This window comes from Capra hircus, chromosome 15 (genome assembly GCF_001704415.2).
Source record: "Capra hircus breed San Clemente chromosome 15, ASM170441v1, whole genome shotgun sequence".
Classification (NCBI taxonomy): Eukaryota; Metazoa; Chordata; class Mammalia; order Artiodactyla; family Bovidae; genus Capra; species Capra hircus.
The window spans coordinates 67,809,890-68,053,682 of NC_030822.1; the positions used below are offsets into that span (position 1 = coordinate 67,809,890).

General features: G+C 38.4%; 4 protein-coding genes across 9 annotated transcripts; 2 read left to right on the forward strand and 2 right to left on the reverse strand.

Annotated features, from left to right (window-relative positions):
- FAM76B (family with sequence similarity 76 member B) lies at window positions 30,194–51,721 on the reverse strand. Of its 2 annotated transcripts, none has more exons than XM_018059868.1 (10): window positions 51,424–51,721; window positions 50,512–50,576; window positions 49,444–49,498; window positions 48,263–48,418; window positions 45,620–45,819; window positions 41,774–41,821; window positions 41,505–41,585; window positions 40,726–40,858; window positions 37,488–37,589; window positions 30,194–32,825 (listed from the first exon to the last, which is right to left on the reverse strand). In XM_018059868.1, the coding sequence occupies exons 1-10, from the start codon at window positions 51,508–51,510 to the stop codon at window positions 32,736–32,738; spliced, it is 1,017 nt and encodes a 338-aa protein (XP_017915357.1). In that variant the 5' UTR covers window positions 51,511–51,721; the 3' UTR covers window positions 30,194–32,735. The 2 variants fall into 2 exon arrangements, with proteins under 2 accessions (XP_017915357.1, XP_013824878.1); XM_013969424.2 differs by having other exon boundaries at window positions 40,726–40,861.
- CEP57 (centrosomal protein 57) lies at window positions 52,537–95,376 on the forward strand. Its single transcript, XM_005689391.3, has 11 exons — window positions 52,537–52,795; window positions 71,126–71,282; window positions 81,140–81,319; window positions 81,678–81,799; window positions 83,809–83,925; window positions 84,518–84,595; window positions 85,860–85,967; window positions 86,521–86,598; window positions 91,742–91,980; window positions 92,566–92,710; window positions 94,172–95,376. The coding sequence occupies exons 1-11, from the start codon at window positions 52,751–52,753 to the stop codon at window positions 94,400–94,402; spliced, it is 1,500 nt and encodes a 499-aa protein (XP_005689448.1). The 5' UTR covers window positions 52,537–52,750; the 3' UTR covers window positions 94,403–95,376.
- On the reverse strand, window positions 103,515–214,646 carry MTMR2 (myotubularin related protein 2). Of its 5 annotated transcripts, XM_018059869.1 has the most exons (16): window positions 214,411–214,646; window positions 205,418–205,488; window positions 171,369–171,474; window positions 148,080–148,155; window positions 141,100–141,194; window positions 140,828–140,938; window positions 136,791–136,892; window positions 135,635–135,718; window positions 125,911–126,060; window positions 124,975–125,163; window positions 116,779–116,964; window positions 113,708–113,914; window positions 110,554–110,646; window positions 107,602–107,715; window positions 105,608–105,784; window positions 103,515–104,911 (listed from the first exon to the last, which is right to left on the reverse strand). In XM_018059869.1, exons 4-16 carry the CDS (start codon window positions 148,123–148,125, stop codon window positions 104,750–104,752), a joined length of 1,716 nt encoding a protein of 571 aa, XP_017915358.1. In that variant the 5' UTR covers window positions 148,126–148,155; window positions 171,369–171,474; window positions 205,418–205,488; window positions 214,411–214,646; the 3' UTR covers window positions 103,515–104,749. The 5 variants fall into 5 exon arrangements, with proteins under 5 accessions (XP_017915358.1, XP_005689443.1, XP_017915359.1 ...); XM_005689386.3 differs by lacking the exon at window positions 205,418–205,488; XM_018059870.1 differs by lacking the exon at window positions 148,080–148,155.
- LOC102185015 (FUN14 domain-containing protein 2) lies at window positions 214,876–236,871 on the forward strand. Its single transcript, XM_013969426.2, has 2 exons — window positions 214,876–214,947; window positions 235,930–236,871. Exons 1-2 carry the CDS (start codon window positions 214,876–214,878, stop codon window positions 236,455–236,457), a joined length of 600 nt encoding a protein of 199 aa, XP_013824880.2. The 3' UTR covers window positions 236,458–236,871.

Below are 243,793 nucleotides of genomic sequence, written 5' to 3' on the forward strand. Positions count from 1 at the left end.
GGAGCTATACTCATCCTGCCTTGGACAGTGAGTCAGTGTAACGTGAATTCATACAGCTAGCAGGATGACGGTTGCTGGCTGACTAGTGATCATCTCAGGGACTCACGCTTCGTAATGGCTTTCCTCTTTCGCAATGAAAAGTGCTTTTTTAAAAATTAACTTTAGGCACTTCCCTGGTCATCCAGTGCTGAAGATTTCATGCTCCCAAAACAGAGGGCCTGGGTTCATTCTGGTCAAGGGAACTAGAGCCCACATGGGACAACAAAGACCCAGTACAGTCACACACACAAAAAAAGAAAAAACCAACTTAATTGAAGTATAAATTATATGTAGTAAAATACTCCCATTTTAAACGCTCAGTACAATCAGTATAATAAGATTTGACAGATATATACACCTGGGTAACTACTACCATCATGAATACATTTCCATTCCTCCAAAGTTTCCCGTGTGCCCCTTGGTAGTAAATTATTCCCACACCAGTCCCTGAGCAATCACTCATTTCCCACTACAGATGAGTTTTGCCTTTGCTAGAATTTCATATAAATTCACTTTTGTGTGTTCTCTTTTATTCAACATGTTTCTGAGAGTTACTCATGTTTTTACATATTGCAGTAGTTTGCTTCTTTCTGTTGCGAAGTAGTAGTCCTGTGAATAGATATAATTTGTTTTATTCAACTGTTGATGGACATTTGAATTATTTGCAGCTTTTGGCTCTGATGAATAAAGTTTTTGTGAATGTTCATGTACAATTTTTGGTGTGACATATGCTTTGGATTTCTCTTGGATAGATTCCTAGGCATGAATCCTGGTCCTGTGGTAAATCTGTGTTTAACTTTATAAAAATTGGCCAGATTGGTTTCCAAAGTGTCTTACCATTTTATGTTCCTATAAGTAATGTACAAGAGTTCCAGTTACTCCACATTATTGTCAGTTCTTGATATTATCAATTTTTTTTTAATTTTAGTAATTCCAGTAGATGGAGAAGGCAATGGCACCCCACTCCAGTACTCTTGCCTGGAAAATCCCTTGGATGGAGGAGCCTGGTAGGTTGCAGTCCATGGGGTTGCAAAGAGTCAGACAGGACTGAGTGACTTCACTTTCACTTTTCACTTTCATGCACTGGAGAAGGAAATGGCAACGCGCTCCAGTGTTCTTGCCTGGAGAATCCCAGGGACGGCGGAGCCTGGTGGGCTGCCGTCTATGGGGTCGCACAGAGTCGGACACGACTTAAGCGACTTAGCAGTAGCAGCAGCAATTCAGTAGATATGTGATTATATCTTATTGTGTCTTAACTTTCATTCTCTGATAGTTAGTGATGGTCAGCACCTTTTCATGGGCTACTGGCCATTTGTATGTCTTTGGTAGAGTTATCTGTTAACTCTTTTGCCCATTTTCTACTTTGGTTTCTTTTGTCTCCTTATTATTGAATTCTAAGAGTTCTTTATACATTAAAGATACAAGTTTTTGCCATATATATACATATATATATGCATGTGCATGTATATATATATATAAACATTTTTTTTAATTGGAGGATAATTGCTTTACAATTGTGTTGTGTTGGTTTCTGCTGTACAACAATGCAAATCAGCCTATATCCCCTCCCTTTTGAGCCTCCCTTCCACCATCCCCATATCCCACCCCTCTAGGTTGTCACAGAGTGCCAGGCTGGGCTCCCGGTGTTATTATATAGCAGCTTTCCGCTAGTTATCTGTTTTACACATGATAGTGTATATATGTCAATGCCACTTTCTCCATTTGTCCCACCCTCTCCTTCCCCTACTGTGTCCTTGGGTCCATTCTCTACATCTGCACCTCTATTCCTGCCCTGCAAATTGGCTCATCGGTACCATTTTTCTAGATTCCATATATACGTGTTAATATGCAATAACTGTTTTCCTCTTTCTGACTTACTTCACCCTGTATAACAGGCTCTAGGTTCATCCACCTCAGTTCAACTGATTCATATTTGTTCCTTTTTATTCCATTACATATACATATATATGCATATATATTGAAATATATATTTTGAAAATATGTTGAAAATACTTTTTCCTATGCTTGCCTTTTCATTTCTTAATGGTATCTTAGGAAGATCAGAAAATTTTCATTATGATAAAGTTAAATTCTTCAACTTTTTCTTCACATTTCATGTTTTTTGTGTTCCTAATAAATCTATGCCAATACGTGTTCACAAAGATTTTCTTATATTTTTCCTTTAAAAAGCTCATAGTTTAGGCATTCACATTTTTGTCTGTTCAACATTTCAAAGTACTATGTGAGAATGATGTGAAGTACAATGTTCATTTTTTTCTAAGTGGACACCCAGTTGTTCCAGCATCATTTGTGAAAAACACTTTCTTCAAAGCCAATTCAATACACACACACACATATACACACACTATCTTCTGTTCTAGCCTTACATCAGTACCATGCTATCTTAATTACCGTAGCTTTTAGAAATCTTGAAAGCAGGTAGTGAAAGTTCTCTACTCTTGTTCTTCTTCAAAATTGTTCTGACCTTGTAGGTCCTTTGTATTTCCATATAAATTGTAGAATCAACTTGATAATTTCTCCCCTGCCCCCCCCCCACAAAATTATGCTATGATTGAGGTAAAATTCTATGTCCTTGAGAATTGATATCTTAATACGGAGTCTTCCAATTCATGAACACATATCTTACCATTTATTTAAGTGTCCTTTCATTTCTCTCAGCAACATTTTGTAGTTTTAAAGTTTCATAGTGTTACAGTCTTAATACCTAGTGTTAAGTTCATCCTTGATTACCTCATGCATTTTATCCTACTCTTTGGAATCACTATTTTTTCTTGGGATCCTCCAGTAATTCATGGCTAATATATAAAAATACATTTTTTTTTGCATACTAACTTTTATCCTATGAACTTTCAGTTAATTCTAATAGATTTCTTATAGATTCCTTAGGGTTTTTCTACATATATGATCATGTCATACTTGAATAAAGGCAGTTTTGCTTCTTCCATTGTAATTTGTATGCTCTTTTATTTGTCTGCCTTTATTGCACAGACGTTGACCATGTACTAGGACCAATGAGGTGCTGAATAGAATTGACAAAACAGACCTCCTTGTTTTGTTCCCAATCTTACGTTGAGTGCATCACCATTACGTCTGATCTTAGACATGATTTCTTTTTTTTGTATATGCCCTTCATCAGGTTGGAAATTTTCCTTTTATTCTTAGTTCGCTGAGATATTTTACTATGAATATATGGTGAATTTTGTTCAATGCTTTTTCTGTAGGTAATGAGGCTTATATTGTTTTTCTTCTTTATTCTGTTGACATGGTGATTGACATTGATTTTTTAATATACACCAGCTTTGCATTCCTAGGATAAATCTTATTTGTTCATTCTGTATTATTTCTTTCATGTATGGCTGGATTCCATTTTCTGATCATTTGTAATTTTGTTTCAATGTTTATGAGGAACACGTGTCCACAGTTTTCTTGTAATGCCTCAGTCTGTTTTTGTGTGTGTGTGTGTGTAAGGCTGGCCTTACAAAACAAGTAAGAAGTACTTATATTTCTGCTGTTTTCCAAAAATGTTTGTATAAAACATGTGGTTTCTTTGATAAATATTTGATGGAATTCACTAATGAAGGAACCTAGTAAATTGGCAGCAGTCTTTATAGGAAATCTTTTAATTTTGAATGCTATATCTTCTATAGATATAGGACTATATAGACATTATTTTACCTGAGTTGGTTTTGATAATTTGTGCTTTTCAAGAAATGCTTTTTTCATCTAAGTTGTCAATTTTTTGGCATAAAGTGGTTCACAATACTTCCTCATTTTCCTTTTAATGCAGCAGGATCTATAGTGATAAATTCTTTTATTCTTTTTTATTGTTTATTGATTGATTGACTTGGCTGCCGCTAATCTTGGTTGCAGCATGCAGACTCTTTCCACATGGCGGGTGGGTTCTCTAGTTGTGGTGCTTGGGCTCAGTATTTGTGCTTGTGCGTAGTTGCCATAATGCACGTGGGACCTTCGTTCCCCCAACCAGAGATCAGACTCCAGTCCCTGCATCGCAGGTCGGATTCTCAACCACTGGACACCAGGGAAGTCCCAATCCTTTTATTCCTGATATTTGGTAAGGTGTATCTTTTTTTCTTTTTTGTCCTGATCAGCCTGCCTAAAGGCTTGTCTATTTTATTGCTTTTATTTTTTTCAAAGAATCAGCTTTTGGTTTTATTTTCTGGTTTCATTTTCTCTCACTTTGTATTTAATAACTTTTGTCCTTATCTTTATTATTTTTTTTCTTCTGCTTATTTTGGGTTTCATTTCCTCTGTAGTGTACAACATACAGATCATAATACCCTTTTTTATCCTGGTAATATTCCTTGCTCTGAGTCTACTTTATCTAATATTAATACAGTCACTCTCCTTTGATTAGATTTTTCTTGGTATTTTTTCCCATTCTTTTAACTTTAACCTGGTTTTTGGTACTTAAAATTAGGTTTCTTACAGGTAGGTTTCTTTCTCTTACAGAGTTGAATATTGCTTTTTTTAATCCAGTTTGGCAATCTTGGTCTTTTATTTAGGATCCTTAGTTCATTTACATTTCATAAATTATTGATATCAGTTCAGTTCAGTTCAGTTCAGTCGCTCAGTTGTGTCTGACTCTTTGCAACCCCATGAATCACAGCATGCCAGGCCTCCCTGTCCATCACCAACTCCCGGAGTTCACTCAAACTCACGTCCATCAAGTCGGTGATGCCATCTGGCCATCTCATCTCATCCTCTGTTGTCCCCTTCTCCTCCTTCCCCTAATCCCTCCCAGCATCAGAGTCTTTTCCAAGGAGTCAACTCTTTGCATGAGGTGGCCAAAGTACTGGAGTTTCAGCTTTAGCATCATTCCTTCCAAAGAAATCCCAGGGTTGATCTCCTTTAGAATAGACTGGTTATATCTCCTTGCAGTCCAAGGGACTCTCAAGAGTCTTCTCCAATACCACAGTTCAAGAGCATCAATTCTTTGGCGCTCAGCCTTCTTCACAGTCCAACTCTCACATCCATACATGACCACTGGAAAAACCATAGCCTTGACTAGATATGATGCTGCTGCTGCTGCTGCTGCTAAGTCGCTTCAGTAGTCTGACTCTGTGCGACCCCATAGACAGCAGCCCACCAGGCTTCCCCGTCCCTGGGATTCTCCAGGCAAGAACACTGGAGTGGGTTGCCATTTCCTTCTCCAATTGAAGTCGCTCAGTCATAGTTGGGTTTCAATCCATAATCTTGTCATGTGCTGTTTGTATTTGTCTGAATAAGTTTCTTCTCATCTTTATTTTCTGAAGGATGTTTTTGCTTAATATAGAATTCTAGGTTAGCAAGTTTGCTTTTTTTTTTTTGTACTTTTATCAGCATTTTAAATGTTTTTCCATTATGTATTAGAGCTCACACTCTTTCTAATAAGTCTGATATCATTCTTATCTGTTCTCTTATATAATATGATATTCTCTGTTTTAAAATCATCTCTTTATCATTTATTTTTAGCAATTTGATTAAGATAAGCCTTGGTGGGTTTGGGGGGTTTTGCTTGTTTATATGATTGTTCATTTTGGTTGGGGTTTGTTGAGTTTCTTGACTATATTATTTTATGGTTTATATCAAACTTTGAATTTTTTCTTTATTTCACCAAATACTTTTTCTATCCTTTCCTTTCTTATTGGATTCCAGTTACACATATGTAGAGTACTTGAAATTCTTGGAAAGATCACTGAGGAGCTGTTCATTTACTTTTTCTTTGTGTGCTTCCATTTGGGTAGCTTCTATTCCTGCATCAACTTAACTGATCTGTTCTTCTACACAATCTAATATTCTGTATTTTCATTCTGTAATATGTTTATGTTAGATATTGATTTTTTCATTCCTGGAAGTTCCATTTTCTTCTTTTTAAATTTTTTATTTCTTTCTTCACTAACTTCAGTAAAGAATCTGTGTGCAAGACCCAGGTTCAATCCCTGGGTCTGGAAGATCTCTTGGAGAAGGAAATCGCAACCCACTCCAGTATTCTTGCCTGGAGAGTTCCATGGACAGACCATGGTTTTGCAGAGTCAGACATGACTGAATGACTAACACACACATAGACATACACACTAACTTCATGTTTCTCTGAGCATGTTTTTTTATAGCATTTATATACCTGAGCATATTTTTATAGCAATTATAAAGCTGTTACATGTTAATTTTCTCTTGTCATTTCTAGGTTTACTGATTGACTTTTTCCTGGTTATGGGTCACATTGTCCTGCTTTTTACACATGTAATAACTTGTATTGGATGCTGGGGATTGTGACTGTTACACTTTGAATGCCTAGATTTTATTGGTTTTTATTAAAGTGTGTTTGTTTGTTTTTCCAGTAGTGATGTATGGATGTGAAAGTTGGACTATAAAGCAAGCTGAGTGCCAAATAATTGATGCTTTTGAGCTGTGGTGTTGGAAAAGACTCTTGAGAGTCCCTTGGACTGCAAGGAGATCAAACCAGTCAATCCAAAAGGAAATCAGTCCTGAATATTCCTTGGAAGGACTGAAGCTGAAGCTGAAGCTCCAGTACTTTGGCCACCTGATATGAAGAACTGATTCTTTGGAAAAGTCAGAGAAAGATTGAGGGCAGGAGGAGAAGGGGATGACAGAGGATGAGATGGTTAGATGGCATCACCAACTCAATAGACATGAGTGTGAGCAAGCTTCAGGAGCTGGTGATGGACAAGGAGGCCTGGTGTGCTGCAGTCCATGAGGTGGCAAATAGTCAGACACAACTGGGCAACTGAACTGAACTGAACTGAAAGTTTGTTTTGGCAGGAGATTAATTTCTCTGTGGATCAGCTTGATCTTTTTGAGGTTTTCTTTCAAGTTTTTAGGAATGTCAAGAGTAGCCTTTACTCTAGGGTTAGTCTAGATTTAGCACTAAAGTGTGAGCTTTCTGGAGTCCCCATTTAATATTCAGTGTCTTACTACTTTGGCTACTTGGAACTCAAATAGATTCTAGTCAAGTGTGATCTCTGAGAATTGCTTGTTTTACACCTCCCTAGTGGTTCCTTAATTGGCTTTGAGGGGTTTTCATCCTCTGCATGCAAAGCTTACAATTCATTTATAGACTCCAGTGGACCTCTGGGCAAGTGTCGGGTGCTCTTTCTCTGCACGGTGCCCTACGGTCCACTTCCCTGACCTAGAGGCTGCAGCTGTCTGAGCTTTCCCAGCCACTGGTTTCTGTGTCCTCAATGCAAAAGGGTCACTGCACTCTGCCTAGACTCTCCCTCTATGAGCTGAGGTCATCGAAAGGGTGACTCCACATTGCTTTCTTACTTTTATTGTGATCTCTTAAAGATAACAGTGTTGCACTGCCTATTACCCAAAATTTGTAGTTGCTGATGTTTAGTTTTTAAGTCATGTCTGACTCTCATGCAATCCCATGGCCCTTAGCCCACCTGGGTCCTCTGTCCATGGGATTTCCCAGGCAAGAACACCAGAGTTGGTTGCCATTTCCTTCTCCAGGGCGTTTTCTTGACCCAAGGATCAAACCCACATCTCCTTCATCGAGCCACCTGGGAAGCCCAGAGTCTGAAGACAGTTGTTTAATGTGTTTTTGTCTAATTTTCTAGTGTTTCTGGTGGGAGAACAAGTCCAATCTCAGTTACATCATCATATTTGGAACTGAAAGTCAATTGCTGTTTTTTCTGTTATACTTTAAGCAAAATGACTTTCTGATTTAAGTAAAATTAACATTAAACTACAAAAGACTTAACCTTCCCCTTCAAGGATCACAGTAATCCCTTTTCATCATTGAAAAAATTTGGGAAAGAGAAAAGAACAAATGGTCAAAGAAATCCTAAATGGTTACTTTGTCAGGATTTCCATTAAATGAATGTATGCACCTCTTCACTTAGCAACAACTCTCTGCCTCACTGCTTTTGTTAATTTGGATTCTTGGTTCTGGATTCCTCCATGTAGTACACCATGTCCCCCATTTCATCCAAAATGTCTCTCAGCAGAATTTCTTGCCTAATTATCCATCTCTTCAGAGTCCAACTCCCCATGCAGGGACCATCTATGTGGGCCACACTTCAGTGGTGGTGGGAGACCAACTCAGGGTTTATTGCCTTTGACCAACGTAACATCTATTATTATCAGCAGACACCTTCTGAAGAAACACTTCTGCCTTTATTGTTTAACCCAAAAGGGAACATCTAATGAATCCAGGAATAACAAAGGCCTCTTGGCCAGTCATTGGAAGTGAACATTTTAATTAAATAAGGTCTTTAAATGTCTCCAGGTGGGTAGCTAATAAAACAAGAGAACTTTCAATGACATTTAACCAAAATTTATTTCTCTCCCTCCAGTCTCCAGAAGAGCAATAGAAGGAAGCATTCAAAACAATTCCTTCTTAATTGACTTCCAAGGGATGATACAGTTACCCGCCAGGCAGTTACAGGCTAGATGTTTATTTTATTTTGTTTTTACTATTTTAATTAATTTGTTAAATTGCATTTTCATTTATTTATTAATTCAGAAATACTGAATTATTTATTTCACTCTTATTACATGTCATGCCTCATCCTAGTCGTTCCCTATTGGTGGCTGGAGTTGGTGGCTGTTCCCAAGATTCTCACAGTCTCCTAAAGGAGCAGGATGTGTAAGTGGATCATTATAATATAATGAAGTCATTTTAGGGAGATGTGCTCTGAGCTACAGCAGTACAGAAGGAGACATTCTCTATGCCTGGCAATGACTCCCAAGGGGTTACCATTTCAGCAATGATTATGGTCAATATATCTGAACCTCTCAGAATTGAGCCAGTCTTGAACTGGATACATGGTAAGAAATATAACGGGAAGTAACACAAAAGGAGAGAAAATAGTATAATAGACCCCCATGTACTATTCATAGTTTCCATATTATCAACATATAGCCCATCTTGTTTCACCTATACCCCATCTTCTCACTGGATTAAGGTAAATATATCATATCATTTTATCTATATACACATTGGCATGTTTCTTTAAAAAAAAAAAAGGACTCTTTATAAAAACAAAAGGTATTGCCATTTTTAACATAACAAGTGTCATTATTTTACCTCTCAAACTGAAGTAAATCTTCAGTATCATCACTGCACAAATTTCCCTGCATAAGAGCCCAAAGTCCGCTTTGGGTTGAGAGGTCTCCCGAAGTTCACTCCATGGTGACCTGTCCAAAGCCTCCCCGCCAGGGCTCTCAATACCCTTCCCCTGCAGCTCCTGAGTCCAAGCTGATCTGGCCAGGATTGTAGCAGTGTTAACAATCAGCAGGGAGATCTGAAAACTATTTTCCTTGCCATACCTCTTATCAGCTAGAGCTGAGTCTGAGTTTCCTTTGTGCTCCTGCTTACTTCCCTGGTAAGTTTCCAACCATCTGACTACTGCACACGTGACTATCTGTGGTGGCTCTAAACCTGGCTACAAATTCTTCAACACGTCTTCTGTTGAGAAATGATGTCAGTGCCCCAGTTGAATCAGGATGAGTTTGGACTGCTGATCAATACAGTCGAAGTGATACAATGTGACTTACAAGGCTGGGTCGTAAATGGCCAGGGAGCTCCAGACATTGTGGCTGCACCCGTCCACCATACGCGAGGCATGGAGAAGTCACAGGCCACATGGAGACGTCACATGTGGACATTCCAGTTGAGAATTCCAGTCGAACCCAGTCTTTATATCACCTCAGCAGGCACCACACCTGCGGTTGAAGAAGTTTCCAGCTAATTCCAGTCCGTTACCAGTTGAGTCATTCCAGAAATCTGAGTCTTCTCAGCTGAGACTTGAGGTATTACAAAGCAGAGACGAATCATCTCCACTTAATTTTTATTAGAGACTGTCCCACCTGAAATCCTTACCCATAGAATAATGGATTCAGAATAATTAAATGGTGAATGCTTTTGTCACTAAATTTTGTGGTAATTTGTTACATACAACATTAATAACCACCCTAGCTCTCTAGTTCTTGCACGCCTGTTTCCTTAGAGCATTGAAAGTGAGAGTGGTTGTCGCTCAGTTGTGTACCACTCTTTGCGATTCCATTTTCTGTCCATTTCCCAGGCAGGAATACTGGAGTTGGGTAGCCATTCCCTTCTCCAGGGGATCTTCCCGCCCTAGGGACTGGAGGTGGGTCTCCTTCATTGCAGGTAGATTATTTACCGTCTGAGCCACCAGGGAAGCCCAAAGGAGTGAGATGCTATGTGCACATCACATGCGTGTGTGCGTGCTAAGTAGCTTCAGTCGTGTCCAGCTCTTTGCGACTGAATGGACAGTAGCCCTCCAGGCTCCTCTGTCCATGGTATCCTCCAGGCAAGAATGCTGGAGTGGGTTGCCATTGCCTCCTCCAGGGGATCTTCCCACCCTAGGGACTGGAGGTGGGTCTCCTTCATTGCAGGTAGATTCTTTACCGTCTGAGCCACCAGGGAAGCCCAAAAGAGTGAGATGCTATGTGCACATCACATGCGTGTGTGCGTGCTAAGTAGCTTCAGTCATGTCCAGCTCTTTGCGACTGAATGGACAGTAGCCCTCCAGGCTCCTCTGTCCATGGTATCCTCCAGGCAAGAATGCTGGAGTGGGTTGCCATTCCCTCCTCCAAGGGATCTTCCTGGACCAAGGATCAAACCCAGGTCTCCTGCATGCCAGGCAGATTCTTTACAGTCTGAGCCACAGGGAAACTTTTGCCACAAGGAAGAGGTTATTTGTTTGCACTGGTCTCTCCTTACCTGTTGTTCTTGTTGCTGGTGCAGCTCGTTCTGCTCCAGGTCCCCTACCCCTCAGAGACCATGCCTACTTGAAACAGAGTAGGACCCTACGGGGCCATCTCCCTACCCAGGATAGACCCCTGCCTCATGTCCTCCACCTGACTTTTGTCTGTAGAAAATCTTTACCCAAATAATAAGTTTAATCAGAGAAGTGAGAAAATGCAAGAGCAGCAATCAAACATGACCAAATAATTGTTTAGGCATTTGTTGTTGTTGTTGTTTTTTGGTTGTGTCTAACTCTTTGTGACCCCATGGACTGCTGCACACCAGGCTTTCCTGTCCGTCACCATCTCCCAGAGCTTGCTCAAACTCATGTCCATTGAGTCATTGATGACATCCAACCATCTCATCCTCTGTCATCCCCTTCTTCTCCTGCCCTCATTCTCTGACTTTTCCAAAGAGTTAGTTCCTCATATCAGGTGGCCAAAGTATTGGAGCTTCAGCTTCAGCTTCAGTCCTTCCAAGGAATATTCAGGGTTGATTTTCTTAAGGATTGACTGGTTGGATCTCCTTGCAGTCCAAGGGACTCTCAAGAGTCTTCTCCAGCACCACAGTTCAAAAGCATCAATTCTTCAGCGCTCAACCTTCCTTACAGTCCAACTCTCACATCCATTAGGCATTAAACAAAATCAAAGATCTTTAGTTCTCCCTCAAGGGCTATAAATAATATTCTGAGCCATATCTTTTGAGCTATTTTGTATATACTGAAACCCTCACCAGGTAAAAGAAGTTAACCACATGATGACAAGACTGTAGTCATGATATAAGCTTGCCACAATTCCAAGAACTGGCCTCAAGGAAACGGGAGCAATAAAGGTGATGCAGATTAGACCACCTCATGATCAGTTTCAAGATACTGTCAGAACTGACGGTGCTGCTTTGCATGGAGCCTCCCCTCCCTCTGTCTATGCATCCTTGAAAGTTCCCCTTAAAAGCTCTTGCTCATTGATTGTCAGTGGGGAATCGGCCTTTGATTGCTGGTCTCCAAAATTAAGCAAACTTTCCACTAGCCTTGCCTCTTGACTATTGGCTTTGGAGCAGGCAAGCAGCTGGACCTCACTTTCAGTAACAAACTGACACAGAGCCCCAGAAAGGAATCAAAAGCCTCCCTCCCCCGGAACATGGTCCTCACTTATCTCAGTGAAGTTATGACAGTGGGAATATCTATTGCCTTCAGGGGAAAGCCTTTCCCCATGGCAGGGTGTTATATGGTTCCTGGCCTCAACAAAATAATTTGGTACATACTGGATCATCCTAACGGCGACTTTCATTCATATTCCTGATTATCTTGGCTCAAGGTCCCATTTATCGAATTGGACCTATTGGCTGGTTGTTAGGATACTAAAATTGCAAGAAGCACTTTATTCGGTCTCTGTTGGCCAGGAAAGTCAGGCAACTCACTAGCGCACCAAAATTAAAACAAAGCCACAGTAAACACACAAAAAAAACAAAATAAAAATTACTAGGGAGAAAGAGAGGAGGGAGAAAGACTAGAGAAGAGTCAGGGTGGCAAATGCTGGCAGTCAAAGAAAACAGCTGTCTCTGGAGCTCACTGAGAACTTGTGGTCCAGGGGGACAGTCACTGAAAGGGCATCTGACTTGTTACTTGTGGCAGTCCATAGAACACAGCAGAATTCAGAGTGTGTCAAGTTCAAGATACTCTGATGGGTTTAGCTCAGCTGCCAAGGGAGCATATATTACTTGGTCTTTAATAACAATAACATTCGGGCTTCCCTGGTGGCTCAGTGGTAAAGAACCCACCTGCCAGGGCAGGAGACATGGGTTCAATCCCTGGTCTGGGAAGATTCCACATGCCGAAATGCAACTAAGCCCACGGGCCACAACTATTGAGCCTGTGCCCTGCAGCCTGAGAATGGCAACTATTGAGGCCACGTGCAGCAACTACTGAAACCCACACTCCAGAGCCTGTACCATGCTAAGCTGCTTCAGCTGTGTCTGACTCTGTGAGATCCCATGGACCATAGCCCTCCAGGCTCCTCTGTCCATGGGATTCTCCAGGGTAGAATATTGGAGTGGATTGCCGTTCTCTTCCCCAGGGGATCTTCCCAACTCAAGGATAGAACCGGTGTCTCTTACATCTAACCTGCATTGGCTAGCGGGTTCTTTACCACCGGTGCCACCCGGGACGCCCTACTCCACAAGAGAAACCACCACAGTGAGAAGCCGGCACCCTGCACTGGAGAGCGGCCCCGCTTTCCACCACTAGACGAAGCCCATGCAGCAGTGAAGACCCAGCACAGTCAAAAAAATAAAATTTAAAGAACAAGAACATTTATGGCAGCTTATGAAATGTATAGGAATTTTCATAATCACAATCTTACTTGATCCTCACAGCCCCAGGCACTGATAGTTACAGCAGTATTACTGCATTTAAAACTGAGCAAAGTAAGATGAAAACAAGAAAAAGTTATCTTCTCAAAGACTCCCCATTTCACATTTCTTTCAAAACATCACAACGGACTTTGGTTGACTGGAAACTCAGCTCTGGAAGTTATGCAGTGACAGAGATATCACTCTTCTTTATTCAGAAGAGACAAATAATTAACAAGAAAGTGGCTATCAAGGATTTTCCAAGTGAGCAAGTTCCAGTGTCCTATCTTATTCACTCCTCCATTTACCTTCATAAGGAATAATCATAGCCCATTTATCGAGCATTTAATGGGATCAGCATCTTAGATGCTTTATACAAACCTGACAACAAATGTGACTGACCTTCATTTTAATAACAAAACTGAGGCTCAGAGAGGCGAAGTAACTCACCCAGCCTTGCACAGTCAGATAATAACAGAGTCTGAATTTGAGTGAGTGCCTGAGTCTAAAAGTCTTGGTTCTTTGTTTTTTATTAAGTATTAATAGCTGACTTACAATTTTATGCAAATTTCCTCTGTACAGTGAAGTAACTCAGATATATATACATATTTTTTCATAGTCTTTTCCATTAAGTTTTGTCATGGAATATTAAATATAGTTTCTCATGCTATACAGTATGATCTTTTTCTTTATCCATTCTATATATATATTAGTTTACTGCCACTAATCCCAAACTCCCAATTCTTCCCTCTCCTACACCCTCTCCCCCTTGGCAACCACAAGTCTCTTCTCTATATCTTTGAGTCTGTTTTCATTTCACAGAAATATTGAATTGTATCATATTTTAGCTTCCACACATAAGTTATATCATATGGTGTTTGTCATTCTCTTTCTGACTCACTTTGCTTAGTATGATAATCTCTAGCTCCAACCATGTTACTGCAGATGGCTTTGTTTCATCATTTTTGATGGCTGAGTAATATTCCAGTGTATATATACCACAGTTTCTTCACCCATTCATCTGCATATGGATATTTAAGTTGTTCCCATATCTTGGCTATTGTAAATATTTAAAGCCTTGGTTCTTAAAGACCACATCTTATTGCCTTGGTAAGCAACAATGTGCTAAGCCACATGTGATGTGTCTTATCTTTGAGTTAAGGGAAAGTTAAATTCTTTCCAGCAATCACCATCAAAGAATGTCAGGAAGTGTCATATATAAAAATATTGGCCATGGTGGTGGGGAGGGAAGAGGAGCATCATCAGAATCTAGTCTAAATGTTTTGACTTAGTTAAACTTTAGTGATCTGGAGGGATTACTTTTCCAAATTACATTTTTCCTTGCAGTTCACTGCACATGACTTGTTATTCCACATTTACTTTGTATATATGCTCATGTTCAATTGTGTCCAACTCTTTGTGGCTTTTTGGACTGTAGCCCACCAGGCTCCTCATGTTCAATTGTGTCCAACTCTTTGTGGCTTTGGACTGTAGCCCGCCAGGCTCCTCTGTATGTGATTTTCTAGGCAAGAATATTGGAGTGGGTTGCCATTTCCATCTCCAGGGGATCTTCCAAACCCTTATCTATATTATTAGTATTTTGATTACACTATTATCTTTATTTACATAAAGCAAAAGGATTTTCTTCTACAAATAAAAAAGAATCTTGATAAGTAGTTAAAAAAATTTACAAGTACATACCCACATAATTTTTTGCATATGAATAAGTGAATAAATGTGATATATTCATACTGGATTCTTACGGCACATTTCTTTTCTTTGCGACTTCCTCTTCTTTGAACCATTTCACATTTCTGTCATTTCTACCTTCCTGTGGTTATGTTTTGAATAAGGTTTCCCTCTTGCCTTTTCATCATTTTTGCTGGTGTGATCAAGCTGCTTTCAGTCCAGTTTTTCCCCTGTTATTTTGCAGGTTTCAGCCCTGCTTCATTTCACTGATGGCTGCAGTCCCTTTCCTGTGCTCTCAATCATGCTCGGGCTTTTCTCTTTTATTTGGAGAAGAGATACCATTGGTTTCTCCTCTACCCTAGGTGTTCTATTTTTTTCCGTTTTCTCCTGATCCTAATGATACCAAGTTTTTAAATATACTCATTCCCCTTTCACTTCCTGTCCTTGACAGCCTGCCTTCCTCACCATGAAACTTCAGGAATGGAATCATTTAGTCCTTCTTCCTATCTCCAACTTTTAGACTTTGCTGAGGATCGTTAAAATCTTTGGTTTGTCTTTTCAAGAGACAAATATTGATCATTTCCTATTATTAAAATGGGCTTCCCTAATGGCTCAGATGGTAAAGAATCTGCCTACCATGCAGGAGACTCTGGTTTGATCCCTGGGTCCGGAAGATCCCTTGGAGAAGGCAATGGCAACCCACTCCAGTACTCTTGCCTGGAGAATCCCGTGGAGAGGAGCCTGTACAGTCCATGAGGTCACAAAGAGTTGGCTACAAGTGAGAAACTAACATTTTCATTTTCATATTAAACATATTAAAACCTCCCAGGCTAATATTATCTATTAGATTTAAAATAAATACATCTTGCAAGCCTGGTTTCTCACCACTGTTTCCTCCCCTTGACATTTCCATACTGATTGTGTTTTTCCATTCCTTTGTTTGGTGTCATTTCTAGAATCATTTCTTCATATGGAGAAGATAGATGCTAGAGTCTCTGATTACTAGCACGCCACAATTTCATCTTGACAGGAGAATGATCATTGGTTAGTGTAGGGTTCCTAGATTGCAGGCTTTTTTTTTTAAGTAGTTTTTTGGGATGTTAGTTTGCTGTTGCTTTTACTATTATGGATAAGAAGGCTGATTCCTCATCCTGTGTAGGAAATCTTTTTTTTTTTTTTTTCTTCCTGGAAAGTCTTTTTGTCTGGAAGTTTGAGATTTTTCTCCCCGCCCTTAGAATTACCAAGACATGTCTTTAAAAAAAAAAAAATCAATACTACCAGAAACTCATTGATTCCTTTCAATATGCAGACTCAATGCTTTCATAATTCTGAGACGTTTTCTACTATAATATAATAAATTCTCTCCTCCTGTTTCTTATTGATTTCTTTCTTCTAGGACTTCTTTTAAAATTACTGCTACTACTACTTTTCATGTCAGGACTCCTAAATATATCCTAGGAAAAAAATATATTTTCTCATCATTTCTACTTTGCATTTTGGATTTATTTCGTGCTATAATTCTTCCAGACCCACTAGTCCCAATCAGCAAATGTTTGGTTAGGAAATCATCTTTTTGGGGTCAAGAAAGTCTCTTCCCTCTCCACATGCTGGCTGTTCTTCAAGTGTATTTTATGATCCTTCTGTTCGAATGTTCCTCTCCCCCCATCAGCAGCCCTACTTCATTGTGCGGTGTTATTTGTTCTGGCTGATCTTCCTTCTTTAAATTCTGGGCCTTGTTCACTGGGAGCATGTCCTTCATGAGCTCCCAGGAGCTCAGGTGGTTTGTTGGGGACCCTAAGCAGTGGCTGGATCACTGAAAATCTCGGAATCCTCTGCTTTAAGATTCTCACTGGGGCTTCTCTAATGGCTCACAGATAATGAATCTGCCTGCAATGCAAGAGACCTGGGTTTGATTCCTGGGCTGGGAATATCCTCTGGAAAAGGAAATGCAACCCACTCCAGTATTCTTGCCTGAAGAAGTCCATGAACAGAGGAGCCTGGTGGGCTACAGTCCATGGGGTCAGAGAGGCAGACACGACCGACTGACTATCACTTCCTGTGTTGATTAAAATAAAGATTGTAACATTAAGAGACTTCCTTGATGGTCCAATGGTTGAGATTTTGCCTTTCAATGAAGGGGATGTGGGTTCAATCTTTTGTCAAGGAGTTAAGGTCCCACAGGCCTCATGGCCAAAAAACCAAAACACAAAACAGAAGCAGTATTGTAACAAATTCAACAAAGGCTTTACAAGATGGTCCACATCAAAAAAAGTCTTTAACATAAAAAAAAATAATAACAATAAAACTGTAATGTTGAGACGCATTCTCCTCTCCAGCTGAGGACCGCTGTGGACTAGCCACTGTGGTGGGGAGAGAGGTCCCAGCCTTCTCTTCCCTCACTTCCCTTTTGTCCTCTTCTGCCAGCTTGCTAGTGTCCCTGACCCAGCGGCACCAAAGCAGGGAGATGAAGAGCAGTGAACAGAGTGGGAGTGTTTAACGACAATGGAAGGACTGATGTTGAAGCTGAAACTCCAATGTTTTCGCCACCTGATGTGAAGAGCTGGCTCATTTGAAAAGACCCTGATGCTGGGAAAGATTGAGGGCAGGAGGAGAAGGGGACGACAGAGGATGAGATGGTTGGATGGCATCACCAACTCGATGGACAAGGGATTGGGTGGACTCCGGGAGTTGGTGATGGACAGGGCAGCCTGGAGTACAGCAGTTCATGAGGTCACAAAGAGTCGGACACAACTGAGTGACTGAACTGAACTGGACTGCACTGATGTTTTTCCGAGATGGCTTTGCTCTTTGAATTTGGCAAGTGTTACAACTGGCATTTTCTCTTGTGCCAGGACTTGGTGCTCTCCTGAGCGCTTCTGCCATCTCTAGCCAGGCCATGGGCATCGTCATGATGTATGTCCCACAACACGAACAAGAGAGTTTCCTGAGGCTTACTGGACGCCTTAACATTCAGGTTTGTCTTCTGTCTCTTCACTGAAGACCCTTCGCTGGGATCCCCTCTTTGCTCATCTCCTACTCATCCAAAGCAGTCTTCTCGGACAAGATTCAGACCAGCTCCTCGTTGGTCCTAAGTCACATTCCCACAATTGGAAACACTACCCAAGGACACGACGCAACAATCTCTGAAAATGGAAACCAATCTCAAAGCAGTACCATGTTCTTAATTGGTACCATCAGAAAAACTAGCCAAGCCAGTCAACTCTCTGATTTAATTTCCTAGGGAGAAGCCTTATCTCCCCAGGGGCAGGGAACAAATCAAGCTCTTCAAGTAAATTCACTGAAGATCCTCTCTTTTCATGGGGTTCACACCCCAACTACCTCCTTGAGTGGAGAGAAGGGTTTACAGCTTTGCTCTGTCCAAACAAATCTTCTCCTAGGTACAACTCAACCTTTTAGACCCTCAGTGTAGGTAGAGGTTTAAAATTTGCGTCCTGTATAGGGAACAGACTTGTGATTGCCAACAGGGCAGAAGGTGAGACAGGGATGGATTGGGAGTTTGGGATTAGCTGATGCACAGTATTATCTGTAAAAAGATAAACAGTAGGTCCTATTGCATAGCACAGGCAACTATACGCAATATCCTGTGACAATCCATGATGGAATGAATATGAAAAAGAATGTGTATGTATACAACTGAATCACTTTGCTGTACAGCATAAATTAACAGAACATTGTAAATCAACTATACTTCAATTTAGAAAAAAAAAAAGATTTGTGTCTTGAGTTTTCAGTTACCTCCTTTTCCAAGTCCCCAAGGGTGGCTCATCTCACTTTGGAATCTACTAGCTATTGTATCTTGGCATCTCAAACATGACTTTTAATCCCATATCCTAATACAAATGACGTTTGCACTTGCCGAATTCATAGCCTGATTTCTAATTCAAATGTTTGTTTTGCACTTCCTTTCAAATGCTTTTGAAAGATTTTCTTCCTTCAATATTTAGTACCTTGACACAAGTGGATTAGGAACAGTTGTTTAGAGTAAAATTCCCCAGCTTCCAGGATCTAATGCCTGATGATCTGAAGTGGAGCTGATATTAATATAATCATAATAGAAATAAAGTACACCCAACCCATACCACCCCCTATCCCAATCCATGAGAAAAATCATCCTCTACGAAACTGGTCCCTGGTGCCAAAAAGGTTGGGGATTGCTGAGAAATCACTGAGAATGTGGAGTGCTTTATAATTCAAAAATATTTATATCACAACATCCTCAAATTGATTAACCCAAAGGAGAGATTAAATACTAACAAACGCCCTTTTCTCCTTCTGGTTTGTACAGCTACACAGATATTCACAGCCTGGAGCCAGGCCACTCCACCGACACAGATGATCCAGAATCAGGGTCCATCTTGATAACCACAGGAGCAGGCAGCCAGTGACATCAGAAGCCAGCACTGTGACTTCTGTTTGCCTAGTGCTGCTGTGTTGAGGAAATCACAAGGTGGTGTAAGGAAAACATTAGACAAAAAGCCTTTCATTCCTGTTGAGAGGTGCTTGGGAATGGCTTTTAAAGGAAGTTTCTGAATCCCTGCAGCCATTTTTAAACCTTCAACTTGCATTAATAAAAGGTATAGTAGAAAAGAACTTGACAATTTGAAAGTGATGTAAAGCAATGAGAATGCAGATTCAAATAGATCTACTTTCTATTTTTCATTATATTATATATATATATATATATACACACACACACACATACACACATATGTATGTATATATGTATATATAGGCTTCCAAGGTGGCTCAGTGGCAAAGAACCCGCCTGCCAATGCAGGAGACCTAAGAGACATGTGTTCAATCCCTGCGTTGGGAAGATCCCTGGAGGAGGAAATGGCAACCCACTCCAGTCTTCTTGCCTGTAAAATCCCATGGACAGAGGAGCCTGGAGGGCTACAGTCCATGGGGTCACTAAGAGTCGGACGTGACAAGCGTCTCAGCACCAGCACATACATTCTCTTTAAACCAATTGTTAGTTTTGGCTTTTAGTTTGACTATAAAGGCACCCAGCTGTAGGGTGGTTATGCCATCACCCCAGACTCAGTGAGACTTGTATAAAGTCATTTTCATATAAACACAAGTTGGATGCAGTAATTAGGCTGGCCTATGGTGTTTATTGATTTCTGCTTGAACTGTGCTTTTCCTAATGCTCCACTTTCCTTCCAGCTACACTCTAGGCTCTCATATTACCTCCTCACACCTGTTCTGCTCCATCATGCCTTCCAGCTTCACTCATTACTTTTCAGGGCATCTCTAAAACTGTACCCTGAAATAACATGCCACACCAGATTTATTATTCAGAATGCTCATGCATGTAATATATTTGGCCTAGAGCCTCAAAAAAATAAGTTGGAGATTTATCCTACTAAGAAAATTCACAAGCCCCATCGTGGTTATAATAATTAGCACTTGGTTAGTTGTTCTCTGGGCAAGAGAGAAACAATTTTCTGGCTGTACTGACTATTAAGATTATTAAAAAGAGGGGCTTTCAGGAGAAGCTGAAGGGATGTTCCTGGCGATGCAGTGGTTAAGACTTCACACTTCTACAGCAGGGCACATAGGAAACTAAGATTCCACATGCCTCACCATGTGGCCAAGAAAAAACAAAACAAAACAAAAATAATAGTTAAAAGAAACAGAAGTTGAATGGCCCAGTCTATATAAGTTCCTGATATCTTGGCAGATCATTACTAATGATTAAGGGAGGCCTAACAACCGTCTCAAAGAAAAATCCATGTCACATGAGATGTGCAAAAATGAGAAAAATTCTACAAAGAAATGTCATCTAGCAGCCGTCCAACACATTCATAGCCTGACTCAAAGGACAGCACTCCAGCCCTGAGATCTGCCCGGTTGCAAGCCACTGCTGATGGCTACACAGGCCATGTGACACGACCCAGGACTCCAGGCTATGCTGACGAACCTGCTCAGTGACGTAGTGGCCGTGTCACGCCTCTCTGGAGACACAGCTTAGCTGGAGATGCAGGACTTCTGACTTAGGACTGCCGACTCCCTGATCCATTAGGTCGCCCCTAAGTAAGTGTCTTGTCTCTAAGGAGTCCCTCCCAGGTGGAGGAGGAAGGCCCAAACAGATGACCCTAGTGCTTTAGCAGGACTGGCTTTAGAGAAAGACATATACACAAAACATCAAGACAAATCTTTAGAGTAACTCTTTTTAAAATAGTGTTTCTGAGTTCAAAAATAACTCATCCAAAGACAAACATTTTAAAACTCATTTCTTGTGAGCTAATCAGCCAAGTGAACTGAAAAGTTGTGGGACTTGTACAAAACCAATTGTTTCTGCAAATGGGTTATCTGACTTAAATCTGACTCTGCGATCCGGTGGACTGAAGCCTGCCCGTCTCCTCTGTCCATGAGATTTCCCAGGCGAGAATACTGGAGAAGGTTGACATTTCCCTCTCCAGGGGATCCTCCGGACCCAGGGATCAAACCCAGGCCTCCTGCCTGCATTGCAAGTGGGTTCTTTACTGACAGAGCCACAAGGGTGTGCTCATACATGCCAAAACTTGTTTTTACAAAGAGCAGCTATGAGGATGCTTGCTTGCTCTTACCAGGGTGACTCCTCTGCACAGCAAAATTGTGTAGTGTTATTTAGCAGTGAAGCGCACCCCCTGGTGGACATAAGTAGGAATTTAAGATCCGTAAAACCTTTACATAAATTTCATTCCTATTTAATGTTTAAATCACAGAATTAAAAATAAAAAGGGAATAGCTGCTTCATTTGGTGGGCCATAAGTGCTGTAGGATTGTAGAAAGCTTTATGTTAATGTCAAGGCTTTTTAGGTCTTTGTAAGGGTTGAGATGAAAAGCCATTTTAGGGTTTGGAATGGGACGGGGGTCTCTCAATCTTGGCACTATGGACATTTTGAGCTTGACAATTCTTTGTCTGTTCTGGGCACTGTAGGATGTTCAGCAGATCCATGGCCTCTATCAAGCCGATGTTAGTAGTAGTAGTAGTAGTACTAGTACTACTACTACTACACACACACACACACACACACACACACACACACACACACACACACTGCTAACACTACAAATCACCCCCAGTTGAGAACCACTGGAGTAGGAGTAGAGGGATGACATGATATGATATGATATCATTTAATAAGATCACTCTCTGCTTCTCTGTTGAGGCAGGCAACAGCTAGGCATGGAGATGGTAAAAAGCGGTCAGATTCTGGATTTATTCTAAAGTTACAGCTGACGGAAATTTTGAAGGACAGATATGGAGTGAGAGGGAGAAAGAATCAAGGCTGACCCCCAAGATTTTAGCCTGAACAACTAGAATTACGTTGCCATTAACTGAGGTGGGAAAACAGCAGGAAGACCTGGCTCTGGAGCTGTTTGGACTTGAGGACCCAGATCAGGAGCACACAACTGTGGATGTTAGCTTTGAGAGGCGTTATAGACACCCAAACAGAGATGATATTATTAGACAGTCTAGAAATCAGGAGTGAGGTCCAGACTGTTGCTGTAAGTTTGGGAGTTAGTACCTTACAGATAATATTATAGATAATGTTTAATGAACTTAAGAAATAAAAAAAATTATATATATTTATGAAAAAGGGTGATGTTCTGGAAGTCATGTGTCTGTATGCAGATATTTTTCTTTTTAAAAAATGGTTTTATCTTAGTAGCCCCTTTCTTAATGTTATCTTTAGCAAATATTTATAATTTATCATACTTTCTGCAATAACTTAATTACCTGGTTGTTTCTAGATTATGAGCTCCTGAGAAAGAAGATCTATCTTGCGTCTTTGTAGCAAGTGGCACAGTGCCTGGCATCTAGTACATAAAAGATGTTTATAATTTAATAGGAAATTCACTCTTCTGAAACAAAATCACCTGTACAATAAGATGACAGTCATTGAGATTCTCCATTAATTCAAAATTAGCAATAACTCAGACATTATTCTAGTCACTAAGATCTTTAGATTATGTGGCATTATCAAGGACTCTTAGCCACCAACATGTGCTGTGGTGAATCCTACAACGAAAGGGATATCATTCTTGCCTTGACTGCAACCAAAGAGTCTCAGCTTTTATTTGTTTCACATATTGGGACTCCTGATAAGATTTCACTTGATAAAAGCAAATTAGTTCTATGGTTAAAAACTATGAAGTCATGAATCAATCCCAGTAGTCTGTTGTCATCTGATTCATCAAAAGATGTGCTTGAAAACTGAAAAGCACAGTCTTCATGTTATCTTTAAAAAGTTTTAGTTGATTAAGTAAAAATTGAGTTAGTACATGTTGGCAGCTAAGAGTCCTTGATAATGCCACATAATCTAAAGATCTTAGTAACTAGCATTATGTCTGAGTTATTGCTAATTTTGAATTAATTGAGACTCTCCATGACTGTCATCTTATTGTGTAGGTATTTTCCCTTCAGAGGAGTGAATTTCCTATTAAATTATAAACATCTTTTATGTACTAGATGCCAGGCACTGTGCCAGTTGCTACAAAGATGCAAGATAGATCTTCATTCTCAGGAGCTCACAACCTAGAAGAAACAACCAGATAATTAAGTTATTGCAGAAAGTATGATAAATTACAGGTATTCACTAATGATAACATTAAGAAGGGAGCTACTAAGATACTTAGCTACTAAGATTTTTTAAAGAAAAACATCTACATACAAAGACACATGACTTCCAGAACATCACCCTTGCTTGTTTATCTTTAGTTAGGTAGTTGGGGATTGAAATGTACACACTGCCATATTTAAAATGGATAACCAACAAGGACCTACCTTGTAGCACAGGGAACTCTGCTCAGTATTAGGTAACAATCTAATAAGGAAAAGAATTTGAAAAAGAACAGATACATGCGCTATAGTGAATCCTACAATGAAAGGGATATCATTCTTGCCTTGACTGCACCAAAGTGTCTCAGCTTTTATTTGTTTTACATAATGGGACTCCTGGTAAGATTTTACTTGATAAAAGAAAATTAGTTCTATGGCTAAAAACTATAAAGTTATGAATCAATCCCAGTAGTCTGTTGTCATCTGACTCATCAAAAGATGTGCTTGAAAACTGAACAGGCACAGTTAGTCTTCATCTTATCTTTTAAAAGTTTTAGTTGATTAAGTAAAAATTTGCCTAATCATGTGATATGTCTACTATGTGCCAGAGAATATGTAAAGGGCTTTGTATATTAATACTTTATCTTATTTAAATGTAACAATGCTATAAATTCTTAGTGATACAGATGAGGAAACCGAGACTCAGGGATAGTAATAAATATACTCCCAAGATATCTAGTTAATAAATGGCAGAGTTGGCTTTGAAACCAGATTTGATTCCAAAAATAGTGGGCTCTACTGCCATACATATACACCTATGAAATGACTACAAATGGTTTTAGAATGTAGGAATTGCTTTTGTGATGAAGGTGAGGGGAGAAAGGAAGAATGAAAATAAGAAATTAAAATTATATTGTAACATGATCATAGCCCTTACAGATAATGCTAGAAGAATATGTGTGCAACAGAAACATGAATGTCCCAGCGGTGGAAATGTGGGTGGTTTTTTTCCTTATATCTAATTTCAGATGTTCAAGTTGGTTTTTTTAGAAAAGGCAGAGGAACCAGAGATCAAATTGCCAACATCCGCTGGATCATGGAAAAAGCAAGAGAGTTCCAGACAAACATCTATTTCTGCTTTATTGACTATGCCAAAGCCTTTGACTGTGTGGATCACAAGAAACTGTGGAAAATTCTTCAAGAGATGGGAATACCAGACCACCTGACCTGCCTCTTGAGAAACCTGTATGCAGGTCAGGAAGCAACAGTAGAACTGGACACGGAACAACAGACTGGTTCCAAATAGGAAAAGGAGTACATCAAGGCTGTATATTGTCACCCTGCTTATTTAACTTATATGCAGAGTACATCATGAGACATGCTGGGCTAGAAGAAACACAAGCTGGAATCAAGATTGCCGGGAGAAATATCAATAACCTCAGATATGCAGATGACACCACCCTTATGGCAGAGAGTGAAGAGGAACCTCTTGATGAAAGGAAGCCTCTTGATGAAAGTGAAAGAGGAAAGTGAAAAGTTTGGCTTAAAGCTCAACATTCAGAAAACAAAGATCATGGCATCTGGTCCCATCACTTCATGGGAAATAGAAACAGTGGAAACAGCGTCAGACTTGATTTTGGGGGGCTCCAAAATCACTGCAGATGGTAATTGCAGCCATGAAATTAAAAGACGCTTACTTCTTGGAAGGAAAGTTATGACCAACCTAGATAGCATACTGAAAAGCAGAGACATTACTTTGCCAACAAAGGTCCGTCTAGTCAAGGCTATGGTTTTTCCAGTGGTCATGTATAGATGTGAGAGTTGGACTGTGAAGAAAGCTGAGCACTGAAGAATTGATGCTTTTGAACTGTGGTGTTGGAGAAGACTTTTGAGAGTCCTTCGGACCGCAAGGAGATCCAACCAGTCCATTCTAAAGGATATCAGTCCTGGGTGTTCATTGGAAGGACTGATGCTAAAGCTGAAACTCCAATACCTTGACCACCTCATACAAAGAGTTGACGCATTGGAAAAGACTCTGATGCTGGGAGGGATTGGGGGCAGGAGAAGGGGACGACAAAGGATGAGATGGCTGGATGGCATCACCGACTCGATGGACGAGTTTGGGTGAATTCCGGGAGTTGGTGATGGACAGGGAGGCCTGGCATGCTACAATTCATGGGGTCACAAAGAGTTGGACATGATTGAGCGACTGAACTGAACTGAACCCTTTTTTTTGGTATTGTCCCTGATTTCTTCAATAAAGGTGTATTGTTTAAGGTAAGCCATAATTCAGCAGATTTGATAGTGGTGGTAGTCATGGTGGTATTTTTTATTATATAAAAATAACATACAAAAATTGAACTGAAGAGTATAATAAATTGCCATACACCAATTGCTCATTTCTGATAATTACCAAATACAGTCAATCCTGTTTCATTTTTATTGCCATCCATCTCCCTCCCTCTATTGTTCTGAATCAAATACCAAACATGTCATTTCACTGTATTTTAGTAGGTATCTTAAACATAGCTGCAATAAAGTCTAACAAGTAAACATAATTCCTTACTGTTATTAAATAACCAGTCAGTATTCAAATTTCCAATTGTGTCATAAATGTTAGAAACTTTTTTCTTTTTTTGTTTAAGAACTAAAGATCAGGTCCACCCATTGTGATTGGTTGATGCCCTCTTAGTGCCTCTCACCTTGTATGTTTCCCCTTCAACTTCCCCCCATCAGTTTTTTTCTCCTTAAAAGTTACTGAAGAAACAATTGTGCCAGTACCACCCCTTTGGTGTCATTCAACAATATATGTCGTTCTCTTCCCTGTAAATTGGTAGATGCTCCATCAGATTTAAGTTTGATTCTTTTTGGCAAAATAACTCTATGGGCAGTAGTATGCGCCTCCCTCAGAAAGCATGTGATGCAAAGAAAGCATCTCTGTGTATTTTAAGCAGTTCATCAATAGCATGACCAATGTTTATTATCTTCATTAATTCTTTGGAAGGTGCAAAATGATGTTGCAATTCCATCATTCCCTTTTCACTCATTAAGTGGAACTTGTTTTTTGGGTTTGTTTTTTGTTTTAAGAAAAAGGGTCCCTCATTTACTGTTTGCATACCCAGAGGTATGGGAGTTTGTATGGGAACTGTAGGAAATACTGAATTACTGTTTAGTTACAACTTTTCAAAATGATGAGCTAGCTTGCTAGCATCCTCCAATGGTGAGCAATTGGTGCTTCAGTTATTGTACGGTGTGTTTGTCTCTTCATTTAGTCTCATTTGGATTTTTGTGTTTTAAACATACTCAGTGTTTCCACCCACTACAGATATTATTTCCTATATCAATGTTCAAATTGTGCTACCTTCTGCCTGGCTCATGAGTCTTTTGAGAGTCCACTAAATTGTCCTTGATAGTTTCCTTGCTATCTGACCTGACAAGATTTGTAGGCTCATTTTACACTTTCCCTACTGAATACATCTATTTCTTCTTAAAGTAACTTGAGTTTATGCTGATAATTCTAATTAAAAACAGGATTATATTAAACTTCCATTTATATTTCCTTTCTCTTTAGCCAGGAATCCTAGTCCTAAACAATGAAGAATAACGGAATTGGAGAATCACATATTCTCTTGACTTATTCCACAATGTTTTAATCCCACACAATAATCTCAGAATGCTGACGCTGTCACCAACAATAGGACTGTCAAGAGCCTAAGATTATTCTGGAGTTCTTTTTTCACTTTAGGATATGCCTACTAGGGAGGTACAAAGTACTGCATTTATAGCAATTATTATAGTTATCTGCTGGCAGCAACTGGCTATACATTTGGGTACATTTGTTTCATTTATGTTTTATTGTTTTATAACTTTGTAAAAATACTTAAATGACTCCAAAGTCAAATCAACAAAACATGGTATAATCAAAGAATTCCAGCTTCCGACATTGTATTGTCCCTTCCAGCCTATTCCTACACCTGTCCCTTATTGACAACCATTTTTTAAATATCATGGTTAAACCTTTGGTTTTAAAAACATATAAGCAGATATTTGTATGTGTATAAGAGTGTGTGTGTGCGCATGTGTAGAGCCTTATCCTTCTTAAATAGTAACCTGCTTTTAACATACTTTCCTCTAGTTTGCTTCTCTCAATTAACAATTGAGAGAAATTGCTTCTAGAGATATAGCTATTTTTATAGCTACATCATATATATGTATATATATAATGTATATAGTATGTTCATTACATGGACATACTATAGTTTTTAAGCAATCTCTTGAACGTATATATATAATTATATATTATATATTCAAAAACATATGTGTGTTTGAGATAGATTTTTAGAAATTGGATCGCCAAGTCAAAGCACAATTGCAAATGTAATTTTGATAGTTATTGAAGTATACTTCCATAGTGACTGTTTTACAATGACAAATAGGAATGCAGGAGAGTACTTCCCCAAAACTTTTTCAACAAATATTTTGTTAGATTTGGAATATTGCAAACCTATTCCCAGGTGGCAAAATGGCTAAGAAGCTGCCTGCCAATGCAGGAGATGCAAGAGATGCAGGTTTGATCCCTGGGTGGAGAAGATCCCTTGCAGAAGGAAATGGCAACCTACTCCAGTATTCTTGCCTGCAGAATCCCATGGACAAAGGAGTCTGGTGGGCTACAGTCCATGGGGTCGCTAAAATCAGATATGACTGAGGGACTGAACAGACACACACAGACAAACCTACAGGTAAGAAATGGTGACTCCATAAACTTCTAACCAGCTATCAAACCCAGGCCCCCTGCATTGGGAACATGGAGTCTTGGCCACTGGCCACCAAGGAAGTCCCTGCATGTACTTTTTTCATTTTTCCTACTATAAGTGAGGTTGAGTATCTTTTCACAAGGTTAAGAACCCTGTGCATTTTTCCTATGAACTATTCATTTCTCTAGCCTCATTTTCGATAGGGTTGTGGGTCTCATCTCTATGTTGGAAACAAGTCAATCATTTTAGTCAAAATCATTTTCATACTATGTGTTTCTTGAAAAGTGGTGACTAGCACTACATATTCCAAATACAACCCTATTACATTAAACATGAGAGAAGAAACACTGGGCTTGAATCATCTACCATTTCCTTGTCGGTTAAAAAAACAGTCTGTGCCTTATATGTCAAGTCATTGCTGAGAATGGAGATTTTCTCTGCCCATAAGCTTGTTGCATCCAATTGACTTTCCTCCCTATCCTCAACTTAACTCTGATATGACTACACATTTCTCCCTAAAACTGATTTTTAACTGTTGCAAACTGGCTAGTTACAAATCACTTAAACCAAGCGACCTCAAATGCTTTTTGGAAAATGTCAGGACACTAATAAAAGTCAATACTTAAGTCATTTGCCCTTGCCTGCTCCGTTTCTTTGGCTATATAATAAAGCAGTTGGAAAAAAATGATTCTGGTCTCGTATCTCTTCCTTCTATGGAGACTCTACCCAAACTGTTTTTAAAATGCATCTCCAAAACCTTTTCCAAATTTATTCTCCAATTCTCAACATGGCTTCCACTCAATGTCCCTGAAACCTTCTTTTTTTTTAAACTGCTCATTCTTAAGGTGTGGGCTCTGCATCAGAGGAATCAGGCTCACCTGAGTCTGAAATGTCTGTCTGGGGCCCCATCCCAGAGGTATGGACTCAAGAATTGGGCTGAGCCCCACCACCCCATCCCTGACTGACACATGCTCAGGATCGAGAAAACAATGATATAGACTAACCTTGCCCAGGGTTCTGGGAATGCTCGTGCTGAAAGCTGTTAGCTTCTATTGCCTTTTTTAATACTGAAGTTCTAGGTATTTTTTCATGTATATTATCTCCCCAACTAGGCTATAAATTCTGGAGAAGTGAATGGTTACCCACTTCAGTATTCTTGACTGGAGAATCAGACAAAGGAGCCTGGGGGGCTATAGCCCATAGGGTCGCAGTCGGACACGACTGAGCGACTCACACACACACACAGGCTATAAATTAAGAAGTCATAATCTTCAACTCTTATTCTATCATAACTCTCATTCTATCACCTAGCATGGTTCTAGTCAAGTTCCAGCACTTGCAAAGGCTTTATTACATATAGCTTAATGCATCTATTGTTGCTTTGAAATAGCACAATAAAAACTGACAGAATTTTTTCAGAAAAGTATTTCACAAAAGCAGTCTTAACAGGTAGGAAAATTACATTTGGCCTGCATCAATGCTCTCAAATCTATTGTTTTAGAGCCTTGTACTGGGAAAACTGTGGAAGTTTATGGCAGCCTCAATAATGTTGCCTCGAGTAGTCCAAGTCCTAAACCCTAGAACATATAAACAACTATGTTCCCTTACATGATAAAAGGGAGTTATGGATGTAGTTAAAGACTTGAGACAGGGAGACTGTCCTGATCATCCATGAGCTCCCGACAACGTCCTCATCCTTGTAAGGTCCTAAGAAGCAGGAGGAGACACTATGACCAACAGATCTATGACCACAGAGGCAGAGACTTAAAGATGCTATAATTTGAGTGTGAAGATGGAGCAAGTGGCAAAGAACCACAGAATGTAAGGAATGCATCCCAGAAGTTGGAAGAGGCAAGGAGACAGTTACTCCCTAGAGCCTCATGAAGGAAGCAGTTCTGCCCACACCTTGACTTCACCCCCATCAGACTGATTTGGGGCTTCTGACCTCCAGAACTGTAAGAGAACTGATTTGTGCTGTTTTAAGCCCACTAAATCTATGGCAAGATGTTACTGCAGCAACAAGAAACCAATACAAAGTTTTTGATGAGTTTTTATTGTGAAATATTGGATTTAGAAAAAAGTACAAAATGTCAACGGTCAGATGTGTACAGGTACAGTATTTCAATAGTCTATACATGTGAACAGCTTAACAGGTTCACTGCAGAATGCATATTTAGACCAATACAATCTAAAAAGGACTGCAATATTCACAGGCTATTAATACATAAATAACTGGAGCCAAAATGACCCTCACTGGTAAATGCTAATCAACAGCTGAAAGCAGCCTAAAAAAGCACAATATACGGCACACCATAGTATCTCCTTACAGGTCCACACTGAGAGGATATTAGGTCATTAGGTCAATACACTACAGATCCAGGTACTGGGACTCATTACTAATTTATACAATTGCAAAATAATTAAGTTATAAAACCAGCTCATGGAATAAAGAGAGGCATTTAATTAGGACTAAATACTGTGAAGCCCCTAAAATGTTTTAGCCTCTGAATTTACAAAGCTTAATTATTTAGACTGATTTCAATTTTTAATCGCTTACCTACAAAAAAGGGTAAGGGGCACCTTTCTTTTGTAGCAGCTCCAACAAGGTGTAAGAACTATTACACAGTTTATTTTAAAACCACAATGACCACCGTGGATTGACAAATGGCTATGAATCCAGAATACAAACAGTATAAATTTTAAAGAAAGGTAATGACTGTATTACGAATTTAGCAAATCCTGAAAACATTAAATCTGTGTTAGGAAGGCATTAGCTATCATTGTTGAGAGTATTAAATTTAGGAAATTTATTGCATGAGATCTCATAAAAACAAACTGGTTTAATTTTTCCAAGTCTGAATGATTCAATATTTTACTATCACTTGAAAATTACCCTAGATTATATGTTTTCAAACTGGATAAAAAATTATTTGAAATCAGTTTAAAATGAAACTTTAGGAACAATCTACTGAAACATGAATTATGTTAAAAACAATTAATACAATCATCCTGTGTTCTGAGGAAAGAGGATATGACATTCTTAGAAACCAATCTTCAAAACTGATAAATTTAATAACAATTTACTAAAAACATATCCTTGCCCATAAATTCCTAAGAGGAGACTTTCTACTCTGTACAGTATACCTGGCAACGTTTGATACTTTAAAAATGAACTGAAAAGTCTGAATTGGCATTTACTAAGTAGGAGATCAATTTTATTACAGGCTGAAAACCACTGGATCAGAATGCAATTAGTCAGTAATTTCTCCTAACCTATCCCACCCTACCCTTAACCTTTTATAGACAATTTTAAAGACTCTGATATAATTTTCTTATAAATAGTGCCTGAATCTTACAGTAGATTCCAATTTATTCAAAGATAATCACAGAATGATTTAAAAGATATTTAATTTTTCCAGATTTGCTTTAAACTTACAATTTAAGTATGGTATACATAAATATTAACTTAGATAACCACATATTATAGAGAAAGCAGATATATGGACCATTGAAGAAAAAATTTTTTTAATTTTAATAAAAGAAAATAAAACATGTAACTCACAAAATATGAACATGAAGCCATATGACACAAAAAATAAAATTATTCTACCCATACTGATTTAAAATTAAATCTTTTGGGAACTATTTTAACATAATTCAATGAATTCAATGACCAACAGTTTCCCATACCACACAAAAACAAACCACGAAGTCATCTCAAGTCTAATGCATTGTCAGTTCTTAATGCAATCTCAAACATTTTACTAGCAACTTTTCCTTCTGAAATAGGCTTCTGTACATATGCATTTATATACAAACATTTATTAAACATGATTTTAAAACAAACAGTATGTACAAAAGATCAGCATTCCTATAAATAAAAACATTAGGTGGCAAAAAGGCACTTGTAAGTAAAAATCTACAGTAGTTTTTACAAAACAAACACATTTTACCTTGGATACTGTACAATAAACATTAATTCCTATACCAATAATGAAAATACTAGTTTACTAACTAATGTTAACAATGTAACTTTTAAAAACATATTTACATATACTCTGAAGTTCATTTAATAAAAGCACCATGATTCTCTATTTCATGTTGATGAAAAGTATAAACACAATTACCAAAAAACCAGTGTTCACAATTTTTCTTGTTCAAAAGTTTTTGTATTTCTGAATTGAAAACTATTTATATGAAATTAGCATAGTGTAAAACAAAAAACAAACCAAAAGCCCTGCTGTTCTGTCTTCTGAAAACCATACCTACTCTATTATTGCATGTTGCATTTTATAAAGGGCACTAGTCATGCACTCCTTTACAACTGTTTAATACTATTGCTGGCAAAAAAGTTCCTGGATATCAAATAATTAAAAAGTTACTTCAAACCAGTTGAAGTTTCATTTGAATGTTTTACAACTTAAAAAATGCTGTATATCAATTACAAAAGTGAATAGGAAACACGCCAATTCATTTGGTGTGCAAAAATATTTTTTCACTACACAGAATTTAAGGGCTTCACAGAATTTTTTTCAAATTTTACATTTGCAGCAGAAACACTTAACAAATAAGCATTTTCTCAAGGGGATGTTAATATACTTCCACTTTTGTCAAACTTTTTACCCTTTGACAATGCTGCAACCTGTTTGAGTAGCTCTCTGTTTTTGGCCTGTGGGAGACAAAAACATTTACCATTAAAAATATTTCAAATATTAAGTCAAGCTGAAGAATACACACTATCAGAATGAAAGAGGTGATATATTTAGGCTCATCTCTTTGATATGTAGAAGGAAATCTTTAGATTGGTTTGTCAGACCCCTTTATAAATGTTTATATTAATGTGACTGTTGTCCAAAGATTCGACCGGTTACAAAAAGCAACTTAAAGTAAATCCATTTAAAAGAGGGTCAAGTTTTTAAATACGGGGAAAATATTTCAGCTTTACTGTAAAAAACATGAAGCAAAAGCTATGAATATAAGTATTATTTTATAATGAATGAGATCAAATAATTCAAGTGGTAATTTGAGAGGACCATTTCCAGAACAACTACAAAGACCTTCATTTTGATGTGTATACCTGTTTATAAAACATGCACAAGAGGTCCTTTTTGCAAAAATATACAGACTTTATTGCTTTGCCAGACTGCTCTGTGAACGATACTTAAATAAATTTTTTTGAAGCACCCATCAGAACCACATCTTTCTGGTCTTTTTTTGGTTGTTCCTTTTAATTGCCATACAGTTAATCTGGTATTGGCTTTGATATAATTTGAGCAGTTATACATCATCACTGTGGCTTATGTTTGAAAATCATTTTCCTTTACAAGTCTCAAGATTTTTTTACTATCTAGACTTTTTTAACCTCAGTGTTTTATCTTAATTTTAGCCTTTGTATGGCAAGGTAACACTGCCTTCTCAGTTTACAATCTTACAATACAAACCTGTCTCAGGCTTTGTACTTAGCATCTCCCTCACCCTTCTCCAATCAATTCTCCCTAATTAATACCCATGACAACCCCCAAAATGCAAATAACCTAGCTATCTTACATTTGCAAGTCAAATCATTTTTTAATGTTCGACTGCATGATTAACAGCATTTCTCTATTCCATGATTATTAAATAATTAAGGTTATAATTAGGAGTTTCGGTTTCAAATTCAATTTCAGAAAACCATAAAGGATCTAAAAGGATTTTTATTTTCCCTTTAGAACCAGTTTGAGAAACTCAGAGGACAAATCAATGAGAATGCCTCGCAGTTAGTGAAAGTCAAATACACACACTCATTATCAATTGGTGTAACACTCAGTTGACCATCCTAGTAAATACGGTAGTCATAAATTGTTTTCTTTTCATTGTTATACATATATTACTTAATTTATAATAGACTCACTGGCTAAAACAAGGAATCTTAAGTAACAAATTTTAAAATACAAATTAATGAAGGGCATAAAAAAAAGAAATGTTTGCCAAGTTGCTCCAAAGATATCTCTGTCAGATCTATAAGCTACATTATGTAGAAGTGTTTACAATGACATAACAAATCATTAAAAAGTTAACTTTTAAACTACCTTTTCTCATTCATGATTAAAAAATAAAATATCAATGAGTTTATAATTGTCATATTCTAAGTATGAAATACAAGAACTCAAATGTTAGATACTACAAGGGTGGGGGAGAAAAGGGAGAGGATGAGATAAATGGAAAGCAGCATGGAGGCACATACACTAACATATGTAAACACGCAGTCAGTGGGAATTTGCTGTTATGACTCGGGGAACTCAACCTGGGGCCCTGTGATAATCTAGAGGGGTGGGGATGGCGGCAGGTGGAAGGGAGTTCAAGAGGGCAGGGACATATGTACACCTGTGGTTAATTTATGTTGATGACAGACATCAAACCAATATTAGAAAGCAATAATCAATCAGTTAAAAATAAATATTAAAAAAAACATTAGGTATTGAAAGAAGTTTTTCCTTTTAATTCTTTAGAAGCGAATTTTCAATCTGCATGTATTATTTAGTATCCTAATCACATCATTAAATTTGCTGATAAAACTATGTAAGAAAAAAGCCTTTAAGAAAAATCAACGGTCAGTTGCTAAAAGGAGACAAGTCTAAATCTTATTCTGATACAATTAAAATATATTTTATAATAATATTTAATTATTATTTATATTTTAATGCATTAAAAATGTTTTATCCTAGTATTTATTACTTCTTTGTTACGCACCATGCAAAAATCAATTATTTAAGAACTCTTAAGCAAGTTGAAAATGTTTAGAAATGCTGGCCTGAAGGAAAGAATATGTGGATTAAGAATCACAGATCCTTCTCTGATTCCTGGTTCTGCCATTTATCTGCTATGTAATTGGAAATTTATTTTCTCATATGTAAAACAGAACTCAAACCATCTACCTCAACAGGGTTGAAAGAACTAATGAAATATACAAAACACAGCCTAACACAGTGGCTGGTATACAGCAGGCATTCAAATGTTATTTCTCTTTTCCTTTTTATCACCTTATCCCCTAAATGAAGGCGTATTTTTTATTAGGTATTCCTGATATTTCAGACAATCTGGTTATAATTTGGTTGGTTGGGTTTTGTTAAGGGGTTTGTTCTTTCTGGACAGTTTCTTTCTTGTGTTACTCAGTGACTTTTCAGGTTTGATAATTTCAAATGTTTTGAGAGCTATTAGAACAAGATAAACTTTCTGCTTCAGTGTTCAGTTTCTTATCACAAACAGATGAGAAAAACAGTTCACTGTATTTACTCAGGTAGAGAACCTTACTAGTACATGGCTGCTAAGGGGAACGGGGTTAAAAGAGGATACTTAACTGTGACAGAAGGTCACCAATAATAACACAAATAGGGAAGTGGTCTAACAGCAAGAATGAACACAAAATCTGAGTAACCTGAGGTGGGAGGCAGTGCAGAACAGGAGAAAGTACCGTTAAATCTGAGTTAGAAGATGTAGGTTTCTATGCCACTTCTGACTATGTTTCCAGTTTCATGTGTAAAATGAGGACACCACATAACTCAAAGTTACAATAAGGTGCAAATAAGACAGCCTATGTAAAATTATGTTGAAAATGTACACTTCCATGTAATTATTAGTTATTATTCTATTATATGAAATTTCAGCTATCAACCAAGAAGAGGTGGGCTAAGGATACTAAACAGACTAAAATGTCAAAGAGAAGTCTCCTGTGCTCACAACTACAAAATGAAACAATGAACTGCTCTTCTGAACAGTGAGACATACTAAGGTTTATCAAATTTAAGTACTGCTCACAGGTTTTTTGCTGTATCATTCTGAATTTATTCATGTTTTGGCTACATCAAACTGGAGATCACCATGCAGAAGATTTTATTTCTAGTAATCACTCAGCACTAATAACCGAATGAGTAAAAATAGAACTACTATTTGCTGGTGGATGAGAAATGATAATGTATAAGAAGCCTAGTATATAAAAAGGGCAAATCTCTCAGAAAAGAGGGCTGATGGGTATTTCCATAAATCACCACTCACTCGGCAAACTATCCGAATGTCTACTATGTGTCAGGTTCTACTCAAGTTTCTCTTCACAATTCTTTGTAACAGTAAGATCAGCATTAGGACTAGACAACCTCTACCTTGAATTTCAGCAAGTTCCTAAATCCACTTTACAATCTTACTCAAGATTGTAAGCTATGTTTAAAGAATGAAGAACACAAAACCAAAAGATAGGAAGAGCAAATATCCCCTGGTGTTATAATGTCAAAAAAAAAGAAGGTAGGGCAGTATTAATTCCTTCCTTCCCAAGCTGCACTCTCCCAACTAATGGACCAAAGTCTGTGTGCTGCCATCTTCTATGCTTTTAAGACAACAAATGTCAGAATGTATAAATTGACAGAACATGCAATTAACTTAGTGCGTCTGATTTCTAAATTCATGAGACCGCGGTGAAAAAAGGCTTGAAGAAGGGGTAACCTGTGTCTTTGTTGGATGCTCTCCATCTCTGTGTGCAGACCTCAGACACCACCCTCTTTGTCACTACGGTGACTCCTGACATCACCATTCAGTTGTTCTATATACAGAAACCCTACTGAGTACACCGTGCAGTACTTGGAGGCTGGCTTGTACAGGATCCCTCCTGTGGATACTGAGAGCCCTATTTGCTGCTGCTGCTGAGTTGTTTCAGTCGTGTCCAACTCTTTGCAACCCCATCAACTGTAGCCCGCCAGGCTCCTCTGTCCATGGGGATTCTCTAGGCAAGAAGACTGGAGTGGAATACCATTCCCTGCTCTAGGGGATCTTCCCAACACAGGGATCAAACCCAGGTCTCCCACTTTGGAGGCGGATTCTTTACCGTCTGAGCCACCAGGGAAGCCCAGAGCTCTACTTGGCACTTTGGAAATCATAGTCCAAAGGTTAAGGTACACTCTTGGGCCTTGCATCTCTGCATGCAGCATGAATTTCCTTCACTTGAGGTCCCTGAAAATTGGTGTGTACCTCTACTTCTCCTCCCACTATCTGGGAGGAAACAGAAGAATAGCTACACAGTGTACTAAACTTAATTTTCACCTTAGTTTCATGAATCTGAAAACTCCATCTAAATTTCAGGCAAAAGTTTTCAGATTTAATCTACTGAATCCCCTCTATCAAGTGATTTCAAGCAACTACTTTTAATGGGAGCAGGATTAAAAACTATTATAAACTCAAAATCAAAGATGAAAGTGCTCTGGATATGCATAAAGTAGGGATACCAATATGACTCTTAAGAGAAAGAATATTATTAACCAAGTTTAGCTATCCTTGCCTAACAGTTTACATGAATTATCTCATTTACCTGGAGTTGTTCCACTGTTTCTTTGTGAGCTTTTTCCATACTGTTCATCTTTGTTCTCAAGTTTGACTCTTGGTACTGAAAATCCGCCTTAAGCTCAGTTAACTGAAAGGTTAAAAAATATATAGATATATAAATATCCATATATATGCATATATACAACCTGATGAACACACATCATTTTAAATATTTTTCACAGTAAACTCACAATTCATTATAAAATGGAGAATGTTAACAGATTCCTGCATTTTGTAATTTATCTAGAATTTCTGTTTTGTGAAATGAATTCTATCTAATTTACTAGTTTAACACTAATATTAAGATAATATTGAAACATCAGTAAAATTTTGAGAAGTTGCTATTTTTGTTTCTTTTTAAGGTAGTTTCACTGGACACAGAATTTGGCAACTGGTATGCCAACAGGAAAGCTCAGTGGTTAATGTTCTGGAAAACGCTTTGGTTAAAACATACTTTGCATATAAAAACAAAGTAAACTGTACAACTGGTTTCAGGTTAAAATAATCTTTCAATGATAGAAGAAAAAAGGTTCACATTAGGGGAGGGAGGTGGGGGGTTCATGTTTGGAAACGCATGTAAGAATTAAAGATTTTAAAATTAAAAAAATAAAAAACTAAAAAATAAAAAAAAATAAAAAAGGTTCACATTGGACAAGTATGAAAAACAGAGAAACAGTTGTATCAACTGAAAGCTATATTGCTTTTCCTTTAAACTTTATGTCCAGAACTCCGTATCTGATACCTCCTAAGTTCTGAGGTAAAGATGGAGAACAAAACACAGAAATACAACTAACATGGAATGAGAAAGGAAAGAGGGTTACTTTAAAATTTGCACTTAGACAACTTAAAAAAGCTAAGTGATTTGAGAAAGACAGCTACTACATGACAATTTTTCTTCATAAATATAGATGGCCTAAAGATAAAAAATTTCATGACTTCACACTAAAAAATAAATTGGTATTACCTAATTTCAATAAAAGAACCAGGTAGAAGAAAGCTTTTGGTCATTTTTATTTATTGATTGATTTTTATTATTTTTTTAAATTGGAATATAGTTGCTTTTCACTGCTCTGTCAGCTTCTGCTGTACGACAAAGTAAATCAGCCTTACATATATGTATATCCCCTCTTTTTTGGACTTCCTTCCCATTTAGGGCACCACAAAGCACCAAGTAGACATCTCTGTGCTACAGGTTCTCGTTAGTTATCTACTTTATAGATGGCAGTACAGTATAGTAACGTCAATCCCACTCCGACCTTTCCCCTTTGTATCCATGTTTGTTCTTTACGTCTGCATACCTACTTCTGCTTTGCAAATAAGATCATCTTTACCACTTTTGTAGATTCTACATGCTTCTGGTTATTTTTAAGTGGTTTTCATTATGTAAGTTTTAAAGGTTTGCAGGTTCTTTTCTGTAACTACCTACCCAGTAATCACTAAACAAAGAAGTACACCAAAAAGAGAAAAAGGAAGTCACGGTGTCTTATATTTTGATTTTCTGAATAAAAGCTCTCGCTTTTGTCAAATTCAAAGAATAACTGAATTCTGTTTTCTATATTACAGAGGAATTCCTGTGCTGAAACACCAGTTCACTACAGATAAACTATGATATTCTCATCTCTATTAAGTTGCCTCCATATTATTAAATTTCTGAAAAATAAGAACATGTCTCTTTTCTTATTATTCTGTCTTTTTATCCTTCTGATCTAGTATGTGGCTAGCTGCAGAAGTCACTGAATGAAGTGAACTAAATTCAAGCAAATAACATGACTATCTTATATTGTAAGAAAAAGGTGTAAATATGTAGCTATTTTAGGCTTATAATTATTTTCCTCAAAATACTGCGAATTTCCATGCCCATCAGTGTTTAAGAAAAAAGGAACACTAACAAAAACAGAAAACTTTTACCTAAATGCACTAATAGACTAGTCATGCTAGAAAAAGAAAACAAAATCTAAGGAAGCCAAAATTCCACAATTCATTACTACTTGGTTTTGGAATCACTGCTATTTTATAGTAAACTTACCATTTTACTCAACTTTTATCTAGGTTAGTACAGATAGACCTGTCTTTGTGTAACAGAAATTTCTCTAAAATTTTGAGTGTAAAACAACTTTTCATTAAAACTAACCGAAAATGTTCTATTATGAAGCAAAAAGAACCATAAGACACTCATAATTTTGCTATTTTTATGTCAATTCTAAATTTCATATATTGAATTTGCTTAAAGTAAGGTACAAATGTATTAAAATGAATTTAAATCTGTTAACTGTCAAGGTGAGGGAAAATGTAATGTAAAAGTTACATTTTTTTCACATGAATGTCAGAAGTACAAGCCAACTTAGATTCAAGCATTACCGTGGATACTCAGAGACAGCTATATTCATAATTATGTCTCATTTGTAATTTTAAGAAGAGAATTTTTAATGTTTTCCTATTGCAATAATGTTTGAAGTAGGTCAAACTAGATAGTCCAGGACCATAAAACAAGTACAGATATATAGGTTCTACCCTCAAAAATGACCAGACCCCAGAAATAGCAGCTATGAGCACTTATACAAGGACTTTACATTTTCATTTCATTACAATCATCCCATGAGACGGTGTTAATACTCTCACTTTTAAGATGGGAAAATTGAGGCCCAAAGAGGTAAAATTCAGCTCAAGTGCACAGAGAAATATTACAACTTTTTACTAAACAGACTATGTATTTGATTATTCCTCTTGATCTAACGTATAAAGTTCTAATAAGCAGACTTACTTTCCACCGTATATATAGCTAATCACTATCACATAGGAAATTCCCAGAGCATTAATTTTCAGTTATTTGATCCTGATTGAAATAGACAATTGGTATATAAAAGACTGCATTCAATTCAATTCCTTTCTTTTATCAAAAGAATTGACACAATATTCATTTATATCTCATTTTTAAATTAAGACATTAGACCTAACTTTAGATTTCTGGCTTAGTGAAACTAATATCCAGAAATTATTAGAATTTTATAGCCCTCAACTAATTCTGAGAACTAAAATTCTGAAATACTGTTTTTATGCATCATCATTAGATGGCTTAGGTTCCAATTTGCACCTCTGTGTCTTGTAAGAATCATGCACAACACACAACATTACCAAGTTATTAGAGAAAGTCTAGTAAAATTTGCAGTTATCAAGCAACAGTCAAGATGTAAATCTTACCAGGCTTCAGTGAACCATGTACTTACCTTTTTATCTTTTTCTAAAATGGTCTGGTCTCTCTGCTGTAAGAGACGTTTAAGTGACATCACTTCTTCTTTCAGTTGACTTATAAGGACAAAATTGTCTGTTCCCCCACTATCTGCTGACTGATTTATAGAGCTACTAAAAAGAAAAAAGTAAAACACAGTTAAATGAAGTAGAAGGAAAATTAGCAGGTGTTCAAATTGCATAAATTAGACAATTCCACAAACATCCTTAAGGCTAATGCAAAAAAATATGTACCTGACAGAAATGGATGCAACTGGCAAATTACCTTACTAATGGCACACATTACATACACCTGCAGAAATATAATTCAGTATTAGCTTTTAGGGGGTCAATACTTCTAGTGTAAAGCAATAGGCAGCCAATTTGTACAGTAACATCAGCAAACTTTTGGCTAATGAACTAAAACAAAGTCACTCTCATAATACTTTAAATCTAAAAACATTTTCCAAGCAGGTCAATCTCAAATACCACAATTAGTTTTGTGTTTCACTGAAGAAAAATTAAGATACAGAGAATTCAGACTTTTTTTCAAAACCCAAATTTATGCCCCAAATAGAATAACATAGTTCAGTGCCACTTTCTTATTACTAAAATCAAGTTAAAAATTTTAACTGATTATGTTTACTCTTCGAGGTGACTCAAAGAAGTCAATGTAGAAGATACCTGTTTCTATTCTTTTACCTAGTAATAACTGGCAACCAGCCATAATTGTTCGACTAAGTTGAATTTTCACAGCACTAAAGGAATTAATTTTTACCTATCTCCATTAGATGGCTTAGATTCCAATTTGGGCTTTTTCTTTGGAGTTTCATTCTGAATTGCTGCAGAGGATTTATGGCTGAAACCAAACATTAACAAAAATAATTAGAGTAAAAAGGGAAGAGGCACCAAAGGAAATTTATTTTTCTTCCCCTAAAACATTACTGAACATCAATTTTTTTAAAGCCTAAGTAACAAAGTTAAAGAAATGTCACATTTTTAAAAATACATGTCAAAGTATTTCAGGAAATATATTAACATATTTACCTCTGTTTCCACAGTCCCTGTTCTTGTTCTGGACTCAGATTGCTGATTCTGAAAAAGACACAAATGACATCTAATAACAACATTTAAAACATCAACATTTTAACAGCATTCTTCCCAATGGAATCAAATGATATGTTTATACTCTTGATCAATGAAAGGCACATTCAACTAAGTTTTCAGACTAAGCTAATACATACTGAATAAACCACATTTTAATAAAATAAATTCTAATCAAATGACTACTGGCCATCTTGTTTAAGAAAAGTACAATGACAGGGACTGAATTTTCTTTTTAATTAGGATTTTTATAATTCAATATCATATTAAGGGTTAGGGTATATGAGCATGAAAATTAACGTAACAGGGTTCTATAATGATAAAGTCTGAAAATCATCCTACTTAGGCTACCCTTACTATTTTAGACAGAAGATATTGTATCTTAAAGTCAAGGCCTTCCTAATAATCCTACATGGAGATGAACTGGAGTAACTCAGGTAGCTCAGAATAGTGTGTCAGGCTAAACCAGGAAATATCTGAATTTCTTTCTTTCTTTCCTAGTTTTCCTAAGAATCCTCTCCTCCAAAGTCTCCAGTCTTGCATTAGGCTGTACTCTAGAGCAGTCAAGCTGCAAATATTGGGAAATCGCATAGCAGCAAGTGATTTTACTTTTCCTTATAATTACTGCTGCTGTTTAGTCACTAAGTTATGTCCGACTTTTACGATTCCATGGACTAACCTGCCATGCTCCTCTGTCCATGGGATTTCTCAGGCAAGAATACTGGAATGTGTTGCCATTTCCTTCTCCAGGGGATCTTCCTAACTCAGGGATCGAACTTGCAGTCTCCTGCTTGGCAGGCGGATGGATTCTTTACCATTTAGCCACCTGGAAGCCCCTTATAATTACTACTACAGTACTACTTCTTTTGCATTATGCCGCAATGCTAATAACCACTTAATAATTCACTATGAAATGTCCATACCTTTCTCCTGTATTTTCACATTAGCCAATCCTTCACTAACCTCTAGTTTATTCATTCAACACGTGCAAAGCATCTCCTATGTATGTATCAGACACCACGTAAAATGCTGCCTCTTGAACAATGTGGGGCTTTGGGGGCACTGATCCTCCAAGCAGTTGAAAATCTTTGCAGTCAGTCCTCCATTTAGGAGGTTCTGCATCTAGACTCCATCACCCACAGATCATGAACTATAGTAAATGTTTAGTAAAACAAAACAAAATCTGAGTAGTAAGTGGACCTAAGCAGTTTAAACTTGTTGTTCAAGGGTCCACTTGAACCTTATACAATGTAAGAGGTGTTAGATGACCTGGGCTGTGCGACCTTTTGCAACTTACTGAAAATCCCTGAGCCTCAGTTACCTCATCTGCAAAATGGATATAATGCACAGCTTATAGGGAATATGAGGGTTAAATGAGTTATGTATGTAAAATACTTAGTACAGTGCTACATACACAACAGAAATATGTACATGTGTTTGTGTGTGTGTCTATGAAATTTATTGCTGTTGTAGGTGTAGAAGTTTTTTAACGATGTTCTTAAGTGAAAGTGAAATCGCTCAGTCGTGTCCGACTCTTTGCGACCCCATGGACTGTAGCCTACCAGGCTCCTCTGTCCATGGGATTTTCCAGACAATAGTACTGGGTTGAACTGCCATTTCCTTCTCCAGGGGATCTTCCCAAGCCAGGGATGGAAGCCAGGTCTCCCACATTGTAGACAGACGCTTTACCGTCTGAGCCACCAGGGAAGTCCTGTTCTTAAGAATCAGCTATAAATAAATAAGCCGGGGAATCAACAGCTGAAATTCTATCAACCTGAGCTATTTTCTACTTGTGGTGGGAAACAGCAACCCTACTGAGGAATTCAGTTGCCATTTTCTCAAATTTCATTAAAAGCACTGGCAAGTCATATGCACTGGCAAAGTCCAGACCTTGAAATGAGAAAAATCACAATAGTGACTTAATAGAAACACTTGGAATCTCAGCTTTCTGAGGTGGGCTTTTCTTGTATCCGTATCAACCGGAGTTTCTTTCTTCCTTCAACCCCCATCAATTTATATCACAATATGTAAACTGTCTGTAATCATCCCCATCCACTGAATTTCAAATATGACTCCACCGACTGGTTGCCTACTCATCACATACAAAATATTTACATTTCTTAAATAATCAAAAGGAAAATTAAAAAATCAATCCATTCTTTTTCCCTTTACTTTTGAAACCTGTCATTCTTTCAAAAGATTAAGTTACTGTGACAATGTGAGATCTCAATAAACACAATGTGCGTGTGTCCTTTCACCTCATGCTAGAACAAATTCATCCGTAAAGGACAAGAAAAAGATATATTTCAGCTGAGTCTGAGAAATAGGTCTGCCAGTTACCATCACGGTAGTTATTTTTTCATATTTTTCCCTAAACCAAGAAGTGAAAATAAGGAAGATTTATGTTCCTTTACTCCTTGTAATTCTCCGATACAGAGATCAGAACATTTCCTCAAAGTAGCCAGGTTAGAAAGCACTATGTAATCTACCACTGTTATGTTCAGAAAGCACTACAGCACAGTGACAAATGAAAAATGGCTAGAGAAGCAAACAGTATCAGTGCCTCAATGAACCCCCATAATCTAATACATGTGCTTGCCTAAAGTTTAGAGTCAAATGTTGTCTATTAGACAGACCTATAAAATACTACAAATATATCATCCGTGTTCCTAAATATGGCAGACATCAGTTTTCTGTACATGAAGCCATGTTTTAACTACCCAGAACTTGAAAAACATTCAGAGAAATTTGAGAAATATAATAAATTCTCCTGAGTGTATATCATGTCCCTTTTTTCTCCATTTTAATTTTTGTGTTTAATTTCCATTTTAATAGTCTTGATTTTCCCTGAAGACTAAAGCCACACTTAAAAAAAACCAAACCTTTACACACATTAAGGGTTACTATATTACTACTATTTAACTTTTCTTCCCAAGACAATTTAAAAGTCAAGTAGCTGATATTTGAATACAGTTCCTGTTTTTAAAAACAGCAAAGTACCACCAGTCAGATTTCTGTCTCACATTTTGGGAATCTTCAATGTTTAGAATGCTTCTATCACAGTCACAAATGATAGTGTTACAATCTGTTCTCCAAAAATACAAAATACACTTTCCAGTCACTGGTTAAAATTTATTTTAACTAAAACAAGTCAATAGTAACTGCTGCTGCTGCTAAGTCGCTTCAGTCATGTCCAACTTTGTGCAACCCCATAGACGGCAGCCCACCAGGCTCCCCTGTCCCTGGGATTCTCCAAGCAAAAACACTGGAGAGGGTTGCCATTTCCTTCTCCAATGCATGAAAGTGAAAGTGAAGTCACTCAGTCGTATCCGACTCTTCACAACCCCATGGACTGTAGCCTACCAGGCCCCTCCGTCCATGGGATTTTCCAGGCAAGAGTGCTGGAGTGGGTTGCCATGTTCTTCTCCAAATAGTAACTGAGGCAAATGTAATTTTTACAAGTAAATTCCTAACAATTCTTTGAATATTGAGGTTTTTGATATCATGAATCAATGAAGTATTAACTGTGTACTTGTATTTTGACTTCATTACATGATAACTTTATTCTGTAATTCCCGAAATATCTGATCTTCACATTTATGGTAAACAACTTAACACACTACGTGTAATTCTGCATGCTGAATAAAGTGAGGAAATAGCCCTAGACACTCAAGAGGCTTACCACATACTAAACTAGTACACAGCTAGCATTTACAAAAAGTTAAACACCAAAATCAGGTATTAAAATGCCACAGAGGACTTTGGAAAACATGCTTTCTAAGTACTTACTTATGATGGCTACTGCTGTGACGATGGTGGTGGTGATGGTGGTGGTGGTGGTGTTTTGCATGATGCTGGTCTTTCTCAGTAAGAGATGAAGATGATGAATTTGAATGTGAAGATCCAAGGCTCTTCCTTTGTTCTTTTGTCTTCTGTAAAACTCTCTTGTATGATAAAGTACAAAGCCAGCATAATAACTTCCCATCAACCTTTTAAAAGACAATACTTACATATTAGATTAAATGTACCTGTAACTGGCTCTAAGTGAAACCAGGTGAAGATAAGCTGTTAAACTTCTGACTCTCTCTTGCGCACACAGAGTTTTGCAAAATGGAAGTAAAATTAGACTTTTTCAATCTTGGGAAAACACTTGTTTAGAGGCTCACAAAATGGCAAAGGATGATATAGGGACATCCATTAGTTTGATGAATTTGAATTTATAGAGAGAAATTTGTTTTCTTATTACTGGCAAATAAACATAAATTGATGACAGATATATTTCAAAGAAACCTTATCTAAGCACTAACCTGAATTCTTAAATCACTGTTATTACTAAAAAGACAAAGTATCTATCATGACAGCAAAACTGTTAACGTACAGAAAAAAAGGAGATTGAATGACACACAGAACCAATTTTCATTTGCAAATTCACCACCTACAAGCTAAACACTGTTACCCCTAAATCAACTTGCAGCACCTTTGTGATCATTCACCCACATGCATCTCTCTTTAGTCACTAAGTCGTGTCCAACTCTCGTGACCCCATGGACTGTACAGCCTGCCAGGCTCCTCTGTCCATGGGACTCTCCAGGCAAGAATACTGGAGTGGAAACCCACATGCACAGAGCAGCTCAAAATTTGTGTAGCTGGACTGCAAATGTTCCCAGATGAGGTTGAACAAGGTCATGTTCTGCTGCCTTTTTTCAGTTCTCACATTATAAACAAGTATCCTTTTCACAGTCTACTTAGTATTTTTTATTGTTTTATTTTTATTCTACTTTTTTATTGTTTTTTTACTGTTTTTATTGGTGATTTTACTGTTAACATTGTCCCCAAGTGTAATGCTAAAGTAATGTAGTGTTCCTAAGCACAAGGTGGCTGTGTACCTTACGTGGAAAACTGTTGTTCAGTTGCTAAGTCGTGTCCGACACTTTTGTGACCCGTGAACTGTAGCCCACCAGGCTCCTCTGTCTGTGGGATTTCCTAGGCAAGAATACTGGAGTGCGTTGCAATTTTCTCCTCCAGGGGATCTTCCCAACCCAGGGATCGAACCCATGTCTCCTGCATTGGTATGTAGATTCTTTTATCACTGAGCCACTCGGGAAGCCCTTACATGGAAAACACCTATGTTAGGTAAGATTCAATCAGGCAGTTATAGTGCTGTTTGCTATTGAGTTCAATGTAACCAATCAACAATGTATATTAAATAAGGTGTCTTCAAACAGAGACATATACAAAACAGGATTAGATATTGATTGATTCTACCAGATTGTGACCAGATGCAGGAACCTAATCCTGTATTGCCCTAAGAGTCACAATTCAGTATTCACTAACTCAGTATTCACAGCAAGTTTACAGAACAAAACTATGACAAACAATGGAAGTCCACTGTATGCGTATCAACGGGGAGGAAAGGAGATTTCTTTCCAAAAAAGACTAAATCTATAAAAATTAGGTTTCTATCTTCTATTTGTTCACACAAGAATGCTGAAGGGACATGTTTTCCCACTAGGGTACATAGTTGCTGTAGAGGGACCTAGGAGAGCCCCTCAAAATGACAGTCATCCTCCAAATCAATTGACACTGACAGACATCAGGAAGCCTGTGTGAATGCTCAGCAGCGTAACGTCACACACATACACATACTTTTACTACAGATAGAGGGAAAAGAAACAATGATATAAAATATGAGCCTCAAATCTAAAGGCACATGACTAACTTAGAAACACATGTATGTTGAAGCATCATCAGGTTTTTTTTCCACACTAGCAACATCAAGTAACCAGCAAAAGGTTAAGTAGCTGAAAGGATTTAAAAGCAGTCAGCGGTTTTTTCCACACAAAATGTTGGATAGCCAAATAGTACAGAATAGCCATCACAGAATACTTTTTAAAGTACGTGTGCTGTGCTTAGTCACTCAGTTATGTTCGACTCTTTGCGACCCCATGGACTGTAGCCCGCCAGGCTCCTCTGTCCATGGGGATTCTCTAGGCAAGAACACTGGAGTGAGCTGACATGCCCTCCTCCAGGGGATCTTCCCAACAAGGTCTCCCGCATTGCAGGCGGATTCTTTATTGTCTGAGCCACCAGGGAAGCCCAAGAATACTGGAGTGGGTAGCTTATCCCTTCTCCAGGGGATCTTCCTGACCCAGGAAGCAAACCGGGGTCTCCTGCAATGCAGGTGGATTCTTTACCAGCTGAGCTACCAGGGAAGCCCCTTTTTAAAATAGAGTAACCTTGACTGATCAAGATGAATCTACATACGATGCCAACAAGGAGAAAATGTACTGTTTGTGCACTATCATCTAACCACCTGCTTTCAGGGACTCAAAGAATACATCAAGCTTCAGTAATGTATTAATCATAAAAACTTCCAACTTGTTTGTGATGTATTTGATTTCCAGAAGACGTCATAACATAAATAAAACATACCTTTCTTCTTCCTTCCTCCTTCCGATCAAAAGCACATTGTTGTTTGCACTGCTCACAAGTCTGAGGTGGTCCATATTTTTTTTCTGAATTTGTGCAACGCTGACACTTTGTACCAATAAATGCCGCAATTATGTTACAATACTGACAGGGCTTAGGCTGAAAAAAACAGGTATGTATTTTCTTTAACTGAGACATTTAAAAATACTAAAATTCTGGTGTATAACCTAATCTCAGTGCACAGGACATATTCCAGGAGTTAATTAAGGAAATGTCATAATGGGTGAAAAAATTTGTTAATTATGTTGCCCTATTATAGTCAAAGACATTTACTTTATTCATTTACTAACACTTATTTCTACACTCATGAAACGTTTTACTCTTATTAAATAAATAACACCATGAGAAATGTATTTATGAGTCGCACAGTATGTTATACAATACAAAAGCTACATGTAAAATAGTTCCAATCAAAGGAACACACTTATAGAAAAGTTTCATATATCCATATTTGAGGGAAAGAATTTCTACTAATGTCCTGTTAATTATGTTATCATTTATTCAGCATACATTTAACAGTTTTCATCATATAAGTACAGATGATGCAAGGAACAGATGAGTTTTCAACTAAAGAATTTGGCACAAGCAAATTCAACTCAACTATAACAAACATACCTTGATTTTCTTTGATATTCAAGACAACCCAGATTTTAGAAAGCCTTAAGGCGAGCAATTTTACTAATCATGACTTTAATATACCAATAATGAGTGCAATATACATAAAAGAAAAGAATTATACTAGGATAACTTCTTGACTTTTGAGACTAAATTCCTGAACACTGTGCCATATACAAAAACTGTCAGAGATTCTAAGGAAGGGGGAAAATATAATTATGCAAATTATGACATGTAGGTTTTCTAAAATCAGGAGTTTGTTATATTTGACTCTTTAAAGAATAAGATCATAAACATCACATTGAAATTCAATATATATAAACATGCACATAATATGACTGTTTTAAAATAGTCTTCCCAGTTGACCCTCCACAGAAAGTTTCTTTCCTGAAATATTTCGCTACTTTGAAACATTTAAGAACACAGCAATACATTCTTTTAAAAGGTGAATCTTTGTGAAAACATTAACAGATCTGTGCCAATAAGATAAAAATATAAGACATACTTACAGTGCCAAATTGCTTCACATTTTGAGCACACTTCTTACAAATTGTATTAGTTTTGCTGAAAAAGAAATTGTACATAGATGATGAAACTTATGCAGCACAATGTTGAACTAAAGCAAGTAGTCAAAGTGTACTATCAGCAAAAGTGTACTATTTGCTTTAGTAGTACTTAAAAACTTATTCTAACACAGAGCAAGAATTTTTCAAAAATACCAACATAAGATCTTTTCAGGGCTGTATATTATCTAAGTTTACTCCTCTTAATTAAGATAAATGTTTTTACATGTTTTTATTGCATATTTTAAATGGAAACAAAACTCAAATTCTATCATTTCCTATTTAGTTCCAAATCTTCACTTGCCACTATGTATGCATAGCATCAGTGCCTACATAACCTTCCACTGTTTGTTCTTCACTATTATGATACTTATACCTACTTGTGAAGAAATTATTATTCTTCATTATTCTTTTCATAAGCTCTTCTATGGGTACTGAGGCTCTAACAGGAATCACTCCATTAAAAGATAGGTGTTTTTCTTCCACTGGTGACAAGTTACTAGACTTTGCTATAGACCTTTCCTCAAGTCCATGTCAGTACTAATGTTCTACCTTTTTAAGTTTTTTTGATGTCGGCTATTTTTAAAGTCCTTACTTGGATTTTAAACAAACAAGGCATGTTGGATCTTAGCTCCTTCACTGGGGATGGAACTTGTACCCCTGCACTGAAAGGCACTTAACTACCGAACTACAAAAGATGATCCTGTCATTTTTTTTTCACATCTTAACAATAACAATTGATATTTGCACTTTTCATTAGCAAGGCTGTATATTTTTCTTGCAATATTATTTATTTCCTCAGGTATAAAGTATAGCTGTAAAATACTAATTTTTGGTGAACATTCTCTCTCCTACTAAGTAGAAACATGTATTAAGCACTTACAACTAAAATTTGTAGAAACTAAATCATTTTATTTCAAAAAGCTTTAATATATATATGGGGTTACAAGCCTCAAGTATTCCTTACAGACAATACTTTGCCTTTAACAATCAAAAACTGTTCAATATACAAACCTCTCTTGTTGAAATTCTGATCTGCAGTAAGTACATTTTACAATAGGATGTGCAATCCGACATTCCTGTAATAAGACAATATATTAGTCAGTATCTATCTCGAAGTCCCAAATTTCACTTTTCTGGTGGAAAATTATTACTCAACCTAGTCAAATGCCTGAAATGTCAATAAAATCTGTCCCCCAACGAAGACAATTGAGTGATTTTATCAAATAAGTGGCCAATTACAGCATAATTCCTTAGGGAAGGCTTAGGTGTCTTTGTCTTTATTAGATGTGGGGGGTACTCAACAGATGAAAATTACAGAAAGCTGTCAGGGCCGACCCCAAGGACTGGTTAATGTAAAACTACTTGTTATTTTGCACCGTCGCTCACAGACAGCATCCCGGCTTTAATGGGATGGGAGGAGCTCCAAATCTTAGAGCATTCTGTTCCCAAGCCAGACGCTTCGCTTTCCCGGACAGGGAAGGAGGATGCCATCAGCTCTGCGGCTTCGGGTTCCTAGCAAGAAAGTGCAAACACCGTCCTCTGCCTCCCGGTGGAAGGAGAGGACAGACCAGACAGAAAACCGAGAGGAAAACGTCTCCACCCCGGGGTCTCTGCGGCATAGACAGGTGGCTGCCTCACGCAGCCCCACCCCGAGACCCCCTCAACGTTGCTGGGGCCCGGACCCTTCTCGGGCCACCTGGAAGAGGGCAGGGCTCTGTCCTCCTCTCAGGGGCTTTCCCAGCGGATGCCCAGGTCCTCGGAGAACCGGGTCTCTGGGTGAGGAGGCGAGAACTCCAAACCCCCAAGACGCCAGCGAGGAGAGACAGAGAGGGGGTGGGGGGGCTGCAGTGCCACACGGGCACCCAGCTCCCTCGGGCCACGGCCGAGGAAACCCCGCCCGCCCGCCACCCAGCGCCCACGGACCTTGCAGAGCTGCTGGCCCTGGGAGAGCTCCTCGAAGGGATAGCGCTGGGTGCACTTGGTGCAGGCGTACAGGGCCGAGGCCGCCATCCTGCTCCTCAGCCTCCTCCTCTACCGCCGCCCGCTCCGAGGCGGGGCCCCACGGGGAACTCGGGCGCCGCCGCCGCCGCCGCCGCCGCCGCCCGGGCCGCGCGGGCTCCTCCTCCTCCCCCGCCCTCGGCCTCGCGCCCACCAGACCCTCGCCGCCAGAGCCCGAGGCCCCGCGGCCGCAGCCGTCTCCCTCCGCCTCCACTTCCGCCCCAGCCCACCCAGTGACGCCGTCCCAGCCGCTCCCGCTTAGGCCCCGAGAGCGGCGGAGGGAGACGAAGCGGGGAGTTTCGCTGCGGTTTAGCTGCGCGGCGGCAGATCCGCTTCCTCCTCGGCCTCCCCTTCCCCACCCCTGATTGGCTGAGGCGGCGACTGCGTCACTCGGCCGCCCCGCCTAGCTTTTGACCCCCGCTACGCCGGGCGCGCCCACAAAGGGAGGACGTCGCCGGCCAATAACAGCCAGACGCCCTCAGCGCGCGAAAGCAGCTTTAAACTCGCCCCGCCCCGAGGCCCCGGTCGCGGCTATTTCCAGCAGCCAGTCCCAGGTTTGCGTGGGAGCTCCCAATCTAATTGGGCAGTTGTTCGTGGAGGTTTACTCTCTGCCCCGACTCTTTTTTTTTCTCCCCTTGACTTCCATTGGACCAAATCTCTAGGCCCCTCCTTATCCTATTTGTTATTGGCCGAAAGGGAAGTACCTCACCTGGAGAGGCGTCCCCGGGTCAAACTCAAGCTCTCTCCGGCGTTTAGCCCGAGGGAAGTGATGGAGGGCTTTGAGCTTCGAATTCGGCTTTATTTTATCCCATTCGACTCACTCGCCACTGGAGGAACCAAAACCCCTGGCCCAGGTTTCCCCCTCGAGAAGGCCCGCCTCTGTGGAGGAGCCCCTCAGGAGCGCCGCCCGGTCGCCCGCCGCGTCCCGGCGGGGCTCCGTCGGCGACGAGCTACCTTGTGACGTCACCGAGGGAAGAGGCGGGTTCTCCCGCCACCGGAAGACGCCTGCTCTTTTGATTGGCTGCTCAGGACGTCCGTTAGGGCGTGTGGTCCTTCCGTGTGTGCTCCGAGCGTGGGCGTCCCGCTGGGGGTGTGTGGCAGGGGTTTCCAGACCCGGCACCAGCACCCTAGCCCCTTCCATCAGGGGTTCGGCTCAGGGTCGCCCCTGGCGGGCGGCTCGCGAATCTTGAAGAACAGCCACGCGAACCCAGAGCGTACCGGGGCTGCGGAGCTCCCCTGGGCGGGCTGGAAGATGGCGGCAGCATCGGTCTCTGAGACTTCGGCTTCTCAGTTCTCGGTAAGAAGCCGTTGACCTCCAAAGAGACCCTGAGTCGGTCCCGGCGCACCCTGTGCATTATCTCACTTTTCAGAGCGCTCTCGGTCCCGCCTCTCCCCCCAGTCCTGGGAAGCCGCGGGGTACGCCTAGGTGGCCCGGTTGCTGCCTTGGCGCCCACTGCTTCGTTTGAGGCTGCACCCTGCAACTGAGACGGCCCAGGTCTGTCTCTCCCCGCCACCTTTCGGCGTAGCGGCTCTGGTTTGCAGAACGTTGCCTGGACTCGCAGGGATGGCTACCTACACCTTGGCCCGCGAAAACCGCGTTCCCGGGTCACGTGGGTGTAACGGCCCCTCTTGAAAACTCTCCGAGACCAGGTGGGCGCTCTAGTTAGTCGGCTTGATTGGCAGATGTTGAATTGCACTCAGTCGAGTGCTTCTGCGGATTTCTTTGCCTTCAGTGCCTCCTCCTTTCCTCCCAGTAACTTCGATTTGTGCTTAGCCTACCCCGAGCGCGCGGGCGCTCTTCCCGCTTCCACTATATTACGGTGACCCCAGGTTGCAAATAAGCAGGAAGAGCTGATGTTAAGTACTGTATTGACCTCTAGAAGAATCGCTAGCCTGTTAAGGTATTAGTATTTTGTTGGAGCGGGACCCTTCGTATTGGGAGTAGATAGGCAGTAAATGAATGTGAAGAAGCTCAAGTTGGAGCCATTAGCTCTTCGTCTAGCAAACCTGAGTGGCATACAGACAGGCTCTAGGATTACACAGATGAGTAGGGGAGAATCCTTGCTACTAAGGAAGAAAGCATTGAAGAGAAGCTACACGTAATTAGGTTGTTACACAGTACAGTTTGATAAATAACCACCCTGCTAGAAGAACCTACGTGAAAGTGATTAGCAGTTCTTGGGGTAGGGAAGATGAAACTGGCTGAGTGGTGAAGGAATAGGAAATGCTTGTCCCAGGAGACGAAAAGGAAGGAAAAAAAGGCACCGCAGGCAATTTGGAATATGTGCCAAGACAAGTGCTTTCAGAAAGCTTGAAATAATTTGAAATAGGCAGAGGTAGTGTGAAGGTAGAGTTCGGCTAGGTGAATTGTTAAAATATGAGAAAAGAGGAAGAATATTAGGGTAAGATTGTCATAGAAGTTAATGGGGGAAAATTTAGGGAAACAGCAGAATCACCTTGGCGAAAATACACCTTTTCCCAGTTTTACCTTTTGGTGACTGTTGCTAAAATTTGTTTTGCTGAGGCTAGAAGTAATACTCAGGGTTTCAGCACAATGAAGGTAGCAAAGTGTGTGGAGAGGTCAGAGAATATTAACAGGAAAAAAGGAAGGTAACAACTGGAGTTATCCAGGAACTAAGTCAGTGAAAGGGAAGATAAAAGACAAGCTTAGCCTATTAAGTGTAAGTAGATGGATGAGATTATTTCAGGCAGTTCAGTTCAGTCACTCAGTAGTGTCCAACTGTTTGCGACCCCATGGGCTGCAGCACACCAGAACTCCCTGTCCATCACCAGCTCCTGGAGTTTACCCAAACTCATGTCCATTGAGTTGGTAATGCCATCCAACCATCTTATCTACTGTTGTCCCTTTTTCTCCCACATTCAGTCTTTCCCAGCATCAGGGTCTTTGCAAACGAGTCAGCTCTTCTCATCACATGGCCAAAGTACTAGAATTTCAACTTCAACATCAGTCCTTCCAGTAAACATTCAGGACTGATTGTAGGATGGACTGGTTGGATCTCTTTGCAGTCCAAGGGACTCTCAAGTGTCTTCTCCAACACCACAGTTCAACAGCATCAGTTCTTTGGTGCTCGGATTTCTTTATAGTCCAACTCTCACATCCATACATGACTATTGGAAAAACCATAGCCTTGACTAGATGGACCTTTGGTGGCAAAGTAATGTCTCTGCTTCTTAATATGCTGTCTGGGTTGGTCATAACTTTCCTGCCAAGGAGTAAGCATCTTTTAATTACATGGCTGCAGAGACCAGCTGCAGTGATTTTGGAGCCCCCCAAAATAAAGTCTGTCACTATTTTCCCATCTATTTGCCATGAAGAGATGGGACCAGATGCCATGATGTTAGTTTTCTGAATGTTGAGCTTTAAGCCAACTTTTTCACTCTCCTCTTTGGCTTTCATCAAGAGGCTTCCTTTCATCAAGAGGTTCCTCTTCACTTTCTGCCATAAGGGTGGTGTCATCTGCATATCTGAGGTTATTGATATTTCTCCCGGCAATCTTGATTCCAGCTTGTGTTTCTTCCAGCCCAGCGTCTCTCATGATGCAGTTTGCACATAAGTTAAATAAGCAAGGTGACAATATACAGCCTTGAGTACTCCTTTACCTATTTGGAACCAGTCTGTTGTTCCAAGTCTGGTTCTAACTGTTGCTTCCTGACCTGCATACAGATTTCTGAGAGGCAGGTCAGGTGGTATTCCCATCTCTTTCAGAATTTTCCACAGTTTATTGTAATCTACACAGTCAAAGGCTTTGGCATAGTCAATAAAGCAGAAATAGATGTTTTTCTGGAACTTCCTTGCTTTTTCAATGATCCAGCAGATGTTGGCAATTTGATCTCTGATTCTTCTGCCTTTTCTAAAATCCAGCTTGAACATCTGGAAGTTCATGGTTCACGTATTGTTGAAGCCTAGCTTGGAGAATTTTGAGTATTATTTTGCTAGCATGTGAGATGAGTGCAATTGTGCGGTAGTTTGAGCATTCTTTGGCATTGCCTTTCTTTGGGATTGGAATGAAAATTGACCTTTCCATACCTGTGGCCACTGCTGAGTTTTCCAAATTTGCTGGCATATTGAGTGCAACACTTTGACAGCATCATCTTTTAGGATTTGAAATAGCTCAGCTGGAATTCCATCACCTCCACAGGCCCCCTTGACTTCACATTCCAGGATGTCTGGCTCTAGGTGAGTGATCACACCATCGTGATTATCTGGGTCATGAAGATCTTTTTTGTACAGTTTTTCTATGTATTCTTGCCACTTCTTAATATCTTCTGCTTCTGTTAGGTTCATACTATTTCTGTCCTTTATTGAGCCCATCTTTGCATGAAATGTTCCCTTGGCATCTCTAATTTTCTTGAAGAGAACTCTAGTCTTTCCCATTCTTTTGTGTTCATCTATTTCTTTGCACTGATCGCTGAGGAAGGCTTTCTTATCTCGCCTTGCTATTCCTTGGAACTCTGCATTCAAATGGATGTATCTTTCCTTTTCTCCTTTGCTTTTCGCTTCTCTATCAGATCTAGTCCCTTAAATATAATTCTCACTTCCAGTGTATAATCATAAGGGATTTAAGTCATACCTGAAAGGTCTGGTGGTTTTCCCTACTTTTTTCAATTTAAGTGTGAATTTGGCATTAAGGAGTGCATGATCTGAGCCACAGTCAGCTCCTGGTCTTGTTTTTGCCAACTGTATAGAGCTTCTCCATCTTCAGCTGCAAAGAATATAATCAATCTGATTTCTGGTGATGTCCATGTGTAGAGTCTTCTCTTGTGTTGTTGGAAGAGGGTGTTTGCTATGACCAGTGCGTTCTCTTGGCAAAACTCTATTAGCCGTTGCCCTACTTCATTCTGTACTCCAAGGCCAAATTTGCCTGTTATTGCAGGTATTTCTTGACTTCCTACTTTTGCATTCCAGTCACCTGTAATGAAAAGGACGTCTTTTTTGGGTGTTAGTTAAGTCTGTTCATCTTCAACTGCTTCAGCATTACTGGTTGGGGCATAGACTTGGATTACTGTGATACTGAATGGTTTTCCTTGGAAACAAACAGAGATCATTCTGTCGTTTTTGAGATTGCATCCAGGTACTACTGCATGTCAGACTCTTGTTGACTATGATGGCTACTCGGTTTCTTGTAAGGGATTCTTGCCCACAGTAGTAGATACAACGGTCATCTGAGTTAAATTCACCCATTCCAGTCCATTTTAGTTTGCTGATTCCTGAAATGTCGACGTTCACTCTTGCCATCTCCTGTTTGACCACTTCCAATTTGCCTTGATTCATGGACCTAACATTCCAGGACCCTATGCTATAGTGGTCTTTACAACATCGAACCTTGCTTCCATCACCAGTCACATCCACAACTGAGTGTTGTTTTTGCTTTGGTTCCATCTCTTCATTGCTTTGGCTCTCGTCTTCCTGGAGTTATTTCTCCACTGATCTCCACCCAGTAGCATATTGGGCATCTACTGCCTGGGGAGTTCATCTTTCAGTGTCCTGTCTTTTTGCCTTTTCATATTGTTCGTGGGGTTCTCAAGATAAGAATACTGAAGTGGTTTGCCATTCTCTTCTCCAGTGGACCACATTTTGTCAGAACTCTCCACTGTGACCTATCTCGGATGGCCCTACACGGCATGGCTCATAGTTTCATTGAGTTAGACAAGGCTGTGGTCCTTGTGATTAGATTGGTTAGTTTTCTCTGATAGTGGTTTTGAGATTATATAGGAGTTGTGATTAAATTTTATTGGGAGAAAAAATAAATAATATTAGGAGAGAAGTGTTTTTCACCACTCTCAAAACATCATTTGGAGACTGAGAAAGGAAAATGCCTATAAATATTGACTTGAACTGAAGTCTGCCAAGGCCATCTAGTCAAAGTAGTTACTGGTGTGGTCAAGCCTTAGTATTTTAAGGTAACCTGGACAGAAATCCTGAAAGTGATAGTGAAGTGGCTCAGTTGTGTCCGACTTTTTGCGACCCTGTGGACTGTAGCCTGCCGGGCTCCTCCACCCATGGGATTCTCCAGGCAAGAATACTGGAGTGGGTTGCCATTTCTTTCTCCAAGGGACAGTTGTATAGAGTTTTTAATAGGAAACATATTTTTATATCTAAGCTCAGCTTTAAGTGGATTCTCAGCTTCCAGAGTACTCTTAAGAATATCTAGAATGCTTTACACATCAGAGTGTAACTCTTTTAACTTGATGTTTTAAATCAAAATGTCTAATTTGGAAGTCTATGTCTCAAAACAAAAATGACAATTTATTGATGTATAATGGCCATGCTTTGATACTTTTAACTGTCTTATCAAAAATAAGCCTGGCATTTATAACAGAATTTATAAAGCACTTTAGCTAAACAGACAACTGCTCATAAAATAAGACAACAAAAGACCTTTTAAACCTACAACATGAACTCAGCAGGCTACTCATAATGAGATTTCAGAGTTGTGAATATTAACAGTTTTTGTGTATTTAACATTGATAAACCCAGCATGGGTGCTCAGTTGCTTTAGTTGTGTCCCACTCTTTGCAACCCTATGGACTGTAGCCCACCGGGCTCCTCTGTCCATGGGATTCTCCAATCAAGAATACTGGAGTGCGTTGCCATGCCGTCTTCAGGGGATCTTCCTGACCCAAGGTTTGAACTTAGGGCTCCTGCGTTGCAGGCAGATTCTTTACCGCAGAACCAAGGGGGAAGCCCCAGACCCAGTTTAGGTGTAATATAAGTGGAGATGTTTTTAGCAGGCAAGGATTTTTCTTAGGTATATTCACAAATAACACAATCTGTAAGTAGCAGTTGAGGTGTAAATCTCAAATGTGAACCATGTGGAAGTAGGTGATACATTTGAATTGTTCTTATAAGCCTTTCACTGCAACAACAGCAGGAAGAGTGACAGCTAGCAGTTAACATTTATTGAATGACTGCTGTGTATCAACTCACTAGTGGAGAGTCTCAGGGAAATATTAGTATGATCAGGCATAATGATACAAAGTATATAGTCAGCATAGTGTTGTAACAATATCTTTCCTGTGTTTTTTTTTTTTATTTGTTTTACATTTTCCCATTAATAATGGTCAGTCTTTCCTTTTGGCTCAGCTGGTAAAGAATCTGCCTGCAGTGCCGGAGACCTGATTTCCATCCCTGGGTTGGGAAGATCTCCTGGAGCAGGAAAAGGCGACCCACTCCAGTATTCTGGCCTGAGAATTCATGGACTGAATAGCCTGGTCAACACACTCTTACATCACTTTGGACTTAACAAGCTAGTCTCCTAATTGGTCTCTCTGGCTTTTTATCCAGGCCCCTTAACAAACTTGCTCTTTATTTTTCTGAGAAGAGTTTTATGATTGTTTCATAGATTTCTTATGAGATTTTTTGGGGGGAATCATAAAATGAATACATTCATGCCCCTTTGTGCATCTTCCTGCTTTTGTCTTTTACCCTCACTCTCACACACACATTTTGAGGTTATAATAATGTGTAATACTTGTGTAGCACTCATTTTCTGGCATGCATTTTAAATACTTTTTATATATTAACATATCTAATCCTTACAGTAATTTTATGAGATTGGCTTTAGTATCTGCATTTTCAAATGAGCAAAATAAGGTACAGAAAGGTTAATTCAGAATTATACAACTAGCAAATGTCGTCCTTTTATATTTCTGTGTAGTATAGTATCTTGATGGGCTTTGGAGTTTTTAGGGTTTGTTCATGTTTGCCAGCTATAATGAACAGTCCTATTGTGATCATCTCTGATGTTCCATATGTGCAAAATTTTCTCTAAAATGGTAGTTTTCAGAATGGTCTGAAGACCTTTGAGGAGATCTTCAGTATCCTTCCTTACCCAGCCACTTTGTGGGAAACCAGATTCTCTATATACATCAACCAAAACAGGGTGAATACAGAAGCAAATAAAATCTAGCAGCCTTCTTTTAAGGCAAGAGTTAAAGAGATTTGCAGAAATGTAAAACAGTGCCACTTAATTTTTTGGGTGATATAGTTAATTTTTATTCAAAAATTATATTTATGCTAACATGGACTTATTATTTTTAAGGTAGTAAATATCTTTAAATTTTCTCAGTTTTAATTTTTTCATGTGATAAATAGCAACTGATGTAACCCACTTATAAGAAAAAGCTTGTTGGGGGTCTTAAGCAATTTTTGAGTATAAGGGCTGCCTGACACCAAAAGGTCTGAGAAGCAGTGATTTTACAAGTGATGGTTGGGCTGTGAATTGCAGCTCAGTAATGGGTTGTAGTATATGTTCAGAAACTTAGAACACTTTTCTTTAAGAGAATACAGAGAAAATAGTTCAGTTAATAATTTAATGAAATACTGGGTCATAGAGTAGGTGCATCTTTGACTTTATTTGGAATTGCTGAATTGCTTGCCAAAGTGATTGTTACACTTTACATTCCCATCAACAATCTCCTTTAGTCGATTTTAATAGGTCTGTCCTATTTTAACAGGTGATGTTGTGTCTTTTTGTTGTTGTTGTTGTTGAGAGGTTCTGTGAAGTGATATCCTGTTTTTTGTGCTCCCTCTTCATTGATGAAGATGATTTTTTTCTCTTCATAATTTTCCTAGTCTTGTGGGTTTTGTTATTCTATGAAATGCCCATTGGTAATTTTTGCCTGCTTTCGATTGGTTTTTCTTTTTTTAAACTGATTTATAGTCATTCTTTATGTATTCTAGGTGTTTATTATCTATCAGGAGTATTCTAGTACTCTTTAGTTTGTCTTTTTATGATATGTTTTGATTAATAAGAGTTCATTGTTTTAATGTAATAAAACTTATTTTTTCTTTCAGGATTATTATTTTTTGGTTAAATTCTTCCTTGGTTAAGTTCTTCCAAAGCCTTAATGATATTCTTCCATATTTTTCTCTACATATTTTAAAGTTGGGGCCTATTGTCTTTTATTTGCTTGAAATTAGTGTGCTGTGAGGTAGGGATCCAATTTCATGTTTTATTTAAGATGCACAATTATTTCAGCATTACTTGTTGAAACTCATTCTTTCCCTAGTGGTTTACAGTTCCAGCTGTCAGTATATTAATTTCCATATGTGTGTGGCTGTGTTATTGGGCTCTTTGTCCCATTGTTGTATTCGTCTCTGCCTATGTCTCTACTCACTTTCCTAATGATTTTGATTTTGTTTTTTAATCTGAGTGCAACTATCTGCCTTGTTCTTCAAGAGAAATGCAGCTATTCTTGGTCTTCTGCTGTTCTTCGGTGGAAATTCTAGAACTTTATTGAACAGGATAATTCAGTATTATAAACATTATGAAGTTTTTGTATTTTGAAGAATATTTATATAATTCATTGAACAGATTAAGCATTTACTATCTGTCTGGAACTTAAACTCTTAATAGGATGACTGTGTTTTTTCAACATCCAATTTTTCTGTGCCAACTGGGTGTCCCATCAGTCAGTTCTGACACTAGCTGGAGATAGTGCAGTGCAAACATGCAGGTTAGGACACTAAGTTTCACAAGACTGGCCCCATTTCAGTTGCCACCTGCAAGTTCCAGATGTCCCTAAGGAATCTATTTCTTCCTAGCCAACTGCAGGTTAAGGAGTTCTGCTAACTCTCCCCCATCACATTCAGTAATTTGCTAGAATGACTCACAGAATTCAGGAAAACACTACACTTAAAACTTTTTTCATTTTAAATAAAGGATACAACTCCAGAACAGCCAAATGGAGAGATACACAGGGTAAGATGTAAACGAGCTTCTGTGACCAGTCTGGGCACTCCTGGGGCCTCATTGTTCAGGAGTTTTTTTTATGGAGGTTTCATTATGTGGATATGATTAACTAAATCATCAGCCATTGGTGATTGAACTCAATCTCTATCCCCTTCTCTTGAGGGCTAATTGCCTGGTAGGTTTTTTTTTTTCTTTTTTTTTTTTAACTATCTGCCAGAGGCCCCACTATAACAAAGACAGTCCATTACTTAAAAATTCTAAGAGTTTTAAAAATCTGTCAGGAACATAAACTAAATATGTAGTTTTTATTTTTCCACAGGACATAGAGATAATAAATATATCGTGTAGAAATAAGTGTTTTTAAAAGGGTAAGAAGATAGAATGACAAAGAGTGCAACTTTAGATAGGTAGGCAGGGAAAACTTACTGACAGACTTCTCTGGGGCTTTAGCTCGCTCCTTCTTCTGGGACAGAATCTTCTGCCTTTTAAGTTTTTTAAATGTATTTTTGATATGGAGCATAATTGCTTTATAATGTTAGTTTCTGCCATACATTAGCGTGAATTAGCCATAGGTATACATATGTCTTTTCCCTCTTGAACCTCCTTCCCACATCCCACTTATCTAGGTTGTCATAGAACACCAGGTTTGAGCTTGCGTCATACAGCCAATTCATACGATCTGATTTACATATGGTAATGTATGTTTCAGTGCTATTCTCTCAATTTGTCCCAACCTCTACTGACTAAATGTAAGACCAATAACTAAAAAAGTCTTAGAGGAAAACATAGGCAGAACATTCTGACGTAAATCACAGCAAGATCCTCTACGACCCACCTCCTAAGGTATTGGAAAGAGAAACAGGAATAACCAAGTGAGACCTAAATTAAACTTTAAAGCTTTTGCATAGCAAAGGAAACTAAACAAGGTGAAAAAAACTTGAAAAATTATCCAAAAGACAACCCTAAGAGTTGGAGAAAATATTTTAAATGAAATAACTAACAAAGGATTAATCTCCAAAATATACAGGCAGCTCAAGAAGACATACAGGTCTATTATATATTAATAAATCTACTAATAAACACATGAAAAGATGCTCAACATGGTTCAGTTGAGTCCAGTCGCTCAGTCGTGTTCGACTCTTTGCGACCCCATGAATCGCAGCACGCCACGCTTCCCTGTCCATCACCACCTCCCAGAGTTCATCCAGCCATCTCATCCTCTGTCGTCCCCTTCTTATCCTGCCTCCAGTCCCTCCCAGCATCAGTCTTTTCCAGTGAGTCAACTCTTCGCATGAGGTGGCCAACGTACTGGAGTTTCAACTTTAGCATCATTCCTTCCAAAGAAATCCCAGGGTTGATCTCCTTCAGAATGAACTGGTTGGATCTCCTTGCAGTCCAAAGGACTCTCAAGAGTCTTCTCCAGCACCACAGTTGAAAAGCATCAATTCTTCAGCGCTCAGCCTTCTTCACAGTCCAACTCTCACATCCATACATGACCACAGGAAAAACCATAGCCTTGACTAGACGGACATTAGTCAGTCTCTGCTTTTGAATATACTATCTAGGTTGGTCATAACTTTTCTTCCAAGGAGTAAGCGTCTTTTAATTTCATGGCTGCAGTCACCATCTGCAGTGATTTTGGAGCCCCAAAAATAAAGTTTGACACTGTTTACACTGTTTCCACATCTGTTTCCCATGAAGTGATGGGACCAGATGCCGTGATCTTCGTTTTCTGAATGTTGAGCTTTAAGCCAACTTTTTCACTCTCCTCTTTCACTTTCATCAAGAGGCTTTTGAGTTCCTCTTCACTTTCTGCCATAAGGGTGGTGTCATCTGCATATCTGAGGTTATTAATATTTCTCCCGGCAATCTTGATTCCAGCTTGTGTTTCCTCCAGTCCAGCGTTTCTTATGATGTACTCTGCATATAAGTTAAATAAGCAGGGTGACAATATACAGCCTTGATATACTCCTTTTCCTATTTGGAACCAGTCTGTTGTTCCATGTCCAGTTCTAACTGTTGCTTCCTGACCTGCCTACAGATTTCTAAGAGGCAGGTCAGGTGGTCTGGTATTCCCATCTCTTTCAGAATTTTCCACAGTTCATTGTGATCCACACAGTCAAAGGCTTTGGCATAGTCAATAAAGCAGAAATTGATGTTTTTCTGGAACTCTCTTGCTTTTTCCATGATCCAGTGGATGTTGGCAATTTGATATCTGGTTCCTCTGCCTTTTCTAAAACCAGCTTGAACATCAGGAAGTTCACGGTTCACATATTGCTGAAGCCTGGCTTGGAGAATTTTGAGCATTACTTTACTAGCGTGTGAGATGAGTGCAGTTGTGTGGTAGTTTGAGTGTTCTTTGGAATTGCCTTTCTTTGGGATTGGAATGAAAAGAGAAATGCAAATCAAAACTACAGTGAGATATCACCTCATTGGAGAAAATGGACTCATTGACAGATGATGGACAGAATGGCCATCATCAAAAAATCTACAAAGAGTAAATGCTAGAGAGGGTGTGGAGAAAAGAAAACCCTCCTACACTGTTGGTGGGAATGTAAATTAATACAGCCACTATGGAGGACAGTGTTGAGATTTCTTAAAACAAGCAAACAAACCTAGGAGTAAAACTACCTTATGACCCAGCAATCCCACTGCTGGGCATATACCCTGAGAAAACCATAATTGGAAAAGACACAGGTACTGCAGTATTCATTGCAGCACTATTTACAGTAGCCAGGACCTGGAAGCAACCTAGATGTCCGCTGACAGATGAATGGATAAAGAAGTTGTGGTATATATACAACGGATATTACTCAGCCATAAAAAAGGAATGAGTTTGAGTGAGGTCTGATAAGGTGGATGAATCTAGAGCCTGTTATACAGAGTGAAGTAAGTCAGAAAGAGAAAAATAAGTGTAATATATTAATGCATATGTATGGAATCCAGAAAAAATGCCTTTTCATTTTGATTTTCTTGCTGTGATTGTGGTTTTCATTCTGGAAGCTGTGGGAAGGTAGTTCTTCTAGCTGCTTCTGTCTGCTGTCTGGTAGATGAGGCCAAGAGACTTGGGCAAGCTTCCTTATGGAGCAGACTGGTGGTGGGAAAGACTGGATCTGACTCTGGTGGGCAGGCCAAACGTTCCATAAAACTTGAATCCAAGTGTCTGCTGGTGGGTGGCACGCTGCTGCACCCCTGTCAGTCCTTTTGCTTGAGGGACCCAGCCCTGGAGTCTACAGACTTTAGGTAGGACTAACCTCCAAGATTGTGTGGATCACAATAAACTGTGGAAAATTCTGAGAGAGATGGGAATACTAGACCACCTGACCTGCCTCTTGAGAAATCTGTATGCAGGTCAGGAAGCAACAGTTAGAACTGCACATGGAACAACAGACTGGTTCCAAAGAGGAAAAGGAGTACGTCAAGGCTGTATATTGTCACCCTGCTTATTTAACTTATATGCAGAGTACATCATGAGAAACGCTGGACTGGAAGAAACACAAGCTGGAATCAAGATTGCCAGGAGAAATATCAATAACCTCAGATATGCAGATGACACCACCTTATGGCAGAAAGTGAAGAGGAACTAAAAAGCCTCCTGATGAAGGTAAAAGAGGAGAGTGAAAAAGTTGGCTTAAAGCTCAACATTCAGAAAACGAAGATCATGGCATCCGGTCCCATCACTTCATGGGAAATAGATGTGGAAACAGTGTCAGACTTTATTTTTGGGGGCTCCAAAATCACTGCAGATGGTGAGTGCAGCCATGAAATTAAAAGACGCTTACTCCTTGGAAGAAAAGTTATGACCAACCTAGATAGCATATTGGAAAGCAGAGACATTTTGCCGACTAAGGTCCGTCTAGTCAAGGCTATGGTTTTTCCAGTAGTCATGTGTGGATATGAGAGTTGGACTGTGAAGAAGGCTGAGCGACGAAGAATTGATGCTTTTGAACTGTGGTGTTGGAGAAGACTCTTGAGATTCCCTTGGACTCCAAGGAGATCCAACCAGTTCATTCTGAAGGAAATCAGCCGTGGGATTTCTTTGGAAGGAATGATGCTAAAGCTGAAACTCTAGTACTTTGGCCACCTCATGCGAAGAGTTGATTCATTGGAAAAGACTCTGATGCTGGGAGGGATTGGGGGCAGGAGGAGAAGGGGAAGGGATGACAGAGGATGAGATGGCTGGATGGCATCACTGACTCAATGGACGTGAGTCTGAGTGAACTCTGGGAGTTGGTGATGAACAGAGAGGCCTGGCGTGCTGTGGTTCATGGGGTCGCAAAGCGTCGGACACGCCTGAGCGACTGAACTCAACTGAACCTCCAAGACCTATATGCAGGTCAGGAAACAACAGTTAGAACTGGACATGGAACAACAGACTGGTTCCAAAGAGGAAAAGGAGTACGTCAAGGCTGTATATTGTCACCCTGCTTATTTAACTTATATGCAGAGTACATCATGAGAAACGCTGGACTGGAAGAAACACAAGCTGGAATCAAGATTGCCGGGAGAAATATCAATAACCTCAGATATGCAGATGACACCACCCTTATGGCAGAAAGCGAAGAGGAACTTAAAAGCCTCTTGATGAAAGTGAAAAAGTAGGTTTAAAGCTGAACATTCAGGAAACTAAGACCATTGCATCTGGTCCCATCATTTCATGGCAAATAGATGGGGAAACAGTGTCAGACTTTATTTATTTGGGCTCCAGAATCACTGCAGATGGTGATTGCAGCCATGGAATTCAAAGATGCTTACTCCTTGGAAGGAAAGTTCTGACCAACCTAGATAGCATATTGAAAAGCAGAGACATTACTTTGCCAGCAAAGGTCCGTCTAGTAAAGGCTATGTTTTTTCCAGTGGTCATGTATGGATGTGATAGTTGAACTGTGAAGAAGGCTGAGCACCGAAGAATTGATGCTTTTGAACTGTGGTGTTGGAGAAGACTCTTGAGAGTCCCTTGGACTGCAAGGAGATCCAGCCAGTCCATTGTAAAGGAGATCAGTCCTGGGTGTTCTTTGGAAGGACTGATGCTAAAGCTGAAACTCTAGTACTTTGGCCACCTCATGTGAAGAGTTGACTCATTGGAAAAGACTCTGATGCTGGGAGGGATTGGAGGCAGGAGGAGAAGGGGACAACCGAGGATGAGATGGCTGGATGGCATCACCAACTCGATGGACATGAGTTTGGTGACTCCAGGAGTTGGTGATAGATAGGGAGGCCTGGCATGCTGGCATTCATGGGGTCGCAAAGAGTTGGACACGACTGAGCGACTGAACTGAACCTCCAAGAGGGCTTATGCCAAGGGGGCCACCTCCCAGGCCTGCTACAGCCAGTGTCCCGTCCCCTCTGTCACCCCTGCCAGCCCACGCCTCCCCAGGAGACCCTCCAACGCTAGCAGGGAGGTCTGGTTCCGTCTCCTGTGGGAAGGATGTCTGCTCCTTTCCCTGGGCCCTGGTGTTCACAAGATTTTGTTTGTGTCCTCCAAGAGTGGAGTCTGTTTCCTCCAGTCCTGTGGAAGTTCTGCAGTCAAATCCCACTGGCCTTCAAAGTCAGATTCCCTGGGGACTGATCTTTGTCAGATCCCTTTGTGAGATTCCCCAGGTTGGGAAGCCTGATGTGGGGCTTGGAATCTTCACAACAGGATAACCTCTGTGGTGTAATTGTTCTCCAGTTCGTGTGTTGCCCACCTGGTGGGTATGTTTCATCATGGTTGAATCCCTCCTTCCATCTGTGGCTTCTCCCTTGCCTTTGGTATCTTTTTGGTGGGTTTCCACATCCTCCTGTCCATGATGGTTCAACAGCTAGTTTCAGTTCAGTGCTTTCACAGGAAGAGATGAACTCACAACCATCTATTCCACCATCTTGAACCAATCTCCCCTTAGCTCACTGACATACTTTTAAGTAGATAACTGATTGGTGTGTGGAAGGGAGCTTTCCGAGCAGAGTAAATGTAGCAAATGAAAATGGAGTGTACTATGCATTGTAGAAATCCAAAAGTTGGTCAGTGTGGCTGGAAAATCTGGCTGGCAGGGGAGTGGCGGGGTTGGGGGCGTTGGCGGGTAGGTAGTTTAGAGAGAGACTAGTGAGGAATGAGGTCGGTGTCAGCCTGTTGTCAGATAATGTGGAGCCATAGTAAGAATTTTGGATTTTATTTTGTGACGGAAAGCAATTGGGAGGGCTTTGATTAAGGACATTACTGAAATTATTTTCTTAATCATAACAACTACTATCTGAAAAATGGAGTTGGGGGGACTGTGGCAAGAATGGTTCAGGGGGCGGGGGGCTGTTACGGTAGTCCAAACAGAAAGATCACAGAGAATTAGTAGTGGAATTGATGAGAAGTTGCAGAGTTTCTGGCTATATTGTGAAGACAGAGACCCAACAAGAAAGACTGGATGTGGAATATATAGGAGAAATGACTCATCCACGGGTTTTGGCCAGATCAGCTAGGTAGGTGGTGGTACCAGTTATTGTGCTGTGCTTATGAGAGGAGTTGGTTTGAGAAGTAGATTCAATAATATGGTTATAGACACATTGTTTGGGATACTCATATTGACATCCAAGTGGAGGAAGCACGTAGGAAGGTTGATTTCAATATGGAGTTTCAAGAGGGGAAAGTGTGTATTCCAAAACTTGAAAGTTATCAGCAAACAGAGGCTTTTTGAAAGCCCTGAGAGTTGATGATACCATCACAGGTATCCATGTAAATGGAAACAAGAGGAGGAAAGACTAAGCTTTAGAGAACTCCAGCATTAAAGTTAGAAAGGGGAAGGTGAGAGAGAGCCAGAGATTCTGATGGAGACACTGGCGTGTTAGAAGGAAAACCAGATTGTGGTGTTCCTTCCACTGAAGAAAGTGTTTGGATGAAGTGATCTGGTGTATCACATGCTTCTGGGAGATCAGTGAGTTCAGCACTGTGAAAGTATGGGTGAGCTTGAAAAAGTGTGTCTCTGAATTAGTGAGGACTTGGGTCTGATTGTTGTTGAGTTGCTAAGTCATGTCTGACTCTGCAACCCCATGGACTGCAGCATGCCAGGCTTCCCTGTCCTTCACTATCTCCTGGAGTTTGCTCAAACTCATGTCCACTGAGTCAGTGATGCCATCCAACCATCTTGTTCTCTGTCACCCCCTTCTCCTCCTGCCCTCAAGCTTTCCCAGCATCAGGCAATGAGCCGATGAGTCAAATCCTCGCATCAGGTGGCCAAAGTATTATTATCTTAGGTGTTTATATACTACCTTACCATCTTTGTAATTGAGTAACTCAGTCCTGTCTGACTCTGCGACGCCATGGACTGTAACCCACTAGGCTCCTCTGTCCATGGGAGTCTCCAGGCAAGAATACTAGAGTGGGTTGCCATTTCCTTCTCCAACCTTACCATCTTAATCATTTGTAAAATACAGTTCAGTAATATTAAATATATTCACACTGTTGTGAAACAGATCTTCAGAACTTTTTCATCTTGCAAAACGGAAACTCTGTAATCCATGAAACAACTCCCCTTTGCAACCTTCCTTAGTCTTACTAATAACCATTTCTACTTTGTTGCTATGAATTACTTTAAATAGCTCATGTAAATAGAATCATAAAATATTTGTCTTTTTGTAACAGGTTTATTTCAGTAAGCATAAATCCTCAAGGTTCATCATTATGTAGCATGTGATGGGATTTCACTTCCTAAAACTGAAGTACCACATTTTATCCTTTACAATTTTTAATAGACACTTTGTGTATGTAATTGTTATCAGTTTCTTGGTTTAATTTTATTTCAGAATAGTTCTTATAATTAATTTTTATCCCTGGTAGCTCACACGGTAAAGCATCTGCCTACAATGTGAGAGACCTGGGTTCGATCCCTGGGTCGGGAAGATCCCCTGGAGAAAGAAATGGCAACCCAGTATTCATGCCTGGAAAATCCCATGGACCAAAGAGCCTGCTGGGCTGCAGTCCATCGAGTTGCAAAGAGTCGGGCACGACTGAGCGACTTCACTTCACTTCACTTCATAAAGCTGTTTTATTTTCTGTCTTCCTTTTGTTTTGGGGTGACTTCCGATTCTTTGCTTCAGACTTCTGGCAGCAAATGAAGACAGTGATCCAAAGCGTTCATAGTAACACTGACTTTCATTGCTTAAACCCTGATGTTCAAAATGAGGTGACAGACTTAGAAAATGGAATATATTTAGAATTACTAGTCAAAACAATTTCATTATAACTTGCCTTTTTATGTTAAAAGACTTTTCATAATTTTTGTCAATTGACTCAACCCAAGCAGTATTTTAATGATATATATGTAACAGATTTTTTCTGAGGTTGGAATTACTTTTATTGGAGCGAGAAATACAAATTTTGAACTGTTCACTTTACAAGGTCTAGTAGGCAATGAATTTAGGAAAGATGGTTCTCTTTTTCTGATTTGGGTGTTTACTTTTTGTTTGGTTTTTTGGTAATTATACACAATCCTTTTGTTAATATCTGTACCGTGTTTGGTAGTACTAATAAAATTTGTTTTGAAAATCATAAGTTTATTTGCTCATGGTTTATATGTTCATTAAAGTGCTAGGATTCCTAATCATTGTTCTTTGAATAGTAGTTAAATGATAGGATTCTCATAGGTTGTATGGAGATAAAAGGCTCTCTGTGAAGAATAATACTTAAAGTTATGTGAATATTTGTGGTGTTTTGTGAGAGCTTTGGTGGTATTATATATTTTAAGAATTGAAAGACACCCTATTTTCCAGCCACCTCCAAAACTTGATGTCAGTTTGCCCAAAAGTTTGGAAAATGCATGGAAACAGACTTTCACAGCAGAGTAGCATTGATTTGAGAACTTCTTAAGATTTATCTCCTACCCTTTCCAAGCCCTTTTCCCTCGCTTTTAGTTTTCACAGCCGTAGTGTGTGTTTTGTATTTGCTTTCTTAAATCAGCTGCAAAATTGCATGGCTTTTATTGTAGAAATACAGTCCACCATTTTTAATAAGAATAAAATAAAATATGGTTATTTTGATGGCCTCTGTTTATCCCAGAAGGCATTGTACTGTATTGTAAATATTCTTTGTTCCTTTTTACTTTTCTGGACTCAGGTTGTTACAAGTATACTTTATAATCATAGTTCCCCAAAGGTAAGAATTGAGAACCTAGTTTACTGTGGCTATTCGAATAAGAAAAAGGAATGTCAGAGTTTTGAGCAGCTAGGAGTCATATCTTCCACTTTAGCTTTTCCCACTCTGGGTCTTTCTACCAACACTTCACCTACAACAAGCAAAAAAGTATCGTGCACTGAAAAGTCATCATGTAAAACATAATCTCAAATTGAACAACATGAGAAATAACAAAACGATGTACATGTGGAAATAGTAAAGTTTTATAGTTAGGTGTTTGATAAGACTTCGTGTTTTCTAGTAGCTCCTCTCTTTTTCCCCCTAACTGAATGTGAAATTGTTGAGATAAGGACTGTACCTTATTTTCTTTCTGTATACCCCCAGAATTTTGCATTTTGATAGATACTTAGGAAGTGTGTAGTTGACTGGGAATAGACTAATTTAGTCACTTTGTAGCAGTTCCTGATACTGTAAGAAGATAGTATTTACTTTTCTGAATATATATCTTACAGTAGGTACTTTTAAAAGAAAGTAGTAAATTCATTGTGAGTACCACATTTAAGTATTTCTGTGGAGCAGTTGTATTCAAGTTATGTGAACATTATTTCCTTTTTATAGTATTTGGCATATGGCTACATTTAGACATGTGAAGCACTTTAAAAATTTTATTATTTTTGAGTAATGATTGAATTCTGTTGTGTATGATCATTGACTTTTATTTCTTCTTTTGTCACTATCAGTGGAACATAGGTATATATACATAATATATGTGATTTAAAATTTTGAAAGGTAATTTCGCATTTTTATTTTTCAGAACATCTTAGCAGAACCATCAAAGTCTGATGGAAGTATGGTTCGCCATTCCTCATCTCCATATGTAGTATATCCACCCGATAAGCCTTTCCTTAACAGTGATCTGCGACGCTCCCCAAATAAGCCTACATTTGCCTATCCGGAAAGCAACAGCAGAGGTAATAGAGCCTAACAAAATAGGTGCTGCCTTTGTGTGTTTGTTGTTGTTTAGTTGCTCAGTCGTGTCTGACTCTTGCGACCCCATGGGCTGTAGCCCACCAGGCTTCTTTGTCCATGAGATTTCCCAGGCCAGAATACTGGAGCGGTTTGCCTTTCCTTCGCCAGGGGATCTTCCAAACCCAGGGATCAAACCCAGGTCTCCTGCTTTGGCAGACAAATTCTTTACCACAGAGCCACCAGGGAAGCCCTTTGTGTGTTTACTCAGTGCTTAAAACTCTTAATTTATGTTTTCCATTTATTTTAAAATTAAGTAAAGTCCCTCTTCCTGTTTTGTGTTTTTTTATCTATTTAGTTGCAGTAGGTCTCAGTTGCGGCATGTGGGATCGTTGGGGCATACAAACTCTTTGTTAGGGCTTGTGGGATCTAGTTCCGTGTCAGAGAGAGAGAGAGAGAGAGTGTGTGTGTGTGTGTGTAAGAGTGTGCGCGCGCACGCGCATGCTTAGTCTCTCCGTTGTGTCTGACTCTTTGTGACCCCATGCACTGCAGCCCTGACCAGCGATCAGACCTAGGCTTCTACACTGGGGGTGTGGAGTCTTCGCTGCTGTACCGCCAGGGAAGCCCTACCCATTCCTGTTTTTAACCTCCTCAAAATACTTTGTTTTTTCTTTTGTTCCCTGAGTAAACATCATCATCCACCTAATCATCAGGACTAAGTGATGAATTATCTAGGACTGCTTTTTTCATTTCCAGCACCACTCAGGAACCAAGCCTTGTGTTTTGCTTCTGAAATGCCCCCCAAACTTACTGGCTGTGTCTCTTCATTCTCATTGGTTGGTTCAGGTTTTCATCATGTGTTGCACTGATAATTGTTATACAACCTTTACTCATACCCACTGAACAGTATTGCTGCCACTTGCTGTTATTTATCATCTCTCCCACTTTAAAAGTTTCAGCATCTCTCCATGCCTTAAATAACACTTGTAGATTTCTTATAACCTGGACCGTACCTGCTTTACCAGTTTCATCCCTGTCAGCTCCTCCGTTCTTCCTTATCCACACATCCTTTGCTCTACTTTGAAATATATTTTTGCCCTGAAACTTACCATCTGTAATAGTTTTCTTGCTGCCTTAACAAATTGCCACAAATTTAGCAGCTTTAAATAAACAAAATGTACTGTCTCACAGTTTCTGTAGGTCAGAAACTTGAATGACCTCAGCAGGGTTCTCTATTTAGGGTCCTGCAAGGCTGAAATCATGGTGTTGACTGGCCTGCATTCCTTACTGGAGAGTCTAGGCAGCACCTTCTGCTAGCTCATTCATGTTCTTGGCCAGTTCAGTTCCTTGTTGTTGAGGTTCACTGTCTTGCTGACTTTCAGTCAGGGCCAGTCCGTGTTCCTAGCAACTGTCCGCATTCTTGCGCTTTTCTTAAGGTCCCCGTAGGAATGGTGGGTCAAGGCGCTCTCATACTTCAGAGCTCTGATATCTCCTGTCCGCTTTTAAGGGTTCATGTGTTTAGTTACGTTGAGCCCACTCAAATCATCAGAGATAATTTCGTTATCTGAAAGGTCCATAGTTTTAATTACATCTCCCAAAGTCTTTTTTTGCCATATAACAGGTATTCAAGGCTTCTTGGATTAGGACATAGGCCTCCTTGGGTGTCCTTTGTGCCTACCATGCCAGCCACATTGTTGACAAGCACTTCTCATGCTGTACCCTCTAGTGAAATTTTCTGTGGTAGAATTACACTCTTTCTCTGAAACCGAGGTTATATATTTCTTCTGAGAAGTCTTCTCTACCAACTCCCTCAACACATGCCTCTCTCTGTCTCCTCAGATGTCTCTTCTGAACCCGCTGGGCCTTTGTTCATGTCTCATAGCCCCACACTTTGTTTGGGGGCTGATGGTTTCTGTCTCTAATCATCCTGTGTTAAAAGTCGTTATCACTGGATTGGTACCGAAAACCACAGTAAAACTATAATGGAGCTTACTGATTATCCTGGGGCATTGCTAAGTAGTTCATAACACTACATTCTGAACGAATAAAAGAAACTTACTGCCTTCCACATTCTTTTTTCTCTTGTTTACTTTCTTCTTCTTTCCTTTTCTCTGCCCTCTCTCTTTCCTGAAAGCCACTAATTACTCACAAGAAGAATTTAGCTTTATTATGAACACACTAGATAAAACCCTTGCCAACTCTTCACTCTAAGTAAATTTGCCCTGTTTAATTTTTCTTATTCTTTAGTAATTTGCTTTTCTCTGAACTTTAGAAAAAAAAGTTGCTTTCTTTTTAATATGAATGTAAAGATCAGAATTAGATATAATATCATGATAGGTTTGATATCTTATTCTTAGACTTTGTGTTCCTGCTAGAACTCTGGCATGTTTTTGTGTGTGCTTAATTTTTTAAAGAAAGTATTGCTAAAATTTAATTGAATTTTGCTCCACTGTTGATTTCAGCTGTTTGTGTTTTGCTTTTTTGGATGTTTGAAAGTTATACAACTTTTGTTATTTTTCTAAATTGCCAGTCTTTAACTGCTGTATTCTAATGAGTAGCACTTTATCAGTTGTTTTATCAACCATTAAATTAGCAATTTCTTTATCATCATCTTTGAGATACAATGTCTTATCAGATGTTTCTTGGTAGAAATCCTTAAAAAACACTTAAATTTTTAAAATTCTTAAAAGACCTCAGATTAAATTTATTTCAGCAAACAGTTTCAAGGCCCCATTACAGGCTAGAATTTACATTCATAACCATACTTGGATACTGTTATCTACCTCGTACTCCATTATACAGTCAGTGCATAGTTTACAAAATAATGTTACTGTGAGATTAATTTTTAAGATATTTGCAGTGCATTTCTCAGTTGAAACAAAAGGGTGCCTAAACTAATTTGCAAACACCTGTTTAACCCATATGTGAATAAAATATAACACTTCTTTTATCTAGAAATTCATTAGTAAGTATAATTGCCACAGTACGAATGATTAAACACAATTTTAAAACATGAAAAGAAGAAAATGCGGTAACATTTCAGACAAAGCAAGTATGTTTCATGTAAACCTCTCAGAAAAACTGTATAAGGTGGTTATATTGAAAATGACTGATGAAGAAACATCTCAAAGATGGTCACTTTCACATAGGCAGTATCAAAACCATTTTCTCTTCCCACTTTTCCCCAGTTTGTTGAACGAACCTTCAGATATTTACTGAATGAGTGAAGGCTTATTTGGAATAGATACTCACTATGATAACTTTTTCTTTTCTACTTAGTCAACGTTTTTTTCTCACTAATGCTTGAGAGGCGGGAAACTAAACCTTTTTTTGTTTAGTTATGGTTTAGCATTTTCATTAATAAATGACAATTTCACTTTGCTATCTGAAAATCACTTTGAAAGTATAATTTGACTAATGCCATGGAAAGAGATAATTAAACTGTTCTTGTTGTATTCTAACATTAATTTTAAACTTTAGAAAGAAATGAACAAATTTGGAATTATTACTGACATCAAAAAATGTACTATGACAACATCATTCCAAAGACTTTCAGTATAACTTATAGCTCATGTTATTCAGTACGTTTCAAATGACAGTAATGTGACAAATGGCTTAGATGTTTAAAGCTAGATAAGTAGCTGTAAGGCAGTTCTTCCAGGCCAGTGCCTTCTAACCTTTAATCATATACCATAGTACCTATGGACGATAAAATGGTAATATATTACAGCAGGCTGAGATAAACTGATGGGGCTGATGGCAGGTAATCTGAGGTCTTTTCTTGTCCCAAAACAAAAGATCTTTTTGTTGTTATTCCCCATAAAAACAGAGAAAAAACATCTTGATGTATCTTTTACAAATTCAGTGATACTGGGACCAATAAAGGAGTCAAATTATAGCTATTCTCTTAGATATTAATAACAATTTACAGTGCATCTGATCTCCTTTAAAGTGTTGGTTCTTAGATTTTTATTTATTTATTTTTAGTCTAGGAAACCCATTACTTGTATATATAAGATTTTCAGTGAAGACTATTTTCCCAAATTTAAAAAACGTACTACGAAGAGTAACATTCTTTTATTTTACACTGTGTAAATCTCTTATTTCTGGCTTAATAGAAGACAGCTTAACTTGCATATCTACTTTTGCATTCCACTTATGATGATAAATCATTTTGATTAAAATGTGTGGGAAAGAAAATCTGGCCTTGCACAGGCATGCAGTTGGGAAAAGAGTAAAATTTTAATACCTTTTTAACAATTTGTGGCCATTCTTCCTTGATACTTCATCGCAACTTGGCAAATAATAGTTTCTTAAAATTTTGTTGCAATGTGGATTATGAAAACAAAGGTTTTTATATTCTGGGACCTTGGGACCATCTACACTGTTGCAGATTAAATTTAAGATTCAGAAGCAGTTGTAATTACAACTGTTATTTATTACAGTGGCATCTGGAGAAATCCACATTCAGACTTCGGAAGTTTTTTCTCCTGGTCACGCAAAACACACTTCTTCCTCCAGCAGTAAACTGCACAACTAGGCTTAGAGACAAGGGCTCTTATCTGGAGTCAGTTGCACAAACACTTTGTGCCTGCTCGACCAATCATGATATTTACCATAAAGCACATTGTTTATACAGCCTAGGCAGACTGGTACAGCAGGATTCAGTGCCCTAGTCATACAAAGCTACCTTATCAGTTAGTAACCTAGAGAACATTCCAGAAGTCAGTTCCTAGAAGTTAAATGTTCAAGCCTGTAAACTTTTTTTTTTTTAGTGCCTTTCCACTGAAATCCATTGGTTTTGTTTTGAACGTTGCGTTGCTCTTTAGCCATGCATGATCTTTTTAATTGTATTCACTTGTCCACACTTTCAAAATCTGATGTTTCATTATACAATATCAAAAAATTAATTTGCTAATATCACTGATCTCAGTAGAAGAAAAAACACACGACTTTGTTTTTGTTATTGGGAGCAGTGGTGAAGAGTACAATGCCAAAACTATATAGGGCCAGGACCTTGATTTGTGCTCAAATTAACAATTTTACCCAGCATTGCTTTCGCATCATCTTTACAAATATCAACACAGTGAAAAGAGTAAATATTAAAATCTCAGTATTAATAGTATAATGGGAATACTAGTGATCTCACAGATCTCACAAATACAGTGATCTCACAGACCTGGTAATAAGCACTGCCCACCGCCCATATGGCCATATGCTGTGCTTTGAGAACCAACATAATAAAGACTATGAGTACATGCGGAGCAATGTTTGTTTCTATAAGTATTTTTCACCAGATGTAGGAAGAGTAGATAATAGCTTCCCTTTCCAGAAATTAGATAGTAGCTCCTTGAAAGCAAGGGCTTGTAATTTTCTCCTTTATCTTACAGAGTGCTCTGTAAATGTTTGTTGGACTGAAATTTTGATCGGAAATTAAACTGAAGCAATGCCTGTTGGGACGGAGAATGGAGACTGGGGGATTTATCCATATTTTTGATGTGGGCAGTGAAGAAGGAGCAATCTTTGAATCCAAGATTTTCTGTTGTGGATGGTGTGATTAAGACAGATTACAGGAAAACTGGGATCTTTCCAAGAAAGATAATTTAATTTTGGCTATATCAAATTTGAGATGCCTGTGAGTTAAGTGGAGGTGACTAGTAAGCACAGGAGAATGAAAGTGAAGTGTAAGAGAACTCTGCACTGGTGAACTCAGACGTGAACAGGTATACAGTAGTGAATGATGCCATGTGTATGGAAGGATTTCTCTGGAGAGTAGAGGGGGAAAAGGGTACTGGAAAATAGCGCTGTTTAAATGGTGAACTAAAAAGTGGAAATAGCCAAAAGGGTAGAGAGATACCATGAGAGAAAAATACTAGGGAAATTGAAAAATGAGTACTAGTGATTTGAGTCTCCCCCTCCCCCTACTTAATCTATAGCAAACGTGCTGATACATTAGTGATAGAAAAAAATATTCTAGATAACAAATAGACCCAACTTTGTTGTTAATGAGGTGATGCTGAGATCTGCTCGGCTTAATCCACCCCAAGTTATGAATGAGTGACAATCTGGGATTGTAAAGAGGAGAAAGTCTTTGTTTTTTTTAGTGCTCCTAGATGTTACTAGAGAGTTTTCAAACTTTTGCATGTTAGAATCACCTGAGGATCTTCTTGGATCTATAGCTTTCATTCCAAATGTTCTTTGATATTTTTAGTTTACTTGTTTTTATATGTTATGTTCTGGGCATTAGGATTTTTTAAAGTTCACCAAATAGTACAGGAGAAAATGCAATAAAGGAAGGGAATCACTGACTGTCTTAGGCAAATGGAATGAATTATAAATTAGTAATAGGAGGTTTAATCCTGTTAGGTAAAGAATTCAAGAGGTTGCTGCCATTTGTTTCTAATTTTAAATTAATCATGGAGGCTTTCCTGAATATGTTTACTGAACATTATCTGCGTACCACCTATGTACCATACAGAGTATGTAGCATTGGAGTTTCAATTATGAATAATAAGTTCTCTCTTTCCAATATGGAGTTCACATTTCAGAGATGATTAAGTAAAGTTTAAAGAGAACTCAGTATCTGTCTTTAATGCTAAAGTTTCCAGTTTTCTCTCATACTCAGCTATCCAAAATGTATTTAATATTTCAGATGTGTGTTCAAGGTTACTGAGGGTGAAGAGGATAAAAAATTTAAATCTAGTGTTTGCTGTGAAAGGTCTGTTTGTGAAAATAAAGCAAATATGTATGACATTATATTTAGTATGTCACTCTTCCATCTTTCAGTATTTGAATATCCTTCTTGTTCTAGAAATGTATTTCCCACTATATCCCTTCCCAGTAAATATATGAAGTTAAAAATCTCTGAATTTTTCATTATTCATTTCTACATAAAATATTTTTCACTCAAGGGTCTTTCTAGGTAATGTAGTCATTTGAACATAAAACGCAGTGGTACCAGAGCTCACTCACATACTTTACTACGAGAAAAGAAAAACAAGAGCAATCATTTCATCACCTAGAATGTTTTTCTTTTAACTCTTAAAGTGAAGATATAATGTAAGTTATTTAGTCATCTGGATCAGAAAATAAATGGATGGAATAAGAGTTTGTCATGTTTCTTACATGAACTCTTTTTGTGTAAAATTTCATTTTTGACATTGAAAATGTTTTCAGGGATGTGTGTGCATATAAACTTAGGTTTTTATGTATTTTTAAATATAGGTCATTGGTAGAATAAAGTCATTTTTGTCTCACAGTACTAGATTTATTTAATAAAACTTAGAATGGAAAAAGCAGCCAATAAAAACTTAGTTATAAGAAATTCCCAGTATGAAATTAGCTTTGGCAAAGAGGAATCTTTTTGGTTTACAAACATGCAAGGAAGGATTGAACAACCAAGAAAAGAATGGCAGATACACAGATGGGCTTTAAGAGCATTGGAAACCAGGTACTCAGACATGGCCGATACTTTCTCTCCATCTGTTTGTTTGTTTGTTTGTTTAATTCTTCTAGCTAACTTCACTCTCTAGCCACAGACTCACTTTTTCCACATATCGGTAAACATGGCTACTAATACTTGTGTTTTAAGTTGACTTCACCTTTTTGGACCAGAGTCCAAAAATCCCAAGAAGAGAGCCGTTGTCTGGGCTTCGTTTGAGTGCCCTTGTAGGTCAGTCAGCAGTGGCCAGGTTTGTGAGAGGATACTAAACGGACACATCAGTTATAGTTGTAGCCATGTTGATGTAAGAGGAAATTGCTGAGAAAAGAGGTGAATAAGACAAACAAACAGTTCGCTATACTTATACTAAAATAAAGTAATGAGAAAACCAAGGAAACAAAATTAGAAAATATAAAATACAGTGAAAAAATAGGGCAACCTTTATTACATATGATGACAAGTGTGACTGTGTTTGAAAAAAACAACTCAAAAATCAATTTATGCTCAAACAAAATGACACAGATTAAAAGTGAATAGTTGGCAGAGACAAGTAAGGAACATAGCAAATAAAAAGGATGATGACAGCATTACTGTCAGAATAGTGTCATAGACAAATAGCAGTTTTGTATAACAAAAGAAGTAAATAAGACCCAGCTTTAAAGCAAGAAAGGAAATACCTAAGTGCCAGAAATACAGTGAATTTAAGGCTGAAAGCCTCAGAGACACTAATAGTCTTGATATCATATAAAAGCCTTAGGTATTAGGGTACAGCAGGGGAGAACGGCATCACCGACTCGATGGACATGGAGTTTGAGTGAACTCCGGGAGATGGTGATGGACAGGGAGGCCTGGCGTGCTGCGATTCATGGGGTCACAAAGAGTCGGACGCAACTGAGCTGAACTGAGGGGAGAAGTTGGGATTTTAAATCCAGGTAACCACTGTAGATAAAAACTTTAGGCCCAGATGAAGTGACTTCCTTTGGAAGTCTAATTGGAGAAAAGGAACTGGAATAGCCCAGCCCCCTGGCCTGGGAAGGAGGCTGTGGTAGAAAAGTCCCATGTGGTATATCAGCCTAGGCTTGTTCTCTGTGCTCTAAGAGAATACTTGAAGACCTTAATAGAGCTGTGCAGTGTTCCTCAGTGGAAACTTTAATACTATGAATATCACTTAAAAGAATAATGTGTGAGAAGTGCACCTTTTAATAGAAGGCTTCACTCAGATAAAGGATGGCCTCACCATATCAACTAATAATAGATTGTAGAGCTATAAAAATAGGAAGTGTGGAACTGGTACAGAAATAGACATTAGTGGAATAGAAAGTTCATAGCCAAGTATGTACAAAGATGGAGTTCTAGAAATGTACCTATAGATTGACACGGAGAAGTACTAAACTTATGGATTGTAGTAGTTGGAAGGAAATTCATATAATCTTAAATACTTTTAATTATCAAACAAGAAAAGAATGAAAATAATTGAATATTGTTAACACTGCTGCATGATATATAGGAACTTACAGTTATATGAAATTCATATATCAAAATATTTAAATTTTTAATAGAAATGTAAAATAAAATAACTGGAATACCCTGGATTTCTTAATCAGAATGGCAGTGACATTGTAATTAATAATGGTCTGTATTGGCAAAGACAGGTACTTCTGATAAAAGTGTAAATTGATACAGACTTTTTATAAGGTATTTTGCTCTATTCAGGAACCTTTAAATATGAATATTCTTTGATCTAATAACTTTGTTTTTCAACTCCTAACTGATCACAGGGAAATAATCTCTTAAGTAATGACCAAAACTGATAGTCATTATCTCTTGGTAGTAGTTCTTCTTTGTTGTATTTGCCTTCTACAGTGAATATGCATTATAATTAGAAGCTTTTTGAGGGGCAGAGTGCTTAGGGTTTTTTGGGGATCAAAAAAATTGTCCTTTTTGTGCTTTTATGTGTGTGCTCAGTCACATCTGACTCTCTGCAACCCCATGGACTAGCCCGCCAGGCTCCTCTATCCACGGGATTTTCCAGGCAAGAATACTGGAGTGGTTTGCCATTTCCTTCTCTAGTTTTTGTGCTTAACTGCTTTTTACTCTATAATTGGATTCTGCTTGTGATCTTACTAGTAAAACAAAAGATTGGTAGTTAATAATATGCCTTAGCACAGTTCATGGCTTTTGTATGATTAGCTAAATATTTTTACCATTTTATAAAATCCTTGAAATGTTTTTGCTGTGGCAGAATTTCAGAGATTCACAAGATGTCTTTAAATAGATTTTTTGAAGCAACTATCATGATCCTAATTAATTCCCAAAGAGTTATCCTCCATCAATTTTATTTTTTATTTAGATGAATTTATTCTTTTTCAGTAAGCTTTTCCATGGATAGTATCTTATAGTATCCATATTTGTATTTGACAGCTATATTTTCTGCTCTGAAGAATCTTCAAGATAAAATTCGACGTTTAGAACTTGAAAGGATTCAGGCAGAAGAAAGTGTGAAAACCTTGTCTAAAGAAACAATTGAATATAAGAAAGTATTGGATGAACAGATACAAGAAAGGGAGAATTCAAAGAATGAGGAATCAAAGCACAATCAAGGTTTGTTTAGTTATGAGGGAAATAAAACACCATCAAAATAAGTATTATGAAATTACTCTTTAAAAAATTACCCTAAAAGAAATTCCACATTAGTGTTTTCTAGTGCTTAGTGTCTTCTAGCACTACAAAACTGCATTATATTTGAGTGCATTTTGAGGAACAAGTGCCGATGTCCTGCATTAAAATTATTATCTGAATGCAAGGCCGATTAGACTAACATACAGAAAGTGAATGACTTAGGTCCTCTGAAAACGCTTCTAGAGGTACTGGAAAATGTTTATTATATATACTGTAGATTCATGTTAAACAGATTGTTAAACTGTCCTATGAGTGAGCTAATTTCTGTTTTTCTTTTTAGAACTGACATCTCAGTTGTTAGCTGCAGAAAATAAATGTAATCTTTTAGAAAAACAATTGGAATACATGCGGAACATGATAAAGCATGCAGAAATGGAGAGGACATCTGTATTAGAGAAACAGGTTTGTTACTTCACAGAGTCATTCTCAAGAAAAGTTAGCTATGGAGAAAATCAGGTAGATATAAAGACCTTTTTACTCAGTGAGGACTAATGGTGCTGTTACAAATAATCAGTTCTCTCTCTATCTTAAAAGGTAATAGTACCTGTCATTTTGAAGAACTGTTGGTGGAAGCGTTGGGAGAAAAGTAGTTTTTTTTTTTTCTTTCAGTAAAGCTGTAGAGAAGAGTTTGCTTTTTGGATGACCCTCATACACACTGACATATCCTCTGTACCTTCTGCTTTGGGATAGTACAATAGCCCAGGACTGAAATTACTTGGGGTCAGTTATGGTGTCTGAAGATTTGATTGTTCTCCTTCATTGTTGTTGATGTATTTGATAGAGGTTTACTTATATTGGAAAAATACTGTCACTTGAGTTTTCAAGTCATGTTAACTTCTTTGTACATTATAAAAAGCATAAATAAGCATATTATGTACCTCTCTGCTTCTTGTATTTTGTTTAAAAGACTCAAGTCAGGAAGCGTGTTTCAAAGTTCTTTATACTCTGAAAAGCTCTTCACAGTTGTTACTTTAGCAAAAATATTTTGTTCTGTCATATCAGAGGTATTTTTATTTAAGTAACTTATACATTTGTGAGAGAACATCTTCAACATCAGCCTAAATGTATTTTTTAAAACATGCCTCATTTTCCTATTGTAAATCTAGAATTTGAATTAATCATGAATACTTTTTTAGCATCTTAATTTTGTTATACAGAAATTGAATATTTTGTTGAACACTCTGCAGTGTGAAAGAAATTGAATGCTTTCCACCTCACTTAGCCTTTAGTCATAGTTGGAGATATTAGACCTAAAAGAAATATTTGATTGCATGACAGTTAAAATTCTCTTAAATAGAGAATGTTTCAGCAGTTCTTTGGTGTGAATTATAGTTCTCTTTACTGTGCCATTGAGTTTATTGTGACCTTATATTCTTGTTTCCAGTTGGGTCTAACATTTTTATGTGATAGTTGGAGTGGGGAAGGAGGTGATCTGCCACATGATTGGAAATAGCCAAGCATGTTCAGTAAGCAGTATAGTAATTCTCTTTATTAGGATATTTCAGTTCACAGGTTAGAAAGCACCTATAAAATGGTAGTGAGATGTCTTGACTAATACAGCTATTATACATAAATATGTCTTTGAATTAAGCTCTATTTTCATCAGTAAACTTTGACTAGTTCATTTAATAAGAATGGTTCCAAAATAAATAAATAAATAAGAATGGTTCCAGTACTGAAAAAATGTGATTTGTGGCAATTTTTAGCTTAACGTATTCTTTTAAGGACAGTTACTATCCACTAAGGTGGGTAGGAGGCAATTGGTAGCTCATGCAAATTCCTGAGAAATGTATTGCTTTGTATTACTTTGTCATATTCAAATTTCTGTTAGTATGATGCCTATTGCTGACTTGTATATGAAGATAAACTGTTTACAAGTTCAAATGCTTAGTGTTTTGACTTTTTATGTGTATACTTCAATTTAGCATATTTCCACTTCTTATTCTAGTTTATCCTGTGACTGATAGTCATTAAATCTGATAGGTGGTAGTCTTCAAATCTTTAACTATAAACCTCAGAAAAGAAAAAAATGATGGATGCTTTGCATAGAATTCAGAGGAAGTGTTAAATGGTAGATACCAATACCATGACTGTTGCCTTAATTAAAACTGTTTAAGAAAACCAGACAAATTACAAGTATTTGTGTGCAGCCTGTATGTCGTGTGATACTGTCAAGAGTATTATCAGTGTATAGAACCACATGTTATGATGGTATATGATAAGAAGATTTCACTTGTATTTGTTAACATTTCTATGGTTTCATCTTAATACTGTTTTCCTAGAATTTCTCTGCAGTATCTAAGTAGTTCTGTGAAAAGACAAGTAGACTATTATACTCTGTAATAGTTTTTTCAGTTTTTTGTCAGATTATCATGCTGTGTTTTCATGCTGTATTTAATATTGTTTCCCAGGTCTCCCTGGAAAGAGAACGACAACATGATCAAACGCATGTTCAAAACCAACTTGAAAAATTGGACCTTCTTGAACAGGAGTATAACAAGCTTACCACAATGCAGGCCCTTGCAGAAGTCAGTGAAAATTTCTTCCTCACCAGTGCATAATATTGGTTCTTTTGTAAAATTGGTCATTTTATAATACTAGATATTTTATAGGAAAAAAGTGACCTTATAGCAAGGAAACATATAGGAATTTTCTTTTTAGGAGGAAACATAAATTTAGAGAGAAAGTTCACATTTGCAATAGTAGTGTACCTAAGGAAGGAGTTCATTTTGAAAATATTGACAGATGAAATGTTTTTCAGTATCCGTAAGTCTTGTATCACTTGAAGTTTTTCTCTGAGCTGATTTTACTTTTAATTGATTCATTTGGGAAGTACTTAATACCACTGAGACTGTGAGGTTCCAGACCTAGCAGCCGTGCAGCCTACAGGCCTTCACACGGAGGCTGTGCTCTTGGCCATGGATGTTGCTCATAATTCTGTGAAGTCTTCAGGCAGAGTCATGGATGCTGGCAAGCCCAGAGCCATCACTAGGGTGAACTCACAGGCTTATGTTTACCATGCTAAAAGTTTACACTTACCTATGTTGCTTATATTAAAGTTTTGCAAATACACATTGAAAGTCTTTTCACTATTACCACTTTTAATATTTTTATCACTAGAAAAAAATGCAAGAGTTGGAAGCAAAACTCCGTCAGGAAGAACAAGAAAGGAAACGAATGCAAGCTAAGGCAGCCCAGGTAAGTTGAAATGTCAGCAGGTAAGCTCCTCACATTTCCTGCTATTCTTTATATATAAATAGATGTAGATGTGGACTGCTTTGATTATTTATATTTCAGAATGGTCCGGTATATAAATTTGCAGACTTAGCTTCATGTGAAAAATATAAATGTTTTTATAGGCAGAAAGTAAAAGCTGAGCAATTCTTTAGGGTTTTTCCAGTTGTGGACTTTCAGCCAGCTTTTTTTTTAATCAATAGACTAAAAAATATCAGAATCTATACACATAATCATATAAAATTTTACAGTCATATAGAACTTCACATCAGTCACCACTGGAAATGTTTGAAATCCTCATTCAGTATCCCGTCTTGTAAGAGCTTCTCTTTTTTGGTGGCCTCCAGACAGCAGGTCAGTAGTGAAGGTAGTGGGCTGCCCAAGAGTTGGTGACCTGTACTAATTCACTAAAGTCACCATATGAGGAAAATGAACGCTGCTCATTCCTAGCCCTGGATTTTTATCCCATGCAGTGGTCACCAGGTAGGATAGGTGAAGCAGTGTGATGATTGGAATTTTTCTCAAAAACTCAGACAATTTTGTTTCATAGGCAAGTTTGAAAACCACTGTTCAAGACAACACAGACATGTACATACGTATGTAATTATATATTTTAAGGAAAAGTTGAAAACAGCAGCCCTTTTTGAAATCCTTAGTAGTTGCTTATGGAATTTCTACTGTATTAAATTAATGTAGTTACTAAACTTCTAGAGAAAAGGGCTTGATTATATTCTCTTGACATACCTTCCAGTTCCTTTGGACATAGAGTTCCAGTTCCTTTAGGTGTATGAGCTTTTAAAAGAGGAAGATTGTACTTGTTGTCCAGCTGCTTTGTGTCTAGCACTGTTGTACATGCGGTGTGTGAAAAGAAGAAAATACTGAAACTTTGGTTGAGTTAGAAATATTGGCTTTAACTTGTTAGATAAAATTTAAAGACCAACCTCAAATAAGGAACTAAAAGGAGCCAGGTTAAGTGAAAGGACAAATTATAGGACAGTACTTCAAGATAAAATGAGAGAGTGGTATTGATTTAAAATATTGGACAAATGTTCACAGATTGACTCAAGACATAGTTACATAGCTATGAGAAGACATAGTTACACAGCTGTGATGTGTTTTTTAATCTGTACTATATGATACTGCTGTAGGTTTTGTATAGATGTTTATATGGCATTGAATCATAACTTTTTTCTTCAGTATTGACTTTAGGCTCTCATGTTTTTCCTAGTTGCAGACTGGTCTAGAAGTAAATAGACTTATCTTTGAAGATAAGGCAACTTCATGTGTTCCCAATACAAAAAGAATTAAAAAAAAGAAGTCAAAACCACCAGAAAAGGTATGAAAAAAGAACCATGAGGTACTGTTTATTGCTTGATATAGTTTATGTGAAAGTACTCATAAGCCATGTGGTCCTTCAATCTTGGATGAGTAAATCTGTTTCATTCTAAGTTTCTTCATTGGGAAAATGGAGATAAGTAATACCTACTTCTACATTTTAACCCTAACAGTGAGATAATGAATATGAAAACATTTTAGAACTACAAAGCACTGCACAAATATTAGTTATTATTCAGTATTGCATTAATTACCCTTTGCTCTTGAAAGTTTGTGTGTCTGTATATACATATGTACATGCATATAGACACACAGAGAATTTCTCTACTGAGACTGTAACTGCTATTTCGTCAGGTACTATTTTTTTCTTTCTTAGCCTTTCCTTAGGGTAAGATGTGTGTTGACAAGTATTACGAGGAGCACTGGCCGTAATGCCAGTAGAGATAAAACAAGCAGGAGCCCAGCAGATACATGAAGTTTCAGATTAGTCTTATATAGGCAGCTCTTATCGTCATGTGAGTAAAATTGCTTTCTTTTTCTTCTCTTCCACGCAGAAGGCTTCTAGGAACTATTTTGCTGTACAGCCACATTATCGATTATGCTTGGGTGATATGCCATTTGTTGCTGGAAAGGTGAGTTGGTTGAACTTTGAATTTTTTTGTACAACTTAGATCTTTGAATTAAATCCACTCATTTGCCTGTATACCTATAAATGGTGAAAACTTATTCTGCTTTTTTACCAAGGGATCCTAGTGTTGTAAGAAAGAGATGGAAGAAAGTTTTATAGGACTGGGGTGCAGGGGGAAGCCTCGGTGGGACACTTGAAAGCAGGTGAAGTGTATGTGGAAGGAAGTAATGAACAAAAGCAGAGACCCTGGTTTGGTGAAGGTATGGTTATAGATAGGAAAGGAAATGGGAAACTGTATTTCTAGCACTGGAATTTTCATATCAGCCCTGTTGATTTGTATTTAGGTATTTAAGTGAAAAGAAGTCACGTCCTCTTTGTCTTCACATGCTTATTAAGGATTGATTCTCCAAGAAGCCGCCACAAATAGACTTGGATCTTAAGTTCCTTTAGTGCTTAAAAATGTGGAGATGGTAATTTTGTCAAATATCAACAAGTACTGGGTGATTTCTAAGAAGTGCTTAACATTGTGTTAGTTTATACCACTTTTTTCATTAATGTTTGTGTTTCTGGTTGTTTTAATACCTTGAATACCCAACTCTAGATAGTGAGTTTGAGAGGCTTGAGGAATAAATTTTATTTATTTATTTTAACCCACAGTAAATTCTCAGTGAAAGCTTGGGGAAGGAGCAATTTCCTAGCTTTTACACTTGTCCTTTATAGATGTGCCTGGCACAAATTGCCATTGGCTGTCCTTTACCCGAAATTTAACCTCGTCTTGGATTCCAGGTATCTTTTGACCTACGTTTTTCCTTGTATCTGTTGCTCCTAATCATGGTTCTGCTTTGCCATAGAATCTGTGAGTTGGGTTGGAAACAGTTTCTTAAAGGACGACCAGCTGTATCAGAATCATTGACTATGTATTTGAAAAAGCAGATTATGAAGCCTTGACACAATTCTACTAAATCAGAATTGTTTAGGTATGGGGCCTAGAGAGTATATTTAATTGGTGCCCAGTCTCAGTCTGAGTTCAGTTATATTTGGAACCCATTTAATAACAATTCCCCGTCCAGTGTTTTCATTATGTAAACATTCAGCATAATGGTCCTAGACTCTGTCCAAACACACTACTGATGTAACCTCATTATACCTCAGACAGCCCTTCACGTTTTTATAAGGGTTTACTTGGAAATGCTTAAGTGACATGAAATATGTCATCGTAAATTCTACTCAGTGGGGTTTTCTCTGCTCTCAGGGATACACATGGATGATGATGAACTTTTGAAGATAGCTTTATTTTTATTCTTACCTTCTTCTAGGTTACTAAATCTTTTTCTTCAGCAATTCATAAGATGTGCTTTGTGAGTTTCTTAACCACTTCATCACTCCATTCCTTCCTAAATCGATTATAGGCCTCTCAATTTGTGACTAGCACAGAATAGAGTGTCATGTTCTGGAGGTCTGGGAATTCAGCCTTGTATCGAATTCATGTTACAGCGAAGCCATAGCATCCCTTTCACTCGTTAGTTCCAGAGTCAACTAAAGTTAACTTTTACTCAGGTCTTTTACTTAGTCTTAGGATCAGCCTTTCTAGGTCCTATATTTGTGGAATTGACTTTTTTACACAGAATTTTTAATTAAATGAAGCACTATAGGAATTGATTCACCCTTTGCCAACAAAGGTCCGACTAGTCAAGGCTATGATTCCTCCACTGGTCATGTATGGATGTGAGAGTTGGACTGTGAAGAAGGCTGAGTGCTGAAGAATTGATGCTTCTGAACTGTGGTGTTGGAGAAGACTCTTGAGAGTCCCTTGGACTGCAAGGAGATCCAGCCAGTCCATTCTAAAGGAGATCAGTCCTGGGTGTTCATTGGAAGGACTGATGCTAAAGCTGAAGCTCCAATACTTTGGCCACCTCATGCGAAGAGTTGACTCCTTAGAAAAGACCCTGATGCTGGGAGGGATTTTGGGCAGGAGGAGGGAGGGGACAACAGAGGATGAGATGGCTGGATTGCATCACTGACTCGATGGACGTGAGTCCGAGTGAACTCCGGGAGTTGGTAATGGACAGGGAGGCCTGGCGTGCTGCGATTCACGGGGTCACAAAGAGTCAGATACGACTGAGCAACTGAACTGAACTGAACCCATGTTAGATTAGAATCTAATTCAGTTTTCTGTTGTATTTGTATTATCCCCAAATTTAATTTGCTTATCTTTGCTAATTCCCTTTGAAGTCATTAATACAGAGATTGAACAGGGCAGGTTCAAAGATAGGGTTTTTCAACCCAAGGTCATCTTGTCTTTTTTCAACTTTAAAAATTTTAATTGGAGGCTAATTACTTTCCAGTATTGTAGTGGTTTTTGCCATACATTGCCATGAATCAGCCATGGGCGTACATGTGTCCCCTCATCCCAAACCCCCTTCCCTCCCCATCCCATCCCTCTGGGTTGTCCCAGTGCACCGGCTTTGCATGCCCTGTTTCCTGCATTGAACTTGGACTGGCGATCTCTTTCACAGATGGTAATACACACGTTTCAGTGATAGTCTCTGAAATCAGCCCACCCTTGGCTTCTCCCACAGAGCCAGTATAACAGTGTTGTGGTAGTTTCAGGTGCTCTGAGGTCTCTAGAAGTTATAATTTGTACTTTTTGTGAAATATTATTCAAACAGCTAAGAATGTGCTGTCAATTTGAGTATATCCCAAACTGTCTAGTGTGAAGGCCAGTTATTTTTATTTATACATTGTCATAAACTAATATACTTGTAAAATGCAATAGAAGTTAATGGCTAGAAAAAAATGAAATTTAAGACAGAATACAAGTTCCAGTTTTTTCATTTCTAAATTCAGTAGACATAAAATTATCTTAAGGAGAGTCAGAAAAGTAACAGAAGAAAGAATTTCAAAATTCTTTCAGCTTTTCTACTTCCTTTGTTTTTCCATGTGAATTTTAGAATAAACTTCTCTACCAAAAATATGTATTGCTGGGATTTTGATAGAAACTGTATTAGTTCAGGAGAATTGACATCCTTGTTGATAGCCATGAGAATGGTGTCTCTCTTATTTATTTAGATCATTGATTTCTTTCATTAGGCCTTTCAACATATTAGTCCCATACCAGTTTTGTTATATTTGTATTCAATTTTTTTTTAGCAGTTGTGAATTGTGTTGAGTTTCAACTTGTTTTTACATGATCATTAGTAGTATATTTGGACTTTGTATGTTAATCTTACATTCTGTGACTTTGAACTTACTTATTAGTCCTAGGAATTTTTTTTTTATTATTTACTTAAGCTTTTCTATGGCCTCACTGACTCCATGGACATGAGTTTGCGAGAACTCCGGGAGTTGGTGATGGGCAGGGAGCCTGGCGTGCTGCGATTCATGGGGTCGCAAAGAGTTGGACACCACTGAGCGACTGAAGTGAACTGAATTAACTGAAGCTTTTCTATGTAAAAAATGATGTCATATGTAAATAAGGATAGCTTATTTCTTCCTTTCTAATTTGTGTACCTTTTTACTTCTCTTGCATTACTGCACTGGCTAGGATTTCCTGTATCATGTTGTAACAATGATGAGAGTGGACATCCTTGCCTTTTTCTGTTCTTCAGGGGAAAGCATTCAGTCTTTCACCAATAAGTATGATATTAGGTTTAGGCTCTTTGTCTGTGCTCTTCATCAACTTGAGGAAATTTCTCTCTGTTCCTTGTTTGCTGAAAGTTTATACCCTTAATGGGTATTAGAGTTTTTCACATGCTTTTTTTCAAGTGATACTGATTATGTGGTTTTTCTTTCTTACGTTATTGATATGCTGGATTCATTTTCAAATACTGAACTATCCTTGCATCCCTAGAATAAACCCCACTTGGATGGTGTATATGAATCTTTGTATATTGTATACAAAGTCAATCATGTCCAACTCTTTGTGATCCCATCGACAGTAGCCTGCCAGGCTTCTCTGTCCATGGAATTCTCTTGGCAATAATACTGGAGTGGGTAGCCATGTCCTCCTCCAGAGAATCTTCCCAACCCAGGGATTGAACCCAGGTCTCCTGCATTGCAGGGAGATTGTTTACCACCTGAGCCACCGGGAAAGCACTATATATATATATAAAACTAAATTTGATTTGCTACCTAACCATAAAAACTAGGGTAAACAAAACATCTGTTTTAACTTAGCAGAGTGGTTTGCAAACCTGGCTGATCAGAATCAATTGGCAAATGTTAAATGTACATTTCTAAGTCTTGACCCTGAACTGATTGAGTAGGGAGTGCTGCCCAGGAATCTGCATTTTAAACAGTCCGTCTAGCTGATGCTTATGGAGCCAAGTTGGCGCAACTGTCTGTTTATGCACTGAAATTGCACGTTGAGACAGTTGTTCAGTATTCAAAAACGTTTTGAGAGGGCTGCCAGGTTTTTCCTGTTATTTATATGACAGACATGAAGTTAATGCTTCCTACTAGAGGATAGCAAAATGAATATGGTAACAGTCTCTAAAACCTGGAAGTACTTACACTATTTCACAGGTGAAATAGACATGCAAATACACTTAACAATCTACTGTAATAAATGCTGTGATGGAGATAAATGCCATAGGTCATCCGAGACTAGACCAAATAATTAACTGGAGGTTTTAAGAAAGTCTTTACAAATCATATAATGAACTGTGCATTTTTCTTTTTAATGGTATAAAAATTGGCACATGAAAGAAATGGCATGTGCAAGTACAGTTTATTAAAAGAGTGGAGAGCAGGTAGGACAGTGGAACATAAGGCTGAGGTATAGAAGTTGTAGCTCAGTGTCCACAGGGGCTTGATTTAGAGTCAGCGGGCCTAACGTCAGAATGTGTTAAATAGGAGAAGAACATGACCAGAATAATAGGAGGAGAACTGTTAGCACTACGGAGTTAAGAGACGGGGAACAGGGGGAGAGACAGTTGGGATGTTCTTCCATAACTGACAGAGGTGGGCATGTAAGCCACGTGCATGACAGTAGGGTGGAGAGTAAGAGGCAGACTGGAAATGCACTTGTAATGTTGGAAGTTTGTATCATAGGGTTTTTTGTGGGGAAGGACAGTGTTTTTACCCAGGTTAGGGGATGAAAACATTTTTCCAGAAGATGTGGCTTCAATTACTTCTCTTTCCTTCAGTCCACCAGCCCCAGCCATGCGGTGGTAGCCAACGTTCAGCATGTCTTGCATCTAATGAAGCAACACAGTAAAGTCTTGTGCAACGATCGAGTAGTCAGCAGTATTCCTTTGGCAAAACAAGTGTCTTCACGAAATGGGAAGAGCAAGAAGTCAGCAACGCCTCCCTCCTCTAGCAGCGTTAATGAAGAGCTGTCTGAAGTCCTACAGACTTTACAAGATGAATTTGGGCAAATGAGCTTGTGAGTTTCACTGTTTCAGTTTGGTTTTTTTTTAATTTCATTTAATTGTAAAACCTCATTTTAACTTCTTGGTGACTTTAATAATTCTATCATATTTAAATACTTCAAGAAATATTTACTGAACACAATCATTTTACCAACCACTCAACAAGTTGCTAGGACTTTAACAAATAACAGCTCTTCTGGGCAAAGTGTCTCCTTTTTCTATTACTGTTAAGTGTTTTGAAGACCAAGGTTTATATTCAAGTTGTTTTTCCTTGTTTGGGAGCTTGTTATACATTGAGTTATCTAAACATAACTGATAAGTTAGGAAGTGAGTGAGTGAAGGACAAGAATCCTCTGCACTTTCCTTTTCTACATTATGTAATGCTCTGTGGGGGAGATAGATGATTAGTGCTCTAACTTTTTCCTTTGCATCTGGTACCTTTTTTGGACTTCTTTACTATCACTAATAATAGGGAAATTTGTTCTATTTTAAAAAATTGAGTCACTTTTTAATGGGCAAAGCAGGGATCCCATGGTGAGGGAGATGTAGTGGACAGCCATGTAACATGGGAAACTAAGACCTCTCTGTGTTTTATATAGTGATCACCAGCAGCTTGCAAAACTTATCCAAGAATCACCGACTGTTGACCTGAAAGACAACCTAGAGTGTGAACTGGAGGCATTAGTGGGAAGGATGGAGGCAAAAGCCAATCAAATAACTAAAGTTCGAAAATATCAAGCCCAGGTAACTGTTTTCCTTTACTCATTTCTAATGATTAAAAAACAAGAGTGAAACAGAACAAAAAAACCCTTTCCTTCAAATATATTGATGATATTGTATCATAGTTATAAGAAATATTTCCTTTTTTTTTTTTTTACAGTGATATTTTATTTTTTTTATTTATTTATTTTTTTTATTGCAACCAGTTTATTTTTTTTTTTTTTTTTTTTTTTTTTTTTTTTTAAATTTTAAAATCTTAAATTCTTACATGCGTTCCCAAACATGAACCCCCCTCCCACCTCCCTCCCCACAACATCTCTCTGGGTCATCCCCATGCACCTGCCCCAAGCAAGCTGCACCCTACGTCAGACATGGACTGGCGATTCAATTCTTACATGACAGTATACATGTTAGAATTCCCAAATATTTCCTTATTGTAGATACTAATTCAGTTCATTAGTTATTAAGAATTGGTGTTAAGCAGGCTAGGAAGACACTGTCTTGTAGTCTCTTTGAGTAGATTTTATCTCTGAGATACATCTTCCAAGTACTGAATTTTTTTTTTTTTTTTTCATTTTATTTTTTTACTTTACAATACTGTCTTGGTTTTGCCATAATATTCTTACATGAGTGAGATTTATCCATCTGTTCGGCTGCACTGGCTCTTCACTGCCTTTGGCGGGTTGGTGCGTGGGCTTCTCGTGGTGGTGGCTTCTTTGGCGGAGCACAGGCTCTACTGTGGGCTTCAGTGGTCGCAGTGCGTGAGCTCAGTGACTACGGCGTGCAGGCTCAGGAGCTGTGGCACACGGGCTTAGTTGCCCCGAGACGTGGAATGTTCCAGGAACCAGGGATTGAACCCTGTGTTCCCTGCACTGCCAGGCAGATTCCTAACCACTGGGCCACCAGGGAAGTCCGTTTTCCGTACGTTAAATTTACCTTTTTCTAATTGAACAGCAGCAGCAGTTTATTTTAGCCAACAGATAAAGTGAAAATAAAGCTCCCCCTTTGAAATTATTCTAAAAGAGTGATAATAAAATTTAAGAATCCTTTTCATAGTACTAATACATAACCATTACATTCCATCTATCCAGAACATGCTTCTCTCTGCTCAGACTAGTTTCAAGAATGCCTTTCTCCTACTCATTTATTTAAAATTCTTGTCTTCCATTACCCGTATGGGAGTTTTTTGCCTCCTTCTTGACTTCCCCTGAAACCTTCTTGCTTCTTACATACCCCGTTCTGCATTTGGCAGCATTATCTTAACTTCTGGTATAGCACCAGAATTGATGTTTTTCCTCTTGTTTACATGTTTTTATGTCCCAATACACTAGTACAATAAGTTTTTGAAGGTTTAAAAAAAAAACAGGGGGAAAAATATATAAATATGCATTTTCGTTAGTATGAGAGTTAAAAATACCAGTTTTTCCAAGCATATGTTTTTATTAATTTTTCCTTTTTCTTCCTTGCCTTGGTTTTTTGGCATAGCTGGAGAAACAAAAGTTAGAGAAGCAGAAGAAGGAATTAAAAGCCACCAAAAAGACTCTTGATGAGGAAGGAAACAGCAGCAGCCGTTCTACAACCACAGGGACCACAAATAAGAAGGACTTTGCCAAACCGAGACCTGGAGAAAAAAGCAGGAAAAATCTTCAGTTATTGAAAGATATGCAATCCATACAGAATTCATTACAAAGCAATAGTTTGTGTTGGGATTACTGACTGGTACCAGGTCATAAATTTTATTCACATAATCTGTACCTCATCAATCAGATATTGACTTTCCAGGTCTCATGTTGGAATTAATTAATAGCAAGCATTTAGGGACCCAAGCTTCATTACACAGGCTTCTTGTGCTACATATCACAACTAAATGTTTAGCCATCTAAACAGAAACTGGGGGTAGTTTTAAAGGCCAAGAAGCCACATATACTCTGTTTCTTTGTTTGAGATGAATTTGCTGTACTGAGATATTGCACTTTGTAAACAAATTACCAATTTTTTACTTGTGGGTGTGATTTTTTTTAATAGTTCTATTATATAAGTAAAATTAGGTTTAAATTATCAAAGTATGAGGCTATCCCATAGGCAGTGTTTGTTTGAAAAGTCTCATTTTTAAATCTTCCCTGGCATGAATCGCCTGCTTTTGCTTTTCAATACAACCATTAAATATGCTCCATTTCGACTACTGATGGAGGTTTTCTATATTTAAATATTTATACATATTTAAGAAGATAGCTTTATTTTCCTTTTTGACATTACAGACATTGGTCAGTATTAAATATACTTGCATTGATGTTAACTCACCATTAAAAATTTTAAAGATGCATTCATTTTAAATCAGTTAAATGTGAAGATCACAAAAGCATTTTTTAAACTATAAACAAATTGTTAATGATGTAAATGAGGTTTTGGAATGAAGAGAGAAAGGGAGGTGTTGTAAAGTATATACATATGTATTTTTAGGTAATACCTGTTTGTAATCATGCTATTCATTTCAAGGCATTATGGTTTTTAATCTTAAACTCAAAATCCCTTGATTATTTAACTTTATTTGTGTACAGTATGAGTGCAGTATTAACTGTACACATGTAATTGTCATTGTTAATAATGTGAATCATAGTTTTGAATAGTTCAAGACTTGTTAACTTTATAAATTTGACACTGAAATCAATAAAGCAGCTTTTTTAAGGAAACACTGAAATTTTCCTTAGCAGCCTGTTAATAAAGGCTTTATTTGTTGTAATCTCTCAAAAAAATATATTTTTAAATAGAACCTCTTACGAGAAACAATAAGAATATATGGTATTTAATACATAATTTGCCTTTTTCATGCTTACATAGAAACCAGATCCAACAAAACTGAACTGTCTCACAGTATATAAGATACTCTTTGTTGTTGTTAAGTCTCTCAGTCACATCTGACTCTTTGCAACCCCATGAACTGCAGCACGCCACGCTTCCCTGTCCTTCACTATCTCCCGAGTTTCCTCAAACTCATGTCCATCAAGTCGGTGATGCCATCCAACATCTCATCGTCTGTTGTCCCCTTCTCCTCCCGCTTTCAGTCTTCCCCAGCATCAGGGTCTTTTCTAATGAGTCTGCTCTTCACATCAGGTGGCCAAAGTGTTGGAGTTTCAGCTTTAGTATCAGTCCTTCCAATGAATATTCAGGACTGCTTTCCTTTAGGATGGACTGGTTGGATCTCCTTGCAGTCCAAGGGACTCTCAAGAGTCTCCTCCAGTCCCACAGTTCAAAAGCATCAATTCTTTGGCACTCAGCTTTCTTTATAATTCAACTCTCACATCCATACATGACTACTGGAGAAACCATAGCTTTGACTAGACAGAGAGCTTTGTTAGCTAATGTCTCTGCTTTTTAATATGCTGTCTAGGTTGGTCATAACTTTATTTCCAAGGAGCAAGCGTCTTAATTTCATGGTTGCAGATTTTGGAGCCCAAGAAAATAAAGTCTGTCACTGCTTCCATTGTTTCCCCATCTATTTGCTATGAAGAGATGGGACCGGATGCCTTGATTTTCATTTTTTGAATGTTGAGTTTGTAGCCAGCTTTTTCACTCTCCTCTTTCACTTTCATCAAGAGGCTTTTTAGTTCCTCTTCACTTTCTGCCATAAGGGTGGTGTCATTTGCATATCTGAGGTGATTGATATTTCTCCCGGCAATCTTGATTCCATCTTGTGCTTCCTCCAGCCCAGCGTTTCTCATGATGTACTTTGCATATAAGTTAAATAAGCAGGGTGACAACCTACAGCCTTGATGTACTCCTTTCCCAATTTTGTGCTAGTGAACACATTGACTAGACATTAAAGAGATTCCTTTTTGCCTGGGGTTGAAATGGAGTTCTAGGATTTTATCTAGACAAGCAGCATGAAATGCAGTGGCTCTGTGGTCACTAACCGTGTTAGGCCTTTTACTGCGTTGATTATGCGTTTCGGGAAAGTGGTGGGTGGCATGTGTACAGTGCTGTGGTGGTGCAGAGGGAGGCGGGGCGCGGCAGAGAAGGGAGTGAGGAAACAAGGATCATTTCCTGGAGAAGGCAATGACTCCTTGCCTTGAGGACATCTACACGATAACTAAACTGAAGCAAGGATGCAGGAATCTGCGCGTACATGGAGAATTGGGACCAGTTGAGTAGTACTTGTACATAAAAGTTGAGTTTATGACAGTGAGAATAGAAAGGTAAGCAGACAAATCAGGAGACTCAGGAGCTTTGACTTAACCACACAAGTTTGTAAATCTCATATCCCTAATCACAAAGGAAAAAAGACCTGTGCAACCAATGGTCAGATAAAGTTAGAAAACATAGTATAACTGTAGATATAAAAAGTGCTAAGACTGCTCTCCCCAGCTTCCAAACACACCCCAATGGATTATCCTTTAGTTCTGTTAGGAACACCTTTATTACAAGTGTGTGTTTGTTTGAACACATGCATTACATGCATTACAGAATGCGTATCACTTGCATGCACTGAAATAACACTGCTGAAAACAGCATCAAGTAGCTTTGTTGGGAACAATATTATGTCTTCCTAAATACTTAACTACATGCATTTCAAAATGGTATCACTTCCAGTCCCTGAAATGACACTGCTGGAACACAGCTTGTAAGTAGCTTGTTAGAAACATCTTTATTGTAAGGAGGTTTTCAAATTAAACAAATTTGACTGTAACATTGTACAAATTCAAGGTGTATAGTGTGTTACTTTGCTATGTATTGTAATATGATTGCCACTGTAGTGCCATGTATCACATTATATAACTATAGTTCAATACTGACTGCATTCATTACATTGTGCATTATCTCTATGGGTTATTTACTACTTGTTGCAAGTTTGTACCCTTAACACCGATCTTGTCCCTCTAAACTCCATCTCCTGCTAACCACTATTTTACTGATTTTTATAAGTTTGATGTTTTTAGATTCAACGTATGAGACCATACAGTGTCTTTCTCTGACTTAGCATAATGTGCTCAGGGCTCCTCCATGTTGTTGCAAATGACTGGAATCCTTTCTCAAGGCTGAATAATATTCTGTGTGTATATGTCCATTATTTGTATCCATTCATTCACTGATGGATTTAGGTTGCTTCCATATCTTGGCTGCTGTGAATAATGCTGCAGTAAACATGGGAATAATGCATTATTTTCTTTGAAATCCTATTTTCATTTACTTTAGTTCTTTACCTGGAAGTATGAGATCTATTTTTAATTTTTTGATGAACCTCTGTTTTACATAATAGTTGGGCCAGTTTACATTCCCTTCAACAGTGTACAGTTAACCCTTGAACAGCATGTCTGCACCCACAGATCCAACCTCAGATCATGTCGTACTGTAGTACCTAACTTGAAAATCATCCAAGTGGGCCTGCACAGTTCAAACCTCTTCACTGGCAACTGTGTAAGGGTTCCCTTTTCTCCACATCCTCACCAGCCAGCACCGGTTATGTATCTTGATGATACCCATTCCAACAGCGGTACCTCGTTTTATTTTTATTTCCCTGCAGATTAGGCATGCTGAACATCTTATCATGTACCCATGGACCACTCTGATGTCCTCTTTGGAAAAATGTCCCTTTAGTTTTGTCCATTTTTCATTTGGATTTTTTTCATTGTTACCAAGTTGTATTTTTGTTTAAATATATTTTGGATATTAACCTCTTATTTAATACAGATCATCCCCTAGTATGATCCAGTTCCATTCCAAGAGCACATTCGTAAGTCCAATTTGTAAGCACAGCAAAATTAGCCTAGGTACCCAACTTACACAATTGGTTATACCCCACTGCTTTTATGCTTGCTTCTGTACATCCTGGGCTTGAACTAAAGTACTGTACACTGTATGGTAATATACAGCAAAGTACACAAACGCACCACCACTTGTAGAGGATGCAGGCACGTGATGATGTATGCCAGACACATGAACTTATGTGATTGACCTGTGAAGGCCTGTTTGCATCTTTGAGAGTTCCCAGCTTGAAGGTTTGTTATAGTGGGGACTTACTCTATGTGGTGTGTAAAAATTTTCTTCCTTTCACTAGGCTCTTTTTTCATCCTTTGTCTCTTTTTGCTGTGCAGAAGCTTCTGAGTTTGATGTAGTCTCCTCTGTTTTCTGCTTCTGTTGTTTGTGCTTTTGGCATCATGTCCCAAAAAATCATTGCCAAGACCAATGCTGAGTATATTCTCCCCTTCTAGAAGTTTTATGGCATCAGGTCTTATGTTTAAGGCTTTGACCCATTTCAAGTTAATTATTTTAATGCATGATTTACGTTAATATATTCAAAGCAGGCCTTCTTTGATTACATTTCAAAAATTGCCCCTCATTGCCTTATTAATATCACATTAGGCTGTTTTATTCACAACACTTACCACTATTTAAGTTTTGTGAATGGTGTTAGATAGGCATCCGATTTGGGATTCCCTGCTAGTGCAGCTGGTAACGAATCCAGCTGCAATGCAGAAGACCCTGGTTTAATCCCTGGGTCAGAAAGTTCCCTTGGAGAACAGATAGGTTATCCACTTCAGTATTCTTGGGCTTCCCTGGTGGCTCAGACGGTAAAGAATCTTCCTGCCATGCAGGAGACCTGGCTTCGATCCCTGGGTTGGGAAGAGCCCCAGGAGGAGGGCATGGCAATCCACTGCAGTATTCTTGCCTGGAGAATCCCCATAGACAGCAGAGCCTGGTGGGCTACAGTCCATAGGGTGGCAAAAAGTCAGACACGACTAAGCACAGTACAGGCATCCAATCTGGTTTGTTCTGCATGTGTTTCTCCAGTATCCCAGGACTTTATTGAAGAGACTTCCTTTCCCCATTGGGTGTTCCTGGATCCCTCATCAAATGTTCGTTGACCGGTGGGCCTCCCTGGTGACTCAGATGGTAAAGAATCTGCCTGCAATGCAGGAGACCAGAGTTCGATCTCTGGGTCAGGAAGATCCCTGGGGAAGGGAATGGCAACCTACTCCAATAACACTGCCTGGAGAGTTCCATGGACACGAGCCTGGCAGGCGACAGCCCATGGGGTCACAGAGTTGGACACGACTAAGCTGCCAACACTTTCACTTTTCTCTCAGTGGGATTTAATTCTGGTCTCTCTATTCCAGTGGTCAGTGTGTCTATTTCTTGTGCCAGTAACATACTGTTTTTATTACTGTGGTTTTGTATTAATAGTATAGTTTAAAATCTGAAAGCATGATTCCCACAGCTTAGTTCTTTTTACCCAGGATTGTTTTGGCTATTAGGGGTTTTGTTTTGTGGTTCCACAAAAATTTTTGGATTGTTTCTTCTGTGTCTGTAAAGAATGCCTTTGGTATTTTCATGGGAACTGCATTCAATCTATAGATAGCTTTGAGCAGTAACAGTCATCTTGACAATGATGACTGTTAATTCTTCCACTCTGGGCATAGGATGTGTTTCCATTTGTGTCCTCTTTGATTTCCTTCAACAAAGTCTTTCTTGTAGTCTTCATTGTACAGATCTTTCACTTCCTAAGTTAAACTTTTCCTCAATAGTTTATTGCTTTTAATGCTATTTTGAGTGGGATAGTTTTCAGGTACTTCTTCATTATTGTAAAGGAATACAACTGACTTCTGCATAACTTTATTGAAATTGTTGATTAGTTCCAATAGTTTTTTGGTTGACACCATGATTATATCCATATAAAATCAAATCATCAGCAAATAGAGAAGTTTACTCTTTCCTTCCTGATTTGCATGCCTTTTCTGTGTCTTGCCTAGCTGCTCTAACTAGGAATTCCAATACTATAATGAACAAGAGTGGTGAGAGTAGGCCTCACTGTCTTCTTGATTTTAGAAGGAAAACCTTCAGCATTTCTCCATTGATAGCTGTTGGTTTGGGGCATACAGCCTTTATTGAGGTATATTCTTTTTTTTACCCAATCTGTTAAAGGTTCTTATCATGAAAGGATGTTGTATTTTGTCATGAAAGATGTTTATCTTTTTTTGCATCTACTGAAATGGTCATGTAGCTTTTCTCTCACTTTACTGACATATTACATTTATTGATTTGCGTATGTTAAACCATCCGTACATACTAGGGATCAGTCCCATTTGGTCATGGTATATAATCCTTTTTATGTGTTCTTGAATTTGGTTTGCTAATGTTTGGTTCAGAATTTCTGTATCTATATTTAGCAGAGATATGAGTCTAGTTTTCTTTTATCATCATCTGGTTTTGGTATCAATGTACTGCTGGCTTTGTAGATGAGTTTGCAGTTGTTCCCTCCTCCTCAGTATTTGCAAGTGTTTAGAGGAAGATTGTGTTGATTCTTTATATGACTGCTAGAATTCACCATGGAAACCATCTGGCTCTGCAGCTTTCTGTGTTGTGGCATTTTTGATTTTTTGATTACTGATTCAATCTCTTTACTAGCTACTGGTCTGTCATGGAGATTCTCCTCAGAAACCCAGGGTGTTGCTGAAGAGCAGTAGGACCGTCTGACTGCAGCCTCAGGGCTGGGCAGACCTGTACTCGCCCCTTTCATGTTCCCCCTCCTCTGCTGGGCAGGTCGGCGCTCCTGCTGCAGCCGGTGTCGCCACAAACCTCCGGCTCCCAGGCCTCCTCTGGGGGTTCATCCACCCAGTTTCAGATACGCAGACGGAGAAATCTCAGGTGTCCTGGTGTGGTGTGCAGAGGCACTTCTGTCCAGTTATGCATGTCTGATTCGCTACAAGTAAAAGGGAGAGAAAAGGAAGCACTTGTGCCATCATGATGCTGACGTCTTCACTACAGGGTTATCTTGAAGGCACTCCATTTTGGAGACTCCCGCACAAAGTAAGTGAAAAAAATCGCAAAATGGATAGAGAACAGATTTAGAAAAGAAAACGTAGCTTTAATATTGATGGACTGGTCATGTAAATAGTGTTATAAATTTTCTTATAAAAAATTTCAGGCAATGACCAAACCATTATGGTACCACTTTTGCTAATGCTGTTGTTGTTCAGTTGCTCAGTTGTGTCCAACTCTTTGCAACTCTACGGACTACAGCACGCCAGACCTCCCTGTCCTTTACCATCTCCTGGAGTTTCCTCAAACTCATGTCCACTGAGTCGGTGATGCCATCCAATCATCTCATCCTCGTCACCCCCTTCAATCTTTCCCAGCATCAGGGTCTTTTCCAGTGAGTCAGTTCTTTGAATCAGGTGGCCAACGTATTGGAGCTTCAGCTTTAGCATCAGTCCTTCCAATGAATATCCAGGGTTGATATCCTTTAGGATTGACTGGTTTGATCTCCTTGCAGTCCATGGGACTCTCAAGTCTTCTCCAGCACCATAGTTCAAAAGCATCAGTTCTTTGGTGCTCAGCCTTTATGGTTCAACTCTCAAATTCACACATAACTACTGGAAAAACCTTAGCTCTGACTATACAAACCTTCATTGGAAAAGTGATGTCTCTGCTTTTTAGTATGTTGTCTAGGTTTGCCATAGCTTCTTACAAGGAGCAAGCATCTTTTAATTTCATGGCTGCAGTCACCATCTGCAGTGATTCTGGAGCCCAAGAAAATGAAGTCTGTCACTGTTGGTACGTCTATTTGCCATGAAGTGATGGGACCAGATGCCATGATCTTAGTTTTCTGAATGTTGAGTTTTAAGCCAGCTTTTTCGCTCTCCTCTTTCACTTTCATCAAGAGGCTCTTTAGTTCCTCTTCACTTTCTGCCATTAGGGTGGTGTCATCTGCACATCTGAGGTTATTGATATTTCTCCCAGAAATCTTGATAGAACTTGAGCTTCATCCAGCCTGGCATTTCACATGATGTACTCTGCATGTGAGTTAAATAAGCAGGGTGACAATACACAGCCTTGACATACTCCTTTCCTAATTTGGAACCAGTGTGTGGTTCCATGTCCAGTTATAACTGTTGCTTCTTGACCGGCATACAGGTTTCTCAGGAGGCAGGTAAGGTGGTCTGGTATGCCCACCTCTTGAAGAATTTTCCAGTTTGTTGTCATCCACCCAGTCACAGGCTTTACTGTAGTCAATAAAGCAGATGTTTTTTTTGGAATTTGTTTTCTATGATCCAATGGATGTTGGCAATTTGATCTCTGGTTCCTCTGCCTTTTCTAAATCCAGCTTGTACATCTGGAGTTCTCGGGTCACGTACTACTGAAGCCTATCTTAAAGAACTTTGAGCAGTACCTCACTAGCCTGTGAAATGAGTGCACTTGGGCAGTAGTCTGAACATTCTTTGGCACTGCCCTTCTTTGGGATGGAATGAAAACTGACCTTTTCCAGTCCTGTGGCCACTGCTCAATTTTCCAGATTTGCTCATAGATTGAGTGCAGAACTTTCACAGCATCATCTTTTAGGATTTTAAAGAGCTCAACTAGAATTCCCTCTCCTCCACTATCTTTGTTTGTAGTAATGCTTCCTAAGGTCCACTTGACTTTGCACTCCAGGGTGTCTGGCTCTAGTTGAGTGATGACAACATTGTGGTTATCCCAGTCATTAAGACCTTTTTTGTATAGTTTTCTGTGTATTTTCGCTATCTGTCTTTAAAATTTTCTGCTTCTGTTATCATTTCTGTCCTTCATTGCTAATACTGGATATATTAATAACAGAAATTATACTTACTGCAAAATCAAGAGAAGGGCATAGGTTCAGCCTACTGAGTTAATGAGTAAAAAAAATGCTATTTTTGATTATTATTTATCAGTTCAAATTGTACATATCTTTTTTTTGGCTGCAGCATGTAGGATCTTAGTTCCCTGATCAGGGATGGAACCTATGCCCCCTGCAGTGGAACAATTCAAATAACATTTCTGCAAATGCAACTTAAGACAACTTAGAACAAGGACAAAGTTTAAAAGTCAGTTGAAATTGTCTTTTAATTAAAGACCCAAGGGACAAGAAGCTCCTTTGTGTTACAGTACATAACATATGGCTCTTATACAGATTAAAACAGACACCAGGGAGTCGAGTGTTTATACCAGCGCTAGACTCTTCCTGTAGCAGGCAAAAAGTGAGGCAGGATTCCCTTTACTGGCATGGAGACTGTAATACATCTTTACATGCAATAAGTTCTTTGGTAGACTTAATCATTTGGTGGAATTACAGAATTTGCAAAGAAAAGCAGCAGTGAAATATTCCATGTAAAATTTGAGCACAGTACTTCTCACCATATGCTCTTTATGCAGACTTCATAAAAACGGCAATCCTACTAAACTTTTAAATAGAGCCTCAAAACTCACCAATTTACTTCTGTCTTCAGAGACATACAAAAAGTAAATAAGATACAATAGGGCAGATAATGAGTTTTTAAAGTACGTTTCATGATGTTTCCAATAACTGATCTGAAGGATGTGGAACTCTGAAATCCTGGACAGCTGCCACTCTCTCCCTTGCAGTCTCCTCCCAAGCACATCTGTAAGGCATCGTTTTGGAATAGCTACCTAATATATCTTAAATTAAGCACATAAATAATGACAGCAATAATTTTCAACTACTACTACATCATAATATCCTCAATATCATAGACCCGATTACATATGAAGAGCATGGGTTTTGAATGGTAAAAGTAAATTATTACAAAAAAGACAAACCCATGAAGTTAAGAAAGGAGCATCAACCCATCTTGATTTATCTACACAGGGCCCAGTATGTCCAAGTCCACGGAATGTCAGGATTGGCTGGAAGACTGATGCTCCACCTTCTGTGCAATGAGTGCTCTTCTGCCAAGAAGTGTTGTTCTCAAGTGGTTTGTGTTTTGATTTTAGCAAACACCAAAACTTCTGAGACAGTATTTTCCTCTGAAAATCAGAAACTTGTTCCCACTGTGGAGCCAGGATTCAAGCATTTTAATATTCTTTGGGCGACTTAGAAGATTAGTGTTGTAATCATGTAATTACATGTGAGGTTATTTCCCTTAAACCACCTGCACTGCTACAGTTCTGAACTCATCCTAGAGAGATCTGAAATAAATAAAGTGACTGAAGTTCTCTCACAGACGAGTTCTATGTTCAGAAGCCCTCCTCCTCCTCATGAAGCTGCCACTGTCATCAGAGTTCACGGCGACCGCGCCCCATCAGGCGGCGCTCTCACACGACCGTCTGCACAGGCGTGACGCACTGTGCCGGGGAGCCGGCTCTCTCTGACGATGAGGTTGATCGGTTGGAAATCTCTCTCTGTAGCTCCTCTACTTTCTTCTGAAGCTCTGCCCGTTTAGCAAGAAGCTCTTTATATCTGTTGTGAATGGGTTCCTACGAGAACAATACACCATGAAGTTACTTAACTAGGCAATCTGGAACAAACCCGAAGTCAAATCATTCTGGTATTTAGCTTCTTCCCTGAATGTTCAGTGTGTGCTTTCAGCTATGGGACCATGCCCACCTTTCCCGAACAGCAGTGAGAATTAACTTCAACAACTCCACTGACCCGCGGCTCTTTCACTGACCTCCCTGGTCTCCCCAGGTGTTTCCACAGAACACCCTGAAACTGGTGCTTGGCCAAATACAACAAATAATTAAGTAACAACATAATCTAAAAGCCAATACTTAAAGATTTCCTGTCATTTAGTTGCAGACTTTCAGTCCTTTAAACAGTTCTAGGCAGCAAATATTCTATAACATTTTAAAAAATGGCTTTTAACTCCCCTAAAGCCATTTTCCCCAACCTCTAGAAGTTATCCAGCCCAGCACCCTCATCTAACGGAGGACAGAAGACGAGAACGAGCAGAAGTGATCTGTGCAAGGCCAAAACGCCAGTCACGACAAGAGCCAGGGCACTACGCATCCCCACCACAGTGCTGCTTCTACTGTCCCACCGTGACTGTAAACAGGAAAAAATGGAAATTTTAAATATGCACAGATAACTTTTCTAGCCACTTTAAAGGGGACAAAAGTAATTCATACAACTGCCTGGATAAAACCTCTCACTGGATATTGCAGGGCATATACCTGGGGCTTCATCCGGGGGTTCCACCTTACGTAATATCCCACCCAGAGCTCTAGGTGGCGCATGCTGGCTACTGGGTAAAGGACATGATTGGAATAGCTCCCGTAGAGGGGATTAGTGAAGTCCTCCAGCTGGCTATTTATGTAAGACCACAGCGACACGGTCCTCCTGGGAAGATTCTATAAGAAGGAAAAATAGGTTAAGGTTTTCCACTACACAAGCTAATTGTACTTTAGATGAAATTTGTCAAAAGGCATTTGTGATCATTTAAACTGTTTTAGAGGGACAGAACTCAGATACTTTGGCAACAGCACCGCTTTGATTAAAATTAGAGTGGAAAACAGTGCAGTTCCCCAAAAAGGCAAACAGAGTTACCATGCCAGCAATTCCACTCTTTATATACATCCAAGACAAGTGAAAAGACATGCACAAGCAACCTTGTGCACAACGGTGAAAGTAGCCATCGGTCACAATGACCAAAGAGTAGACACAACCCAAGTCCATCATCCGACAGATGGATGAAATGTAACATAATGATACAGCGGAATACCATTACATAATAAAAAGGAACCGAAGTAATGATACGTGCTACAAGTTGAACCTTGAAAACATTATGCTAATTGAAAGAAGCCAGACACAAAGGCCACACCCCAAGTGATTCCATTTATATGAACTGTCCGGAAGAGGCAAACCAACAGAGATTACAGTGTCTGCTAGGGTCTGAGAGGAGACGGGAATGGGTAGGTAGTAACTACTAATAGGCATGGGGTTTCTTTCCAGTGTTCTGAAATTAACGGTGGTGATGACTATACAACTCTAGATATGCTGAAAATTACTAAATTATATGCTTTGAAAGTGAATGTTATGGAATGCAAATTATAGCTCAGTTTTTAAAACTTTTTTTTTTAAGATATAGTAAATCCTACTTGAGTCTCTCAAAAACTGAAAGTCTCTTTGAAAGTTATCCACTGATCATCCAACATTCAATAAATTCTTGATTGGCTTGTGTGCATAGAAATATTTACCGAAGATGTAAGGGTGATTTTAAAAATTTAACATCTATCTTCAAGGAATTTCTAGTCTAGGAAGCACTTACCACATGGCCATTATCACAGTGTTTTGTATGGTTTATTTCATTTAATCCTCACAATAGTAAGCACTATTAAGTATGTAAGTTAAGTACTATTATCCCTACTTTACAGAAGCTGAAATTAACTTGCTCAACTTCACACAGTAAGTGAAAGATCTTAGATTTGAACCCAGGCAGCCTGGCTCCAGAGCAAGCATTCTTTGCCACTAGGCTTTACAGAACAGCATGAAGAAACTGTTTGAGAGTCACATTTTTTAGAATGGAAACTGAAGCAGAGGGAGACACTAATCAAGATAATTTAGAACTTCATACATAAGGCAGATGTGTTCTGAGGAACACAGAAGTAAAACTTGAAACATAATCATTACACATTTCTTATAAATATCAACCACGGAAAAGTGATATCTCTAGCAAGTGGGGTAAGAAATTTAACTTTCTCCTTAATATCTTCTCAGTGTTTGAATGTTTTATGCTATTATTTTACAATTAAAAAAAACTAAACTGGTTCATATGTATGAGAATGTATCTGGGAATTGAGCTGTGCATTCATTCAAATGTGTCTTTTCTGCTAATTATATCTTGCTGCACCTGCTTTTGATGGACTTCCATCCTGCAGGGAGTGTGGTAACAGGTACACGAGCGCTCCTGAGACACCACATACTTCAGTTCCCTTCAGCAGATGCTGCCTCCTACCCGTCCTCATGACGGAGGTACTTTAAGACAGATCAAGCTCAGACGTGTGGAAAGAAGTGAGCCTATTACAGTATATAAAAGAACACATGGCCAAAGGCATCATGCAAAAGAACAACTGTTCAGCTGAAAGCCATCCCAGGCTGCACTCAGCAGCTCAGCAGAGAAAGCGTGTATATATAGACAGAGGCGGGATGGGCAGGGATCGTGTATTACCTCTTTGCCTCTCTGCTGTTCACTGTTACAGAGGAATGTTCCGAATAAACAGCTATATAGGTGGTCCAAAATGGTAACGAGAAAATATTCATTGAATTCAAATGCTGTAGGAAACTGCAAATCAAACATCAAAACACACGAAATAATTAGGACAGCTTCCCAAGCATGTTCACCCCTGTACATTGATGGGTGCTTTGTAAAACTGCTTAAAATTAGGCTAAACAGTATTCAAAAACTATATATTTCTAAGCTATTATGGTATTATTAATATTTGCTTGGTTTTCTGTTCAAAAAATATCACTTTGCTGAGATAATTTCTCCTAATATCTCCTGTTCTTGTACAGTAAGAATCTGAATGCTCTGATCTTGCTGTTCTTCTGTCCATTTATCAGTTAACTCTCAACTTGAGGCTGATGTGACTTGTCTTTCTCTGCCAAGAATGACCATAAGCAACATAGTAAGATTTTTCTTTAAATTTTCAATGGCATAGTTTTTAGGAATTACACAAAAAATATCAATGTCTCGAGAAAAGGAGATGTGCAGCTCATTTAAAAGCCAACCTTACTCATCTTTTCAAGGAACATGCACTCAAACCATGATATCTTATAATCCAGTACTTTGGCAGCCTTTCTTAAAAGAGGAAATTCACTCTTTAACTAGGACAGGTGTTTGACTGGATGTCTTACACAACATAATTTGGGGGTAATTTATCAAGGACCAATTACAGATCCCAGGAAGGTAAGGGATTTAGTATAATCCATCCTAACCATTTACTGTTTCAAGAATTATTTGAAAGCTTCTATGTAAGACCGTACCATTTACAGGACTGTGAAAAGGAATTCCATGAATATTTGGATTGTGGGTTTAGTAAATAAATACTGGTGCCAAGTTTTTCTTACAATGATCCCTACCCAATAGTGGATGAAAACAGCATAAACTGCACATAGAAGGGACAAGAGTGAAAACAACTTTGTCTTCAAATTTCCTAAATTCATTAGCAGGATAACAAGGCAAATTTATCTTCTTAAACAATTTACTCTTGAATAATAATTTTTGTGGTTCTGAAGCAAATGAAGCAGGTGATAAAGCACATGCCAACATAAAGCCAATTAATCATAAAAAACTTTGTCAAATTCCATCCATTCATTTACAGAATAAATCCCATCTCCTGTACTGTTACTCTTAAACAGCTTATTTATTAGCCAACCATGAATGCACCCTACATCATTACATACCAATTCGAAGGAGTTAAGCCTATGATTAGCCTTTTATCTTCTTGGCAAAACTATTAGCTCAGTTATGAGAAAAGAGCTTAATTAGTGGAATTTCCTCACAAACACTACTAAAATAGCATTATTTAAATAGAACATTGTCCCTGCTATTGTTTTTAAAATCCTGAGCAAAGAAGGAATATTTTGTTCTCCTTATATGTTTAAAATCTAAAGGGCCCCTTCATCCTGCTTCCTGATCCCAGCAGTGAGAGATGATGATGAGGGCAGGAGGAGACATAGAATCTGGCTAACTGTAACACAATTGGTCCTTTTGATAAATTTGCTATTTAAGTCTCTGCATAAACATTCAATTATTTATAAAACTGGTGACTGCCAACAAATATTATTACTATTTCACATGGTGAGGAGGAAAATACCAAAGAAAAATATAAGCAGACATGTATAATAAAGTAGATTTATTATATACACTTATATAATGAAATATATATTTTTTTATTTATACATATATAGTGTATTTTAAGTTCTTCAGTGAAATAAGAGTTAATATTACTTAGCAACTTAAGCTCAAAATCAAGAGTTAAACTGCTTTTAGATGTATGGCATACAAAAAGTTAACACAATTACTAAGAAAGAAGTATATTTGTCATGTATTCTCCTATGCAATCAGTAAATGTGATCTATTTTGGTTTTTTTAACAAATATACCAGAAGCAAGAGTTGCTCCTTTCAAGACACTCTCCCTGGAGAGCAGTACACTTAACCATCAGCGACACCTTTTGTAGTCCCCTGATAAGGCATATGTGATTTTTCCCAACACTGTCAAATACTATCTTAAAATAGAATACGGTAATAGTTTAAAGTGGGTCCAGACTTCCCTGGCAGTCCAGTGGGTAAGACTCCACACTGCCAATACAGAGGTACAGCCAAAAGATTAAAAAAAAAAAAAAAAAAAAAAACAAGTCTTATTTCGTTTTTCTCTTAATGAAGTAAAGAATATTTCATTGAAGCTGAAACAGAATGCTAACGCCAAGCAGAGCCAGGAAGTGCCCGACTGTACATTCCCATGGCAGTCCAACAAAAAACCAATCAGGCTCCCAGTGGTTTGAGGTCTAATAGAACTCCTGGATAAATATCTGATATACCACTGAGCTGTACCTAACTTTTGGGTTTTCAGATCATTTATCAGAGTTAAACATTTTTAAGACATGAACTCTTTACCTCATTAGTAAAGTTATCCCATAATAAATCAGGTACTTTTCAATCTCCTCTTGTATCTTTCCAAAGCACTAAACCTATTCACAGTAATATTTCAAATCATTTTCTAGAATGTTGATAGCTCTAAAGCACATATCTCTTGCTCCATACCTAAAAACAAAAAAACTGAATCTATTTTATATATATGTTGCCATGACTTCCATCTAAACACATTTTTTCATCAAAACTGCCTAAAATAGGATTTCATTTTGAGTTACCTTGCCTATTTCATTTCTTTACCTCCTTTAGCAATATATAAATGAATTTTTGAGTGACTATATTATCATTATCTAACAAATTTAAAATATTAAATAAAATAATTTAATGTGATAAAAATACTTCTAGTATCTAGGAAACTTATAAGAACTTCCACTTTACATGAAATGTAAGACAGTCAGTGACTAAACCCAACTCTGACTGGATAGCTTATAAGAGAGCTCTAAGAAAGGATACTCCAGATAAATTACCTGTCTTGTCATCTGCCAGACACAGTCAATAAACTGAAGAAAGACAGGTGATCTGTCTGCATCTGCATGGTTCTTATCTCCATGGCCAACTCTCTGAAGCAAAGAGTGAAATATTATATGAGCTTTTGATGAAAGTAATTTTATTTTTCAAGAAAAGTAACATTTTCTCAATATTTTATAAATTCAGAAAATCTTTTTAAAAGAGCACTGCAAGAAAAAACAAAAATCACTAAATTCCACCAAGGAGAAATGTCTATTAGCATTTCAATCTGCAACCTGTCCAATTATTTCCTGGCAGGAGACACTTGTAACAGGAATTACAAGTCTGTTTAACAAATGAAGCTTAGATCCTAAAAAGCTGACAATGGGAGACAGGAACAGTCAGACCTCAGAGCCCAGATCTTTGTCCCGAAGATTTACTATGCCCTGAACATTAACAGTCCCCTGCACACTAGCCCCAGGAAGCACAGATCTCCTTTAACACCTTGGCCAGGGCATGAGGGGGACCTACTGCATTGGAGCTCCAGGCGGTCCTTCAGAAAGAATCACATCAGCACAAACCTTGGAAAACTTTTAAAAAATGCTTGACATCTTCCCTCAAGCATCTGCACTCACCTACTTTCTTATCTTTGTTCTCCTCTGAGGACCTCTGCTCCAGATGACTGAGATAAACACCTACCCTATACCCCGAGGCAGTGATTCTAAAAGAGTGATCCAGACTTCCAGCAGTGGGAGAGATCTGTGCGTTCAAAACTATTTTCATAATATTACTAAGACATGCTCCGCCTTTTTCAGTGGGTTGACATTTGCACTGTGCCGTGCTTAGTTGCTCAGTTGTGTCCGACTCTCTGCAACCCCATGGACTACAGCCCACTAGGCTCCTATATCTATGGGGATTCTCCAGGCAAGAATACTGGAGTGGGTTGCCATGCGCTCCTCCAGAATGGTGTAAAGGGGATGAAGGAAGAAAACTTTTGGTACCTTAGGAGAAAATCAGGAAACAAGGCACTGGAATCGAGCTATACTGTAATTATTACGTTTGCCCTGCCAAACACTTGCAGTTAAATCAAAGAAAAAAAGCTAATCTCTCTTAAGCCAATGTCCTTGATGAAGCAGTAAAAATTATTATTAACTTTAATAAATCTCCACATTGGAGTATAATTTTTTAAGTATCCTATGTAACAAAATGGGAAATACACATAACATGCTTCTGTTGCAGGCTTAAATAGAACGTAGGAAACACAGCTTTTGCGTGGACCATCATTTTAACTTGAAAGAACAATTGATATATGAATTATGGTTATTAAGATCTTAATATCTTGTAGATATCTTTTTTGAAAATATACAAAACTGAATGTGTCACTCACTTCAAGGAAGACAATGGACAGTATTTGTTACCAATGATGAAATTCAAGCTGTTGAATGAAAGTTAAATTTGAGGGAAAATTTTACCTGCCACAATGAGTTTGATAATACTTAAAAGATTTTTCTGATAAAATTAGTAGTAGTATTAATATCTGTGATTTTATTATATATAATGAAATGCATTAAGACTGGAGCTGTATAAATCAATAAGCCAGTATTTTCCCAATTACCAACACATGATAATACAAAATCATGCACAGGTAAAAGATCTACTTATTCAAAGTGCAAGACGTACCAAAGGAATTTAATAGAACAAACACCAAAAAACCCATTGAGCTAGTTTTAGATTCCACATTACAAATAACCACTAAGAAACTACCATTTGTCAAGTTTTGGCACAGTAGCAAAGAAAACTATCCACAATTCCCTGGAGAAAATTAAAATACCTTTTTCAACCTATATATCTGCATATGGTCAAATTTTCCTCATATCTTCAATCAACAGAACATATTGCAACAAACTGAACGCAGAAGTAGGTAAGAAATTTATCTTCTATTAAGCCAGATATTAAAGAAACTTGTAAAAAATGCAGAATAACGCCACTCTTCTCATAAAACTTCATGCTTGCCTAACATATTATGCTAGTTACTTTTCTTTAAAATGTTATTCATGCTAACATATAACAGGACTGTGGGTTGAATGTTTGTGTCCCCCAAAATTTACATGTTGAAAATCAAATGCCCAATTTGATAGTTTTAGGAGCTACCAAGGTCATGAGGGTGGAAACCTCATGAATGAGGCTAGTGCTCTTATCAAAACAGACAGGCCCCAAAGAGCTCCCCAACCCTCTTTCACCATTAAAGGTAACAGTGAAAGGTTGGCAGTCTGCAATCTGGAAGAGGGCCTTCACCAGAGCCCTACATGCTGGCACTCTGAGCTTGGACTTCCAGCTGTCAAAACTGAGAAGGACTAAGAAAATAGATTATTTCCTTAAACAATACATATATTTTAAAAATTTAATTTCTAATATGGAAAATACCGATATAAACAAAGTTCTTTGGGGTCATCAATAATGGTTAAAAATGGAAAGAGGTCCAAAAATCAAAAAGTTTGAGAATTATTACCCTATATTAAACATGTGCACATACCCTCTGAATCAGATGTGCTTTGTCAAATCCTGCTTTCAGATAACAATCAGGAGGGGGGAAATGGAGTAGGTAGTCAGAGTCAGCAATTTAGGAATCCACTGCAGCTTCAAACAGTCTGAAATGTTTCTGATTTTGGTGACACTTATATGAACATGTGCAGCACTGGATGACTGAAACGTCACTCTTTTAACGGTCTTATCATAGTAAGTACATTTTATAGAGAGCTGAAAAATATAAGCCATCTGAATGGATATGCCATTTTATTTAATAGTTCAAGTTTAAAGCAGCAGACTAGCTTTAAATGTCCATTTCTTGCAAGGTTTTTTTAAATAAACACTGCTAGTGGATACTAACAGCTAACATTAGAGACAGCATCTGGGCAAACATATTTCAGAAAGTCCTTCAGCTAACCTAGGAAAATGCTGCCAAAAATCACACTCTCAGGAGCTTCAAGGCCTCTGAGAATCTTACCTCTCGTCTCCAGGATCCTCTAAATAATCTGACAAGTTTCTGTTGAGCAGTTTACCCCATTAGAACAAAGGGTCAGTCTTATGTGAATATCAAGTGAATAAAAGACATGATCTTCACACGCCTTGTGTGAGATGCACATGTGATACCCTGAGTCAAGGTTCTTCACTCACAAGCTGAAATCGATGTCCAAAGCTCAGCCACTCTTTTTCCACAAGGACTTCAAACCCTCGGATGGTGCGGTAGTATCCGTCCAGCATGAGCATGGCCAGGGAGGTCAGCTGGGCCGTGCGGTCCCAGCCATCACTGCAGTGCACCACCACAGACGTCTTTCCTGACTCCACCCTGTCAGCAATCCTGAGAGCCCCTGCAAGAATAAGCTGAAAAAAGGATTTTTTAAATGAATTTTTTTTAATTAAAGGCTTTATTCCTCAAAATTTGTTAATAGTTTTGTTCAGAGATAACTATCTGAAAAACAAGTGGAGAAAAGAACATCAGTCCTTTCCTAAAAGGAATTTTTGTGAATGGTGGAAGATACTGACGCTTTGCTTTTAAAACTGAAGAATCTCAAAAATGCAGACTCCTATTAATCCACACAATGAAATATCGAAACAAAAGGTACCTTCGGGTTCTAAACAAATCAAGAATATGACTAATAAGAAAGAAGGATTAAGTTCCAAAGAGATCTATTTCTAATATTCTTCAAATATTCCAACATCATCCATTTAAGCAAAAATAATATACCAATTAAATTCTTACCTGTTACTTAAAACAGTGATACTTGACCAAATCAGAATAAATATGAAAGCAGTAAAGTTGGATATTATAAAATATTCTACAGTTTTATAGCATTTATTGTACTGTTTTTATACCACACAGCAAGCAAAGCATAAAATTTTAGAGAAAGCTGACTTTTACATATTGGTATGAATGAAAAATTCTCATTGGACCAATATATTATCATGTCAATTTAACTGGTATCTAAAATAACTTCAGGTATTTTGTTTAAATATGCAGGCTCTCTCTGCAAAATAATTTACCTTCTCTAAAGTTGATCTTGAGTTAAAACTAGACAGAATTAGATGTAACCTAAAGAGAAACACAGTGTAATATGCTTTAAACTGAACAATAGAGCCCTCCTCTTCTCTGCAATGGCCCAATCATACTTTAAGAACAGCATGATTACACAAACATAGGTAAGAGTGAAAGAAAAGATATGCTATACTAGGCTTGGAGAATCTCATGATGATCTCCTTTTAATCATAATCGTAGGCATATTTTGGAAGTGGGATACTCCAAAGCAATCTCAATCTTGTCTATGCATCAGAGTTATCTGTGAGCACTAAAAAAAAAAAAAATGAAGAAAAAAAAAGCCTGGTCTCCATTAATCCTAACTCACTCTTTTAAATAACTTCCATCTGTAATTCAAATCTGGGGCTTCCCAGGTGGCGCAGTGGTAAAGAATCCATCTGCCAATGCAGGAGACACCAGAGACACAGGTCTGATCTCTGGGTTAGGAAGATCCCTTGGAGAAGGAAATGGTAACCCATTCCAGTATCCTTGTCTGGGAAATCCCATGGACAGAGGAGCCTGGTCAGCTGCAGTCCGTGGGATCACAGACTCGGACATGACTGAGGGAATGAGCACACACAGGGCACATAAGTCAAATATATATGCAAAATTACACGTCACTGACCTAAAGGGTTAGAACAGTTGGAAAGCTAAGACAACAAGGAAGAGTTCTCCAAAGTGGTCATCTTCATCCATTCATTCACTTAGAAGATAAACATTTATGGAGTCCCCTAACATGTGGTAGGCACTGCTCATGGTGCTGGAACTACAGAGCAGCAAACGGAACAAAGCGCTGGCCTAATGAAGTATATATTGTACTTAGGTGAGATGCAAAGAAAGAAAAAAACAGTGTGTCAGACGGCAACAAGTGAAAAAGTACCATCCAGGACTAGGGAGTGCAGGCAGAACTGTCACTGTGTGTGGAGTGGTCAGGAAAGGCTTCTTTGAGAAGCTGATGTCTGAGCAGAGATCTAAAGAGAGCGAGCGGGTAAGCCTTGCAGCTGTGAAGGACTGAAGCAGGAGAAGGCGGTCCAGGCACAACCGTGCCTCTTCCAAGGAAATGTGTTTCTGTTATAGCCAGTTTTTTGGAGACAATGTTGTACCTACTAAAAAATGATCTGTAATTTACAGAATGCTGCAGTGAATGTCAGTTCCAAATCAAGCCTTATGGTTTTCTATTTACATATCATACAATGGAATAGACGGTCCCCTTGACCATGCTCTCTAACAGAAGAATGTTCATGTACTTTGCTACATTCAAGCTTCTATGTTTCTAGAAGAGAAACAATAATCCAAATAGTTTATAATTCTCAAGAGGTCAATTTAGCCTTCAATTTTTCTTAATTTTAGAGCACTTAATGTGAGTATAATCTACTCTTTCTTAACAGGAAAAATCCTATTTCCATTTATTTCCTAATATTAATAAATGTCCTCATATATTATATAGAGATCTATATATAATATAGAGAGATCTATATTTTGGTAAGCTATGTTACTGAAATTCAGACCTATCTGAAAATATTTATAACTATATTAACTGAAATAATGTTTGGTGCTTCAAACGTTATGTTTAGGCAAGCTGAGGTTCATATAGTCTCCTTCATTTAACTACTTCACCTCATGTGCCTGACCAGAGTGGTTTTCAAAAGCTATGTAACGATTATTTACTGGGTGATTTATTTACATCATATAGTGCTACCCTGGCTCCTGTAGGGACAAAGAAGAAATATGATTTATCCTGTCCAACTCTCCATGAATCAGCTATCCACATTAATTGAGACATAAAAGTAATTAAATCAAGTACATGGGAGCATCTGATTAGCTGGAAAGAAAAGTAAAATGAAAAGCTCAGAGAAAATGGAAATGAATTCCATCTGGGAAGACTTTATCAAAGAAGTGACCCGGGAACTGAAGGATGGGCAGATTCAGACAGGATAGGAAAGAGAGGGGAAAAAAAGTACAACAGAACCAAATGCATAATACAGAAACCTAATTCATTCAAGCACCAAAACTTAAAAGCAGTTCTAATTATCAAAGTAGTTATCAATTTTTCACTGTTTAAAAAGGTACTTTCATCTTGATTTCAATTGTAAGAGCCAATAACACAAGAGGGCAGAGAAAGTCCTCGTGTGATAGTCTCTAACAGTTTAAAGAAAGAGTAACATATACCCACCTTAATATGTTCCAGCCAGTGAGTAGATTCCAAGTTAGACAACCAGTGGGTCTCCTCAATGTTGGGGTACACAATCTCCTTAAGTTTTCGTAAAGATTCTCTCATAACATGGATATTATGGATATCTAGAAAAACTAGTTCTGCATTTTGATAGGCATCTTCACTTTCATAACCTCCACCTTTTGCCTGGAAAAATAACATCACAGGAAATAAAAAATGAATGCATATCCATTGTATGATGACATCCTTGCAAGAGTGCCATAAAATACCCAAAAGCATCAAAGCTGATACATGTCACTGACGGACAGGAAACTCCATGGGAAAATGTGGCTGGCTTAGGGCAACTTAACACAACCATGCTGTCCCACATGTTCTTCATAAAACAAGAATATACATGCTCACCCTGACTTCCTCTTGTTGCTGTTGCTAAAATTATATACGATAACATATAGGAAGATACTTAAAGCACTATAATTTCACTCTCCAAATCTCAAGTCCTACCCAAACATAATTTCATACAGAAGACTGAAGCTCCATGTGCAGGGACATCTGTCTAGGTTACACCTGACCCACGCTTTTCTTCATTTCATCTTAATATTTGCAAAGTGCTTTGCAATCATGGTGACTGACTTCTAGGGTAACTGCACAATTATTATTAAATAAAAAGACAAAACAAATATAAAAGCACAGAATACTATAGAATAATAATATCACTATTTTCAAAGAGGTAAATCTACATCTACAGAAGAGAATGAGAAATATTTGGTGTTCACAGTAAGATACATCTGGAAAGAACCGAATTTTTCTGGGTTGAATCTTTCTCTGTTTTATGAATAAAATATTCTTTTGCCTTTTGGATAAAATATACCTCTTATCTCAGGTATAAAATCATGCCTCTTTGAGCACTAATGGAAAAAAAATTAGGAAGATACTGGAACAGTCACGATAGTTATATAAAATTAAGAGATCACATTTTTGAAAACAATAAAACTTAGCTCTTAACCAACAACAAATTAGTGAAGACTAGACATTCAAGTTTCCTTTCTGACACTGATAGTGTGGGAAATGGTTTAGAGTCAAGATGGACACAAGTACAAAATTAACAGCATTTCATTAGGTCCCTGTTAACAAGGATTATTCTGGAGAGTCAGGACAGGTCACATCAGGGGCAGAGAGACATTCAAATGTTTTGCAACAAATCCTAGAAACAAGGCAGTATTGCAGCTACACAGAGCCTGTCACGAAAACACACAGGACGAAAATGCTCTGGAATCAAGAATCATACAACTTGATGAGTATGCCAAAGGTTGTCATGTAACATTGAAAATACACTAAAAACATTGATAAGAATCCATTTTATGTAAATCATATTTCAATACAACTGGTACTATTTAAAAACAGAGCAACTAGATAGTAAAACCGAAGATACACAAAAAATCACTGAAGACAGAACTAGAGGACAGAGCATTCCATCAAAACCCAAAACCACCAACAGTCACAAGATCTCGATGCTACTGGTGAATGTGTAAGCAAATGCAGAAGGAAGCAATGCATAAAAGATGGACTAGAGAACCAGGGAATCACAAGAGAGTCTTACAGTTTTTATTGTTCTGCTTCCTGGTTTTAGCTCTCTTCCTCCAGAACTACAGGAAAGAATAGGTCAATCTAAGAAGTGCAGCTGAAACCGAGAAGGGTTCTGTCCATTCTAACAGATGAGTTATTAGAGAAACCCACAGATTAAGTGAAAGAACTTGGAAACAAATAGAAATAAAAGGGAAAAAAATTAGAAATAAAGACCAAATTAGAAGAAACTCAAGAGTGACTGAATACAGTGGATGTTAAATTAAAACAAGCAGACAGTGAAAAGTAAAATGTAAAACCAAAGTGGAATTAGAAAGACATAAAAAAGATTCAAGAGAAAGCGACAAATGATGAAGAGAGGCAAAGAAGAGACAACCCAGGAGTAATAGCAGTCCTGAAGAAGAAAGCCAAAACAAAGAAATGAAATAAATACTAAGAACTATGATTAAAGAAAACAGTCATGATGCTTTTAAATTGAAATTACTAATGAAAACAGCACACATGCATACCTGATAATATAAACCCAAAATACACAGCATTAAGACATATTCTGGCAAAATAACCGGACTTCAAAGAAAAACAAAAGAGAAAATTCTTTGCACACAGAAGTAAAAAGAGTGACTCAGAAAGAAAAGAAATTTAGTTTATGATCAGACTTTGAAACTTTATGACAAAAAAAAAAGGCAATATATTTAAGACATTCAAGAAAATCAAATGCAAATCAAGAATTTTATGAACAGGAAAACCAATATAAATATAAGGAACAAAAACTGGTCCCCACAACCCATGTCCATGCTCAGTCGTGACCAACTCTTTGGGACCCCATTGACTGTAGCCCACCAGACTTCTCTTTCCACAGAATTTCCAGGCAAGAACACTGGAGTGGGTTGCCATTTCCTGCTCCAGGTGATCTTCCCAACCCAGGCATCAAGCCCATATCTCTTGTGCTTCCTGTACTGACAGGCAGATTCTTTCTGCTGCTCCACTTGGGAAGTCCCTCATAAGCTGCTATCAGCAGGTGAATAACTCAGAATATTGTTTCTATCAGCTCTGCTCAAAGAAGCACAAGCTGGAATCAAGATTGCTGGGAGAAAGATCAATAACCTCAGATATGCAGATGACACCACCCTTATGGCAGAAAGTGAAGAGGAACTCAAAAGCCTCTTGATGAAAGTGAAAGAGAAGAGTGAAAAAGTTGGCTTAAAGCTCAACATTCAGAAAATGAAGATCATGGCATCTGGTCTCATCACTTTATGAGAAATAGATGGGAAAACAGTGGATACAGTGTCAGACTTTATTTTGGGGGGCTCCAAAATCACTGCAGATGGTGACTGCAGCCATGAAATTAAAAGATGCTTACTCCTTGGAAGGAAAGTTATGACCAACCTAGACAGCATTTTCAAAAGCAGAGACATTACTTTGCCAACAAAAGTCCATCTAGTCAAGGCTATGGTTTTTCCTGTGGTCATGTATGGATGTGAGAGCTGGACTGTGAAAAAAGCTGAGTGCCAAAGAATTGATGCTTTTGAACTGTGGTGTTGGAGAAGACTCTTGAGAGTCCCTTGGACTGCAAGGAGATCCAACCAGTCCATTCTAAAGGAGATCAGTCCTGGGTGTTCATTGGAAAGAGTGACGCTAAAGGTGAAACTCCAGTACTTTGGCTACCTCATGAGAAGAGTTGACTCATTGGAAAAGACTGATGCTGGGAGGGATTGGGGGCAGGAGGAGAAGGGCCGACAGGATGAGATGGCTGGATGGCATCACCAATTCTATGGATATGAGTTTGGGTGAACTCCGGGAGTTGGTGACGGACAGGGAGGCCTGGTGTGCTGCAATTCATGGGGTCACAAAGAGTTGGACACGACTGAGCAATTGAACTGAACTGAACTTCAGACAAAAGAAAAAGACTAGAAAGACTTCCACATAAGAACTGGTTATGTGCACAAAATACAGCTACTTGTCGAAGTCAGAGGTAAAAGGGAGAGTAAGAGTACAGAAGGGAGTATAAAGACTACCTACTCTGACAATGTAAATACAACACATGTATTTTACAATGGGAGCAAGTCCAAAAAAATTTTTCCCTAAATGTACTGGGGATACTAGTCACACTGTTATTCTAGCACCATGGTAGGATAAAGCAAGTAATTATGTAACATAACAAATCTTATCATTCCCTCTGACTTTGAGGATCAGCATTCCTGGTGGGTTAGGAGTTACACATGTAATTTTGAAGAAGTTATGTTAGAACCTGCCTGCCAATGTAGGTGACATAAGAGATGGGGTGTCAGGAAGATCCCCTGAAGGAGGGCATGGCAATCCACTCCAGAATTCTTACCTAGAGATTCCCATGGACAAAGAGCCGCCTGGCCGGCCACAGTCCATAGGGTCGTAAAGAGCCAGACATACATATGCATACACACATGTAAAAACTCTTAACACTGAATTCAAACTGAAAGCACCAGTATGAACTCATGAAGTACTTTATCTTTAAAAATATATTAACATTTCCTGGCTCTATCCATTACCTAGTCTACTCAGAAATTGGACCAGTCCAGTAGCAAATAAGTATCCTTAGCACCAAATTATGGTTTCAAATACCATCTCCTACTAACAGAAACCAGAACTTCTTAGGGAAATGGCTATTCCAAGTCTGGGGCAGGAAACATACAAGATTTCCTGATGACTCTGCTGTATCTTATCATACCAGATAGCAAAGATTACGATGTGTATGGCTCAGACACTTCAGTTGTGTCCAACTCTTTGCGAAGCCAAGCACTGTACCCCGTTAGGCTCCTCTGTTCATGGGATTCTCCAGGCAAGAATACTGGAGTGGGTTGCCACACCCTCCTCCAGGGTATCTTCCCGACCTGGGGATCAAATCCACATCTCCTGCATTGAAGGCAGATTCTTTATTGATGAGCCACTAGGGAAGTCTAAAGATTACTTACTATGGTCATGCCAAACACACTCGGGAGGTAACTTGAAAAGTCTCCTTTTGATCAAAGGTGGAAAAAAATTTTTAATACTATCTGCAATGAATTAGAAATTGCTGACTACATACAAACACAATATGTGCTTAGTTGTGTCCAATTCTTTGTGACCCCATGGACTACAGCCCACCAAACTACTCTGTCCGTGGAATTTTCCAGGCAAGAATACTGGGGTGGGTTGCCATTTCTGACTCTAGGAGATCTTCCTGACCCAGATATTGAACCTGTGTCTCTTGTGCCTCCTGCACTAGCAGGCCAATTCTTTACCACTGTCCCACCTGGGAAGCCCCACTGCATTCATAATGACACTTTAAAAAATTAGTCATACTCCTGGGATGGGAGGGAGTAAATTTATTATTGAGAAAACTGGTAAATAAGGAAAAGGAATCAAGTATTTACCCTGATTTCTTATATGAACTGAACTGCTGATTAAACACAATTTAGATAAGAGAAAGTGCTTCTTTTTAGAAAGAGTTCAACTAATAGCTGAAAAGAAAATTATGAACTTAAGAGTATCACCATTTTGCAACCCCACTGAAGTAACAGATCTCAGCACTGAGCTTGATCAGTTGCTAATATCCAAAAAGAAGAATCAGGCACAAATTGTGTGCCTCCTGATGTATCCCCTACAGCTTTGCCAAAGGAACTGAACCTAAATCTGAATAAACCTCTGAATTCATGTGAAGGAAATTCAGAGGACAGAACGTACCATAGCACAATCAGCAAAGTCTGGACTGTGGGAAACTCCACAGTAAAATATACTGGAGAGAAGGGGGGAATCAGGCAGGGAAGTGCAAGGGGAAGACTGTAGATGAAGAGAAACTTAAATACAAACACAATCTTAACAAGGCGAGGCTAAACTACAGAGACTAGTGATGTGTATACTTCAGTAACAACAGATTAAGTAATGTAAGCAGATGACTACTATAAAAGTTAGGATACTGGTTACCTTTAGCAGGGGTAGAAGGCAAATCTGATTGGGGTAAGGCACACATGGAAGGCTCAGTGGCTAGTAAAGCCTTAATTCTTGATATGGCTCATGACTGCAAAAGAAGTTGCCTCAGTCACACAGTTCCACACATTTCACACACTGTTTCACACACTGCTGTATCACACAGATTCACACTATTCACACATATTTACACTGCTAAAAAAAAATACTCTTACCATGAAGATAAAAAATATTTGTTGCAAAAAATATGTATGCTTTTGCAAATTTTAAAAGGGAGATAGAGCAGGTAGATATTGGGTGAAGGCGGTCGAAAGGTACAAACTTCCAGTTAAAAGATAAATAAGTTGTGGGGATATAATGTACAATGTGATGACTATGGTCAACAATACTATACCATATATTTGTGAGTTGCTAACAGAGTAAATTTAAAAAATTCTCATCACAAGGAAAAAGACACCGTAACTATGTGAAGTGATGGATGTTAACTAAGCTTACTGTGGTGATCATTTCACAATACATATATATTTCAAATCAATATGCTGTATACCTCAAACATATAATTTTCTAAGTCAATTATATCTCAATAAAACATCAAGAAAAAAGATATCTATCTAGCTGGTAAACTAACTTTCCTGAAGAATGACGGCAATATGTGCAAAACTTTTAAAAATATGAATATTTTAAATTAGGATACAGTAATGGTATAGCTAGGGAACAAAAATGTCAACAAAAGGTACTTGTTTTAGTTATATTTAAAATACTAAATATTAAACATCTAAATTAGAAGAATGATTAAGTAAACAATGACACAGCTCTATGATGAGTACTCTAAAGTATTTCTCAAGAACAGTAATTGGAAAGAAATATTTTTTATAAAAATGAAAAACAATGAAACAAAACAATCAATATTTAATGTATAGAAAAAACAGTGGGAGAAAATATACCAAAGATCAGTAATTATAGGTGCTTTTTATTCCTTCACTTTGCCTATCCCTTCCTGGATTTTTGTTGTTTATTACATATTTTATGATCAGAAAAATGTCCCAATACATAAAATACACCAGTCTTCATTAAGAAAGAGATTTCCATAGTGAAATACATATGGGAATCATTTTATAAGGAATATAACATTTTGCCTACTCCCTTTTCTGCCTTTATACGCTTCTCATCCTAGAAAACATCTTTTTAAAAGAATATATTTTATTTATTTATTCAGCCATACCAGGTCTTAGTTGCGGCATGTGGGATCTTGTTCCCTGACCAGGCACAGAACAGCATTCCCTGCATTAGAAGCATGGAGTCTTACCCACTGGACCACCAGGGGAGTCCCTCATCCTAGACAATGAGTCTCATTCCTGCTAACTCATGGTAATAAGTAATTACTGGGAAAATACACACCAGTCCCTGGGGAACCAGTTTCATATGTACAGTGTCCTGTTTCGCCTTTAAGGGGAAATATTTACAGTTTAACAGGGAATGCCTGGAATTCAAAGTGTCCTCAAAACACTAAACAGGATAGAAATAATTAAGTACATGCTCCATAATTTAATTAAAGGATGATCACCCCAGCAATGTTTATAATAGCAAAAAAAGAAAAAAAAATAACCTAAATAACCAAAACAATTGTGTCTCTTATTTAGTTATAGAATTTGGGGTGTTTCAGTTTTGGAGGGAAGCCGTGTGGGTTTTTTTCTTTGTCTTATCTGTGAGGTAATTTTTTAAAGCTAAACTCTCTCTCTCCTCTTTCCTTCTCCAGTAGTAGATTTTTCCAAATGGACCAGAATTTCTGTTTCCACAATGCTAATATTTATTCCATAGCAGAAATCAGGACCACTGCTTCAACTGCCGTCTTCAGCGTGACTAGCTTGTACAGGCAGAGGCTTGCCAGAAGAGAGCGGCACTGGTCACTGAGAACTCTGCATGATTCCTACAAGGGTGCTGGGCAGAGTTCAGTCTCACAAACTCAGTTTGGTGCCCAGTTTGGAGAACGGAGAGTCTTGCTCTTAAAACAACAGTTTATCAGGTGAGTTTTGCCCCCAAAACAACTCTGTTAGTTTTTATGATTCTCATTTTACAAAAAAGCCAATTAAAGTTACTAGAACAATCAAAATTAAATGGGATTGACATGTACACACTGCTATTTTGAAAACAGAAAACCAATAAGGACCAATAAGCACAGGTAATTCTGATCAATATTCTGTAATAACCTATATAGGAATAAGAATTTGAAAAAGAAAAGATACATGTATAATTGAGTCACTCTGCTGTACACCTGAAACACAACATTGTTAATCAACCATACTTCAATATAAAATTAAGAATAAAAATTTCTGAAGCTATACTACCAGGTAGAAGGGCCAGGATCAGAATCCGTATCTTTAGCACATGCAAAGCCTAGGCTCATCCTACCGCACTGTGGACATGTGCGCTCGCTCAGTCACATCCAGCTCACTGTGAGCTCATGGACTGTAGCCCTCCAGGCTCCTCCGTCCATGGGATTCTCCAGGCAAGAATGCTGGAGCAGGTTGCCACTCCCTACTCCAGGGCATCTTCCCGACCCAGGGATCAAACCAGGGTCTCCTGCATTGCAGGTGGATTCTTTACCACTGAACTACCTCCTGACAAACTCATGAAACTGTAACTATAATCTTAATTACTGAAAGAGGATCTCACCTTATTGGCAACTGCATTAACACTTGGCCGGGCGTCGAATATAAAGATTTTATGAGATTGGGCATTGGAGTCCATAATAGCTTGAAGGTATTTTTCATCTTCTTTGCTTCGCTTCCCACTCACCCCCACCATGGGCTGGCTACACCGAGTGATTGTGGCTTGACTTTCAGGATGAATCCATGACAAAACCTTAATGGGAGGAAAAGTGGCAACACACCCTTTGACATGCTTGTCTATTTATAGTTCTTCCCCAAAACATCACTCAGTAAAACTCTGTTTTCTAACTGGATTCAAAGCTGAGCCATGAAAGGAAATATGAAGCTGCTATAAAAAATCATCATTTTTCTTTCAAGTCAACTCTGGCATGTGGAAAACTTGGTCTTATTAGTTAATCAGATATTGATTTTGAAGAGTCATTAATTAAAAGTATTGTCTCTAGGAAAAAATACATTAAAAGGGGGCTTAAGTAAACTCCATTTTTAAAGTTCAGCAAAAATGCCCAATTATAGCGTTCAGAGTCCACACATTTTTGTACCTAAAATTATTAGAGCTTATCTTTCCAGAATACAGAAATTCATCACAAATTTGTACGGTTTTCTTCATTCCAGGATTTAAAGGAAGAGAGCATTTATCACTATGACCAACTGTATAAGATAAAGAAATAGTGAATAATACCAGAGCCAACTCTGACTTCAAGTTAAGAGCCATGCAATTCTGAGCAGCTCTTTTATACCCATTTCAAACTCTCCAGAAACCTCTTTAGTCTAAGTCTTTCCTCCGGTTTTAATTTTACTCAATAACTCATTCCCTAATAGCCCCACAGAGGACCTGCTGCTGTAGCTATATTTATCCCGCACCCAATCCCCCATTCATTATCCTCTGTACTATGTGGAGCACAAAAACAATGAGGAAGCTTCAGCACAGCTTCACACTTACTGGGATACGGCCCCGTGATCTGAAGGAAGCCACTCTCTTCAACTCTTCATCAGGGATATTTGCCGGAACAACCAAGAGGGCAGGGTAGGTATCACAGAGCTCATATCGTTCATTTATCTTTGTTATTCTCCAGCTTTCATTTGGAATTCCCTACATGTTAAATAAACATAAGACAAATCACTGCCTAAGAGAAATATCTGAAAACATTACAACAGAAGGCTCCTACTCAACTTCTCTTAAACTCCACTATCCACCTCTTAAGTTGTTGGAATAGTTATTGTCTGCCTATGGTGATCAGGCTTTTAGGATGAGACCTTATAACAGAAAATCTGTATTCATTCTGGCACTCAGTTTTATGTTAACAGATTTATTATGTTATTAAATACTGACTGAGTGCTGGGTCTGTCCTAAACATATCAAACAAAGGAAACAGTAAGACTAAAAAATGTTCTTGTCTTTAAAAAGAACAGTCTCATATAGTTTGACTGGATGACTGACTTTGCTGCCATTCATCTGTACAAAGAAATGTCTGAAGGCAGGCACTAAGCATCCACTAGAATGCTATGCACATATTTATCACATATACATAAAGTGAATTTTACAGTATTGATGTCGCTAATGTAAAACATATGAGAAAAACAAGAAAGTAACAGAAGGCAAAACCACCCCCCCCCCAAAAAAAGAAGCAAAAGAAACATTTTTTTTTAATACACATCAATTGTTAAACTTTGGTCCTTACAGGTTTGTTATATTTATAACTGGTATACCACTTCACATATACAATTACTTAATAAGACACTTTAAAATTCCTATCCTCCATTAGTATAGAAAATAAAGCCATCACAGTAAATGGTTAGAATTAATAAAATACATTTATTTTTAATTTTATTACCTCTGACAACTCATAATAAAAAAAGAATTGAAAGAAACCAAATTACAGTAAAAATATGTATATACATTTATTGAGCATTTACTATCTGCAGGTGCTATGCCTACACATGCATGCGCGTGCACACACACACTTTACTGTACTCAGGTTTCATTAACATCACTGCAGAGTTGAAGAAACTGTGGCACAGCTTATAACTTGACTAAAGGTAGTAAAAAATTCCACGTAAATTCTAAACCTATCCTTTTTATAACAAAATACATTGTGCCTCAAGAAAAATTTCACTATCCTGATTCACAAAATTGTTATAAAAACCTGAAATCAAAATGCAGGAGATACTTCTCCTCCAAAGGGGTATTTCTCAAGCTGTTGCCAAACACCCAAAAAGATATTAAAATTAAGAAAGAAGGGAGGACTTCCCTGTACTAGAGTGGATGGGAATATACCTGCCAACGCAGGAGACAGGGGTTCTATCCCTGGTCCAGGAAGATCACAAATGGCACAGGGCAACTAAGCCATGCACCACAACTCCTGAGCCTGTGCTGGAACCTGCGTGTTCCAGGACCCGCGTGCCACAGCTCTGAGGCCCGCACCTGGGGCCCCTGCTCCACAGGAAGAGAAGCGACAGCGATGAAAAGCCTGTGCACTGCAGAGAAAGCAGCCCGAGTCCAGTGACAAAGATACATCGCAGGCAAAAGTAAAAATAAATTTACTAAATTTTAATCAGAAAGAAGATGAAATTCGTTCCCAGTAATCATGTGATAAATATCATCAACAGAGTTTCCATTTACACTAGCCATTTTATCATCAGTGCCTTACATACTATTTACCCCAGTTATTTAGCCTGGCCCTAACTTGCTACCTATGATCTACATATCTCCTTTCCTCTTGCCTTCCTCAACTATACACTCAGGTAAAATCCAAACTTATTTTCAGTAATAAAAGAAAGGTTTAATTAAAGATGTTTAAAACGTTTTTACATGTAATAATAAAAACAATAATGTACAATGAACTGGTGAGTTTGTAGAGGAAGTGCTCAATTAAGAAACTTCAGTCCAGTTCAGTCGCTCAGTCGTGTCCGACTCTTTGTGACCCCATGGACTGCAGCACACCAAGCCTCCCTGTCCATCACCAATTCCAGGAGTTTACTCAAACTCATCTCCATCGAGTCAGTGATGCCATCTAACCATCTCATCCTGTCTTCCCCTTCTCTTCCCGCCTTCAATCTTTCCCAGCATCGGGGTCTTTTCCAATGAGTCAGTTCTTCGCATGAAATGGCCAAAGTATTGGAGTTTCAGCTTCAGCATCAGTTCTTCCAGTGAATATTCAGGACTGATTTCCTTTTGGATAGACTGGATGGATCTCCTTGTAGTCCAAGGGACTCTCAATAGTCTTCTCCAACACCACAGTTCGAAAGCATCAATTCTTTGGCGCTCAGCTTTCTTTATAGTCCGACTCTCACATCCATACATGACTACTGGAAAAACCATAGCTTTGACTAGACGGACATATCTTGGCAAAGTAATGTCTTTTCTTTTTAATATGCTGTCTACGACTGAGCGACTTCACTTTCATTTTTCACTTTCATGCATGGAGAAGGAAATGGCAACCCACTCCAGTATTCTTGCCTGGAGAATCCCAGGGACAGAGGAGACTAGTGGGGTGCCGTCCATGGGGTTGCACAGAGTCAGACATGACTGAAGTGACTTAGCTAGGTTGGTCAGCTTTTCTTCCAATGAGTAAGTGCCTTTTAATGTCATGGCTGCAGTCACCATCTGCAGTGATTTTGGAGCACCCCCAAAAAAAGTCTGGCACTGTTTCCACATCTATTTGCCATGAGGTGATGAGACCAGAGGCCATGATTTTTATTTTCTAAATGTTGAGTTTTAAGCCAACTTTTTCGCTCTGCTCTTTCACTTTCATCAAGAGGCTCTGTAGTTCTTCTTCACTTTCTGCTTACATAAGGGTGGTGGTATCTGCTTATCTGAGGTTATTGATATTTCTCCCGGCAATCTTGATTCCAGCTTGCACTTCATCCAGCCCAGCATTTCTCATGATGTACTCTGCATATAAGTTAAATAAGCAGGGTGACAATATACAGCCTTGACGTACTCCTTTTCCTCTTTGGAACCAGTCTGTTGTTCCATGTCCAGTTCTAACTGTTGCTTCCTGACCTGCATACAGATTTCTCAAGAGTCAGCTCAGGTGGTCTGGTATTCCCATCTCTTTCAGAATTTTACACACTTTGTGGTGACCCACACAGTTAAAGGCTTTGGCATAGTCAATAAAGCAGAAATAGATTGTTTTTCCGGAATTCTCATGCTTTTTCAATGATCCAACGGATGTTGGCAATTTGATCTCTGGTTCCTCTGCCTTTTCTAAAACCAGCTTGAACATCAGGGAGTTCACAGTTCACGTACTGTTGAAGTCTGGCTTAAAGAATTTTGAGCATTACTTTACTAGTGTCTGAGATGAGTGCAACTGTGTGGTAGTTTGAGCATTCTTTGGCATTGCTTTTCTGAGGGATTGGAATGAAAACTGACCTTTTCCAGTCCTGTGGCCACTGCTGAGTTTTCCAAAGTTGCTGGCATATTGAGTGCAGCACTTTCACAGCATCATCTTTTAGCATTTGAAACAGCTCAACTGGAATTCCATCACCTCCACTAGCTTTGTTCGCAGTGACGCTTTCTAAGGCCCACTTGACTTCACATTCCAGGATGTCTGGCTCTAGGTGAGTGATCACACCATCATGATTATCTGGGTCGTGAAGATCTTTTCTTGTATAGTTCTTCTGTGTATTCTTGCCACCTCTTCTTAATATCTTCTGCTTCCATTAGGTCCATACCATTTCTGTCCTTTATTTTGCCTATAATTGCATGAAATGGTCCCTTGGTATCTCTAATTTTCTTGAAGAGATCTCTAGTCTTTCCCATTCTGTTGTTTTCCTCTATTTCTTTGCATTGATTGCTGAGGAAGGCTTTCTTATTTCGCCTTGCTACTCCTTGGAACTCTGCATTCAGATGCTTGTATCTTTCCTTTTCCCTTCTCTTCTTTTCACAGGTGTTTATAAGGCCTCCTCAGGCAGCCATTTTGCTTTTTTGCATTTCTTTTTCTTGGGGATGGTCCTGATCCGTCTCCTGTACAATGTCATGAATCTCCATCCACAGTTCATCAGGCACTCTGTCTATCAGATCTAGTCCCTTAAATCTATTTCTATTTTCCACTGTATAATCATCAGGGATTTGATTTACATCATACCTAAATGGTCCAGAACCAAGAAACTTGACTGCCATCTTTAACTCATCCAATCAACAATCAATTTTTAGGATTTTTTTTCTTCCAAAAGCACCAGAAAACTTTGCTCACTCTTCTCAAGCCTCACTTCTCTTCTGTACCTCTGCAATCCATTCTCCACACTGCCTCAAAATTCTTTTAAGATGCAAAAGCTATCATGTCATTCTTCTGCCTAAAACTATCAATGGCTACCTATTTCTTTTCAGATATATTTAGAACTCTAGACAGGACTTGACAAAGATCCTCACACCCTTGCTTTTCCCCACTGATCTCTGGCCACTCTGCAGCACTCTCTGGTGCTTGCTGTAGTCCAGCCTAAACCAAACACCTTCTGTTTCCAGATGGCATCATGTTCTCTCACCAGAGTACTTGCTCCATTAATCACAGGATTCATGACCATATATTTTGATTATTAGTTTATTTCTTTGAATCTGCCATTAAACATGTATCCTTTGGGAGTCAGGATTGTGTCTTTCTGTTTTAGCCACTAACACACACTAGGTGATACATGAATCTGATTAACGAATGAAGAAATCAATGAACCATAAGGAAGCTTCTATAAGAAGAAAAACTGGCTTTTGAAGTTTTTTTAGAAAATACAGAGTCGAAGCTGAAAGGGTCAGATCTCTTGAGATCCTAGTGTACCACCTTGAACCCAGGTACTTAACTCCTCTATCTCTCTCACCGTCTTCCCATATCCTTCAAAAATCACTGCCAGGGAGAACTGCTGTAACCACTGAGATTGTGTCATCTTCTTCAGAAAAAAACAAAAATGGGCTCTCCCAGTGGCTCAGCAATTCAAGAGCCACAGGAGATGAAGGTTCAATCCCTGGGTTGGGAAGAGACCTTGGAGGAGGGCTTGGCAACACACTCCAGTATACTTGCCTTGAGAATCCCGTGGACAAAGGAGACTGGTGGGCTACAGTTCATAGGGTCACAAAAGAATCATTCGGACACAATCCAAGTGACTGAGCATACAGCACACTTCAGAAAAATGGCTAGGTTGGAGAAGAACCATTGAGGTAAGCCATTACCTTAATAAGGGCTCTCGTTCTCCTCATTCTTAGAGAAATCGACATAACTATCTCCACTAAAGGAACTGCCTTCCAAGCAGCAAACTGGAGTTGGCTAGTCAGCACATACTTTCTTTGTAGACACTGTTCAAAGACATACTGACAACTATTGATCTCTGACATACATCTTTCTGCTCTCCACAAAATCACTGCCCTTCAGTTAATGTATCCATTTGTCAGAGTCAATTTACAACCAAATTAACTGGATTATAGCTTTCCTTGTTAGTTACATCTCAGCTCTGAGAATAAAATTCTATTTTCCTTGGCTGTACTTGAGTGCTCTCAGACTTGTTAACCAAGATATCTACCATATGATTATTTGTGCAGAAGACCATACTTATTTTTTATTTACTGATTTTTACCATTTTAGCAACCTGATGATTTCTCTTTACCTTACCCACAAATTTCAGAGTCCTCTGTAAATCACTATACGTCAAGAGACAATTAAATGAATATTCACCCACACAGAAAACTTAAATGGTTATTCATAGTTTTGTCCATTTTAAAAATATATGACCTAATTTCTTTAGGCATGCATTTAATGTGACTTTCCTTTTGTGTTTCAGCAACAGCACACAAAAAAGCCAACCAATCATGATTTATTTTTAGAGCTTTACAGTGTAATAAATACAATAATAATCATTTAGATAGATTTCTATGGTTTACAATGCACCTTCCTGCATATCACACTAACTCCTCAAAAAATCCACAAAGGTAAGTGAAAAATACCTCACACCTCTAAGTGTGAGAGCTAAGCAAGAGCTAGAGCTAGCATTCAGAAGTGGAGTCTCGCAAATGCTCTGGCAGCAGACTGTGGTGACAGCTGCACAACTTCATATGTTAAACAACAGTGGGTTGTACACTTTAAAGTAGAAAATCTTATGGTATGTGAATGATACCTCACTTTCAAAGAAAAAAAGAATAGAGTGGCCCGTGATTCTGAGATGGTATAATCTCCAAAATGTATTAAATGAAAAAGATATATATACAGTGTGCAGAGAATGCTATTATCTGCTTTAAAAATAATAATAATGTACATCATGGCATCCGGTCCCATCACTTCATGGGAAATAGATGGGGAAACAGTGGAAACAGTGTCAAACTTTATTTTGGGGGGCTCCAAAATCACTGCAGATGGTGATTCCAGCCATGAAATTAAAAGATGCTTACACCTTGGAAGAAAAGTTATGACTAACCTAGATAGGATGTTGAAAAGCAGAGACATTACTTTGCCAACAAAGGTCCGTCTAGTCAAGGCTATGGTTTTTCCAGTGGTCATGTATGGATGCGAGAGTTGGACTGTGAAGAAAGCTGAGTGCCAAAGAATTGATGCTTTTGAACTATGGTGTTGGAGAAGACTCTTGGGAGTCCCTTGGACTGCAAGGAGATCCAACCAGTCCATTTTAAAGGAGATCAGCCCTGGGTGTTCTTTGGAAGGAATGATGCTAAAGCTGAAACTCCAGTACTTTGGCCACCTGATGTGAAGAGTTGACTCATTGGAAAAGACTCTCATGCTGGGGGGATTGGGGGCAGGAGTAGAAGGGAACGAACGAGGATGAGATGGCTGGATGGTATCACCCACTCTATGGACTTGAGTTTGAGTGAACTCCGGGAACTGGTGATGGACAGGGAGGCCTGGCATGCTGCAATTCATGGGGTCGCAAAGAGTCGGACACGACTGAGCAACTGAACTGAACTGAACACACATATACAGGCTATGTAGCATAAAATCTCTGAAAGGATATACAAGTGGTGAGTAAAGTTATTTCCTAAAGGGAGAAGAGCTGGGACAGCTGGGAAAAATGCTGGCCCAGAAGGAAAACCTTCAAGTATATCCTTTCATATCTTTTGAATTTTATACAGTAAATTACTGAATTCAACTTTTAATTTAAAAGACAGCCAAAGGAATATTCTGATGCTCTATCTTTAGTCTCAACATTTATGTTAAAGTTCAAGTTCTTTATATATTTTGGATATTAACACCCTTATCAGATACATGGTTTGCAAATATTTTCTCCAGTTCCATAGAGTGCCATGTATAAGGCTATTAATATTCAAAATATATAAAGAACTTAAAAATGACAAAAAATCCGATTAAAAATGAGAAAAGGATTTGAATAAACATTTTTCCAAAGACATACAAAGGGCCAGAAGACACATGAAACAACGCTCAACATCACTAATGGGGAAATGCAAATCAAAACTACAACGAGATACTGCCTCAAACCTGTTAGAATCGTAATCATAAAAGAAAAAAATAAAAAACAAATCACAAGTGTTGGCAAGGATGTGCAGAAAAAGGAACCCTTGTGCACTGTTGCTGGGAATGCAAATGGTGCAGCCACTATGGGAAACAGTATGGCAGGTCTTCAAAAAATTGAAAATAGAACTGCTATATGATCCAGCAATTCCATTTTGAAAACATTAACTCAAAAAGATATATGCTTCCCCTGTCACCGTGGCATTATTTACAATAGCCAACATAAGGACACAATGTTAAGTTCCCACTGATGAATGAATGAATGAATGAATGAATGAATGAATGAACATGTAATATACATACATAATAATATACGGGGGCTTCCCAGGCAGCTCAGTGGTAAAGAATCCACCTACCAATGCAGGAGACACAGCTTTGCCCCTGGGTCGGGAAGGTCCCCTGGAGGAGGAAATGGCAACCCACTCCTATATTCCTATCTGAAAAATCCCATGGACAGAGGAGCCTGGTAGGCTACAGTCCATGGGGTTTCAAGGAGTAGTGCACATCTGAGCAACTGAGCACACATCAAGCTAAGTGCCGAAGAATTGATGCTTTTGAACTGTGGTGCTGGAGAAGACTCTTGAGAGTCCCTTGGACAGCAAGGAGATCCAACCAGTCCCTTCTGAAGGCGATCAGCCCTAGAATTTCTTTGGAAGGAATGATGCTAAAGCTGAATCTCCAGTACTTTGGCCACCTCATGCGAAGAGTTGACTCATTGGAAAAGACTCTGATGCTGGCGGGGATTGAGGGCAGGAGGAGAAGGGGACGACAGAGGATGAGATGGCTGGATAGCATCACTGACTTGATGGACGTGAGTCTGAGTGAACTCCGGGAGTTGGTGACCGACAGGGAGGCGTGGCGTGCTGTGATTCATGGGGTCACAAAGAGTCAGACGGCTGAGCGACTGAACTGACACACAAACATATATATACATACATATAGTAAGATAGAGAAATCACTCCCACTCTAAATGGAATTATATTGCTGTTCAGTCACTAAGTCATGGCCAGCTGTTTGAGACCCCATGGACTAAAGCACAGCAGGCTCCTCTGTCCTCCACTACCTCCTGGAGTTAGGTCAAATTCATGTCCTTTGTGTTAGTGATACTATCTAACCATCTCATCCTCTGCTGCCCCTCTCCTTTGCCTTCAGTCTTCTCAGCATCAGGGTCTTTTTCAATGAGTTGGCTCTTGAATGGAATTTTATTCAGCCATGAAAAAGAGCTTGTCACTCTGTGACAACATGGATGGAACTTGAGGATATAAGTTAAATAAAACAGAGAAAGCAAGTATTGTACGATGATCTCACTTACATGTGGAATTAAAAAACAACAATGACCAAAAAAAACCAAACTCATATATAAAGGGAACCGACTCATGGTTGATTACTGGAAGTAGGGAATCAGGAGTGGGCAGAAATGGTAAAGGAAGTCGTAAGGTACAAACTTCCAGTTAAAAAGTAATGAAGTTACAGAGATAATGTAAGGCATGGTAACCATAATTAATACTGTAGTGCATATTTGAAAGTTGCAAAGAGAATAATCTTGAAAGATCGCATCACAAGAAAATAAATTCTGTAACTGTGTATGGTGACACAGGTGAGCTGTTAACAAGTACTGTGGTAATCATTTCACAATACATATAAATATTAAATCATCATCTGATATACCTGAAACTAATATAATGTTGTATGTCAATTATATTTCAATGAAAACAAGGAAAGAAACAGAAAAAAGAGATTATCTTCATTTTTTTGGTAATAAACTACACCTAGTGTCCTCTCCAATAGACTTTAACGTAGTTGACCCAGAGACAAAGTGCCTAACTCTCCAGCAAAAAGTTAATAAATTAATGGATTAATTTTTAATCTTTTAAAGTCAAAGACCATAAAGCACCTGTATAGAGTCCAATGCTCTATTCTGACTACTGTATTTCCTAATCTCATAATTCTCTTTTCTGAATGTGTGTATCTGTTTATTTACTCTTTTTTAAACTGAAGTACAGCTGATTTACAATACTGAATTAGTTTCAGATGTACCACAAAGTGATTCAGCTATGTATATTTTTAAATTTTTTTCCATTATGGGTTATTACTTACAACAACAAAAAACCACATAACTATATAAAGCTGTTTGTTCACTTCTATTCATGAAAGTTTCGTTGTATTAAAGAATATAGAATATCAAAAAAAATTTTTTTAAGTACTTACCTGCCTTCTATACTCCGAAAGAGAGTCATATAGCTTCCACCCATTTTCAGGGAATACTTCTTTATACTCAAAAGCAAAAAGAGACTACAAAAGGTAAACAGAGTTAATAGCTAAAAAAGACCTTTAAGAAGGTAATGAATCAGAAATGTACCTTTATCATACCCCAAGTTTTCACTGACTTATCTGAAAGGATATTTTGTACTGGTATCCTTTTTTTTCAATTGTTGTTTTAAGCGTTTGTTTTGTAATTTTGAAAGTTTATTGCTTTTTTTGTATTTTTCAAACACAGAAAAGCACAAAGGCCTGCCACCAAGATTTATCAAATGCTAACATATTACCATAATTCCTTCAGATATCTTTAGTAGCTGTTTTAGGTTTACTTCTAAATAATGAAAGACATTACATATAAAAGACAACTTCTGATATAATTAATTAATTAGACACCACAGATGTCAGCAATTAAGCAGCTTTACAGATAATGCAACATATTCTAAAACATACTGAAAAAACTTTTTATTTGGGAGCATGCAATCTGCGTATCAAAAATGAAAATTTATCATTAATATGGACAGAATGGCAGGAACAACTATGATGAAAACCATTTAAACTTGAGTCAGAAAACCAAAACCGGTTCTAAATTTTACTCTTTACTAACTGTGCCACTGAGTTAACTGCTTACCTGCTTCTGGTTTCAACTTTAAAATCTGGATAAATAATATTTACCACCATAGGGCTACTTTGGACATTAGATTATATAAAATAAATGAGTAAACCTAACACTGTTAATAGCACACAGAAGAAACTCAGTTCTAAGTATTGATCCACCTTTCCTCCAATATTGCTAGACTTAACTCTCAGCTCTCAATTAAAAAGGAGATTTCACATACAGATTTTCATCATGGAAACATCCTGGATATAAAGATCACATAATTAAACAATGTCAATCTGCAGGAATGAACCTCAGAAATCAGTCCAGTTTCCTCATTTTATATCTTAAAAAGACTGGTCCTATAGATTGAATTAAACCTAAACTACACATCTGGTTAAAAGGCAAAGTGAGATTGCAAACACCAAGATTCTAGATAGCCTATACAAGTTTCTTTACACTACACCAATAATTATAATAGATTTTCCAAAGACAGAAGAAATCTCTTACCAGGTTATTAGAGACAGGAAATGCATATTTCATTAGATTTTCAAATATTGATCTTCTTGTTCGCCCCTCAGGTTTATGAGCAAATCGTAAATTCCGAATATCCTAGAAAAGAGTCAGGATTCAAGTCACCTATCACTGTTTGCTAACTTTTTATTTAATGAATAAATAAGGCAACTTGGAACTATCTTGTAAAACGTTAAGATCTGTGAATGAGGGATACAAAAATAGATCAGACAACAGCCCCTGGAGGAAGGGAAGTTACAATGCCTTATTAAGAGAAATAAAATAAACACAGGATACAAGGTGGGATTCAGAGAAAAGAAAACTCTCCTCTGTTTATGAATTCAAGTTGGGCCACTGAAGGAGGCAGCACCTGATGTAGGCACAGGAGTTTAGAGATGTTACGTCTGAAATCACAGTATTACACGAGTCACACACACACTGTCAACAGTATGTCCTTCCCCGTTAAAGGCCACTTTCTGTTATGAATTTCCCCACCAAAAACCTGATTAGCTATTGTTATATATTTCATAAAGTCTTCACTCCAATTAAGCTTGGTGATCATTTTCCTATTCATAATTCCTTCCCAGGACTCATTTCCATTGATCTTTAATTCATAAGTCTCTGGCTAATAGATTGATAAAACCAAAACTCTGCCTAAAGGTCTTCCTCCATTCCAGGTCCCAGGTTCTTCAATCATCTACTAGCAAAAATTCTGAATTGTTTGGTTGATATCATCCAGGCTCTACATTCAGATATAAAACCAAAGTTCCCTTCCCTTATTTGTTTTCAAGCAGGTTTCTATATTCAGACTGAATGTAGATACCCACATTCCAGTTTAGTGAGATTTTAGCAGCACGAAAAAAAAAATTGGGATTAAGAATAATTTCAAGACTATTCATTTTGTTTTCATCTAGTTCAGGTCAGTTCAGTTCAGTTCAGTCGCTCAGTCGTGTCCGACTCTTTGCGACCCCATGAATCGCAGCACGCCAGGCCTCCCTGTTCATCACCATCTCCTGGAGTTCACTCAGACTCATCTAGAAAGAATTCCAAATAGCTTCATTAAACTGCACCCCGTAAAAATGAGCACAGGAACTACAATGCACTTACAGAACATGAACAAGTAGAACATTACAAATCTGATCCAAAATTAGAAAGCTACCTTCTTAAACAAATGTGTCAGAACCTAAGCTTTCTGTTTTTCCTTAGTGAATACTTTTACAGCAAATAGATATTCATAATCATTCTGTTAAACACAGAGTTTTCCAAAAGTACTGTAGCAGTGGCCCTACAAACGTTTGAGTTTACTGATAATGGTCTTGCTTTATGGGAAAAGTTATATTTAAACTGATCAAAATTTCCCAATCACCCTCTTCCATGCTCTCTTATATCCATTCTATGCTGTATTTATTCCTACACCACAGAAGAGTAATCAGGAGACAATGTGCCTGTCACTTGGTTGACAGCTCAGTTCGGTTCAGTCGCTCAGTCATGTCCAACTCTTTGTGACCCCATGAAACGCAGCACACCAGGCCTCCCTGTCCATCACCAACTCCTGGAGGTCACACAGACTCACGTCCATCGAGTCAGTGATGCCATCCAGCCATCTCATCCTCTGTTGTCCCCTTCTCCTCCTGTCCCCAATCCCTCCCGATATCAGAGCCTTTTAGAGTCAACTCTTCGCATGAGGTGGCCAAAACTGGAGTTGGCTTTAGCATCATTCCTTCCAAAGAAACCCCAGGGCAGATATCCTTCAGAATGGACTGGTTGGATCTCCTTGCAGTCCAAGGGAATCTCAAGAGTCTTCTCCAACACCACAGTTCAAAAGCATCAATTCTTCGGCGCTCAGCTTTCTTCACAGTCCAACTCTCACATCCATACATGACCACAGGAAAAACCATAGCCTTAACTAGACGGACCTTAGTCAGCAAAGTAATGTCTCTGCTTTTGAATATGCTATCTAGGTTGGTCATAACTTTCCTTCCAAGGAGTAAGCGTCTTTCAATTTCATGGCTGCAGTCACCATCTGCAGTGATTTTGGAGCCCAAATAAATAAAGTCTGACACTGTTTCCATTGTTTCCCCATCTACTTCCCATGAAGTGATGGAACCAGATGCCATGATCTTCGTTTTCTGAATGTTGAGCTTTAAGCCAACTTTTTCACTCTCCACTTTCACTTTCATCAAGAGGCTTTTTAGTTCCTCTTCACTTTCTGCCATAAGGGTGGTGTCATCTGCATATCTGAGGTTATTGATATTTCTCCCGGTAATCTTGATTCCAGCTTGTGCTTCTTCCAGTCCAGCGTTTCTCATGATGTACTCCGCATAGGAGTCAAATAAGCAGGGTGACAATATACAGCCTTGACATACTCCTTTTCCTCTTTGGAACCAGTCTGTTGTTCCATGTCCAGTTCTAACTGTTGCTTCCTGACCTGCATACAGATTTCTCAAGAGGCAGGTCAAGTGGGCTGGTATTCCCATCTCTTTCAGAATTTTCCACAGTTTATTGTGATCCACACAGTCAAAGGCTTTGGCTTAGTCAATAAAGCAGAAATAGATGTTTTTCTGGAACTCTCTTGCTTTTTCAATGATCCAGCAGATGCTGGCAATTTGATCTCTGGTTCCTCTGCCTTTTCTAAAACCAGCTTGAACATCAGGGAGTTCACGGTTCATGTATTGCTGAAGCCTGGCTTGGAGAATTTTGAGTATTAATTTACTAGCATGTGAGATGAGTGCAATTGTGTGGTAGTTTGAGCATTCTTTGGCATTGTCTTTCTTTGGGATTGGAATGAAAACTGACCTTTTCCAGTCCTGTGGCCACTGGTGAGTTTTCCAAATTTGCTGGCATATTGAGTGCAGCACTTTCACAGCATCATCTTTCAGGATTTGAAATAGCTCCACTGGAATTCCATCACCTCCACTAGCTTTGTTCGTAGTGATGCTTTCTAAGGACACTTGACTTCACATTCCAGGATGTCTGGCTCTAGATGAGTGATCACACCATCGTGATTATCCAGGTCATGAAAATCTTTTTTGTACAGTTCTTCTGTGTATTCTTGCCACCTCTTCTTAATATCTTCTGCTTCTATTAGGTCCATACCATTTCTGTATTACACTCTTAAAGGCCTTCCAATGATAATGGAAAAGCATACAAGTAATTACTAAGGCATTAGTTTCAATACTAGATTGATAAAACTTCTAAGATTGTCATTAGAAAGGATCTTTAAAGTTATGAATGTGGTGTTGTATTCTGCTTGAAGACATGTTTCTCCTTCTTGAGAACCTTCTGACTAATCTTGTTATTTGAAAATGTACATTATGGGAGGGGGTCTGGTAAGATCTTTCTATTGTTAGTTCTAATTCCATTATCTTAAAATGTAAACCAAGGGAGTGGGTCTGATAAGACCTTTACAACCTTGAGACATTCTTCTGATTTACTGTAACAGCCAACTGAAAAGGTATATAGCTCCCTTTCCTAAGACTAGCAAGGGGGCACTCTCTCTATCCCTCTTCTGATGTCTATGTCAGAAGCTTTCCCTGTCCCTTTTTATACTTTAAAAAAACTCTGCTACACAGAAGCTCTTCAGTGATCAAGCCTGGTCCCAAAGAAAAATCTTCAGAGATCACAAATCTAACATTGTTCACTGTAAGTGATAAGTATCAATGCATTTATAGAATGAGTTAGATAATAAAATACAGGTCTACCAAACGAAGTCTTCCCCACTACTGTTTCAGAAGCAGAAAAATTATGAAAACTAAAAATAGGAAAGAGGTAAATACATCATAATCAGTTCTGTCACTACGAAGTACTACGAGTCTTAACTGCTCAGAGCCTTATGTTTCTAATTTTAAAATTAAATTCACAACAGATCACCTTTTTATTACTGCTAAATGTTGTTTTATCCTACTAGAATGATGCTTCTAGCATGAAATCCATTTGATATTTTGGAAACCAATTTCTAAACACTGGCTCTATTTAATAGAAAGCTTTCCAAACCAAAAAAAAAGAAAAAACTGCATACATATTACAACATTTACCTTGCACACAGTTTCCAGTCCATAAGAATTTTCACCACGACTAGAAGCACCACCAATTTTTTCTACTCTGCTTATAACACCAAGAGAAGCATCTAAAACAAATGGGGGATCCTAAAAGAAGGGGAAAAAAAAACATTAAAACCGAGCAATTAATACTGTATAATTATAGCTGAGAAAAATACTTAATTATTTCACTAAAAATGATTAAAGATGAGCAAACAACACACAGATGTACATACACACACAAAAAAATCTAATCCAGCAAGTCTTACCCGTTCCATGCTTTTGAAATATAACCTGTAATTCGTAACAGTCAGAGTTCCTCGTACAGCACCAGTGAATGGACATATATAAGTTACATCTTTGGCTGAAAAGAAAAAGAGCCCACAATTTACTCTCTATTGTACACTATTAAAAACTGCACTCTGATCTTTCACATATAACATTTAACAGCATTCTGACCACTAGTTTAAATTATGCTTGAAAATCACGGAATCAGTGATTCCAAGAGACCTCAGGAACTAAATCCAAGCTTCCAACCACGCACTACAATCTGGGGAGGGAAAGCAGAATAAGTGGGAAGGACTAAAGAAACAGGGACATCCTTTACTCTGGACAGACACAGGGAAACAAAGGCAGACACCCTCCCTGATGGACAGAACAGGCATGGCAGTTGGAGCAGTGAGTGGAGGAGGGGCGGTGATGGTGGGAACAGCCATCAGCGTTTCAAGTCACTATCCCCCCATCATCTAATCACAGCTCCTAGATCTTCTTCCCCAGTCTACTGGTTTTCTTCTGACCGTAGTCTAGTTTGTCAACATTCCTCTGAACATACAATACCTAAAACATAATACCAGTAACTCCTGATCTGATTATATTTATGGGGAAAATACTGTAGAGAAAATAAAATGTATATGAACTATGATTTCTTAGAAAAATATACTAGCATAATAAGAGGGTATTATGTACCTGATTAAGAAACAGATGTCAAACTTTGTAGAGAAATAATCACATTGTTAAATTAAATGTTAAATGAGGAATCTATACAGTATTATTTCTTTTTAAAACACGCATTAATTAAGCAGGATAACTTGACTACCACTAGCTCAAAGTATGGAGAAGGCAATGGCACCCGACTCCAGTACTCTTGCCTGGAAAATCCCATGGACAGAGGAGCCTGGAAGGCTGCAGTCCATGGGGTTGCTGAGGGTTGGACACGACTGAGCGACTTCACTTTCACTTTCATACATTGGAGAAGGAAATGGCAACCCACTTCAGTGTTCTTGCCTGCAGAATCCCAGGGACAGGGAAGCCTAGTGGGCTGCCGTCTCTGGGGTCGCACAGAGTCGGACACGACTGAAGCAACTTAGCAGCAGCAGCAGCAGCTCAAAGTAATACTTAATATGGTAGCGTTCATATGCCCAATACAAAGGTTTTTCTATTTTAAAATATCCATAAATCCCTGTTATGTCATCATTGCAGCAAATCAGCAGATAAAGGAGTATCTTCATTGTTCCAAGAAACTAAGGCACAATTAGAAGCAAAAAGCTTCTAAGAACCTTTCAAGGGGCTTCTGGGAAAACTCAAGAACATGAAATATGCTTAATAAAGCATGCAACTTCCTCAGTTTGCTTTCTATTCCTCACTGTGAAGGACTGACTGCTTAGTATGGCATTTGAAATGAGACTGATCTTGTAACATACATTTCTAACCTTCAAAATGGCTCCCTTGGGAATATACAAGTATGAGCTACATTTTTTTAAATCACTGTTTCCAATGCATTTCCAATGTTTCATTTAGAGGGAAGATATTAAAATTAAATAAACCCATCATTAAAGAAAGATACATAAATTTGACTTGCATACAATTTCTTGCCCTTATGAATTTTTACCTCAATTGGGAAAGCTTTATTCAGTGTTACTATTCCTGGATTCTTTCCAGAGCCAATTTTCTTCACTCACACAAGAAAATCAATCTTATTATTCTGTACTCTTCTACAGGATATGTCCCTCTTAGTCCCAGTCCAAAGTTTTTGCTACAACTTCCTCTTTATTATAAAACCATGAAATAATGTGCTTCCAAAATTAAAAGTACTCTACTAAACACAAGAGCTTATAGCTATGTTACTATTATCATCATTAGGCTCTGCTTTGCTCTGTCCCTTTCATGTTTTTCCTCAGGCTGGTACCAACTAGGTCACTCTGAAGAGTGAATTTATGCCTAGCAGGGCTTGTATGAATTAGAAGAAAGACTGTGACTAGGAACCTTATCAGAGCAAATGACAATAAAACCATCACTGACAGAATTTATAAAGTACTTTTCACCTGAGTACCTGCCTTAACCTTCAAAATCACCTTTAAACATTAAGACCTCTAACTATCTACAATTTTCAGATGAGAACACCAGGGTTCACAGAAGTAAAACAAACGCCTAATGCTTCAGAACCAGTAACTGCTAGGATTAGGACTTGAGTGCAGTTTCCATGACTGCAAACTCAAACCTCCTTCCAGAGCATCATGCAAATGGCTTCCCTGGTGGCTCAGATGGTCCAGAATCTGCCTGTAACACAGGAGACCCTGGGTTCACTTCCTGGGTCTCCTGCATCAGGAAGATTCCCTTCCCCTGAAGAAGAGACTGACAATCCACTCCAGTATTCTTGCCTGGAAAATTTCATGGACAGAGGTTCTTGGCGGGTTATAGTCCATTGGGCCACCAAGAGTTGGACACAACTGAGTGACTAACTCAACTGTGTCGCTTTTAAGCCACTCAGGTAACACTGTCTGTCTCCTGTGTTAAAGGGTGAAATACTGCAGTTGGGGCCATCACTACTGCTGATGTGCCCGGGCCAGTACCTTTCAACTATTGCTGCTACTGTTAAAGCATTCTGTAGATGTCTCTAACACCACTGTGACTTTTTAAAAAATGTCTAAACTGCAAATTTACATTAGGCCAACTAGGAACATCAGTTGGCCTAATGTAAATGAATTTTTTATATGAACTAGTTTTCTATATGAATTAATACACTCAAGGGTACTCTAGCCTCATGCTTCCCTGGTGGCTCAGACGGTAAAGCATCTGTCTGCAATGTGGGAGACCTAGGTTCAATCTCTGGGTTGGGAAGATCCCCTAGAGAAGGAAATGGCAGCCCACTCCAGTACTCTTGCCTGGAAAATCCCATGGGCGCAGGAGCCAGGTAGGCTACAGTCCATGGGGTCGCAAAGAGTCAGACATGACTGAGCAACTTCACTTTCACTTTTCACACTTTATATTACATTTAATTTTTTGAATAATCAAGTCTATCTGATTATTTGAATCAGAGTGTTTATTTAATATATTAGGTATTTCTCTAAATTTTGCAATACTAATACTGCCAGATGCCAAAAGAGCTTAGATTTACTGATCTTCTCAAATTTTCCCTAAGCTCACAAAGAATCCATAATAGTTTCTATGGGATAGACGAAAATGACTGAGAATACATATCTATAAGGGTGAAAAGTATATGCACATAAATATAATGTACAAGAGCACACAATCTGTGCAGAGAGGCATAAAAACACACTCTAAGCAATATAAAGAAGGAAGGTGCACTAAGCTATGGGGTCAGAGAGGGTTCAAGGAACACAGGCATGAGAGCTGTGCCCCAATGGTTAGTACCCTTTAGATGGGTAGAGATGCTAATACAGCATTCAGTAAAGAGAAGAACCTAAAGCACAGACGTGGGAAAGTAAAGCAATTATTTGGACAAAGTATACAGTCTGGATCACTCTATACCGTATCACATTCTCTTCATTCCTTCTTAATTTCCTCCTCATTGGTTCTTCTTCTACCATATAATTGTAAAATGCCTACCAAAGCTATGTTCTTGGCCCTGTTTTTAATCCATACACTCAGTTATTTTCATACTTTCATTTTCAACCAATATCCATATTCTGATGATTCCAAAATATGACTTCTAACCTGATCTCTCTCCTAAACTCCTGAAAGTTTCTCATAGGTACCTGAAATTCAACATAAATACTATACCAAGGGCTCATGAAAATTGAGAGAAAAAGGTAACACTCATAAATTTTTGGAGATTGCTCCTCTGGATCTGGTAACTGATTGAATGTCAAAAGCTCAGAAAAAAAGAGCAGCTGAAGATGACTCCCAGATTTCTGCCTTGAGTGAATGGACAACCAGTGTTAATGTTAACTGATGGAAAGAAGAAAAGGAATAAATTTAGAAATAAAGGTGATGACTTCAGTTTTGGATACGTTGGGTATAAGAGTATCTATAGAATACCCATGGCCATGTGTCTAAGATGCCGGCATCATTTATCTGTATTAGGACAGAGGTTCACATTAGAAGCAACAAATTTTGGAGTCATCAGTAAACACATGGTAGGTAAAGCTACTAACTTAGATATCATCAACCAAAAGGAACAAATGAGAGAGGAATGGGAAAGAAGCCAAGGATGAAGTCCTAAATGGAGTGCTGCTATCTAAAAAAGATGATAACAAAAGAGACCTGAGTGATAACGTGAAACTCTTTTATAAGGTCATTTATCATAGTGGAAATAGCATATGCTTTTAGGCTCAGAAGAGGGAAAAAAAAACTGTCACAGTGCTAGATATAACTTTACTAGCCAGGCAGTCTTCCTATGCCTTCGTTTCTTCATCTGCAAAATGCGATCAGCATCTTTCTCAGGTCATTGTGAGGATGATTAAATCAGACGGTAAGCACTCAGTAATGATAATTATCATTATTATATAGTATCAAGTAGTAATAATATGTAACACCTTACTGAGTAAGTAGCTCAGGAGAACTTAGGATACCTGAAGTGAGGAGGGGGAAAAAAGAATGGGCAAGTATTCAACCAAGAGTTACAAGTAACAAGAGAGAAATGCTAAACATGAAGGAACTAAACGTGCCATAGGCAGCAACAACACAGAGGACAGGTCCCCTTTGGCCTGCTTATTTTTACACAAGTAAATGACCCTTGGCTTAAGACTTCCCCAGTGGCTCAGATGGTAAAGAATCCACCCGTATTGCAGGAGGTGCAAGAGATGTGGGTTCAATGCCCAGGTCAGGAAGATCCCCTGGAGAAGGGAGTGGCAACCCACTCCAGGATAGTAGCCTGTGGGCTACAGTCCATGGGGTTGCAAAGAGCCGGACACAACTGAGTGACTATCACTTTCAAGTTCTTTTTAAAATTATGATTGATGATAAAATGAAAGGTGACTAAGAAATCATTTACTGTATTCACCTACACATTACTTTATTTCTCAAAAGCTATGAGTATTTTAACAGCTGTATAATATTCCATTGTGTATGTGTGTGTGTATATGTGTGTGTGCTGCTGCTAAGTCGCTTCAGTTGTGTCGGACTCTGTGCGACCCCGTAGATGGCAGCCCACCAGGCTCCGCCATCCCTGGGATTCTCCAGGCAAGGACACTGGAGTGGGTTGCCATTTCCTTCTCCAATATGTGTGTATACCACATCTTTTTCTCAATCATCTTACACTATTTCTTTAGAGTTCTTTTGTGAATACAAGCATACAACCCTTTCATTTTTTAAATGACATGTACTTGCTGTACTATACAGTTAAGTTACAGGTATATTTTAAAGGTAGTATTCCGTTCAGTTATTATAAAATAATGGTTATATCCCCTGTGTTGTACAATACATCCTTGTAGCTTATTTTATACCCAACAGCATGTATGTCTTAATCTCCTGACCCTACACTGCCCCTCCCTCTTCCCTCTCCCTACTGGTAACCACTGGTTTGCTCTCTATACTTGTGATGAGTCTACTTCTTTTCTTGTTATATTCACTAGTTTGCTCTACTTTTTAGATCCCACATATAAGTGATATCATACAGTACTTGTCTCTCTCTAACTGACTTCATCTAGCATAATGACCTCTAAGTTCATCCACGTTGCTATAAATGGCAAAATTTCATCCTTTTTTATGGCTGAGTTGTATTCCATGTCATACACACACAAACATTCCCATATATACACACACACACTCCACGTGTTCTTTATCTAATCATCTACTGACGAACACTTAGTTCACTTCCATATCTTGGCAACTGTAAATAATGCTATGAACACTGGGGTGTGTGTATCTCTCTTAATTAAGGCTTTTCTCTCCCCAGATATACACCCAGGAGTGGAACTGCTGGATCATATGGTTATTCTGTATATATTTCATCTTCTTTATCCATTCTTCTGTTAATGAATACCTAAAAAGGAATGAAATCTTGCCATCTGTGAGAATACGAACAGACCTGGAGGATATTATATTTAATATGTCATATAGAAAGACAAGTGTCATATATTTCCACTTATATGTAGAATCAAAAACCAAAAGAAAGGAATAAATATAACAAAACAGAACAGACTCAGATGCAGAGAACAAAGTAGGGGTTATTAGGGGGTAGAGGGGTGGGGAAAGGAGCAAAACAGGTAAGGGGGATTAAGAAGTACAAACTACCAGCTGCAAAATAAACAACTTACAAGGATGTGATATGCAGCACAAGGAATATAGTCAATATTTTATAATAACTATGTAAGCTGTTTAATCTTCAAAAATATCAAATTACTATGCTGAACACCTAAACTAATACTAAGTCAACTATCCTTTGATAAATAAATATCTTAAAAATACAAAAGCTATGGGTATTTTGTATATTATCACACAAATATAACAAAGTTAAAGCATAAGGACAAAAAAATGTATTTCCAGTCCACACAATAAGTTAATACTTAGTTACTTAGGTTGGATAAAGAAAGGCACTGACATGCAAAGGACTCACTTTGCAATGTAGATGAAATATATTTATCCAAAAATTGACAAATTTATTCAGAGGAAGAAAAATAAAGAAGTAAAAAAAGAATGTGTTTCAAGAAAAATTACTTATACAAAGTGACAATTCAATTTTTTATCTATTCAACCCACTATCTAACTGCAGTAATTCAAAATAATAAAATTTACTGTGATGGAATTCCACAACAGTTTTTAAAATAAGTCACCTTCTTTCAAACCAGAAAAGCAGCAAAACATAACTCAATGGCATGTTTCCATTAGTCAAAATCCAAACACAGTCAATAGGTCTAGATCAAGAGCACACTGGAGGCCGGGAAGGCTGTCAGGACGAGTCTGTCAAACAGGAGGTGTCTGCACAGTGAGCCTGTTCTTTGTACACTGGAAACACTGAATAGTCTACAGTCACAGAGGAGGAAATTTGACAAAAAATACCATTACAGACCCATGTCTTTAATATTTTCTCCTGGAAGCAAGGGCGGTTCTTCCATTTCTGCTAATTTGTTAGACTCCCTCAGGACCTGGATTGGAAAAGAGAGGAGAGGGCAAGAAAAGAAACAATTTTTTATTCAAAGGCTAATTTTTAACTTAAATTTCAACTGAGTATGCTTGGTCTTATTTAAAGTAATAGCATTATATCACATATACTATTATATGTGATTATAAAGACTGTAATGTTGGCATGTGTAACACATGAAGCTGCTCTTTTTCTACAAAACATTTACCGAGTGCCTACTTTGTAGAAGGTACTACACAAAACACTTTATGTTTTTTTATTGACTCCTACAATGGCCCTATAAGAGAAGGTATCATTATCCTCATTTCCTAGATAAGGAAAAAGAGGCCAGAAGCAACAATTATCTTATACAAAATCCTATAGCTAAAAAGCGTCAGAACCTAGATTTGAATTATAGTTTTGGTGGACTACAAAGCTCATTTTGTTTTCCCTTCAGCCATATCCAAGTGCCTTATTGCATTAAGACTTACATAAAATCAAACTTTCATGTAGATTTAATGTTTAGAGGATCTGGAAATGATGTTGATCAAGAGTCTTGTTGGAAAAGAGATATTTAATAAAATAAAGATCAACAACACTTATTGAATAGTTACCTTATGAAGGGTGTTACACTGGATTCCAAGAATGTAAAGATACAGAATCATGGTTTTCTAATGGACAACCCACAGAACACATGTACACACACACAAGTGCATGCATGCGCACATGCAACTGTTTTATGCCAAGTATACCCCACGACCTTTCAACAGCCTTAACTTTCACCTCTTTCACTGCCAAACAATAACCTTCACTGTCTCCAATTCTTTACCTTCCATCAGTTCCTCAACCTTCTGCAACCTGGCTTTGCCACCTAACCCAACTTTTTGCAGGGAACCTGCTTTCTCCCCAATAGAAAGTGAAAGTGAAGTCGGTCAGTTCTGTCTGACTCTTTTGCGACCCCATGCACTGTAGCCCACCAGGCTCCTCCATCCATGGGATTTTCCAGGCAAGAGGACTGGAGTGGGTTGCCATTTCCTTCTCCAGGGGATCTTCCCAACCCAGGGATCGAACCCAGGTCTCCCACATTGCAGGCAGAGGCTTTACCGTCTGAGCCACCGGGGAAGCCCTCCCCAATAATCTCCTCATTATTAAAGACAATGGATATTTCTCAGTCTTTATTTCTATTTCCTAGCTACATCTGATACTACCTGCACTTACCTGCTCCTTGAGAGCACGCTCTCCTGGCTAACGCTTCCTTCTCTGGCCACTCTTTTTCAATGACCTTTCTATTCCCTTTTCTTAACCTTACTTATTCCTCAGAGGTTTGTCCCATTTCTCATTTTACTCACTTCCTGTTGATTTCATACTATGACCTTACCTCACTTCAATCTATATCGTTAGTCAATATTTTTCTTGGACTCCAGTTCCACACATCCAATTGCTTAATGTCTCTCTCCTTCTATATGTTCCACACTTTGAAGTCAAGAGATCTCAAATCGATCTGTGTTCCATACTGAGCAAGAGGCACTACTAGCCATTTGATTGTCAAAGTCAATTTCGTAGGAGGTGGCGAGCAGTGGTCTCTATGAGCAGACTCACACCTTCTACTTCAATCTTGATTTGTTTCATTAGACTGAGAACCAAAACAACTAGAAAAAAGATTCTCAATTTTTTTTTTTGTTATATAGCATTTGACTTTTATTTCCTTCCATCCAAAAAGTAGACTGAGAGTCCTCAAAAGAAGGTAAAAAGGAAGAAAACACAAGGTACTACAACTGCCTTACAGGTCACCTTCCACAGGCCATCGAAACTAGGCCAGAGGTCTGCAGGCATGAGCCCCTCTCTGGCACTCACCCAGACTGTGGGAAGAGACACCACAGTGCACACATTTTTGAATTCCCAACAAAAATAAAATACGAGACACACACATAATATTTAACTATCTTTTAACAGTAAAAAAGTAAAAAGAAAGTCAAAATTGGTTTTAATAATATATTTTACTTAATCCAACAACTCAAAAACAGTCATTTCAAGATATAATAAGTATTTTTAAGTAAAAGATACTTTATATTCTTTTACTCATATTAAGCCTTCAACATCCAGAGTATGTTTTATACTTCTAGCACATTTCAACCAGACCAGCCACATTTCCGGTGCTCAACAGCCATCAGTCTAGTGGTGCCTGAATTGAGCAGCACTAATCCAATGAATCTAATTCTTACTGATAATCAAGTCACTCCCAAGTTTAAGCTGTGCACTTAGGGAGGATGAGACAAAGGGTTAAACATTACTGCCACAGCCCAACACTCATCAAGGTTAATAAAGGAAGAACTACAAAGAACGAATTACTTCTGTTTAATACATCTGCAAGCTGAACAAATTCACTTTTGAAAATTTAATAATTTGTTTCATAAAGCAATACCTAAAGAACTAAAATATATACACACATATATACTTTTTTAATATTCCACATTCTAGAACTCAAAAAAGGTCATATTTTTAATAGTATCTCATTGCTAGTTCCTGATATAATCTTTTATGTAGTCATAAAAGAAATGTAAAGCAAAAAGGAAGAGAGATAAGGAGGGAAGGAAGGAGAGAGGGTGGGCCTATGAAGATACAGAAAATCAGGATGAAAACTTGCACAATGCAAATATATACAGACTTCTTGGCTTCAAATTCTAACTATGCTACATGCTATGTAGGTACTCTCAGACAAGGTGTTCAATTTCTTTATGCCTCATTTCCCCCACCTATAAAATGGTCATAATCACAGTACTCCACAAAAGGGTGATTATAAATTAAATTAGTTAATACACAAAGTATTTATATCAGAGTTGACACAAAAATATACTTAAGTATTTTCCATCAATAATAATAGCAAAATATTCAGACTAACAAGACTGCCAGAATCTGGTAAGAATTTCTACTAATTATGAAAACAAAAGATACAAATAATAACACAATCAAACACATGTGAAAGATCATATAAAGGGAAGATACTTTATTCTGTGCCCATTGTCTACCACTTGATTTGGAAATTCAATGTTCATGTCACTTACAAAGCTGGACACTAGTTCCTACTGCACAGATTTACTTCTCCTAGTCGTTAGTGTTGTTCCCCATGATTTCCTCTCTTTCTATTTCTGCATTCAGTAGGAAGCTACAATCCCCAGAAAATATGTGCACTGCAGACAGGCATGGAGACAAAAGGCAGTTCTGGCAGAAGCATGGGTGCGTGGTGAGATATAATCTTCGTAAGTAAAGCTTTGCAAAGTGAGAAAAGACACAGAGAAATGCATGTCAGTAGTACATGTCAAGAACTGTAGGCTCTCTCATACTCTCTGACTAGAACATCAGAGAGCAAGACAATGAAGAGAAGCAAGATGGACAGCACTGTTTGGAAAATCTGCACCAGATGACAGACTTTTAATAACAGGTACACACTGGAGGTTTTACGTGAACAACTCACTCAGAGCTCAAGATACTGGCATAAAAAGAAACTCAAACAACTGAAAAGGCAGGCCAAGGGCAATTCAGACACTTTGTTTACTGGCAAACACTGACTCTGAACAAATTTATCCGTAACAAAACCAAAGGAAAAAAAGGGGGGAGGGGAAGCCTAGAAAAAAAGATTTGCCAAGAAGTATCAGCTTGAAGTTCAGGAAAAAAAAAAAAAAAAAAACACAGCAATCTTCTGAAAATAATTTCTACAAGCATTAGTAGAAACAATCTGTAAGCTATCTGCATACCTAAAAGTAAATGAGCCATACCTCCCAGGAAACAGGAACAGAAAGGAGAGACAGAAACTAAGAGAAATGGGTAAAAAGGAACTGCTTACAAAAAATTTTAATGTAATAGCAGAAATAAAACCTGTGCTGGTATTAATAAAGAGTTGAATGACTTATTCAGAAAGCAGCACTTATGTAGAGGGCAAACATGGAAAGTCCTCAAGAATTTGTAGAGAAGAACAGACATAAAAATCATGAGGGAAGATGATAACCAATAAAATAATTCTATTCCCTAAAGGAAAAAATTAAAACTGGTTAAAAGTAATAATCCAACATGTAACTGAAGAACATGTTTTTGAAAGTGAATAAAGAGAGTCGGACACGACTGAAGCGACTTAGCAGCAGCAGCAGCAGCAGCAGCAATCTATGTTTGCTGATCAGACTAGTTTACCGTGTTCCAAATTTAAAAAAAAATCAATGAACAGAGACATATATATGGGTGCATCTTAGCAAAACTTTTTGAACAGTAATGAAAAGACAAACTATGGCTACATAGACAAAAATTTTTGGAGAATTTACATACAAAAGCAAAACCCAGGAATCTTCAGGTTTCTCTGTAAAACTATATCCCAGAAAACAATAAAAAAATATTATTGGATTCTTAAAGGAAAAGTCTGTGATCACTCTAATACGGAAGTCATTCTCAGGTATGCCAAGTCAACAAAAATATAGCACATGTGTCCCGCGTTTGAAAAAAAGAAAAATAAATTACTTGAGGCAGTAATAAGCTGAAAAGGGGGAATGAAAATTAAAATATATATAATAAATTTGTGGTATCCAGCAAAGACAAATTTTACATCCTAACTACCCTGCAATCAAAAAAAAAAACACACACACACACAAAAAAAACCAAAAACCAAAAAACATTCACTGCCACCATACAACTCTAAGTCTTAGTTTCATCATTTATATTATTAAGGTAATATTAATATCCACCTTACTAGTTTGTGAATATGAAATGAGATCACTGCATCATAAAGGGACTTGCAAGGTGCTATTAAAATGTAAGAAACACTTATTCACTTAACAGAAGCATCAACATAAATTGGCACTGTCTCTTGTCACAATGGCTTATTCACATGGTGCTTTATTCCTCTGCTCTAAAATACACAAGGATTAATATTTGAGATAGGATGTCATAATGGGAACCATATATTTAACTCTTGAACTATTAAACTCCTAGACTTAGCTACAGAATAGCAAGCAACTTACTGTTCTAAAGAAAGCAACAAGAGGAATGATGTTAGCATCATGGTAGCATAAGATGTCTCTTGTTTCTGTTGCCCTTTAACATCTAAAATTTGGCATCTAACAATGAACAAAAGTGCCTCATGGGAGCTATGGAACCCAGCATCATACGCTGAAGGACCCAGAAGGAGCCTCATCCACCTGTGCAATGTGTAACAAGCAGAAAGAACCTGGTACAGGATGTGGAGCCAGCAGGAGCCTGTGAACTGACTCTAACCCCTCTTAACTGCAGTACCTGGAAAACACGGCACTTGGGCAGATACCCACATATGAGAAAGCCTTTATGGAAGTTCAGGTTTCTAAAGAAGTTCCAGCACTCCCATCAGAACAACAAGAAAAATACAAGTATGGACATTAGAGTGGGTAGGAAGACCTTTGCCAGTATCACCCTTCCCAAGAACACAAACCAGACCAACAAAAAGTATCTCTCAGCTAGTAAAGATTAGAGGAGGTTAACTGTTACCTCAAGTGCCAAAACAGCAGTGTAAAATGACAAGGGACATGAAGAATAAGGGAAACCTGACACTCCAAAAGATCATAATCATCCTCCAGCAACTTAAGGCAAAGATACAGAGAAAAGTGATTGATCCTATAAAGAATTCAAAATAGCCATCTGAGGAAACTCAATGAGCTATAAGAAAATAAAGACACAATGTTACAAAACCTGAAAAACAATACATGATCAAAAAGAGAAATAAACAGAGACAAATCATTAAAAGAACTAAACATAGATTCTGGAGCTAAAGAATTCAATGAAGGAAATGAAGAATGTAAGAGAAAGCATCAACAGCAGAACAGAACAGGCAGAAGACAGAATCCACGGTTAGAGGACAGAACTTTGAAATAACTCTGTCAGAGAGAACAAAGAAAAAAGAATGAAAAAGAATAAAAAGGAACTACATGATCTATAGGACACCATCAAGAATAAACAGCAGAATCATTAGAGTTCCAGAAGAAGAACAGAAAGGAAAGGGGTAATAAAGCTCATTAAAAAAAAATAATAGCTGAAATTTCCCAAACCTGGAGAGAAGGCTGCACATCCAAGTTCATAAAGCTAACAGATTCCCCTCATTATCTCTAAGACACATTATAATGAAACTTGCAAAAACCAAAGACAAACAGAAAATCCTAACACCAGTAAGACAGACTGTAACCATTAGGCCATCAGCGGATCTCCAAGCAGAAACCTTATAGGTGAAGAGAGTGGAATGAATGATATTTCACATTTCTTTTCGTCAAAGAAAGAAACTACCAGCTAAGAATACTCTATCCAACAAAGGTATCCTTCAGAAATGAAGAAGAAATAAAAACTTTCTCAGATGAATAAAAGTTAGGTCTGTCATACAAAACCATCACTACTAGATCTGCCCTACAAAAAAAAGGCTGAAAAGAGTTCAAGTTGAAATGAAAAGACACTAATAGTAACATGAAAACATATGACAATGTACAACTCACTGATAAAGGTAAATATACAGTGAGATTCAGAAAACTCAAATTCTGTAACAGGACAGGTACATTAACCACTTAATTTTAAATATATCATATAGTTTAAAGGAAAAGACTATTAAAAATAACTAGAGCCAGTATAATTTCTTCATGAATATACAATATAAAATGAAGTAAATTTTGACATTAAAAAAGCTCAATACAATCCCTATCAAAATTCCACTGACATTTTTCAACAGAAATAAAGATCTTTTGTATGAAACCACAAAAGATCTTGAATAGCCAGAGAAATTTGGAGAAAGAACACAGGTGGAGGCATCATACATCCTGATTTCAAACTATATTACAAAGCTATAATAATCAAAGCAGTATGGTATTAGCATTTGAAAAATACATAGAGCAACAGAATGGGATAGACAGCACACAAATAAACCCACTAATACATGGTAAATTAATTTACCACAAAGTTGCCAAGAATATACAATGAGGAAAAGACAGTCTCTTTAATAAACAGTGCTGAGAAAACTGGATAATCAAATGCAAAAGAGTGAAATTGGGCTCTTATGTTACACCAAACACAAGAATCAACCCAAAAGGAATTAAAGACTTGAATTTAAGACCTGAAAGCAAAAAATTCCCAGAAGAAAATATAGAGGACAACCTCCTTGACATCAGTGACATCAGTCTTTGCAATGAATTTTTTGGATTTGACACACACACACACAAAGGCAACAAAAGAAAAAGTAAACAAGTGGGACTATATCAAACTAAGGACTTCTGCACAAGGGAAAGCATCAATAAAATAAAAGACAACCTACCAAATGAGAGAAAATTTTTGCAAATCACATTAATTGATAAGAGGTTAATATTCAACATACAGAGAAGTCATATAACTCAGTAATGTGTTTGGAAATTTTTATAATAAAATACACGGAGGGAGGAGAGAAAGGATATTAAACTTGACCAGTCATCTAAAGGAAGACCACTGCAGATCTCTGACAGAGGTAAATAGCATGATCAAAGAGGTGCACAAAACTGATATGATAAAGATGAGACAATAACAATATAGGAGAGAAACACCAAAATCCTAAATTAGTCCAGGATGAGAGAAATAAAGAGGGATAAGAGATAAACTGTTGGAAGAAGTGATCAAATTTGACCCTAGGTTTATAAAACAAATGCAAACAATCATTTCATCATGCATGATGATTTTTACTTGAAGAGAACTGCATTTCAGATATGTCAGTAATGAAAAAGGAAACATAGATTAAATGAAAAAAGGAGTTAAGGTCAAAACAAAGAATTAAAAAACACAAGGGTCCTACCTTTCTAAAATGAGAGTAGAGAAACTAAGACAGCAAAGCCAGACATCAGGCATGTCAGCACTCACATGCAAATATCTCCAGCAGAGAGGAAGTTATGTAACACTCAGATATGAGAGGAAGAGAGACATTCCCCTCAGGAGACACCCTCTGGAATATATAAGATGTGTTCTCCTACTGAACCAAAGCCACTACCACTGGTTCGCCAATCTGTTCCCAGTCAGCTCCATTAGACGCTGACTTGACTCAGGAGCTCTGGCTATATCAATAGATGATGTTGTTGTTCAGTGGCTAAACTGTGTCTGACTCTGCAACCCCACAGACTGTAGCACATCAGGCTCCTCTGTATTCCACTATCAATAAAGATTACATAAAATCTGTTCTTTAATAGCAATTAATACAATATTTAACCCTTTTCAAAGAAAGTCTATTGAACACATTAAAATCTTGCTGGTGGAAACAATAAACAAACCAAAAAACCCACACAGATTGAAATTTATAACTTTTTTAATTCCTAAAGCAGAATTCACTTTTGCCCTATCTCCAAGCATGTTTCTTCCCCATTTTCTTCCATGGCCTTTTTATCAAACTATTTTCAGAGTGCTCAGTAACTTTCCATGAGACTCTAACCAACCTCCCTTTCTCTCCTCTCTGATTAGGAAACTATTATAAAGGAAATTCAGAAACCTTGTCTATAACGATGATCTGGAAATTGGCAAGCTTAGAGGTCAGTTTTCACATGGAATGTAAGATAACAGAAAAACAGGAAAAGAATTCTTTCTGAAATCTGCAAAACACTAAATTATAACCACCTAAAAGGGGAAAAGGAGTCTGTAGACATTATAAACTATCTTTCACAGTTTCTTTATGTACTAAAACAGTAAATAATAATAAGAATAAACATTCTTCATTGGATAATTCTAGGAAAAAATCATTTCACATCGATTTTACTTTATTGTTATTTTTTATACTTGACAAACCACAAAGTACGCAAATGAACCATAAAAACCAATCTGAGCAGTGTAGAGCCACACACTGGCATCTGGGATGTATCTTATTGGTTATATATTTGAAAATACATCCAAATTCAAGCACAAGGAAGCCCTTTTTTATAACACTGCCAAGGAAAATTTGGTTTTCAGCTGAAACCACAATTAGTAAGAGCTGGATAATATTACGTCATCATCAATGATTCAACAATGACAAAAAAAAGGGAGAGTATGCACACAGGAGCAGGCTGGAAAGCATCACTTCATGCTACAGGTTATTTAAAGATAGGGAGAGGTACTAACTGATGGCACCTGGGAACGTGACCTTATTTGGAAATACAGTCAGTGCAGATGCAGTTGGTTCAATGAGGATATACTGCATAGGGTGGACTCCTAATCCAGGATGACCGCCGTGTATGTAGGATTACATCCCTATGAAAACACAGAGACATACGGATAATGTCCTGTGAAGATGGAGGCAGAGATTAGTGTAATGGATCTACAAGCCAAGCAACACCAAGAATCACGGGTCTTCCCCAGCAGCTGGAAAGAGGTGTGGAACAGATGGCGAGGGCTCTGAGAGCCTGAGCCCTCAGAAGTAACCACCCTCCCAACACCTTGATTTCACATTACAAGTCTCCTAAAAGGGAAAAAAAAAATTTTGTTTTTCTATCCTCTCTCTCAACACTTCTGACATAGATATGTGGGTTTTTCCATACCAAGGAAATCTCCAGTTCTTGGCAGATACCACCTGGGTATCCTACAACTCAGTTACTACACTATCAACAGTGGTTAGTGCAGGTCACACGTTGTAAGGGCTTAGTCCCACAAGACCGCCCCTACACTTCAAGCACCAATCTCAAACCCTAGACTGTCATCTGTATTTCTGGGCAAACATTCATACAGCAAAGTTTCCCACAAGCTCTTCTTCAGTTCAGTAATTTACTAAAATGGCTCACAAAACTCAGGGAAACATCTTACCTACATTTGCCAAATTTTTATGAAGGACAGTACTTAGATACCAGTATGTGGTATAAGGCTGTGTGGGATTTCCACACCTTGAAATTTCCATACCCTTAAAGTGTGCACCAATCTGGAAGACCTCTAAACCCCTCAGTCAGGGTATCTTTATGGAGGCTTCATTACTAGATGGACTGAATTACGGCCATTAGTGGTCAACTCAACCTCCAGCCTCTCTCCCCTCCCCAGAGATGGAAGAGGCTGAAAGTTCCAAAAGCAATCAAAGGTGGGCTCCCATGATAACCAGGCCCCATCCTTAGGGGCTTTCCAAGAGTTATTCATTAACCCTCAGGTGTGACCCAAGAGGGTGTATTATGAATAACAAAAGATGCTCTTTACTTTTATCACTCTGGAACCAGAGACTAAAAAGCCAAATATTATAACCAAAGATGCTTCTCTGGCTCTTATCACTTAGAAGATGACAAGTTTTAGGAGCTCTAAGAGCTAAAGATGAAGACCTATATATATAAATATATTTCTTATTACATACTCCAGAACTGTGAGAGAATAAAATTCTGTTGTTTTAAGCCACCCAGTTTGCATATTCTGTTACAATAACCCTAGGGATGAATATACCTGATATGAAGAAAAATTTTCAAGTTTAAATCTTAAAATGCAAGGTGTTCTATAACTGTTAAAACTTGAACACAATTGAAAAGTCCTCCAGTAAGTAAATGGACAAACTAACTGTGGTATATCAATTCAAAGGAAGATTAGTTAGTGATGAGAAGAAATGAGCTATCAAGCCCTGAAGAGACATGGAAGACTCATAAAGGCATATTGCTAAGAAGCCAATCTGGCTATGTACTGGATGATTGCAACTATGTGACATTCTGGAAAAGGCAAAGCTATGGAGACAGGGAGAAGATCAGTGGTAGCCAGGGGTTCAGGGAGATGGGGGAAGGACAGGGAGGTGGGGTCAAGAGTGCTCTCAGGGTAGTGAAACTACTTTTCATGACACAGTAATGGTAGAAACATGTCATTATACATTTGTTGAAACCCAGAGAACATACAACCCAAGAGTAAATCCTCATGTAAACCATGGATTTTAATTAATATTATGTGCCAATATTGGTTCATCAATTATAACAAATGCAACATACCAATGCAAGATATATCAATAACCTCAGATATGCAGATGACACCACCCTTATGGAAGAAAGGGAAGAGGAACTAAAAAGCCTCTTGATGAAGTGAAAGTGGAGAGTGAAAAAGTTGGCTTAAAGCTCAACATTCAGAAAACAAAGATCATGGCATCCGGTCCCATCACTTCATGGGAAATAGATGGGGAAACAGTGTCAGACTTTATTTGGGGGGGCTCCAAAATCACTGCAGATGGTGATTGCAGCCATGAAATTAAAAGACACTTACTCCTTGGAAGAAAAGTTATGACCAACCTAGATAGCATATTCAAAAGCGGAGACATTATTTTGCCAACAAAGGTCCATCTAGTCAAGCCTATGGTTTTTCCAGTGGTCATGTATGGATGTGAGAGTTGGACTGTGAAGAAGGCTGAGCACCAAAGAATTGATGCTTTTGAACTGTGGTGTTGGAGAAGACTCTTAAAAGTCCCTTGGACTGCAAGGCAATCCAACCAGTCCATTCTGAAGGAGATCAGCCCTGGGATTTCTTTGAAGGGAATGATGCTGAAGCTGAAACTCCAGTACTTTGGCCACCTCATGTGAAGAGTTGACTCATTGGAAAAGACTCTGATGCTGGGAGGGATCGGGGGCAGGAGGAGAAGGGGACAACAGAGGATGAGATGGCTGGATGGCATCACTGACTCGATGGACGTGAGTCTGAGTGAACTCCAGGAGTTGGTGATGGACAGGGAGGCCTGGCGTGCTGCGATTCATGGGGTCGCAAACAGTCAGACACAACTGAGCGACTGAACTGAACTGATAATAGAAATATAAGTTTCTTTTGGTGATCTATTTTATGACAGAAATATAAAATTGTTGTTGATTCATACATATCGATTTCGGCTTTTAGTATGCCTTGTAATTCTTTGTTAAAAGTTGAACATAAGGCATCAGGTAAAAAGAGCTGAGATAAACAGGTTCCTAAAGTGGTGGTGAGGTGTGGAGGCGGGAGGAGAAATGTCCCATAGTCCTGTGTCTCAATCTCTTAATCCTCTGCCTTTTATAAAGACTGTGACATTTATAAGTGCTTCTTTCCTGCGGCTCAGACAGTGAAAAAAAAATTTGCCTGCAATGCAGAAGACCGGGGTTTGATCCCTGGAGGAGTAAATGGCAAGCCACTCCTGTATTCTTGCCTGGAAAATTCCACAGACTGAAGAGTCTAGCTGGTTACCGTTCATGGGGTCACCAAGAGTCGGACACAACTGAGGGACTAACACTTTCACTGTCCCCACCTCCACCCCCATAGGACAGGCTGGCCAGAGGGTGCTGCAGTTTGTATTTCTCTTCACCCATGGGGAAGGTTAGAGGAGGCTGGAATTGGGTATCTCCCTTCCCCCAGATCAGTTAGGCTCTGACAAAACCCACAGGCTAGGCTAGCAAAACAGGTTCTTTTGAGGGCAGGTTTAAGAAAAACAGAATGTTCTGGACATTTTCAAAATAGCTGCTTTTCCTCTCCCTCTGCCAGTATCAAAAGAGAATTTTTCTAAGCCTTCACTGTAAGAAGCTGGTAGGGCTCCTATTGGTAAATCTCACAAAACTATGAAGACCCACCTAAGACTGGGACGCCCCTGGAGTTTTTCACTTTCTACTTGTTTATGCTGATTCTGCAGTCCATGGGGTCGCAAAGAGTCGGACACGACTGAGCGACTCTACAACCACCACCTAATTAAACATCCTCTAGGCACAGTTTTACTTATTTCTTTACCATCAACTGAATATAGTCATTATTATCCCTGCTGCATCATGACTGTATTAAATATACTTTTATGTTCATCAGTTTTTCCACACTTTCTAATTTTTTAATAATTTCTATATATATTTCTATTATAATTATTTGGCTGTTTTTACTGAAACTTTTAACACATTTAAAGTTTTTATTCTTTTAAGCCTTAATGACATTAATATTATATGTAATATAATCTGCAAATCACATCAAAATAATTACAAACCCAATAAATAGGCTACAGACCATTGAACAGTGTAATAGGCAAGACTCTACTTATATTATAACTTAGCCAACTGCTGACATCATAAACTTATGGTCAGTAGAGTTGAAGAGCTTTTACTCTGATACCCAAAAATTCTACTTAGGAACTTTAAAGGAAGATGTTTTTTGGGGTATCAAATGCTTTTAGGGAACTTTTAGGGAAGATCTGTTTGTATACCAAAGAGATGGTGAGAGTAGAAGCACTGGTGATTTTTACTTTTTCCTTAACCCTGTTTCTATTTCCCACAAATTATTATTACATTGTATTGCTTTTATAATTAAAAAAAAACCTCTCAAGGTTATTATAAAAGATACAAACTTTTAGAAAGGAGAGCCAATGGACTCTGGAGAGAAAAGTTTCAGTAAAATGGAAATCATAAGGGTATGGTCTAAAGTCATTTCTTTATTAAGCATGGAAATGAGTCAACCATAAACCCCATTTTCAAGGGGATTTCCATGAAGGAGGTGCACATTAGTGACTGCCTGTGTCTTTCAAATTCACCTCATATAATTTCTGTAAAGTCTTTCACCATTGCTGTCTCTCTGACTTATCTAAGTATCTTCTATCAGAAAACAAAGATCATAATGGGCTAGAAGGGACAGAGGTGGCAGGGAGTCTGTGATGAACAGACTGAGCATCATTTGCTTCACTGAAGAGCAGAGTACACTCCAGATATGTGAGCAAGTGAGCATGAAAGGCAGTGAGATGAGCATATTTCGTGTAACAGGTGAGAGACTATCTGAGGAATCCCTAAAGAGGTGGGGTCATACTTGGTGACAGTGGGTGATACAGTGTGACAGCTGTGATGGGACCAAACACAAAGAACCCTGAACACAAGGCTCAGAAGTCTGCAGTCACCACTCTAAGAAACAAGGATCCCCTTGAAGAATTTTTAAACCGGGGTATCACACATGGAAAGTGATGTCAAAGGAAGATGAGCTTCATGATGGTGCATTAGCTTCAACAGACAAAGACAAGTCTACCAGACATAAGAACTAGGGGACTACTAAGGATGGAAAGTAAAGGGAAATGAGCATTCTTCAGAAGATAACGACATTTTGTTAAAAGAGAAAATAACTGAATATTTCTCCTTTTCTTCAACTGATTTAGTCAAAACACTTTTCCTGGGTACCTTCCACATTCCAAATACTAAGCTCTAAGGATACAAGAAAGGAAAACAGATACATTCTTACCTGTATATATCTTACAGCATATTCTCTTTTTCTTTCCAGAAAGTTTGTTTTTCTTTGAATTCTTATTTTTTGTAAATACCCTCCAAATACTTTAAGTGTGTTTAAATGTAGTAGAACTTTATTTACTTATAATATAAACTGTTTTAGAATGCTCTGCCCTTTCTGCTTCCAAAGTATACCTTTGCGATAGTACCTGTCACATAATAATCACTGATTTGCTTATCTCCTTTTCCACTACATGATTCTAACCTTCACGCTGGCTGAGGCCAGATCTTACTGGATACTTTCTCCCCACTCAAGAAATTTCAAGAGAGTGCAGTGAGTTAGTGAATCCTATTTAGTTGTTAAGCTGTGACCCCATGGACTGTAGCCCACCAGGCTTCTCTGTCCATGGGACTTTCCAGGCAAGAATATTGGAGTGGGTTGCCATTAAATGCATACATTTCATTGGGAACTATGAATAAAACACAAAATTTTCTTCTTTAGTTTCCTAGATGTAGCCAACAGGTGGTTTCAAATTTCAGTCAATTAGGAGTGCTCCTCAACCTTTTCCACCAATTAAATACAGCAAATGGGAGGATGAATGTTCCCAGCATCCCAAGGAGCTTTAGGTTGCAACTGGCCATATGTGTAAAATAGATTTTAAGTCACACTGATTCAGGCACTATTCTACAAACTAGAGAAATAACCAAGGCTCCTGCCTTTGCAGAGCTTAAATTGATAGAGGTAAGATGAACAGCAATCAAATAAACAGGAAAAGTTCATTACCATTTTAGCATAATAAAATTTTGTTTTATTTTTTTATAAATGAAACTTTTAAAATTTATTTTTTATATCTTTTAAAAAATTTATTTGGCTGCATTTGGGTGTTAGTTGCAGCACTCGGGATCGCGGCTCACAGACTCTCCAGTGGTGGCACGCGGGCTCGGCGGCGGGGGCGCAGGCTGAGTTGCTCTGCAGCACGTGAGATCTTAGTTCCCAGACCAGAGACCCTCCTAACCACTGAACCACTAGGGGGGGCCTTCTATAGCTTTTCTTTTAAGGTTAATACTTTGGGTCTTATATTAACGTTCTCTTCTGACATGTTATAAAGACATTATATTTTAAATTTTTGATTTTTCAATGTTAAGTCTAAAGAATTCAGTTTTTGTGTTTGAATTAAGAATTCATTTTTTCTTCTCCAATATGGCTAACCATATGGCTGATATGGCTGACTACCAACTAGTTCATTCCTCCCCCAATGACCTATTATACCAACTCCAATACAGAGTTCCTATAAATATCTGTTCTTGAACTTTGTTATTTTTCATTCATCTATTTCTGTACTAATTACTTTAGCTTTATATCGACTAAATGAATCCTCCTGCTTCATTTTTCTTATTAGTAATCTTGACATTTTATCTTTCCATATAAATTTTAGGATCAGCTTGTCAAGTTCTACAGGATCAACTTGAATTTTGTTTGAAATGACACTGAGTTAACTGATATATTGAAAATATTTGACATTCCCAAGCTTTTCTGTCTACTCATGTATTTGAGATAGTTTTAGGCTCTTTAGTAAAGTTTTATAACTTTCTCCATGAAGTTGTTACATATCTTTTATTAGACAAGTGATGTAATTTTGTTGCTCTTGTGACTAGAGTATTTTTTAAATCACACTATCTAAACATTTTTGCTAAAGTATAGAAGCATGATTTTTTTTTGTTAAATTATCTTATACCCAGCATCAGTGCTAGAAGTGTACATAACAGATTTTTCTTAAATCTTCTGTATCAACAATCATCAATAAACAATGAAGGTTTTGCTTCTTTTCATTCCTTATATTATTTACCCTTTTCTTATTTTACTGGCTAGGACTTCTAGCATAACGTTGGAAGCAGTGACAGAAACCAGCATCATGTTTCTAAGTTCCAAGTAAATGGCTTCTAACACATTTCCATTAAGGATGAGGCTTATAATGGAGTTTTTAATGGATATCCTTTATTTGCCTAAGTTGTTCTTTTCAATTTGTAGGCTGTTAAGAGGTAGTATGAGGGGTGGTGGTGTTAGTCACAAATAAGGGCTATCTTCAATCAATTTTTGCTCGGGCTATTAAGATAGCTATGTATAACAGAAACTGTCCTCCGTTTACCTAACATCTGCTCTATGAGCCTAAACTCATTCTGACTAGACCTGCATACTTACAGAATGTGTCAAAACTACATTCACATATATACTCTAGAAGAAATAATCCAATTATCTGTGGCCTTTGGTTCATAAAGAAATACTAATAATGTAACACAAATTTTGAATGGATAATCACATTTGCTTGATTTAAGCCCATTAATATTTCAAGATAAGGAAAGATGGTTATAAACAAAACCCAAAATACAACTTTTATCTCAAATATACACATATATAAACTATATAAATACATATACATATTCTGAGATCATATGTCTGAGGACTTCTAAAATAATGGGATAAAAAACACAGAATACAGTATCAATACAATTTGATTTTGAATTGCAGACAAACATCATTATAAGTGCCATATCACAAGCATCAACAAAGGAAAGGGAATACTGCATAGCCTGACTTTTAACTTATCTTTAATCACCACCATTTAAGGAATACACTTTAATTAAAGCCCAATGCCATATAAATTACATTCTATAAATAAATAGAGCTGTGCATTTGAATTTTAAAGTTCTATATTTCATGAGATTTTAGTTTTTGGTGAACAAATAAATCAACCAAACACAAGTTTCCTAACTTCTTAATTCTACTGTCAAACTCTAAAACTATGTTCTTAGTAGGAACATAGTCGTATTAAAGAAAGCTTGCTTTTTAAAACGGAAAACTTATTTTAAAATAATTTGATGATTAAAATTTTTATATGAAAGGATTTTAAGTTTTTTAAATGAAATTTAATAGGCCAAGTGCCAAAGTGAAAAACAAAGCAAACAGAAAACACTACAAGCATTATCACTGAGGAAGCATCAATCAATTTACCAAGCCTGAGACTGTGCTCAACTTTTCAGAAACACATCTACCGGATTAAATCTGTATATGACTTTTTCCAGAACAAACTACGCTTACAAGATGAAAAAGTAACACAAACGGAATTCTACCTGAGTAAATACCCCTCATCCCTGATGATTTTCGATTCTGCTTTACTGATGTGGGAGCAAACAACCTTGTTTGAATAGGAAATTCTTAACAGAAGCTTTCACAGGTGTTAACAGAGTCACTTCATGGTACTTGTACCAGAAACCCTATACAATCTGATTTAATATTTTTAATGAAACTGAATTAGCTTTTCAACGCATTGTGTTCTTTCTACTTCTATTTAAAAGCTGTTATTAATGGAGCTTATAAAATGCTGAGGCTCAGAGCAGAGATAAACAGTGACACTCTAAGGAAAACTCAAAGCCCAGAGGTTAACCAAGTTCAAATCATCTGTGAATGACGATTTGCAGGCCAAGCCCCTCATCTCATAAACAAAGCCAAACTGTGATCAGTGAAAGAAAAACACATAGCTATCTGCAGTGAGTTCCACCTATAATTAACTAGAACACTATCATTTTACAGCTAAAGGTATATATACTAAAATATCAACAACTAATGAAACTGAGAAAGGGGAAAAATCAGATTTTATTAGAAAAACCCTCTTTTAGAATTAGAGAGAAAAGCAATTCTCATTTATTAAGGAATGCTGAAAACTGCTACTTCTACCTCAAAAAATGGCTTAAAGATACTTCTTTGAATTAAGAACTTCTCACTTCACATTCCCTGGAGAAGGAATGGCAATGCACTCCAGTATTCTTGCCTGGAGAATTCCATGGACAGAGGAGCCTGGTGGGCTACCATACACGGGGTCACAAAGAGTCAGGCACGACTGAGTGACTAACAGACACCTCACATTTGAAAAAACTTAGCAGCAAAATCACAGGAGCACAGTCTCTCTGGGTAACATGCTGTACAGGAATATGACCAACCCGAGACCAAATAAAATGGCAACACCGAGCTGTGTGTCTTTAAGCACATCATTTAACTCAGCTATCCTGAGTATCAGGCTGTGCCTCTGTCAAATGGGATAGTGATATCTGTCTCATAGGATTGTTGTGATGAGACAAAGCTTGTATAAATATTTATCCAGGTAACACACTGGATTTTTTTTTAATTATGAGAAGCACATCCTTCCTTCCATCCTACACATACATTTGAAATCAGGCTTCATTTCTTAAATGATATTAGATGCTCCTCATTCATCTCCTTCCCACAACTAAAAAAAAGACTGTGATTCAAGTAAAGATTATATCTAATTATCAAAGGTATGTTTTAAAATGAAGGAACATGAAAACAGTCAGCCTAAACATATTAATTTCCTTTTTTTCTCTGCCTTTCAGGCACTCTACTGTGGTAAGTACAGTTAACCTTTGGTGTCCAAAATGATCTTCTCCTTAATATAACATTTAATACTCCTTACTATAACATTTAACAACTGTCTCTTCGTTTTTCTAATGAAAATTATCTCAGGGCCCCACTCAGTTGCAAAAGATACTGAACTAATAAGGCACTAATGGGGACAATCCCAAAGTCATGGAGCTGATGTATAAATTTAACAGATTCCTTTAGTATGCTACTGCTAAGAGAGTCACTAACTGAGGACATTTTTGTGTCTACTGTTAAACCTAAAGAGACAATAGCATAAAGTAAGACTACTCCAGACAAACTTGTATATGTGATCACGATTCTCATTATTTCCAAATAGGATGTACACAAATGATCTTTTGCTTTAGAAGGAGAAAAAAAGTCCTGTGTTACCTTTTTTTGTTAAAAGAAAGAAAGAGGGGCTTCTCCAGGAATCCAGCTTGCAATGCAAGGGACACCGGTTCCATCCCTGGTCCGGGAAGGGTTCCCATGCCACGGAGCAACTAAGCCCATGAGCCACATCGCTGAGCCCAGGCATCGCAGCTACTGAAGCCCTCGTGCCAAGCGCTTGTGCACCCCGATGAGAAGCTCCTGCAAGGAAAAGCAGCCCCCGCTCGCCAAAACTAGAGAAAGCCCATGTACAGCAATGGAGACCCACCACAGCCAATAAATAAATAAACAAGTCTTTAAAAAAAAGAAAGAAAAAGAGAGGGAGGGTGGAGGAGAGAGGGAAGAAAAAGAAAGTGAGCACGCCTGGTACCCAGATCTAGCTTTCAAATGCCATTTTCCAATAAAAGAAAACTGGCCCCCTGAGAAACAGATGATGATTCCAGGCCTGAGGCGGGAAGCATCAGGATGAGCGTGAAGCATCTTACAGTGACAAAAAGGAAGAGTGACTAAACAAAAAACAGATGAGAAAAACAACCACAAAACACCATAATGGGAGTATGTCAAAGGGACACAAGATCTGACTGAAAGAACTCCCAATCTGAAACAAGGTTAGCAGCAAAGTAATACTGCATTGTAACATATATAAAATAAACATCCATGAGTCTACACTGATACAAATAAATAACTGCATAACTCAATAAATGAGGCCACTGCCGCTAAGTCACTCCAGTCGTGTCTGACTCTATGTGACCCCACAGACGGCAGCCCACCAGGCTCCCCCGTCCCTGGGATTCTGCAAGCAAGAACACTGGAGTGGGTTGCCATTTCCTTCTCCAATGCATGCAAGTGAAAAGTGAAAGTGAAGTTGCCCAGTCGTGTCCGACTCTTCGCGACCCCATGGACTGCAGCCCACCAGGCTCCTCCGTCCATGGGATTCTCCAGGCAAGAGTACTGGAGTAGGGTAGAAAAGACAGATCTCTCATGCAAAAGAAATAAAAAGTGTTCCACTCTATCTGGGCTCCTTAAACAGGGACTGTGCATAGTTACTTCATTCAAAGAGTACACTGTAAGGGTAAGAAGCGGGGAAGAAAGAGTATTTTATAGTGACAGAACCTACCTGAACCAAGAGATTAAGGTCAACATTGACAGTGACAAACTATACTGATAGTACATACCACCTTTGATATGATGTGATGAAAATGGTTCTTCATCTCTGCGGTCTAACACATAGCCCCAGTCTAATTAAGGGTAAAACATCAAACATTCTACAAAGTATCTGACCATGCATGCGTGCTAAATCACTTCAGTCACGTTCAGCTCTGTGCAACCCCATGGACTGTAGCCCACCAGGCTCCTCTGTCCATGGAATTCTCCAGGCAAGAATGCTGGAGTGAGTTGCCATGCCCTCCTCCAGGGGATCTTCCTGATCATGTCTCTTACATGTCCTGCATTGGCAGGCAGGTTCTTTACCACTAGTGCCAGAAAGAAAGAAAAGAAAGTAAGTCTCATCAAAAAGAAAGTCTGAAATCACAGCCAAGAAGTGCCTAAAGAGACACGGCTACCAAATGCACTGTGATATAGACCATGGAACACAAACAAGGACATCAGATAAAAACTCAGAGGATATCTGAATACAGCATTGACTTTTTTTAATAATAATGTATCAACATTGGTTCATTAATTTTAACAAATATACCATACTAATGTATTCTAAGATATTAATAACAGGGGAAACTGGATGTCAAATATATGGGAACTCTGTAGTATCTTTGCAATTTTTCTGTATATCTAAACCTGTTCTAAAATTAAAACTTTATTCAAAATAAGAAATTAAAATGTTTAACATATAGTTTAACATTCAGTTCAGTTCAGTTACTCAGTCATGTCCAACTCTTTTGCGACCCCATGGACTGCAGCACGCCAGGCCTCCCTGTCCATCACCAACTCCCGGAGTTCACTCAAGCTCATGTCCATTGAGTCAGTGATGCCATCCAACCATCTCATCCTCTGTTGTCCCCTTCTCCTCCTGGCCTGACCCCTACTTTTCCCAATGTAAACCACTGCTACGTACATACAACATCCTGAGGAAATAAAGGGGGTCTGCACGCAGACAAGCTGACAATGGAGGCCTTCTTTCAGCTTCCTACAATGTACTGCATTTCACATGTGTGCCCAGGAATTTAACCAAATTTAATGTAACCATAAGGAATTTAAACAAACTAACTCTCACAAGAACACACAAATGGTTTAACATATTTTAGGCAAGAAATAGCAGGTAGACTGTAACATTAATAATGTGAGTATAGGCTAGAAATAAAAGCAGTATTTCTCTCATTCCTAATATGAGTTCTTTATCAGTCACATGAGGTTTAAAATGATAGTTTTTAACTAATAAAAGCTGATCAGAAGTAGGCCAAAAACTTCAAAATTATCAAGAGGCCCAGAGGCCCTTAATGCATTCTTTTAATGTACTGAATAAACCAAAGTTAGATACATATATCAAATGTGTATTTTAAATAGTAATAAATTAATGAAAGGTAATAGTAGATTTATATGCACTATCATTAATGATGAGCCCTGCCCTAAATGTATGTTATGCTTCAAGATAACAGTTAATGATATTATGAAGCCTTTTAAATCAGTACAACATATATTCAGATTCTAAATATAAACCTTTATCATTTGTAGTGATGTTTAAAGTGCTATACCCTATTTAGTATTTTGTGACATTTCACAAAAGATAATGGCTAATATGCAGACACCTTTACAGATGTTTCTATCCAGTCTTTTTACATTTGTTGTAAAAAGGAAAAGGAGTACGTCAAGGCTGTATACTGTCACCCTGCTTATTTAACTTATACGCACAGTACATCATGAGAAACACTGGGCTGGAGGAAGTACAAGCTGGAATCAAGATTGCCGGGAGAAACAGCAATAAGCTCAGAGATGCAAATGACACCACCCTTATGGCAGAAAGGGAAGAAGAACTAAAGAGCCTCTTGATGAAAGTGAAAGAGGAGAGTGAAAAGTTGGCTTAAAACTCAACATTCAGAAAACGAAGATCATGGCATCCGGTCCCATCACTTCATGGCAGATAGATGGGGAAACAGTGGATACAGTGGCTGACTTTTTATTTTTCTGGGCTCCAAAATGACTGCAAATGGTGGCTGCAGCCATGAAATTAAAAGACGCTTACTCCTTGGAAGGAAAGTTATGACCAACCTAGACAGCATATTCAAAAGCAGAGACATTACTTTGCTAGCAAAGGTTCGTCTACTCAAGGCTATGGTTTTTCCAGTAGTCATGTATGGATGTGAGAGTTGGACTGTGAAGAAAGCTGAACACTGAAGAATTGATGCTTTTGAACTGTGGTGTTGGAGAAGACTCTTGAGAGTCCCTTGGACTGCAGGGAGATCCAACCAGTCCATCCTAAAGATCAGTCCTGGGTGTTCTTTGGAAGGACTGATGTTGAAGTTGAAACTCCAATACTTTGGCCACCTCATGCGAAGAGCTGACTCACTGGAAAAGACCCTGATGCTGGGAAAGACTGAGGACAGGAGAAGGGGACAACAGAGGATGAGATGGTTGGATGGCATCATCGACTCGATGGACATGGGTTTGGGTAACTCTGGGAGTTGGTGATGGACAGGGAGGCCTGGCGTTCATGGGGTCACAAAGAGTCAGACACGACTGAGCAAATGAACTGACTGACTTATAAACTACAATAAGTTATGTAGCAACCACAGCACAATATTTAAGTGACTTAGCTCCAGAACTGGATTACATGAGCAGGAATACTGACAATAAGATTTATTGGCTATGAGACCTTTGACATGTTATTTAATCTCTCTATGAGTTATTGTCATCTGTAGAATGGTGGTAATAATAATTTCTACCTTACAGAATTGGTGGAAGTATTATAAGAGATATTTCACTAAAGCACTTAGAACAACATTTGGCACATGGTAGGGCACTCAATAAATATTAGTTATGACTGGGAGTAAAGCATTATGGCAGTATTCATGAAAATCTTTTATACCACTACAGAATTCATTAATTACCTTTTGGCAAAGAACTTAGAAGACATCAAACTCAGAAATGAAACATATGTTTTTATTTTCTTTTTTATAGCTAAGTAAGAATAGCCTGTTCTAGGATGTTACATACAGATTCAGGTCTTTGAGAATGCTCCATCAATGTCTCCTGCCTAATTAGTTAAAAGTTATATTGATAGTGTGGCCACAAACAGCTGATAGCAAATACTTCACTAGGACTTAGGAACAATATACATACCCTCAAATCAGGAGAAAAGTTCTCTGCAGAAGTTGATATGGAATCCGATGAGACAACAGAAGCTGATTTTGTATGCACTGAATTCTCTGAATGAGAAGTGGAAGCACTACAAGATACAAAAGCACAGGACATTTGAAAAATGGGCATGTTAAAAATTCAGAAATTTTATTAACTGTAACCCCACTGTTTATTAAAACTTCTACTGCCAACCAGTCCAATACTGCCTATTCAATCTTATCTCTAAATACTGATAAATTGCAAGCTCTATTTCTAAGAATAGGGCTAAGTAGTCTTACCATCCACATTCCCTCTAGACAGGCTTCCCCAGTATTTATGAATACACTCCAGGTTAATTCTTTCTTTTTATCTAACCATCCAATTAATCACTCAATTATCAGGCCAATGTGCAAAAAACCATTACACCAGGCACTATGACTTGGAGATAAATAGGGCAAAGCTCTCATGTTCATAAAGCTCACAAGCTTGTGGAAGAGAAAGATAAAGAGCACAATGTGATAACCCTAACTATACACATACATACACCCCCAGGTGGACTGAGAGCAGAGAGACAGAGAAGCACCGTGATTATGAATCCGGAAAAAGGAAAAGAAAGTACCTAACTCTACCCAGGAAAGTTCAGGGAAGACATCACAGAGCAGGTGATATCTGAACTGAGTCTTGAAAGATAGGAAATTGCCAGGCTGACAAACAAGCAAGGGAATTCCAAAAATAAACAAAAATCACCAAAAGTATAGAATTATCAAAGAGCACAGAACACTTGAGAAACTACAAATAGTTTGACAGGCTTAGATGAGCAGAAGGAGAAAGATAATGATGGAAAGACAAGCCTGTCTTTGTACCTTGTAACTTTCCCCCACAACCAAATTGTGTGTTTTTTAACAAGCCTGTCTTAAACATCCATTTTTTCCATTACACTAAGTAATCACACTCGATACTTTTATTCTCTTAAATTGTTATAGACCTTGGGATACCTGATCACATACTGCCTTTTACTGTTTATTGGTCTCAAGTATGTAAATGTTGTCTCACCAATTAAAATTTCAATGTCCCAAGAAGGACAACTGTGTCTTTATTTTCTATAAAACCTACTTCAGTGCCTTTGTATATAGTTAACATGTATTATGTTTATTAAATTCAAAAATACAGTGACAATAAACTGATGCCACAAACTGAATGATTTACATCATTTCCTTTCATCAGTAGAAGAAACTTAAATTATTTACGGAAGAAAAATCAATGGTAGGAAAATCTCAGACATTTTGAACTGAAACTTAAAGTTCTGACTAAGAAATACATTTTTCTAAAGCTTCATTCCCAACATATTAAAAGCCTACTTCACACAAAAAGTCAAGATTCTGATATAATAATCCACCTTGAGGTTGTGATATTTAGAAACCACATTTTTGTTTTAAAATTTGTCCACTATAATACCTGCATGTAGTGACTACTAAATTATGTGTACAATGTAAAAATCATCTCCTCTCAAATAGTTGTCAGTTCATTTTCATTGAGGTTTGGATACTAAAAATATTGTATATATTTTAGGTGTACCACATGTTATTCTGATACATGTATTCACTATGAAATGATCACCACAATAAAGCTAATTGAGACACCATCACCTCACACAGTTACCTTTCTTTCTGTGGTGAGACAATTTGAGATTACCATCTTGGCAATTTCAAGTATACAATATTATTAAACTATAGTCACTATGCTATATATTAGTTACCCAGACATAATTTATATCTGAAAATTTGTCTCTTTTGATAGGACAGATTTTTCCCCCTTATCAGACAGGATTTGAAAACATTTTCTCTCACTCTGTCGGTCACTTTGATATAGTCCTAATAGTTTGTTTTTGCTTTTGTTACCTCCCCTAACGGTGGCAAATCCGAGAAACCATTTTCAAGACCAGTAACAAAGAGCTTTTCCCCAATGTTTTCCTCCGGGAGTTTTACAGATTCAGGTCTTACTTTTAAATGCTTAATCCATTTTGGTTGATTTCTTGTGTGATGTAATATAAGGGTCCTATCTCACCCTTCTGCATATGGATATCCATTTTCACCAACACTGTTCATTGAAGAGTCTATCATTTCCCCACTGTTCATTCTTGCTGTTTTCAAAGGTAGATTGACTGTATACCCGTATAGTTCTACCAATCTGTTCTGCTGTCCACTGTTTTGAGAACCACAGCCTTGCAATACAGCTTGAGGTTAGGAAGTATGATGCCTCCAGCTCTGTTCACTGTGCTCAAGACTGCATTAGCCATTTTGGGTTTTAATGGTTCCATACTGACTTCAAGATTGTTTTTTCTATCTATGTAAAATGCCATTAGAATTTTTATGTAGCATGCATTGAATCTGTAAATCACTTTGGGCAGCAATGACATTTTAACAAGATTAATTTTACCAATTCATTAACACAGGATAACTTTCTATCGATTTGTGTCTTTTTCAATTTCTCCCATCATCGTTTTATAGTTTTCTTCATACAGGTCTTTAACTTCCTTGGATAATTTTATTCCTTAGTATTATATTTTCCTTTTTTCCTTAATGCTATTGCAATGAATTTGTTTCCTTAGTGTCTTTTTTGGAAAATGCATTATTAGTATATAGAAACAACTGACTTCTCCATGTTGATTTTGTATCCTGCTACTTTCCTGAATGTATTAGTTTTTTGTCCAGTTTTTTTTACAATGTTGCATGTATAAAATCATGCTATCTACATTTTTATATATTTATACAATGTGAAAATCATCTCCCTCAAAATAATCACTTCATTTAAATGAATGAAAATGGCAAAAAAAAAAAAAGAAAGAAAATGGCATTCCACTGCGAACACTTCAAAAAATTTGTTTTCAAATACAAACATCTCTTTAGTAACTATTTCAAAGTATAACTGTGGTTAATTGTTTTTGTGGCCAAGAATCTATAATATGACAAGGGAACAGTCATAAGAATTCTATTATCTTTAGATAATAAAATATCTTTAGCTTTATAGTGTAAGGAAAGAGAAATTGATAGGCTGAGAATGATTTCTTTTTTTCTGTACCAATTTCTGATTAATTAAAACAACACTAAACATAACATTAAAATAACAAGGAAAACAATAAAAATTTAAGCACAGTACTCTGACAAATATTGTTCGCTGCCTACTCCATATACATACACATTCCTTTCTTTCCTGATCTGCATGAGGACAGTTATGGTGAGCCCAAGATGACATGCTTGCTTTTGGTTCTTTTGTGTCTAGGAGACAATGTGACACAATTTTGGTCAGTGAAATTTAAGCAGAAGTCTGTTCCATTGTTTTGGAAGCCTTTTATTTTCTTAATAAAGGAGAGCAGAAATAGCAAGGCACTTCTTAACCTTTCCCACTTTCTCTTGCCTGGACCAAGAATGCAAAGCTCAGAAATACTGGGCATCCTGTAAATGGGAGCAAGTGTTGGCCTATGTAGGACACCAAAGGGCATAAAGTCCTGGTGAGCAGGTGAATCCACCCTAACAACTCCCTACTTTGGGAGTCTTGGTTATGTAAAATAAATGAAGTTCAATTTTTAAAATCACTGTAATGGAATCTTCTATTCTATACAGCCAAACACAAGTCTGTAAGTGTTATAGCAATCAACACTTTATAAAGTCTATTTCGAACAAGCTGAAATGTATACTACTACTTTTTATATGTATGACCTGAGAAAACAGAAAACTATGTAAAGGCAACAAAACACAACTTGGAATTAGGGTAGTGTAGACCTAGGGAAAAAACAGCATCAATAGGAATACCAGAGTATGTCCCATTAGGACACCAAACAGTTCTTTAGAGCCAAAATATGAGGTAAACAAATCTAAGGGAAAATAAACAAAACCAGGTATTGTAACTAGTACCCTTCAGTCTCAAAGAATCAGTCTTTCAAGCAGAAGTGTGGAAAACAGCCTTTAATTAGTAACTTTTTTCAGATACACATAAATATAAATAGATATGATCTACAACATATTTGAATAAGCACTAGAAGGTTTTAAACTCCAGGCAAGATATGAGGGGCTGGAGGGGCCACACGTGTGACCATATCATAGTACTGTTGTTGTGATTATAGCAAACACAAATACACATACACATACCACTACCATCACCACCACAATTGCTGAAAGTTCTGGTATAAGCATGAAGTGGCTACTCAAGACTGAAGGTGGCTACGGAATGCAGAGCTCTATTTTCAACAGTTGTTTTTCTCCTGTCATATGGCTTTGTACATGCTTCTGATCACCATGGCTACTAGGATAATATAACTTCATTTCCACTGTTCTTTTCCATTTCTCCACTGCTCATCTTGAGGTCAAGCCCTCTATGTTTACCTTTTATGAACTGTTTCATAAATGAGCTCTGTATTTCCCTGAATTCATACCACTGCTCATGCAACTCCAAAGCAGAATGCCCATTTATCTTCCCTGGTTGCTCAGACAGTAAAGAGTCTGCCTGCGGTGTGGGAGACCCAGGTTCGATCCCTGGGTCAGGACGGTCTCCTAGAGAAGGAAATGGCAACCCACTCTAGTCTTCTGGCCTGGAAAATCCCATGGACAGAGGAGGACGGCAGGCTACAGTCCATGGGGTCGCAAAGAGTCAAAAATGACTGAGCTAATTCTTTCTATTTATTAACATGCTATTGTTACTTACTCTTTAAGACCCAGTAAAAAGGCCGGTTTTTCCAATAAGTCTTCCCATGTCATCCAGTGGAATAAAACTCAATCATCTATACTTCTGCCTATACTCTATAATGGCATTTAAATCTTTAGACTAGAGCTCTTTAGTTACACTGCCTCCTCCTTTTAAAAGATAAACTTCTAGAGAATAAGAATCGGCAAGGCATCTAGAGCAAAGACTGCAGTCTACTAATCTCATTAAGTCTGGAGGAGGAAATGGCAACCCTCTTCAGTTTTCTTGCCTAGAGAATCCCATGGACAGAGGAGCCTGATGGACTACAGTCCATAGCGTCGCAGAGAGTCAGACATGACTCAGCGACTAAACAACAACAATCTCACTAAGTAACCAATGCCGCTTTGGTCCTCAGTTTTCCTAGGCCCATAAACTTCAACACACAAACTTCAATCCAAACATTCTTATTATCCTTGTCATCGTGAACCTCTTCAAAAATGCCAAACCTTCAAGTCCGACTCTCTGTTTCCTCTGTCCATTTTCCCTGCCCAAGTCTTCTTTCAGCTAACTTTTCCTTTACACTGGACTTTTTACGCCATATGGAATAAATTCTCTTCTATCTTCAACCAAATTCTCCCCTCCACCTCTTTGCTTCAGCTGAGATCTCCTTCCAGGAGCCCACTTCCATGCAGCCTTTTCTAGAGAAGACTCTTGTCCCACATCTAACCAAATCCAAAGGTGAAGCCAGCATTCCCCCAGCTCCTGTCTCATGCTTCCACACTAGTGTTCCTTTTCCATCTCCATATATAAAAGCCTTCTTCCTCCGAGGTGCTTGGTATTTGTGCAGACAACCTCTCTTACTATCCCCCACTCACCTTTTAATCACTGCTTCTCACATTAGCAAAGACTTCCTACTAACCTGGCTCACTTTCTCCTCTTAAAGCTTCTTTCTACTCTGCCTTCATCACAGCAATTTTAATGTTCATAGGGACAAACTAGCAACCGCCTAGCTCAAAATTCCTCACTTCCTACATTCCTCATCTACATCCCCACCTGAGCAATGTGTTTCTGCAGCACATACCCCACTTTACCATTTCTGGAAACTACCCAGTCTTTGTCATCAAAAACTCGAGGAAACCAGTATCTGACCGCAGATGCTATTCTTTCCAAACATCTCACTTTCTTAACTTTTCCTACATTGAATCGTCAATCCAGTGGTAACAACTCATCCCTCAACTTCTCCGTTTGTCCTTATTCTTCATGCTTACTTTTCTCTCTCCCCCGCTTCACCTCCTTCTCCATCCAACTGCAAATACCCAGTGTAACAGTTTACATTCTCTTTCGGCAAACCCTCCGTGTCCTGTTTCTATCCACTGACCACCCCTGCCCTGCTAACCCCTGAATTCAGATCAATATAACTATCTACCTTCTTCTGTGCTAATGGAGTAAATCTTCACATTGGGGCCATCTTAAACTCACCGTTAGAAACATTAGCTAGACCCCAGGCAGTGCTCAGCAACACTCCCACTTCCCAAGTAAGCTTTCTAAACCATCACCATTTTTTTCCCAAACCAATCACATACAATCAATCCAAAGTTCTATAGAGTCCACCTCCCTACCATCTCTTGAATGCATCCTTTTCATATCCTAATTTTTACAGTCTTAGCGCAACACCTTTTCCCTCAACTACTCATTCAATACATTATCCCAAACTAATACCAAAGTGATCTTTCAAAACAGATCTGATCCTATTATTCCTCTGCTTAAGACTTTTTTTAAAAAAGCTGACATATAATAGATACAGAACATTAGTTTCAGATGTACAGCCTAACGATTCAATATTTGTATATATTGTACAGTAATCATAGAAGATCTCATTAACATCCATCACCACATATATTAACAATTTGTTTCTTCTGATGAGAACTTTTAAAATCAACTCTCTTAGCAACTCTCAACTAAACATTATTATTAACGATAGTCACCATGGTATACATCACATCCCCACAACTTATTTCATAACCAGAAGTATGTATTTTGACCACCTTTACCCATTTCACCCATTGCCCCCAACCCAAATCACCTGCCTCTTGGCAACCACCAATCTGCACTCTGTACCTATGAGTTTGGTTTTTGTTTTTCAGATTCCACATGTATTTGTGAGATCATATAGTATTTGTCTTTCTCTGACTTATTTCACTAGACATAATGCCCTCAAGATCCACCCATGCTGTTGCAAATGGCAATATTTTCTTCTTTTTATGGTTAAATGCCACCCACTGTGTCTCTCGCCGTGTGTGGGCGGGGGGGGGCACATTTTCTTTATCCATTCATCCATCAATGGACCTTTAGGTTGCTTCCATGTCTTGGTTACTATAAATAATGCTGAAGTTAATGTGGGAGTACCCTTTCAAGTTAGTGTTTTTGTTTTTCTCAGATAAATATCCAGAAATCAAATTGCTGCATCACATGATAGTTCTATGTTTAATTTTTGGAGGAACCTCCATCCTTTTTCTGTAGTGGTTGCACCAATTTATATTCCAACCAACGGTCTACCAGGGTTCCCTTTTTATCCACATCCTGACCAGCATTCATGATTTTCTGTCTTTTTGATAACTGCCATTCTAACAGGTATGAAGGACAGGGCAGCCTGGCATGCTGCAGTCCACAGGGTCTCAAAGAGTGGGACACGACTGAGTGACTGAACAGCAACTAAACAGCACAGATATGAAGTGATATCACACTGCGGTTTTGACCTGCATTCCCTGCTTAAACCTTCAAAGGAGTACGTCAAGGCTGTTTATTGTCATCCTGCTTATTTAACTTATATGCACAGTACATCATGAAAAACCCTGGGCTGGAAGAAGCACAAGCTGGAATCAAGATTGCCGGGAGAAATATCAATAACCTCAGATATGCAGATGACACCACCCTTATGGCAGAAAGTGAAGAGGAACTAAAAAGCCTCTTGATGAAAGTGAAAGAGGAGAGTGAAAAAGCTGACTTGAAACTCAGCATTCAGAAAACGAAGATCATGGCATTTGGTCCCATCACTTCATGGGAAATAGATGGGGAAACAGTGGAAACAGTGTCAGACTTTATTTTGGGGGCTCCAAAATCACTGCAGATAGTGACTGCAGCCATGAAATTAAAAGACGCTTACTCCTTGGAAGGAAAGTTATGACCAACCGAGACAGTGTATTCAAAAGCAGAGACATTACTTTGCCAACAAAGGTCTGTCTAGTCAAGGCTACAGTTTTTCCAGTGGTAACGTATGGATGTGAAAGTTGGACTGTGAAGAAAGCTGAGCACCGAAGAATTGATGCCTTTGAACTGTAGTGTTGGAGAAGACTCTTAAGAGTACCCTGGACTGCAAGGAGATCCAACCAGTCCATTCTAAAGGAGATCAGTCCTGGATGTTCTTTAGAAGTACAGATGCTAAAGCTGAAACTCCAGTACTTTGGCCACCTCATGCGAAGAGTTGATTCATTGGAAAACACTCTAATGCTGGGAGGGATTGGGGGCAGGAGAAGGGGACGACAGAGGATGAGATGGCTGGATGGCAACACCAACTCGATGCACATGAGTTTGGGTGAACTCCAGGAGTTGGTGATGGACAGGAAGGCCTGGTGTGCTGCGATTCATAGGATCGCGAAGAGTCAGACATGACTGAGTGACTGAACTGAACTGACTATACTGCCTACAGAATCGCACCCAACCTCCTTAGCACAACACCTGAAGTCTTCCATGATCAGGCCTTTGTTCCATATATCTAGCCACAGTTTCACTCAACTGAACCCACTGGGAATGGCGTGCAGACTCTCTAAGTTCTTTAGCCATCTCATGCATCTGCACCTTTGCTGCTGACTCTGCTGCCTTTGCCTGTAATGTCCTTCATACACTTCCCTGTTTGTCCCTATCCATCTTAACCTCTTCTTCCTTCACTGTACACTGTACATATTTCTATTGCAATACCTGTAAAATTTTACTGTATTTACTCATCTATGAGCTCCTCTTCTCAGACATTTTTGTTGGTTGCGTTGCTATTCCAAGATCCTTCACCATAGATGGTTTTCTCAACTTGGTTACAATAAAATATGTAAAGTGTCTAAAAAAAAAAGCACCACACGACTAACTGCTATTATTTACAACAAATGTTATTACACAGAAACTACCCTACCCCAAGTCAGATTAGCTGCATAAATTTAAAAATTATAATGGCAACGTTGCTGTTTCACTTCTCATTATTACTACTTCCAGCTGTGACATACAAGTCAGAACACAAATGTGCCTCAGTGACTATACTCTTAGGTTTATAAGGGGTGGGGGTGGGGAGGAGACAGCAAGCACTATAATTAAAGACCTGGTATTCACAAAATAAGAAATTATATCTTTTGGACAACATTACGTTAGATAATATGGATTCAGAAGTGAAAGACATCCAACTTGAAACTGACAATATAAAATTAACTTTTTCTATACTAAAAAGCTCAAGTGTTCTATAAAGTAATAAAAAGGACATGGTAGTATTACCAGAAGACAACTAATTATGTCACCAAAAATAACCTTTCTCTGGAAAAAATCAGAGTAAAAACTAACACTCTTTTGCCTATTATGTTTTCCACAGAACTACTTTTCCCAAAACTGTTTACTCCAATTTGACAGCCATTTCAATTGCATGAAGTCATGTCCATTAAGGAACAGTTTATATTTTTTTTTCTTCTTCCGTTCCTTTCTTTCAAATTGAATAGGATTTTTATTTCACATTTTCACGTCTCACTCTAGCTCAATACACTTTGGATGAAAAAAGCCAGAATCAGCTTATAACTGGATGCTCTCAGTGATGTTAGTCCCATGACTTTTTAATATGTAATATTCAAATCTATAAGAATAATTTTCTTCTAACATCACTCCAACAATTATTTAACACTTGTATTCATTACGATGAAAGTGCATATACTGCTACCCAATTACCTCCAAATCAAACTAAATATCTTAACAGTATTCACAGTGCCAAGGTACTCCACCATATCTCATTCTAGCTCAAGTTTACATTTCATTCCAGCCAGACACAACTGTTCCTTGCCACTGGTCATGAGAATCAGTCTTAAAGTTAAATATTTTTTAACTTAGTCTCCAAACTGTCTTCTCTTCTGACCAACTCTGGTTTTCAACCACCCCAAACTTATCCTGAAGGTATATTTTCCACAATAAATCAGTCCTGTTATTCTTACTGATTCAATAAGTCATTGCAAAACCTTTGCAATTGGTTACGTTTATACTGATGTACTGTTTATACTGATTCAATTTTGTCTATCTTGATTCACTGCATAACACACATATTTCTTCAAAGAAATTAACAATGATAAAACCCTATGTACAAAACGCTGCTGTACATCTGGCTGCAGGATGTAGCTCTTCTCTGGCTGCACCCAGATATCCCACACCAGATCCAACTCCTTCCTTAACTACCTTCCCCTGACGCCCAGAAGAAATGGAGTAGCCCTCATAGTCAACAGAAGAGTCTGAAATGCAGTACTTGGGTACCATCTCAAATGACAGAATGATCTCTGTTTCCAAGACAAACCATTCAATATCACAGTAATCCAAGTCTATGCCCCAACTACAGGGGTATGGTTGGGGCATGGACTTCAGCTTCAGCAAGAAGAAGCTGAGGTTGAACGGTTCTATAAAAACCTGCAAGACCTTCTAGAACTAACACCCAAAACAGATGTCCTTTTCATCACAGTGGACTGTAATGCAAAAGTAGCAAGTCAAAAGCTACCTGGAGTAACAGGCAAATTTGACCTTGGAGTACAAAATGAAGCAGGGCAAAGCTAATTGAGTTTTGCCAAGAGAACACACTGGCCAAAGGAAACACCCTCTTCCAACAACACAAGAGAAGACTCTACACACTGACATCACCAGATGGTCAATTCTGAAAACAGATTGATTATATTCTTTGTAGCCAAAGATGAAGAAGCTCTATACAATCAGCAAAAACAAGACCAGGAGCTGACTGTGGCTCAGATCAGGAATTCCTTATTGCCAAATTCACTTAAATTGAAGAAAGTAGAGAAAACCACTAGACCGTACAGCCATGACCTAAATCAAATTCCTTACAATTAAAGACTGGAAGTGACAAATAGATTCAAGGGATTAGATCTGATAGACAGAGTGTCTGAAGAACTATGGACAGAGGTTTGTAAAAGAGGCAGTGATCAAGACCATCCCCAAGGGAAGAAATGCAAAAAGGCAAAATGGTTGTCTGAGGAGGCCTTACAGATAGCTGAAAAAAGGAAAGAAGCTAAAGGCAAAGGAGAACAGGAAAGATATACCCATCTGAATGCAGCTGCTATTGCTGCTAAGTCGCTTCAGTCGTGTCCGACTCTGTGCGACCCCATAGACGGCAGCCCACCAGGCTCCCCCGTCCCTGGGATTCTCCAGGCAAGCAACACTGGAGTGGGTTGCCATTTCCTTCTCCAATGCGTGAAAGTGAAAAGTAAAAGTGAAGTCGCTCAGTTGTGTCCAACTGTTAGCGACCCTATGGACTGCAGCCCACCAGGCTTCTCCGTCCGTGGCATTTTCCAGGCAAGAGTACTGGAGTGGGGTGCCACTGCCTTCTCATCTGAATGCAGAGTTCCAAAGAATAGCAAGTAGAGACAAAACAGCCTTCCTCAGGATCACTGTAAAGAAAGAGAGGAAAACAACAAAATGGGAAAGACTGGAGATCTCTTCAAGAAAATCAGAGATACCAAGGGAACATCTCATAAGGACAGAAACGTTATGAACCTAACAGAAGCAGAAGATATTAAGAAGTGGCAAGAATACACAGAAGAAAGATCTTAATGACTCAAATAACCACAATGGTGTGATCACTTAAGTAGAGTCAGCCATCCTGGAATGTGAAGTCAAGTGGGCCTTAGGAAGCATCACTATGAACAAAGCTAGTGGAGATGATGGAATTCTAGCTCAGCTATTTCAAACCCTAGAAGATGATGCTGTGAAAGTGCTGCACTCAATATGCCAGCAAATTTGGAAAAGTCAACAGCAGCCACAGGAAAGAAAAAGGTCAGTTTTCATTTCAATACCAAAGAAAGGCAAAGCAAAAGAATGTTCAAAATACCACATAATTGAACTCATCTCACATGCTAGTAAAATAATGCTCAAAATCCTCCAAGCCAAGCTTCAACAGTGTGTGAACCAAGAACTTCCAGATGTTCAAGCTGGATTTAGAAAAGGCAAAGGAGACAGAAATCAAATTGCCAACATCTGCTGGATCACAGTAAAAGCAAGAGAGTTTCAAAAAAACATCTACTTCTGCTTTACTGACTACACCAAAGCCTTTGACTGTGTGGATCACAACAAACTGTGGAAAATTCTTCAACAGATGGGAATACCTGACCACCTCACCTGCCTCCTGAGAAATCTGTATGCAGGTCCAGAAGCACAGTCAGAAACAGATACGGAACAATGGATTGTTTCCAAATTGGGAAACGAGCAAGTCAAGGCTGTATACTGTCACCCTGCTTATTTAACTTCTATGCAGAGTACATCATGTGAAACGCTGGGCCGGATGAAGCACAAGCTGGAATCAAAATTGCTGGGAGAAATATCAAAAACCTCAGATATGCAGATGACACCACCCTTATGGCAGAAAGGGAAAAATAACTAAAGAGCCTCTTGATGAAAGTGAAAAAGAAGAATGAAAAAGCTGGCTTAAAGTTCAACATTCAAAAAACGAAGATCATGGCATCTGGCCCCATCACTTCATGGCAAATAGATGGGGAAATAATGGAAACAGTGACAGACTTTATTTTCTTGGGCTCCAAAATCACTGTAGATGGTGACTGCAGCCATGAAATTAAAAGACACTTGCTCCTTAGAAGAAAAGCTATGACCAACCTAGACAGTATATTAAAAAGCAGAGACATTACTTTCCTGACAAAGGTTTGTCTAGTCAAAGCTATGGTTTTTCCACTAGTCATGTATGAATGTGAGAGCTGCACTATTTAGAAAGCTGAGCGCCAAAGACATGATGCTTTTGAACTGTGGTGTTGGAGAAGACTCTTGAGAGTCCCTTGGACTGAAAGGAGATCCAACCAGTCCATCCAAAAGGAAATCAGTTCTGAATATTCAATGGAAGGACTGATGCTGAAGCTGAAATTCCAATACTTTGGCCACCTGATGCGAAGAACTGACTCACAGGAAAAGACTCTGATGCTGGGAAAGACTGAAGGCAGGAAGAAAAGGGGACAACAGAGGATGAGATGGTTGGATGGCATCACTGCCTTGATGGACATTAGTCTGAGCAAGCTCCAGGAGTTGGGTGATGGACGGGGAAGCCTGGCATGCTGCAGTCCATGGTATCACAAAGACTCGGACACAACTGAGCGACTGAACTGAACTGATACGAAACACCAGATTACAGAACAGCCTCTGCCCTTGAGACTTCAGCCAGAAACAGACATTATACCACACAGACATATCAATAATACCATAAGAGCTACAAATAAGAATTGGGGAAAAAACTCAAAGGAAATGGTAATAACTTAAGGATTGGAGAAAAGAAGAAATACATTCAGCTGAACTATTTGAAACTGAGGGAAAAAACTCACAAGTAGAGGAAGATAAACAGAAAGTTTCATTTTCCTTCTGGAGTTACTGAGGATATTTTAGTATATATGCCATATACACAGTATTTCATTTCTACTGAAAACTTTCTTAGGACACTAGAGCAAACATTTTGTAAAGAGACTATGTCTTAGGGCTTCCCTGGTGGCTCAGTGGTAAAGAATGCACCTGCCAATGCAGGAGACGTGCGTTCAATCCCTGATGTGGGATGACCCCATATGCTGCAGAGCAACTAAGCCTGCAGGCCACTACTATTGAGCTTGGGCTCTAAGAGCCGGTAGCTGCTACTGCTGAGCCGACGTGCCCCCAATTATGGAAGGCCACGCGCTCTAGAGCCTGTGCTCCGTGAGAAGCCAGCACAGCGCAGCTCATCTCTGGTCTCTGCACTAGTGAAAAGCCTGTGCAGCAACAAAGACCACCACAGCCAAAAGTAATAAATAAATAGATAATTTCTTAAAAGAGAGACCATGTCTTACGTAAATGACAAATAATCCTTACACAACTGGTGGGAATTGTTTTTTGACTGCTAGTTCCCAAAAGCTTAAAGAAAAAGTTGTTGAGAATTAAGAAACCAGGATTTTAGTCCATTCTGGCTAACAGCAGTATCCGCAGCCGAGTGATTTAATCCCCACTCTCCATTATAGCTCCATTATCCGTGAAAAGTACCGATTAGACTATTTTAGTGGTTAGTTTTTTGATGGTCAGATACCTCTTTGAAAATCTCATGAAAACTATTCCCTGAACTGTTTCCAATGTCAGCCACTTTAAGGTCAAGAATCATGTCTAGATGGTCTCTTTTAGTTCTAACATAGTCCAGAGCTTCGGAAATGAGTATTCTACCTTTTGAAATAGTCACACAATTATCTATAGAAATACTGAAAAATGAAATTGACTGTCCGAAAGGCATATGTGCATGTATGTGTATATACACGCAAGTGTTTTCTAATTAAGTAATCAGAGACTTGAATAAATTTTATTTAAGACTCACAGCCTAAACAGAAATATTCTAATATTGTATTTCATACAATAGAGTCAAAAGGAAACTAAATCCAACAGCTACACTTATTTTAGGAACTCTGGGCTATCATTTTGTAAACTCAACACCTCCAATTATAGATAAACAGAAATAATATTCTATCAAGAAATATTTTCATTGTTATAATATCAAGTAACTTTTATCAGAAACTATTTACCTTTCATTGTTTAAATATTTAAACAATTAAATTATTTTCATTGTTTTTATATCAAGTGATTTTATCAGAAGCTATATCTTTTAAAATACACTTGAAAAACATTTTAATTAGCTAAGTAATGATTCGTTTTTCCTTTTTTAAAAAAAAAACTGAACCACAGATGGGCCACAGAAGTCTTCCCATCATGTCACTTCAAGCACAATGGAAAGACCTTCACTGTCTGCCTCCCTGGCCCTACCACATACATCATCAACAGCTTCCTCCATTCAGATTCCTGAGCTTAACAATTCTGTATCAAACATCATAAATTTCAAAACATATCTGTAATAATTTCCGGGAGACACCTCCATAAAAATATAGCTTTCTAAATAAATAATTTCATCAGAATGAACGAGAACACAAGAACACAAGTCCAGTGACTCAGGAGCATCGTCCTTGCCAATGGCTGCCGTGACGCGGTTTACAAGGCTTCCTGGTCCGTGATCTGCACTCTTCCTCTAACCTGCGGCCTCAGCACACTGGACTCATTATTAGCGTCAGTGGCCTGACTCACTGGGGTGCTTAGCCTCTGCCAAGGTGAAAAAGGAAAACACATGACTTGGAGTAATCTTGGTACTTGCATTTCTGCCAACACACTCATGTTTTTTTTCAAACACCACATGTGCTTTTCCTTCACCAGTCTCTTTCCAAATCTGCACGCCATATTCCATTTCTTAAGAGTTTAGCTACCTTCCCCATTACAGCAAATGGTCTGTCTTCAATGGTTCCACTTGCTTAGTACCCACTCCTTTCCCAATTCCTTCCACTTTGGCTTTTGACTCTACCAAGTCCTTAAAATGGCTCCTTAATATATTTATTAATGATCTGATTTTTTTTTTAAAGAAGGTCTTTTCTCAGTTCTGATACTATAAATTCAGCTCTCCTCACTAGCATATTCTTTTGGTTATTTCATATCTAAGTTTAATTTCATCAAAACTGTTGAGCACCTATTATATGCAAGATACTACTATCCTAGGAGTTACTACGTAATAATACAGAGATAAACAACAGGGTTGCGGCCCCTAGTGAACTTTCACTCCAAAGTACTTACTACACAACACAACATAGAATACAAAAAATAAATAAGAGAGAAAGAACTTAAGGATCTGGACTAAGGGCTTCAGAAGGTTTTAAGAAAGAGGTAATATTTTGAAGTTTGAGCATTCTTTGGGATTGCCCTTCTTTAGGATTGGGAAAAAAAAATGATCTTTACCACTCCTATGGCCTCTGCTGAGTTTTCCAAATTTGCTGGTATATTGAGTGCAGCACTTTCACAGCATCATCTTTTAGGATTTGAAATAGCTCAACTGGAATTCCATCACCTCCACTAGCTTTGTTCGTTATGATGCTTCCTAAGGCCCACTTGACTTTGCATTCAGGGTGTCTGGCTCTAGGTTAAGTGATCACACCATCGTGGTTATCTGGGTCATGAAGATCGTTTTTGTATAGTTCTGTGTATTCTTGCCACCATTTCTTAATATCTTCTATTTCTGTTAGGCCCATACCATTTCTGTCCTTTACTGAGCCCATCTTTGCATGAAATCCTCCCTTGGTATCTCACATTTTCTTGAAGAGATCACTAGTCTTTCCCATTCTATGGTTTCCTCTATTTCTTTGCACTAATCACTGAGGAAGACTTTATTTGCTATTCTTTGAAACTCTGCATTCAGATGAGTATATCTTACCTTTTCTCCTTTGCCTTTAGCTTCTCTTCCTTTCTCAGCTATTTGTAAGGCCTCCTCAGACAACCATTTTGCCTTTTTGCATTTCCATTTTGCATTGCCATTCTGATGGTCTTGAACACTGCCTCCTGTACGGTGTTACAAACCTCTGTCCATAGTTCTTCAGGCACTCTACTAGATCTAATCCCTTGAATCTGTCACTTCTACTATATAATCGTAAGGGATCTGATTTAGGTCATGCCTGAATGGTCTAGTGGTTTTCTCTACTTTCTTCAATTTAAGTCCGAATTTGGCAATAATGAGTTCATGATCAGAGCCACAGTAAGCTCCTGGTCTTGTTTTTGCTGACTATATAGAGCTTCTCCATCTTTGGTTACAAAGAATATAATCAACCTGATTCCTGTAATGACCATCTGGTGATGTCCATGTGTAGAGTCTTCTCTTGTGTTTCCTATGTCCAGTGTGTTCTCTTGGCAAAACTCTATTAGCCTTTGCCTTGCTTCATTCTGTACTCCAAGGCCAAATTTGCCTGTTATTCCAGATAGCTCGACTTCCTACTTTTGCACTACAGTCCCCTATGACAAAAAGGACATCTTTGGGGGGTGATAGTTCCAGAAGGTCTTAGAGGTCTTCATAGAACCATTCAACTTCAGCTTCTTCAGCATTACTGGTTGGGACACAAACGTGGATTACTGTGACACTGAATGGTTTGCCTTGGAAACAAACAGAGATCATTCCGTCATTTTTGAGACTGCACCCAAGTACTGCATTTCAGACTCTTTTGTTGACTATGAGGTTACTCCAATTTCTTCTAAGGGATTCATGCCCATAGTAGTAGATATGATGGTCATCTGAATTAAATTTGCCCCTTCCAGTACTTTAGTTCACTGATTCTAAGATGCTGATGTTCACTCCTGCCATCTGTTTGACCACTACTAATTTATTTTGATTCATGGACCTAACATTCCAGGTTCCTATGCAATATTGCTCTTTAAAGCATCGGACTTTACTTCCATCAACAGTCACATCCACAACTGGGCACTGTTTTCACTTTGGCTCCATTCTTCTTCTTTAGTTCCTCTTCACTTTCTGCCATAAAAGTGGTGTCATCTGCCTATCTGAGGTTATTGATATTTCTGGAGTTATTTCTGGAGTTATTTCTCCATTCTTCTCCAGTAGCATACTGGACACCTAGCAACCTGGGGTGTTCATCTTTAAGTACACTCATCTCACATGCTAGGAAAGTAATGCTCAAAATTCTCCAAGCTAGGCTTCAAGAGTACGTGACCCGTGAACCTCCAGATGTTCAAGCTGGATTTTAAAAGGCAGAGGAACCAGAGACCAAATTGCCAACATCCACTGGATCATCAAAAAAGCAAGCGACTTTCAGAAAAACATCTAATTCTGCCTATTGATTACATCAAAGCCTTTATCTATGTAGATCAAAACAAACTGTGGAAAATTCTTCAAGAGATGGGAATACCTGACCACCTGACCTGCCTCTTGAGAAATGTGTATGCAGGTCAAGAAGCAACAGTTAGAACTGGACATAGAACAACAGACTGGTCCCCAACTGGGAAAGGAGTATATCAAGGTTGTATATTGTCACCCTGCTTATTTAACTTATATGCAGAGTATACCATGAGAAACACTGGGCTAGATGAAGCACAAGCTGGAATCAAGATTGCTGGGAGAAATATCAATAACCTCAGATAAGCAGATGACACCACTTTTATGGCAGAAAGTGAAGAGGAACTAAAGAGGCCCTTGATGAAAGTGAAAAAGGAGTGAAAAAGCTGGCTTAAAACTCAACATTCAAAAAATGAAGATCATGGCATCTGGTCCCATCACTTCACGGCAAATAGATGGGAAAACAATGGAACAGTGACAGACTTTATTTTCTTGGGCTCCAAAATCACTGTAGATGGTGACTGGAGCCATGAAATTAAAAGATGCTTGTTCTTGGAAGAAAAGCTATGACCAACCTAGATGGCATATTAAAAAGCAAAGATATTACTTTCCCAACAAAGGTCTGTCTAGTCAAAGCTATGGTTTTTCCAGTAGTCATGTATGGATGTCAGAGTTGGACTGTAAAGAAAGCTCAGCACCAAAGAATTGATGCTTTTGAACTGTAGTGTTGGAGAACACTCTTGAAAGTCCCTTGGACTGCAAGGAGATCAAACCAGTCAATCTGAAAGGAAATCAGTCTTGAATATTCATTGGAAGAACTGATGCTAAAGCTGAAACTCCAATACTTTGGCCACCTGATACAAAGAACTAACTCACTGGAAAAGACCCTGATGCTGGGAAAGATTGAAGGCAGGAGGAGAAGGGGACTACAGAGGATGACATGGCTGGATGGGATCACCGACTCAATGGACACGAGTTTGAGCAAGCTCCGAGAGTTGGTGATGGACAGGGAGGCCTGGCATGCTGCAGTCCATGGGGTCGCAAAGAGTCGGACATGACTGTGACTGAACTGAGCTGAACATTTAAAGTTAGCTAGAATATAGAACCGTGCTCCTTGGAAGAAAGGTTATGACAAATCTAGACAGCATATTACAAAGAAAAGACATCACTTTGCCAACAAAGGTCCATATATTCAAAGCTATGGCTTTTCCAGTAGTCATGTACAAGTGTGAGAGCTGGATCATGAAGAAAACTGAGCATTGAAGAATTGATGTTTTTGAACTATGGTGTTGGAGAAGACTCTTCAGAGTCCCCTGGACAACAAGGAAATCAAACCAGTGAATCCTAAAGGAAATCAACTCTGAATATTCATTTGAGGGACTGATGCTGAAGCTCAGACTCCAATAATTTGGCCACCTGATGCGAAGAGCCAACTCCCTGGAAGTCTCTGATGCTGGGAAAGACTGAGGGCAAGAGGAGAAGGGACAACAGAGGATGAGATCACTGGATGGCGTCACTGACTCAACGGACATGAGAGTTTGAGCAAACTCCGGGAAATAGTGAAGGACATGGAAGCCTGGTGTGCTGCAGTCCATGGGGTCACAAAGAGTCGGAGACGACTTAGCCGATTCAACAAGAAGAGGTTCGATACAGTCTCAGAAATTTCACTAAATAAACAACATAAAAAAAAAAGAAAAAGAAATAGGAAATGCAAGACATTTTAAGGCCACTGTTAGAGACAGACCACTCTGGCTGAAGCATGGGATACTTATAAGCTCAATCAGATATACAGCAGAAAAGGTAATATTTTATTAGATTGTACAAGTCCTAAAAAATAACCTGATATCTAGATGGTTCTGAAAACAGTGAGAAGACACTGAAAAGTCTCTGTGCTTGCAGAAAATCACCTTAACAGTGGGTGAAAGAATGGATGATAACAGCAGGAAAACCTATTTGGAAACTATTAGACCTCTTCAAGGTAGAGGTATTAAGAGTCTAAACTAGCAGAGAAAGGAAATAGGAGTGGATGCAAAGGACACTGGAGACAGAATCAATAGGACTCAACAACTGACTTGATATGATGAGAGAGGGAGAGAAAAGGGTCAAAATACGATCCCAAGTATTGCTGATGGAGAAACCAGTGTGCCAATTAGACCAAGGAAAGTAGCTAACAAGGTTCTACCTGGAATTAACACTGAGGTGGCATCAAGGTCTCCTCATGCAGCAGTGGACCAAGATTTTACATGTTACTTGGTCAAGCACCTGTTTGTTCATTCATTCAGGCAACTTTTGACTTACACTACATTTCTCTAGTCCATTATGTTTCCCATTCTTCCAGACAACTATTTCATATGGTCTTTTCTTTCCCCATCCTCTATTGCCCTCTCCATCTTCAATATTAGTAGGTGACCCATTTCACTGAAAAATACAGAGGTAATCAAAATAGATCTTTCACAGGCTCCCTCAACCACAATCTCTTTGCATGTGTGTCCATGTACTCTGCCTTTCTTTCTCTTACTGTAGGGAAGGCATCCATAATTTCATCTAAAGCCAGCTCCTCCACTGAACTATTATCTCCCCTCATCTTTGCAAGAAAATCTCTGCAGCAATTTTCCCTCTGGTTCTTGCAACAGCAAAATTTTCCTCTCCTCTCAGTCATTCCAGTCAACATAGAAACATGCTATTATTTCTCTTAACTTAACCCCTACTGATACCAATTCGCTTCTTTGAGCTTCCTTATGGAAAAACTCCTAGAAACAGAAGTCTACTCACTGCTTCCAACTCCTCGCTTCTCATTTTCTCTGAACCAGCTTCCAACAGGTCAACAAAAATGCTTGATGAAGGCCATCAAGAACTCCACTTCGCTAAAGTCAGTTGTCAATACTCAGTCCCCATCTGTGAGCAGCATCTGACAGAGCTGAGCCTTCCTTCTTCAAAGACTTCCTATCTTCAGCTTCCCAAATGCTGTACTCTTATCACTGCCTCGTGAGCCCCGCTTCCTCTCAGGTCTCCTATGGTGATTCCCTTCTGAACCTCCTAACACTGAATTCCACCTGAACTCTGTCCTTGAAACTCTTCTACATGCACACCTCCCCTCCTTTATAACCTCATCCAGTCTCACAACTTGAACATTTCTAAGTTGATGAGCCCAAATTTAAACACCATCGCACACTTTTCTCTTGAAATCCAGATTTCAATTACAAATTTGCTTAACACCTTTGGGTGAACATCTAATATACCCCAAACCAAATTCCTGCTCTTCTTCTTGATACCAACTCTAACATCTTAGTAAATAGTAATTCTACCCTTCTCTGGATTTCCCAGGTGGCGCAATGGTAAAGAATCTGCCTGCCAACGCAGGAGACACAGACTCGATCCTGGGTCAGGAAGATCCCCTGGAGAAGGAAATGGCAACTGACTCTAGTATTCTTGCCCGGGTAATTCCACAGACAGAGGATCCTGGCAAGCTACCTTCCATGGGCTGCAGAGTCAGACACAACTAAGCACATCCTTCTACACTTTCTTGAGCCAAAAATTCTAGAGTGAACGTCTGACTTTCCTCCTAGACTACATGTTCAGTACATCAGGAAATCTGCCTGGTAGCACCCTCAAAACAAGTCTCTTTACTCTTTTGGCTATAATCATCTGCCTTCTGGATAATTCCAACTGCCTATCAACCAGTCTCCCTGCTTCTGCATCCTAGTCTGTTCTCAACAGAGCAGTCAGATTAACCATTCTGAAACATTTGACATAGTAACCCCTCTGCAAAAAAACCTCCTGCTACCTTCCCTCAGCACTCAGAACAAAAGCCATGAAGTCCTTAAAATGCCCCCAAAGCCTTCCACAATTGCCCCTCTGCTTCTCTGCACTGCAGCAACAGCAGAGCCCTCGCTGTTCCTCAAACACACCAGGCAAGGTCCCACTTCAAGTTCCTAATATTTTCTGTTTATCTATAACTCTCTTCTAAATATTGTACTTCTTCCTTTTTCCAGCCTTTTTACTCAAATGTTGCCTGCATAGTGAGACCTTCCCTGGCCATTCCATTTAAAATTGCAAACAACTCCAAATCCACCCACTCATTCTTTACTCATCCTCCCGGCTTTATTTTTCCAAATCTGATACAACTGTTGTTTTACTTATTTTCTGTTTTCTCCATTTAGTTAATACTCGCTGAGTACTTACTTACCATATGCCAGGAAGAGTTCAAATACTGGTAAAGATTAAATGAAATAATGCATGCAAAGAGTTTAGCATATTACCTGACAGAAACACCAGAACAATGTAAAATATTATTTTTATCTAATGGAGACTGGAATAGCATGCCTCCTACTATCGTCAGAGAACTCCAGTTTTAACAGAATGAGGTTAAACACAGAGCTGGAGAATTAAGAAAAATGACACTCTCAGCAATTTGATCCTTAAAGAAACAAGGAGCTAAATTACCCATAATCAGATAGTCTCTGCCAGAGAATATTTAATACAATTTATTTAAAACAAGACAAGAAAGCAAAAATAACTTCTGGAAAAGAAAGTTTCATATTTCCCTTCTAGCAATCTGTTCCAATTATTAAATCACTGTTGGAAACATAAGATCCTTTCTACTTTCATCACAAAAGCTGTGTACTATTTTATTTCATGACCAAAAAAGGATATCTACCATTATGTGTTTAATAGTGGATTACTATAAGTAACCATACAGAAAAGCATCTTCACAATAAGAAGCATGGGACATTTTGGCAGATGCTGACACATAACTAATCTCTCATTCTAACTGGGACATGTAAGTTTAAGCTACAAGGAGAAAAAGGAAAATTAGGTCTCATGAGTCACAGAAAGTCATTTAGCCTCTCAGAGCCTCAAGTTCATACTGCAACAGGGATAAAAATACTCGTTCTTCTTATCTTACTGGATGGTTACAAAGACCAAGTGAAAATAATGTGAAAATACTATCTAAGCATTAAAATTATTTTCTATATAAACACCATTACTGGGGGTGCAGGGGGAGGACCAGAATTCAACACTGATAATGTATTAAAGTGAAGATACTGTTAAAATGTTTCAGATAATATATGGGGCTATCTAAGAAACAAGGCATCAGGAAGACTTTCTAGACTAGCAACATTCGTCTCAGATGATTCCCTGAATACATACCCTTCTCACCACATTCATCTTTGCTTCACAGCTACTTTCTACAGTTCTTTGCTAGTGTTTTCAAGCAAGCTTACATTTTCTGGTTAGGTAAAATGCCCAAACTCAATAAATGTTTGCTTATTAAGCAAACTTCAAAAATAGCTCTTTAGAGATTAGCATTTACAACACATCTATTATATTTAAAATGACAGTAATAGAATATTAAGCCAGATCAATTTATACTAAAAAAATGTAAAAGGATAACTGATTTATAGGAAAAGACATTAAATAAATATTTGAGATGATCAAATCTATCATTACAAACAGTAAACTGTTAGTCGCTCAGTAGTGTCCGACTCTTTGCAACCTCATGGACTGTAGCCTGCCAAGCTCCTCTATCCATGGAATATTCCAGGCAAGAATACTGAAAAGGGTTGTCATTCCCTTCTCCAGGGGATCTTCACAACCCAGGAATCAAACTCGAGTCTCCTGCATTGTAGGCAGATTCTTTACCATCTGAGCCACTAGGGAAAACCGTCAGACCAACGATAAAAGACCTGTGGAAGTCACCAAATGTCCAAAAAAAAAAAAATCACGTCATCTTACTTTTTACAAAATCCAGATTGAGTAGAATCTGTCACACAAATGAGAAAGATGACATACAGAGTCACAGGTTCATGGTCCAAATACTTTTTTTTAAATGACCAATTAGTGTCATTATAGTTTCACCGAGTGATTTCAAAAAGATTAAAAGAACTGTAGTTGTTGCCATTCAAATTAAATTATAGCCATTCCACAGCATCTGATTTAATCACTAAATGCCACCTCCCCCTCATGACAAAAAAGATTTCTCCAAATGTAAGCATACATGAGAAACACAACTATGTTTCCAAACTTAGCAATCACTCTCCACTATCCATATTCCCTTTAACTGACAGGCTACCAAATGGGTCATTTCCTATATCCAGTGCCTCTTCTTTGGAGTGACCTCCAAAATGGTGCAGGAAGTGTTGAGAAAGTGAGGGCTTTGTGAACGATGACATTCAATGAACTCAATTCAGTGATGACATTCAAGTCATAAGGAAGACATGAGGGGTGGCGCTGCTGTACAAGATGGTCTCAGAAGTTCAAATCTGAGATCCTGTGACTCAGAGCATACAATCTTAGACAGAAAATTCTAAGACTACAAATAAAGAGCTATGGTTCTAACTACTGGAAAAATTTGCTAAGCTGGACTTTATCACTTTTTAATATTCCTTTCAGCTCCTGATAGTCAAAATGCCCGACTATCCCTTCCTAACACGCACATGTACACATACATACATACAAATAAACCATTGTTCCATATGAAAACATGATTCAACGACTTTGCTGTCAGTATGAAAATGTGATTAACAGACTCTGCTGTCAGTATTACTTCTTAGCTATTTTGATAAACTTTCCCTATAAGAAGGCTGCCACACAGCACCAACATCATACAATTTTATTCATCTTCAATTAGCATGAGCATTTTTCTGCCCAAACCTTCAATCAGGATCATTAAGAAACAATATCAAATTATAATTATCCTTTTCCTATAAATCCTTTAATGGAGATACAAAAAACCACCAAAGAGATTCAAATATCTAAGCCATAAATAAATAGAACAGTCCCTGCATAACCTGCAAGTAATTAACATGGTTCAAAATAACGGAGAGGTACGGGGGAGCCTGGTGGGCTGCCGTCTATGGGGTTGCACAGAGTCGGACATGACTGAAGCAACTTAGCAGCAGCAGCAGCAGCAGCAAGTGTACTTTGGAGCAAAAGCAATCCTAATACCTCAAGGGTAGGTAAAACAATTTTTGCCCTCAACAGTAGTAATATCTTTACTTAAATAAGTGTGCTATGTCAAAAAAAAAAAAAAAAGGCATAAATAAAACACCATTTAATAAAGTTGTTATAGTGATTAAAATATAACTAGCACTGTGGAATATTCTTGTTAATAATACTAATTATTCTACATATTTATTCATATGTAGACTGCTTTTCTCAAGAGGCTAAAAAAAATCTCAGAATAAAACTGCCATTATATGCTTACACTCTAAATTCTGATTCATTATATTACCCTTAGGAAGAGCAGTTAAAGATTACATGAACATGCAAACAATTCACATTCATAAATGTGCTCATCCAAATTTGCAAAGCCACAGCCCTCATAAATGGGAAACCACTTTCAATAGAATTCCCCTCTTTAACCCACTTTTCATTCTACCCTAAACTATACTATTCTCTGTACTCCTAATTTAAAGGAATCAAGGCAGTATTATTTTAATGTTAATGTCTGGCTCCACAAAATAACCAAATGAACATACATACATATCCATGAAAGAATAGAACTTAGGTATATAGACAGAAAGAGGGGTAAGAAAGCAAGGAAATTTCAGGAAAAAATCTGCTTCACAGATTATGCTGAAGCCTTTGACTGTGTGGATCACAAGAAACTGTGGAAATTCTTAAAGAGATGGAAAATTCTTAAATACCAGACCACCTTACCTGCCTCCTGAGAAATCTATATGGAGGTCAAGAAGTAACAGAACTGGACATTGAAAGACAGGTTGGTTCAAAACTGGGAAAGGAGTACGTCAAGGATGTATATTATCATCCTGCTTATTTAATTTCTATGCAGAGTACATCATGTGAAATGCTGGCTGGATGAATCACAAGCTGGAATCAAGATTGCTGGGAGAAATAGCAACAACCTCAGACATGCAGATGACAATACTTTAATGGCAGAAAGTGAAGAGGAACTAAAAAGCCTCTTGATGAAGGTGAAAGAGGAGAGTGAAAAAGCTGGCTTAAACTCAACAGCTGAAAAACTGAGATCATGGAATCTGGTCTCATCACATCTTAGTGATGAGTGATGACTTAAGAGTGTCAGGAAGATGCTCGACATCTAAGCGTTTCATAATAATACAGTGTGGAAGTGAAGGGGTATAAAAGATGCAACAGAAACACAGCAGAGAAAAATGGCAGAAGGGGAACAGTGGAAGCAGTGACAGACTTTATTTTCTTGAGCTCCAAAATCACTGCAGACAGTGACTGCAGCCATGACGTTAAGAGACACTTGCTCCCTGGAAGGAGTTATGAAAAACCTAGTTAGTGTATCAAAAAGCAGAGACATCACTTTGCCAACAAAGGCTCATCTAATCAAAGCTGTAGTTTTTCCAGGAGTCATGTACAGATGTGAGAGTTGGACCATAAAGAAGTTGAGTGCTGAAAAACTGATGTCTTTAAATTGTGGTGCTGAAGAAGACTCCTGAGAGTCCCCTGGACTGCAAGGAGATCAAACCAGTCAATCCGAAAGGAAATCAACCCTGAATAGTCACTGAAGGACTTATGCTGAACCTGAAACTCCAATACTTTGGCCAGATGATGCGAAGAGCTGACTCAGTGAAAAAGGCCCTGATGCTGGGAAAGACTGAAGGTAAAAGGAGAAGAGGGCAGCAGAAGATGAGATGGTTAGATAGTATCACGAACTCAATGGACATGAGTTTGAGCCAACTCCGGGAGATAGTGAAGGACAGGAAGCCTGGCTTGCTGCAGTCAACGGGGTTGCAAAGAGTTGGACAGGACTTAGCGACTGAACAACAACAAAGAGAAGCATAATACAGGACGGCTCTAGTCATACTATTTTTCAATAGTTCTGCCACTATGTCAGCCAGCGTGACACAGTTTTCTTTCCACCACAAGATCAAAACAAAAATCCCATCATCTGACTCTTAGTCATTCCCACACATTTACTGGTCTGCTGTTATTATAACAGAATGTCTTTTTCCCTTGCTACACCATTCCTAACAGCAGTGTTCCACCCTTTCCGTCTCAAAAGCTCTTCTATTTCAAAGTGTAGCATTTAGGTGAACACAAACTAACTATTGGTAGGCAGGCAGAAGTTACTTTTTATATGCTTTTCAAAATAGTATCATTAAATAAGATTTTCAACTCTTTGTTTCAATCAGATTTTAAGTTATACTTATTCCTGTAAGTTATAATTATTCTTGAGAATTAATCAGGCTAAAAACTTGCTACTTAGGACAGTCATGTCTAAATAAATGAATCTGGGTACCTACACAGAAGTATTTCTTACCTCATACTACTGAACTTACAGCATCCCTGATAATGCTGCAAAAGCAGAAAAATCTGTCTCCAGATACTTGTTCCTGTTCAGTTGCTTATCACGTTCAAATATTCCCATGCCTCAAAGTACCCCTCAGTTTCCTCGCCAGGATGGAGACTCGGAATCTCCGCCTCCACTAAAGGACTCAGCCGTCTCCCCTCCGGTCTTCACTCTCTCCCTCTCCCTTTGCGGAGCAGGAACTTCCTAAAGTGGCCTTTCATACCCTCCCCTCTGACAGTTACTGACATTACCCATGTATCAGGGACTAGCGATAGTGTTGAAAACAGATTCATTTTCTTCATGGGACTTAAGAATACAACAAAGATGCTGGATATCTAAGTATTTTGTAAGAGAACAGAGTGGAAATGAAGGGATATAAAGGATGAAGCAGAAACACAGCAGAGAATACAAACCTCAGAGCACAGATGCAGACTCAGAAGCACTCAGGAGCTGAACACAGGAGCGGCAGTGGGACAAAGACTTGGTTTCACCACTTAGCAGATAATAATTCAGTAAGTTACTTAGTCTAACGTCTTTCTTTATAAAATAAGCTCACAAAATAAGGTAATCATACTTTATTAAGACCATAATAAGGATAAAAAAAACACATGACCTATAGAAAGTAATTAGTGCTAAACTCTTAACTGGTAGAAAGTGTTAAATCAATAGTATTGTGAAAATACAAAAGTACCCTGGTCAGAAGGGAAAATAAGATAAAATAAAAAATCAAGGTCTCCTTTCAAGTAACCCACTAATTAAATTAAAATGAAGCAAAGTCCTTGGCACTAAAAGTACTTTTCACTCAGATGTGCACTGTAAAATGTCCTCATTTGACTAAGATAACTAAATGTATAAACTTTTAAGCTTAAAATAAAAGTTTTACTTAATGGACAAATCACTTAATTCAAAGCACAAACATCATGGGGAAAAATTTTAAATATATATAAATATGTATATGTTACACACATGCACACATGTATCCTGTGTAACTTCTGACAGATTCAAACAGAAGACTGGCCCAAATAAAACCAATTCCATCACCAGCATTTTTCAGTGTAACTATCAGCAATGTACCAACCCTCTTGACTCTGCTGTCTGCTGGGCTCGTAACGGAATTAATTAGCATCACTTTATTGTCAAACACACCAACACTTAGTGGTATTTCACAATAACAAACAGAAAAATAAAACTCAAGTATCAGAAGATGCCAAAAATAGATTTATACTCCTCTTAGTTCTCCTGATTTAATCATTCAAAATCCAGTAAAAAATATTTCTATTATAGCAAAAGTGAGAAAGTGTTTGTGAAAATTAGGGGTGCAGATAAATATGCCCACACTTTACACTCCTAACTCAAGTGACAGGAAACAATTCACCTATCTTTTCACATATCCTAATCAACTAATGCCTCCCAAGAATCTGAGAAAACTTGCATTTCTTTTATTTCCAGTCACTATTGACAACAATCATTACAATAAGATTTAAATCACTTGCCTTATATAAACGGCTTGACTCCTACAGCCAATTTAATTTTTCTTCAGTATCCCATGGGAAGAAAAGGTTCTTTTCAAAAAAGTATTCTCCTGTAAGTAATGTCCTGAGCACATACATAGCATGTTTGTCCAAGAACATTAAAGAATGTATTCTACATTCTGACTGTGAACAGGCTTTTCTAGAAATGCAAATTTTGCTGTCAATACTTACACAATAGACTACAGTACATAAGCACTGTTCATGCTCTATTCATCATTCTGTTGAAAGTTTTATTAAAAATAAATAAAAGGCCTGCAGTGTGTATAAAGCACTTGGGATACAAAAGACCTATTGTCAGAATATTTGTAGGATCTCCAAAATAGAAAAACAACTCCCCAAACAAATTAATTACAAATTATAGTAATTATTTTTTAAATGGTACGCCAGAAACCTGAATTTTTTTTTTACTTAACCAACCCATAGTTTAAAAGAGGTGGCACAGTGATCTTATCATCATGGCATCTGATTAACAAAGATGAGACTACATTCCTCTTCAGAGAAACAAAGGGGATTTGAGCTCTGAGACAGCTGGTACAAGTTGACATCTGGAAAATCTCTAAGTTCTAAGGTACATGCAACCTTGGTTACAGTTTAATTTTTATTATTTTAGTTTCAGGTCTATCAACTACATTTTCCTAAGTAAAAGGTAGGACATGTTATTTGGTAATGCAAGAGAAAGTAAGAAAAACCAAGTTGCATAGAAAATAGTTTACATACATCTTTTTTTCTAGTTTCTTCAAAGATCTTATCTGGAAATATAAATAAATAGGTGAAAGCAAAAGTATTCTGGCCAAAACGAAATGTGCCTATGGGGGATGAGGTAAGAAATGGAGAATAGGAGGGACCATGAGTTCCAACATCATCAACAACAACTTTTTAAAGAGTTTCTCTGGGACTTCCCTGGTGATCCAGTGGTTAAGAATCCACCTTGCTATGCGAGGGATACAGGTTCAATCCCTGTTTGGGGCACTAAGATCCCACATGCTTTGCCACAACTAAGACCCAATGTAGTCAAGTAAATAAAATAAATGAACAAGTTTTAAAATAAATAAATAAATAAAGAGTTTCTCAGAATCCCTTCAAAAATCCTGATTCAAACTCTGATGAGAGTAGAAATTAAAACTCACATGGTTTCATACAAAGCCTAGAGAGGAAAAGTTATGTACAGATCAGTTTAGCTGAGAAAGATTATTGGAAAGCTGATATGATTATTAGAGCTCAGAGCACACTACACAGATATTGCATTTCCTTCTAGAAACAAACAGTTCCATCCAAACTGAAGTATCAGGGCAGAAACACTACAAAGAGGAGAGTTGACCTATTCTGTAAATGCCTGCTCAACACTTTTTCCCGAACAAATACAGAAAATACGTGGGGAATTCACACACTGATAAAGGACCTTGCATGTAATTTTCTCATTCCATCATGCAAATATAATTCATTATTAAAACTCTGAAGTCATGCATCTGTTCTTCCAGTTATCCAGACGGACATTTTTCCTTTTCCAAATCAGAGAAAAACAAATTATTACTATTAATTGGTCACAACCCCATCAACATGAGATACAAGTTTTCTGCAAAAACTTCAGTAATGTAAGTGAAGTTGACATAGGTTTTTGTTTTATTCTGCAGTCACTGAAACATTTTGTAGGAAAATAAGATCATTCAATGTCTCTTTCTCTTCCTAGCCTGGGATCTGCTACTGCTAAGTCGCTTCAGTCATGTCCGACTCTGTGCGACCCCATAGACGGAGGCCCACCAGGCTCCCCTTTCCCCAGGATTCTCCAGGTAAGAACACTGGAGTGGGTTGCCATTTCCTTCTCGAATGCATGAAAGTAAAAAGTGAAAGTGAAGTCACTCAGTCCTGTCCGACTCTTAGCGACCCCATGGACTGCAGCCTACCAGGCTCCTCCATCCATGGGATTTGCCAGGCAAGAGTACTGGAGTGGTGTGCCATTGCCTTCTCTGTAGCCTGGAATAGTTACATTAAAAATCTAGTGTACTGGCATCATTCAGTGATTTATCCTCCCTTATTTTGAATACTATTCACTATTTACCAGATTAAGCTGGTTGCTTTTTCTTGCTTGTTTTTGCCTTTTTCCCTCGGGCTATATAATGAAGATGAGGAAAACATCTCTCTTTTAAAATATTTTTGAAGTAATTATACTTAACATTAGCATAGCCCTTTACAAATGTCAAAGAGCTCTCATACATATTCTCTTTCATACTTATTACCAACTCTGGAACTAGACTGTCTGGTACTAAATTACGATTCTACCACTCTGATGTGACTTCGAGGAAGTTACTAAACTCTCCGTGCTTCAGTTTCCTCATCTATAGTGATAATTCTCATACTTCACAGGAATATGAATAGAGAATTCAATGACTATACATAAAATACTTAAAACAGTGCCTATTACATAGTACACACTACATAAGCATTATTTTTTTAAATTACTGTCATCAAGATAAACCATCACATTCAGGTCTCACAACAATTCTATAAAGACAGCAAGTATCATTTTACCTTTTTTCCAGATAAAGGAATCAGGCTCAGAGATATCAAGCCGAGTCACAGTTAAGAAGCAGAATCCAAACTAAAAATACTCAGCCCTAAGAAAGTACCAAGACTTTTCACTACATTAGGTTGTATATATTACACAGGACAAATTTTTAGCTTACATAGTTCAATATACTTCTAAAGACTATAATTACTACTCTTTTAAACATTTAAACACTCAAATAATTCTAGGCAGCACACACTGGTAGCCATGCTAAGAATATACCTTTTTTATTCAAAATAAACCTTCATCTCTTGCTAAGCATTTTAACAGTAGCAAAAGTGAGTCAGATTTCCAAAGAAAATAATTGGACTGGCTGGACAAGGTAAACCTATCATTAATTTTCCAATATTTAAGAGTTTATTTTTAAAAACAAAATGTATACGCCATGAAACTTGAACACGTTCATACTATGATTTATGTAGGGCAAGGAAACAGCATGCATTTAGAGTCAAAGTTCAAGTTCTAGTTCAACCTCTTCTAAGCAAGAACAATGAATAGTCATGCACTCCTCTGAGCCTCAAGTTACTCATCTGTCCAATGAGAATCTCCTCACAAAAGATAATGTAGGTGAAACACTTTTCTAACTATAAACTACACCAAAATGTGTTAACATTACCATTAGTTATTTTGATTACATTGAGGAACAATACTGAACATTCATTCACTCACCATTTTTTTCCCCAAAGAAAACTGCTGACAGAAGTCTTGCAATACAGAAGTATCACTCTGAGTATTTTGTGTAACTGTATAAGGTGACGATCTGGATTGGACTACCACAAGGAAAGAGAAATTTCACTGGTAACCCACAAAGTATCTATTCTAGTACCATGTACTTCAAGAAGACACAGTAAAATCTGAACAGAAGAAATAAGAGAACAGACCATGTCACAAGCATCTGCGTATTTTTCTTTCTGATTTTAAATAGTAAATGTTTTTAATTTAATCATAAGAAAACTAACTGCACATATTATCACCAGAGCAGTAACCATAACACATTACATTTGTGTGATACTTTTACAGTGTTCAAAGCATTTCATACTTATCATTATAGAAATACAATATTACTGTTTGCTCACGTGTATTTTAATATTTATAAAAATTCCACTCTTAGGCAAGTCCCTTAACGTCAGTGTCTCAACACACCAAAAAATGAAGGATTTATACTACATAGTAGATAAGACTCCATTTTAGAACTACCATATGTACAATTTTAAGTCTGTGATTACAAAAAAGTAAAAAAAGTATTTAATGGGAAGAAAATTTTAAATTATAAAAATACAACTTATTAGAAATGAGTATGTGATTTTAAATGTCCCTTTTTAAAAACATTACAGTGAAATTATGTTCCAAAATTTCTGGAAAATTGAGTTAACAACATTTTATAGTTTAACTTTGTAGTTAATTTGAGAATTAAAGAATATTTCAAAGAAAATTGGATAAATACATTTACGAATGTAAGGTTAAAATTCAGTAATTATCAATATATCATATACAATACACTATAAAATACAACACTAAAATTAATTCACACGTAGCTCAGAAAACACTTTAGAATATTTTCATACTCAGAGATATTGTGAACATATGAACTGTAACAATGGAGTATCATACATACAAATGACTTCAACTACTTAAGGTCTCTGGCTTAGTATATAAAGTATCAACTTCTGTACAAAGAAAATAAAACCACTCCTAATAGTATCTTATAGAATCCAAAGGGGAAAAAAAAATTTTAACAGCAACCTGTTTATACTATTTACCAAACACCTACTATTAGCTACCATCATTCAAAAATGAAATCAGATCCTTCCTTTTCAGAAGCATAAAATTTAAAGACCAAGTAGAGATATGACCATGGGTGCGGGGGAGAGAGGGGTTACTCTTTCTGGACTGGACTACCAGGGGCTTTTTCCCACCCAGTGATTCCAAAATCAGAACCAGTCATCCATCTGACTAAAGATGAAGAAACAAACAGTTCATGTTCTTCAGTTATTTTTTTAGTTATTTTTTTCAGGAACAGTGATGAACTGCTTATGATTACACACATACACACTAAAACGGTCTGGCCTAACTGAAATCATGCCATGACTTGAAGTCTAGAAGCAGGAGTCAGGAGATCACTTCTGGCACTAAGTATCTCTGTGACTTTGGAGAAAACACCACCAAACCATTCCTGGCCTTCAAACACTTATGGTGTCTTTGGGTTAAGTTACTAAACTTCTCTAGGTCTGTTCCCTCAACTACAAACTTACACAGTTGTACTAGAATCCAAAAATATCTGGATTAGTGGTTCTCACTTTAAGGAGAGACTCCTGGGCCCATTCCCCAGGATTCAGAATGTCTGGTTCAGAACCTAGGAAACTAAATGCTCATCAAGCACCACAAGTGACTGAAATGTGCAGGCAGGCCTCAGGCACACTTGAGAAATTAACTACCTCATCTCTCACACCCTAACTGTTTAAAAAGATGACATTACTCACTTCAGCACCACGGTCTTATTCAGGAATTCTAGATCTAGCTCAATGTGCAGGACATTATCTATGTTAAGCAAATATTTATAGAGAGTAAGAAAGGAAGGAAGGGAGCGGGTAAAGACAGAAGGGAAGGAAGGGAGAGGCTAGCTAGCTTACTGGTCATATTTTTGCCTAAGAAATACAGAACAATAGTAAAATTAAAACTGCATAAAACATACATCAGTGGCTGGAAAGTGAAGTCCTCAGTCTACACATACATACAATTTTAAATACAACATCAGCCCTTGTCAAAGTGCAAAGTCTAGGAAGGAAAAAGCAAAAAATAGTACATGGAAGCCAAAAGAATTTTAATGGGAAATTACTGATAACTAAAAATTGGTGACTATTTTCCCCAGGTAGAAGAGAACAGAATTTAAGGACTAGGACTTGGATTTGGGACTAAAGTTTGAAGTTATTGGTTACTCATACACATAAATTTCATTTGGGATAATATATGAACTGCAGAAATACTGTTGGCAATATTAACTTTCGTCCATTTTTTATTTCCATTTTCCCATTCACTTACATTATAATTTTTGAGATGTTTTATCTTCACTTCTGATGATCTTCAAATGTCAATGGCTCTTAACACATTAACTGTAAACAAACACAAAGGAACTTAAGGGAATTCAGATATTTAAGGAATCCTACAGTAAAATAGTCTAAAATACTCTGTAAAGCCTAAAGGGGAGGGACGAGCAGAAAGAGGTTTTGGCATCATGTTTATTCTTTATTAATTTACCTGATATTCAAAATGTAAGCCTGTTCTTCTAACTGAAAGTGATACTATCCTCTTACTATTCAGGCAAAGAAAAAAAAATTATCCTATTTTCCATTGGAAGAAAAAAACATTCAAAACTGGAGAAAAACAGGGATGACCCAGAGAGATGATATGGGGAGGGAGGTGGGAGGGGCAGTCATGTTTGGGAACGCATGTACACCCGTGGTGGATTCATGTCAATGTATGGCAAAACCAATACAGTATTGTAAAGTAAAATAAAGTAAAAATAAAAAAATTTTTTTTTAAAAGGAAAAAAAATAACTGGAGAAAATTCTCTCCAAAGATCGAAATTCTGAACTTAATATACTGTGCACCTCATCCTTTTGCTCAGCAGAAAGTGCAACTGGTCAAGGAAACTCACTTCCCCGTCAAGACACCCACCTGACCTGCCTGGGCCTGCCCTCTCACTGCTGAACCAAGTTCTGCCCTGGAGCTGGGGCACCAGATCGCCAGGCATGAGGAGTTCATTTCAGCACTGAGCCCCTGAAGTTAAACAAAACTTGGGTCCAAATGTCAAACTGTTCTCCCTAATCTGCAGTTTTCTCATCTGTAAAAGGTGAATAATACTACTGCTTCTTTCATATAATTAGGAGAATTATATGAGAAAATGCATATAAGGAATTTTAGCACTATACCAAGCACACAGTAAGCACTCAATAAATGTTAAGTGCTTTTATTTACAATATTATTGTGACTATTGATATTATTACTATCATTTACTAGAACAACTTTCACTTGAAAAGCAAAGTTTATCTCAGGTGTTCATATTTTTAGGTACTGCTTTTGGTTGTAACAAAAGAATACTATCTAGTACCAGAAACAGAGGACATTTATATTATGTAAAATTTTATTCTTGACTTTTGCCAGGTGTCCTGGCTCAATTCAAGAAAATTAAGGCTCATGATACTAGCCCATCATGAGTCAAAGTTATTACACCTTTGGCTAACACACAACCTCCTAACAAAGTCTTACTTGAGCAACCACCCACTTGCTGGTTTCAGTATTGCCAATGCTGTTAGAAAGAAGATGGATATGTCTGTTACTCATGCCTATCAAATCCCTTGAGCACAATGAATCACAGGAGTCTCCCAGAAGAGACTCCTCTACCCTCCTCCATTATCCCCAATGATTAAACTCCTTATGTTTGACATTACATGCTTAAAATATTAATATTTAAGTTTGGTAACAAAAATGCATAGAACTTTTAGATTGAAGATACAAAAATAAACACAAGATATTGGCAAAAGCATTCATAAATTAACATGGCCCTGAACAGCCTGCTTTCCTTTCCTTATGAAGACCAAACCTTCTCAACTGAAATGAGAGAAAATACCTCATTATAACCTGATGCAGCATTCTGGGAGGATATTAAACACATGGATACATGGCCTCGAAATGAATGCTAAAGTGCAGAGGAATAAGCAGTGTAGGCCACTGTCCTCAGACCCCCACTACTTTACCCAACAATTCCTTGAGCGTCTCAAATGAAATAGCACAGCTGGTCACTCTTCATTTGATTTCTACTTGCTTTTCACTGAATGCCACGGGAATAAATAAATGCATCCTCTTCACTGTATGGTCCTAGATTAAGATTATAAAAATCTAGCCTAAGATAATACACACACAAAAAAGTAAAAATCTTAAAAACCCAAAAGTTTAGAGGGCTCCAAGATACAGTTCTCATTTTTGGTTTGCTATAACATATCATCTCTCTCTTTCCAGGCATTTTCCATTGTGATCACTGCAGGCAAATCTAAGAATGTCTCTGGCATAAGTAAGTGTTGTACACTTCAACTGAAAAATATTTTCCTTGCTTTAAGATGATTTATCTGTCTATATGGGAGAAGCTACTGCCTGTCTTCAATACCTATTCTCTTCTATTCCTTAGACACACATTTCCAATTTTTAGTTTAGAATAAGGCCTCCCAGAAGAGACTACATAATCTAGCCTCCACTGTGGCTAGGTATGGCATGGGACCATGATCTGGCCAACTGGATGTAAACTTAAAACACGGTATGTGACTTCAAAAAATGTATCCTTTAAATCGAGGCAACATGCCTTTCTTCTTCCTGTCCTCCTTTTTGACTCATGAAGATCAGTGGTTAAAGAACTGCAACAGTAATTCTGGCTCTCATGGTAACACTGGAATGTAAGATACAGTGAGTTAGAAAGAGTCTATGTCCTGGATACTTTATATCCATTGTTATCAGATCTGTATTAACTATTCCTGGGTTTTTATGTGGGGCAAAAAGAACAGAAAATTATCTTTGTTTTATGACAAGGTTACTTTGGATTTTCTGTTATACTCTGCTAAACCTAAACTTAAAAAAAAAAAAAAGTTTTCCAAGTAAGTGTATTTAGGTTTTTTGAAGTGTATAGGTTGAAACATTTTAAAATTTTTATTATATAGCATCTGCTCTTATTTAATCTAGACTAAGAATTACTTAAACAGCCCAAGAGTTAATCACATCCAGTAAAGTCTTTTAAAGAAGGAAAATTCATCAGCAATTACTGCCACGGTACTAAGGTACTTGGCCAGGAGAAGAATTAGAAAACTTGCTCATAAGTGGTCTATAGTGATGACAACATTGGTACATATATAGAAACACATTAAGAGGTATACCCACGGTTAGTTCTGTGTAATAAAGCTACAGGAAAGGGAATTGAGGTCACTAAGGTTATTATTTTCATTAAAAGGGCATCTTCCCTGTACCTTTAATTATAACCACCTTGTATCAATCTTTTCATTTTATATAGTTCCATTTTTAATCTGACTTCCTGTGTAAAGCAAGTTGATAAAATCACTCTTACCTCTCAATAGCTTTAATCCTATCCATTGATTTAACTAAATCATAGCGTAGGCCAAGACACAGCAAGTGCTCTACCGACTCAAAACTAACCTCCTTTAGAAAGAAAATACTCTATACTAATCTAGAGAATTTCCTGAATCACACGCAACCTTTGTCCCTGGTGAGTTTAAATACAATAGCATTAACTGGAAGCTTTCCAAAATAAACTCACTGTTTTCTGAACATCTGTATCTGGGTTATTTCCTTCCCTTGGACATAATCCTTTATTGGTTCAGGTGATAGCCTTCTGGAATTCTTTTTAATAGTTTCAAAAATTGTATGTTACCACTAATGCATCTCACCAAGGACCTATTTTCATAAGCCCCAAAACATAATGTTTTGGTGTTCTTTCTTGTGGCTAAGAAAGAAAAGCTCTCAGGAAATTTCCTAAAAGCCAGATATAATAAATCCACAAGAGATGGACTTTTACCTTTCATTATTTCAGTCAATATTTTTACAAAACTGCTCTCAAGTAATAGGCTTGGAGTTACTAAGCAACCATCAGTGAAAGACTCACAACAGTGGTTCGCCAACTTCAGCATGCATCAGGATCACCTGGCTGTCCTGATAAAATACAAACACTGGTCTCCACCCGCAAAGCTTTGCATTCAGCTACATCTGAGGCAGGGCCAGGAAACCTGTATTTGAACAAATTCCTAAGGGATGCTGATGTTACTGTCTTGGAACTACTGAGCTATATTAACAGAAGACTGATGATGACAGAGTAAGCAGGTAAAAATCATACACAGGACCCAGTTTCAACTTCAGTATTAACCCGAACACTTGTGATCAATAAGTAATCTTTGTACATGTTCTTCCAGAAAAATATACACAAGTACTGATTAGTTCACAATAATACTGGATCTAATAGAACTTAAAGGTTCATTTAGGGTCCTGTTATAATGAAACTCAAAATAAGTAATTTTTAGGCTGTCAAAATGTTCAATGTCTGATGCCAGGTGTTAATAACAAGGCCAAGGTTGGAGATACAATCGATTAGCTTCACTTTGTTCTGTAGCTATAGTCTGCTAACTCAGCCAGCTGCCTCAGAAGTCATGCCAAGAGTCAAAAGGAGAACTGGTAAGAATGTGTCATTGGATACAAATCCATCACCACTACTGAAAAAAACAACCTGAAAGGATACTTCCTACTGGCATCACTTCTAAGTGACCTTGTGGCTGAAACCAGGAATGAGACCCTCCAGTGAAATGTAGTTTGGAAATCTTAAAAACTCCTACCTCTTCAGGCTATGTCTGTGTGTGCGTACAAGCATGCTAAGTTGCTTGACTTGTATTCGACTTTTGGCAACCCTATGGGCTGTAGCTGGCCAGGCTCCTCTGTCCATGGGATTCTCCAGGCAAGAACACTGGAGTGGGTTGCTATGCCCTCCTCCGGGGATCTTTCTGGAGACACTGAACCTGCATCTCCTGCGTTGCCAGCAGATTATTTATCACTGAGCCACCAAGGAAGCCCCTCCAGGCGTTAAGTATCATCAAAATTCATAGAAACAGAAATCCACGATCTGCTGTTTTCAAATGATGATAATTTTAAGGAAGACATGCAATTCAAAAATGTAATTAGCTTGAGCTACTTTTTTGATTATATTATGTGCACCTCCTCTTTGATTGTTTTAATCTAAGTTAAATGTAAATATAAGATGCTCATAAATGCTAATGAATTTATACACTAGAAATCAACTGATAACCAAAAACAATCTGAGACAAACAAATGGTGCCCAGAGAAATTAGAAAATGAGGATATATTGGATGAAAGAAATACAGATTAAATAACTGACAAACTAAATTTGAGAGAAAGAGACCAAAGTAATCAAGACAGACGGAAAATCCAGTAGGCTAAGGAAACAATGTTGTGAAGACAAGAGGAGTGGGCACAGAAAGATAATTCAGACAATAAAAACGCCCGGGGTGTCAAGAGGCGTCACACAAGGGCCCCATCAGCTCGAACCTGAACTTGTGACTTTATAGGCCACATTTCACTTTGGAAAACCTTTTAATTCTTTGAGTAGAAACAACAAATAAGACAAGTGTTGAACATTCAGTCAACATTTCTTTATTCAATCATCTACTGGGTGCCTCTTTGGCACTAGATTTATTAGCATGATTGTGCACAGTAAAAAATAATCAAAGAAACCCACATAAGCAGTACATTCTCTAACAGTGTACAAACTGAAAGATGGAAAAAAACAGACTAAGAAGCCAGATGAATATCAGTATAGTCTTAAATTCTGCTGTATAACTTCTACAATTCTGAAGCTCAGGTCTACCCTAGCTGCCATATCCAGCCCACAGTATTGTTTTACCTGTAGTCTAACCACAAAAATCAGAGCAAGACCAACTGGAATACAGTCAGATAATCAGTGTGCGGAAATGAATTTTTTTCCACAACTCTCTCTCTCTCTGTGGGGCAGGACATGTGTGGTGAAGGCAACAGCAGGATATACAAGAGCTGCTGACCCATTCACTCAAACTAGGACTCACCAAAGAAAATTAGCTTAAGCATACAAGATGACATAATTGCTAATCAGCTGTAGCTGATAGAAACTACTATCTAAATATCATACTAAGAATGAAATTGCTCTTCTGTGAACAAAGATATAAGGCTTATGATGACCTAGAAGGCAAAGCTAGAAGCAATAGCAATTCTGAGCTGACTCCAGATTTATAGATATACATAGACTGTGGATATATAGATATTAAAACTAACATATGTTTAGTGTGAACCACAGATCCCACAAGAGCCAATCACTCAACCTAAATTGAGTGTGTCATTTTCCAAAAAACAATGGGCAACCACAAGGGTTACAGTACTATTTTACAGATTTATATTTTTCCTACTTCCCAGAAGAGTATAAAACATTTTACAAATTAACACATTTAAACATAATATTTAAGCTGGCTCCATCTAATAGTAGGAGTATTTGAAGGAATTAAAGATGAATATATTACCAACTTCAGTTATAAATTTGACTGAAGACTTTTTGCCAAATTGAAGATGCAGCTACATAATTTCCATTTTGAAACAAATAGAAAACATAACCAAAATTTTCCTTGAAACTAAACTCAGCAGAAATTTGGTAATCTAGTGTGCAAATCACAATCTGTAATACACTGAATAGAATTATTAACTATTATTTTGCAAGAGATATCAAAGTAATTTCACAAGGCAATTTTCCTAACTGAAAATAAGAAAACGAGAATTTTCTAATTGTATAAAACGAAAGCAGAACTACAATTTAAGAATGAGATTTCTGCAAAAGACTGAAATAATACAGTTCAAACACCAATATTTCACTTAATCATAGGATAACAAAAGTAGTAAACCTTATCTGGGTAGTTAGGTAACATTGCTGTTGTAACCATAGTTGTCCACCCTCCCTCTGTATTAGAAGCACCTGTGATTGACTGTGACCCTAAATTAAGTTTAAAATTAAGCTTTCTAACAAGTGTCTACAATCCAGCTATCCTATAATGTTGATTAAAGAGAGTGCCACAAATAGGTGTAATGATTCACAAAATAAAAGATATGAAAGAATTTAGCAGGATGAATTCTATAGACAATCAATAAATACTATTTTTCTACTCTTCTAGAGAACAGGACTGAAAGCTCGCATTTTCCTGTGAAAGTAGAGCCATACTTATAGTTTTGTCTGGAGAGGATGAAGCCAACAAACTCCAGTCAAAATTCAAGGAATTCTTAACTTTCCCATATTCATATGTAACCTAATGTTTCATTAAGAAGTTAAAATATATACATACAAACCTTGAAGTTGTTGGGCTTTTTCTTTTACTAAATAAATAGGCTTAACCGGCAAAACTAACCTAGTTAGGTGATATAAACATTTAGTGTAATTTCAAAAATTCAAAACAAAGGTTATTATCATTAAGATACAGAACTGACAGATTTTTAAAGCTTAAAGGGACCTTACAGATGTTCTAGATCAACTCTCCCTTCCCCCTGCCTTATTTCAAAAGATGAAAAAACCGCAGACTGGAGAGGTTAAATGAGACAGGCCAAATGACAAACTGAGCCTAGGTCTAAAGAGCCTGAGCCTCCTGACAGCCAGTGCTTCTTTCTAACAAGCGTATGCTGCCTCCAGTGGTTCCAGATCCTCCCTTGGATGAGATTACTTCAGCTGTCTCATTTGTTTTCTTTACATTCTATCTATCCTGAGCCATAGTTGCCATTTGTAACTTTCCCATAAAATTATAATTTTCCAACCTGCTTTCTGAATGATTTTACAGCTGAGTGTAAATCCCCGTCTTCTAAATTTCATTGCAGGCAGACTCTTTACCTTCCGAGCCACCAGGGAAGACCTAAATTTCAGAGCAATAAACCTAAAAAGCACCTGAAACAAATGCACACTAGTGGTATATAATCAAATGCAAAATCACTCTCCGGCATAATTCAAACTACAAATTCAAAAATTAAAATTTATTAAGCACCTCTGACAGGCAGGGTCTCTGTTAAATGATGGTGATATGAAAACCAGTACGATATGATCCTTGTCCTCAAGTAGCTGACAGTCTAGTAGAGAAGACAATTAAACCAACACTGTGCTTGTTAAAAACACTGTAAAAGGGGTGGGCAGGTTGCTGTGAACACATTTAGGAAGAGAATCTAATAAAGAAAGGTGGGATCAAGTAATGACTGACTTCCCAATGAGGTCCTGAACAGCAACAGAAAAAAAAAAAGGCAGTATCACCCATATTTAGCAGAGTCCAAAACGAATTAAGAGAGCAACAGAATTTAAAGGCTCAAGAGACAGTTTTCTATGGCAGTTAACCTGTGGTATCCTCTAATGCACATTAATGAAGTCTCCTTTATGTACAGTTGGGAAGGTCCCCTGGAGGAGGAAATGGCAACCCACTCCAGTATTTTTGCCTAGAGAATCCCATGGACAGAGGAGCCTGGTGGGCTACAGTCCATGGGGTCGCAAAAAGTCGGACACGACTGAGCAACTAGTAATAATAATAATTCCAATTTATTCACGGGAAAAAAAAATGAAACGTGCTAGTTTACAGCGATTTAGTATCTAATAACTAATAACAACTAGACTTTTTCAAAGGAAAAGAACCTGATTTCAATGTAGCAGTATAACAATACAGGTCTTCCTATTTCTTAATAAAATTTACTATTTTAAAACAACAGGAAAAAACTGCCTTTGAAACACGTCAGGTTAATATTCACGACAGCCCTGCGAAAAGCTACATAGTAAAATCCTCCTCAAAATTCCAGGGGGGAAAAAATCCCAGCTGATACAAGATGGAAACCTGGAGAACCGGTAGGTAGCCCAGGAAGAACGAAAACTACTCAGGAATAATAAGGTTCAGCTGGAAGATTCACGGTGTGGGTACTCACATTTTAAAGCAAAGTTGGGGGGAGGGGGGAAGATCAGAATGCAAGGAAACCTTAAAATAAGTGAGTGAAGTGACGGGAAAGACGGAAAGGGTGGGCAAGAAGCCAGAAACCCAAGACTGAAAGACGGATGGAAAAAAGACCGGAGAAGGGTCTCAGAAAAGAGTCGTCAAGGGAGAAAGGCAGGGAGGAGATGGGGGGGAGGGGACAGAGTTGGGGAAGGGCTGTCCAAAAAATGAATTAAAGGGAAATGAGAGATTAGAGGATGTAGTGGACTGAGGCGTTCTCGACCGCAGATAAAAACACCAGAATACAAAAGGTAAAGCCCGCAGAGTTTTAACCTCCTCTTTCCCAGCCTCTAACCCGCAGAGAGGAAGAAAGAAGAGGTGCCCAGCCTGAGGGAAGGAATTCCGGCGCAGCTTCCCAGTCCCGCAGCCCGCGACGTGGGGCACCGTCCAGCGGGTCCCGGGCTCCTCTTCATCCCCCTCGGGCGCTCGGCGGGCCCCGGTTACCTGGACAGGGAGTCCACGCTGGGCGGCCGTGCTACTGCTGGCTGAGAGCCAAGGCTTTCGCAACTCGAGCTCTTCTCCATGGCGCGGCGCGGGGGCAGCCGGAGGAAAAGCCTGCGGCGACCTCCGCGGCTGCCCGGCGGGAGGAGCGGAGGGCGGGGTGCGACGGGCTGGGTCCGCGCTCAAGCCCGCGCCGGCCCGGCAGGGAGACCGGAAGCGGCCATGTTCCCCCAGCCTGCACCGCGCGCGGGCGCTGCCGGGAGCCGGAGGACCCCGCGGCGCCCCGGGGGCGCCCGCCCTCGCGCGCTTCGCACGCCGCCACCCCGTGCGGCCGCCGGGGGCCGGGGAGCGCGTGACGGCGCCTGAGGGCCGAGGCGCCTCTGAGGCCGGCGGGAGCCGGGGCTGCAGGCGGAGGGGCCGTTTTAAAAATAATGAAGCAGCGAGTACTAGGGACGAGGGTGTGAAGACATGGACCTTAAGGACGGGGACGATTGTGACGGAAATGTGGGGGTCGGGGAAGAGAACAGAATAATAAAGGATGTGGGCAAACCGTAGGATGAGAGGCAGAGGGACGTGGGGGATGAGGAGGGGAGGACCTGAACACAGGTTCGCGTAAAGGATGAGGCTGTGAGAGGTGAGATGGCGAAATACTCATCACGTCAAGAGCTGAAAATGATTAAGTAATTGTTCCTTAAATCATAATTAAAGCCTACTTTAGGAGGCTTCCTTGGTGGCTTAGAGGTTAAAGCGTCTGCCTCCAATGCGGGAGACCTGGGTGTGATCCCTGGGTCGTGAAGATCCCCTGGAGAAGGAAATGGTAACCCACTCCAGTATTCTTGCCTGAAGAATCCCATGGACAGAGAAGCTTGGTAGGCTGCAGTCCACGGGGTCGCAAGGAGTCGGACACGACTGAGCGACTTCACTTAGGAGAAGGAAATGGCAACCCACTCCAGTACTGTTGGCTGGAGAATCCCATGGACAGAGGAGCCTGGTAGGCTGCAGTTCATGGGGTCGCAGAGTCGGACACGACTGAAGCGACTAAGCACGCAAAGCCTACTTTAAAGTTAGTGGATTCACATCCTGCCTCTCTCAGTTATTTGCAGTGTAATCCAAGGCATGGAACATTAATTTTTTTATCTGTAAAACAGGAAAACCAGCTTCACAGATTAGATGAGTTCAGTTCAGCCCCTCAGTCGTGTCCGACTTTTTGCGACCCCATGAATCGCAGCACGCCAGACTTCCCTGTCCATCACCAACTCCCGGAGTTCACTCAGACTCATGTCCATCCAGTCAGTGATGCCATCCAGCCATCTCATCCTCTGTCGTCCCCTTCTCCTCCTGCCCCCAATCCCTCCCAGCATCAGAGTATTTTCCAATGAGTCAACTCTTCGCATGAGGTGGCCAAAGTACTGGAGTTTCAGCTTCAGTATCATTCCCTCCAAAGAAATCCCAGGGCTGATCTCCTTCAGAATGGACTGGTTGGATCTCCCTGCAGTCCAAGGGACTCTCAAGAGTCTTCAACACCGCAGTTCAAAAGCATCAATTCTTCAGCGCTGAGCTTTCTTCACAGTCCGGCTCTCACATCCATACATGACCATTGGAAAAACCATAGCCTTGACTAGACGGACCTTAGTCGGCAAAGTAATGTCTCTGCTTTTGAATAGACTATCTAGGTTGGTCATAACTTTTCTTCCAAGGAGTAAGCATCTTTTAATTTCATGGCTGCAATCACCATCTGCAGTGATTTTAGAGCCCCCAAAAATAAAGTCTGACACTGTTTCCCCATCTATTTCCCATGAAGTGATGGGACCAGATATCATGATCTTCGTTTTCTGAATGTTGAGCTTTAGGCCAACTTTTTCACTCTCCACTTTCACTTTCATCAAGAGGCTTTTTAGTTCCTCTTCACTTTCTGCCATAAGGGTGGTGTCATCTGCATATCTGAGGTTATTGATATTTCTCCCAACAATCTTGATTCCAGCTTGTGTTTCTTCCAGTCCTGCGTTTTTCATGATGTACTCTGCATATAAGTTAAATAAGCAGGGTGACAATATACAGCCTTGACGTACTCCTTTTCCTATTTGGAGCCAGTCTGTTGTTCCATGTCCAGTTCTAACTGTTGCTTCCTGACCTGCATATAGGTTTCTCAAAAGGCAGGTCAGGTGGTCTGGTATTCCCATCTCTTTCAGAATTGTCCACAGTTTATTGTGATCCACACAGTCAAAGGCTTTGGCATAGTCAATAAAGCAGAAATAGATGTTTTTCTGGAACTCTCTTGCTTTTTCCATGATCCAGCAGATGTTGGCAGTTTGATCTCTGGTTCCTCTGCCTTTTCTAAAACCAGCTTGAACATTTGGAAGTTCACAGTTTACGTATTACTGAAGCCTGGCTTGGAGAATTTTAATCATTACTAGCGTGTGAGATGGGTGCAATTGTGCGGTAGTTTGAGCATTCTTTGGCATTGCCTTTCATTGGGATTGGAATAAAAACTGACCTTTTCCAGTCCTGTGGCCACTGCCAAGTTTTCGAAATTTGCTACATGTTAAACACTTACAACAATACTTCATACATAAAAAGCCCTCAAATGTAAGTAGTATTACTACCCTCTCTGTAAGGGTGGTTAGGATGAAATGGACTAGTGTGTATAAGCAGTTTTTAACACAGTTTCAAACATGATAGCTACAAGAGAGCAGGAGGTTGAGAAGGAAGAAATGATTGGTATGGTAACAGTAGTATGGAAAGTATAAACCAGGTAGGGAAAAAAATGACTGCTCATCATTCTGTTTCCCTTGCACCCCTGGCCCAACATTATAGAAAGGGCACTACAAAAAAATAAAAGCTGAAACTATCAGTCCTGCTGTAACTTGGATTAAACTCTGTGTGGTTTTGAATTGTGTGAAGGGGAAAAATCACTTTGGCATTAATCCATTGTCCATCCAAAAAGGTATGAAAGAGGAATTGGTGAGGGAACCGTTAAATGTGCAAAAGATTAGACATGTATGCTATTGGATGCAGTGGATATTGGATAGAAGGCAAAGGTTTAGCAGTCTTTCCCTGCCCTCTCAAATTCCCCAACAAGGCAGGAAGGGAGTGTAAAGGGATAATCTGTGATAAGAGAACAGGAACTGGGTGAAGGGGAAGTGCTTCTGCTGGTAATTTTCTATTACAGAGGACAAAGGAAGGCCATAGAAAAGATATCATACAGGAATTTCTCTGGTTGACACTGAGTCACAGTCACCTCATGTATGTGGTATAAAAATATGCAAAGATTATTTATGTGAAAGAAATCAAGACAATGAGTAGTTTAAAAAAAAAGCTTCCTTGCTAGGATAAATAGAATTATGTTGATTTAAACTGAGTATAATTTACACTGACAGTAACTGATGTCTTTAAGAAAGTCTCAAGGTATAGGAGCAGTGAAATATTAACTTGTAAGTGCATTCCTCAGAAGAGCAGCTAACCTAGTTGTGTTCCGTATAAGCTGTAGTTCATTGTTGTTCAGTCACTAAGTCCTGTCCGACTCCTTGTGACCTCATGGACTGCAGCTTGCCAGGCTTCTCTGTCCATCACTATCTCAAATTCATGTCCAGTGAGTCGGTGATGCTATCTAACCATCTCATCCTCTGCCACTGCCTCCTCTTGCCCTCAATCTTTCCCAGCATCAGGGTCTTTTCTAATGAGTTGTCCCTTCACATCAGGTGGCCAAAGTATCGGAGCTTCAACTTCAGCGACTATCCTTGCAATGAAAATTCAGGGTTGATTTCTTTTAGGATTGACTGGTGTCCTTGCTGTCCAAGGGACTCTCAAGCATCTTCTCCAGCACCACAATTAGAAAACATCAGTTTTTCAGTGCTCAGCCTTGATCCAACTCTCACATCAGTACATGACTACTGGAGAAACCATAGCTTTGACTGTATGGACCTTTGTTGGCAAAGTGATGTCTATGCTTTTTAATACACTGTCTAGGTTTGGCATAGCTTTTCTTCCAAGGAGGGAATGTCTTTTCATTTCATGGCAGTCATCACCATCCACAGTAATTTTGGAGCTCAAGAAAATAAAATTTGCCACTGTTGTACTTATTACAATGAATGAATATGTACTGAAGCAAAAAGACTTGGCCTTTCTGTTCCATTCCCTAGCTTGGCAGGTACTGGATGGCAACTAATGTTTTTTATTTCTATAATCTGTAAAGAGAGCTTAACTGTACTCCTCTGATAGGCAAAGAGAACAGGTATTCAGAAACAGGAATAAACATCTACAGTGATTCATTAGGAAAAAAAAAAAAACTTGCTAACGCTTTTCCATCCCTACCTGTCTTCCAAATTGTTGGCTCACTGTCACCTGGTATCTTAACATGGATTTTCCAGTCTAAGTTTGGTAAAAGCTGATGAATCCTTGGATGGGAGACCCTTGTACTTTCTACTACTCAATTCATTTTTTCATTTCAGTTCAGTCACTCAATTATGTCCGACTCTTTGCCACCCCATGGACTGCAGCGCACCAGGCTTCCCTGTCCATCACCAATTCCCAGAGCTTACTCAAACTCATGTCCATCGAGTCAGTGATGCCATCCACCCATCTCATCCTCTATCGTCCTCTTCACCTCTCGCCTTCAGTCTTTCCCAGCATCAGGGTCTTTTCAAATGAGTCAGTTCTTTGCATAAGGTGGCCAAACTATTGGAGTTTCAGCTTCAGCATCAGTCCTTCCAATGAATATTCAGAACTGATTTCCTTTAGGATAGACTGGTTGGATCTCCTTGCAGTCCAAGGGTCTCTCAAGAGTCTTTTCCAACACCACAGTTCAAAAGCACCAGTTCTTCAGCACTCAGTGTTCTTTATGGTCCAACTCTCACATCCATACTTGACCACTGGAGAAACCAGAGCTTTGACTTGATGGACTCTTGTTGGCAAAGGAATTTTTAGTAAAGTTCATTTTTAGCACTGTGTTAGTAGAGCAGTTGAAACCATCTGTATCATTAGATGTAGCAATTTATATTGTGGTCTATTTAGTGATTAATAAAGAACAGTAATGTTAAGTGTAGAGACTTTGGAACCAGACAAATTTGAATTGGAATTCTGATTCTGTCACTTGGTGGTGGTGGTGGTGGTTTAGTTGCTAAGTTGTGTCCAACCTTGCTACCACATGGACTGTAGCACACCAGGCTCCTCTGTCCTTGGAATTCTCCAGGCAAGAATACTGGAGTGGGTTGCCATTTCCTTCTCCAGGGGATCTTCCCAATCCAGGAATCAAACCCGGGTCTCCTACATTGCAGGCAGATTCTTTACTGACTGAGCTATGAGGGAAGCCCCCAATTCTGTCACTTACTTGCTCTATAATTCTGATTAAGTTGCTTTGCCAAGACTCAGTTTTCTCACTTCTAAAATGGGAATAAAAATACCCATGTAATAGGTTGTTTTCCTGTATGCAGTCGGTTGCACAGCAGGGTCAGTAAATGAGTATATTCCTATTATTTATTGTTCCTCTGAACTTATTGCTTTATTTTTAACTTAAATAGTAATACAGTAACTTCTCAGAGTGAGCAACAAACAAAGAATACTTTCATCTCAGCTGAAAGTTACATTAGCACTGAATTTTTTTCTGACATGTTAATTACTGTGTCATATATCCCCCTCAAAAATCAACTTGATTAGGACTTTCTGCACCTCAGTTTCATCATCTTTAAAAGAACATTTTAGCCTATCCCAGGTTCATTCAGGAACCATCACTATAATCGAATAACAGTCTAGGCTCATCTCTCTTATTAACTGGTTACCTTGAGACCTTCCCAAAAGTTATTTACTTATTTGAAATCTAGTCCAGTGTTCTTCAAATTATCTGTGAGAACTGATTTCCAAGCTATCACTGACAATAAGAAAAATTCATTACTTGTAAAATATGAGAAAAATTATAATAAATATAAATTATATTAATTAAAACATAAGAAAAATCAATTACTAAAAAAGTGAAATTTAAGAATAGCCAAAGGCATGTAAATACAGTCCATTTTTTTATATTTAATTAGCATAAAAATTACTGTATAAAATTTGCATGAAAGGTTCTAAACACATATTCCCAGTTCTGTCCTCATTGTGGACAGGCAGCAAATGCCTTCAAAAACAGGCACTGGTTGGTGGACAACAATCTGAATAGCACTAATTTGGATCCATAGATTTGTGCCATTAGCTTAAATCAGAATAAACTATCTTGACATAGTAAAACTAAAATGGTAGCTTATGACAAGTAGAGAGATACTTCTCCTGAAACATTCACTAAAAAACATAATCCTTGGAAAGATCAAGTATGTATAAACCTTATAATTAGCTATTTCTATCTAAAAACTTAGTTTTTAAATTATTTTGGTTTAGAGAGTTCCACTTCTAGTATGGAGGAATAGTAAGCTCCTAACAGACTGACCTTAAATTAAGTTAAATTAAAAGACACTAATTGGAAGGAAAGTTATGACCAACCTAGATAGTATATTAAAAAGCAAAGACATTACTTTGTCAACAAAGGTCTGTCTAGTCAAGGCTATGGTTTTTCCTGTGGTCACGTGTAGATGTTAAGAGTTGGACTATAAGGAAAGCTAAGCACAGAAGAACTGATGCTTTTGAACTGTGGTGTTGGAGAAGACTCTTGAGAGTCCCGTGGACTGCAAGGAGATCCAACCAGTCCATCCTAAAGGAGATCAGTCCTGGGTGTTCATTGGAAGGACTGATGTTGAAGCTGAAATTCCTATACTTTGGCCACCTGATGCGAAGGGCTGACTCATTTGAAAAGACCCTGGTGCTGGGAAAGATTGAGGGCAGGAGAAGGGGACAACAGAGGATGAGATGGTTGGATGGCATCACTGACTCAATGAACATGGGTTTGGGTGGACTCTGGGAGTTGGTGATGGACAGGGAGGCCTGGCGTGCTGTGATTCATGGGGTCGCAAAGAGTTAGACACGACTGAGTGACTGAACTGAACAGACTGACCTTTCCACAGATAAAATCTATAAACTCTAGACAAAATACAAAAAGAATTAAACAAGCAAAAACTACCCAAGGGGTCAAGAGAGTGAACAGAAACAGGCAAAGTCAAAATATGGAGTAAATTACTTACAGAGTGAATTTCCAATTTTTGATAGCTTTAACCTATGGATAGACCAGAATTGTGGTACAATACAGGGTGGAAAAAACTATCATAAATAGCCCATTATCTTTCTGGCCTGAGAAGCCCAGGGTAGCTAGAGAATGAGACAGGAATTCCAAAACAGAACCAGAGAGGGCAACTCTATACAAATGCAGACATGCAGTTTCACTCCTGGGTGTATAGCCAAAAGAAACAAAATCCATAATTCAAAAAGATATATGCACCTCAGTGTTCATAGTAGCATTACTTATAATTACCAAGATATAGAAGCAACCTAAGAGTCCATAATCAGATATGAATAAAGAATATGGGATATGGAATACTACTCACCTATGAAAAAGATGAGTTTTTTTTTTTTTTTTGCAATTTGCAGCAATATGAGTAGACTTGGAGAGCCTTATGCTAAGTGATATAAGACAGAGAAAGATAAATACTATATATCACTTTTATGTGGAATATAACTAGTGAATAAAACAATAAAAGCAGACTAACAGACTCAGAGAACAAACAGGGCTGGTTATCCGTGAGGAGAGAGAATGGGGTAGGGTCAATATAGTGGTAGGGGAAAAGGGGAAGTTATTATGAGATTATATGAAATTGTGTAAACTTCTGAAAATTGTGAAGCACTATAGAATGTAGAGTCTTTCATTCAATTAAAAAAAAATTTTAACACCAAAAAACTCTATTTTGATTTGAATAACATAAAGGCAGAATGTAAGTAGCTCGATAAAAGAACCAAAGATAGAATATCCTACTATTCTTCCAGGTGAAAGAACTGAAGCAAGACTTGAGTTTGTTACTACAAGCAAAACAAAATTTTCAGTTTGTTTCAAAGTTAATTTTTGCTTTAAAAAAAAAAAAAAGAAGCATGAGTGCTTTGCAGAGAAATAAAACAAGCCAGAGACTCCAAAGCAATGTTCATAAATGCCAAAGACAAATTGGAATTTCTTGCCATTAAACCTATTAAGACAGTGGGACCTAGTCTCAATGGCTTCCCAAGTGGCACAGAGGTAAAGAATCCCCCTGTCAATGCAGAAGATGTGGGTTTGAGCCCTGGGTTGGAAAGATCCCCTGGAGAAGGCATTGGCTGTCCACTCCAATATTCTTGCCTGGAGAATCCCATGGACACAGGAGCCTAGTGGGCTGCAGTCCGTGGGGTTGCAAAGAATAGGACACTAATGACTGACACTTTCACTTTCACAGTTTTGATGGATCAGGAGTCTTGGCAAGATTTCACTGGGTATTCTGCTCAGGATCTCACTAAATTGAAATCAAAATATTAACCAGATTTTCTTCTTATCTGAAGGCTTGACTGGGACAATCTGCTTACAAGCTAATTGAGGTTATTGCAAAATACATGTACTTTTGCCATGTAATGCCATCTTTCACAGGAGTGAAATCTCACCACATTCACAAATCTGGCCATACTCCAGGCGAGAGATTTTATAAGATCTGTACACCAGTGTTAAGAATCTTGTGGTTGATCCTAGAATTCTGTCCATTTTAGTGTCCATTGGACCAAATTTTTTTAAAAAAATTTTAATTGTGCAGGAGGCAGGAAATGGATATTGGGGATAATTAAAATGGTCTGAGAGCAGCCTTAACTTCCACTTTGGTGAGACCATTATCATGGCCCCTGTGAAATTGTTCATCTCTTGAGTTTTAATACCTCTAGGTCACCTAAGCACAAAAAGGAGATGGAAGCAAACACTGTTCAAATAGGTAGTTATAACAGTGAGTGAAATCACTCTCACTTCTGTTCCTTGAGTTACAGACCCATGTATGTCAATGAGGGAAAGTGCACCATATATTGGAAGCTGTCTCAGAGGATGTGCTGTATTCTATACGAAAGAACATCAATCTTATAGTTCCTTGGACAGTGTCATAACTGAGTCTTCACTATATATTCACTATTCTATAATAGTAATACCAGCTTCTTCTGGATGACAGGACATCGTAATACCCATGAATCTGATGGAAATTACACATTGTCCCACTTTAACTGTAAAATGAGTCCATTATTCAAATGCAGTGTTATGTGGGATGGTAGCGAATAAGGCATTTGTTAATTCTGAGGAAGTTGGTTCTGGGCAGAAGCATGACAGACAGAGAAAATAAAATTAAGCATCCAGATTAAACGGACTGGGCTTCCCAGGTGGCACAATGGTAATGAATCCACCTGCCAGTGCAGAAGATGGAGGTTCTATCCCTGGGTTGGGAAGATCCCTTGGAGGAGGAACTGAAAACCCACTCCAGCATCCCTGCCTGGGAAATCCATGGACAGGGGAGCCTGGCAGGCTACAGTTCGTGGAGTCGCAAAAGAGTCCGTGGGATGGCAAAATAGCTGGACTCAACTTAGCAACTAAATAATAACAACAACTAGGCAGACTAAGTATTAATATCTGTTCTTCTGAAGACAAATTGTTGCCACTTCATAATGGCTATGAGTAATGTAGACAATTTATACTAGGTGACCAGTTGCTCCCTTACAGGTATGATACCATATTGAAAACTCAACATTAATCTTTGCTATTGGCTGGTTAGGCACTCAGCAGTAGAGGTCACTAGGTAAGCTTTGTTCAAAAATAAAGTCCGTATTGTTCAGTCCATCTTCAGCTTAGATTACTGCTGTATTTGTTTATAAAGTCATTGAACAAGTACTAGGGTTTGCTAAGAAAAGAAAGCTCTCACTGATAGCCACAAAATAGGTCATCTTGTAGACCTAAACAGACATTTCTCCAAAGAAGTCATACAGATGGCTAATAAACACATGAAAAAGTGCTCAGCATCCCTTATTATTAGAGAAATGCAAATCAAAAATACAATGAGGCATCACCTCATGTGGATCAGAATGGCCATCATCAGAAAATCTACAAACAATAAATGCTGGAAAGGGTGTGGAGAAAAGGGAACCTTGCCCTTTTGGTGGGAATGTAAATTTATACAGCCCCTATGGAGAACAGTATGGAGATTTCTTTAAAAACTAGGAATCCTACCATATGACCCAGCAATCTCATTACTGGGCATATACCCTGAGAAAATCATAGTTGAAAAAGATACATGTACCCCAATGTTCATTGCAGCACTATTTACAATAACCAGGACATGGAAGAAACCTAGATGTCCATCGACAGATGAATGGATAAAGAAGTTGTGGTTCATGTATTGTTGTTTAGTCACTAAGCTGTGTCTGACTCTTTGCAACCCCATGGACTGCAGCATGCCAGGCTTCCCTGTCCTTCACTATATGCAATGGAATATTACACAGCCATAAAAAGGAATGAATTTGAGTCACTTCTAGTGAGGTGGATAAATCTAGAGCCTGTTATACAGAGTGAAGTAAGTCAAAAAGAGAAAAACAAATATCGTATATTAACACGTGTATATGGAATCTATAAAAATGGTACTGATGAACATATCTGTAGGGCAGCGGTGGAGACACCGATATGGAGAACAGACTTGTGGACACGGTGGGGGAAGGAGACAGTGGGACAAATTGAGAGTAGCTTGGAAACATATATTATCATATGCAAAATAGATAGCTGTTGGGAATGTGCTTTGTGATGCATGGAAATCAACCAGGTGCTCTGTGACAACCTAGAGGGGTGCGATGGAAGGTTCAAGAGGGAGAGAGCATATGTATACCTACGGCTGATTCATGTTAATGTGTGGCAGAAACCAACACAACACTGTAAAGCAATTATCCTTCAATTAAAAATGAATGCATTTTAAAAATAGGTCATCTTGTCGTTAGATTATTAGGGTCTCTTCCAGGGTAGGTTCTTCTTGGTGGGCATTTGCATAGAATAAAAATTTTCCCACTCAGGACCCATTCCAAGATGTCAATCTACAATGTCTTCCTAGGTTTCCTCCAATCTGATTTTTACCCCTTACTTGAGTGTTTGGCCAGTTTGACACTAACCATAAATTGACATAGAGCTAAAATTATGACCAGTTCTCCTTGTAAGCTAAGTGCACAACAAAGGAGAGCTCCCTACGATAGAGCAGAAACCACAATAACATCTGAATGTTGTTAAACATTATTTTGAGTAAAGAATAAAAGACAGTCAAATAGATAGCTCAGAAAACACCATAAATGGTATCAACAGAACTGCAGCACAAATGTAGAGTGTAAATCTGTGTCTTTCAAGCCAAGTAGTTCCATATAGCACAGGTTGGTACAGCATGGTGAGTGAACTATACTTCAATTAAAAAATAAAAGCCAAGTGTATCCATAAATGTAAATATGTTGCAAAATCAGTCAAAAAGAATAGCAGAAAGTTGAAATACAATGACAAACGTGGCAGATCATATTTTCCAAATATTGTGGCAGAAATAACCCTATCCCACTCCCCCTTCTTACAATGTGATGTTAATACTTCTCCATCAAGAGAGGAAAGCTAGGTTCTCTCCTTTTAAATCTAGGTGAGATTATGACTACCAAAATAAGTGACGTTTTGCAACTTCTGAGCTAAGTCATGAAAGATATGGTTTCCACCTGACTTTCTCTCTCAAGATACTTGCCCTTGAAATCGAACCAGTTGGGGAAGTCACATGGAGATGTTCCAGCTGTTAGCCAACATTGATGGCTAAAGTTCTAGCCAACATCTTGCATCAACTGCAAGATATGTGAGTGAATAAGCATTGAACTGATTCCAGCCCCCAGCCATTAAGTCTCTGTTAGCCTTTGAATTATTCAGTTATAGTGAAAGAGAAAAAAGTTATGCCGTCTGTGCCCTGTTGAAAATATGGAAAATATGTGATCATAACAAAAGGTCATTATATGTCATTCAATTTGGGGATTATTTTGCTCCATAGCCACAGAGTGCCAGAAAAGGAAATGTCTAAAACTGGACTTTATTGGAATGGCACTCAATTATCCCATAGTCTACAATATGTTGTCTATTATGGTGAGTTAAATAGAAGCATGAAGGAATCAAAGATTGTATGTCACTTTCAAGCTCACAAAACAGATTAAGCTTTTATTATTATTTAAAAAGCAATTATTATATAGCTGTGATATATAATAAACAAGATGCATTCAGAACACTGGGACAGATAACCAGCTTCATATAGGATTATCAGGGCAACTTGCTGCTGCTGCTATTAAGTCGCTTCAGTTGTGTTTGACTCTATGTGACCCCACAGACGGCAGCCCACCAGGCTCCTCCATCCATGGGATTTTCCAGGCAAGAGTACCAGAGTGGGTTGCCATTGCCTTCTCCGCAGGGCACCTTGAGGTAATATTTTACTAAATTATGCAACATTTTTGAGAAGTAACACTCAATACTGAGAAGACTGCAGTGAAATAAGTCAATTCATATATGACTGAGAACACTAAAAACTGAAGAAATCCTGTTAGTAATATGGCAAGACATGGCAAAATCCATAAAGATATTCACACCAATTTATGCAGTAATTCTACTACTAAGGATTTGCCAATTAAATGGGGGCGGGGGGAGGGAGGGAGGGAGAAAGAGTGAAAATGTTCATTGCAGCAATATCTTTAGAAACAAACAATAGAAGTGTCCAAGAACAGGGGAGAAATAAGGTACAGTACATCTAAACAATAGATTATAGCCCCTCAAGTAATAATTAAGAGTGACTTCCCTGGTGGTCCAGTGGCTGAGACTCCACACTCCCAATGCAAAGGGCCCAAGATCGATCCCTGCTCATGGAAGTAGATCCCACATGCCACAGTTAAGACCCAGTGCAGCCAAACAAATATTTAATAATAATAATAATTAAGAAAAACTACTTAGAAACATGAAAGTATATTTATGGTATTAGGAGAAAGAATATTTGTTCAGTTGCTAAGTCACTTCTGACACTTTGACCCCCACGGACTGCAGTATGTGAGGCCTCCCTGGCCTTCACCATCTCCCGAAGTTTGCTCAAACTCATGTCCATTGATTTCTTGATGCCATCCAACCATCATCTCAATCTCTGTCCCCCCTTCTTCTCCTGCCTTCAATCTTTCCCAGCATCAGGGTCTTTTCCAATGAGTTGGCTCTTCACATCAGGTGGCCAAAGTATAAATACCCCTTTTTTACAATTACACAATATACGTGCATTTCATTACCAACGCAATGGACATGAACTTGGGCAAACTCCTGGAGATGGTGGGGGACAGGGAGGCCTGGCATGCTGCAGTCCACAGGGTTGCGAAGAGTCAGACACTACTTGGGAGACTGAATACAAATATACATATATATAGTCTTATGGATTAGAGCTAGACAAGAAGATATTACACGGCAGAATGAAGACTCGAGTGTCATCCAAAACCAAACTTATGTAGGTGTGAGGATTAATTATACAGTAAAAGTGATTTCAAGTCAGTGGAGAATGAATGGCTTTTCAAAAAATGGTGCTAATACAATTGGTTATCTGTTGTGGGAAACATTAAAAAGATAGATGATAGATAGATACATATATATTTAATCAATCAAAACTCTCTTTTTATATATGATTTGAAGTAGAAAATAGGTATATATCTTCTTACAAAGAATAGTAAAAACAGTAGTACTAGAAGAAAATACAAAAGGCTGTTTTTAGAATTTTTGGTAGGAAAGACCTTAAGCGAGATAGAAAAACAGAAACCAAAAATGGAAAGACTAACAGATTTAAATATGTAAACATATGAAACTTCTTTCTGGTGAGTGATACCGTAAACAAAAATAAAAGTGACAACCTGGAATAAGATATTTGCTATGTATAAAATAAAAAGGAGAAATATGGTAATAATATATGGAGTATCTGTAAATCATGGGAAAGGCAACAATTCAGAGGGAAAATGGACAGAGAACAAAAAAGCATATTTCATGAAAAAAGTGTAATTAGCCAATAACGTATCTTGCCTGGAGAATCCTGTGGACGGAGGAGCCTGGTGGGCTGCTGTCCATGGGGTCGCACAGAGTCAGACGCTACTGAAGCGACTTAGCATGCATGCATGCATTGGAGAAGGAAATAGCAACCCACTCCAATATTCTTGTCTGGAGAATCCCAAGGACAGAGGAGCCTGGTGGGTTGCCGTATATGGGGTCTCACAGAGTCAGACACGACTGAAGCGACTTGGCAGCAGCAGCAGAAGCATATACATTGAAATATGCAACACCTCATGGCTAATAGGGTAAATGACAACGAAAGTAGCAATGACTTTTTCACTCATTGAATAGGCAAAAATAAACCTATTGATAATAACTAGTGTTTGCAAATATCCAAAAAAAGATGCTCATATACTATCAGATGCTTGTATACTGTCAGAGAATGTGTAATATGGCACAGCCTTATTGGGAGATTTTTTTGACCATACTATTGAAATTAATATGACCTTTGACCAGACACTCCACTTACAGGAGTTTAACTTAGTTAAATATACTTACTAGTACAGGAAGATATATGTGTGTGTGTTAAAGAGTGCTCATTATAGACACACAAACATGATAATGTCCTCCTACTGGGAAAGATTGAAGGCAGAAGGACATTATAGACACACGAGCATGCAATAAAAATACCTTAATTATCTATTGTAAAACATTACCGCACAACTATCCAAAGATATGTTGTTAACAAAAATAAAAAATTGTCAAGTAAAATATATGTGATTAATATGTGTTTAGAAAAAATGAATGCATTTAAATTCATGAATATAAATGAATATTCAAAGATTTGCCAGAACAAGTATTGCTAGTATCATTATCATTTCTTGGAAAGGAAAATTAGTCAGATTGAGAAAGGTAAGTGTGAAGTGGAATTTTAACTTCCTGCTGTATATATTTGATACATTATAAAATTTTGATATCGAGCATATATTTATGTAAGTTGAAAAGCAATGAAAATCAAGAAGAAAGTGTATTATAAAGGTATCAAAAATGATCTTTAATAATAATCATTGATATAATGCATTACTACAAATAATTTTTAAAGCTCTTTCATATACACAGTGTTATCAACACTTACAACAATCCTCTGAGATAGTTAAGTAGATAGAGATTTTTATCCTCATTTTATTGTTGAGGAAACACTCTTAGAGAAGTTAAGTAATTTGCTATACTTTGTATTTATTGTATCTACTGAAAATGCAGTCTCTTTCCTCGTCATGAGATAGAGGCAAATGTAAAGAGTTTGTCATGTAAATGTAGTTTATGAAAGCTTATAATGAAAAGATAGACAGGTGGCTTTAGTGCATTTTGATAACTGAAGAAAATCAGCTTTAGGATGATCTTAGGATCATGACATATGATCAAAATATGAATGTAATAAATCAATAAGATGCTATGGAAATCTTAATTATTATAAAGGCCCTGCTGAGTAGCATATGGCATAACAGAGCTAGAAATCTTGAGCAGAATCCAGGCTTTAGTATTTCTTAGTGAATTTAGGGCAGTCATCTAACAGCTCTGAGCGCCTATAAAATGTAGCTACTCTTCCCTCTGCTTCCCCTTCTTCCTACATAACCACACACATACACATCGGAATGTGAGAATTAAATGAGATGAAACATGTAAAAGCATCTGGTATGGTGCCTGACACGTTACACATGTTCTCAAAATAGTAATTTTCTATCTAGTTCATTAAAAAATTAAAGGGACATACAGTCTAAGTCAGACCAAAGAAGAACAGAAGACTGAACATGGCTGAAATTTTGTCAGTAATTGAAGACCCCAGCATCTAGTTGACCTTGGAGACGTGTTAAACAACATCAACAACTATCTGAAACACATTTCAAAAAGTCTCTGTGTTTGAATCTGTTAATCTCATACTTTCAGATGATATGATCTCTTTAACTGTGATTTACTTTATCAACTGTCACCTCCCCATTGAGTAAGCTGAATCCTCTCAGCTTGATCACATTTCCTAAACTACACATCTGTGGACATGTTGCCTTCTGTCTTTGATTCATTAAAATGACTTTCACATTCATGGCATTTTCATGACTCTTTGATATATTACTTCAGGCACTGGGAAGCAGATAAAAGACTTCTGGCATCTTGGGAAGGATGAATTTGTCCTGGAGGAGATTGCATCTTGATGTATTGTTATTGAATCTCCTGGAAAGTGTTGTATGAACTGTCAGGCTTTGGTACCTGCTTTGAGCATCTAATGTTGGATATCTAATGTATATCACATTTATGTGGTGTGAGTTGTCTATACGCCCAAGGTCATCTACTACATTTTTGCTCCTGCTCTTAATAACTAAAGGGGGTGTATGAGACAACCACCTCTCCTTGACCTTAAATGAAGGTTGTGTTTGGAGCTGAGCACTAATCAAAAACCTACTTGTCTTCACTTAGGGCTGCCATTACTTTGAATCATTCAGAACTGAAGGTAAAATTGAGTCAGAATGACTTGGAGTTTTTTTTGGTTTTTGCTTTTTTTCTCTCTTGTCATAACATGATGATTTTGACACATCTTTACTAGCAACTTTTCTATCCTAATATTAATGTTCTTACACCTCCTTCAAACCTGTGCCCACGTCTCCGTCTCGAGACGTTTCACATAAATTCTACATACAGCCCTGCACTTCTATCTTCCTTATCCTCTTCTAATTTATTTCATTCCACTTATCATCAGCTGTTGTCATATACTTTACTTATTTATTCCATCTACTGTTATTATCTGTCACCTCTAACTAGGAATCCTTGTTGGTTGTGCCAAATGATGTGTTCCAAGCATCTACAAGAGAGCTTGGCAAAACGTGGGCAATTCGATAATACATATTTTTTCTTTTGAATTTCTTTATTTATTTTTGGTTCCACTGGTTCTTCACTGCTGAGCCTCGGCAGTGAGCAGGGGCTACTCCCTAGGTGCGGTGCACGGGATTCTCACTGTGGCAGCTTCTCTTGTCGCAGAGCACAGCTCTAGGGCACACAGGCTCAGTAGTTTTGGCGAACCGGTTTAATTGCTCCAGGGCATGTGAAATCTTCCTGGACCAGGAATCTAGCCCATGTACCCTGTGCTGGGAGGCAGATTCCCAACCACTGGACCACAAGGGAAGTCCCAATAAACACATATTTGAATGAATGAATATATCTCTCAGGCACTTCCAAGAGAATTCTTTATCTGATTTGATAGTGTTCGTGAGAACACCACCTAATCACAAGGGAAAATGGTATTCACTGCCAACAATATTTTGGGTGAGTGAGGGATGACTTCCTGAAGAATATGTTCTCTTGGCAGAATATATTTGTATTCTTTTCCCTACCAAGCAATCTATCCATCACTAGGTTTAGTTCTAAAATGCATGTTCATTTCTTTGTAATGCTTTCACATTATTCCTCACTTACAGTTGTCTGTATATTTCAAGATAGAACATCTGTGAAGTATGACAAAGATCAAAAACTAACATTTTTTGCAGTACCCCAAAATGGATCTTTGGATCTGTATATAATAGAGATCTTCAGATCTCTGCTTCTAATTTTCAAAGCTTGAATTCTATCATCACACAGCTATGTTGATAAATGTTATTCATACACTCGAAAGGACTTACAGCAAATTACGTACTGATTTTTTTTTTAATTGAGAAGCAAAATAATGGGAAATCACAAAAAATCAGTGACATGCGTAGGAGTAATTTAATGACAGAGCGGAAACACCAACAACTCCCCACCCCGGCCCCCTGCATTTCAGGGATGCAATTGCAAAATATGAAGAATTGATTTATGTTTTTTTGCTGGGAAGGTCAGCAAAAGGAAACTTGCATGTAGCGTTTGAGGGGAAAAAAGAAAGATTAGTGCAAACAACTTGGAAGGAAGATAATCATGAAGTGTTGCTTCCAGAACCGAAATCTATTTAATTAAGCCCTTGGAATACAATTTCAGGTTTAATAAACCCTTTCTGTACTGAAACCAGATTCACTAGGAATATTTAAACAGGTCTAAACTGATGCAGTTGACTTCAAAAAAACAAAGAACCTAAACTAAAAAGAGAAACAAACCAGCTGCTAAGTCACGTCAGTCGTGTCCAACTCTGTGCGACCCCATTGACGGCAGCCCACCAGACTCCTCTGTCCCTGGGATCCTCCAGGCAAGAACACTGGAGTGGGTTGCCATTTCCTTCTCCCGTGCATGAAAGTGAAAAGTGAAAGTGAAGTCGCTCAGTCATATCCGACTGTTCGCGAGCCCATGGACTGTAGCCTACCAGGCACTTCCGTCCATGGGATTTTCCAGGCAAGAGTACTGGAGTGGGGTGCCATTGAAACAAACCAGAGATACTGACTTAATAATTCATCTTTGCTATAGATGAGGGAATTTACTAAAAGGTTTCCTTCTTCATCTACATTGTTTTTTAAATATTTATGAGAATCTCACATTTTCCATACAAAAGAGCTTACATAATCAGTTATATCACCCTCATTATCAGACAGGAGGAATCATGAGTTTACAAAAATTTTATGTAAAGGATATAAAAAGAAAAAAGAAAGTGAAAGCCACTCAGTCCTGTCCAACTCCTTGCAACCTGATGGACTGTAGCCCACCAGGCTCCTCTGTTCATGGAGAAATACTGGAATGGGTTGCCATGCCCTTCTCCAGGGGATCGTCATGACCCAGAGATCTTCCGAAACTGGTGATCAAACCCAGGTCTCCCACAGTGCGGACAGATTCTTTACCATTTGAGCTACTCAGGAAACCTAAAGGATATAAAGTAATGTATAAAATAGCATTCGCAATAGCATTTTTGTGGTAAGTTCAGTACTTTATTTTACGTGGCTCTTTATTGTAAGAATTTTTAAATGAAAATAGGTAACATGATCAGAAATAAGTTTAAGATAGTTTGGAAGCACTGAATAGGGATAACTGGCTCAACCTGAGGTCTAGTGGAGGCTTCCTAGAGAAGAGTTCAGTCACTCAGTCATATCCGATTCTTTGCCACCCCATGGACTGCAGCACGCCAGGCTTCCCTATCCTTCACCAACCCCTGGAGCTTGCTCAACTCATGTCCATCGAGTCGGTGATGCTATTAACCATCTCATTCTCTGTCATCCCCTTCTCATCTTGCCTTCCATCTTTCCCAGCCTCAGGGTCTTTTCCATTGAGTTAGTTCTTTGCATCAGGTGGCCAATGTATTGGAGTTTCAGCTTCAGCATCAGTCCTTCCAATGAATATTCAAGACTGATTTCCTTTAGGATTGACTGGTTTGATCTCCATTCAGTCCAAGGGACTCTCAAGAGTCTTCTCCAACATCACAGTTCAAAAGTATCAATTCTTCGGCACTCAGCTTTCTTTATGATCCAACTCTCACATCCATACATGACTACTGGAAAAACCAAAGCTTTGACTGCTGCTGCTGCTAAGTCGCTTCAGTCATTTCTGACTCTGTGTGACCCCATAGATGGCAGCCCACCAGGCTCCCCCGGCCCTGGGATTCTCCAGGCAAGAACACTGGAGTGGGTTACCATTTCCCCTTCTCCAATGCATGAAAGTGAAAAGTGAAAGTGAAGTCGCTCAGTCATGTCCGACTCTTCGTGACCCCATGGATCGCAGCCTACCATGCTCCTCCTTCCATGGGATTTTCCAGGCAAGAGTACTGGAGTGGGTTGCCATTGCCTTCTCTAGACAGACCTTTGTTGGCAAAGTAATATCTCTGCTTTTTAATTTAAAAACTTTTAATTTTTAATTTAAACTTTTTAATTAAAAAAAAATATGCTGTTAAAGTTGGTCATAGCTTTTCTCCCAAGGAACAAGCATCTTTCATGGCTGCAGTCACCATCTGCAGTGATTTTGCCGCACCCCCAAATAGAGTCTCTCACTGTTTCCACTGTTTCCCCATCTATTTGCCATGAAGTGATGGGAACAGATTCTGTGGTCTTAGTTTTTTTAATGTTGAGTTTTAAGCCAGCTTTTTCACTGTCCTCTTTCACCTCCATCAAGAGGCTCTTTAGTTCCTCTTCACTTTCTGCCATAAGGGTGGTGATATCTGCGTATCTGAGGTTATTGATATTTCTCCCTGCAATTTCTTGCCTGGAAAATCCCATGGATGGAGGAGCCTGGAAGGCTGCAGTCCATGGGGTCGCTGAGGGTCGGACACAACTGAGTGACTTCACTTTGACTTTTCACTTTCATGCATTGGAGAAGGAAATGGCAACCCACTCCAGTATTCTTGGCTGGAGAATCCCAGGGACGGGGAAGCCTGGTGGGCTGCCGTCTATGGGATCGCACAGAGTCGGACACGACTGAAGCAACTTAGCAGCAGCAGCAGCCTGCAATCTTGGTTCCAGATTGTGCTTCATCCAGCCCAGCATTTTGCATGATGTACTCTACATAAAAGTTAAATAAACAGGGTGACAATATACTGCCTTAATGTACTCCTTTCCCAATTTGAGAACAGTCAATTGTTCCATGTCTGGTTCTAGTTGTTGATTCCTGACCTGCATACAGATTTCTCAGGAGGCAGGTTAGGTGGTCTGATATTCCCATCTCTTGAAGAATTTTCCACAGTTTGTGGTGATTCACACAGTCAAAGGCTTTGGTGTAGTCAATAAAGCAGATGTTTTTCTGGAACTCTCTTGCTTTTTCGATGATCCAACAGATGTTTGCAATTTGATCTCTGGTTCCTCTGCCTTTTCTAAATCCATCTTGAACATCTCGAAGTTCTCGGTTCACATACTGTTGAAGCCTGGCTTGGAGAATTTTGAGCATTACTTTGCTAGTGTGTGAGATGAGTGCAATTGTGTGGTAGTTTGAACATTCTTTGGCTATACCTTTCTTTGGGATTGGAATGAAAACTGACCGTTTCCAGTCCTGTGGCCTCTGCTGAGTTTTCCAAATGTGCTGGCATCTTGAGCGCAGCACTTTCACAGCATCATCTTTTAGAATTTGAAATAGCTCAACTGGAATTCTATCACCTCCACTAGCTTTGTTCATAGTTTGTTTGTAGTGATGCTCTTAAGAGGAGATGATGATCTCTTGAAATCGAGATATATGAGTTAGCCAGGTGAAAAAAAGGCAGGAAGGGCATTGCAACAAAGGAAACAGTATGTTGATGACTTGCTCTTAAAATAACCTGATGTTCAAATAGTTATATAGCATAGTTAATGTGTTTGGAATATTTATTTTTTTTATTTTTGGCTTCATCTGCATGGTATGTGGGATCTTAGTTCTTAGTTCCCTGAACCTGTTCCCCCTATAGTGTGAGCTCTGAGTCTTAACCATGAAGCATCAAGGAAGTCCCTGATTTCTTATTTATATGAGTAATTCAGCAAAATTTGCAGCCACTACCATTCTAAAAATCTCAATTGAGTTCTTTCATTGCAAACCAAATTTGACCTGGTTCCCATGAGAAGAGATGGAAATTGGGGGAAAATACTAATAGGTCACATAATACAATGTGCTCACAGTCATCCTTCAAACCCCTGTGACATTCCTAAAATATAAAACACTGTGAGGCGCAGACGGCGGTGCGCCCCTCCGCGTCCTCCAGCGGCGAAGCTCCACGGGTGTCATCGCGAGACGAGCTCGCCGAAATGGCCGCCGCCAGTCAAGGAAACTTTGAGGGAAAGTTTGAGTCACTGGACCTTGCAGAACTTGCTAAAAAGCAGCCATGGTGGCGCACGCTGTTTGGGCAGGAATCTGGGCCTTCAGCTGAAAAGTATAGTGTGGCAACCCAGCTGTTAATTGGAGGTGTCACTGGATGGTGCACAGGTTTCATATTCCAGAAGGTTGGAAAACTGGCTGCAACGGCTGTGGGAGGTGGATTTTTTCTGCTTCAGCTTGCCAACCATACTGCCTACATCAAAGTGGACTGGCAGCGTGTGGAGAAGGACATGAAGAAGGCCAAGGAACAGCTGAAGATCCGCAAGAGCAACCAGATACCTACAGAGGTCAAGAGCAAAGCAGAGGACGTGGTGTCGTTTGTGAAGAAGAACGTTCTAGTGACTGGTGGCTTTTTCGGAGGCTTTCTGCTGGGCATGGCATCCTAGAGGGGATGACTTCACCACCAAGAGTCCTACGTTTGCCAACCAGCAGCCTCTCCCCTCCACCCTAGGACAGAAAACTCCTCCTCTTCCTCCTCCCTGTCATGGCGTATCTGAGTGGCTTTGTAGGCATCTGGTGGTTCAAGTTGAGAACGGCCCCACTGTGAGCTTGACGGCAATGGAAGAGACCATAGATGTTAGCGCTTATCTAGCACACTCCCCTGGGACTAATCTGTAGGTCAGCAAGTATATTCCTTTCTCGCGTAAGATACTTACCAGAACATAGGACAAGATGACACACCGAGTGGATCTTCAAAGGTTGCCCCACACTTGATTTGGAAAAGACATTGCAAGCATATAAGATACCTCGTTAAGTTTTGCATGGAAAGGAACTGAATACAGTGGCCTTTAAGCTTGAAAGATTTGCAATTGTGGTGTCTACTTTCTCTTTTAGTAGATTGAGATTACAGAAAGAGAGCTACTCTTAGTGTGTGACAGTTGAAAAACCCGAATATGGAATGAACTTGTCCTAAAGTGACATACGATGAGCTGAAGCTGTGTTTGGTGGGAAGGCCTTTGGGGAAACCAAGCAGTGGATAACATTTAGGATGGTCAGACTTAGTGAATCATTTAAAGGCATTCAGATATTATCGAGGGATGTTTTCCACCACACAGGGTAATGCATCTCATGGCTGTTTCCAAAGGGTTTATTGATGGTAAAATAAGTGACTTTAGGTGTAAGAGGGAAGAAGCTCTTGGGTTTTTATTTAATAGAAAGGGTTTGAAGCTTTGAAATGTGAACTTTTCTTTACTTCCAGTCAAAACGTCAGGGGTAACCCATAGCTCCTCTGTGTCAATTCTGTTTCTTTATTCAGAGTTTTAAAATGGTGGCATTTCCAAGCATTAAAAATTTAGAACAGTAGCATCAGAGGTATCTACTGTCTCATGATGACCCCAACTCTTCGAATTTATCTTTAGAATTCAAGTTTATACACACACCCATCCTTAGAAACAAGGCATTTTTCTGTAACGACCTTTTACCATCTGGAATATGCAGTGCAGAAAGGCAAGGCTGTGTCTTCACTTGTATACATGGAGTCAAGCACTTAGTAGATACTCAGTCTGTTGAATATATGAATAATGAGGTCATAGAAAAGTAGGTGGAAAATGGGGTGATCAGCAGGATTTTTGAGACTTGATGAGTTCTGAGAATGCTGAAAACTCGGAATTACTTCTTAAACTTGCAGGTGATCCCTTGAAAAATGTATGTTTTCAATGCCTTCCTTTTAAAATATTTGCCTTGTAACTTGAATTTGGAAATTGTAGCTACTAGCGGATGTGTGGAATTTTTTAGAATTCATCCGTTTGCATTTTTCTCCTTATTGTAATATTTTAAGGCAACATTAAGTAGTTTTGCTTGTAACATGTGGATTATATACAAATCATAATGGTATGAGCCACAGTGTCCTATATTTTTGTATAAGAACTCAAAATTTTTCACTTTTTCTTATGCTCAGACATATGTAAACATATAAATGTTCAAATATATATGAAAGTACAGTGACCCCCATGGATAATGATCATCAAAATACAGTTTTATCAGTGGCTTTGAAAAAAAAAAAAAACACTGTGAGATGTGTTTAGGAAAGCATAGAGTCCTTAAAAGAACACAAACTGGGCCCGTCCTTTGGAGTTAGAGATTCTGGTGTACAAAATATGCGGATTATAAATGCAACTGCATCGGATACTCTTTTCTTCATCATCCACCTCATGACTCTGGAGAAGTAACTGCACTTGGAAGTATCTTCTAGGTTGATCATCCCCATCTTTTTTATCCAAGGGTAACCAAGATGATTTCTAGAATAAAGAATGGATGTTTTAGATCGGCTCCATTCTTCATAGGATTGGCTCCAAACCTATGAAGAAGAGAAAAAGATATAGATAGAGCTGACATATTTCTACTCTGGTCCAATAGAAGTTTATGAGATGGTGATTTAAGGCTGATGCTTCAGCTAAAAATAAAGACTATTTGCTTTCCTAGACTGTTGTCTGTGTTTGGAAGCCTTGGTCAACTAGTATAATGGCCAAAGGTGGCAGGATAAAACTTTGAAATTAGGGATCATAAACATATCAGGACTAATACTATACACTTAAATAGTCTTTTTTTTTAAACATTGCTTTGAAAACAAGGCAAATCAGACAGATCTTTGGAAGCAGACTGACAAAAGTATATTTAAAGCTTTGTGTTTTGACATATTGTGCCTTCCTAAATTAAAAATAATTTATTGATGATTTACAACCATCTACTTATTTGCTGAAATTAATCCTGCTGATGAGTTAACCAGCTGTATGACCGTGAGAAATTTATTTACTCTCTCTTTGCTTTAAGTTCTACTTTAGTACCAAAGAAATAATTAAGAAACTTCATAGAATTTTTAAAGATGAAATCAGGACATGCTAAATGTGTGTCTAATATAAAGAAAAAACTTAATAAGTATAAATTGTTAAAGGTATAGTTGTTATTTATTATCAATATGTAGAATGATCTGCAAATAGACCCTCTCAACTCCCCCTTTCACTAGAATAAATATTGATTGGATAAATGAATGTTTAGTTACATATCACCTTATAAAAATAGCACTTTTTTCACTGCTCAATGGATCTTCTATAGGTAAATATTATTGACCAATTTATACATTCAAGGACTTCAACACTAAAAGAAATAGGGTGGGGACTGGAATGTTCTAAGGGAAGTTGGATGGACTAGGCAGAGTACACCAGAGGCAAAACCCATCCAGCTTCCATGACTCAGGGTGTGGACAATCCTTACAGCTTCTTTCCTTATATTAGCTGTTTGGCATTTAATAAGTTTGAAGAGCAGAAAGGAGTAAGAAATAAAGTCTAATACACTCAATGTATTTTAAAATAATCTTTAAAACATTAATTAAACAATATATTGATAAAAGAGAAGTGTAAATACCTTGATCATTGAAAATATTCATCTTTGTTTCATTTAAATAAATATAAATTTTTTTAAAAAGAGAAATGTAAGCAGATGGAATAATACAGTAGAAGCGAATATGAGATATAGGAAATGAAAAGAACAGAGAAGGATTAAGAATTATTGATACATCCAGCAAAATAATTATAACTGGAGGACTAACAGATGAAATAGTTGAAATAATAAAATAGGCTGAAACTGTGTGATTGTATCACCAGTGTGTGATGTTAGGTGGTGGTTTTGTCGCTATGTGACTCTTTTGTGAGCCTATGGATGATAGCCTGTCAGACTCCTCTGTCCATGGGATTTCCCAGGCAAGAATACTGAAGTGGGTTGCCATTTCCTTCTCCAAGGGATCTTCCTGATCCAGGGACTGAACCTGTGTCTTCTGCATTTCAGGTGGATTCTTCACCACTGAGTCATCAGGGAAGCCCGTGATTTTAGGTAGAGCTGATTAAAAAAAAAAACAAAAAACAAAAAACATGGAAGTTAGAAGGGAATATTAGTGAGTTCCCTGGTGGTGCAGCAGCTAAGACTCAGTTCTCCCAACGCAGGGAGCCCAGGTTCGATCCCTAGTCGGTTAACTACATCTCACATGCCACAACTAAAGATCCTGCCTGTTGCCATGAAGACCAAAGATCTGAAATGCAGCAACTGAGACCTGGCTCAGCCAAACAAAAGAATAAACAAATAATATATGTATATTTTTAAAAGCCTGCTTTATAAAAAGAAAAAAAAAAACGGGGGAGGAGGTGATAAGTCAGCACTAACAGTTAAAAAGGTAACAGGAGGGTTCAGTGAAAGTAGATATAATGTCTAGAAGAGATATAATGAAAGTAGATATAATGTCTAGCTGCTTTTGTCTTCCCAAGTTTTCCTCAAAGATGCCTTAGGCTAATAACACAGACCAGTATTCTGTGACTCTGCTCTATGCCTTAAGCCTCAAAAGCAGCTTTTAAACTATAGCTATCTATTCCTCCTCCAAATTCTTTTCTCCAAAATAGCAGGAGTCAGGTGGTTTCCCTTACTCTGACCCTCTCATTTGAAAACTTACGTTTTTGATATCACTATCTGCAAAGTATCTGATATTATGTGAGACAGTGCTCCTGAAATTTCTTTGGTCTCTGTATCACTTTAGTGAGGCCAAGCAAACAAATACAATCTCTGAAAAGACTGGTGCTGGTCTTGAAGAGAAATCAGTAACATGTTAGACTTTTATTATCATATAGAAAGTATTTTTCCATTGCAAATGCAAATATATCAAAGTTTGAATTTTATAGAAATGGATATTCTTTTAAAATCCAGCCAGAATACCCTCTTTGGTTAAATTACACAGGACAGCATTTGTCTAACTATAGCATAGAATGTCAATTGGGATTATGTGAAAAAGCTCAAATAAAATTTTAAGAAATTGTTGTTTTAAAAATAAGTTAAACAGTTTTGTTTGCTAAAGAAAACTTTCAAAACACCAGTGTCCCTTATATGGATATAAGAGTGCATTCCAGTACTTTTCAACCTAATCTGACAATGGAAGCCCTTTGTATGTTGCAAAGCTTGGAACTAGTAGCTCATGAAATATACTTTGGGAAGCGCAGCTTCAAGAACTATACGCAGAGATGGGAATTCTAGTTCTCTAATAAAGGCTATACATTCTTTTAATCCAACTGTGTTATTAAAGGACTAAGAGGAGATATCCATAATGTAGTTTCTGACTTTATATTGCAGTAGGATGAGAAGCATCAGATATTTGGAAAAATGATAGAGTTAAATGAACTTTAAAAAAAATCTGAACTTTCTGAATGGAGCACTACACGTTTTAACTTTAAAACAAAATAGTTTGAACATATTTCTCACAGGTGAAACACATCTTGACTGTTTTGAATTTTTTTTAAAAAAAAGCAAATAAACACACACATGCAGTATTTTATTTGTTTAACAGCTCACAACCAGGGTCGGTGAAATTTCGAGATATAAATTTTTACCCTTTTTTTCCTTTTGAGATGGTCAGCTTTTCTCTCCTTGTCACAAAGAGAGCTCATGTCACGCCCAAGTGCAAATAACTTCTTCAGGAAAGAAAAACTACTGTGAAACGTGCCCAAGTTTGATGTTCTAAGACATCTGTGGGCACAATGGACATTCAGAACTCCCCAATACACATTATTTTATAAGCCTTTGCATATTTAGTTTTCAAGTTCTATTATTGTGTATAAAAGAAGTGAAACTTTTTCTCCCTAATATTATCCACAACCTTTGAAATGCTAACGTGAGAGCCTTTGAAATGAGTTTTGAAAAAATCTTAATAACCAATATCATGATAGATATGTAACACTAAATGAATTCACTCAGTCACTGTCCTTTAACAGCTATTTTTTTTCCTATAACCTTTCATGTTAATATTTATGACTATGTTATAGTGTCTTCTCTATGAATATACTCTCTGGATTAGATAAGTGATGTGGAATTTTTGGCCATAATAAAGTAGTCATCTGGATTGAATTGTCAGAATCCAATCTGCACATCACCACTCTTACTTTGTTTTGTGGAATGAACAAAGACGTCTACTTCGACACACTCAGAGCAGGATTAAGACATCCTTCAAACCTTCTGATTGTTCCAAAGATTAACAAAACTTCCCTGCTAACTTTGACCAAAAGACTAGATGTAATCTTCTATTTTTCCAGTAACTGTTGAAAGGCAGAATTACACAAATGGAGACACATTTATAAATGAGATTTATGTATCTATCTCTCTTTTTATATATTTAACATTTTCTTCAGTGCTTTGTAAAGTGACATGTTGCTTTCAAGTTAGTGTATGAGTGAGTAATGAGTAAAAACTACTTTGAAGATTATTTATGTTGTATCCATTCACATTGGAGATAATCTTCCTTAATATTTAAGCCTTACATCTTCTCAGGAATGAATGTTAAGGATCAAGCTTACTTTTCAAACATATATAACCTCTGTGACATTCTATCCTCACCTCCCAATAGTTCTCAAACAAAGCCTTATGCAAATTATAAAAATTTAGTTTATTCCTTAATGTTTAGTAGGATAGATGTCTTCCTGTATGATGTCAACAGAACTGGTAGTTGGTCAGTTAATTTTAGAAAGAAAATAAAATTGGATTAAAGAGAGAATTATATATATGTGTATACATAGATTATATACATACAAATATACATAAATTAAAAGTTTTAACAAAAAGTAAATTTTAAATACTAAAATATGTAGCTTATAAAGCACCTTTGTACATAAATTTTTGATGTGAGGACCCAGGCCTTTCTTTTCGGTATTGTTTTGCAAATGGGAGGTCTCTGAAGTCTTTCTTGCATAAATCACATATGTAATGCATCTGGTATGATTTCAAGCTCTGATTTCACTAAAATGGGATGAAAAGAAAACACTTGCTAAGCAATCTGAGTGCAAAATCCTTGCACGTAGTGATCAATTGTTTGATTAATTGCCATCTTCCTTCTGTCTTTCACATACCTAATGTGACAACACTTAAAAATTGTTTGTCAGTGTGGAGATTCCTTAAAAAACTGCAAATAGAACTGCCTTATGATCCAGCAATCCCACTGCTGGGCATACACACCAAGAAAACCAGAATTGAAAGAGACATGTGTACCCCAGTGTTCATCGCAGCACTGTTTATAATAGCCAGGACATGAAAGCAACCTAGATGTCCATCAGCAGATGAATGGATAAGAAAGCTGTGGTAGGTACATATACACAATGGAGTATTACTCAGCCATTAAAAAGAATACATTTGAGTCAGTTCTAATGAGGTGGATGAAACTGGAACCGATTATATAGAGTGAAGTAAGCCAGAAAGAAAAACACCAATACAGTATACTAACACATATATATGGAATTTAGAAAGATGGTAATGATAACCCTTTATGTGAGACAGCAAAAGAGACACAGATGTATAAAACAGTCTTTTGGACTCTGTGGGAGAGGGCGAGGGTGGGATGATTTGGGAGAATGGCATTGAAATATGTATAATATCATATAAGAAACGAATCACCAGTCCAGGTTTAATGCATGATGCTGGATGCTCGGGGCTGGTGCACTGAGACGACCCAGAGGGATGGTATGGGGAGGGCGGTGGGAGCGGGGTTCAGGATGGGCAACACGTGTACACCTGTGGCGGATTCATGTTGATGTATGGCAAAACCAATACAATATTGTAAAGTAATTAGCCTCCAATTAAAATAAATAAATTTAAATTTTAAAAAAATTGTTTGTCATGAAGTATATCAAATACAAAGTACAAATAAAATGCATATGTATAATTTAAAGGATAACTGGCATACATACAACCAGGTTAAGAAAT

Coding starts and splice junctions, on each gene's coding strand:
- MTMR2 (XM_005689386.3), bottom strand. CDS start 214,490: ATGGAGAAGAGCTCGAGTTGCGAAAGCCTTGGCTCTCAGCCAGCAGTA. Junction 125,164..125,910: donor GATCACGGGGCCGTATCCCA/GTAAGTGTGAAG, acceptor CCTCCCATTAAG/GTTTTGTCATGGATTCATCC. Junction 113,915..116,778: donor ACTGGCTGGAACATATTAAG/GTGGGTATATGT, acceptor TCCTTTTTTCAG/CTTATTCTTGCAGGGGCTCT.
- CEP57 (XM_005689391.3), top strand. CDS start 52,751: ATGGCGGCAGCATCGGTCTCTGAGACTTCGGCTTCTCAGTTCTCG. Junction 81,320..81,677: donor GGAATCAAAGCACAATCAAG/GTTTGTTTAGTT, acceptor TTTTCTTTTTAG/AACTGACATCTCAGTTGTTA. Junction 84,596..85,859: donor TGCAAGCTAAGGCAGCCCAG/GTAAGTTGAAAT, acceptor TGTTTTTCCTAG/TTGCAGACTGGTCTAGAAGT.
- LOC102185015 (XM_013969426.2), top strand. CDS start 214,876: ATGGACCTTAAGGACGGGGACGATTGTGACGGAAATGTGGGGGTCGGG. Junction 214,948..235,929: donor AGAACAGAATAATAAAGGAT/GTGGGCAAACCG, acceptor TGTGAGGCGCAG/ACGGCGGTGCGCCCCTCCGC.
- FAM76B (XM_013969424.2), bottom strand. CDS start 51,510: ATGGCGGCCTCGGCCCTGTACGCCTGCACCAAGTGCACCCAGCGCTAT. Junction 48,419..49,443: donor ATGTGAAGCAATTTGGCACT/GTAAGTATGTCT, acceptor TGTTTTTTTCAG/CCTAAGCCCTGTCAGTATTG. Junction 45,820..48,262: donor AGGAGGAAGGAAGAAGAAAG/GTATGTTTTATT, acceptor GTCTTTTAAAAG/GTTGATGGGAAGTTATTATG.